Below are 288,358 nucleotides of genomic sequence, written 5' to 3' on the forward strand. Positions count from 1 at the left end.
CAAGATCCCTTCCTGTTCCTGACATAGACTTCCTGTGTCCCCTTGGGCAAGTCACCTAACTACCCTGTTCCTCAGTTTCCTCATCTGTAAAACAAGGATATTTGTCTACCTCCTTGGGTGTAGAGAGAGAAATTACATATCAGGCCATTTAATCTCTACTCAAATCAATCCCTGCAGGACCCCTTAATATTTCAGCTGCTCTTCAGATTTCTCATGTTTGTCACATTTTTCTTGTACTGAGGGCCCAGAACTTGACACAATACTCCACAAGTCTCAGCAGAACTGTGTAGGAATTAATACTTCCCTGCTCCATGACTCGGACACCTATGCAGCATATAGCTGCATGAGCCTCATCTGCTGCAGTACTATGTTGGAAACTCATCTACTTTACTACTCACTATTACCCACAGGTATTTCAGTACTATTGTTTTTCAGGTTTCTATTGTTTCAGATTCTTTGCCCCCTACCTCTCCTCATATTATTCAACTTGAATCTTTGTTCTTTTCCATCAATATTTTTTATTCTCTAGTAATTATTTGACTTGGCTGGTGTTCAAAATGCCTCCCAATTTATGAGACAAGGTGGGTGAGGTAATACATTTTATTGGACCAACTTCTGTTGGCATAGGCATCAACTCTGTGGGTGCTCCAGGGCTTGAGTACTCACTGACAGCCAGCTCCCCTTGCTACCCCCAGCGCTTCCTGCCTGCAGGTGGCCATGCTGATCAACTCCTCCCTCTCCCTCCCAGCGCTTCCCAGCTGTCGCGATCAGCTGTTCTGCAGCATGCAGGAGGTGCTGGGGTGAGTGGGAGAAATGCAGAGGGGCGCACTCAGCAGAGGGTAATGGAACTGGGCAGGAAGAGGCAGGGCAGGGTGGAGCAGGGATGGGAAAAGGCAGGGTGGGGTGGGAAGGGATGGAGTGGGGCGGAGCCTGGGGCTGAGCGGAGGTTGAGCACCCCCAGGGTAAGGAAGCCGATGCCTCTCTGTTGGTGAGAAAAACAAGCTTTTGAGCCACACAGAGCTCTTCTTCAGGTTTAGCCATCCCACTTTAGTAGCATTTTAAGTGCTGCTTGCTCCCTCAGCTAAATGGATAATACCGGACCCAACAACATCTTCATGCCCCAAAATTTTATATTGTGCTGTTTACAGACTTCAGTCCATGAAAACACTTCTAGCCAAGCCAATTCAAGATACAGTACCTATAAAATTCAGAGAAAAGTGACAATGTTCCCACCCCCATCACACATACCAGTAATACATGTGGCCAGACGTGCAGTGATCTAAAATAAGCAAGGAAGGGATAGCGCAAAAGGCATGTGATTTAGAAAATTTCTGTTCAAGTTACAGATGCTAGAACCCAGATCCTTTATCCTCCTTAACTGTAGGTAGAGATCTCCATTATCAGGTAATATTAAGTACCATAACCTCTGTGTGGGAGTCACTAGAAGATATCATTGCAGGTGCACACACGCGCGCACACACAATACAGAATCCCTTCCTGACTAGCACAATCAGGCAGATAGAACTTGGGGTAGAGGAAGAGCCATATCTTTCTACAACTTTAAAAAAAAATTATCTTGACTCCTGGAAACTAATCTTGTTGTTGCCTGGTAACCCTTAATATCAGCAAGAGAGAGGAAGTAATTGTGTTGACTGTGGTGGTGAAGTCTGTGCCATCCTCTGTGTTGGGGCTGGAGGAGCCTCTTGGAAGCTTCTAGGAACTTCCTGTGAGAATTTCACATAAGTAGTTTCCTTACCCCAGATGGAGAGTCACCCCCTCTCTGTGTACTGCTAAACCTCCCATTAAAGATTATGTTTATAAGTATGATTCAGAAGAACCTTTTGTTGGCCATGGAATGGACCAAATTGCATTAAAAGCAGATATTTCTCTGAGGAAGATACCCCCAAACCACTCAACAGGATTTTCACACCTCTTCCCTCTTCAAATGATATGTTTAATTATCCGTATCTTCAGTTACCAAAGTCCTCAGCGTAGTTCTCAAGAACAAAATATAAATGCTTACAGCAAGAGGTATTAATAGAATTGTTTACCAAGTGATGTTACCTCCTACTTTGGTTATAAAAAGGAGATTTGTTTAAACAGAAAGAGATTCCCCAGTTCCTTATCTCTTCAAGCCATAGGAACCCTAGCTACATAAGCTTTAACAGAAGCTGAGAGGAGGTGGGGGATGTTTTCTTATCCAAGTCCCATATTAAAACATTGGTGGCACATGCCTGGTCACTCTCCATGACTTATCCTGTTGAGATTTTACAAAAAGAATAAGAGAAACGGCAAACCAGCAGGAAACATAATAGGTACTTACAATGAGTAGAGAAAAAGGAGAAAGGTGCAGCCTGTAACAGTCAAATATAAATTGTGCATTTTAGAGCTAGAGCTGCAGATTTAAAAGGCCAGCTGTCAAAGGAGGGAAGAACTCCTATGAAAGGGTGAAGATGCAGGTCTGTGGTAATCAGGGAAAAGAGTTGTAATTTATTCCTGAAAAAAAAAAAAAAAAAAAAAAAAAAAGAGTAGGAATACTTTTACTACTGGTTGATTCATAACCCAACCATTTAAAATACATTTACTCAATATACAACAGCCATAAATAGAACCAAGGCGAAGTAACATCAACAGGGCCTAGTCTCCCACTCCTACCCCTGCTTGAACCACCAAGATTTCAGAATACCTCTTGCATGTATATCTGCAGTTATTTTATTATAACAAAGTACGTATAACAAGTTTAATCATCCATAGATCCATTATTTTTATGAACAGCCAAATTCAGCAAAGGTGCAACAGGATGAAGGAAGCTGCATCTACATACACTAGTGCTAAATTTGGCTCTTGCACATTCAGAGGCAGCAGTCTCCTCAGACCAACATATTATTATTGGAACACTAACGTTCTCTTATCTATTAGTGCAAGAAAAGTCAATGGCCAACCAATTATTTAATTTTAATTTTATATTGATGGAAGTCATGTAATACAGCAGTGGCATTCTAAAGTTCAAAACTGCTCATGAATCTTCTACTGTGACCAACCCCACTATTTGGGGACATAACCAAATAGTGGACACAGATGTCTGTTCTTTTAAAAGTGTTTATTTTTAACTGGATGGTCATGTGTTCTTGTGACCAACACTTAATTAACTATGACAAAGAATAAAATGCTTTTTTCACCCACATGAAAAGATTTAACATGTGCTAATGAACAGCAGTTGTTCTGGTATTGCTACTAGCATGGCAGAGAGTAGTATAACTAATAATAGAGGACACCTAGTGGTGTTTGGTTGTAAATATATATGTTTACATAGAAAGTAAGCCAAATTCACCATTTAATGTGTCTCCACAGACTTCAATGAAGTTACAACAAGTATTAATTTGGCTCATTGTGTTACTCTACAAACTTTCTTCCTAAGTGACTTCCAAAGGATTACTGGATGGTCTGTAGTTATGATCCATACTAATAAAAGTAAAAATTGTTGAAAAAATGAAGTTTGATTTCTACCCCCACCAAGACACATGTTAAGTCCTGTATAGTAGGGATATTTTGATTGCATTGCAGTTACTGGGCCAAATTCACTGCTGACATCAACCATTGCAGTTCCATTGACGTCAATGGAATGTTTCTATCTGTTTAGGAAGCCAATAGTAAAGTTAATTATTATAAGCTTATGTAGCGAAAAGGCGTGGCCACCCTTGGAGATTGTCAGTGATGGGTGGCCAGCTGCTCCCTGGTGGGCAGAACCAGGAAGGCCACACTCTCCACACTGGAAGCAGAGGGGAGGGACAGGAACAGGAAGTATACAAGGTGAGCCCTGTAGCCTAGTTGGGAGCTAGCTGCCAAAGGAGATGGATGTATCCACCCCACTGCGGATGCAGAAGCCCGCAGAAGTCTTCTGCTGTCCTGAGGAGGGTCCTGAGCTACCAGTACGGCCCAACCCGCCAGATGCTGAGAAGTTATTGGGACTTCCGCTCGCAGTGTACTTGAGGGGGAGTATAGGAAGTAGCCTAGAGAGGAACCAGACTACCGTCTGGCTGCAGTGCTACTGGAGATACGATCAGCGTGTTACGGGTGGATTCCCCACTGACCTGGTAGGAGACCGCTCTGCTGCTGTTAGGGCCCTGGGCTGGGACACAGTGGAGTGGCAGTCCTCCCCCCTCCTTTGCTGGGGCCCCCTACACTGTGTTGGGTGCTCCCCCTTTGTTGGAGCCCCCTACACTGTGTTTGGTGTCCCACCCTATCCCAGGGTCTGGGCCCCTGAACTGTTCACTGTTCTACCCTGCCTGAGGGTTTGAGCCCCTAGAGACAGCTAATTTTCCCCTGTACAGACTGCTATTCTAGGTGTGTGACAGTGAAGAGGCATGACCACCTTCACACATTGACAGTGAGGGGTGTCTATGCAAGCCTACACCTTATAAACATGATTAGTATAGGAAACTCATAAAATAAAGGTAAAGGTGGTGGTTGACCAGTTTAGATTACTCAAACCCCTTCAAAGCAAGCTTGTAGCTATGAAACAAACTACTGACTGAGGATTATTATGCTATTATATAGTATTTAAATATAAGTAAATAAATGTCATTTATAAATGAGCAATTTTACACTCAAACATATTTGTACTGATTTTGCACAAACTGTAGTTAAAAGATGTGCCAATTACATTAAAGATTGTTTAGCATGGTGCCAAAAGTCAGACCTAGAATGAATTAAAGAGAGAGACTGGCAATGGAGAGAGAAAATACATAACCTAAACTTGCCTGAGAAATTTTTTTTCCAGGGAGGTGGGAGCTATTCAAGCAGTTATTTGAAGTACATATATTTAGTTCCCAGTGGCACAATTGAAAAATTCAGCAGTATCTAGGCTGATTTTTATTCCATGTGGCAGGGCTTGACATACTGTAATCAGGGCCGGCTCCAGGGTTTTGGCCGCCCCAAGCAGCCAAAACAAAACAAAACAAAAAAACAAAAACAAAAAAGCCGCGATCGCAATCTGCGGCGGCAATTCGGCGGGAGGTCCTTCGCTCCCAGGCGGAGTGAGGGACCGTCCGCCGAATTGCCGCCGAATACCTGGACATGCCGCGCCTCTCCGGAGCGGCCGCCCCAAGCACCTGCTTGAGAAGCTGGTACCTGGAGCCGGCCCTGGCTGTAGTAGATATTTAGAATCCATTTGATTGAAAAGAAAAATAAAATTTTCTGAATAATTTTTATAAAAGATTATGCAATCAAAAAACAAACATACCCTGTATCTGTCTCTAAACTTGCTGTTAACACAGGGAATCGGGCATAGTCAGGCTTCAGGTACAAACAGACTTTCAAAGCAAGTGCTTTTGGGCAATTGCACAATTTCTTAGCTCATAATAGAGCAGTCAGCAAAGCAAAAAGTGACCAAGTGAGACTTAAACTAGGCAGGCTTGAGGCTGCAAAGTGCAGTTGATCTTCACAGAAAGAAGGAGATAGTCAGCTTTAGATTCAAACGCTGAATAATTCTGCACCCACATCAACACATGAGACATCGTCACTTACAAAATTAAGCATGCCATTAGAAACATGAAAGTCACTACCAGGTGCAAGACCGACTTCTCACACTGAAATCAGCAATGCATATGATCCCATCATGGAAACAGAATTCTACGCCACAGTAGTGAGACAGCTGAAGACTCACCCATCAAGTTACGTGAACTTCTCCAACCCATTTAGGAGCCTTACATAAATCCCCAGCATATTGGTTTATGCATCTGGGAAGGAAAGGGGGGCAGCACTTTCTCATCCACTATCAGCCTCTGACATTGCCTCACTTCCACAGCCAAACAAATCACCACAACTGGTGCTTTTGAATCACACTCTCTTTCTGTTTAATAGAATATAATAGTTTATTTCAAAGCACGAAACAGTGTCCAAATCATAGGAACAACCAGGGGTACCAGGATGGTTCCCCAATAGGCCAACCTCTTTGTGGGCTCCCTTGAGGAATAATTTCTGGAAAAATGCACCATAAAACCAATGATATACCTGATATACATCAAAGGTATTTTCATCCTCTGGACTGATGACCTGAACTCACTCTCAGATTTCCACCACAACTTCAACAACCATCACCCATCCATCAAAGTCTGTCTAGAACACTCCCACACCTTTATCAACTGTATCAACTTCCTGGACACCACAGTCCACTTCAACAATGGAACCTCACTGACAACTATATACAAGAAACTCATGGATCACCACACTTATCTCTATAGATCCAGTAACCACTCCAGATACACCAAGAAATTCTCAGCCAGGCACTCAGATACCACAGAATATGCTCTGAGGAGAGAGTCTGGGATACACATCTTACCACAATTAAAACCGCCTTCACCAAAGGACACTCCATCAGAAAACTAGATTGCATCAAAGAACAAGCTACCCAAAGAGAACCTACTTCAACACAGAAAAAGATCCCCACTGAGAAAATCCCTAGTTGTCACCTACCATTCCACTGGAATCCACATGGAGGATCATCAAACAATTACAACCAATACTTGATAGGAACCCCGTCCTGAAAGAAATATTTCCGGAATCCTCTCTTCTGACCTTCAAACAACCCCCCAGTCTCACCAAGCTCATCATCAGAAGCAAACTACCCACAGTCCACGCCACACCAGCTCAAAGCAGCACCCGACCTGGCCAGAACAACAAATGCAAAATCTAGACATATTTCCATTGCTACTATGATGAACAAACACCCCCCACAACATGCCTTTCAAGATCCATGGGTCCTACACATGCCTATCACAACCTGTGGTGTATCTCATCCAGTGAATCAAATACCCCAACAAGAACTATGTGGGTGAAACTAGACAATCACTGTGTTCTTGAATAAACTCTCACAGAAAAATGATAAAAGACAAAAAATACCCTATCACCCATGGACAAACACTTCACCTATCAGTTCTTATCCTCAAAGGAAACCTGCACAATACCTTCAAAAAATGAGATTGGGATCTTAAATTCATAACTCTATTAGACACCAAAAATCAACAGAGACAGTGGTTTTATGGCTCATTACAACAATGTATAACTTACTAACCCTCCTTTGTGCTATGACAGCAGAGGTGTTAATAGCCTACTTCACTTTATGTAGTCTCTTGCAAAATGTGTTAACCCCTTATGCTTAACAATCCATTCCACCTTGTATTTAGCTATGACACTATGGGGTTACTTTTCCCAGACCTGAAATAGAGCTCTGTGAGACTCAAAGGCTTGTCTCTTCCAACAACAGAATAAAAGACATTACCAATAAAATATATTATGTCACACACCTTATCTATTTCAAAGCTAGAAATTCTGTTCTTCTACAGGATCACCAATTCACTGCACCCTCATTATCTCAGCAGTCCCATGACACCCCTTCTTAAGAGTTTTGTTTATGTCGCTCGCTTCAGGTAACTCCAGCCAGGCCTTCTCCCTGGCTGGTAAGGAAAGCACTTCTCCAGTCCTTCCTAACCTGAGGTTGACTCTGGATCCCCTTCAGGGCCCCCCTGAGTATCATAGTTATACCAACACAAGTTTGTAGTGTAGATCAGGGCTCTGGGCCTCTCATGAAATCCCTTGCCTGGTCTTTCCTTCATCTATTTTGGAACAGTTTATTTTGCTTTTGCTTTTCTGCAGCTTGACAACTGAAACAAGCTGTTTGTTTGAAAGAAACAACTGATCTGGAACTTTATGTTCATGGTGTGTTTTGTTCTGCTAAAGTTGCTAAACAAACTAGTATTCCAGGAAGTGGGAGACTTTGTTCTCAACCACAAACAAATGTAAAGGAAAAAAGCAGCGTATGGTTAAAGGGTCTTTTATTGTCAAGCCGTCATCACATTAAATCATGTTCCAATTAAATACTTTCTTTCCTCCTTTGTACTTTAAATTTTCCTTCAAATAATCTTAACTTGAGCCTTCTCCACCTACACATTTTTGGTCATATTTTAATATCATAATCCACTGAGAGCAGTTAGGCTTTTCTTTGTGTGTGAGTTTCCATGCAGTTCTAAAGGGAAAGGTGGAGAAACAGGGTCCAGAAGAAACACTAACCCTGATCAATCAAATGTCATCTTCACCCCAACCCTGTATCAGGGAATGAAGGAACTAAAAATGTAAACACCTTCCTCTCCATCTCATTACCTCATGTGCAGGGCCCTACCAAATTCATGGTCCATTTTGGTCAATTTCACGGTCATAGGAGTTTTAAAATCATAAATTTCATGATTTCATCTAATAAAATCTGAAATTGCATAGTGTTGTAATTGTAGGAGTCCTGACCAAAAAAGGAGTTGTGGGGGTGGGGTTGCAAGGTTACTGTAGGGGGTGTTGTGATACTGCTGCCTTTACAACTGTGCTGTTGCTGGCGGCGGTGCTACCTGGAGAGCTGGGCAGCTGGAGAGTGGCAGCTGCTGACTGGGAGTCCAGCTCGGAAGACAGAGCTGCTGCCAGCAGCAGCGCAGAAGGATGGCATGGTATAGTATTGCGACCCTTACTTCTGCACTGCTGTCTGCAGAGCTGGGCCCTCAGTCAGCAGCTGCCACTCTTCAGCTGCCCAGCTCTGAAGGCAACAGCGCAGAAGTAAAGGTGGCATGGTATGGCATTGCCACCATTACATATGGCAGGGGTTCTCAAACTGGGGGTCAGGACCCCTCAGGGGGTTGTGAGGTCATTACATGGGGGGTGGTGAGCTGTCAATCTCCACCCCAAGCCCCGCTTGCCTCCAGCATTTATAATGGTGTTAAATATATTCAAAAGTGTGTTTAATTTATTAGGGGGGTTGCACTCAGAGGCTTGCGATGTGAAAGGGGTCACCAGTAAAAAAGTTTGAGACCCACTGATTTATGGGCTGCTGCCTGCAGAGCTGGGTGCCCGTCCAACAGATGCCACTTTCCAGCTGCCCAGCTCTTAAGTCAGCACAGAAGGATTGCAATACTGCAACCCGCCCTAAAATAACCTTGTGACCCCCTGCAACTTCCTTTTGGATCAGGACCCCCAGTTTGAGAAATGTCTCCCCCATGAAATCTGGATAGTATAGGGTAAAAGCACACAAAAGACCAGATTTCACGGAGGAAGACCAGATTTCACAGTCCGTGACTCGTTTTTCATGGCCGTGAATTTGTTAAGACCTTACTCATGTGTTTTAGGACCTGATTCTGCTCTGTAATTAATGGCACATCTCTCACTACCTTAAATGGAAGCAGGATTAAAACTCATTGGTTATAAATTCAAGCAGCGGTTATTTTTATTTATGTCATGTACAGCACTGAGTACATTGTGATTGCTTAACAAATAATAATTATGAATAATACATGGGAAATTTTTAGTGAGTAAAAAGATTAGGTCCACAGGGCTTGATTCACAGCCCATTAAATAAATGGAAAGACTTTAATAGGCATTGGATCAGGCTGTTAGTTGATATGGTCTGTATGGATAGAGTTTCACATGAAATGTTGGCTAAATAATCACATAGCATTTTGTACATCTAATATTGCAGATTAATGTAATTGCATAGGCCCTGACTTCACTGTGTATATCAGAAACTTATTTACTGCAATAAAGTATAAAGGCCTTGATCCTGCCAATACTTATGCATATGTTAACCTTTTAAACATGCAAATAGTCCCTTTGAAACCAATGAGACTTAATCTCTTTTCCAGTTAAGTATATGGAAATATTTGCAAGATGAGGCTTCTGTGATCAGATGTCATATGTCATAGTTTTCTCAAAATTCCTGATTACAACATGTAAAGGGAATATTCTGATAGACAGAAAAGAGCAAATTAAAAGTTAAAAAGTCAGAAATGGGAAAGCATAAAATTGACAAAAAACAAATTAGGTCCCAATCCTGCAAGCACTTAAGCATGTGCTTAATTTTACACATGGGAATAGTTGTATTGAATTCAAATTGGTGTTTGCAGGATCAGGGCCTTAATAATTAAAACTAAGAAAGGTTCAATAAAAGATTACATCAACTAAGAAAGTGTGTGACGGCCCGGCCCGGCACTGCTGGCCCCCGTCTCTGCACCGCTGGCCCCCGGCCGAGTACCGCCTGGCCCCGGCTCTGCACCCCTGGTCCCCGGCCGAGCACCACCCGGTCCGGCACCGCTGGCCCCGGGCTCCGCACCGCCAGCCCCCGGCCGAACACTGCCGGCCCCGCACCGCCGGCTCCAGCCCCCGGCCGAGCACCGCCTGGCCCCGGCTCCGCACCGCCGGCCCCGGCCGAGCACCCCCCGGCCCCGCATCGCCGGACCCCGGCGCACCGCCGGCCCCGGCCCAGCACTGCCGGCCCTGAACCGCCGGCCCCGGCCGAGCACCGCCCGGCACGTCCGGCCCCGGGCCCCGCACCGCCGGCCCTGGCCCCCAGGCCGAGTACCGCCGCCCCCGGCCGAGCACCACTGGCCCCGGCCCCCGGCTCCGCACCGCCGGCCCCAGCGGCTCCAGCCTCCGGCCGAGCACCGCCGGTCCCTCCCTCCCTATTTTCCTGGACATGTCCAGCTTTTGGGGATTTCCCACTGGACGGGGATTTGAGGCCCAAAAAGCCGGACATGTCCGGGAAAATCTGGACGTATGGTGACCCTAAGGAACACTGGGTGGGGGCTTACAGGGACCGGGATACTGGGTGTGGCGGGGTCGGGGGTGGGGAGTGTAGGGACTGTGAGTGGGGACTTGTCGGGCACAGGGCCCCTCGGTTGGGGAGAGCAGAGCAGGGACATTGGGGTTATGGGGTGAAGGGAAAAAGGCACCACAGCGGTCCAAGCACCAGCGGCTCCTGCGACCCAGGCCGTCGCTGGGGGCGCTGTGGACCTGGCTGGCCTCCCCGAGCGGCGCCGGCCTCTCTAGCTGCTTTGCGCCGTCGTCTCCTGTCAGCCGCTGTCGGCTGGGCCGGGGCCGCGCCGCACTCCGCCCGGCAGCCCCCGCATGCAGCGCGCAGGCGCCAGTTGCTGCCGGGCCCCGCGCTCATGGCGCTGCCGGCGCTGCCCGGCTCGGGGGTGCAGTTCCGGAGGATCCTGGCTCACTTCCCTCAGGAGCTCAGCCTGGCCTTCGCCTATGGGTCCGGGGTCTTCCGACAGGCGGGGGCCGCCCCCAGCCAGAGCGTGGTAAGCGGGAATGTGCAGCCGGGGGCCGGACAGGGCATTGCCCTGGCTACGGGTTTTCACCCCACCCCCCAGTGCACCGTCGGGGGGGGGGGGGGGAAAGCATTGCCCGGCTACGGGTTATCACACCCACAGTGCACCGGGGAGTAGAGGGGGGCATTGCCTGGCGATGGGTTATTACCTCCAGAGTGCACCGGGGCGCGGGGGGGGGGGGGGGGGGGGGTATTGCCTGGCTGTGGGTTGTTAATCCCCCCCCCCGTGCACACCTGGGGGCCAGGCAGGTGCGTTGCCCTTAACAGATTTGTATCCCCTGGAATGCACCCAGAGAGGTAGTTCCCTCAGTCGTCTCTTTTTCTGAGCTGAAAAGTGTGGAAAAAGTGAATTGAGAAGTGTTATTTCCCTACAATACAAAAATCATGGGTCACACAAATTAATAGGCAGCAGGTTTAATACAAACAAAAGGAAGCACTTTTTTTACACAGTGAACAACTAACTTGTGGAACTCATTGCCATGGGGATGTTGTGATGGCCAAAAGTAAAACTGTGTTTAAAAAAACTGGATAAATTCATAGAGGTTAGGCCCTTCAGTGGGTTAGCAAACGTCGTCAGGGACACAGTCTCATGCTTGGGGCGACCTTAAATATCTGACTGCCAGAAGCTTTTATTTTCTTTTAAATTGGCGAAACTGCATGATTTCATGCATGGGCATAGCTTGCCTTTTCACTGTGTTTTATTTTTCAAGCAAACTAGATCAATCCAAATGTCTCCCTCTTCTTGTTCCTCACCACAAGATGCAAAGAAAGAAAAATAAGAATTTTACATTTTTAAGATTGTTCTCCACAAACATGAGGAAGGGAGAATAACTTGGAAGATTTAACAACAGTCTGTTCAACTCTGTACCAACTCTGTTCAGTCACTGATAAGCTGAGCACCTCAGACCAGTCCAGAAATGGCAAGGCATGCAGAGAGTCATTCCTCAAGAACTTTCAGCATGTCTCAAAATGTTACATATAATAACTAGTTATATAATAACTAAAACTGTTCTGAACTAGCTAGTCTATGTTGTGTTTAGATAACAAGTCTCTTAGGTTTGGAGTTCAGTTCAAACTGTTATTTCATCACAAATCTTTTGTTGTCAGAAACAACTGATTACAGGTAAAGTTTGAATTTCTCACTATATCAGGTCTTTTTAAAAAAAAAAAAAAAAAAAAGTCTACTGAGAGTTGGGGTTTGTGTGTAATTTTCCAAGCATTGAGAACTCCAAATGAAAAAATTATATTAGATTCTCAGGCAAAGATGTGTCTTATATAGAAATGTTTGGACATGAATTAATTTGCTTTTTAAAAAAAATCAGTTATGGGTTGGTTATGTCCTGGCTGTGTGTTGATGTCTCCTATTATCATCGCTGGGCATTATGTGAAGATCAGTAGAATCTTATAGAGTGAATATTGCTTGTTTCCTAAACTATATGTAACAGTGTCTTTTTTTCTGTTTACCTTGTAGCACAATATGCTGGACTTCGTGTTTGCTGTAGATGATTCTGTGACTTGGCATATGATGAACCTGTTAAAGAATAGGAGTCATTATTCCTTCCTAAAACTTTTTGGGCCAAAGCAAATCAGTAATATACAGAGCTGTGGAGCAGGGATTTACTACAATACTTTAGTGCAATGTAATGGTAGGGTAAGTACAATAGGTTGTGACTAATTTGTATAGATCAAATGTTTACATCTAGAATATTGGAATTAGTCTAGGGTAGAATCTGTTCAGGAGATACAAATTGCAGTTTGCATTTATGTTACAGTACTACTATGATAGTAGCTGATCCTTGACTGATACTTTAGAACTGAAGCTTTTATTTAATTGCTTCATAGCATCTTTAATATTCAGTGTCTCAAGCTGTTTTACAAAGTAATGTGTTAAACCCTAGAAAGCAATACAGGAGACGACATTGTGCTCAATAAAAGCAACAATTACACTCAGCAGTTAAAGTAAAGCACTTTCCCAATAATAGCTGAACTTGTATTCTTTTTCTCAGCAATAATTCTAAACACATTACAGCCTTCAATGTGGGAAGGAGGCAAGTATTGTCACCATTTTACAAATGGGAAAACTGAGATCTAGATTCAGAGATTGGCCAGTTCACAGAGCAGAGTGGATTGTTTGTATTTTGATGTCCATTCAAATATGGGACATGACGTAATTGACATCTGTCTTATTTAACCTCTGATTCCCTCTCATATTAAAACTGGGTGTAATTAATAAATCATGTGCCGGTAGTGTAGTATTTATTCTGCCTAGTCATACTCCAACATCTGTGTCTAAACAGGCAGTGTTGATGTGTGTGTGTTTGTGCCTTTCCACCTCCTCAGTGCTGTTTCAAGTTGTTCTCAGCTTGTGGTAATGACAAGAAAATCACATTCCATCTCTTCACCAAAAGCAGGAAATGAAATGAAGAACACAGGAAAAACTACCTTGCTAAGGAATTTCAGGCTTGGGGTACCAGGGTGAGCATGGTATAAGTGACTAGTCATTCACCAAAAAACCCACCTCACTGATTTGGAGGTGGAAAGAGAGGCCCTCTTTAATGTATTTCATGTGTGTAAGTCACTTGGAGGTATGAATTATGGGCCCGATCTTGGTCCTCTTGAAGTAAAGTTTTTTTTAACTTGACTTTGAGGGGAGCAGGAGCAGCATCTTTGCTATAAAGACTTCTGTTATGACTTCTACCCATCACTCTTGCTTTTCCCTTCAATTTGTGGGATGACAGCTTTTGGACGGTCTCCATTCCGTTCATGCATGGTCTGTTAAGAATGGTTCTGGAGTTAACCCTGTTAGTAATCATTGGAATCCTGGGATGTACAGAAATCTGCTGTCTGTTAGATTATTTAGGCAGCTTTACTTTAACTTATGATTGACAGGAAACAAACTCCTCAGAGTGAATCCTTCTAACTATTGAAATTGACCCCCCAACTCTTATAGGATTATATATTGAGTACCCCAAATAGCAAAAATTGGTGGGGAGTATTCTGCACATAACTTGGTCCAAAAATTATCGTTATTGTTCTGTTTTAAGCCTCCCAAAGTTGCAGAACATAGTTCCTGTTCTGCTGTGACATTCTGCCATGCACTCTGATCTATCTCAAATATCATGCCATCCAGTGTGTGCACTAGTCAAGTTTTTTCAAAACTTATGGCACTTAGTAGAAAATAATAACCATTCTATAAAATCCTTATACAAATCTATCATGCAGAGGTAGGGATCCCATCACAATTTCCTGTTAAAGTTTAGGTTTTTGGTGTAGTTTCTTTGGAACCCTATGGAATTCACCGTTTCTCTATTAACCTCTTTAGAGCTTTTCCATTAAATAATGTCATATAATTAAAAAAAGACACTGACCAAAATGTGAGCTTCATTCTTCATCGTGGTTTTCTAGGCTTAATGGGGTAATGGAGGAGAATTGTAAAATTACTCTGTTCTGTATTGAGTTAGCTCTTTAAAACATACATGCAGGATACCCTTACATAAAACACAGTCAGATCATGTATAGCTGAATTAAAATATTCAAGCGATAATTGAATTTGAAAAAACTGTTATGAGAAGCAGCTGGAATTGCCTTCTCTGGTAGATTAGGATTGCATGAACTCAATTCATGCAGAATTGGGCGGTAGAGTTTTTAATGAAATACTTTAAATCTTGGTGTATAATTTACTGTGAAGGCTTCATTTTGTGATGTTACTTCATGCTAAGTAGGCATTGATTAATACTGACTACTATGAAATTCTTTAATACTATGAAATTCCATTGGAACTGTCCATTACATTTACATGAGTACTGAAAGAGTTCATCATCATTAATGTCACTGTCGAATACCAAGAGGTTTTCATACTGCTTTGCCACTTTGTACAAAATGTTGCCAATTAAGTGTATAACTCTTCTAATCACTTAGTACTAAGATCAGTACAGTAACTCCTCTCTTAACGTTGTAGTTATGTTCCTGAAAAATGCAACTTTAAGTGAAATAATGTTAAACAAATCCAATTTTCCCATAAGATTTAATGTAAATGCGGGGGGTTAGGTTCCAAAGAAATTTTTGGGGGCAGACAAAAGGCATTATATACTGTACTGTACTGTGGTAGGGAGGTCCCCCTGGCTTACCCTGGGGCTCAGGGCTGGGGGTACAGGGTCTGGAAGGGAGTTAGGGTGTGGGAGGGCACTCAGGGTGGGGGTGCGGGAGGAGGCTCAGGGCTGGGGCAGGCAGGAGGTGCAGAGCACTTACCTGGAGCACTCCTGTTTGGTGCAGGTGGCTCTGCGCAGCGCGACACTGCCCCCATGGCCGCAATTCTGGGAGCCGCGATTCTTGGAGCTGTGTCGTCCCTCCCCCTCCGGCAGGCAGGGCCATCCAGAATGCAGGGGTTTTAGGGGCCCCGGCTTGCATCTCTAAAGCCCCTTTAGAGCATGGGCCAGAGGACTCAGGAGGAGCAGGGACAGCCATGCAGCCAGCGGCCGGAGAGAAGCGGCACATTCCCCTTCAAAGCGCCACTTCTCTCTGGCCCGCTTTGAAGGGGAAAGGGCCGCTTGTCTCCGGCCGCTGGCTGCGCGGCTGCCCCTGCTCCTCCTGAGTCCTCTGGCCCGTGCTCGCAGAGGTGGATTCTGAAAGGGGCTTTAGAGCTGCAGGCCTTGCCCCGGGGCCCCCTTAGCCCAGGGCCCTGCTGCCCCTAAAGCCCCTGTGTTCCGGGTGGCCCTGCCGGGCGGGGGGGGGCAGCTTCCCCGCTCGCTCCCTCCCTCCCTCTCTCCCGCCCAGAAAGTCCTGAGCACTGCCAAACAGCTCTTTGGCGGTGGGGGAAGCACTGGGAGGGGGAGGAGGCGGAGAAGAGGAACTTGTGCAATGCTCCCTTGTAAAGTCAGCCAAACAATGTTATAAAGGAGCATTGCACAACTTTAAACGAGTATTTTCCCTAATGGAGCAGCGATGTAACTTCGAAACAATGTTAAGAGGGAGGACGTTAAGTGAGGAGTTGCTGTACTGTTCTATCTGTTGATAGAACTTTTATGAATATGCTTTTGAACTGAGAGTACATTGACATTTGAAACTGTTCTAGTTACTTAAAAAACTTGAAAACATATTGGGATCAGAATATTGCCATGTCACAAGAATATAGCCGTCCTCAACAAAACAATATAGCTACAAGAGAATTAAGTATTGACAATTGTTTTGCAGCAATTTGAGTCACCATTTTATTGGCACTAATTTTTGTAATTTACTATTCTGTAATTTATCACTCAGTTTTCTTAAGGGTCAAGTGTATCTGGGCTAGGTTTATTTTGAATATATAATATATAATTTAGTTTTGCTTCAGTGTTATTGATCATAGAGTTAATTTGTTTTAATTTTGATTCTAGAAAGGACATGTTAACAGCATATTGTCTATCTTCTCAGTCCACTTGGTCTAGAAATGATTGGTGATTTTTGAAGAAAAGGCCTTCAGCCAATTTCTGTTTGCTTTTAGAGTTCTAATGGATTTTCCCATTCTAGGTAATGCTGCTACCAGTAGGTTCCGTGGGGAGAGTGTGATCTGAGAAGTTTGAATATAAAGCTTCTCTGGTAGACAGTCCAGTCCTGTCATAACTTATTTTATCTAACGTTCTTGCTTGCTTCCACTGCTCGCCCAACCTATAAGAGATAGTAACCTTCAGTAAGATACTTATTCTGGTACCTCAGTTTCCTTATCTGTAAAATGGGGACAGTCACAAGGATGTTGTGCAAATTAATTGGTTAATGTTTGACAGTGCTTTGAAAAAGTAAGGGGCTCCATATTATCTCTTCTGTCTTCCTATATATTGCTCACTCTCTCTGCTATCTGCTAGTGTTTTCTTTTTCAGTGGGGTTGTCTGCTCTCATTAAGGTGCCTTCCGCTCCCTCCCTTCCCGGTGTATATGTCATCGCCAATTTGCTGAAGAGGTTTAATGTTGATGGATGATGGTAGAAATCAAACTGCACCCCATGAGTTCTGGGATGTTTAGCCTAAGCCTTCTTTTGGCATTATTGTACCAGCCTCAGCGTTCAGAGCCCAACTTAATAAAAATTGAGTAGTGATATGTTGCTTATTTTTATCCATTTCCCTTCCCCTGAACTTCTGTATCTGGTACCTTGGAATGATGGTAAATTCCTGTGAGGCTTGGAATCCACTTCTTGCACTTTCAGAATTAATGAGTTCAACAGAGGCCCTTCCCTAGCTCATTCTAGAAAAGCCAGTCTACTGCCTGCATTAGCAAGATTCTAGGAAGTCTTATAGTACCTTGTTGTATAGGAAGTGAAGAATAAGAATGATAGCAACTTTTGGATGTGTAGTAGTCGGTTATGCTAGATAGGCATCATCTAGCTTCTGTGTGAAAACATGCGAAGCACTGAGAAATAAAATAGATTAAAACCTTTTGAAAACTTGAACAAAGTAATTCAGCATATTAGAAGATGGCAACCTTTACATCCTGTTCTTTTATTCCAACATTATTTATATTACGATGGGAGAAGGAGCTTTAACTGAAAAGTTGGCATAAACCTCTGAAGCCCCCAAAGTCTCACTATGAGACATCCATCAGAGCAATCGAACTGGGGTTAGCACTGATGGGAATCTTCATAAAATGTGTTGGGGGTAAACAAGATTATAAAGACAGAAGGGGCCACTGTCATAATCTTGTCTGACCTCCTGTATAACGCAGGCCACAGGACTTTCCTGAATTAATTCCTGTTTGTGTTAGAGCATGTCTTTTAGAAAAATGTGCATTATTGATTCAGAAATTGCCAGTGATGGAGAATCCACCACAACCCTTGGTAAATTGTTCCAATGGTCAATTACCCTCATTGTTAAAAATTTACACTTTGTTTCCAGTCTAAATTTTATGTCTGTGTGAGGGGGTTGCTTTTTATTGACTATTTGTAATTAAGAACATTGGTTTGCTGCCAGCTAGAAATACCCCTATGAATTTAAGCAGCAGAGGCCTGTAGTCTTCAGCTGAAGAACCAGCATATCCAGTCTTGGTTCTGCCGGTTTGTGCTGTGTTAAGATAGCATCAAATCCCAATAGAAGTCTCATTTTGATTTCCTCTTTTAACTGTGAAAAAGGATAAATCACCAGGCTTTCACAGTTCTAGGTGTCCTTGCAACTGAAATGTTTACTGAAAACTTTGTTTAAAATGAGTAAGGGCCTTTAGAGATCATTATCAAAATTAGTTCTTGTCACATGTTTGCAGGTGTTTGATCTTTCTTTGAGTCCTTTTATCGGCTGGTAAAATCACATCTTCAGTGTTGTGGCAAGGAAGCAGGTTTTCCTCCCTGCATTATACCTCCCATCCAGCAGGCTTAGCATGAATAGTGCAGCTTGCATCATCCCCCTGGGCTTGGTGTATCACCATCCTTCCAGGTGCTCCTTGTGGGGTAGTGGAACTCTGTCCCTAGTTATGCCATTGCCTTGGTCATAATAAAGCTTACAGTGCCTATATATCACATTTATTTCCTTGCTTGGGTTGTATAAATGTGGCAGGTATTGAAATGTCAGTGTGGTCACTTGGCAATCTTAATGATTGTTTTTTTAATGAAGTGTTTGTTTCTGGAATATGCAAATGTCTGTATTTATATGTAACAGCCTCACTTAATATTTGGTAGATTTGAGAGAGTGCCAGTTTCAGCTGGGTTACCCATTTTAACAATAGGAAATACCTTGCATTTGGTAGAATCCTTCAAAACGAAATAAATCACAGGACCAGTGTATGGGAACCCTAAATTGCAGATGCATACAGCAATAAATGGAACTTGATTGGTTTAATTTCTTGTTGCTAATACTTGAATAGCAGCTTCCATTGAAGAATCTCAGAGTTCTTTAAAAACACTAGTAAATTATGAGTCCTCCTCTGAAGTGAACATCATTCTCGTATTACAAAGGTGGGCGCGGAGCTCACGTTTCCTGACTCCCAGTCTTATATTGTAACCACATGGCTGTCTTTCCTTCCCTAAGTACTGTCCTAAGGAAAAAGCAGTTGGGTAAAAATGAAAGCATAAATGCAAGACTTAAAATAAATCAGCTGGATTGAATTCTTATTAGAGGATTTTGATTCTTATCAGAGGAATTGCTGCTGAAATAAAAGGCACTTTTGTAATAATCCATTTATTTGCATTGCAGTAGCAACTAGACATCTCCTTCAGGGATTAGGGTCTTGTTGTGCTAGGTACTGTACATAAATGTAATGAAAGAGTCAAATGAGTTATTTGCAGAATCACAGAATAAATAGCATGTTTAAGTATGACTGAGCAATGTATCTCAACCATGATTTGAAGAGACCATCTGAGTGAGAGAAAGTAGTGTGATGTCCATGCCCATTCAGTGCATTGTCTGGAGTGTCAGTAAAGAGTCTTTTTGTGTTGTTGTTAGGATCCACTGGAAAGAAAACTTCATACATTTTAGATGCCTTGGAAGGTAGAGTTCTACAAAGGTTGCCAACTCTGGTTGAATGTGTTCCTGAAGGTTTCATCACATGACAATCATTAATTAAAGATTAATCTTTAATTCCTGGAAACTCCAGGACAGTCCTGTAGGGTTGGCAATTGTTAGTGTGATATTTTCGTTTAGTTCTCTAACCAGTAAACCGTTAATATTTGTGTTTACATTTTTCTTAAGAGATTTACATTTCTATGACTAAGACTTTTTTTTACCAGACATTTTTACCTAATGCAGCCAGTGTGTAACAAATAATTGTGTGAGACCCTATGTTTTGTTTTTTCAGATGATAAAATATGGCATAATTGGCACCGATGCCCTGATTGAAGACCTGTTTCACTGGAAAACTCTCTATGTTGCCGGACGTCTGCAAAAGCCGGTAAGTATCTTATTCTGTTCAGGTGGCTTGTGTCTTTGAAACACAGGAAACTACAGAGATGGAAGATGGTCAAATGAGGCAGAAAGTAGATGATTTCAGTTGGTCAGGCTCTTTGAGCCACTACTGAGCAAATGTTCCTGCAAGGAACCAGTTCCACTAGAAGTCCAGTCTTTTGATAGGGAGTAAAAGAGAGTATTCAGTGTCCCATATCATTTAATCTAAAACTAGGGATATTAACCCGAGTCTCTTGAGCACATTACATTTTGAGTAACTGAATTCTGTTTATATAGATACGGTATTCCTAATCTGAACTGTTATGTAGGATTGTGTACTGTTAAAAAGCTGCCACGTTTCTACCCAGGGACTGATCCATTTCAGGAGTAGCTGAAATTATTAGTTTAGTTTAAAAAACGTTAAGCACTTTGATATCTTTCAGGATGAAAGCTGCTTTGTTGTACAGGTGTTATCTAGTTCATTGTCTTATAATACCTTCGTTCAGTGATACAAACTGATGCATCAGAGATGCTTGGATAGTCTGTCTTCAGGTCCGTGTCATGAAAAGTTTGATACACACTTTTAAATGAGGAGTCCTTGTGGCACCTTAGAGACTAACTAATTTATTTGGGCATAAGCTTTCGTGGGCCCACGAAAGCTTATGCCCAAATAAATTGGTTTGTCTCTAAGGTGCCACAAGGACTCCTCGTTGTTTTTGCTGATACAGACTAACATGGCTACCACTCTGAAACTTTTAAATGACTGTATGCTTCAAATGTTCTTTCAGACCTCTAGATGGCAGCAGATATAAGTTAAATGGGAGAAAACTTCTAATATAGGGAGCTGATTATAATATTAATACAAAAAATCAGTTTTAAGGTAGCAATTAAAAGGGGAATATTTCAGCTCAGTTGCTGAATTCCTCCTCTCCTTTTTGCTTAAATTACTGAGTGAAGTAAGGAGTCTTCCATGTAATATGCTGGAATATATACTTAAGCATAGTCTGAATCTCCAGACAGGTAGTACATTGAAAAAAACATCTGAAAGGAGAACTCTCAATTTCCAAATGACTTCAAGCATCAAAAAAAAAAAAAAGTTTTTTCATTTTGATTTATTTTTGCTACGGCTTTTGAGATATGCTGCCTTTCTATCATGTGCAAGCCTCACTTTCTGCATCCCCTCTTGACTTCAGTGGAAGTTGTACACTCATAATGGAAGGCGCAGTTGTATTAATTTAGATGGAATGTAGATACCGAAGAGTCAAAGGTGTTAGCATGACCCTGTCACTGTCCAACATTAAGCAGTTTAAAAGAAGGTTCGGGGTTTGGTATACAGTCACCTCAGCCTGCTTAGTACCATGGCAAACACAACATTAAATTTCCTTTTACATTTTTTTATTGAAGATAAAGAAAGAAAAACTGTTCAAATATTTGAAATATAAAATATTAAGTAAGCCTTTCATTTTAACAACCTCTCTTGTTCCCTTTTCCTTTAGCAGAAGAGAGTTTTTGGAAAGAAACCCCCGTTTTTTGACAGTCTTTTAGGTAATATTAAAAATAGTATTAACTGTTATTTTGGGGGAAAAGAGAAGAACGTAGTTGAGATGGGCTAGAGCTGATGTTGCTGCTGCCATTATAGTATTTTCTGGAAGGCAAAAGACATGCACACGAGGGGGGAGAAAAGAACAGCAAATATTAAAAATGCAGCCTCTGTCTCTGGTGTTGACTCTCATTTGCGGCATCACTGCTGGAAAAACACTGGCACAGTACATGGTCTTATCAGCCACTCTGTGACCTGGCAAACTTGCACCAGCATTGTGCTGTTTAGGGCATTGCTTTTAGCTGCCTCTTTTTTGTCACAGGTGTACAGCAAAATATACAGTCTTGACTGGCTTAGCCAGACTCTTATTAAACAGAAGGCAGAAGAGAGAAATAAGGAAAAAGAGAAAATTAAAGTGGGGAAGGAAAAAACATTTGTGGTGTAGGGATTGTGACAGCCTCACATCCTGGGTGGTGGTTGGGATTTAGATGGAGCCAGTAGATCTGGTCAACTGGGTCCTCTCTTGGCCTGGTCTGCTCAGGACATGTCTTAGGATCAGGATGACGAAGGCACAATATTGTCACACTGGATCCTAGGGTCCTAGGAGATGGTGGGGGTGGCAGTCGTGATAATGAAGGTCATTCCTTCCCCTTCTTTCAGTCAGCCATCACTGTGGTAGCCAGCTTTCCCCCCTCTCCCCCGTCTCTCTTTGAGGACCCCAAATGGGAGTGATGGGTGGAATAGGCCATCCCCTCATTATTTTATACACCAATTAGGCCTAATTTCTGACACATTAATTTTGATTCACTGATTTCCAGTCTCTCACTTCTCTTGTTTACCAGGCATGATGTTAACACCTTGAGTTATATCAGTAGGCCTTTTTGAACTAATTCAGTCTTTTTGTCTCCCTTTCGTACCTTCTCCCATCACCATTTGTTGTGTATAGGCTATTGTGACATTTTGGAACTTTCACTTTTTTACAGCTGAACTTGCAATTAGGATAAATTTGTACCTCCCCCACCAATCATCACAATGGTGTTAGACACTTGATGTTTAGGCCCTTCCATGAGAAATAGCCTTTCAAGCATATGTACTTGATAGGTGGAAGAAATTATTGGTGTGAGTCCTTCCCATTAAGCTATTGGAAGTTCTGGCTGAGTAAGGACTGCAGGATTTGCTCTTTTGCTCAAGTTTGAGCTATACTCATTGAAGCCTCAAACCATCTTTGCTTTTCATACCCGTCTAGGTCCAGAACTAAAATCTGCAAGGTTATATGCTACTTAATAGGAACGAGGAATTTTTATGCAATGTTACTTAGAGAAGTTCCAAGCAAAAACCTTTGTTCAGACTCTTTGTAGGCTTCACATTTTAGGTTGTTCTTATTGGTCACAGTTTCACTTCTGCTGTTGATCTTTTGATACAAACTTTTAAAAACAACTGTAGGGAAATTTTGTTTTATCTGTAAACCTGTATAATAAGGATGCTCTTTTGACTTCTAAATTTGGTGATACAGTAACCTGGAGTGTTTACATTACAAGATCAGCATTGGATGCAAAGTAGCATGTCAAAAGCAAGTTCTCTGGACACATGGCTTGTGGCATATTAATCTTGACTTAAACTATTTTTATGGAATTCCCCATCCCCTCTCTCGTAGATGGGAGAAATTTTACAAAAGAATAACATGTTTCTAGTGTTGTGCTGTAAGGATGTTGCCTGTACTGATTCAGAGCTACCCAACCTTTTCATATCTGTGTTCAGAAGCATTTGCTGTGGCTTGAATCTTTTTTGGCTTGACTCTTGCTACAAGTATTTTTTCTTACAAATAAGAAGTTGCCTCAACTGAATGTTCTTACTGTAGTGTTAATGATATCCATTAAGTTCAAATAAGGACATCTCCAATAAGGTACAAATGGCTATTTAGAAATGCTGACTCTCTTTCCCAGGCCTCTTTGGCTGTAGCTCAAGACTTTATTGGCTTTTCACTCTGAACACAACATATAGTGTTGTTTAGCCAAGTTCCCATTTAGCCGTATGTTGAAGAAACAGATAAACACAATACTAGCTTCTTCATAACTGGCTTGTTTTCTTTAAGTAATTATACTAGATTTTTTTAAAAAAATTTCCAGTACTACCTAACTAGATAACGTTACTTAGAACAAGTGGCATTTCAGTGAATTTTCTGAGAGATGGATGGGGAGAAAAAAGCTTCATTAAGTATCATTCTGACATTGGGCATTTTCATGTTACGTGTGTATATATATTGCAATGTCATTGTGTGTGTATATATAGAGAAAACCTACAGTAACAAGCAAACACAACTCATAGATTTAACAAGCAAAGCAGCATGCATTTCTACAGAAACAGTTGATCTATCTAATATTAGCTTCATGTTCATAATGGTGTTTATCATGCCTTTTCTGTTTGAAGCTGTTTTTTTTTCCTTTTTGCTTATTTCCTTATTAGTCTTTCCTTGCATTAGGTCTTGAACAGCTTGCAAAAGTAACTTAGAGGCATGTGATATTAGGCTGATAATTCTGTATTCTTTACAATCCTCAGCATTGTTCTTTTTGAGGATTAGGCTACACAGTGAGGTTGTAAAGTCTTCTGGCAATTCACTTGTCTCAAACATATAGTCTTCATTAACTCTGACAGGGTTTTCAAGCCTTCATCCTCTATGCTTTTTAACAATTCAGCTGCTATTCCATTACAACCTTGTCCTTTTCTATATGGAAGGCTCTTTATTGCTGCCATGACTTCTTCATCCATTATTAGCAGGTTTACTTGATTAATCTGTGGTTGAGGATCTTTATTAGATCTCAAAAGAGGAATGAGACAAGATTGTGTAATGTTACCAGCTTTATTCAACATTTATACTGAGTGTTCAATTAATTGAAGAAACAAAGGAAGGTATTAAGGTGTATGGAAAGTTAGTGAATAACATTCACTATTCAGATGAGACAGTGCTGTTGGCTGATTCTGAAGAAGGTCTGACAAGGCAAAGAATATGCTGTAGAGTTAAATGTGGACAAGACAAAAGCTGTGGTAATGTGCAACGATCCTGGGAAAATGTAAGATTCCAGTGAACGGTGCACAACCGTACAGCAGGTGAGAAATTATTGCTGCTTAGGCCGCATCGTTACAGAAGATGGAAGTTCAGATACCGAAGTCAGCACCAGAATAGCAAGAGCAAAAGGAACATAAATCTGAAGACTAAATTCTGATCCTAAAAAACTTATATTTGGTGTATGGTAAATCACGACTGTGAAACACAGACACTGAAACAGTAGATAATACAGGAACTACAATTCTTCAAATTATGGTGGTGTGGAAGAGTTCTAAAAATATTATGGATAGACTGAAAAAAACGAAAAAGCATTGGGATGACTGGAACTCAACAAACACTGGATCTTATCAAAAAAATATAATTTGTAGGGCACATTTTAAGGAGTTTAGTGGGCGATATATGTCTACAGGCACTGGAAAGGCAGGTTGATGGCAGAACCCGAGGCAGAAAAAGACCTTGGATGGACAATGTGATATCCTGGGTGGTATGTATCAAAAGGACTATTCATCCACAGAGATTGGCAGAGGATCATACAGAACGAGCTGCCATGGTTGCACAACTCCAGTGATGGAGACATTACATAAGAAGAATAAATAATGCATAGGGCCATCCACTGAATGAGGAGAAAACAAAACATTGAATAGCTACTTATTAAGTGAGCACTGCCCATTCTGTGCAATGAATGAGGCAGAGGTCTTGTGGAAAAAATAATATGCACATCATGGCATACATGGAAGGGAGCCAAATTTCAGGTGCACACTCAACCTTAATTTTGCATTTTCTCACTTTTGAGCACTTGACTTTGCAACCTTGATGGTTTGTTAACATGGTCTTTTGTGTGTAATAGACCTAATCTTCAGCCCCCTAAGATCCTGGAAGGATAACCTAACATGTATTTGTGTACTGTGGAACCTAGGAGCCCTAGACCAGTGGTGGGCAACCTGCGGCCTGTGCCACTTCCCGCAGCTCCCATTGGCTGGGAACTGCGGCCACGCCTGTGGATGGTCAATGTAAACAAACTGTCTCGCTGCCTGCCAGCGGATTACCCTGAATTAATCTCTCAGTGTATCTGCTTTTCTTCACATGAAATATTCAGACTAGGTCACCTGAAATTCTTTAACTTTGTCTTGAAACTTATATATGAGATGCTCCTGTGAATCAATCTCATTTTCTGCCCATTACTTAAGAAAGTTTTGTGTGTGTGTGTGTGTGTGTGTGTGTGTGTGTGTGTGTGTGTGTGAGAGAGAGAGAGAGAGAGAAGTCTCTGCACAGCCCAGGCCAATATTCCAATTCATTTTTAAAGATTTTGAAGTTTCATGTGTTGATGAGCAAAGTATACATTTCTGAGTTGGTAAGTATGAGTTTTCATAGTGCTTGATCAAAATTGATAACAGGGCATTGCCAGTAAGTTAATTTATCACCTTGACTAGCCCATGTTGTTGTTTGGTGGATCACATTTGAATAAGTTTGCAGGTGATCAGAAAATTTCTTCTGTGGTTTTAAATGTTTTCAGCTTCATTTTAGGCTCACCAGCAACTCTTCCATTGTAGTCTAACACTTCATCATTGTCTTTTCAGGTCAATTTTAATGCTAGGAAAAAATACAGTAGTTTGTGGGAGAGGAAGAATCCCCTAAAATACTTGCTTGTAAAGCCAATATCTCTAAAGTATTAAGCATGGTAAATAAAAAACATTTGTCTTAAACTTCTGTGAACCAGTTTACCCTCAAAACAATTGTTTACATTTTTCTTCACACTTCAAATGCAGAGGAAAATAAGAAAATCATATGCTGTCACATTTGCCATAGTATATCGGGACTTTGTTCTGATTTCAGCTCTGTTTTAAGGTGAAGTTTCAGCCATAGTAATCTGTTTGTCAGGCCTTTCTTTGTCCACGTCCTAACTACATAAGGCATTAAATATTGTAACTGGACAATTCCTTTCTTAGTTTCATTTACAGAATCTGATTTTGGCTGGTCTTTTTCATTCTTACTTTTTCACTCTTAAATCATATGGAAGTTCCATTAGAAACAGGTGATTAAGGTGGAGGAGGCCTTGGATTTCTTTGTACCACATTTGGGGCAAGATGTTCCAAGGATAGCATAATGCCTGTGTTTTCAAAAATGCACAGTGCGCCAATCGCACCTACTAACTCCACTTTTCTTTAAACAAACCAGAGTTATGGCAAATAAACACATAGATGCTTAGCTGCTAAATTGTACACTCCAATGACAAGCTTTTGTGGACACAAGGTGGAATTTTCAAAAGCACCTAAGTAACTTGAGCATTCAGTCCCATTAACTTCAGTGGGACTTGTAGCCATAGTCACCCATTGCAAATATGCATGTAACTTTGCAGGAACACCCACATTTGTTAGAAAATCTGTTTCTTATAAGCAAAGCAATTCAGCGTTCCCTAACAGAAACAACAGGAGTGTTTACAAAGGACGAGAACCCACAGTAAGAAAGTATTCTTTAGGGAATAATCTTCTGAAGGAGCAGTTTATTCTCCGGCAGCCCAAAGTAGCTTTGTTGACATAAGGTTCTGTATTAAGATCTGTTTTGTCTTGCTAACAACCAGCCTCCTATGTCCCAATACATGCATTTTCTGTTCAGGGGGTTAGGGTCTATAGTTAAGTCAAATCAACTGAAAGACCGCTGCTTTGCTTTGGAAGAGCAAACTTCTCTCAGAGGTGTATAGATGTACTCGACTTCCGAGTTCCACACTGCTTGAATGTGTGACTCTCCCATTAATCTCTATCTGATGATCACTCCATCTAATGAAGATCCACTAAATCGATGGCAGAGCTCTCTCTGGTCGACCCTGGTACTCCAGCTCTCCAAGAAGACTAAGGGAAATTGACTGGAGAGTGTCTCCTGTCGTTGTTCACATAGCTGGAGTAGCGTAACTTAGGTCGACTTACCCCAGTAGTGAAGACAAGCCCTAAGAGGAAACTAATTTGTGTAAAGTTCTACTTCATGGATTTCCTAGCCCATCATTTGGTAGATGACCAAAGAAACTGCAAGGGTGCCTGTTAAGGATTAAGGGAGAATGAGTTTCCCGGTTACCAGGGAGAGAGCCCCACTTTTATCATGTCATTCACTCCTTCCTTTTCTCTCACGTTAGTCTAGTGGGTGTTCTGTCACTTCTTGTTTCCTCATCAGATGTGTCTTTTTAACACTCACTCAGAATTGCTATTTTGATTAACCCCAGGATTTGTTTCTAAAAGGGGAAGGCAAAGAGCTCTGTAGAAGCAAGAGGAGAGCTAATAGCTTTCACTCATTACTGTCTTGTAACTATAGGCTATTAATACTGAAAAGGGAATATCTACATAGAAAATGAACACTCTCTAGGCTTAATTAATTACATCATAATGATGTGAATGATTTTAAATAAATGTAGTTTATTTTTACACACTGCATTGAGTAATAATTCTTGATCTTTCTTCAGTGGTATTTTCCTGATGAAATCTTGCTCCCAAATACTTTGATTTTTTTCAGGTGAAAATACTGACACAGAATGAAAATGGCAAGCTGCAGGCTGCCCTACTTAGCAATCTGAAGAGTGCAGTCACAGCAGCCTTTCTCATGTTGCCAGAAAGTTTCTCTGAAGAAGACCTCTATATGCAGATTGCAGGACTCTCCTACTGTGGTTAGTATATGTATTTAAAGCTTCTCTTGAGAGAAAAAAGTCTTTGATGGGACTTCATACTTTATAGTTTGAGAAATAATAATAATAATACCACAAATAATAGGAAGTCTAATATATGGTAAACTCCAGAATAGAAGTGACTCAGTGAGGCTGTGACTAATCATACATTTGTTGAGCTAAAGAAGGCTGTGTAAGGTCTGATCCTGCATTTGAATGCAGTGTGAGTTTTGCTATCAATTTCAACTGGAACAAGGTTCCACCATACTGCATTGTGCCTACAATATTTCATGCTCCAGTAACTTCATGAGCGTTTAGTTTCAAAGGAGATATTGGGATGCCCTTTAGGTAAGGCTGAGTGATAGTTGCTGTGTTTCAGGAGACCTAGAAAACACACTTGAGAATTTAGTTTGTGCCTGTAGATAACACTGGTCTACAATTTTTGAGAAGTCATCTTCTTCAGAGATAAAATGTGCTATTTATTATGTATTTTGATGTGCTGAATTCAAATATGACAATTAAAACAACTGATTGGCTACTGTTTCAAAGATATTTAAGTTTTTACATTTTATGTCTATGTATATTGTGTAGATAGAGTTTTAATCATAAATTGTAAACCTAGGTCTTTTCATGTGTTTATGGTTGCTTTACATGATAATATTTCACCTGTCCTGTTTATGTAACACTTTAAAAATCAGCAAAAGGGTTATATCAATAAAATTTATTATGAAACAAAAGGCAAAAAACTATTATGTACATAGTTTAGTCCTATTCAGTGTCTACTCGGCGCTTCTTGGCTTGTCTCTTGTATTCATTAAATGGAGCATCTCTTGTCACTGTCCAGCAATAGTCTGCAGGCATTGATGAGCTCCATTTGCCCTGATAGCGTTTCTCCATCGTTGCAATGTCCTGGTGAAATCGCTCGCCGTGCTCGTCGCTCACTGCTCCGCAGTTCGGTGGAAAAAAATCTAGATGAGAGTGCAAAAAATGTATCTTTAGTGACATCTTGCAACCAAGGCTTTTGTATTCCTTGAGGAGCTTTTCCACCAACAACCTGTAGTTGTCTGTCTTGTTGTTTCAGAGAAAATTTATTGCCACTAACTGGAAGGCTTTCCATGCCGTCTTTTCCTTGCCTCGCAGTGCATGGTCAAATGCATCATCTCAAAGAAGTTCACGAATCTGAGGACCAACAAAGACACCTTCCTTTATCTTAGCTTCACTTAACCTTGGAAATTTTCCACGGAGGTACTTGAAAGCTGCTTGTGTTTTGTCAATGGCCTTGACAAAGTTCTTCATCAGACCCAGCTTGATGTGTAAGGGTGGTAACAAAATCTTCCTTGATTCAACAAGTGGTGGATGCTGAACACTTTTCCTCTCAGGCTCCAATGACTGTCGGAGTGGCCAATCTTTCTTGATGTAGTGGGAATCTCTTGCACGACTATCCCATTCGCAGAGAAAACAGCAGTACTTTGTGTATCCAGTCTGCAGACCCAGCAAAAGAGCAACAACCTTCAAATCGCCACAAAGCTGCCACTGATGTTGGTCAGAGTTTATGCACCTCAAAAGTTGTTTCATGTTGTCATAGGTTTCCTTCATATGGACTGCATGACCAACTGGAATTGATGGCAAAACATTGCCATTATGCAGTAAAACTGCTTTAAGACTCGTCTTCGATGAATCAATGAACAGTCTCCACTCATCTGGATCGTGAACGATGTTGAGGGCTGCCATCACACCATCAATGTTGTTGCAGGCTACAAGATCACCTTCCATGAAGAAGAATGGGACAAGATCCTTTTGACGGTCACGGAACATGGAAACCCTAACATCACCTGCCAGGAGATTCCACTGCTGTAGTCTGGAGCCCAACAGCTCTGCCTTACTCTTGGGTAGTTCCAAATCCCTGACAAGGTCATTCAGTTGACCTTGTGTTATGAGATGTGGTTCAGAGGAGGAGGATGGGAGCAAATGTGGGTCCTGTGACATTGATGGTTCAGGACCAGAAGTTTCATCCTCTTCCTCGTCTGACTCAAGTGAGAATGATTCTGGTGCATCAGGAACTGGCAGTTCTTCTCCGTGGGAAACTGGGCATATAGCTGATGGCATGTTTGGATAATGCACAGTCCACTTTTTCTTCTTTGACACACCTTTCCCAACTGGAGGCACCATGAAGAAGTAACAATTGCTGGTATGATCTGTTGGCTCTCTCCAAATCATTGGCACTGCAAAAGGCATAGATTTCCTTTTCCTGTTCAACCACTGGCGAAGATTTGTTGCACAAGTGTTGCAGCATATGTGTGGGGCCCACTTCTTGTCCTGATCTCCAATTTTGCAGCCAAAATAAAAGTGATAGGCTTTCTTAATCAGAGTGGTTATACTGCGCTTTTGTGATGCAAAAGTCACTTCACCACAAACATAGCAGAAGTTATCTGCACTGTTCACACAAGTACGAGGCATCTGGCTAAACAGAAATGTGTCCCTTTGCAAAATCAAACACTGACAAATAAGAGAGCATGACACTGTATGATTTCTAGAGCTGATATAGGGCAATTTGTTCAGCAGAGTGATGTAAGCTTCGTTATGATTGCATCATCCATGACTTCTAGGAATAACATGATGCAATTCATATCATGTATGATGCAATACCAGCTTCAGATTGCATCATTCATTGTTTTGCCTAAAAAGCAAGTACTGTCCAAACCCAGTCATAGATTTATTCCTAGATCCAGTCAAAGATGTATTTTAGTCATTTCTGGTTTAAATTGAGATCCCTTCCCTTTATAACTCACTTATCCTCCGCCATTCCCAAGTCAAGGGTCGTATATACTGACCCAATAGCATATCTTGAAAACTAGAGCCAATCAACAATTTTAAGCATCATTTTCGTTCTCAGTGACCCAGAATTAGTAAAGTTTGATTACATTTATTTCAGAAGCATTTTGGCTGTAGAGCAGTGTAATAAGGGCACGAGCTTGTTCTTATGTTACTGTGGGCTATCTCAACGTACTTTTGTTCTTAATATTTCAAAGACCTGGAAATACACTTGGTGCTCTTCTCCACTGTGTAAGGTCTATCTAGTCAGTATTCTGACAGATGCTAAAGAGATTTATTGTTCATCGAATATTATGTTTTGTGATCAAATTCTTCTGCAACTTATTTTTTATCAAAAGCTTTTTCTAAAAATGTAGTTGCCATTTTAATTATGGAAATCCTGTTCAAGTTCTCAGTTATCAGTTTTTAAAACAATCCATCCTCATGTAATTTCATATTCCCTCTTGCAATCTTCTAATATTTTGGAAGAATGGAATAGAGAAGAGTTTATTCATAACAGAAGTTTTAATTTAAAAGACTTCAAAGCACTCCACAAGTTATATATGAATCACTTCACTCACGACTGAAATGCAGCGCCCTCTGGGGTGAAAAGTGTTATGCATTGAACCATCACAAAGTAAAAAAAAAAAAGGATACCGTATCTAAGTGAAATGGTAAAGGGTGTTTTAGCTAGGCACACTTATTGGTGGGTTACATAATCACCCCAGTTGGCATCTGACCGAGTCTCCTCTGAAAAGTGCTGTGGATTTGCAGATTTGCACTGACCATAAGTGGTCAGGATAATTCTTGTCTATCGTAAGTAACGACACAGTTAATACAAATGTGGGAGATCAGTTATTTGATTAAAAAAATTTGGAACTGGCTTTACTGCCTGAATAAAATTTGAAGTGGTAACATTCCAATTTTGGGATGTTTGAGAAAATAGGTGAGTGTTGATGAGGTGTTTATGGACAGCATTTGCTTTGTTGTTATTTTACTCAAACTTGACTGTTTTCACAATCCCAGTAGATCAAACTAGTTTTATATATCGTCTGCTCAATCCCTTTGAGACAACCAGTATCTTACATGGTATATTTGACACTGATGTTTTGTATTTCTTTACCTAATAAAGTTGTTTATGAGCTTTATGGAGTTACTTTTTAAACCCCTGAAACACACTGCATCTTGGGCAGACAGTGATTGTAAGTTCTGCTGTGCTTGGCATGACAGGGCTTTGTTTTGCTCTCAGCTAGAGCCGTTTACTTGGACTATTTCTTTGGAGGCTGTGGGCGAACAGGCTAAGGAGAGCACAGTATCCATTAAACTAAATAATAAAACTAAATTGCTGCCTTGCAGTATTCAGCTCTTAAGTGTTGGGAAACAAAAATTGATTCAAGATTTTGTTGCTGTTCACATAATACTATTAGCTGTGCCTTAATTCAAATCAGAGTGAGTTCTGTCTCCTGGATGGTTGTTTTGGAGACTGAGTGCAGTATGATGAGGCTATTCCTGTTTGGACCCTTTAGGCCAGAGGTTCTTAACCAGGGTACGTGTACCCCTGAGGGTACACAGAGGTCTTCCACGGGGTACATGAACTCATTTAGATATCTACCTAGTTTTACAACAAGCTACATAAAAAACACTAGTGAAATCAGTACAAACTAAAATTTCATACAGACAATGACTTGTTTATACTGCTCAATATCCTATACACTCGAAATTTAAGTATAATATTTATATTCCGGTTTATGTATTTTATAATTGTATAGTAAAAATAGAAAGTAAGCAATTTTTCAGTAAGTGTGCTGTATTTTTATGTCTGATTTTGTAAGCAAGTAGTTTTTACGTTAGGCGAAACTTGGAGGTGTACAAGGCAAATTCCTGAAAGGGGTATAGTAGTCTGGAAAGGTTGAGAGCCACTGCTCTAGGCACTTCCAGATTACAAGTAATGTCAGTCTTGCAGTAGAAAGAACTAAGAAATGATGTGTAGTGCTTAACAGAAGAGTCTTACCTGTGAAAAAGAGCAGTGGGACTAGGGGGCAGGGCAAATATTTGATCAGAGCGGGTGAGCATATATATATTAGTGGTTATGATCACAAAGGCATGAAATGATGCAACAGGTAGAAAAATTACCATGTCTATGATATACTTACTAGTGTCTTCATTTCTGAGAGGAGGATAGAAGAGAAAAATGGTAGCTGAAAGATGAATCAGTGTGCAGGGCTGGGGGTGGGGTGTGAGGGTCAGAGGGCACGCATGGCCAGCGGGCATGTGGAGCAGCAGGGCCTGCTAAGAAAGAAGCCCAGAACTTTGCACCTCATGGATGTAGCAGGAGAAAATTTTATCCTGCTGTAAATGGAGGAGGGAGAGGACAAGTGACAGGAAGGATGTGATGATTAGAAGCAGCAGGCAGAGGGGGGGGAAGGAGCTGCAGAGCTGGCCAAGTGGGTCTGCTATGCATTGAAACCCATTCATTGGATTAGGAACTACATGGTTTGACTATCCAGTATGTATTGAAAAAGGAAATTGGGGGGTGATGGAAATGAGTAAAAGTGTAAATTACAGATACTAAAATACAGATATTCAGTCCTGTGTTGTGTTAAAGTACGTTACAAAGCATTTCATTCCTAGAGAAATGTGACACTAGTCATGTGATGCTGACTATGGTCTAAATTCAGCCCTCAGATACATGCATGCACTTGCCATTGACTTCTGTGCAAACCATTTGCTCTCTTCCTCTGGTATTTTTAAAGTGCTTATCTCAGGATCTAAAGCACCAGCACTACTCAGTATAACTTTACGCTTGGCTGTCTGTTAAGATTGTCATGTGAGAGCTAAGAACTTCATTTGTTAAGGATTTGGGCTTTTCAACCATCTTAGAGAGATGGGATTGACTTAGTGGTGTGGTGTTTTTTTTTAATTAAGTAAAAATGTCAGCACAGTGGGCTAGTGGAAGCACAGTATGGTGTGAACCAGATGCCATCTCTAGGCTATTCTCCTTGAGCTGGCAGGTGTCTGGAAAATACTTCATTATTAGAAGACAATCCTCATTGAGGCGTGCATGTGGCTTTGGAATAATCAGAGCATAAACAGCTTCAGATGATTGGTATCTAATTCTATGCCATGTTAATCCCCTGTGGGTTCCATGGCTTTGTGTTCTCTGTTTCTGATTTTTGTCAGTTAACTATTTTTCTTTCTTTGGTTTAGGTGATTTCAGAATGATAATTGGAGAAGACAGGTCAAAGGTGCTAAACATAGTGAAACCGAATGTGCCCCATTTTCAGAAGCTCTACAGTAACATATTACAGGAGTGCCCTCAAGTGGTGTATAAGCACCAGCTGGGCAGGCTAGAGGTAAATGGTTTACATTGTACGTTTTAAACCCACAAGTGGAATTGCTTTATTACTTAAACAGAGAACAGGAATTGCACAATGTGCCAGTGTGAATTTCTCTGTTTTTTCTCGTTTACATTTATTATATTTCTGTTACTCAACTACTTCCAGCAATTAGCAGACTTGGCACAAATACCAGTCTATAAGAACAAGGTTTAGCTCTCATGCACAGTAAGCTGCCGTTCAACCTCTCATTGGGTATTGCTGCTGAATGAGGGAGTCTTGGCAAGGGGGAGGAGGCCGGTTTAAAACAAGTGGCTTAATGACTGCCATTCAGAAGCAGCAGATTATGGAGTGTGATGGCCAAAAACAGGTGGTTTGCAACAAAGAATTGGACAATAAATAACTTATAGGTATTACTGTCTGCAACCAAATTAGCCTAGGTTTCAGTGAATCCAGAGAAGTTTGAGTTCTAGCCACACAGTTCAGTGAACCAAACCCAAACTGAGTCCTGGCATCATCCCATACTCCAGATGTCCATCCCCGGAATTCAGGTAGCCTGAGAAGGTCCTGGAGGAAGTGGATGACCAAGAATAACACTTTGGCTTGAAAGTGTATCATCAGAGCAGAAAGTACCAGATGAAAATGCTGGCCCTTTTGAATTACCCCTCATCCCATGTTGCAGGCAATTGTGGACTTGCATAACAACACTAGGGTGTGTGTTCCTGTCCAATCTGTTCACTCAGCCCTAGTGTGCACGTTCTTGTGTACATTCTAAAGATTGTTGAAATATAGCAATCAAAACCATACGTTGCAGACCAGTAACGGTTACCTCCTCTCAGTTCAGTGCATGGAGGAACTTTGCAATGGAATAAGTATGTTAAGTTAACTGTTGCTTTGAAGAATGGAATCTCTTATTTGGGATGAGAGGTGTTTTTTTTTTTAAATTACTAGTAAGTTCAGAAATTAAAAAACTGAAAAATGTTGAGCAAAGGGTGTTTACCAAAACATTTCCTTCAAGTTACATAAGCCAGACATGATGCAAAGTTTAATGCAGATGAGAGAGAGAGATTTTTCAAACAGTTTTAATGAAAACTAATTGTAAAATAGTGAGAATTCCTATATATGACATTAATAATTTTGCTCAGTGCTTGAACATATTCAGCACATGGAATATTCAGCACAGTTCCATGGTCTTTGAGACTATATTTGTTTTCTGCATTTATTTTATTTAAGAGTAATTTGAGTAAATTAAGAATACATATATGCAATTGTGTTAACTTGCTTGCACTATCAGCAAGATAGCATGTGCAAATTGGATGGCTACCTAAAAATTAAAAATTGACTCTTGCGCTTAGGTTGTCTTTCAAGGTAATGGTTGAGATTATGCTCTGGAAAAGCAGTGGGAGCTCTCACTTCTGTTGCCCATGACTCCGTATGTGCATTATCTTTCTGCATATATATGAAAATGTGTAGCTTTATGATCAACAAAGCGTTAGCAGGGACCAAAGATAGCCAAAACCATCGGTGCTCACTTTGGAAACGTGTGGATTTTGTGTTAACCATCTTTATTACATGTGACTGAGTTCACAATTTTCCTTGTTTTTTGTGTTTGTAATGTTCAGATCGATAAAAGTCCAGAAGGTCAATTCATGCAGCTAATGGCTTTGCCGAGGACTCTTCAACAAAAGATAACTTCTTTTGTGGACCCTCCTGGGAAGAACAGAGATGTGGAAGAGGTTTTACTGAAAGTGGCCCATGACCCTGACTGTGGATTAGTGGTACATCAGGGTAGGTCTGTGGATGCATGAGAGGCAGTCTCTGATTGGAAGTGATATATTTAAGAATTAGTTTTATTATACTACATGGAAACAGCTTAAGAGAATCCAGCCCATCAATTTAGAGTGTAGAGGCAGAAGAGAGAAATTACAATTCGGAGATGTTACATTGTACCCAAATGCTTAATTTTAGGATACAGTAGATGCAAACACGTTCTCAAAAATCTTCAAGTTTGTATATCAACTTCCACTTGTCCAAATTAACATGGAAAAATGTAAACTTCCCATTTCAAATCCTAAAAGAAATCATTTTAAACAGAAACTTGGTTGAATTAGAACATTTAATTTTCTGGTTGCCTGAGAGGACTATCTTCCCTGTGAGAACAAATGCATAGTTTCAATCAAATATTGAGCTTCGGTGGTATGCAGATGTGTATTGTGTTACTCAGTTCATTTGAATTTGGAAGAATAACTCCAACAAACTGCAAAATCCTCACATTATAATTAGCACATATGTGGGATGTCTTTTTTTTTTTTTTTTTTTTACAGTGGTGTCTAAGGACTAACCAAGAATGAAGATCCATTGTGCTTGGCACTATGTCAACAGAGAGGAGTAGACAGGCCTTTCCCCAAAGAGTTTATAATCTAAATAGATAAGACTGACACAGGACAGGAGAAAAGGGTGTAAAACAGAATGTGAAAACACAATTTCATATTGAAATAGTTTGTTCAATTCTTTAACAAGCCCAGGCAGTGAAATATGAAATGACACAGCCCTGCTGAAACTGTGCATGCTGAGGAAACATGATTGATTGAACCACCCATGACTGGGCAACTGGGTACAGAAATATAATGGGGAAGATTGAATTAATGGAATCAAACTCTATTAATTACTACCAAGTCTTCAATATTGTTTTTCCATATAAACAATGTTATGTTGTATAAAAAAATTTAAGAGCATTTGGAACAAATTCTCGAATGAGCATGACAAAGCAAAATAGAAAGTTTTTGTTAAGATAATTGTAAGTTTTACTTCCAGGATGCTTTATTATATAACTGGAAAATAGTTAAATTGTGATTTTTTTTTTTAACTTTGTTTTTAAGACTAAGATGGATAACATCTGTGTGTTTATATCCTTTCTCTATACACAGGCATTTCAGGAATTGTGAGATCTTCCAGTCTAATACAGAGTTCTAAAACCATACTAACAGCTGGTAAGGACATCTGCCATTATATACAAATGGGTCTTTTGGTTTCAGAACATACAAATTTTAAGACCTCAAGCTCTCTGTTACAGAAGTTAAAATTATAGACTTTTTGGTCTTGGGAAACAGAGAGATGCCACCGGAAACTTTCACTAGTAATCGCCTCTCTATTTTCTATGATTATTGGGAAATCATAAAAAGACAAAGGGAATCTGAAATGGGGTGTGGTGGAGATGTGATATTAAAAAATATATTACTTTAGAGTTCTGCTCTGTAGGGCACTTGGCTAATTTGTACCGATACTCTGCTCTTCTTGTGAACTCCCATAAGGAGTAAAATTCCTTTAGAATTCCCTCAGGATTTCTACACGTGCGGGGAGAGCAGAATGAGTGTAGAGATTCGCAGTGTAGACCAGAGACTAGAATTTTTGCCCTAAAAATGATACTAAGCTAAGCATTTACTGACAGAAGTTTCAGACTACATGTAAAATAAATATTTTGCCATATCACGTTTCTGACCAATCCCTCTGACAGAAACAAGCATTAGATCCACCCAGTAGTCAAAACTGCTCTATAGCTGGTGAGCCTCAGTTAAGAGACCAATACTTTCATGTTCTTAAAGGAAAAAAAAAAAAAAGTGAACTGTCTTAGAAAAAGAGTTCACAGATAAAAGCCACATGAGAAAAGGCTTAACTCTGTTTAATATTAAAATTAAAAAGATATACATTGAGCTGGGAAAGGCCAGCTGATTGAGGGAAAATAATTGATTGGCTGTGGGGGAACACATGAAGATCGGGTGACTTTTTCTCCTTCATCAAAAAAAACCCCATCACGTTCTCGATAGTTGGATACCCCATCCTGATGTGCTACCTGTTTGCCTCCTACAGGGGATCTAATATGAAGATGTTCTGAGTCTTCCAGTTTAAAAAACTATTTATCTCACAGCTAATTTAGAGTGAAATATATTAGAGCCTAAGCTGTTACTGAGTAGACAGTAGTAGGGTGAGTTGGGCCCTCATTAAGCCAGGATCACTGGTCAGCACATTAGAGCTTTCTCTAAGTTTCGCTTCAAGAAAAATCCTTACATTGTGCAAAACGGTGACTAGATGCAGGTTGTAGCTCATGTACATGTCCCCTACCTTCCAAATGTAGATCATATAAAAATTATGGTGTTTATGGTTTAAGAAGTTATTCTCCATACCACACACTAAAGGATTGACTTTCCAGAGCTGTTATCCATCTTGACTCAGGGGTGCTGGAACAGGGGGAGCCAGGAGATCATAGCTCAATCACTTTTTACCAGTCGTAAAAGGGGAAGAGGTGGAGTGGGACCTCAGGGAGAAGGGATGGGGTGGGGGCATGGTTTGGGCAACGGTGGCCCCCCACTTTTAGGGAGCGTCAATCTTTTGGCTATTCCAAATGTTATGCCTGTTGCCTATCTAAAAGCAATGTGCTTTGCAGTGTTCAGGACCATTACTATCTTATTTTGGCTAAAATAATTCTATAATAGGGATGATTGTACTTTGTAGGTTGATGTGTTTTGTTTTTTTTAAATCATGATGTTTGAGTCCAGTTATACAATAACTCCTCACTTAACGTCGTACCAGTTAAGGTTGTTTCGTTATGTTGCTGATCAATCGTTATGTTGCTCGTTTAAAGTTGCGCAATGCTCCCTTATAATGTTGTTTGGCAGCTGCCTTCTTTGTCCACTGCCTGCAGAAAGAGCAGCCTGTTGGAGCTAGCTGAAGGGGGCTTGGAAGCAGGGTGGACCGGCAGCCCCCCTATCAGTTCCCATAAGCTCCCTCTGTGGCAGCGGCCCAGCAGGCTATCAATTGCCAGGCAGTTCAGCTGTTCCTCCTCCCACTGCTGTGTGCTGCTCCTGTCCTCTGCCTTGGAGCTGCTCCTGGGAGCCTCTTGCTTGCTGGGGGGGAGGTGCTAATGTCAGGGTGTCCCCCTTCTCCCGCTCTGGTACCCCATCTCCACGGGGGGCGGTGGGGACACGGCAGGGCTCAGGACAGAGGGAGCTGCTGGCAGCAGCTGCTGTCTCAAGTTGCTGATCTACTTTAAAAGGCAGTGTGCTTAGAGTTGGGTCAGCGTACTTAAAGGGGCAATGCGCATCTCTCTCTCTCTCTCACATGTGCACAGGGTGTGTGTCTCATTCTTTCACACACGCACACACTACTGATTAATACAGTAGTATCTTTAGATGTACAGAACTGGCTTGTGAAGTTCAAATATGTCAAAAGAAGGAAATGCATCTGAAGCTGAGGAAAGATGGGCTTGATGTTGAAGCGCAGGAATAGGAGTTGAAAGATCTGAAGTTTAATTCCTGCCTCTGATATAGGCTTCTGTTGTGATTTTAGAGCAAGTCACCTAACACTTCTGTGCTTCAATTTGCCTTTCTGTAAAAGTAAGGATAACATTTAGCTACTTCATGTAGCATTTGATCCATTCATCTTCATAAAGTACATTGAGATCCGCAGATAGCAGGTGCTATAGAAGTGCAAAATATTGGTTAAAACAAAATATTGTTTTTTAAACCTTCAAAAATGTCTCTGAGTTCAGTGCTTGTGAAAGTTAGGTGACTGCCTGGGAGAATGAGACTGTTCGTAAACAAACTGCTACAGTATGAGTCATGGACGGCAGTGCAGGCTTCCCCACATTGCACTGCCTGAGTATCTAAACCAGGGGCAGCAAACCTGGGCCTGAGAAGGAGCCAGAATTTACCAATGTATATTGCCAAGGAGCCACAGTAATACGTCAGCAGCTCCCCATGAGGTCCGCCCCCCCCCCAGCACCTCCCGCCCACCGGCAGCCCCGCTGATCAACGCCTCCCCCTCTCTCCCTGCACCTCCGGATCAGCTGTTTCGTGGCATGCAGGAGGCTGGGGTGGGGGGGGGCGGGAGGAGCGAGGGCACAGCAGGCTCAGGGGAGGGCGCGGGAAGTGATGGAGTGGGGGCAGGGCCTGTGGCATAGCCAGGGGTTGAGTAGTGAGCATTCCCTGGCACACTGGAAAGTTGGTGCCTGTAGCTCCAGCCCTGGTGTCGGTGCCTATACAAGGAGCTACATATTAACTTCTGAAGATCCGCATGTGGCTCCGGAGCCACAGGTTGGCCACCCCTGATCTAAACTCTCACCTGGAAGGACCCACTTCGGACAGTCCATTGGTGGTTCCTTCTCCATGCCTATTCAGCAGGCTACTTATAGGGATTTCTGTGATGTAGCTACCTGTGTTTTGGGACCCTAAAAAACACATTATGAAGACTTGTTAGCTCTATAATGTTTTCTGCTTTGTGAGTCTGAATATGTTTTATCGATAGCTCGCAGACTTACAGCCATCAGGAGCCATCTTGAGATCTGTTTTCTCACCTTCTTCTCTAATGTTGGTTTTGTGCCTAGATACACAGTATCATTAACTTCGTACCTTACCATAAACAACATTTTTGCCTTTTAACTAGCCAGTCATGTGGGATTACATTTATCCCTGAAAAAGTTGGTAACCCTCTCCACATTTCCATGTTACTTTTGGAAACGAAGGGTTGGATGTGCTGGTTCAGGCCAAATAAAAATGGGCACGAAACTTTGCCTCAAACTTGAACCAAACCCAAACCCCAGTGAGTCTTGAAAGGTTTGCTTCTCTTTTCTTTCCTCCCTCCCCTTTTTCAGACACCTCTTACCTAGTTCTTGCCAAAAGCAGAAGCACCAAAATAGACAGGATTGATCTATTAGGATTACTGGCCTGCCTTAAAGTGTGCAGAGATGAGCCCTCCAGACCTAGGGAAGTTTGGATAAAGATCTGAACTTCTGGATGCCTACCAAAACCGTACCTCTTGAGGTGTGGTCATTGCTAATTTTAACATCGGAGTGAATAGAACAATTTGAGGTCTCAAACCTGCCCTTCTATAAAAAGCATGTATCAGAAAAAGTGCCGTATCTCTGCAAAGTCTGCTTCTGAGCAGCTTTTCTAAACCATGTTGCAATATGGAAGAAGCGCAGAATCCTTTTCTTCTTGTAGGCAGAGCTGGAAAAACTACCTGTATAGCTACTGTTGTGTGACACTTCCCAATGGAAGACCCTGTTTTCACTGGCTTATGACTGCCAAAGTTTAAGTGTTGGGGCTGAAATCTACCAGGCTGGGTGTCTGTCTCTGGTGACAGTATTGGAAAGGTTTCAGCTTCAGTGGTTCAGCCATTTCTGAGGAAAAATTGGTTGTTTTTGACCCTTTAACAAAAATTCTTTCAACCACTGAGTTGCGGGGCTCTAGCGCTGTCATGCATTGATCCAGAGACTTGAAATTTATCAGAGGGGGTTGCAATGGGGTCAGGGATTTGCCTTTTGCCCTTCCCAGGAAGATTCTACCAAATTTGCCAAGCTATGAACCTCTGTAAAATGTCCATTTGCACATGCTTAGTGGAGACTTCTAAATGCTTGGAAGATTGTCTGCACTGAGCCTGCTCTATCTTGGGGCTGCAGAGGCTGAGTAGGGAGACTCTCTTGTGCTTTCAGAACTCCTCCTACCTTTGCCCAGGCAGTGAGAAAGCTACTTGATTTAAATGCAGGGGGGTGCTGGAGCCAGAGGTTGGGAGGTAGCAGAGAGGGAGAAGAGTGGACAAGTATATAGAAGCAGGGAGGGAGGGAGGCAGGAGCCTGGGGTGTGTGAAGGAGGTAGGGTTGGATAGAAGCACTGGGGGAGGAGGGCAGAAGCTGAGGGACATAGGGGCAAAAGGATAAGTGACCATTACAGCTACTCCCTTCCAGAACCTGAAAATAAACCCAGGAATCATGAGTCTCTGCATGCCTCTCCTGTCTGCAAATAGTTGTCAAACCCACTGGCAAGGTGTCTCATCCCCTTCTAGAGATGGTCAACGTAGCAGAAGTAGGCTGTTATCCTCTCAGTTACTCCATGAGCTCAAGTGGTATGGATGCAAAGGTCTGAACCCTGCTGCTGACCCAAGTTGGGTTTTTGTTTGTTTATTAAAGGCATTTAGGAAATTAAATTAAAAAAAAAGTTAAAAGAATGCTAAGGTTGCAAAGATAAGCATCAAAAGTCAGGAAATTCCAATTAAGGTTGCTGCTGGTTCCCCCCCCCTTCCCCCCCACAAGACCCCTGCATCATTTAATAAGTGCGTAGTTACTCAGTTTTTCTTTGTATCTTCATGCAATGTATAGTTCCAGGCCAAAACCTGTACTGCATACAAAATTATTAATTTCTCCTGGGCGTTTGTTTCTCCCTCCCTCTCTGCTTCTATATACTTGTCCACCCTTCTCCCTCTCTGCTACCTCCCAACCTCTGGCTCCAGCACCCCCCTGCATTCTGCTTCACAATTACTTTATCTTTATAACATCCCTTGGAGATGAGGTCATGGTATTCCCCTTTTACAGCTTCAGAATGGAGGCAGGAAGAGAGGAAGGCCAAAACTGATAGGTGTTTCCTAATTTTGGGTGCCCAACTCAAGAGCCTGAATTTCCAGAATACTTAGCATCTTTATAGCACTTTATATGTTTGAGCAAAGCTTCAGTCAACTTCAGTTGCAGTTGTGAGCGCTAAGCACTTCTGCAAATCTGACACCAGGTGTCTCACATTGTGTTCCTCCTCACTGTCTGGAATGTCCAATTCGAGGCCACTTACAAAAATTTTGGGTTAAGTGCCATCACACAGGAACTCTGTGGCAGTGCAGAAGTAGAATTCAATTCTCCAGGGTGGTATTCAACTGCCTAAACCTTGAGACTCCTGTATCTTCCGGCAATACTCTATCTAACTCATTGCACCCCTTCCAAATTCTGCAGCAAAGGGCAGGGGTCCTACCGACAAGAGTTTCTTTCACTACACAGCCCGGATTCATCCCCAGACAACCATCCATCTTGTGCACTGAACTGAGGCAGGGGTTCTGTAGGAGAAAAAGTCATACATGAGTGTGGAATTAAAGCTTTACAAAGGGACCAGATTAAGGTTGCCACTGGATATTTCAGAACTTCAGAGTGCTTGACTTCGCAACCTTAACTTTCTTTTAACGTAAGTTTGTAGGTGTAATAAATATTTAGTTTACATTTGTATCATGCTAGATTTCTCCTGGAGTTCAGGAAAGAATGTTTTTTCATTTGCTTAGAAATTAAATATTAATAGAATTATTTTGCTTATTACTACCGCTTTATATTTTCCTCCAAGTGTGAGGCTCATGAAATCTTTGATTGTTCCATCAATCTGAAGCAGTATGTTCTAAAGGAGATCTTGAATCAATTTCGGTTGAAGTTTCATAAATACTTTAGATATTTGCTGCTAGAGGACTGTCACTAACACATGCACTTCAAATGTCTAATCTGTACTGCTTAATATTTAAAGAGTAGTGACTTCTCTTTTTTTAGCTCTGACCAGTTTTTTCTTATTTATTGAGGTACAGTACACAAATTTGTGGCCAATCCATAGCGCTGCAGGTGTTTTAATAGTACAATACAACAGATCTGTTCTAGGGACAGGCCTTAGAGAGTTGAGTTAATTTTAATTCCGTTACACCTAAAGATACTGATTTTGTTACTCTTTTCCTTACCAAAGGTATCTCTCTTTTAACTCTAATTCTCCTAAGAAGACATTGAACTAGTACAGACGTGAAAAAGTGTTATGGATCTTCACTTATATATCCAACTGTCCCTTACACCCTTCTTTCTCACACAGTGCTGTTAAAGTGATACTGGGAAGCATATAGATGAGTGGCAATGCCAGCCATTGAATCAATGGTTTGAAGCTCTTCATTCATTTTCCTTCTGTTCCTGGCAACCATGTTGGCAAGGCCTGATGTCTGGAATCTCATCCCTAGTACATTTGTGTAACGTTGATGTTAATTTTTCCTACCATCATGCTAGCTGAAAGTCAGTGATTGGTAGTTCAGACTTTAGAAAAGGAGATAATGTATCAATACTCCAGAAGCTCCCAGGTAATCACTAAATGTTTAATTAGTAGAATTAGTAAAGGATATTTGTTGCTTTTTGTAATAGTCTTGCTGCTTTCAAAAAGAAACTGTGGATCCTAAAACATCTACAATCCAGCCTTTAACAAGCTAATCTATACCATACTGTTAAAGTGAGAGTAATTTATATCCAGGGTGGTGGTCATTACTTAACTGGCACACTGTTTGTTTGCTAACATTATTTGGCAGAGTACACAGTCATAACAAAGAATTTCAACCCACCTAACAGGACTGTCCTTCATCTTTCTCGGCCAGTGTGGTTTTCAAATTGAGCTTGAGCTCTGTATTTTTGTTTGTTGTTAAATGCCCTATTTAGCTTTTGAAAATGTGCCTATATAATTTCTGAAGTCTGTGGGGAGATTTCTGGTCTGCTTTCTATTAGAGATGGCACCATCATTTGATTTATTTTTCCTCCTAGCTGGAGTCTGTATAGTCTTGTGGAACTAAAAACTTTGAAAGTTTTATGTTTAGTTGCTCTTAAGGAGCAATTGTATGTTGATATTTTTGAGTTTGGAAACGTCATCTGAAATAAAATCACACTTTATTATATTGATCGCAATGAATCATTGAGAGAGAGGTTTCTGTGAGACAAACATACATTCTATTGAATGTTGACACATACATGTCAGTTAGATGTACCAAGGGACTTTTCTGCTTCTACTCTTCATTTTATTTCACTCTAAGGGACTGGGTGAGGGTTAATAGGTAAAATATTTCAAACTAAATAATCTTTGTTGCTGAAGTTCCACATGCTTGAGTGTTGTCCTAAATAAGAGATGCTTTCTGAGAATTGGAAACTAAATTTGCCTCATGTTTTTGGAGGCTTTGCTGTAATTACGTGCAAGCAGCCTTTATATGTTGAAATCCATTGTTTGGTGCAGTGGCTGTTAACCAGACAACAGCAAATATTAACCACTGCTCCACTTCACTGTAAATGCAGCTGTTTAATAGTGCCGTGGTTCTCAACCAGGGGTATGTGTACCCCTGGGGGTACACACAAGTCTACCGGGGGTACATCAACTCATCTAGATATTTGCCTAGTTTTACAACAGGCCACATAAAAAGCACTAGCAAAGCCAGTACAAACTAAAATTTCATACAGACAATGACTTGCTTATACTGCTCTATGCACTATACACTGAAATGTAAGTACAATATTCCAATTGATTTATTTTATAATTATATAGTAAAAATAGAAAGTAAGCATTTTTTGAGTAATAGTGTGCTGTTACACTTTTTTGTACTTGTATGTCTGATTTTGTAAGCAAGTAGTTTTTAAGTGAGATGAAACTTGGGCATATGCAAGACAAATCAGACTCCTGCAAGGGGTACAGTAGTCCGGAAAGGTTGAGAGCCGCTGTGATAGTGCATACGTTAATCCTGAACATGAGTACATGACAGGAAGTGAAGAATACCCCCTCTACTGTAGCTACAGGGGAAGTTTGGGAAAGTGGCTTAATTTCAGCATTCCAGGATATTTGGGCTAACCCCTTACTCTTACAAAAAAATTGATATGGGATCCTCTTACAACCTCTTATGGCTCAATCCCCAAAAACGTTTGCAGTTGTGTATGTCCATGTGCATTATTTTAAGTCTTTGTTCTGCATCGTCTGATGGAAAAATTTAAGGGGGAAGAAGGGAGACCTACGCACCAAGTAATCCTGGATTCATAGTAAAAGCTGAAAGACGCTTGTTGTCCAAGTGCTCACGAGTATGTCTTCAAACAGATTCTGAAACGGGGGGTAGAATTGTGACCATTAACTTTTACTACAGATGTGACTCATCACCCAGAGGGCTGTTATAAGAAGTTGGCTATATGCAAGAACGTGCATTTTGTTTGTAACATGATGGGTTGGGATAGGAATATATAAAGCATCTTATTACATAAGATTCCAGTCTCAAGGCTCAAGTGGGTGGGGTTCAGTAGAGTGCTCACTGGAGGGAGGATATTAAGAAAATATCTTAATGTTCAACAGCTGCAAGAGGCTGTACTTGTTGGCAAGCAGATAGACCCGGCTGGCTTTTCCGACTGCAGTGCCAATACAGCAAAGGAGCCCTGCAGGGATATAACTGCTTTTCTGCTGATACTCCACCTGCCATACTGTTGTTATAGTGAGCGTACATTGATTTCATTGGAATGGCAGAACATAATTTTTACATACAGTAACTTCAGTATTAGAGGTTTGTGTTTTCTTGGTGTATGGTACACTAGTAGCTTGGGCAGTAGTCAACAGGGTCATATTTTTTTAGGCAATTTTAATATTATTTGGGACGGGAACTACCTTTTTTTCCTGTTTTACTGTGCCTAGCGCAATGGGGTCCTAATCCATCACCAAAGCTCCTAGATGGTACCATAATGCAAATAACAGATTATTTTTCATTTATTTTTCTTGACTGCAGTACGCTAGAGTCCATATGCATGCAACTATGTACATTTTAATTTGAAAAGTATTGTGTATGGTACGTATGATACATATTCCAAACAAAGTTCTCTGTTAATGTTTGGGTTGAACAGTTAGGTACTCAAGTAAATAAATACAAAAATTAAGATTGCATGCACATCCTTAACTCAGCCTTTTCCTGCATGTCCATTATTATAGTTTTTAATGACATAATTCCATTATTTCTGCAATTTATCATACTTTTTCTACAGTGTTCAGTACTCAAGTAATATCTTGTAACTATTTGTATCTACACTTGCACTTCTTTCATTATATTAATTGTCCAGTATTTCTTTGACTTAAAATATTATTTAAAATACTTTTATATGAAATTGATTACTGCTTAAAATATATTTTAATAATTGAGTGAGATGTACAACATCTTCTTTTCACCTTTCCAAAGATGCTATTCAGTGGATGATACACTTAACTCTGAATCTAAGTTGCCTATCTGTGTCAGCAAGCTGTCACGCTTCTGTTATACTGAAGTATGTTTAGCAAATATGGTTAAATGACTTTAATGTACTTTGTTAGTTGTGCATACAGGGTAGTGCACAGTTCTGCATGATATCCATACATAAGTTTGTAGAAAAGGTAATATGTAGTTTAGAGTACATTTTGATGCATACGTACAAGGGAGCAGAACTATAGTTGTGCAGCCTTAAAATCTTGATTTTCAGACTTCTGAGTGCTTAACCCTGTAACTTTACTTCACTGATCATAATGTAGGGAATTTATAGTATTTTTTTAAATAAAAAAAACTGGGGGAAGGAGGTCAGACAAACATAAAAAAGTCACTCTCCAGGACCTCAAAGCTTTGCTGGCTTGCCAAAAATGAGCAATACTTTGTTTTAAATTTCATAATTTGGTACAGTATGGTTAAACACAGCAGAACATCATGTCCCTTTCACATTAGGCCCACAAGAGAGGACTCCTCTTCTGCAAACTTTAGGAACTGAGCAACTAAATGTGCATCTTGCAAAGTTCACAGAAATAGCCCCTCAGCCCTTCACACCTAGAATGTGCACAAGTACTGAGGAAATGGCTACTTTAGATCTCTGGCTCAGCCCTTGCACACCTTCATGAAAACTAGCCATGTGTGCAGGTGCAATGTCCTTCCTTACACACTTAATGAAGAAATGATATGCAGCATTCTACTCCAAAAAGCTCAAATCAGAACAAATTTTCACTGCGGTACTCAGAGGCACTTTTTCTCAGAGAGCTATTACCTTGCCAAATTTCATCTTTCAGTTCATGGCTCTTTCAATTGCAGGACTGTTTTAAGAGAAAAGTTCAAGGTGTTTTTTTTTTTTTTATAATGGGAGAAGCGTAATTTTTTATTTCAGGTCCTAATCATCTTCTCGACCTCTGCCCCAATAGCTGATAGTCCTTGCTGGTTGGACTCAGGATCCCCTCTCAGATGTCATCTAGTGATGGCCCTGGCCCCTCGGCTCCCTGCTCTGACTTCCCCAGACAGTCCTTCTAGTGTTCGGCTCTGCCTTTGCTGGGCCAGCATGTTCTGCTGCATTACTCATGGTCTCCATCAACTTTTTTGCGGATGTCTCCATGTCGTCATGCTCTCCCAATCAGCAGAACACATGCAGTGGGTGACAGAGAAGGGAGACCGCAATGCTTGACAAGCTGTTCAGCAGGAATATGCAATGCAAAAGCCTCCTGAGTTATCACTGCAGGTGTCTTCAGAAGTGTTAGGAGTAACAGGCTGCAACTTGGTCCCCTGGCCTAATCAGATATGTTTGCATATATATATATATATATATATATACTATTATAACTTCAGTCCTTTATTCATTTTGATTCTTATTGTCATCAGAAGCACTTCCGGGTGAACAGTGCCTACCTTGCTTTGAAACATGCATTATCATTCTTAGCTGTTGCTATCCATGGAATTTGTCAATTTTGTCTGTCTCACATACCATCAGCCTCTATTAGCTACTATATCATGAATCTGTCAAGAAAAGGAAAAGTTAGGTATCTGTTGTTGCAATACAAATAGCCTTTGGTCACCTTTCCAGGGAAGTACTTTATTTGGAGATTTGCTTAAGGCTTTCTCAAGAACTAAATAGTTGTTTCTCTTCCTAAGTTCTACCTGTCTTGTTTTTTTCCTTAGGGTTCAAGAAATCAGTGACTTACAGTATGAAGAAAATGTATAAAATGACAAAAGGATGGCTAAGGAAGACTTCCTGATGTCCAAGTTGTGTACATACTATGTATAGGTAAATAAACAGACCTCTTTTTCTCTGCAAATATTGTGCAGTTGGTACCTGTTGCTTTACCTACCTATGTAAACTGTGGATAGGTAGCAATAATTATACTATGTATACACAAATACTTTCTCACATGGGGTGCGGACCTCATTGGGTGCAAATAATTTGCTAAAGGCTGAGGGAATTCATTTGCAAGTATACTTAAGGTTTTCCTGTGTGTATTAGAGATTTGACTCTGAAATACATTTGCCAGAAATGCTTGTTTGCACATCTGAAAGCAAACAAATAAAACTCCTGTATGTTTGATAGAATCTGGACAATTTTGGAAAAGAAAACTTTCTTCTCAAGCTTTGTCTTGTTCTCTTCTCCAGTCTCTTCTGAGGAGTTTATAGAATTGTGGGGTCCAGTTGAATTTTAACTAGATATTAAAACTTTCCCCATACAATGCTTTCTTTTTTACATTAAGTCCATTTGAGCACACATGTATTTTAAGAGTGCAGTATTTACTCTATAACCCTTCTGCAGAGTGGGATCCATCAAGAATACATTTTTCTCTCTCACAACCCAGAAAATACTTAATGAGAGAGAGGCATTTTGGAGGATATATTTCACTGTGTGTGCCATGTCTGGGAGCGTAGGTAACTGAAGAGTTACGAGCCGGTAAGGTATCTTAAAGGTCAGCCATTCTTGGCAATCCTTTTAGTTGACAGCAACATAACTCACAATCAAGTAGTGGCTGGGAGGTTATATTTCAAAACAAGGTCAATTTTCATTAAGCTTCTGGGTCCAGTAATGTGTAAGTTACACAATATATTTTAAGTGTTCTGCACTACCAACTCACAAAGTACTTTAAAATCAGTCTGGTTAAAATCATGGAAATTGTTGTTAGTTACAGTATAAACTACCTGATTAATGTAAATTGTAAAATGTGTGTGAAAATATTGACCATAAGGATAGAACCTATTTTCCTCCAATTAATCAGATCAGCTTTACAAAAGAGATTCAACTACCATATTCCTATTACTTGTCAATAAGTTATTAAAGATGCGGTCAGTGGAGGCATTGACCTTTTAATGTAAAGAGAATCTTTGATATGGTGTTCTAGATGTATCTGCTGTAGATAATGGGAATGTTTGAGAATTCATTTTTCTCTTTGGATCAAGTGGCTTTACTTACTTGCTTATCCAAAAATGACTTTTCTTAACAGGTGTTCTCCATATGAAGGGTCTTGACAGGGGCATCCTTTTTCTCACTATTTGATCTGGTTTTAAAGCCAGTGGCAGTTGCAATAAGGGAAAAACATTAATATAAAGAGGTTAGGAATTTAAAAGTAACTTTCCCACAGACTATATCTTTTGTTGCATAACCTTAATTTCTGAAATCTATCATTTGATTTCATTTAATTAGAAGTTTTAGGAAAATCTTAAATTACAAAAGGAATTTAGGGTGTAAAACCAGCTGTTACCTATTTCCAAGGAGTAATTTAAGCGTATCATGCAGCTTGGCAATTTGAGTGGGAAGCTGAGGAAATAACATACTGTAAGATCAACAAGGAGTCTGGTGGCACCTTAAAGACTAACAGATTTATTTGGGCATAAGCTTTCGTGGGTAAAAACCTATACATCTGAAGAAGTGAGGTTTTTACCCACGAAAGCTTATGCCCAAATAATCTGTTAGTCTTTAAGGTGCCACCAGATTCCTTGTTGTTTTTGTAGATACAGACTAACACAGCTACCCCCCGATACTTGATACTGTAAGATGGCTCATTAATTCAATTCTGCTTTCATCACCATTGAACAGATGTTACAATCTATGATTTTAAAATCCTGAAGAGCTTAAAGTGGTTAAATTTTAAATCTAGAGTCAGTAAATAAAAATAGATTGTTCCATTGAAAGCTTTATTGGAATAAGACTGGTAATACAGAACAATGAATATCCTCCCAAAGCCATTGTTCCTATTAACTCCCTTTCCTATATGTATATTCCTAGCATTTAGTCACCCATCAGTAGTTGGTTACAAATCTTGGAATAGGGGCAAGGAAACCGGATGAACATTTCTGTAGTGTGTATACTTTTTGATAGTGGTAGGCTTTAGGTTTCCAAACTTCCAGGAATACATGTTAGGCTAAAATTTCCATATTGATTGTTTCGAGGAGGGGAAAGTAGAGACCGCAAGGAGAATGGCTGAAAACCCATTCCTTCCATGAGTTGCCAATATTATAATAGTAAGTCTCTGCTTCATACTATTAGGTATGTTAGAAAGGCTCAGAAAGTTGGTTTGCAGCTGCATCTGTACCCTGTGGAGAGAGACTATGAATCAGTAAGCCTAGACTATTCAGAAATGCAAGAGAAAGTGAAACTGGGAAAACAGGTTAGTCTCCAAGCACAAAGAAAAAGAATATCATCCCCACATAATAGGTGAAAGGTAGTGTCATCCTTGCATCACCTTTAAATAGAAAATAAGTGGCACTGCTTTTAACTGTGGCATATTCTGCAACAAAAATTATTCAGATTAGGAAACAGTTGTATATCTAGCTCTAGCATTGTGCTTTAGGAGTAGTAAGAGGACAAAGTGTGAACTCTTCAGAGAGGGGAATCTAACTAAGTGGCATACACAAGGAGGATGGGGTTGAGATGTAACAAAAGACAGACCAATGGAGCTGGGGCACATAACTAGTTAGTTCCTCAGGTTTTTGTTGGATTTTTTTTTTGGGGGGTGGGGGGAGTGTTTAAAAATAAAGGTTCTGCTCGATAACTTGCTAGTCTTGTGTACAAAATACCACTTATCTTAACCAAAAATAGATATGGAACAAATACTTGAATAATCCCACAAATTATGTATTTTGGAGTAAAATGAGTACAAATTTTCTGAAATCAATTCCTGATTTAAGAATGAGGCTTATTCAGCAGCAAATTCTTTTAAGAATGTTGGACACCATTCAGAATGGCAAAGGTAGGAATAGGAGATAATGGCAAGACAAATGCAAGCCTATTTCCTATGCTGTTCAAATATCTCGAAGTATGATGTTGGAGGGCTAGATGAGTGTAATCACCCCACTGGAAAGTTAAGTCCCAATTTGACAGTGTGCTGATGAGCCATCCTGCATTCCATTAAAGTGGAGGAAGTGCGCCAGGCTGCAGGATTTAGTCCATGATAAAAATCATTAAAAGGAATGTATTTCTCTGTAGAATTGTATTTTTCTGTGTATGTGTATTCTGTTTTTGTAATCAAACTTTGAAAAAATAAAAATATTTTATATCAGGAAAATATCCACAGTGGTTTTGTGTGGAAAAAATAATTTAGGTTCATAAGGTGTCTTTCACTGAACATGGGAGTGAAGATTGAAAGAATCTCAGTAACAAGAATCTACAAACCGAGTGTATATTACCAGATAATTCAAGTAGAGAACTAAAAAATTGCTCCAACAAATTAACCTATTTGTTGTATCCTCTTCATATTTCACATAGGATGTACCAGTTCTTCTTACCTGAGGGTGGTTATAATTCTATTACACCTAGAGGCTTCAACAAAGATCAGGGTTCCACTGTGCTAGGCATTGTACAAACACACAGTAGTTTTACAAATGTGAAGAGCGTACATTCTAAACAAGCAAAACAAAGGGTGGGCAAAAGGAATATCAGTATCCCCTAATTCACAGTGAGGTGAAGAAGGATTAAATGACATGTCCACGGTAAAAAAAAAAAAAAAAAAAATCTGTTGAAGAGCTGAGAACTGAACCCAGATCCCCAGTCCAGTGTCTTGTCAACGATATCAGATTTTGATCTGTAAAGTCGTAAATGCTTTGTCTCCCATTGCTTCGGTGGCTGTCTCAGAGATTTCCTATCTGCTGCTGAGCCTGTTAAAATATTATGAGACGCCTGAGCTAATATCTGGCTAAGAGCACTATTAGCAAATCTCTTAAGCACATGCTTAACTCAATCCTTATTCACGTTAGGGCTTTATGTTTCAATATGACTGGACCTCAAAGATTTGATTCTAACTACATTTCCATCCTTCGGTTACTTTCAGTTGTTTCTTTGTTTTTATTTTTTTAAATAAGGCAAATAGGGAAGTATGAATAGACCCTTCACTAAAAAATCCCATTAGGATGTTTTATATTGTAACATACTCATATTTCACTCTTTTCATCAGAGTCCTCATTGACACAAGATCTTGGGATAAGCAATTGGTTATGTTTAAAGTGAGTGAGGAAATGCATTAAAGGTGAGTTTGAGCTGTGGAGGAGGGGGTGAGAGTTTCTAAACAAACCAGAAATCTAATAATGTTTTAATGTGGGATTGCTGTTTTGAGAGGTGCCCACCCATGAAAAATGGATCAAAACTTTAGAAATAACTTGATCTGATCTGTGAGAGTGAAGTTTGACCCCAGTTTCTGCTATAGAGCAGAGTTGTCTTCATTGTGAGCCTACTTAGCTGAGCAAGGGCATATGTTTAATAAGTAATGTTCTCTGGGGTGGGGGGATGTATTGCTCTCTGCTCAACAGCTAAGTAAACATTTTTATGTGCAACAGATGTTTTGTATTGAGCCAAACCCTCCAAAGCTTTAAAATGCATGCCCCTGCCAGTGGCTCAATCTCTTTCACATTACAGGTGTTACTTTATTGTAAAGATTGCCTGTAACTTGAGTTGGTTTTATTTGTCTTAAATAACTGAAGTATGCAGTACATATCTTTGCTTGGCTTTGTGGTGAACTTTCTTTGTTCATAACAACAGAATGGGCCATTTCTTATCCTCCAAGGAGAGGATTAAAAATCCCAGTTTGAGCATGCCTAGTTTACTCCATCTGTTGATACGTTACAAATATTCCAGTCTGTGTAGTAAATCTTGTAAGAGAGACTTGAAAAACTTCTCTTTTGGTTGGTGTAGGCAGAAAGCTTTTCTTTCAATGGGTTCTGCTCTGTAAATCATTTATCTTTGTGCTTTTAAAAGTGTCCTACCTTTCCCCTTGAGGCCATTGGTCTTGCATGTATTTAGCTTTTTGGCAGAAAGCCATGAATGAATCATAGGCAAGTGCAGCACACATTCTGAGCTCCTCTCTTTTGTACAGTTAATGTTTTACATTTAATTTTTCTTACATTTTTCTATGTGTTTCAGATATTTTTGTTGCTTTTGAAGTTCCCAGCAATGGTTAGAAATGACACCTTGCAGTTTACAGCTGTAATTCACTAAAATAACTAGCAATCATGGCGTGAAAAGCTAGTTTTAGGAGCACATGTACTGGTAACTGTCTTCAGTGTGATAAGGTGTATTTGCCCTTCTACAATGTTAGTGTCTTCGTCTACTTCAAATTTTCATTTCATCTTTAACTTTGTTTTATTGCTCTCTCTCCTGCCTAAACCGTGCCATCCTCCCATTCTCCTGCACGTTTCCCTGCCGCTTGGTTGCATCTCACCTGGATTTAATTTCCAGCTATTTCATTCTCTTCTCCGCAAAACATTCATTTCCCTGGTCTCTGGCAGCTCCAGAACTTGTTTCCCCCACCTCATCATCCTGTATGAGCAGTGTGCCTAGTAGAGGCAGTTAGGTGGGTAGCTCCTTATTTCCAGGTGCTTTAACAGGCATCCAAGCTTTCTTCTCAGTGAAAGACACTGGTAGATGCTACTAGACACTACCATAGGTGAATGCTAATGGGAAGGGGGTAGGTTTAGCAGATAAAATAAAAAAAGAACAAGTTAAAAATCACTTAGAAAAGTTAGATGCCTGCAAGTCACCAGGGCCTGATGAAATGCATCCTAGGATACTCAAGGAGCTAATAGAGGAGGTATCTGAGCCTCTAGCTATTATCTTTGGAAAATCATGGGAAACAGGAGAGATTCCAGAAAACTGGAAAAGGGCAAATATAGTGCCCATCTATAAAAAGGGAACTAAAAACAACTCGGGAAACTACAGACCAGTTAGTTTAACTTCTGTGCCAGGGAAGATAATGGAGCAAGTAATTAAGGAAATTGTCTGCAAACACTTGGAAGGTGGTAAGGTGATAGGGAACAGCCAGCATGGATTTGTAAAGAACAAATCATGTCAAACCAATCTGATAGCTTTCTTCGATAGGATAATGAGTCTTGTGGATAAAGGAGAAGCTGTGGATGTGGTATATCTAGACTTTAGTAAGGCATTTGATACGGTCTCGCATGATATTCTTATCGATAAACTAGGCAAGTACAATTTAGATGGGGCTACTATAAGGTGGGTGCATAACTGGCTGGATAACCGTACTCAGAGAGTTATTAATGGTTCCCAATCCTGCTGGAAAGGCATAATGAGTGGGGTTCTGCAGGGGTCTGTTTTAGGACCGGTTCTTCTCAATATCTTCATTAACGACTTACATATTGGCATAGAAAGTACGCTTATTAAGTTTGCGGATGATACCAAACTGGGAGGGATTGCAACTGCTTTGGAGGACAGAGTCATAATTCAAAATGATCTGGACAAATTGGAGAAATGGTTTGAGTTAAACAGGATGAAGTTTAACAAAGACAAATGCAAACTGCTCCACTTAAGAAGAAAAAATCAGTTTCACACATACAGAATGGGAAGAGACTGTGTAGGAAGGAGTACGGCAGAAAGGGATCTAGGGGTTATAGTGGACCACAAACTAAATATGAGTCAACAGTGTGATGCTGTTGCAAAAAAAGCTAACATGATTCTGGGATGTATTAACAGGTGTGTTGTGAGCAAGACACGAGAAGTCATTCTTCCGCTCTACTCTGCTCTGGTTAGGCCTCAGCTGGAGTATTGTGTCCAGTTCTGGGCGCCGCATTTCAAGAAAGATGTGGAGAAATTGGAGAGGGTCCAGAGAAGAGCAACAAGAATGATTAAAGGTCTTGAGAACATGACCTATGAAGGAAGGCTGAAAGAATTGGGTTTGTTTAGTTTGGAAAAGAGAAGACTGAGAGGGGACATGATAGCAGTTTTCAGGTATCTAAAAGGGTGTCATAAGGAGGAGGGAGAAAACTTGTTCACCTTAGCCTCTAAGGATAGAACAAGAAGCAATGGGCTTAAACTGCAGCAAGGGAGGTCTAAGTTGGACATTAGGAAAAAGTTCCTAACTGTCATGGTGGTTAAACACTGGAATAAATTGCCTAGGGAGGTTGTGAAATCTCCATCTCTGGAGATATTTAAGAGTAGGTTAGATAAATGTCTATCAGGGATGGTCTAGACAGTATTTGGTCCTGCCATGCGGGCAGGGGACTGGACTCGATGATCTCTCGAGGTCCCTTCCAGTCCTAGAATCTATGAATCAGCACAATGGGACCAGCTAGCTCTCCTCACACCAGGCAAGAGCTCTGCAGACCACAATTTGAGAAACACTATAGTAAACTCTATTCTATCTGGACAGATAAAGGGTACTTCAAATCAAGATTTCTCAGACCAGAACTGGCAAAGTAGCAAAGATAGGTTGAGTGGAAAAGTCCCTGTCCAGATGCAGCGCCTATGGCTAGGTCTACACTACGGGGTGGGGGTCGACCTAAAATACGCAACTTCAGCTATGCTATTTGCGTAGCTGAAGTTGCGTATTTTAGGTCGACTTACCTGGCTGTGAGGACAGCGGCGAGTCAATCGCTGCCGCTCCCCCGTCGACTCCGCTTCCGCCTCTCGCTGCGGTGGAGTTCCGGAGTCAACGACAGAGCAATTGGGGATCAATTTTATCGTGTCTACACTAGACGCGATAAATCGATCCCCAATAGATCGATCGCTACCCGCCGATCCGACGGGTAGTGAAGACATGCCCTGTGTCTGTTAGAGCCTCACTTCTCTCTGCACCCACCCATCTCAGAAATGTCAACAAAAATTTGGTCTCATGAATAACCACCTAAACAATACTTCTGTACCCTGATCCTAGCTGTGCAGTTACACCCATACTACAGAGGTTACATTTTATGTAATATAGCATATTATGTATGAAATTGGGCAGCTGCTCCGGAGAGGATGCTCACTTCAAGTAATATGTCCAGTCCATCAAAGATGGGTAGTTCTCCCCCTGCTTAAGGCCTCTTTTTGTTGCAATAAGTAGGACATAATTAAGATTTGCCAGTTCTTCCAGGTGTTTAGCCATATGAAGCTTCAATGATCTAATGCCATATTTAGAGTATCTGAAGTTGAAATTAAAAAGAGTCTGCACTTCAATGTCCTCACCTATGCCTGGGGAGTTCTCTCCTTATGCAAGAATCAACAGGTAAAGTATGCCAGTCAATGCATTTGACTGACAGACTGAGTAAGGTATCAGGGGGTAGCCATGTTAGTCTGTATCCACAAAAACAACAGAGTCCAGTGGAACCTTAAAGACTACTGAGTAATGTAGCTGCAGGATTAGTTAAAAAGCAGATAGACTGTATAGTTCTTAGGTGACTAACTTTCCATGGCCCCTCCATAATATCCTGTAGTTTCGGCATGTGCATTGATGCTTTGAGCAAATAGCCTTGTTAAAGAAAATCATAGAGGATCTATCTTGGTACTTTTACATAGTTTCAATAGAAAATGAATCTTTCCATTACTTGCAACTTGAGTAGAGGGTGAATAAATCAGAATATCCCTTTCCCTCTTCTCCCCCCCCCCCCCCTAACTAGAGGCACCAAAGAATAGGACTACTCCTCTCTGTAGGATGCCTTTTCCTATTAGATATTTTTAAATTTGCAAACATGCTCTGGTGATCAATGTGGGGTTAATGTTTGTAAAGTTATGAGATCTATTGTAAGATGTTCAAAAAGTGCAAAGCATTATTACCTTTCCTTTTAAGGCAATGTGAATCACCTTTTAGTTGGACCTATTTTCTGCAAGTGTGGAAAGGTTTATTCTTTTGTATATGTTATCTTGCTGGAAGAAATAAAGTATGGCTTGGTTTGTATAGCTAATGACACAAAACTTCTGCCACACTCACTATTTCAACTGTGCCACAAAGATTTGCAGTTGATAAAATTTCATTTTACCATATTTTGAAATTATAAATCTGCCGTAACAAAAACTTTAACTAGACATGATTACTGGTAACAGGAGAAACAAGAGCAAGATGCTTACAGCCTATGTTTTTGTGGATTTTTACTCAGGTGCGTTATGTTGAGTAAATTTAAGAATAGATTAAGCTGTAATAAATAAAAACAAAGTTTGAAATCAGATATAAGTGTAGTCACAGAAAAAGAACATTGCAGGTAACCCTTGAAACCTAGTCCAGAATCTTATGTCTCAGTAGTGTCTTCAGAATCCAGTCATCTGATCAAATCTTTGTCTGTAAATAATCAGACTTTTACAACATTTTCTAGCACTTAAAAAAAAAAAAAAAAGTAGTAAATGCAGTGGCAAATCCTGATATACGAAGGGCTAAAGTCTGACCTGATATTTACTCCCCATGCATCCCTGTTGACTTTAGAGGACTCCCATAAGTTTTAAGTCAGGGTAGGAATTGGCTCCTAGAGGGGGTCTTCCTTTCAATAGCAGTTGTAGGCAATAACATCATCAGTTCTGTTCATTTTGCTTCACTTGCTTTTCCATTATGCCATAGGACTCTTTAAAATCCTGGATCTGCTACTGAATGCATGGACATCCTGCTTTATGATACAAAGAAAGAAGAGCTAATGAACCAGCTATATGTCTCACCCCTTGCCTTACAGAACCCTTCCTATATGTCTTCAGTCCTACACTATATGGACAGTCTGTTTTTTGGGATATTTGGTAAAGTCCGATGTTTGGAACCTCAAACATATTTTTATTTATTTATTTATTTATTTTTGCTGAAATCTTGCTAGTCTCTTGCTGTCCCCTGCCTCAGCGCTCTGGAGCTTAGGTATGTGTTCTGGCCACTGTGATATCACACAATCTATCATTTATTCCTAACAGCCCTTATTTTAGTTTTCTTATGCTTAGCTTTTTGTTACCTTTAAATGTATACAGAATAGTCACTTCCTTTTTTCTGCTTTATTTGTAACTTCATTGGGAATGCCTCTTCAAGTAAAAAGGAGTCCTTTTTTTTTTTTTTTTTTTTTAAATCCTGCTTCATATTTTACCTGTATTGGACCATTTGGAAAAGTGGAAACTTCCATCTAGTACTATAACATAGCTCTTACATCCACTTACAAAATGTGCTGGCTTTAGCAATTGGGGGAAAGGAGGAAGAAGGGGACACAGGTGACAGATGCAAGTCATGTCACTTATAGCACTTCTGGAAGACACTGATAATATGGTGATGAGGGCAGTATGAGAACTTGAATAGATTAGAGTACCCCCTTGTTTTGATTGGATAAAATGCCTGAGCTTAGCAGTGCTCCAGACCAGCAGCAGCTGTACTGATTTAGTATGGGACCAATGCTTGAAAGTGGTTGGGACATGCCCTTTCTCACCCCATTACTCCTGGCTCTGTGGCCTATGGAACTTTGAGCAAGTGCAAAAACCTTGGAGGGGGCCCCTAATTGGCACTTCTGTCTTCATGTACAATAAGACCTTCTCTGAATTGATAGTTGTCCATAAAGGTGGCGAGGTTCAAAAGAGCGTCAAGGAATTAGGTGCCCAACTCCTGTTGAAGATGAATGATACTTGGATGCTTAGCTCCATTTGTTGTCTTTGAAAATCCCGCCTGTATTTGTTGAACACTTGCTCAGTGGTTTACAGGCATTGTAGTTCAAAATTTTTAAAGTAAATTTTATGAGCAAGTATAGCTTTTTGGTGGTACAGAATAGTCATCACATCCTGCAATGAGGCAACCTATACATCCTTAACTTTATAATATTGCTACAGTAATTTTGTATCTGGCCAGAAAAGGCAACCTGTTCAGATTTGCTTGATCCTGGATCTTAATGAACTATGACTGTACAATGGCTTGTCTTTTCTCCTGTATGAACATTAAAGTAAAAACAATGAACTCATTGCATTTGTAGTTTGAGCTTAATTTTTGTTATGAAAGCTGTGCATTGCATAATGGAAATAGAAAAGGGATGGAGCTTGAAGAAATTTTCACAACTGTTTGTTGGTAAGTGCATGTTAAATATGACTCTTTTAATCCAAAGACTGACTGTCCTGAACATTTAACTACATCAAAGGCTAATTTTTCTAAAGGGCTTTTGTTTTAAAATTACGTCTGTATATCGTTTATAACCTATCATTATACTGTCCTGTCTTTTACACTGAAGTCTCTATTTGAAGAATAGCTTCTAAAATAACAAAGTGGTCACTGTTAATTCTAATAAACATATTTTAAATAAATCTTTACAAATAAACAAAGTTTTAACTCCAGAAAATGTTTTCAGTTTAATATTACAATGCCAAACAATGTTACAGTACTTCAACCAAAAGGGAAAACCAGTGAGTGTCTTGTATTTCAACAGCCTTGGATACCCATAGTACTTAGGACTGGACTTGCCTCTAATCTAGAACAAAACAAGTAAGTCAATTGTGGTCCAACATTCTGATGCAGCAAAACTAGAGTCATTCCTGTTTCTATTGGACTCTGAAGTTACTTGGTAGTTCTCTTGAACATAGTGCTGCTATTTTGTTCCTGCTCCAATTGAAAATACACTGTCTCTTTTAATCTTCCTTAAGGGGATGGAGAAGACCAGTGGGTCTCAGACTTTTGTATTGGTGACCCCTTTCACACAGCAAGCCTATGAGTAAAACCCCCGCATAATTTAAATTTCCCAGTGAATTCTTCTAGGTATGGAGGATGAATTTTCATACCTGGTCCAAACTTTACACAGTGTTTCAGCTGCCCCCATCTCTTCAGCCCAGAGAGAACAACAGAGACACAAAGGTAAAGCAAGCCTTTCCATTGGCTCTTTTGGTCAGGTGCCCACTCCCTTTTCTTTACCGAGGGACTTTTTAACCCTTTACAGGTAAAGCAAGCAGCTACCAAGAGGGTCTTTATAGCTAACTGGCTGGCTGGGTGTCCATAAAAGGGAGCCCATTCCCCCCCACACACACCTTCATTTATCACAATAACAATTTACAGTTTGATCAACTTGTCTGTGTGGAATTACTACAATTTGACACATCATGAAACAACAAAAATACCAATATTTTAAAATTTTGGAAATGTTTTCTTAAATCTTCCCATATATGCTACAGTGGCATGAGTTTAGGCACGCTTTTGATATAGCATAGCAATGCGAATGGATCTAGATTTCAAAATGAGAACTTTAGATGTAAAGCTTAGTGACACTAAAGTACACCTCTACCCTGATATAACGCGACCCGATATAACATGAATTCAAATATAACGCGGTAAAGCAGTGCTCCGGGAGGGTGGGGCTGTGCATTCCGGCGGATCAAAGCAAGTTTGATATAACGCAGTTTCACCTATAACGCGGTAAGATTTTTGGGCTCCCGAGGACAGCGTTATATCGAAGTAGAGGTGTATCTTTTAAAAAAATTATTTGCATATGGAGCTATGTGATTTGGGTTAGATAAGAAATTTCTTGAAGTAAATTTTACATAGCTGGTGTCAATTGTAAACTCTGACCCATGATGATATTAAGGCAAGATGTAGATAGAGCCAGCTCCAGAGTATAAACTATACTGACAAATTAAATGTTCCAATGTAATAGTAAACCTTATTAACGCTGACAATATTTTGTGATAGCTTTGAAAAGGGCTTGCTTACAGTGGCAAAAACTAATCATCTTTGTGTTGTGCCTGATTGTGCCGAATTTCAAGTAGTAAATTAGGAACTTCTGTTCAGAGAGAGCTGATTTCACAAGCTCCAGTCTGTTGCCAAGGAAAAGGCCTGTAATGTCATTATTAACAAAACTGTAAAATCACAATAAGAGGAGAAGCTGAAACTCACTGAACTCTGCTAAATTTCTCTTGTAAGGGCTATGAATGCCAGCTGGCAACTTACCTCCCACATGAACACTTAAGAAAAAATTTAGCTCTTTGTTGTTGTGCACAAGTATATCTGACTGAAAAGGCTTATAACAGCGTTGTGCCCCAGACCTGCCAGCTGCACAACCATATGAACTGAAATCAATTTTTAAAACAAATTTCTTTAACAAAGCCTGGCTTGTAGCGTAGCCCGTGCCAAAGTATTCCACTGCTGCAGGGAGTGTGTGTATTAGCATAACGCCTCCGGAGTAGTAAAATGTGGTATTGCTTGTGTCTGTGTATGAGGAGAGGTTAGCTTAGGGCATTCTTTATTCAAATGTGATGGGGGGGGAGGGATATTTAATTTCCTTATATGGCCATGGAGCAGGTGTCAGGCTTGATCCCATAACCCTATTGAAATTAGTGGGAGCTTTCCCACAATAGGCACTACAGAATTGGGCCCTCAGCTCTACCTGTAGCCTGTGACAACACTGCAGATAAAAAACATGTTTCACACTGGGGTTTAATAATAAATAGTGGTAGCTGGTCAAACCAATCCCCTATATTTCACCTAGAACTCCATTGGAAGCAAGTGCAGATCCTGGAACACAAGTGTAACTTGTCCATTGTATGAAACGGTAGTTATGAAGTGGGCCACAGTTTTCTGCATATTGTAGAAATCCCTGTATCATGATGCAAATGGAGGAAGAACTGTGGCAAGTTCCATAGCTGAGGAAAAAAAGGTTACAGGTTACAATCATTTTGCCAAGATCAGATGGTAAATGCTTTTGAAATTGCTATTAAATATCCCACAATAGCTGTGGATCCAACAAGCACCTGATGTTTCAAGCCCTATACTTAACCTAATCTAAGGATTAATCACAACACCCCAACCTAAGACAAAAGGAGTTTGAACTGAATGGCTGGAGATTGCTACAATTTGTGAGTAATCATTAGCGATTTTAGTTTAGGGAACGTAATGAAAGTGTTTGAGAGGGGAAAAAAATTAGACATGTAAATACTTCCTGGAAGGGATGGCGTATTAAGGGGTGGAGGAGTGGGGGGAATGGTAGAAGGATTTGGGGCTGCAGCAAGAGGTAGGAAGTTATGGGAAGGTGGATAAATGGGACAGGTGGTAGGGAAGGGAGGGACCCTGGGGGTTCAGTGAGGGACGCCTGGTATCTCTAGCTATGCCTGTGCACCCCAACTCTTGCATGCCAGCCACCCTGCACTCGACAGGTCTGTCAGTGCACCCCAAACTCCTGCACCTCAAGTCTCTGCCAATGCACCCCATAGCTCTGCCAGTGCAAGCCAACCCAGCCCTCCCCCCCACCCCATACTCCTAAAATCTTTGGGCATGGGATTATTTAGACATGTCAATGCTTCCTGGGAGAGGAGGGGTGGGTTTAGAGAGGGAGCAGGTTTTGGAGCTGCAGTGAGGGGAGGGGGATACATGGGGATGGGTGGTAGGGGGAAAAGGCTGGGGGCTAAGTAAAGGGAGGTTGGGGCAAGGAGGAGTGTAATTTGGGGGTGAGTAGAAGGGACACTGGAGAACCGGGGCAGTGGCACCTATCAGTGCCACATTTGTATTCTCTCCTCCTTTTAGCCCTTTAATAGTATTAGATAGAATCCTATGGCTGAGAGTGAATGGGTTGTAAAAGGAGGTGAAGAGCTTGTACATGTTAGCAACTGTGGAGTAGGCAGCGTAAAAGTGTGTGTGTGTTAACAGAGAGTATTAGGGCATTGCTGAGAGGGCAGAGTTAAGAGTTGCATAGCCTTAACTCTGCATCTCCTGGTTTCCAAAAGTGAGTTTTGCTCAATTCAACATTCTGCGAGGGATGGCATACTACCAAGCAACCTTAACTTTGCAATAATGTAAGTTTTTTTTTTTCCAGTGAAGAATATAGTTGTTGTTTGTGTATTTTTAGCTTTTCTATCTGCTTGGATAATGAATAGGCCAGTTTGACTTCAGCCCTTTTAACGTTGCAACATTTGGGTTTAAAACTATTATGTCTTTTTTATGTATATAAATTCTACTGGCATTCATTTTTACAGAAGCTTGGTTTTACTACATTTAAAGGGTCTTAATTTTCTTCTTTTAGAAAACTTCCTGTTTATATATTTTAGTGTGTGCATTCAGTTGGTGCTATCAACAGTAGTTGGAATGAAGGTATGTTGCTTTTAATCAATAGGGAATCTCTGCTCTAACTGTTTTTTCTCTGGTTGATCATTTGCTAGATGAAAAATATATTTCTAATGTTTGTCATAAAGTACAAGACAATGAAATCTCAGCTTTCTTTCCTAGTGCATAGGATCTGTTGCCTAACAAAAGGGCAGATGAAAATACATTCTCTGAGCATAGGTTTCAGAGAAGTGGGCTGTAGTCCACGAAAGCTTATGCTCTAATAAATTTGTTAGTCTCTAAGGTGCCACAAGTACTCCTGTTTTCTCTGAGCATAAGCTTTCGTGGGTAAAAAACCCACTTCTTCAGATGCATGGAGTGAAAATTACAGAATATATGTATTTATTTATTATGTACAAATTACAGGCTCTGTAATTTTCAATCCATGGATCTGAAGAAGTGGGGTTTTTAACCAAGAAAGCTTATGCTCAAAGAAATCTGTTAGTCTTTAAGGTGCCACCGGACTCTTTGTTGTGTTTGTGGATACAGACTAACAGGGCTACCCCTCAGATACTTAATACAGTCTTTAACATCCTTTGTAAAATTCCTCCTTCCTTCTGCCTGTTAAACACCCGAGTACAAGCTTAATTTAAAGAGCAGAGATTTCCTCCCCCCCAGGAATCCTAGATTTCATTCCAGCAGTGGCACCACTCAAAGCCTGCTCCAACCCCTCCCACAACAGCACGTTGAATTGAAAACAGTGCTGTGAATGGTTGGAGCTCGCCAAACATAGCAAGGCTGCTTTTGTGTGTAAAGCAGCAGCCCAGGGCTCCTCCCACCTTCAGCCCTGCTTGGATTTCCCTGCCTGTCTCCTCCCTCGAGGAGGGGGGATTTCCGTGGGGGGTTTTCCCTTCCCTTTCCTCTTTCTCTCTCTCTGTGTTTTCTCTACCTGCTGAGGATGTGATGTCAGGGTCTCATTATCCTAATCTATGCTGATCTCATGGGCTGGCCCAGCCAATGGGGCTGTCTGGCTCTCCCCACCTGCTAGGAAGAGAATTCCGCCGTTCCTGGGATTCTTCCCTTGGCTACTCAGTGCAGCCAGTGTCGTTGGGGGAGGCTGGGCCGTGCTCCCTTGCCGGACTCGCCTTGTTTGGGTCTCGGCGCTGGAGTAAACAACCCCCCCCCCCTTTGCTCCTCCTGCAGCCGGAGCCCTGCTGCGCGCGGAGCCTGGCACTTGTTGGAGCCCCGGCCACCCTGCGTGTCCCGCCGCGGCGCTGTGGGGGGGAGCAGCCGCCCGCCCAGCCGCGTGGGGTGCGCACTGCACACTGGTGAGTGAGCCGCTTGGCCAGGCGGAGAGAGGGAGGCTGCAGCAGCAGCAGCGGCGGCGGGCGGTGCGCCCTGGTCCCGGGAGCAGGTTGGCCAGGGCCCGTGGCCCCAGGTCCGTCGTCGCAGGGTTAGAGCCCGGCTGCGTCCCGGGGCGAGTGGGGCAAGTGTGGAGGGTGCAGGTGTCCGAAGAGGCCGGTTCAGCTGGTGCCCTGGTTACTCCCTGGCTGCACTAGAGCAGCCGTGGGCCCTCGGACCTGGAGTGGGGGTGCTCGGGGCTGGCTTAGGCTGTGCCCCCGGTTGTCCTTCCTGCCGCCCTTTGTTTCAGGCCCCCCAACTCCTGACTTCTGCCCGCTCGGGCTGTGCCTGCCCTGAGACCCCCATGGCTCCCCGCACCCCGGGCTACACCTGCCCTGCGTCTCTGGCTCCCCACGCCAGACTCTGCCACGTGCCCCCTTTTGTCCTGGGCCTTTAGTTGCCTTTTGTGACCTCTTCCCTGGCCCCCGTCCCACGAGCCCTCAGCTACTCCAGCCATGAGTGTAGTGCAAATGTTTGGGTAGTGCCCATGTCTTTGCCTTGCCATGGGGGCCAAGGGAGCATCTCCTGGCTTGGCTGTATTACTGTGGGCACTGACTGCAGCCACCTCTCTTCTGCATCCCACAGACTCCTCCTCTGTGTAGTCCTGAGGAAATGTGAGCTGGGGAAGCTTTCAGCTTCCTACATGTGCTGTGGTGTGGTGGATTTCCCAGCACAGAATATCTCCTGGGCTCGCTGGCAGTCATGCTTTGTACTGTACTTTGTACTGAGAAGCTTGGCCACGTCTCTCCTCCCTTGGTACCAAGGACCTAACTTGAGGATTGTAGCATGGCAAGCTCCATGTAGCGTGTGTGGAAGGGAATGCTTGTCCTTTCTCTGTTCTTGTGTTGGCGTTCTTGTGCTACTGTGTAATGCTTGTGGTGTAATGGGAAGAGAATGCATTGATTCCATCTGGCATTGAAAACCTAAGTTTAGTTTCTCACACAAAGTGATTTCAGATGATTCCATCATCAGGGAAATTGGCAGTGTGGTGGAATGCTGGATTCTAAGGGGGGAATGCCAAGAAAACCTGCCTTGCTTCTAAGCAGATCATTTTGCAGATTTTATTAGGACCAGTCATGCTATTAGTAATCCTAGTTACTAAATCCTAGTGAGGGTGGGAAGGAAAACTCCCCACCCTGTTTCAGAAGGTGGATTTTCTCTGATTCCCTCAGCTTTCCTCTGATGTCCCTTATCCTCTCAGGGCTTGTCTACACTGGCACTTTACAGCACTGCAACTTTTTCGCTCAGGGGTGTGAAAAAACACCCCCCTGAGCACAGCAAATTTCAGTGCTGGGAGCTGTGCCCTCATGGAAGTGGGTTTTTTTTTTAGAGCGCTGGGAGACCTTTCTCCCAGTGCTCTGCTGTGACTACACAAGAACGTTGCCAGTGTAGACTAGCCCTCAGTTCCACATAGGACTGACACCTTGCAGAAGAGGGGATGGATGGAACTTCCTCTGCAGGCCATGAGTGCCACCCCTGAGTCAGTCAGGAGTGTTACTCAAGGGATGCAAAGTGATTTTTTTTTCCATATCCCTTCCAACATCCATCTCTTGGAATGATTGTACTATTTCTACAATGCTCTCATACTCTGCCAGTCTATGTAGAGGTGGTTGGAGATCCAAATTCTGACTTGCAAAACTGTTGGGCCCCATCATTTAAAATTAATATTTGAGTTGACACAGGCTGAAGGCTCATATACATGCAAAAGTTTCACTAGTTATACTGATATAATTATACCAATATACCTTTACCTGTCTAACTATCATTTTCAATGCTTTTATTCTGGAATAAGAGTGTTCACATGGGAGTTGCATTGATATAGCTATATTTGGTCAGCTTAATTCACACCTTGACTTAAACTTTGCTATGAAACTTAGAGGTATAACTTTCTCTTGCAGACAAGCCCTGAAATTTCTTCAGCAAAATGTGGTTCTATATTGAAAAGTAAGTCTGTCAGACTGCTTTTTAGATTAATTGTTTAAATCTAAGTGACTCCATATAAAATATATTCCATTTAAAGAGATTTTTCTCTATCTCCCAGTTGTGTGAACTCACCCTGCGATTGGTGTCATACTGAATTTGTTCTCCTCAAGCATAATTGGAAGTAATAAGGTTCTGCTGGCCAAACTATGATTTCAGTGATACCTGGGCAACCCTGTTGCCTTAAGTGAGCTTTCACATGTATAACTGATTGGAATTTAGTAACTTTTTTCTATTGATACAGAATCCAGCTTACTTTAGCGGTGTTGGCTTTGGAAAGTGGACAGGAGTAAGAAGCAGTGAAAAAGTGATATAATTTTTAATCCTACTAAAGTAAACAGGTATCACTGAGTAAGAAGGAGCTTGTTTTGTTTGGTTTTATCAAGTAACTTTTCTGAGTTCACCCACACTTTAACTGTCTGCCTCTATCTTTAAAGTGAGACACAGTGTGAGATTAAAGAGCCACACTCACAGTAGAGCAAACTGCAGACATGGGAAACTCTGGATGAAATTCTATGGCCTGCCTTTATTATGCAGGAGGTTAGATTAGTGGCTTCTTTGGCCCTAGAATCTATAAAATCTGGCCATAATGGTCCTCCTACTCTTAAAATCTATAACAGTTGATGAGAACATTTCTCTACAGATTTTCTTGGCCTATATTTTCCTATTTGCCTGCTATTGAGGAAATTTGTTGATAATAAGTTTTTTTATCCTAGCTTCTCTTTTTGATCAATCCATTAATGAAATCCCAAACCTGCATTTGGGATCAGTCTGTTGACATGGAAAATGTTGGAGGTCATAAATGCAGCCTTCTGGATCTGATTCTATTAGGCACTCAGTAGACTATACATCCATCTACCTAAGGAAATTGACCAGATGATGTCAGTGGTTCTCAGCACTGAGCCCTGATCTATACTTAAAATGTAGATCAGTCTAGCTACATCAATCAGAGGGTGTGAAAAATTCACACCCCGGGGGCACAGATTAAGCCAACCTAACCCCCAGTGTAGATATGGCTAGGTCAGGGCTTGGAGCAGTGGATTACTTACGTCAGTGGAAAAATCCCTTCAGTCAATGGTGGAAACACCTACACTATGGCACTAAACTAAAAACAAGTGTACTAGGCATGCCTACACTATGGGCACTGAGTCCCCCTGAAGTGGTCCTGAAAGCAGTTTAACTAGTAGTGTAGATGGGCCCAAATAGTTTCAAGCATGGCTAATAGAGAGCTGGTAGAGCTTGGTGAATTTCTTAGTGTAATCAAACCTTTCAGACTGTGTTGTAGGATCAAATAAGAAAAGCAGGGCCCTGAGGTGGGAGGATGTTCTTCTTTAAACATGCATACCTTTGATAAATAGCAAATAAAATACATTTGGAAAAAATGGGAAGGCTAAGTAGATTGCTTTCTGATAAAGTTGAAAGTTCCCTACTAAGAAAGGGTTTTTAAATTCACCTTATTGTCACTATATATTGCAAGGTTCAGATCAGTGCATTATGTTACAGAAAGTGAGCTGCAATATCTTGCAAAAATAGCTCACTATAAGAATTCAGCTTTACTTTGAATTACATTGTTTTTCTTGGCTTATACTTCAAACATAGTTCTTAATAGTTTCCTTTTAAAAAGGTTACCTTATTAAAGGGGAATATGCACATCAGAAGAAGAAAATGATGCAAGACAAATTGAGAAGCTTAAAGACAAGGGATTGTGTAACTGATGAATTGCACCATTAGGGCATTTCTAGTCTAACACAAGCATTACAAATGTTAGTTATTAAAATTTACATGTCTCATCTTCTGATTTTATATTATTTAACTTGCAAAGAACCAAGAGGGTCTTGGGTATCTATCCAGTGACCACATGAATACCAGGTTAGAAGGTCTAGTCTGTAATCTGGAACACCCCTTGTCAAAATGTTATCTGCATATTTATTTTGTTCAAACACCAGAAATGGTAATGTACATTGTAAAAAAAACCATACTTGATCCTAATATTTTACATGATATTTACCCACCAAGATGACTTACAAGGAGCCACTGTTTACTCCCAGAAATTGATCTCTCTGGTGGATTCATTAGATTGATCAAAGTATCAACAATTCTGTCTTGTTTAACTTTGTCTTTTAATTGTTTATGTGCTGTAGTAATCGTTTAATCTATCATGGCATTGATTAGTGTTGGAAGAGGGTGAGAGACGATAAATGTTGTAGTGGAAAAAAACAATGCAAGGAAAATGGGAAATTATTGGCCTAAAATCAGCCATTCAGTTTTATTAAATATTTAAATTGAGAGTGATTTGCTACGGAATCCGAAGCATTCATGTATGATTCACGTGGATGCCTAATTTATTGCTGAACATTTCTAAAACCAAATTTACTGCCTTTATGAAAAAAATCATAGGAAAAGCATACTTAGTTGTATCTTCCACTTCCAGAAAAGTGTGATTGAGTGCTGAAAATGGATTGATCCAGCTGACATTGAGAGAAAACAACATTTAAAAAAATGTTTCCCACTGAATGTAGGAAGGTGGCAACGTGTCTCAAACCTTGACTTGAGGGGACCAGCTCTGGGAGGAAAGAGGGTAGTATTCACATTTCCATGCCCATTTGCTCTTTGGTTTCTCAGAACAAACTCTCAGTAAAAGTGACATCTCATTGTCATCCACTACATTAGGCTCTGGAGAGATCACCAGTTCATTTCACATAGGCTACTAAAAAATTTTTAAGCATGCATTCATCCAAAAAGATGGTAGTAATTCAGGTTACGGTGGGAACTGAATGAGAACCAGGCCCTAACTGATGATATGTAGCCTTGAAAAAGTCTCAGAATCTGTCTACTGAATTCCACAGCTCCTTCATTATGAAGAATTTGGAATCCTGTGACACCTCAGACACTTTATCTTTTACATTTAACAGCCATGGTAGTTTAGTCATCAGATTATTTACCAGTGAGTGCCATACGGATGAGTACAAATTATAAATCTGAGGAATGTGAAGTTTAAACTGCGAGGTTTAATTGTGATGTGTCTGTGGGTCATCGTCATGAAGTCTAGCTGATTTATATAAAAAAATTGAAAATAGCTTTACATATGGTCCTTAGTTGCCCTGCTAATTTTTATAGTTTTACAATCACACTTTTTTTAATCTATCAAAGATTTTTTTCCCCTTTTGTTGTGTGATTGAGAGAGACAGACTGACAGAGGAGAAAGAGAGAAATTAACTATGTACAAAGCACTGCCAAAATGTAATGAGTAAACTAGTTGAGGGTTGGGTGGGGGGGTAAAATATCTATTTATGTTCTAATCTATTTGTTACAATAATCTTAGGTGTTACTTAGAACAGTAGTAGACACAAAGGATAAAATTCAGACAGAAATGTTATTATCAGGGTGATTGTGTCCCTTTAAACCTTACTGCGTTTTGGATCTTTCACCAAAACTGCAAAAATAGTAAGAACATTTTAGCTGTAAATTTCATAATAAGGCAGTGGTGCTGGAACAGTTTTTATAGTGGGGGTGCTGAGAGCTATAGAACCAAACATTATATATGAAGGAAACCACTTCAAGCCAGCGGGTGCTGCTGCACCCTAGCTTTCAAACTTCTAATCTTTGACTACATGTGGAATGAAAGGTACTAGTTGGAAGGATTCCTTTCAATACCTTCCTTGTTCTTATCAGTAATCTCTACTGTTTTCCTTCCCTGAACAATTGGACCATGTCTTCTTGTCTTGTCTGTCTTTAGACCGTGAGCTGTTTGGGACAAGAAGCATGGCTTGCTCTTTTTATAAAATACTCTGTAAATGTATGGCTTTACATAGGTAATTTTCAATTAAGTTTCTAAAATTTATGTGGACAATCCAGACACATTTAACCACTATAATGTTGAAAGTCTGCAGATCTCAATACTAACAGTATCCCATTAAAGAAATTCTCCTTTTCTAGTGGACATAACATTCTGCATAGTATAATATTAACTTTTGCAAAATGCATCTCTGGTTTTATTTATTTTTATCACTTCTGTAGGTCTCACATATGAAATAAACTTTGAGAGATATGCAAGATAGTAACGGACTAAACGTTGTGGCTAGCCCAGTTTTGCTGATAGCTGTATGTTTTTAAAATATCTAATATTCTGAACAGAATCAATACCAGGTTTCTGTTACCTTCCCTCAATTTGGACTTGTTTCTCCAGTTAATAACCTTACTAAAAGTGTGTTCCAGAAAGAGGATGAGCATCTGCAATGCCAATGTCTTGAAAGTTACTGAAAAATTAAAAGCAAACTGTACTTTCAATATCAAATTATTCATAATATCCCCTGCACTATCAAAACGAGAGAGAAAAATGAACACTTTTTTTTGCTAAAGGCTTAATAGAGGATTCAGGTTTTTTTTCCTTCAAATTTAGCACAAAGATTTGTATTTAGAGGCTTTTAACCATCACTTTTATACAGCCACATAGTATATTCATTGGCAATTATAATTCTATAATTTTGTCAATATGATTTTTGACTGTGTTGCGGGGGGAGGGGGGAGATGAGGGCGGTATTGGGTGCTCAGGCCCATAAACAACATGCCAGGAGGCAGATGAAGTGGCACTTTTAGTAATCTAATGAGAATAAAGAGTAAGAAAAAGATGGGCCCCATGGAGTCATATGGATAGAGAGGAGAGATGAAAGTTGTGACACTAGAGAAGTGTGGTGGAGGTGGGAAGGTCTATGCTATGATACAGGGAAAGTTCTACTGAAGATTAATTTTCCAGAACTAAAAATTGATAAGTAATTGTTCCCTGCTAGGTTTTCTTATTCAAATTTAAGAAGTCAGCTGTTTTTTTTTTTTTTTTTTAATGGACTTAGGCAAAATTTTATTCTTTTCATGTTTTGTTTGCACATGATTCTAGACTGCAGTGGTTCTCAAACTTTTTTTTCATGGACCACTTGAAAATTGCTGAGGGTCTTGGCGGACCACTTAATGATCTTTCCAAATGTTGTTTGTACCATTAGCTAACTATTGTAATGTGCTTTGGATAAAAGTCTATATAAAAAAAAACCCTAATTATAATTAACCTTCTTTTGTTCTACAAATAAAAGCACACAACTCATATTTTAATACCAGTAGTCTTGCCTTTCTAATGCGATGGATGTGCCCTCTATCCCCTGCCATGGCAGCCCCCATGCTGGGGCTGGGAAGGAGCAAGGTCTCTCCCTCTCTCCTTGACTGCAGCAGCCCCGGAGCTGGGGCTGGGAAGGAGGGCCGCCTCTCCCTGGCAGCCACAGCTCTGGAGCTGGAGAAAGTCGCCTTATTCTCTGGCTGCTGCAGTCCTGCACGTCCCAAATTCCCCCCACCCTCTCTTCTCACCCCGCTGCCCCTTCCCATCTATCTCTTCTTTCCCCCAAGGCCACCACCTCACCTTATATGTGTGTCTTCTTCAGGATCCAGGCACCTAATTAGTGGAGCCACGCCTGTGCGACTCCACTAATTAGGTGGCGCTTCATTCTCTCGTGTGCGGCCACCCAGGCGTGCACCTTGGAGGGAATTATCCGTGGACCACCTGAATGGAACTCATGGACCACTGGTGGTCCACAGATCACAGTTTGAGAACCTCTGTTCTAGAGGATGAGAATCCGTTTCTTCATTTTAAACCAGTGTACTTAGTTGTTTTCAGATATTTTCCTTCTTCCTGTGAAATCAACGGGGGCAGGACTGGACTCTGACTCTTTCATTGAAAATACATACTAGAGGCTTTAAAAAGTAAATATTTACAACAGAAAGCGTTTTCCTTCCCACTCCTTCCCTTAATGGTTTAAAAACTTTAGGTTAGTTTTTATAGTCTTTGACATTATTTAGGCAGGGAGTGGGAGAGCAGAGAGATTTATTAGTGAAGTCAGGGAAAACTACTCCCCAAACATATGTTTGTTGTTAAGCCTGTATACATGTGTCTGAGATTTCGCTTGCTGCCACCACCCTGCTTTGATCAGGATTGTAAATGATATTTTAAAATAAAAGGATTCTTGTAATGGGATCACATTCTGCTTTCTGAAAAATCAATAGGAATTGTTAACAGCCTGGACTTTTTACTCTCCTTTTGTTTACTTAGCACTGCTGCCTGCCCTCTTATTAAAAACGGAGCTGTTATCTACAGCTGGCTTGTAAATGAACTCTTCTAATTGATAACCGTCTTAATCATGTTAGTCTTCTCTTTCATACCTCTGTGTTTTATTTATATGTTTTTTAGTTTTGAAGACATTTCTAATATTGAGTTAAAAGTGAAATGTTAACCGTTTTTTTTCATAGTAGTTCTGTTGGATGGACTGTATTAATTTGTGTGTATCTAGAAATATTATTTTACAGTGCTCACAGTTGTGCTAGGCAGGTACATCACAGTACCTATAAAGTACACAGGTCCCTTCCACAAGGAATTTGCAGATAAAATCTGGGAATTTTCAATCTTACCTTTTAAAGGAATATAAGAATTGCCATACCGGGTCAGACCAGAGGGCCATCTATCCAGGTGCAAGAAACTCTGCCGAAGGCAGTTAAGGAAAGTTTCTTTCCTAATCCCCATACACTAAATGTTGGCTTGTGCTCTGAAGATTTATATCAGTGTATATTTATGAAAGTAACCGCCAAAGAGGGAAATACAAAAATTCAGATCTGATTATACAACTGTGCATATTCTCAGTATTAATTGGTAGATGACATTTTTAAAAAATATATCTTTGATAGAATAAAAATGTCTTGGTGGCTTCCCATCTTTGGATGTGTTCCTCTTTCACTTGAACAAGTGTGAATTAGGGGTCTAATTCTGTTGATGTCAATGGAGTTACACTGATGTGAAACTTCTGTAAATGATTGGACCTATTACCTTTTTCCCCCTCTTCAAACAAATTGCATCTTTTAATGTTTTTATGTTGTGGTTGACTGGGATGGGAGGAAGTAAAATCACAAGGGCCACAAAAAGCAATCCAGTGTGAACTTAATTTTGAAGTGTTCAGAGGGCAGCAAACATTTGACTTCCTTGGTTCTGTTCTCCAGTTCCTTTTTGATTTTTTTTTTCAGTCATAAAGTATTTCGCTCTTCTGCAGAACCTGACACTTGCATAAATGTCCAACTGGCAAGATGACGGACTGTTTAGATACTAGGTTGCTTGTTTGGTTGTATGACTTTTAAAAGATCACAGGAAAAAGGATAAAAGAAGAGAGGGTTTGGGAAAGAGTGGTGAGAGAAAGGGGGAGGGAGAGACAGACAGGATCATTGTCAAGTTTCACCCAAAGCATAGATGTGCATATCACTTCCCCTAGTACTGAAATGCAGTCACATCTGGACTTGATGCGTGGAAGGATGATCTTGTGGGTAAAGTACAGGAATGGGATTCAGGAGACCTTGGGTCTATTTCAGTTCTGCCACAGACTTGGTTTGCTATTGGGCAAGTAAGTCACTTAACTTTTCTGTACCTCAAATTCTCCATCTGTAAAATGAAGATAATTATAGTTGCCTACCTCACAGGGATGGAACTAAGATTCCCTGAGCAGAGGCATCTTGAAGTAAAAGGCATGTGTCCTCATGATTGTGTTCAGCTTAATAAAATGGTAGCTGTTCCCTGTTGTTAATATATAATTGAAGCCAGCCTTATTTATTCTATATGTGATGCTATAATGTTTCTGAAAGCGATGTTTCCTTTTCCCTGTCTTACAGTAGTTTATATGGTGGTGTTTGTTGTTTATATGATAGGGAGTTACAGATTTGTTATCTAATGACAAAGCAACTTCTCACCTTTTATAAACATAATTTTATGAAACTGTTAGAAAACCTAGCTCTTTTATATTACAGGATCCTGCCAGGAATGGAGACTCCATTGGATGTTTTGTCAAGAGCAGCATCTCTAGTACATGCTGATGATGAGAAACGTAAGTCTAAAATTTAATTCTGTGCTTCATCTCTGCCATTATTTTGGTGCAGTCAATTTACTTTTACATACTGGATCTCAGTTTAGGTGTTGGATTAATTAGTCTTTCTTAGTTTGCTGTATCTAAGGTTTATAGAGGGAAAATTTCAAACGTGCCACTGGAATTTAAGTGTACAAATGGGACTTGTGCTCCGAAATCCCTTAGGCACTCTTCATGAGCGCCTTCATAGTATCCTACAAGGAAAAACCGAACAATGCATTTTTAACATCTGGTGTCCAAGAAACCAAACATTCCTGATTTTTGGTATGTGCTCCAGGATTCAGAGGAGCATGTACCTCTTTCTGCTCTTGGGTAGGAAATTGACATGGAGTCCTTGACAAACTAAGGACTCTTTTATCTCTGATGTATATTAGGTCCATCCCCTAAGAAGCGCACAGGTACTCAGCCAATGAAGATGGGCCACAAAACTTCCTTTTCAGTGTTTAAAAACCACTTATCACTATTATACTTGATATCTGCCAATATTCACTGCTTACTGCTTTAAGATAAAAGTCAAAAGCCTTTTTTGTAATGTAGTGAAATAACATGTTTTATCCCCTCTGCAATTTACCTTTTATATCTAATTGACTCTTCTTAAAAGCACTTCAAAATTCAAGCAAACGATAGTGGTTGACAAAAAGCAGAGAGATTATCTCTGTTAAGCTTGGGAGAGCTATAAAAAGTGTACAGTGACCTATTCCACAAAACATTGATTTGACTGCATTTAATTTGGAATTTTGTGTTGTAGGTTAAGTATAAATAAGTGGTTTCTTCTCTGAAGATCATGCTACCTGAAGTAGGGACCCATTATCAATTGGATGCTTGACATAGGGGTGCATTTGAGATTCTGCTAGGTACATATGGGTTTTTCGTAAAACTTGTTTGTTAGAAAAGATGACAGCACAACTGACATTGTTTAGTGTGATTGATCATTTGTCAAGGTCAGTGCTTTGCATCTTTTCCATATCATCATCCTGTGTTACAACTGGGGGGGGAAAAAAATTCAGTACACCCTACCATAGAAAGGGATGGTGTACCTGACCCTCAGGTTAAGAACTCGTGGTCTAGAAAACTTCATACTTACTGTTTGTAAAATAAATGTAAAAAAATCTTTTGCCTAGCAATGAAAACAGAAAAGTAGACAAAGAACGCAAAGGAGGTGCAGTATGTGTATTTAGACTTAGGGAACCATTAAATGATGATTTTTGTGTTTTTTTTTTTTTTTTTTTTTTTTTTTTTTTAAATATGCTTCCAGAAAGTATTCCACTTTCAAGCAAAGTGAGCTTGATATAACTATTAAAAAGGTATGTGTTAATATGCGTTAGGATGCAAGTAAACAAAAGCAAAATAATTAACAGTCTAAAGCAATTTTTCATATGTGTGAAGAACACAAAACTGGCAACTTGCATCAAAAATGATTTGGCTCCCAAATGAGGGGATGAGAGGAAGATGGAAATACATGAAAGAAGAAATAGCACATAAATGTCTCCCCTAACTTTCAGAGTAACAGCTGTGTTAGTCTGTATCCACAAAAAGAAGAACAGGAGTACTTGTGGCACCTTAGAGACTAACAAATTTATTAGAGCATAAGCTTTCGTGGACTACAGCCCACTGTAGTCCACGAAAGCTTATGCTCTAATAAATTTGTTAGTCTCTAAGGTGCCACAAGTACTCCTGTTCTTCTTTCCCCTAACTTTCTCGTTTGTTTTCATAGAATATAACATGTTTTAAAATATACACATGTAAATTGTGCCTCACTAATATTTCGTAGCCTTCATCTTGTCCCTTGACAGTCATATTTTGACATTCCATAAATTCAGCCGTGTTTCTACAGAAATGGACTTCAATGTTCTATAGAGGAATATTTAACCCTATTCTGTACACATTGGACAATACCTTCAGCTGTCTTAAATTAGCAGTGTAACTCCCTTGAAGATAAGGATCTGGTCCAGAAACTTAGTTTGGACGTATGAAACCTCTTCTTAGCAGTATAGGTGTTTTTATAATCCTGACCTCATCCTCAATTAATTATATTATTTATGAAATAAGCAATGGAACACATGTACAGAAATAGCTAATTCAAAGACTCTCAAATTTGAAATATGGATTTTTACTATAAAAGCTACGTTGTTACTGAAGCAATGTACTTTTTGTGTCTGTTAATGATAAATTCTGATCATGGCTCCTGAAACTCTGCAATCCTTTAAAGCTAGTTTCTTCACAAAAGGTAAAATAATTTTCAGTGAACTCTGCTTTGCTGATAACATGTTAACTCTCATAATTCTGTGTCTTCAAAATGTGAAGTCAGTTGCAGAATTCCAAGAGAACCTAATTTTGACCTTTGTGCCTATGTATCTAATGTCGAAGGATCATACTGTGACCCATTAGAATGTTTCCAGAAATGAAGAATCCACACACATGAGCCTCTGTAGTTGATGACTTGGGTTTGTTTTGTGATGTGGATTCACTAAAGGGGTTGTCATAAAGTATATTGACATCACACACACAAATATAGGCTGCATTATTTAGCCATAAGCACTTGATTTTCTTTTGACGGCTTCTTTAACATGGGTACCTGATGTTAACACCATAAAGGATGTCAGTTGCTAATCGTAGGTGGCTGTGTTGCCATTCACACAGGGAAGATTAAAAATAGAATCATAAAGGGTAGCATGACTGGGTTTAGAAGGGAATGTTGAATATGCCAAGTAGTAGCCGCACTGTGTAGAACAGATTGTTCTCCCCACTGGTTTAGTAACTTTGTTTTTAGTAGAGCATGTGGTGGTATTACAGTAGAACCTCAGAGTTACAAACACTAAGGGTACATCTACACTACAGCGGGGAGTCGATTTAAGATACGCAAATTCAGCTACGTGAATAGCGTAGCTGAATTCGACGTATTGCAGCCGACTTACCCCGTTGTGAGGACGGCGGCAAAATCGACTTCTGCCGCTTTTTGTCGGCGGCGCTTACTACCACCTCCGCTGGTGGAGTTAGAGCGCCGATTTGGGGATCGATTGTCGCGTCCCAACGGGACGCGATAAATCGATCCCTGAGAGGTCAATTTCTACCCGCCGATTCAGGCGGGTAGTATAGACCAGACCTAAGGGAATGGAGGTTGTTCGTAATTCTGAAATGTTCATGAGTCTGAACAAATCATTATGGTGGTTCTTTCAAGAATTTACAACTGAACATTGACTTAATACAGCTTTGAAATTTTACTAGGCAGAAGAAAAATGCTGCTTTCCCTTTATTTATTTTTTTAGTAGTTTGTTTAACAATACTGTACTGAATTTGCTTTTTTTTTTTTTTTCCTTCTGTCTCTGCTGCTGCCTGATTGCATACTTCCAGTTTAAAATGAGGTGTGTGGTCAATTCGTAACTCTGGTGTTCGTAACTCTGAGGTTTTACTGTACAATGTGAGACTGGTCAGCATCTGACCATTGCTCCTAATGCTGACCACAGACACCAGCCTAAGCAGATGCTGACAAGAGAATCTGATGTTCTAGATTTTAAATTGCTTTTGTGTGTAGCTGGCGGTCTATAACAAGTCCTGCTGCCAAATCACAGAATGCTCAGAGCCCTCATTATAACATCAAGTTGTGAGATGAATAAAACTTTTCTTTTTCTGTCTTTTAATTGTATTTTTATTGCATTAATCCGCATATTTTTCTTTTGAAAAGTGAAGGCTGGTTGTCTCTGTTAACTGAAACAAAGCTTTACCAATTCTATTCAGGTCATTAAAATAATTACAATTGAAAATAAAATCACTGCCAATATGCAGCTCAGAAGGCTTGGGGATTTGGGGTGTTCACAAATGGTCAAGATCACGCAAACTCAGTATCACAGAAGTTTGGTCTAATGTCTTTGTCTTAGGATGTGAAACTATATAGTTTAACAAATTGTTGGGTCTTAGTATATAATATTAATTTATCTTGATTCTTCATTTCCTTACATTACAAAGATAAAACTTTTTTTAATCTACCCCATCTTATTGGGATGCCTTCTTGGGCCAATACCATTTGTCCTTGCCAAAAAATACTTAAACAGTGTAACTTTCAAAAACATCAGGTACATCAAAGAAATTAGGCAGTAGTTCTTGCCTACTAGTGGAGTATTAAACAGGAGCAAGAGTCTTGAGAAAATTATCTCAACAATGTTTTTGAGTTAGTTGGCTGATCTTCTGAAGTAACTTGCACACTTGTAGAAAGTGCAGAAGCTTTAACGCAGTTTTCATTGGATGCTGTTGTATGAACTCTTTTAATAATGTGAATTCCTTGATGTTTTAGTTATATCTATGTTGGTTCAACACCTACTTAAGCAGATGCTGTGGTTTGGATTTTAAACTCTGTGGGGCCGGAATCTTGGGCTGGATTTAGGTAAGAAGTCTAAAGTGACGTTACTTACACTTTGGCTTCTTCAGTGTTCCTTGCACTAATTTACGTTCTCTTAGGGTATCAATTAGAAGTATTGAGTTTTACACCCCTTTTACAACATATCATTTGCATCACCTCTGAATTTGACCCACTGTGTGAAAGGAAGTCTTAGTGGGTGTAACTTGCATGTCAAGGGACCAAAGGAGGAGAGTGTACCAAGAAAAAACTTTTAGTAGGATGGCGTAAGTAGTTCTAACGATCCACTTTAACTTACGTGTTCACCTCGTTTTTCTGTCCGTAATTTACTCAGACTTCCTTAAATATTGCTAAAAGGGTGGTGTTAGGTCTAAGTTAATCTGAGTGTGAGGAATTACACCACTGAACATACTCTGAATTTGGCCCCTTATCTTCATGCTTGTCAGTAAAGTGCCTAACTTATTCCTGGTGCTCCACAAAAAATAAACGATATTGCGGTTGGTTAACACATGTACACTGCACCAGTGCTCTGTAGTGAATATTTATACATAATGAAAAATCTGTAGTGTGTTTGTTACAGTGAAGATTGGCTCTGAATGGAATCTTTTTATTTTGTCTTTGTCGTAACTATAAAGGGAAGGGTGTAACAGTCCTCCTGTGTACAGTACTATAAAATCCCTCCTGGCCAGAGACTCCAAAATCCTTTTCCCTGTAAAGGGTTAAGAAGCTCAGGTAACCTGGCTGGCATCTGACCCAAAGGACCAATAAGGGGGCAAGATACTTTCAAATCTTGGGGGGCGGCTTTTGTTTGTGCTCTTTGTTTGGGAGTTCGTTCGCTCTTGGGACTGAGAGGGACCAGACATCAATCCAGGTTCTCCCGATGTTTCTAAACAAGTCTCTCATATTTCAAACTTCTAAGTAAAAAGCCAGGCAAGGCATCTTAGTTTTACTTTGTTTTCTCAACTTGTAAATGTACCTTTTACTAGAGTGTTTATCTCTGTTTGCTGTACTTTGAACCTGAGACTAGAGGGGGGTCCTCTGAGCGCTTTAAGTTTGATTACCTTGTAAAGTTATTTTCCATACTGATTTTACAGAGATGATTTTTACCTTTTTTCTTTAATTAAAAGCCTTCTTTTTAAGAACCTGATTGATTTTTCCTTATTTTTAGATCCAAGGGGGTTGGATCTGTATTCACCAGGAGTTGGTGGGAGAAAGAAGGGGGGATGGTTAATTTCTCCTTGTTTTAAGATCCAAGGGAGTTGGATCTGTATTCACCAGAGAATTGGTGAAAGGTTTCTCAAGGCTTCCCAGGGAAGGGAATTAGCTTTGGGAATGGTGGCAGCGGACCAGATCTAAGCTGGTAGTTAAGCTTAGAAGTCTTCATGCAGGCCCCCACATTTGTACCCTAAAGTTCAAAGTGGGGAAGCAGCCTTGACAGTCTTAAATCAAGGTTTCTAGTTATTCATAGGCTGACTAAATCACTGCATTTTTGTTTGTTAAAATTATTTTTTACAATGTATCTACTAGCTCACGGCTACTTTACTGCTGGTTCATTGGTGTAGAGTCTAATAGGTTCCTTTTTTCATTTTTGTTTTGTGTCGTTGACAAATGAACTACATCACATTTAGTTTCCCATTTCCCAATTTTGAACAGGGATTCCAAATGTGTTATCTCTCCTGAAACATATTCTTGCCAGAAATTGATTCTTTAATTTTGCTTTAGTGCTGGAATAGAATTGTGTGTAACTGACAAATACTGGCTTTTATCCTCAAGATTTAATTTTGCTTACAAATGGAGAATAAATGAAATATAGCCCTATAATACTATATAGAAGTGGCAATAACAATTATCAAATAGCTGTTCATTACATGCCAGTGAAGAAATAAACCTGTTCATAAAAGTAATTTTACTGCATATCAATCAGGTACTCTTATCTAATCAGTTTGTTGTATAATCCTGGAAAACAGCTGACTGACCACACACCTGGTATGCCAAATGGGGCAAATAAAATTGTCTGAGGAATTAAAGACACTATTCCTCTTAACTAGACTCATGCAAAATTGCTTGCCTTCAGAGCAGTTTTCCACTATAGGCAATTAAAATTCCTCTGACCTTTTTCTTACTTTCTCCTCTAACTATTTGTTTTTGCAGAGAGAAATATATACATGCATGTATGTAATGCATAGTAATTTTTTTTAAAGCAAAAATATCTTTGACTTTTTATGCCTCTACTTCAGGCATAATCAAGGTCAAATTATTGGAGCTTTCCCATCCCATCTATATCTGTCTATCATCATTTTTATTTCTTTTTCATTTAAGAACCATATACAGGTTCTGAGGCCTCTGGCACATTTAAAATTACAAATCAACATTTCAACTAGCTTGATGCTTTTATCAAGCAGAAATAGATCTTCATACAGCTTCCCACAGCTCTCCTTAATGGCCAGATGAAACAAATATTAAAATACTGTTTTTCCAGATGTGTGCAACTCACTTTACTTGTTTGCTGTAGTGGAAAAATACTTTACAAGAAATGAGTTTTGTGAGGATACTGATCTTCATATCTGCAAGGGAAAGCAATTGCTACAGCTGTTCAATTCTTTTTGGAGACCTGGTGTAGTAGAGTGTGTCAGTTCTGGTGTCAGTACAAAATGAGCTCTGTTTGGCTCTGACTGCTGTGTAATAACCATTCTGCAGGAAGGTTCATGCATTAAAGTCTCCCCCCCCCCCCCCCCCCCCGCCACAGGGAAAAGATTTTATTTAATGACATTTTGGGTGATTTACAATAAACCAAGAACATGTTTTTGCTTAGTACGGAAATTCAGCTCCATGGGAAGTTTAACCATGTTAAAAATGGTTTTTATTTCCTAACCTTTCGTTAGCATTTGGTCCATCAGTTACAATCTAAGATGCAACACAAGGAAGGATGAGCAGGAAAGTTATCAGTGCACTATAGACCTGATCCTTATTTATAGTGAGGCCCTTTAATACCACTGTACACCCACTTTAAAACCTCTTTAGACCGCTAGAGTGATGTAAAGGGGATTTAGTGTAATGAGAATTGGGGCCTATATTGAACTAGTAAAATAGTTTAAAAGAACTATTGCATGTAGTTGTTTAGATTTCCCAGGATTGTTGTTAGTGTCCTTAAACAAATCTGACTGACTCTTTTGCAGTTGCACCTATGTCAATAAAGTTGAACTTTATAGTGATGTGTTTGCACTGTACTTTGTTTGCAGTACTTTTAAGTGTCAACCCTTTTTGACATCATATGGTGCCAGTTACTTTAACAGCTACTAGTTTAAATCATTCTGACATGCAAAATGCTTCTTGCTATCAAAGCATATTTATTAAACAAATATACCTGAGTCATGAAAATGATGAATTGTGGAGGGATAAATGACCACAGTAATTGTATTTGCAAATATTACAACTGTGACGTAAGCACAGTGGTATATAGACCTCTTTTACAGTGGATTGGGGGAGAGGGATGACAGTAGCTAAATAAAATAGGCGTTTATACTATAAACAGAAATTCTCTTCTAGAAGCCATAATAATTAAGGCAGAGGGCACAGAGATGTATCTCCTACTGAATTCATCGTTGACTTATCTGTACTCCAAGTCCTTTATTCCACTTGAAAGAAAACAATAAGATGATGTCATTACCAACCAATCACCTTGCAGTCTTGTCGCTAATCACTGTGGTTGCCAAAGGCGAGGGAAAAAGGACGCTGAAAGTCGGTGTTGCTTTTGAGCAGCTGTTCAGTGCTGGAAGTAGGCTGTGTAAGAATTTCAACAATAATTGCAACAGAGTGAGCTTTTCTATTTTTGAGTGTTTCAGAGATGAGGCTTATTGAAATAGCTGTGTATGCATGTTCGCTTGCAATCTTTTTGTCGTTATTGTAGTAGAAACATTATCAAATATAATTGTGTTTTATTACTATGTTGTAACTGATTTTTCAAATTAGGTTCCGTGCAATAAAATGACTCAGTAGTACTGGTTATGCAAATGAACCTGTTTTTTAAAAAAAAAAAAAAAAAAAAAAAAAAACTAACCAAACAAACAAAAAAAACCTTGAACCTGGTAGTTATTGCTCCTTTGCTAACTTTTCATTTTGAAGTGTAATGTTTATGGAATTATCGGTGTGAAATTGCTGTAGTTTATAATAAGGAAGAACTTGCAGGCAGGCAGCTTCACAAAACGATTTCACTAGCTGGATATTCCAAGTCACCTGTTTGATTTTCAGTATAACAATGAAACATTTAGACAGCATCCTGTACTTTTTCCATCACATTTTTTTTTCTCAGATCACTTCTTTTTAGTGGTAGAACCACACATTAACGTGACTAAATTGTGTTGGAAAGCAATTATCTTTTAATTATTCATAGAAAATTTTTAGTCATTTGCTTTTTTCATTTTATCTATTTTGCTAAAACTGAAATATTAGTGAGTCTAAGAGCTGGTCCATGTACAGTGCTGGACTGATTTAAATAAAATGGCTTGGAAAACACTTTAGTTAAATTGGTGCAATGCCATAGTGTGGACACACTCTTAAATTGGTTTAAGAGTGTTTTAAATATGCTCAGTGTTTTGGGGCTTGTCTATACAGCATGGAAAAGCACTCCAGAGAGGTGTGCACTAATGTGCTGAGCAGATGCTCCCTAAAAGGTACCTAATTCGCATTAACGTAATTGTATGTGAACTGTGTTGGGTACTTTTTTGGAATGTACCCATTGCAGTTATAGCGCAACATGTTAGAATACTTTAAAAAACACGCCCCTCTAGAGCTCTTTACCAGTGCCGTGTGGGCAAGCTCTTGGTTTGCAAGTGACTTGAGTGAAGCTGATTTTAAAAGTGTCCACAATAGGGGTTAGATTTAACTAAATAAGTTAAACTAGTTCAAAAAAGATCCCTCAAGGTTACTTTTAAGATGATCTTTTCCTTTATATAAAAAAAAAAAAAAAAAAATTAAAAAAAGCACACATATGTTTAAGGAAAATGAGTAGTACAATATTACAGTGAAGGAATAAAATAGAATTTTGTTACAGAGTTTGTGTTTATTCTCTCCTTGACACGCTTACGCAACTCCCAGTAGAATCAGTGGGAGTTATACATGTGTGAATTAAGGAGGACAAGTGCTCCACCTCACTGTATTATTTGATATGGGATTAGTAAAATTTCCCACAGAATAAGAATTTGTAACTTGCTATCTGTAATTTTTATTTTGCAAATACATGAACAAAGTAGCAAAACTTGCAATAAGGAAATAAATGGAAAGAATTGCAGACATACTTTATAGCTGAAAAAGGTTACTTCAGTTTTCTGTCTCATAAAATGTGCTTATCTGGTTTTATTGTTCTATATAGTTCTTCAATTAAAGAGAAAACTTGGAGTTGTTTATGCAAATAGGTGCTCTAGTATACGTTTCTTTATTAAATGTGCAGGGTTTTTTCTTGTTGATAGCATTTACACTTGAATATTTGCCTCATGCTAAATTCCTCATCTCCTGCAGCTAATAATGCTCTTTTAAAAAGCAGTAACTTTCAACGCACCACAGTCTTTGTGCATTTTGTTTGGGCATTGTCCCTCCAGTATGAATATGATTAAGATTTATTTGAGGCTAGAGGCCTCAGCTGATATCAGGACCCATTGTGTTTAGTGCTGTACAGCAAGGAGAGAGAGTCCCTGCTCGAAAGAGATTGCAGTCTAAATAGACAAGATGGAGATAGAATAGGAGGGGAGGTGAAGTGACTTGGCCAATGTCACGCAGCAAGTTAGTGGCAGAGCTGGAAGTAGTACCTACAGTCTTCTACCTCCCAGTCCAGGGCCCTATCCAATAGATCACTCTACTTCACAAAGTGGTAATATCATGTGAGCAGTCTACTTCCACAGCCAGTTTTAAACCTCTGACTTATGTCTGTTTTCAGGGCAGCCTGCGGTGCTGGGATGCCACAGCCATGGTGATTGTGAGGGATAAAGTTGGATTTGTTGGAAGGACAGTGTTCACCTCTGTCATGGTGGTAGGGTAGCCCCAGTTCCTTTAGGACATTCAAAACTAGAGATTCTGCCTTTTCTTTGGGCCTCTGTGAGCTGAGTCAAGTAGTAAACATCATTAGGATGTAAACATCATTAGCAGATGGTCATCATTAGGATGTTCCTCCTGAGCCTGTGAGAGAACCATCCAAGAAATGCCTTACTTAAAACTATATTGTTTAGTTGCCATCTTTTCATCCAGAGAGCTACAAGCTCAGTCACGCAGGGGACCTTCACATTCCATCATTATAAGGTGCTGATTAAACCAGAGTCACATTTTCTTCCAGTCTTTATGAACCAAGTAGTCTCTCTCTTTCCATTTTGCTTTCTTGAAAGAATGAGAAGGATAAACTTGTACACACTCCTGCCTGTGAAACAACCAGGGTGGATTTGATATGGGGTTAGTGATTTAAATAATTAAATCACTAGTCAGGAAGACTAGAATTAATCATGGATTTCTACATAAAAGTGAAAAGAACAGGAGTACTTGTGGCACCTTAGAGACTAACAAATTTATTAGAGCATAAGCTTTCGTGGACTACAGCCCACTTCTTCGGATGCATCATATAAAAGTGTATTCTTGTTGGTTAGTAGAATCTTAATACATATTTTTCACAATTCAGAGATGTAGGTTTCATTTTTAGAAGGTACACGCTATACATTTTTAAGAGATTTATTTTGAAAACTTTTCAGATGAGTTTTACAGCTATATCAGAAAATGAATGATTGTTTGGTTATTTCATTTACCAAAGGTAATTGAAGCAGATATTTATGAAATCATTGGGAGGTGAACTTTTCTCCAATTCAACAGGTTAATCATTAATATTTGGAGGATTTTCTTGCCATGCTGTTTTAGGAGGAGAACATCACTAGACAGATATTTAAATTGTTTTATTTAACTAAAACAACAACGTTATGTATTCTGGATTTTTTTCTTCAACGGCAAACATATAATATTTTAACAAAACAAGCATATGAATTTTTGAATTTACTTAAGCATTCAAGTTTTTTAAAATCAGGTTTGTTTTTGTTAAAATTGTTTTTAACTAAAATAGTTAAAAGAAATATTAAAAAAAAAAAAAAATCAACTGTGTCAGCTAGGTCAACATGAGAAACTTAAAATATTGGTTTCTGCAGCTAACTCAGTTGTCTTCACCTTCATTTTCCTGTTTGTTCATAATCTGGAAAAGAAAAACAAGCTCCCTGCTTTTTCAGGTCCCAAACGATTTCTCAATTTGGAATGAATTAGTCCAAAGGAAGAAAATATTCTTTTTACACCAGCAGAAGAAGCTACTGCTGTTAAAAATGAGAGTATCACTTCAACAGCCTCTGAATCCAAGAGTTTAAGTGACTTCCACCGGTGTGACTTTCTTTAAAACATCATCAGCAAACATATGTTTCTTGAGTGGTTCTTATTCCCAAACTGGGTCTCTTTTACGGCCTGCTGCCATTATAGGTTTTCCCTTCTAGTGAGAGAATGGTATGGTAGATCTGAAATCAATGAAGGCTACACTCAGAAAGACCTCAAGACATCTGGAATATGCCGCTCAAACAGTTTCACTTTTGTTTCTACTGCCTGTCCCTTCCTTCTCTCACTTATCTCCAGACTTCTTCTCCTTGTCCAGATCTATTCCGCCTCCAACAAACTTCTGTTCATTGAACTTTTTGAAACTTTGCATTTTTAAAGAGAGGGAAGGGATTGACTCTGTACACAAATTTGCAGAGGGACAACAGGATTGAGGTCTGTTATTTCTCACCTCTATATATTATTTATTTGTTTATTTTAAAACATTTTTGCTGTTAACAAGCATGTTCTCTCTGGAGAGACAGATCCACAGTTTGAGAACTGCAAAACTAAGCGTCTCTGATGGTATATTCCAGACCGGGGTCTCAAACACGTGACCCGTGTAGTTGTTTCCTGCGGTTGCCAAGCTCCCCTCACCTGCCGCCCCCCATCCCTCCCCCGCAGCGCGCCGCATCCCTGCTTCTCTGCCTACCTCTAGGTGCTTCCCACCACCAAACAGCTGTTTGGTGGAGCTTAGCGCTTTCCAGGAGGGAGGTGGGAGGAGCAGGGAGCCACGTGCTCAGGAAAGGAGGTGGAGAAGTCGTGGGGCAGGGGCGGGGATTTGGGAAAGGGGTTGGAGTAGGGGCAGGGAGGGGGCGGAGTTGGGGTGGGGACTTTGGGGAAGGGGTTGGAATGGGGGCTGGGAAGAGGCGGGGTAGGGGCAGGGCCTCGTGGAAGGGGTGGAGTGGGGCCAGGACCAGGGGCATTCGGGTGTGGTCAGTGATGCGTCCCTCGGGCCAATGTATTAGTTCTCATGTGGCCCTCGTGGTCATTTGAGTTTGAGATCCCTGTTCTAGACTGAGCATTGAGTCCTATTGGGTAGATAGAAAGATTTCTCTAAATAATCTATAGAGAAGCTCCTGGAACCCCATAAGGATTGGGTCCCTAATCCATGGACTATTGGAACTCATTTATACAACTTTTCTTAAACATTACATGAATATCTTGTCTCATACTATAGAATTAGAATTTATAATTCCTATTCCATGATGAGAGATCTTTGAGCTATAATGTATCTTTTAAAACTATCTGGAGAGGTTTTTTCCCTCAAAAAGCATTGTATCAAAAAAATCCGATTTTTATTTTTTTTAAAAATTATTGATTTTTATCCACCCTAGAAACAACTGCTAAAAAAAAATTACCTTTGACCCCAAAGAATAAGAAGTCTGACAATCTGTTTGTCTTGTTTGCTGGTGCTAAAAAGATTTTATCATCTCTCAGGGGTCTGTGTCCCATTTGGTATGACAATTTCACATTCCTGTCTCCATGAGAGCCCATTCTACTGAAGCAGTCTGCATCATGAACAGTGGATGCACTCAGCAGTCACCCAGGCTTCATTACCTACTTTCACTTACCACTGTACAGTTTGTGTGGCAGCTTCTGCAAATATTGCTGTTGAAAGCCTGGTCCTATTGGCCTGTGGTTCTGTAGCAGTATCTCAGTCTGTATTTGTTTTGTGGAATACTGCTGATGAACTCCTGCCTAGGTTGATAGAAGTGGATAGAGAAATCAGATTAACAAAGAAATTCACCCTGCATTCTATAAATGTTTTCACTATGATTCCCATTTCCAGGGTCCTTCAGCAGATTAACTAAGGATTTTTTTTGTTACCAGAACCATAATAATATAGATGATGCATAGATAGGCTGTATGTGTTCTAAATCTTGGTGCCTGTTAGACAGTTCAGTATAATCTAGAGTTTTGAATTCATTTTAGAAGGTTGTCACTTATCTAGACAAAAAATGTGCAGTGTTGGAGATCATTCCATCTCCTGAAAAGTAGTAGACTCGCCGTGTGGCATGATATATATTTTTCATAAGAAAAACCAGAACATACGACTGGCCATAGTGGGTCAGACCAAAGGTCCATCTAGCCCAGTATCCTGTCTTCCGACAGTGGCCAATGCCACGTGCCCCAGAGGGAATGAACAGAACAGGTTATCATCAAGTGATCCATCCCCTGTCGCCCATTCCCAGCTTCTGGCAAACAGATGGTAGGGACGCCATCCCTGCCCATCCTGACTAATAGCCATTGATGGACCTATGCTCCATGAATTTATCTAGTTCTTTTTTTAACACTGTTATAGTCTCGGCCTTCACAACATTCTCTGGCAAGGAGTTCCACAGGTTGACTGTGTGTTGTGTGAAAAATACTTCCTTTTTGTTTGTTTTAAACCTGCTGCCTATTAATTTCATTTGGTGACCTCTAGTTCTTGTGTTATGAGAAGGAGTAAATTACACTTCCTTATCTACTTTCTCTACACTAGTCATGATTTTGTAGAACTGTAGCAAATCCCCGTGTAGTTGTCTCTTTTCCAAGCTGAAAAGTCCCAGTTTTATTAATCTCTCCTAATATGGAAGCTGTTCCATACCCCTAATAATTTTTGTTGCCCTTTTCTGAATCTTTTCCAATTCCAATATCTCTTTTGAGATGAGGCGACCACATCTGCACACACTATTCAAGACGTAGGCGTACCATGGATTTATATAGAGGCAATATGATATTTTCTGTCTTATTATCTATCCCTTTCTTAATTATTCACAATATTCTGTTCATTTTTTTTGACTGCCGCTGCACATTGAGTGGATGTTTTCAGAGAACTATCCACAATGACTCCAAGAGCTCTTGCTTGAGTGATAACAGCTATTTTAGACCCCATCATTTTATATGAATAGTTGGGATTGTGTTTTCCAATGTGTACTTTGCATTTATCAACATTGAATTTCATTTGCCATTTTGTTGCCCAGTCACCCAGTTTTGAGAGCTCCTTTTGTAGCTCTTCTCAGTCTGCTTGGGACTTTACTGTCTTGAGTACTTTTGTATCATCTGCAAATTTTGTCACCTCACTGTTTACCCCTTTTCCCAGATCATTTATGAATATGTTAAATAGGACTGGTCCTAGTACAGACCCTGGGGGACATCTCTATTTACCTCTCTCCATTCTGAAAACTGACCATTTATTCCTACCCTTTGTTTCCTATCTTTTAACCAGTTACCAATCCATGAGAGGACCTTCCGTTTTATCCCATGATAGCTTGCTTAGCTTAAGAGCCTTTAGTGAGGGAACTTGTCAAAGGCTTTCTGAAAATCTAAGTACACTATATTCACATGCTTGTTGACCCCCTCAAAGAATTCTAGTAGATTGGTGGTGCATGATTTCCCTTTACAAAAAACATGTTGATTTTTCCCCAACAAATTATGTTCATCTACGTGTCTGACAATTTTGTTCTTTCAAGTTGGTGAATTAATGTGTTAGCAGGAAAGTCTTTCTACTTTCTTCCTATCAGGTTGGTGATTTGTAGAACAAATCTAGGGATTCAGGGAGAGTCAAGTAACTGGCAGAGGCACAGAGAACCGAGAAATTGGGACTTATGGTATAGGTGAGATATATGCTGGAAAAATAGATGTGTAGGACTGGGATTTGATAATTTGTTTTGTTATTTATTGAAAACAAATCTGTCCTGTGTTCCTTTTGGAACATCTGCTTCCCTTATACTATTTTATTGACCAGTGACAAACTGTGGTAGAGCTTGTTCTAGTCTAGAAAGTTAAGACCAGTATACATGGGTCTTCAGTTTTCTAAATACTTTTTATGCCCGTTAGGCACATTTCCAAAGCATGATTCTGTCTGTCCATATTGATCATCCAAACTCTGTTAGAATCTGGTGCAGGTGGAACCATATTTAAATACGATTTCCAGACTAATTTCTCAATCCACTGTAAACTGGTTTTAAACTTTCCGTAACCTTGGCGGCCTCATTTCTATCTTGTGTAGTTCAAAGCAATGCCAACTCTATGCAAGGCGATCATGTGTATACAATATAGGGTCTGGCAAATACTGCAAAAAATGTCAGTATATAGTCTGACACACAATATTCTTTTTCCTAAAGCTATGCTTACGCTCCTTTTGAGTTTCTTTTCTGTGAATGTGTGTGATTGAATTTGTGGGAAATTAATTTGAAAGTCATGTGTGATAGTAATTCTGGAAACAAAATTTTAGATTTACACATACAAATGTTTGCAGTTAAAGTATTTGCAGGATGCCTTAGGGAGCAGAAACAATATTATGTGATTAATCTCAACAGTAACAACTAACCACCAAAGCCCAAATAGCAAATAATATTCATAGAGCTCTGTTTTATGGTCAGTCCACAGAATTAAAAAAAAGTTGCAAAACATTAAACGTAATTTCAGATACTAAATAACTCACTCTTTTTGCAGAAATTCATGAGCAGAAAAAATAGTCAGGTCATTGAATAAATGAACTGTTGTCAGTTATGCACTGATCTCAGCAAGTAATCTGTATACTGATCTGTGCAAGGCAAAATAAAAACGAAGATATTTTCTGAAGTACTAATTTGGCAAAGGCTAATTGATGAATGGCATTGGCAAGGATTTGCATTTGTAAAACAGCCACAGAAGATGTAATGGGAGCTGGTGAGAGGAAGTTTTACACCGTTCATTATATGACAGTATTAGCCAAAAGTTCCAGCACATAAGGGTTTCCCACAAGTTTTGGGTGAGAGTGGGTAGCAATCCATAACTGGTCTGTGTTTGCCATGGGAGTGGGAGAAGCTGAAAAGAAAGCCCAGTTTAGCTTGTGATATTTTGGGAAAAGACCATAAATAACACCCCATTTCTTGTTCAGAAAATGGATTTGTGTTTTGTGAGTCATCAGTAGTGGTGGTGACCATACTACTTATTTGCAGGGTAGCTTGCACAAAATGGAGAGGCTTTCCTGGAAAGCAAATTCTAAGGGTAGAAAATGAAAATGTGGTACGCTTTCACAATTTTGTTGGGAAACCCTGTAAGAGGAGTGTTAATACCATGGTATACTTTGATTGATTGATTTTGGCCTGAAAACCTTCACCTTGGTAAAGCCCCCAGAAATTAAGAAGCTTAAACATTTTTCAACTTAATTTTGAACCTCTTTTGAACACTTTTTCAATTGTCTAAAGTCTGTGAACATTCGCATCTTTCAAGATAGCAGATATTTCTACCCAAGCTGTGCCAGCTCTGCAGTCAGGCTATTTAAAGTTGCTGTAATTCACAAAGAAGAATGCCTGCCTTGCAACTTTATTTTATCTTTCCAAATTAGTTTTTCTCCTGATTGATGCTAAAATTTTGTTCGTATTAGGGGGGGGGAAATTTCAATATTGAAATACTCTCTCTTAAATGCCATCTAAATCCACATCACTTAGCGGGGGGGAGCATTGCTGCTTGCTGGAATTTGTTGTCCGATACCAGTCATAGCTGTGAAAGGTGCAGCTGACTGAATACTGTGTTAGTAAACAGATTCACATATGAACAATTGCTTGGAAATTGCAAATGCACAGTTCTCTTAAATTGGTGTATTTCTGGAAGTGCTTTAAATTTTTGCATCAGTGTAGTTTGTTTCATAGGAATACACCTCATGTACATTACAGTATTAAACAAGTATACAGAAGTTATAAGGTATTTAAATTTAATCGGACTCCTACTTTTTAGTGAAATGGGCCAAGTAGTAACTTTGCTTACCCAACTGAGAATACTTTAAGCTTACACCGTGCTTGTGAAATGCAGTGAGCTTTCCAGAACTGTGTTCTTTCCACAGCTTTAGGAACATAGATATTTAGGACAAATTTGGAAGCCTTTTTTTGCATACATGAAAAGTTATTCTGCCTTATTTTGGGGGTGGGGGGAGCAATGGGAGGTGAAAATATTTTAAACATCTATAATACCTCAGGTTTTGGGGTATTTTCAGTTTTCTACTGTACCTTTTTTCTTATTTTATTGTTTTTAGTTACTATTTGCAACATTTTTATTAGTGTGTCTGTGGAAAAAATCTTACTATTGCAGAAGGGTGCTGTACAACCTCCCTGTTGATTCCTCTTGAAAGGCTGCTGTTGTATTTACTCAGATTATATCGCCCATATGCCACAGATTCTGAGGTGTCTCTCTGATTCATTTCCCAGATGGTTTTCTACATGATCTGTGACTTGGCATGTCTTTGGTGTAATATGACTGGATGTTTTGTTTTGTTCAGAAAGGCAAATCTGGATATACCGTTTTCCACAGACAAACTAAGAGACAAACAAGTTAAATCTTACATTTTCTCTCTTTAGGTTGGGGCCCTTAAACTGTTAGATAATTTTTAAAACTTTCATCAGGGGTGTGTGTGTGTATATATATATAAAATGTACACATTAGGCTTGTGGTGAAGGGGGTTGTTGTCTCTAGGACCCCTATTTCATTTGTTGCAGAAGTTGGAAGCGAGTGAGTTCGGGGACTTCAGGAAGAGAAAAGATGGTCTTATGGTTAAGGAGTTGAATGCTGCTCTAGAGAATTGGGATCTATCCTTGTCTGTGGCAGAATTCCTGTGTGAAGTTAGTCAAGTCACTTAGACCACACTTTTCACGGGGTGGCTACTCTGTTTCTGGGTAACCAGTATGAGAACGTGGGGTCAGATTTTCAGAAGTACTGAGCGCTCACAGCTTTACCTGAAGTCAATGGGAGCTGTGTTTTGAACATATAAAGTGCTGTATAATTCTAAGTACTCTCAAAAGTCAGGTACTGTACTTGGCATCTCAATTGGGGCAACTGAAATTAGTGGATGCTTCTGACCTTAATTTCTGTTCATCAGTTCCCAATCTGTAAAATGTGTAATGCCCACTCATCTCGCATGGGTGTTGCGAACATCAATTAATTATTTGTGAAGCACTCAGATACTATAATGATGAGCACTATAGAAAAGACTATGAGGAAACTAATAATTCTGTCTTCCGAGTAAAGGCTGAATCTTGTGCAGTAAATAAGCTTGGGGCCACACACTGAATAACACAGAGACAATAAAATAATAAATACCTTCTCCTTAATTGAACACTGTCCAGGCTTTGCAATATATGAGGCAAACGTCCCATGAAAATAATCTGACTTGCTAATTTTAGAGTGCTTGAATGTGAAACCTTAATACCGTTCTCTAAACATAGTTTTGTGTGCGTGATTTCCTAGTTTTTTTAAAAAAAGCAAACTGAAAAAACAAACAAAAAATCATCATACATGAGTAGGGCTGGAATCTTTAGCTCCACTACATAGATCTCTGTTACTTGAGCTAAAGGAGTAACTGATATCAATAGTTGGTTTTCATCCTCTGTTTGGACCAGCACTAGAGGGGGGATGGGACACTTTGCTAATGGGTTTCATGGATGTTTGCTGACAGAAGAGGGGTGCTGACACTCACGGATCTTGGGTTCTATTCCAGGCTCAAGAGGGGAGTGTACTTTAATGAGATCAGACTCTTCTGCCCAGTCATCCCAACCTGTCCTTATCCAACCTCTCTCATGCCCACTACTGGTTCCGTGTTCCAGTCCCACTCTCCTCAGACTTCTTATCATTGTCGTCTTGTCCAACAAGTTCTCTAATCCTTCCTCCCTCCCCCCTACAGTTACTCATCTGATCTGTCTCTCCCCCCTCTCCTGGTCTCCATTGTCCGTGTTCCCCATCCCCACTGAGTCCCAGTCCACCTCAGTGTAAAGGTAAGAGTTTGCTTTCTGTTAGGGGACCTTGCCCTTTGAGGTTGTAGCCTATAATCTGGATTTTATCATTTTTATTTCTGGCTACATAATAGTTTTGGCCTAGATGTAGCTGTATTATAGATGCTCTGCTGTTCCTCATATTTATTTCTTGCATTTTTATTTTATTAAACTGTAGTATTTGGTATGTGTTTTTCCCCTCTGTTCAATTGTCCTAGGATTTCCTTTTCCAGATATTTTTCAATAAGGCATTGTTAAATTTAAGATGCAGTTCAGCTTTATTTTGTTTTCACTTTGTCCCTGAATCTAGTTAATGAAAAGTCAACAAGTAGTAAAAATCAGATGACACATAGCCTTTATTTTTACTAAGATCACTGTGGGTACTTTAATTCTCCCAGCTGCTATCCTTTTTCTCTCCCCTCTTTTCTCCCCCCCCCCCCTCCATTTTAAACATTAGTGATGGGTTCTGTTTTAAACTTCCTCCTGCATTTTGTGAATCTTACTCACCATTACATGTTTAGTTCTGGTAATTCTGTTTGAGCTTGTTCAGTACTTCATTAAGTGGCAAGTTCATACTCAGCCTCCCTGCTCCCCATGCATATTTGAGTTAAAACTTGTTAATTACTGGCACAGAAGCTTTTACTACTGCTATAAAGAACCTGTGCAGTGAGCATAATTAAAATAAGGCATTTACCACAATAGGCTGTTTACTGTTACTGCAGTAGTTCCTATGTTTAGAAATGGGAAATACTGCTGTAAATTCCCTTGATGCAGGTGGCCAATGGATGTTTTTTTAGTGGCACTCACTTTATGGACATGAGCTATATTCTCTTCTCACTTATTGATAGATGTGTTCTAGATTTTTATATTGCTCCTTTCACCAGGATACTAAAGCACTGCACAGTTAAGGAGCCCAAAAAACAAACAATTTTTTCCCTTCTGAATTTCTTGAGGCTAAGGAGCAGAATATTGCAAGTGTATGATTTATTTTAAAGAGCATTGATCCTTGAGAGGCCCTTTATCAAAAAGGTGTGTGTTGGAGCATGGGCCTAGCTAGATCCATTTCTGGCAACGAGTTCAGTAGCTACAGTACCACTACCAAGAGTGGAGAACATACACAGTTATGGTGGCTTAACTAAAGGGGTGATCTTCTACTGATTTAGTTAAATTGGTGTGGACTTTTATAAACCAGGTTTAAACCTTGAAAAAGCCCGAGAGAGAGAGAACATAATTAGAATGGTCAGATTCCAGGTTAGGTTTTCAGGGCTGGTAGCTAAAGGGAAAAAAATCAGGGATGAATAGGGGCCATTATTTCTTCTGTGTGCTTCCCTCCCACATTCAATCCTGATCCAACTCTTCCAAGTAGGACTATGAATTTCCACTACAGAGGGTAACCTGAGCTTGATTATATTTGATATTCTGAAGACACAAAGGACTTTTACTTCTGGGTCAGTAAATCATTACAATTGCATGTCTATATTTTTCACCCTTATTTTTACTTTTTTAAAAAAGCTTTTTGAATATCACGTGTGAGTTGGTCTCTAAGAACTGTACTATATTAAAAGGGAAAGGTGATTTTTCTATTTCCTGATCTGGTTTATGTTTTTTTGCTGAGAGCTTGAAACTACTATATATCCAGTAAAAGTTGATTTAAAATTTCATCTGCTACAAAGATGGAGCTGTTTTAGCAAATCATACTGGAATCAATTCTGTTTTGGACACCTATGTTCTTTTGCTGTAATAGAAATTGTGAATGCTAGTCAGTCAGGAATAGTTTTAGGGTTTTGTCTTTTATTTATATTTAACCAGATTATTTTATTTTATATAAACTTGTTCTAGATGTCCTGAAACTGTGAGGCAGTAATAGTAACTGGCTTTCATTTTCTAGGTTACGTCCATAATATCTTCGCCTGAGAACAGCTGTGCGCCACAATAGTAACTGTGCCACTATTAATCTTGATCCTTTATTTGCTTTCTTTAGAGCCCAGATTTAGGTGTTTGACAATGGCCAAAGGGCTACAGTTCAGCTGTGGCTCTGTCTCTTCTGTTCTAGTATTTATACACTAAAATGCAGGAATCCCGTACAAGTTGAAATGGATTGCACTTTTACCCGAGTCATTCTCTGTGTTCAGTTTTAAAACAATATATATTTTAATCTGCACTGTAAACTAACACCCCAGTTTATAAATTATGGAGGAACTGTTCCATTAAATAGTTTTTTTTAACTCTCAAGCTAACAAAGTTCTCTTTTCAGTAGACAACTTAAATCTAGTTTTGGATTTCAAACATGCCAAAATCCAGGCATGTTTGGTTCTGGGGTTTTAATTCAGGACTATAAGCTTAACACAATTGTACCCTGATTTTTATTGGGACTTTAAAATATGATGATTATTCAGAATGTAAGCATTGTCATAATAAATAACATTGTTTTCAGTTTTGTCATACCTAAGCAAATTATATTTTTCTAAATGATAAATATCACATAAAAGTATTACAGCTGAATAATTCATTTGTTGTAAAACAGATTTATTTACTTTTAAAATATTATCTAAATGTCAGTTTGTATGATATTTTGTTGGAAACTTGTGATTTCAATTCTCTTGATTAAATTAAGAAAGAAACTTGGATTTAATGTTCACTTCCCAGGTGGAATGTCACTTCCAAAGCTCTAATATGGGGGGGGGGAGGGGGAAGTATTTTAGTCTGTGCGTTACTGCCTCTTTTTAGATGTGTGAAAGGGGAAGGAAATTTTCGAACAATCCTTTTATGGAAATCAAGAGTATTTTTCCTATAGGGAAATAATTTGAAGAGAAACCTTAGGGTTCTGTGTTTCATTTACTCCCCACTCTCCCCCCCCCCCCCACACTTTTCTTGACTGAAATACTAGATACGTTTTGTCTGAGCTAGTAATAATCACTGGCGACATCAATATCTTTTGGTGCCAAAAGAGAGTTGGTCAGCTGCCTTAATCCATTCCACTGAACTTCTCATGACTTTCAACAGATGTTTTGCCTTTAAAGGTCAATTAAACTGAACTGACTTGCTCCTTGCTTCCCAAAGCATGCCAGCATAGTTCAGAACTGGAATGTGCTTGTTTGACACAAGGAAATGTCTTTTCCCATTATTATTTTATTTATATTATTTTTATTTTTAAGAAATTCTCTAGGTACCCATATTAATAATATAATAAATGGCATTAAGATGTTTTAAAAATGATAAAAGGAAAAGATAATGGGGAAAATAAAACTAGTCAAAATATGAATACATTTAAAGACAGGGTGAGTAAGAGGCTCTTACACTTCTATACTTACAATTAATATTTATTTGTATTACAGCTGCACTTAAAAGCCCCAAATAAGACTTTGTCCCCATGGTGTAGGCACTGTACTAACCCACAGTACGGGACAACCTGCTTCAAAAAGTTTAAAGTCTACACAGACGACTTTGATACAAGGAGGAGGAGGTGGGCACAGCAGATTGATTAGTTAGTGGGATCTAGGTTACCCATCTTGAAAGTGGAGGTAGTAAGGCAAATCTGCCTCTTAGGAGGACAGCATCAAAAATGTGTGTTTCAAGAGGGCATACACAAGGGAATGAATATGAAGCACATTTCAGAGATAAACTCTTGGTAGGGAGTCTTCAATTTCTAAAATGTGATTACTGTTCAGAACATCTATGTAATGGTGTATTTCAGGGGTACTTTATAAATGTACCGACCCCCAGTTTGAGAACCCCTGCTCAACATGGAGTGACAGTCAGTCATTCCGGTGTGTCTTGCCATCCAGGTGATTGTATCTCTGTGACTGATCCCAAAGGACCAATCACTTAATCCAGGTTAATTGTGCTTTAGGTCTCACACCAAAGACCATGCTTGTAGCCAATTCTATAGTAAACTGTATGAAGATTTATTAAATAGGAAAAGGAAACTAGAGAGTTATTCACAGGGTTAAAGCAAGCAAATGTAGATACATGAATAAGTTAGTCTTTAGGTTTCAAAAAGTAATAGAGGCTTCGACAATCAGCAAGCTGTATTTGTCCTTTATTTTGCTTATTCCTAGGAACATTTTCTCTTCCTCCTCCCCTCCCCAAGTCCAAGCAGCATAGAGATGTTTAGTTCCTTTGGTTTGGTCTGCAAACTCAGCTGATGGAAGGAGTCCACTTGTATAATTCTTCTTCATGGGAAAGACAGCAGAACAATACGAATCTTTAGTCCTTTTGTTGACTGTTTCTTAATCCAGATGTAGGGAGTTTCCTGTTGTAAGATCCAAGAGCCTCTAGTATTGATGTATCTCCTCTTTCGGGAGGGGCATAACAATTTCTGTAGAAGAGCAGCTCTTCACCCTAATTAATGTCCCTCTCCTGTATGGCGATTCATACAATCATGGAGGATCAGAATACAACCTGTCAAATATTACATTACAATATGGAACACAGATATTACAAGTAAGATTTAATTTACATTTTTTTTTAAATCTGATTTTAATTTAAAAAATTGATTTTTAATTTTTTTCATCAGTTGTTTTTTAACCATTCTGAATAGTGACCACAATATAATTCAGTTTAACATCTTCTGGAAAGGAATCATTTCACAAATTGGAACTGAGACACTGGACTTCAGAATGGGGAGGTTATAAACAAAACAAAGCATGGAAGCAAGACAACGGCCCTCAAGTAAAAAGTGAAAAATTTAAAATCTGTAGTCAGTCTGGGGATTATTTAAGCATCTTCACAACAAAGCAAAAAAAAGTGAACAAGCAAGAAAAAAGTCAGAATGGTGAAATGGCATCTTTCAGAAAATAGTAACCTGGCTGAAGTGAAGCCAATGGAAAGGAGCACAGGTGGATGAGCACAGGAAGCGTGACGCCATCAGGGGCTCGTTCACCTGCACATCTACCAAAGTGATATATGCCATCATGTGCCAGCAATGCCCCTCTGCCATATATGTTGGCCAAACCAGACAGTCTACGCAAAAGAATAAATGGACACAAATCTGACATCAGACATCATTACATTCAAAAACCAGTGGGAGAAAACTTCAACTTCTCAAACCACTCAGTGACAGACTTGAAGGTGGCAATTTTGCAACAAAAAAACTTCAAAAACAGACTCCAAAGAGAGACTGCAAACTTGAATTAATATGCAAATTAGATACAGTTAACTTAGGTTTGAACAGAGACTGGGAATGGTTGGATCATTACACTAATTGAATCTATTTCCTCATGTTAAAATATCCTCACACCTTCTATGGGTCATCTCGATTATCACTTCAAAGGTTTTTTTCTCTTTCCTGCTGATGATAGCACATCTCAATTGATTGGCCTCTTACAGTTGGTAGGGCTACTCCCACCTTTTCATGTTCTCTGTATGTATAAATATCTTCTTTCTGTGTGTTCCATTCTATGCATCCGATGAAGTGGGTTTTAGCCCACGAAAGGTTATGCTCAAATAAATTTGTTACTCTCTAAGGTGCCACAAGTATTCTTATCTCATTTTTATTATTGTTTGTGTGCCATTCATTGTATGTCACTCTCAAATTACAATTCCTTGACTGTTCAGTGTCTCATGATGATTGGTCCAAATGTGGAATGTAACTGTCATGGTTCGGGGCAGCTACACCTGTATGGCCCCTCCGTGATCCCTTGAGGGCACCCACTGTAGGCTCCCGGCTCCTTAGCCGTCAACTCTCTTCGGCAAAGACCCATGTCTCTCTCTTTCCTGATTTGGGGTTATTCTAAGCTGCATGGTTCCCTCCCTACATTGTGATATTCCCAGCAAGCCAGATTGTCTAAACAGGCCAGCATCTGCTCTTTGTGTTCACTACAGAGACTATGAACAGTTGTAACTGACAGGACTCACCGGTTACCACACAGCTCTTTATAAGCAAGCACATTTATTCTTAAAGTGAAAGTGTTACAGAAAAAAAATTAAAAACAATAAAAGAACGAACACTCATGATAAAAAGCTTGAGTTCTCTCCAACCTCAACCTCAAGCTCTGGTAGGTGTCAGTCAAGTTCATAACTGTCTCTCAGATTTGTAACCAGAACCATGCATAGTTCAGTCTTGCCTTTATACAGCTTGCACCTTTGATCTTGGCCTTGTGTAACAGGCGATCAGCAGACAAAGGGTGTAGCTTCAAAAGGTTGGGTTTTTACATAACCAGAGGTGGGGGGGGTTTGCATTGACCTCCTCCCTCGATATTCCCCAGGAAAACCATTTCACACTGTTTGTTCCAAAAGTCCAGTCTTGGCTGTCACATTGTTCTGTATAGTCCTTTGAAACCCCAGGTCTCATGCTTGTCACATCTGCCCCTTCAAGAGGTTATGTATAATCTCAGCCCACAATAATACGGAAAGCTTTCATTTAATGCAATGGTCCCCATTGATAATTAAAGTTACTTTAATAAGGTCTCTTAAGGATACTGCAGGAAATTGCCACATCTGTCACAGTACATGAAGGACATACAATACACCTCTACCCCGATATAACGCTGTCCTCGGGAGCCAAAAAATCTTACTGCGTTATAGGTGAAACCGCAGTATATTGAACTTGCTTTGATCCACTGGAGTCCACAGCCCTGCAGCCCCGCCTCCTCCCCCCCTCCCCGGAGCACTGCTTTACCGTATTATATTTGAATTTGTGTTATATCAGGTCACGGTATATCAAGGTAGAGGTGTAGTTGTTTTTGCTGGAAACTTAAAATGCCGTGGGGTTAATTGCTTTGGTGCAAATCACTTTCTATAACCTCAGTTTCATTTTTTTTTTTTTATTTCTGATGCTAATTTTCAACAGTAAAAATGAGGGGACTCGTAGTTTATTTGAAACTTACAATTTTGGAACTAATGAGTGAGTCACTTGAAATGAGCAAAAAGAACAGGAGTACTTGTGGCACCTTAGAGACTAACAAATTTATTTGAGCATAAGCTCAATGAAATGAGGTATGCTTGAGCGATATGACTAGATCTATGATTTAAATCTTTATTTTTTGTGAATTTGCTGGGCTGCCACCTTCAGCAAAATAAACACTGGTGAAATGTCAGTTATAGATTCATAGAATTTAAGACCAGAAGGTAGCATTAGATCTAGTCTGGCCCCCTGTAGAGCACAGGACATTACATTTCACCCAGTTACTCTTGTATTGAGTCCAATAACTTATTTTTGGCTAAAGCATATCTTCCAGCAAGGTTTTCAGAATGGATTTTGAAGATATCAAGAGATTGAGAATCCACCGCTTCCCTTGGTAGTTTGTTCCAATGGTTAATCTCACACTCACTTTTTTTTTTTTTTAAATAATTCTTATTCCCAATTTGAATTTTTCTGGCTTCAGCTTTCGGTCATGGGTTCTTGTTTTTATGCCTTTCTCCACAAGACTAAAGAAATCTTTAGTACTCAGTTATGTAGGGTAATGAAGATTAGTTCATATTTGTATGCATATGTCTGTTTAATCTTTTTGCTAATCTGGCTGGATACATCTAAAATGGATTTTCTTTTTACTCCTCAGCAATATGACATGGTATTATTATGAGCTGTTCTGCTGACCTAAATGCAAACAGATTGTGTTTGGTGTCTTTCTGAATTCAATCATATACCAAATGTTAAGAGGGAAGATTGTGAGGATAGAAAAATGTAGGTCCTTTTAATCACCTGTGGCCATTAAAGTAGGGGTATATTCCCCCTCTCCTTCCTGTATTATTCTGGTCAGTTCCAAATTGAGCAGTTACCTTTTACTTACCTAAATTCCTCCTGAAGTTTCAATTGAAACATGCTTCCTTTTGTTCCTGAACAGCTGTGTGATGTTGCTGTGCACTGTTAAACAGCTACTGTGTTCTATCCAGAGGAATCTGTATTTCAGTTATGGATAGTGTATGGTTAATGTTGTTGTTAGTATATTTGTATTAGTAGTAGTAATATGGTGGTGGTGGTTGTGGGTGCGTGGGTGTGTTTCTGGTAGTGCCCAATATGTTTCAGGCATTTTTCAAATATAAATAAGACATAATCCCTGCCCTGAGGTGTTACCTTCTGTCTAACTTTAGAAAGTAAAGGGCAAAAGAGTACATCATATAAAAGTAGTCAAAGGGGGTGGCTGGGCATTGGGAATCTAGCTAGATAGAACCTCTTAGGCAGCTTGGCAGAAGTGGGTCTTCAAGAAGGAGGGAATAGGGGCCTTGTGGATGAGCACAGGAAGGGTGATGCATGCATTGGGGCTGCACAGAGATGATTATGTGAAACCTAACTAAAAGGAAGACAAGGCTGGAATCATTTGTCAGAGCAGAGGTGTTGAAGGGCAATGTGAAACAAGGCAGAGATAGATGTGTAGGAGGGGCAGGAATATGCAAGACTTTGAGGTGATGATGAAAAACTTGTAGTTGGTGCAATAGCAAAATGGGAGCTAGTGTATGGATTCAGAGAGAGGTGTGACAACTTTAAGTCACAAGAAAAAACTGCCAAGAAGAGTGAGCTTCTATTCTGTATAGTCAAATGAGTGAACTTGTTCTGTTTTTGTATTGTCAGGGAGTTTCAGGAGAATATTTACGTATTCTTGGATTTCCAAAAATGTAGGTGTATGTTATGTAGTAACTCCTCACTTAAAGTTATCCCGGTTAACTTTGTTTCGTTGTTAAGTTGCTGATCTATTAGGGAACATGCTTGTTTAAAGTTGTGCAATTCTCCCTTATAACGGCATTTGGCAGCCGCCTGCTTTATCCACTGTTTGCAGGAAGAGCAGCCCGTGGCAGCTAACTGGTGGGGGCTTGGAACCAGGGTGGATGGGCAGCCCTCCTATCAGCTTCCCATTCCCCTAAGTTCCCTGTGCGGCAGCGACCCGCAGGCTATCAATTGCCGGGCAGTTCAGCAGTCCCTCCCCCTACTGCCATGTGCTGTTCCTGCCCTCTGCCTTGGAGCTGCTCCCGGGAGCCTCCTGCTTGCTGTGCGGGGGAACGGGGGAAGGGAGGGGCTAATGTCAGGGTGTCCCCCTCCCCCTGCACCCCGTTTACCCCATCTTCCATAGAGTGGGGGGGAAACAGGACAGGGCTCAGGACCGAGGGAACTTCCTGGCAGCAGCTGCTATCTTAAGTTGATCTACTTAAAAAGGCAGTGTACTTGGAGTGGTGTCAGCATACTTAAAGGAGCAATGCGCATCTCTCTCTCTCACACACACACACACACACACACACACACACACACACACACAGGGTGTGTGTCTCTGTCTCCCATGCTGTCTCCCCTCCATCCATTCGTGCTGCCTTGTAGAGTGTGAGGCTACATTAACAACAATGAATTAACCCTTGAGGGCTAGTTCATCATTTAGCAGTAAGGCAAATATCCCACCCTCTGACTTCACCACCTCAACCAAGCTCCAAAATCGCCATCACTGTGTACCAGTATTAAGTTGTTTGTTTAAAACTTATACTGTGTGTGTGTGTGTGTGTGTGTGTGTGTGTATTTTGTCTGGTGAAAAAAATTTCCCTGGAACCTAACCCCCCACCCTCCCCAATTTACATTAATTCTTATGGGGAAATTGGATTTGCTTAACATCGTTTTGCTTAAAGTCGCATTTTTCAGGAACGTAACTACAACGTTAAGTGAGGAGTTACTGTATTCTTCTCCAATTGGCTTTCATTGTGTGCTATTTCTAGAAATACCTTTGTGGTTTTTTTCTTTGACAACAGCTATTACTCATTATACCTGAGCCTATGTTTAAACACAGATGCTTCAAAAATATATCTGCAGATTTGGTGAATAAATCTTTTATATTGTTGTTTTCCAAGTAACAAAGGACAATCACTGAATGTGAAATCAAACATAATATAAAATGAAAAATGTGCATTACTATTGTTGCCTCCAGGATTATTGTGTCAAATTAGTATTGTTCTTATTGAAGTCAGCCAGAAATTTGTTGTAAATTAATTTTGAATAGGTTTTGGTCTGATATCTCAGATTCAATGCTCACTGACGTCCAATGGACTACCATTTACTTCAGTGGCGCTGGTTTATGAACTATATGCAAAAATTAACAGAAGGATACACAGTTAAACTTGTATTAGAAAGAAAAATAGTCATCTTTTCTCTAGCTGGGCTTATGCTACTCCGTGTAATTTTCACCATAATTCTGTGACTTGTTTCAGTAAAGAATGGAAAGATCATATAATGAATGTTTACATATTAGAATAAAAAATATTGTGGGAAACAATTCAAAGAAGAATTTGAAGAGTCCTAAAGAGAAAAATCTTCCAGAAACTGACAATAGTTTGTGACAATAGTTTGTGACTTTCTTCCCCTCACATCCTCTTAATTTCTCCAAATTTACCACAATACCCATTATCCCCTGTCTAAAAGCTTTCTAATGGGATGTCCAGCATAAGAAATAGATTCTGTAATATAAGTGGAACCCCCCCTCCCCCCCAAAAAATGCTGTGCCTTTTTATAGTGTAAACCTAATATTGCTATTAGTGTTAATGCTCCTTATAGTGCTAAACATGATGATTTCACTGTTACATTGCCCTCCCTGTTTGCTTGTGTCCACATGTTCCTTGTCAAATGTTAAGATTATAAATTTTGGGGGCAGGGATTATGTTTTTAATTACATGCGTGTATAGTTCTTAGCATGATGCTGTGATCCTGGAGTGGGGTCTCTAAATGCTGCTACTGTACAAATGGCAATACTTGCCTTACTACCTTTCCACACCAATGAGTAAATCCCTCACCCCTTACCTAAACATACATACATAATTTTACTTGTATTATCAACTGCTGCTCATTTGGCTGTTCATTCTTGAATGTCCTGAGAGATGGCCAAATTTGTGGCAATAGGGGTCAGTGTCCTTTCTTGGTACTTTTTGTTGCCACAATTATTTCATGTTTCTTCCCGAATTCCAGTAGAGCAGTGATTATTATTATTATTTTTAAAATAACAATAACTTTGGATCACCCCAGTCTCTCCCTGTCAGAAACAAAATCTTTGGCATGCTGGCTTCTTTATGTTGTACCTCTGTTTAACACAGCCTCTCTGTATTGAAGAGAAACAATTTTACTTCAATCTTTTTTAAAACAAACTCATTTTATTTGGTTTTGGAGTGCAGTTGTGGGAGAGACATTTCTCTCCTTCATACTCTCCTCTCCCCCACCCAAGCATGCACTCCCCATGTACCCCGCCTTTCCTGAATGTCGCTGTTGGAAGACAAGTTTGGTATTTGCATGATAGTCACAGTGGGTAATCCTGCCCAAATGCACTGTTTTGTTGGCGTGGCCCATCCCGTAAAAACGAATGAATCTGCATTGTAGTGTTTTGTTTCAAAGCTGGTGAATATTAAACAGTGAAATTTAGCAGCTGTGTTATGAAGGATGGGGAGAATGGTTTTGAATCCATTTTAAGGGAGGTTGTACAAAATGATGTTAGATGACTTAAGAGTGTAGTCAAAGATTTTTTTTTTTTTTTTTTTTAATCTTGAGTCTTAAGTCAATGCTGTGATTTTTGGGTGCCTGACTTCTGATTTTTCAACATTTTGGCTTGGCAATATTGATATGTAGATATTTTGGTTTAATGTGCATGAGCTTACTTTTGATACTGTTTTGCCAATCCTTTGTTGTGCCTTGGATAAGATAGCAGCAAGTTTTATTATGATTATCTAAATACATGCTGTGTTATGGCAATGATAACATTTTGTATTAACCTGCAATAAATTGAATGGTGTCCATCAAATGGAATTTTGATTTGCAATGTTGCTTTGTCGAGTAGAAAATGGACATTGTGCTAAGTTGTTTGAAGTATAATCCATGTTCATACTTGATTTTGATTTAAATCTGTGCATGTTTTCCCAGCTCCAACCTAAAATTAACTGATTATTTTCCATTGCACATGCAGACGACCGAATAGCCAGATAGCTAATCGCACAATCATAGCAACAGCATGCATGCATATACACACACTATTATGAGAATTTGGGCCCAGCAGTGATTGTCTCCATTGCTCATTTCTCAGCTACTTGTTGCTGGCTGTCGTTTTGTTTTAAACCTCCATCACTTTTAATACCCTCAAACCCTTTTAGTGCTCTCTACTGTAATGAGATCTCCCTCCGTGGGGGGAACCCAAAGTTGTAATTGGTGACAGTTGTGACAGACCCAGACCAGTGGGGTACAGGAGTCTGGTAGAGGGCAAATATACTGGTCACTGGATGAGTAGTTTTCTGTTCCCTGAGTGACCAGAGCAGGGGCTGCACTAGAGTAATCAGGAACCTGCTAGAACCAGTTAAGGCAGGCAGGCTAATTAGGATACCTGGAGCCAATTAAGAAGAAGCTTCTAAATCAATTAAGGCAGGCTAATCAGGGCACCTGGGTTTTAAAAAGGAGCTCACTTCAGTTTGTGGTGGGAGTGTGAGGAGCTGGGAGCAAGAGGTGCAAGGAGCTGAGAGTGAGAGTGTGTGCTGCTGGAGGACTGAGGAGCACAAGCGTTATCAGACACCAGGAGGAAGGTCCTGTGGTGAGAATAAGGAAGGTGTTTGGAGGAGGCCATGGGGAAGTAGCCCAGGGAGTTGCAGTTGTCATGCAGCTTTTACAGGAGGCACTATAGACAGCCCTGGGCTGGAACCCGGAGTAGAGGGCGGGCCTGGGTTTCCCCCAAACCTCCCAATTGACCTGGACTGTGGGTTCTTCCAGAGGGGAAAGTCTCTGGGCTGTTCCCCAACCCACATGGTGAATCTCTGAGGCAAGAAAATCCGCCAATAAGCGCAGGACCCACCAAGATAGAGGAGGAACTTTGTCACACAGTGTTCTGTGTGCCCCACTGACAGAACTGTGCTCTGTGATTCATGTACTGTCCTGTGTGTCCTCCTAATGTAGTCAGAATAGCTTAATCTGTAATAGACTAGTTCTCTTGGGTAAAGTGAGGCAGATGCTCTAGTAAGAAAAACCCTTAAATATTATTCCATCAGAGTTTATATTTAAACTTAATTTAACACAGTTTATAAAATTAAAAATAATATAGCACTTGGAATGTACATGAACTGACACTTTTTTTGGAGCAGAAATTGTGTAGGCATGGACACAGTCCCTGGCGTCTGTTAAATCTGTACCTTAGTAAATTGCTACCTGCAATATCAGTACCTTTTGCTTTGGTAGAGCTAGTGCAGTCTCCATTAATATGAGGTGATATGCTTTTCAAAGGTCTTATGTTGCTCTTGTTTAGATACAAAAATGTTGACTACTGGTTTGCATGTTTCTTCTTAGACTGCTTTCTTGTAATCATCCCAACCATTGTTTTATGGTGATCATATATGATCGCTGAAGTTAAAGGCTGCTGGAAGATTCATGATCTTATGGAAGTTTCAGAGTACACCTCTACCCTGATATAACGCGATCCAATATAACACGAATTCGGCTATAACGTGGTAAAGCAGAGCTCCCGGGGGTGGTGGTGGGGGGACTCCGGCAGATCAAAGCAAGTTCGATATAACAGTTTCACTTATAACACAGTAAGATTTTTTGGCTCCCGAGGACGGCTTTATATTGGGGTAGAGGTGTATGTGATTAATCTTAGTTTTTTCATTGTTTCCTTCAGTTCTTTGTAGACCACAGTTATGGATAAATTCTGTTCTCACTAGTGTCAATTCAGAATTTCCTTGATACATCTAGAGCAACTCTGAATTTATGCTAGTGTAATTGAGAGCAGAATTTTGGGCCTGGGTGTTTCCATTCTCAATGAGTCAGTGTTTGAAATCAGCAAATTGAAAGGAAAATAGTTACATACTTGTGTTTATTTTAAAAAATGTCAATACAGGACAAAATGATTTATTATTTATAATGACCTAATGACAGTCTTTAGATACTTCAACAATAGACAAATTGAACTATGTTCGGTCAAATATGTTCACACATCAAGACTTTGTCAGTTGTAAAGACAAGAATTGCTGTATATCTGTTTCTTTTGTTTACAGGTCATTGGTGCCTGTTTACAAAAGATAGAGTTGGTGTAATTAGAGAAAAATGCAATAGCAATCATTGAAGAGTGAAAAGTGGACGCATTTGTAGTATTATCTCAAATTTGGCTCCAGAAAGAAAAATTAGGAAAATATGAGTGTCCATACTGGATGTGAGCTAAATCACTGACTTCTCAATCCGAAATCCTGGCAGCTGCAGAAAAAGGCACAGACATGAAACAAAACCATAATGTTTGATCACATGTGTAATTTTGCACATAAGGTGTATATGGAGGTAGTGTAGAGTGGGGGAAGAATTAATTCCTAGTTCTTGTGGCAATTATGTTATAATAGAATCATAGAAATGTAGGGCTGGAAGGGACGTCGAGAGATCTAGTCTATCCCCCGAGATGAGGCAGAACCAAGTAAACCTAGACCGTACCTGACGGGTATTTGTCCAACTTGTTCTTAAAAGCCTCCAGTGATGGGGTTTCCACGGCCTACCTTGGTAACCTACTTCAGTGCTTAACTACCCTTCGAGTTAGAAAGATGTTCTTAACATCTAACCTAAATCCCCCTTGCTACAGATTAAACAGGTTACTTTTTGTTCTACCTTCAGTGGACATGGAGAAGAGTTGATCCCCGTCCTCTTTATAACAGCTCTTAACATATTTGAAGACTTTTATTGGGCCCCTCTTCAGTCTTTTTTTCTCAAGACCAAACACGCCCAGTTTTTTTAACATTTCCTGAGGGCTCAGGTTTTCTAAACCTTTTATCATTTTTCTTGCTCTCCTTCTGGACTCTCCATTTAGTCCACATCTTTTTTAAAGTGTGGAGCCCAAAACTGGACACAGTACTCCAGCTGGAGCCTCACCATCACACAGTAAAGTGGACTAATTGCCTTCTGTGTCTTACATATTTGTTAATTCACCCCTGAATATTAGCCTTTTTTGCAAGTGCATCACATTGTTGACTCATACTCAGTTTGTGATCCACTATAACACTCAGATCCTTTTCAGCAGTACTATCCCCTAGTCAGATATTCCCCATTTTGTAGTTGTGCATTTGATTTTTTTTCTTTGTAAGCATAGTTCTTTGCACTTATCTTTATTGAATTTCATCTTGTTGATTTCAGACCAATTCTCCAATTTGTCAAGGTCCTTTTGAATTCTAATCCTGTCCTCCAAAGTGCTTGCAAGCCCTCACAGCTTGGTGTCATCTGCACATTTTATAAGCATACTCTCCACTCCACTATCCAACTCACTAATGAAAATATTAAATAATATCAGACTCAGGACAGACTCCTGCAGGACCCCCCTGGACATGTCCTAACAAGTTGGCTACTAAGTACTTCTGCACAAAGGCTATGAACCTTGTACAATGTATATAGTATATATTGGCTTTAGGGTAAGCTGCGATGATTACCTACATTCCACTGAGTCATCTACTCATAAATCAAACCTATTTGGCAAAATCTCTCAGCCAGAGAACAAACATTCATGTATATTACAAATCCAGAGGAGACATGAGGATTTTGTACAACTATTATTGTTTTTGATGCTATAGAAAAATGAAGTGCTTTACAAATACTAATAGTTCAGACCCTGCAATATCTGAGGCTATGTCTTCACTGCAGAATTAACTCATGTTATCTACATTTAGGTTAACTCCTCTCAAGTTATTATTAATTATTTCTGTCACCATAGTGCCTAGGAGCCCTGGTCAAGGACCAGGACCCAATTGTGCACAAACAGAGCAAAAAAACAGGCCACACCCCACAATCTTACAATTGAAGTATAAGACATGAGACAATAGACGGATACAGACAGATACAGGGAAGTGCAAGGAAACAGTGAGACATTATTGGTTAGCTTGGTAGACAGTAGTCTCAGCACTCCATTACCAAATAGTTGTCAATTTTTTTTGTAGGCATTATTACAAAAGAGTTTTTAGGGGGGGATTGAAGAGGATAATGAGAGAGCTTTGTGAACGTTTACGGAGAGTGCCTCACAGGCATGAGGGGCAGCATTAAAAGATAATTCAGCAGCCTTTGCTAAGGAGATTATGGAATTAAAGCAGATAGATAATCTTCAACTGATGATGATGAACAATCACTCCATTAACTGAGCTGGTTCTACTCCTGATTCAGGCAATGTTGAATGAGTGAATCATGCAGAATTTCTTAGCAGAATTAAGGCAAAATGCACCATCCTTCAAAAAAACCTGCCTGAAATTTGTTGCTATGATGGGTGGATGTTTGCATCTCTAATATTCAAATATTTAGTGATGCCAAAATAAGGTGTTTCTTTCATTTTGCGTAAACTCTGGCTGACCTGACTTTAACCAGGAGTGAAACATTTGTTGCCATCAAACCAATGATGAATTATCTGCATACAGATTGTCCTTAAGAGTATTAAAGTTGAGATTTAAATTAGTAAAATGATAGAAGTTATAGTTAAGTATCAGTCTGAAGACACAAGTAGAATATTGTGCTTTGTTGTGTCTCACTTTCATAGGCTTATTTATTTTGAACATGTATGCCTCTAAACTCGGAACGTCGTACAATAAAATAAGTAACCTTTGACTTTCAATTGTGAACTCCTCGTGTTTTATTAGTTTATCAGATTTAGGCTACATGTCAAAGTTGCACCAGCATAACTATAAAACCTGTTTAAAAATCAGTGCAAACCTCTTGGTGGACAGGCCTAAACCAATATGGGCTCAATATACATTGGTTTGTCCACACAGGGATTTTACCAGTTTAACTACATCAGTCACTTTTAATTAAATTTGTGTGTGTGGATAGAGAAGAATTTGAGCTACCTTATACCTTTTGTTGGAGTCGATATATGTGAGTATTTTAATGAGGAAACCTCATTTTTCTATAGCTGTCGCTCTGAAAATGTAGTTCGTTCTTTTGGAGGAACTGTCGTGCCAGGTTTATGGTAAGCCACATAATGCAAGTTCCTGCACTGAGATCCAGTGATATTAGAACCTATTTTGATAGGTATTATACAATGTGCTTCATTCTACTGTGCTTGCTTCTGATTTTTATCTAAAGCCTTTTTTAAAAACCTCATAAATCAATGCTTGACAAATTGATCTTTTAAAAATCTTTATTTTTGCCAAAAAGGGAACAAATTTGCATCTGAAAGCATCAAAATATTTTTATCTTTTTCAAATAAAAATGGCAGAGTTGGTTTTTACTAAAAATGCTTGCTGACCTCTCACCTATCCTATACTTAGTGTGCCCAGAAGCTATCTAGGCAGCATCCTTTGCTATTAAAGTAGTGTCTTCTTTTAATCTGGATGTAACTGCTGTGCTGGCTAATGGGCAGAATTGGTTTCTCAGGGCTTGTCTTCACTGCAGAGTTAATTTGATGGCGACCCTTGAGTGTTGAGGTACTTTTAACTCTAATTCGCTGGCCCGTCAGGGGTACAAGCTACAGCAGGGGTCGGCAACCTTTCAGAAGTGGTGTGCCGAGTATTCATTTATTCACTCTAATTTAAGGTTTTGCGTGCCTATAATGCATTTTAACGTTTTTATAAGGTCTCTTTCCATAAGTCTATGATATATAACTACACTATTGTTGTATGTAAAGTAAGTAAGGTTTTTAAAATGTTTAAGCAGCTTCATTTAAAATTTAATTAAAATGCAGAGCCCCCCGGACCGGTGGCCAGGGCCCAAGCAGTGGGAGTGCCACTGAAAATCAGCTCGCGTGCCTCGTTTGGCATGTGTGCCATAGGTTGCCTACCCCTAAGCTACAGCATGAGTTACCACAATTAATCAGCTGCAAACATGATGGCTCTGTGTAGCTTGAGTGTTTTGCGGTGTGACTGCTCTCACTTAGTGTTTGCTGCCATCCCGTTGTTCTCTGTGTGTGGTTTTTTTTTTTTACCCCTTCCCAGCCTTGTGTTTGTCTTGTCTATGTAGATAATATTCTCTTTGTTTTCTTGTACTCCCGGTCTGCCTGTATTTATTGCCTCTTGTCTTTTACGGAGCTTGAAAGCTCTTTGGAGTCGGACCATCTTTTTGTTCTGTGTTTGTATAAGGCACAGCACAATGGGGTTCTGGTCCTTGACAAGGACACTTAGGCACTATGGTAATACAAATAAGTAACGATAACTTGAGAGTTGTTAACTGAAATTTCGATAACCTGAATTAACTCGACAGTGAAGACATGCTCTCAAATATTACAAGATCTGAATTATTATTTGTAAAGCACTTTATTTTCTAAAGCACCTTCCACTTGTAGATCTCAAATACGCTACATATTCTATACTCATCACAGTTTGGGAGTGATGGAACTGCTCATAGTGCACGTAGAGAGTAATTATTATGTAAAAGCTGTGCTGAAACTCACCCGAGGTGTTTGGACATGCTGTGACTTGGCCGAGAAGCGTGCCTTCATGGTAAAGGAAAAACCGGGAGTTGTAAAGAATGTAGTCTGATATTACTAGTATGGAGTTACATGAGGCAGTTGTTCTTGGTCTCTTAAAGTCTGAGTGAGATTTTTACTATAGCTTTAATGGAAGGAAAAAATTGGGAAAGATGTTTTTGTATATTTTATACAGTGTTGTTAATGACATGTAAATATTTACTATTGTACACAAGATATGTTTGCTGAAGAGTGGAAAATGTAAAGTGCTTTAGTCTTGTGATTTTAGTTCTTGTCTATAGGGGAAAATTTTACTGGCATAGTTATACACCTCTACCCTGATATAATGCTGTCCTCGGGAGCCAAAAAATCTTACCACGTTGTATCCAACTTGCTTTGATCTGCCGGCGCGCACAGCCCCGCCCCCCTAGAGCGGTGCTTTACCGCGTTATATCCGAATTCATGTTATATGAGGGTAGAGGTGTACCAGTGTCCAGGTATACTGCTGTAAATTCCCATGTGGACACTTGTATTCTGGAGTAAGAGTGTCTACATGAGGAGTTATAGCAGTATAACTGTTCTGGTAAATTTTTCCACTGTTGATAAGCCAGATTATTTCAAGACTCTGCTGTGAGCTCTGATTTTAGGAATCCACTGCCCTCCAGATTCTTACCAAGGGCTTAATCCTGCCAAGTGTTTGCTCTCACGAATGGTCACGTTGAAGTAAGTAGGATCACTCGTATGAATATGGAGTTCTCACATGGATACGGTTGTTCAAGATTCGTGTCCAGTTTTGTAACATGGCTGTCTCCATACATACAGCTCATATCCACACGCAGCATGGCCCAACACATGGTTTGTTAGCAGAGCTATAGCAGGACAGTCAGGCTGAAACCAGGTTATAAAGTGGTGGTTCAGCTGCGAAGAAAGCACCAACTAACTGTATCCTTTATCAATACAGTTGGGAATGAATATATATTAGTCCTCAAAGGGCCTGTAAATTCCTCTTGAGAGAATGTGCGGTGAACTCCATTCAGTTCACCCCTTATGCCTGCCCCATGCTCCAACACCTAGTGAGCTTTTTGGAGAGAATTTTTAGGCTCATATCGTATTTAACTAAACTATTGCTATTTCATTAACCCCAACAAGCTAATGCTTTTGCTAAAATAGTGGATGAATTTCAGAAACCTTTACAAATGCAAGCAGTTGGGGAAACGCTTATGGACCAAAATTCAAATCCATTCCAATTAGGAGACATCGTAAATGTGGGAGCCGGGCATATCCCACTTTTAATTCACACAATATGAAGGAAGTTTCTCTCAGCCTAAATTCAGTCTGTGACCATTCTAGGCAAAGTTAAGGGCCAGGTTGTGTCCCCAGACCTGCACAGGTTCACAAGATGGAGGGGGAAAGACCACAAGGCTCTTGCCTCCAACTAGGTTTACCAACCGTCCAGGATTGCCCTTGAGTCTCTAAGAATAAATCTGCGGGAGACTGCTGAGAGCAACTGAGGAGATAAATCATAGGGCATTCTGAAAATGAATATTGAATGTTGAATCCAATTTATGCAGTAGTCCAGCCAGTGTTTTAAAATACCATGGTAATGTGCATATGTCTGCCCAACGGTTGCACTGTGCAGGCATTTCTTTACCTTGTGCAGCTGTGACTTAGTTATGACGTAAAGTCTGTGCACCATAACTGATATAAGCACGCGAGCATGTTTGCATTGTCTCTTTAGTCTACACTACACTGCAAATGCCTTGAACTTAAAAAAAAACCCAACAGAAATGGACGACGATGAGGGCTCTTCAAAACATAGCAGCTCCAAAGATACCGTAAAAAATAAAAAGTACTATTGTTGTTACAGTGACAACTGATGTAAAGACACGGACTATAAAACCTGGCTTTGCAAAGTTGATGAATTTACAGCAGAAAGCATTTTGTGTTGTCATTAATTTTAGTTAAATATGAAGGGAGATGAGCTGTTAATATCCATGTGGAATATTCAAAACACAAGGAATCGGTGAAAAATCAGAAACGAACACCTCAGGTTACAGCCTTTCTTAGGGGGCACACCTCAAGAAAATCTAGTGACGGCAGCAGAAATTTATTAAGTCTTATCAATGAGCTTTTGCTGTATCTGTCATTTTCTAAGGGTATTTTTATTTTATGTATTTTTAAATAATGGAATTAACTAATGCACACATGCATGCATATACACAAACATTTAAACATACATTATCAAGCAAAGTAACCTAAACCTGATCTCACTATTTAAAAATATGATTCACATTACAACTGGAGATTTTGCAAGACTGTTTATTTCTGCAATATGCTGAAAATGTGAAATTATGATTCATATGACGCTCCTGATTTCCACCAAAGGCAAAATGATGGTTCCATACTAAATGAGTATTGGAGTACAATAGGCCAGTCATTAAATGCCATTACGTCATGTGGTGAAACCTCCCAGAATATATTTAAACAGAGTTGACGACCCTACCTCCAAACCAACTTCACAGGGGCTGTGCAAAAATCCCATTGAGAAGCATAGGCACTGTCTGCACTCATTGGAGCTTGACCCACAAAATTGGTGCGTGGGAGATGTGTGTCTTTCCACACTAGCTAGTGGAGCTTGTTGGTTGCAAAGGGAGTAAATGCATACTGTTCTCATTTCAAGCAAGTCAGATCTGTCTATGCCGTGCTAGGGCTTGTCTACACTATGCAGCTTTTAGCGACAAGGCTGTGTCGACACGGGCTTGTCTACACTATGCAGCTTTTAGCGACAAGGCTGTGTCGACACAGCCTTGTCGCTGAAAGTCAGCGTGTGTAACTTCTATCAGTATTTTGTCGGCACTTTTGCTGACAAAATACTTCCAGCCCTGTGAGCGGCATAAGCTTTGTCGCAGCAGAGCGCTCCTGCTGACAAAGTCATGTTCACACTGCCGCTTGTGTCAGCAAAACTTTTATCTTTCACGGTGGACAGGGAGGGGGAGAGGAGTTAAGTACCTGCGAAAGACAAAAGTTTTGGTGACAGTGTTGCAGTGTAGACAAGCCCCTAGCCACAAGAGGAATTTTAACTCAGCCAGGTGAGGACTCCTGCTGCAGTACAGCCTCTCCCTAACCCCCGCCAGCCTGCCTCTGTCTGTTAAAAGAGGAAGCCAGCCCAAAGTCTTTATGGCTGCATTTGATGGCATTAGTTTGTGTCTCACTTCCTGTAAGCCACGTTTTATAAAAGGCATACTCCATCCACTACACCATGCGTCCTATGTCTTCCAGATCTGAACTTTTATAGAGGTCAGTGCTCAGAATGAGCACAATGATAAACAGCAAGGGAGTTTGGATACTGCAAGAGATACATTGTGCTGGCACTCTTGTAAAGAGGTGCTTTGTTGGCTGTCTTGTGGCTTTTAAATACAGTCAGTAAATTAGCAGGCCAGACAGGTTCTGTCTGAAAAGGATACATGGACCAAGATTCTTTTATTTTTAATTACTAAAGTGGATGAAAGAGGTGAGGGCAGTGTGGTCTTGGGCACAAATCATAGAGTCAGGAACTGACTCTCTTCTGTGGCTGTAGGCAAGTCTCATAATCTCGCTGCCTTAATTTTACCCTCTGTGTAATGGGTCTGATACTTGCTTCGCCACGAAGTTGATGACAATTAATATATGTAAAACTCTGTGGAAATTAAAATTGCTGTGTGCATGAAAGTATTGTGCATTTTCCAGTATTGACAGCAAATAAGAAATGACAACATATTTTTTTAGTAGAGAGCCATCTAACTTGCAAAAATGTGGATCACATGGCCCCAGTTTAGGTTGGTTTAGTCTCATGCCATCTTCCCACTGCTACTGTAGATTCTCCGTTTGGGACACCTGTGAGATAAATGTTTCCACACAATGATTTTGTTTTGTCATCTAAGGTGCCTGTCTGATTATTTGGCTTCAGAGCTAACTCTGGACAGTAAATCTGCACTGGAAGAGAGAATTTTGTCATGGCATAGTATCTTGAATGTACACTGAGTGTAACTGACAGAGTCAACACACTAAGAAATCCTAAAATTTAAGGGATAGTGTCACTATATAGTATTCTGAGAGTCCAGTACTGCTAACCCCAAGCGATTCCAAAAAATCATGAGATGAAAAAGGTAATTTGAGGTTCTTTATATTTGCCTTCTGGGTTTTGAGTGTTTAGAAGACATGGGTCACATATTTTAGGCTTTACTCTTCAATCCTGAGGATTAAAAACTTTTTTTTTAATGAAAGTGTGAGATTTTCTCTATTTTACATGCCATCAGGAGATGGAGCTTTAAGAAAAACACCAGTATCATGAGAGTTGACTACACATACATGATTGCAACATAATGGACAATGTCGCTACTAGGTTCTAGTTCAGGGGTCAGCAACCTTTCAGAAGCGGTGTGCCGAGTCTTCATTTATTCACTCTAATTTAAGGTTTTGCGTGCCGGTAATACATTTTAATGTTTTTTAGAAAGTCTCTCTCTAAGTCTATATATTATATAACTAAACTAGTGTTGTATTGTAAACTAAATAAGGTTTTCAAAATGTTTAAGAAGCTTCATTTAAAATTAAATTAAAATGTTGATCTTACGCCACCGGCCCGCTCAGCCCGCTGCTGGTCTGGGGTTCTGTTCACCTAGGCCGGCAGCGGGCTGAGCGAGGCCTGAGGCCAGGACCCCAGCTGGCAAGGCTCCGGCAGCCAGAACCCCAGACCAGCAGTGGGCTGTGTGGGGCCGGCAGCCAGGACTGAGTGGCTCAGCTCACTGCCGCTCAGGGGTTCCATCAGCCGGCCCCTGCCAGCCAGGATCCTGGCTGCCGGATCCACTCAGCCCACTGCTAGTCTGGGGTCCTGACCCTCCCCACATACAGTGGGTACCTACCTTCTCCCTGGTTCTGGCCATTCTCTTCCTCTCTCTGCACTGAGCTGAGGGTGGCAGTGCACTGAGCACAGGGCTGGGGGTGAAGGGTCAGGCCAGGAGCTAAAATGAGGGAAGGGGCTCAGGGTTGGGGCAGGAGGTTCGGGTGTGGGGCACTTACCTGGGCAGTTCCCATTTGATGCAAGGGGTGCAGATGGAAATGTGGGGGGGGGGTGCAGGAGCACCCCTTTGGTGCTCTGGGGGGGTGGGGGGGGCTGGGGATGTGTGGGGGTGCCAGAGTCAGGGCTAGGGTTGTGGGGGTGGGATGAAGGAGTCAAGTAGAGGGCTGGGTGTATATGAGGGAGGTACAGGGCTCAGGGCAGAGGTGTGTGTGGCCCTCAGGGTAGAGGGCAGGGTGTGTGTGTGTGGGGGGTCAGGGCTCAGGGGAGAGGGCTGGGTGACTGCCCCCCTAAGAACTCCCAACCGCCCAGCTCCTTGTCCCCTGACCACCCCCTCCAGAGACCCCCACCCTAACTGCTTCCCCCCCCCCCCAGGAGCCTCCTTGCTCCTTGTCCCCTGACTGTCCTGACCCCTATCCACCCCCCGCCCCCGACAAACCCCGGGACTCCCATGCCCCATCCAACCCCCCCTGCTCCCTGACTGCCCCCACGCCTACCCCTTATCTAAACCCCCTCCCCCCCCCGGACCCGGACCCCTTACCATGAGGCTCCACGCAGAGCCTGATAAGCTGCCCCACGGGAGCGCACAGCGTGGGCCCCCAGAGCTCTGCGCGCACAGCGGCAGGGCTCCGGGTGAGCGGGGAACGTCTTTCCCTCCCCACGGAACCAAACACTGCCCCGCGGGAGCACGCAGCCCCAACCCCCAGAGTGCTGCGCGTGCTGCGGCAGAGCTCCAGGGGAGGGGAGAAGGCGCGGGAGGGGCCGGTAGCTTGCTGCGCTCCGGCTAGGAGTGCGGACCCCGCGGCTTGCCGTGCCGGGAGAGTGGGGGCATTTGCCCACACCTATGCTTCTGCTCCCTGCCCCCGCAGGGGAAGCGGAGGGCAGAGGAGAGCGGGCCGGGCTGGGCAGGATTTTTAATGGAACGCTGGAGTCCCGGCAGGCTCCAGCGTGCCATTAAAAATCGGCTCGAGTACTGTAGATACAATCAGTAATTGTCACTGGAGAGACAAGGTTTGAGTATTACTCTGGGTACATCAGAAGTTTGCTTTCTGGGCTCCAACAGAATTCCACCTCCACTTTGCTTTGTTTCCTAAGGAAACTTGTACATAATACTTGAAAATCCCATTAAAACATTTCTGGTTTTGGCTTTTTTAGTGAATTCAATAGTCATGGCATTAAATTGTTAATGATCCACTAACGTATTTTGTGACTTGCATTTTGTGTGACTGCAAGTGCAGACAGGAGTGTGTGTGATATCATTGTGAAGGCGGGTGGTTTTTTCCTCCTTTTCTTCAGCTGTAGAAGATCTCTCCCACCTTGCCCTACAGGTTATTTGCTAATTGCATGCTGTCAATTGGTTTTGGCACAACAACATACAAGCCAATAAAAACATGTTAGGAATTGAAATTGGTGCTGGTTGTGCAGTTTAGCAGAGCAATGCACAGACAGAGTTTGTCTTTGCATAGAGATATCTCTTCTACTGCATTGCCCTTCTTCTGTAGGTTTGTTTTCAGGATTTACATTTTTGTAATCCACGTGCAAAATTAAGAGAGGAAGGAGGCAGATAACATTTGGAAGGAGAAAGCGTTTGCCTTTTGTTGCAGTTATGTTTTAACTTGAAAAAGCTGACAATGAGCTTTGTTCTTTGATATGACACATTTACTATGACTTCCAGGAAATACAGTGAATTATTTAGTTAATCTTTCTCCATTACTGCTGGTTGGTGGCAAAACTTGCATTGACTTCTATGAAGCACAATCCTAAAGCTGCCTGTGGGAGGGATTTATTTATAGAAGTTTAGATCAAGTCGATGGAAAAAGAGCAAGAATTTTTAACACCATTCTCCATTTTTGCACTACTGCAATGTAAAGTGTATAATTAGTTTAGGCCCAAAATAGTTTGTGTGAAAATTATTCTATTGAAATGAATAGAAGTGTTTGCAGTTCACACAATTACTTCATTGTGATAATTTAGCTAATGCAAGAAAAGCAGAAACTGAAGTAGACTATAAACACAAATGAAAATGGCTAGTTGATTTTCATAGGCTCAGTTGTGTATGTTCTTTTAAAAAGGTAAGTGAATAGCTGAATGGTGAAATGTATATTAGGTTTTTACTTTAATTCAGTTTTAATAACCTGTGGTCTTGGTAATATAATGAAAAAGAAAATTTTGAAATGTATATTAAAGTTGCTAGATATTTCCCATGATAAGATCTGTCTTTCTGTTCCTTCTAACTTTGCCAAATTGTAAGTGTTTTGGCAGAGATTTTCCATGTGAAATGTCTGCCACAGGCTGAATTGTTTTGGTAAGTTTTCAGCCAAATCAAATCAGTAGCGTCTGAGAATGAGACTAGGGAAAAATACATTATTATGCCCATGTTTAAAAAGTTCTGACAAACCCTTATTTGATAAACTCTAGCAGCCCCATTTTTGGAGCAGGGACTTGAAATTTTGCCAAGGGGCGGTATTTGTGTCAGGAATGTGTCTTTGCTGACCCCTTGAAAATCCACTGTCATCTGGCCAAGTTATGTCCACACATTCTCAGTAGAGACTTTTTAGCAGCTATATTCCCAAAAACTCTGTCTGCACTGAGTATACTCCAGCCTGGAGCTCAGTTAGACTTTCCCTGCAATTCCAAGTTTTGGCCTGGCCCCAGCCTGCCTGTCTCTCCTGTGCTCTGTGACCTCCCTGCCGCCACTTCACTGGTCCTAGACAACATGGAGGAGGAAGCTGCCCAATTTGAATGGAGATGGGAAAACAGCCAGACCTGCATGGGGGAGTAAATTGGGATAAGGAGCTGGGGAGGTAGGGACTGGGAGTTGCAAGAAGAACTGGGACTGGCTGGGCAAGGAGACTGGAACAGAGAACCAATGGGGAAGAAAGTGATGATGGAGTGTAGAAAGATTTGATGAGGAGCCAGGATGCCATAGAAGAACTGGGACTGGCTAGGCAGGGATGACCTGTGTCTGCCGATAGTTGGGAGGGGGGGAGGCAAAAGAGGGCAGCCGGTACAAGCCAAGCAGCAAATCTTGCGGGTGGGGGGGTGGGGGGGACACATGACCCGGCATGCCCCTATTCACCTGTCACCTCTAATGCTAGGCAAAGAGACCAGTACAAGGAGCTGATGTTGAGGGGTGGAACGGGACACTGAGATGGTACAAGGAGTCGGGGAGCTAGGCTGGAACTGGAGCTAGTGAGGATGGAAGTGTGATTCGGGGGAGGGAGGTGACTGGTGCCAGGGTTAGGGGGTGAGAAGATGAGGAGATGGGAGGGGAGATGTGGGACTGGTTGCACCAGGAGACCATGGACAAGGAGCTAGGGGATGGAGATGGGAACTGGTAATGATTGGGCAAAGAGACAGGAATGGGATGAGAAGGCTGAAAAGTGGAAACTTGGGCTTGCTAAATGGGGAGAAAGGGCACTGGGATGAGGAACCAGAGGTGGGGAAGAGACATGAGTGGGCCAGGAACAAATTGGAGGGGATGGCACAGAAGGGGTCAAGCTTGGGAGGAATGGGCAGAAGCGCACGTTCCCCTCTAGAGCCTGGAACAGAACCCTCAATTTCTGAGTCTCTATTCCTGTGCTGTCAGCAAATATCCATGAAACCCACTGGCAAGGGTGCATCTCAACCTCCTCTAGTGCTTGTCCAATAGTGGATGACAACCTGCTACTGCTGTCAGTTACTCTATTAGCTGAAGTGGCAGTGGTCTGTGCGGTGCATCTAAAGGCTCCAACCCTGCTGATGAACCATGAGGGTGTCAATATGATGGCACAGGAAGGAATTTGTTTTGTCAGTTCGCATTTTTTAAAACTTAAGAAATTACACACCTACAAATCACATGAAAATAATAATGGTGTAAGTGGAAACATCAAGCCCTCAAAAGTTTGGAAATGCCAGAATTAAGGTTGCTGATGAAGCTGCCTGGTCCATATGCCTTACAATACAGACATCAATTACATTATGATTATGCTATTTTTTCCCCAGGACTCCTGCCTCATTCAGTGCGTGGGATGGACGGTATTGTGGGAATGAATCATGGTTGTGTAGCAGAGAGGCTGTTGTCTGTAGGACATTTTGTGGTAGAAGTTGGAAGGTGTGTGGTGAATGTGGCAGGAGACTGCAGGAAGAGAAAGAATGGTCTCATGGTTAAGGCAGTTGAATGCTGCCCTGGAGAATTACATTCTGTCCCTGCCTGTGTAATATGAGTCAAGTCACTTAGACCAGACTTTTCACAGGTGTGTTCCTAGCCAATCCCAGTTTTTTTGGGTGTCTGGCTTGCAGAAGTCCTCAGTGCTCACAGCTGCACATGAAGTCAATGGGAGCTGTGCTCTGAACATATAAAGTACTATATAGTGCTAAGAACTTGGAAAAATCAGGTCCTAGGTATCTGAAATGGGGTATCCAAAATTAGTGGATACTTTTGATCTTAATTTCTCTGTGCATCAATTCCCCATCTGTAAAATTGGGACACTAATGACCACCTATCTTACAGGGATGTTGTGAAGATAAATTCATAAATGTTTGTGAAGCACTCAGATACTACAGGGATGAGCACTATAGAAAAAACTGTGAGGAAATTAAAGATTTGAAAAGTGTTCAGAAATTAAGGCATGGGGCCACACATTGAACAGTGGGGAGAAAAAATATTGAAAAGCTGCATGTTAACTGAGCATTGTCCTTTCTGTGCACTGAATGAGGCAGGGGTCCTGTGGGGTGGGGGAAGGGGGAGAAAAAAAAACGGTATGTGATCATGTAACTAAAGACCATATTATAATGAGTGTGCACAAGGGGACTGAATTTTGGTTGCTCGGAAAACCTTAATTCTGGCACTTCCTAACTTTTAAGGTACAAAGTCAGGCCCTCAACAATGTTAGTTTTGTGTGTGTGTGTGTGTGTGTGTGTGTGTGTGTGTGTGTGTGTGTGTGTGAGAGAGAGAGAGAGGTTTAGCCTATCAGTGTCCCTTCAAGAAAATGGGATGTAAGCCATAAAACGTCTGCAACTGAGGACTGCTTAGCTTCTAGATCTGCCTAGATTTTTGATCTTGCAGTGGCTTCCTCCTAACAAAAAAATCAGCATTGCCAGAAATGCTAGCAAGAACATGTTCTGTTCCAGGGTACGTGCATTTTGTTCTAGTGCCATCGGCTTGGCAGAGTGTCAGAGCTGCTTATGAATTCGTGAGACTTGCATCTCGGTTGGCTTACTAAGAGGACATAAACAGTTTTACTACTGACAATTAATGGATTTCCCCTTTAGATCCTACATTTAGAGCCTTTGATTTAGGGGTAGAAGATTACGAATTGTATTTCCTTTCATATGTGATATAAAGTACGATTGTGATGTCTATATGTGCATAGCCATGGGCCATCATTTTATCCAATCAATAGCTATGACCAATGAGTTATGTCCAGAGCTTTCAGTTCACCCCTTGGCTGCCACAATTGTCATTTTAACCAAACCCAAATAATGATGATTTAACTGTTCGTTTAATAAATGATTACTTCTGGAAGCAGCAGGCCCAGATGACTTAAGTAACAATGCTGCTTATGTAGTAGCCACTGTTTGCTCCACCTTTCCCATCAAAGAAAACAAAAGTCTTTGCAACCATATGAGAATGATAAACTGCCAACCTGGCTATGATGATTCAGGATTAGTCTCTTCTAATTGGATTCACTGTCCCATTTCTCAAAAAAGTAAAGTGGTCCAGTTTTACTCATAGTTGAGTGTTTGTTAGTGAATGAGCAAATTTTTTACTTTTTAGTTTATGCAAGGTAATGGATAAGGTAAACACTTTGGTAATATTAATAGACCAGTACACTGCTGGGCAATCTGCAAACATGTCTGGTTTTGATAAGAACTGAAATAGCTTAGCTTTAGCTCTGCTAGAAGCTGTACTTGGCTGATATCTATAATAAATACATTTTGTATTACCTTTGATTAACTTGTACACAATATTTTCATGTGTATATAATATGTGTTTGCTCTATTTGAATATGTCCCATCAGCAGGGCATTTTTTCAGAGAGATTAGTTTTGAGCTTAATGTAACATTTAGTGTTGCTTTAATGCCTTATTTGACGATGGAATCTGATTGTTTTTATCACTACCCATGTCCCCAAATGGAATTTCTCTCAGTAAGTGAGAGCCATATTTTTGGAGACAGGTGCTAGGCTGTAAAATTCACCGTAGTAGATTCTGCCTATTACTGGGTTGCCAACTTTCGAATGGCACAAAACTGAACACCCACTGCCCCCACCTTCCCTAGTGGCCCTGCCCCTGCCATACCTCTTCTCTGAGGCCCCACCCCTCTCTCACTCCATTTCCTCCTCCCTCCATTGCTTGCTTGTTCTCCCCCCACCATCACTAACTTTCACCGGGCTGAGGCAGGGAGTTAGTGTGTGAGAGGAGGGTGAGGGCTCTGGCTGGGGGTGCGGACTCTGGGGTGGGGCTGGGGATGAGGGGTTTGAGGTGCAGGAGAGGGCTTCAGGTTGGGGGTGCGTGCACTGGATGGGGCCAGAAATGAGGGGTTCAGGGTGCAGGAGAGGGCTCCGGGCTAGGGTAAGGGGTTGAGGGGCGGGGAGGGGTGAGGGCTCCGGCTGGGGATGCAGGCTCTGTGGTGGGTTTGGGGTGCAGGAGGGGGCTCTGGGCTGGGCCCGAGGGGCTCGGAGTGTGGGAGGGGGTGCGGGCTCTGGGTGGGGATGTGGGCTCTGGGGAGGGGCCAGGGATGAGGGATTCAGGAGGAGGCTCCAGGCTGGGGAAGGGGGTTGGAGTGCAATAGGAGGTGTGGGGTCCTGGTAGCGATTACTGTGGCTCCCATGAAGTGGCCGCCAGGTCCCTGCGGGCCCTTAGGCACATGGGCAGCCAGGAAGCTCCTCACGCCCGCAGGCACTGCCCCCACGGCTCCCGTTGGCCGCAGTTCCTGGCAAACGGGAACTGCAGAGCCGGCACTCGGGCAGAGGCAGCGCATGGAGCCTCCCTGGCTGCCCATGTGCCTAAGGACCTCAAGGACTTGGTGGCCGCTTCTGGGAACTGTGCAGAACCAGGCAGGTAGGAAGCCTGCCGTTGCACCTGGGCTCCTGCTGCGCCGCTGACCAGACTTTTAATGAAAACCGGATGCCTGGCAACCCTAGTTCACACCCATACAAACAATAAGCAACTAAACAAAATGGCAGAGCTATGGTTGACTAGGCAGAAGAAATTGGTTGGGGTGCGCTATTACATGGCAGAAGGAGATTAGTCAAACAATTCTTTTTAACATGGTTATTACAGGAAGTCTTTCAAATATTTGGTTGGCTATTTGAAGCAAATGTTAACACTTTCAGTTGTAATTGTTTTTTAACTGTATGTGCGTATGCATGCTAGACTACACAGGCGTGTTAAATAAATTTGATTGCATCATCTGCCCACAAATCCATCTACTATGAGATTTATCCTAACACTCCAATCTCCCTGTGCAGCTTCAAAAAATTAAATTAAATTTAAATTAAAAAAATAAAAAAATAACATTCAATCTGCCAGGTAAATACTTTCTTCATTCCCCAAATGTGGAATTTCAGTCCCATATTATTCCAGCGTTAGGCTCAGAATTCTGTTAGAACTGGTTAAAAAATTGTTTTTGTGTTTTCTCCATGGAAACTTTTTGGTAGGTAATCAAAAATGAAAATATTTCAATTTAGAAATGATGCCAGTGTGCCTCATGAGTTGTATTTCAGGTGCCTCGTGCCCCTATTCTCCACTGTAGGCCAGCCTATCTGGTTGGTATGCATTTCCCATGATGTCCCATAGGCCCACCTCTTGGTGGTGGGAGGTGATGCACCATGAGTAGGGCCCTACCAAATTCATGGCCATGAAAAACACATTGCGGACCACGAAATCAGGGGGTTAGAGTATTGCCACCCTTCTGCGCTGCCTTCAGAACTGAGCAGCTGGAGAGCAGCGGCTGTTGGCTAGGCGCCCAGCTCTGAAGGCAGTGCCCTGCCAGCAGCAGCACAGAAGTAAGGGTGGCAATATCATATCATGCCACCCTTACTTCTGCACTGCTGCCTTCGGAGCTGGGTGGCCGAAGAGTGGCGCTGCTGACTGAGGGCCAAGCTCTGCAGGCAGCAGCACAGAAGTATGGGTAGCAGTACTGCAACCCCCCCCCCACACACACACACAATGACCTTGCGACCCTCCAGCCCAATTCCTTTTTGATAAGGACCCCTACAATTACAATACTGTGAAACTTCAGATTTAAATAGCTGAAATCGTGACATTTATGATTTTTAAAATCCTATGACGGTGAAATTGACCAAAATGGACTGCGAATTTGGTAGGGCCCTAGCCATGAGAGATGAAGTCTGGGGCCCAATGCATACAGGAGAATAAGGATGTTGAGGAGCCAAACTACATCTCCAACGAGGCACTGCAGTGGAATATCCAAATTGAAATATTTTGGTTTTTGACTGAAAACAAAAAATTTTAATTTTTTGTGATGTTTGGTTTTTTTCAACAAAAAATTTTCCATGAAAAGCCCATTTTTTTGAAAGGGAAACAAAAACCCTCAGTTTAGACTAAAGCCCAATTTCCCATAGAAAAATAGTTTCAATGCAAAATTTTCAGTTAGCCCTAGATTCAGTTCTACATTGGTAATAGCTTTTTTAAATATGAAAAAGTCTCATCTTGTGTTCATGCAGGACTAGGAATGGGGACTTTATCTCATTAGAAAATAAAAGTTCCTAGCTTCCCGGTGAGACCACATGCTTCATCTCTAGTCTTAGAAGGGCTTGAGATAATGAACTCTGAATTTTGTGATATTTCTGTGGTTAGACCAGTTGGTTTTGAGTCATTTTTGGAGGATTTCACACTTTTTAGTTTAGTTTTCTCTCCCTCTGAGCCCTGGACAGTTTTACTCCTGAGTAGCCAATGCGCCCTCCAAACTAATATCAATAAAAGCTTTCTTCCATCCACACCATAGTGTATTTCATGTACATACACATAGTAAAATCAGATTAACTCTAACTCTGCCCAGTGCAACACTGATACTACTACTTTCATAATAGTGTAAGTGCTACACATGGACAGAGGAGTATTTAAGTGCATTCATTGGCTCTGCCTGCCTGCTTTCTTCTGCCTGGTATAGAGGAGAATAGATTCACCAGTGCATTGAAAGGAGAGTACTGTTCCCTCTTGGATTGAGGGTTTTTCAGACTGAGAGAAATTTGGGACTAGGTTTCCTTAAATTGGCAAAACATTTTTTTTTTCTTTTTTTTTAAACTTGGAAGAAAACTGAGAACTAGGCCCTCAGTTGGAATAGGCCACTATAAATCTATTTAGAAAAAAGTACAGCATAATTTATTTATTTTAATGTGGAGTAAGGTCAATTGAAAGTTATAGAATTAGGCTTTTCAATATGTGGTACATAACATTTTGTCTGCAAGGTAAGTGCTAGTTCTTCAGTACAATGCATTCATAGTCTTCCACATTTTAAAAATAAAGTTATAATTTTTGTTACAAAACAATAATAACTGTGTGGTTATTGAAATTACGGCTATGAAATTTAGATGCTTTAACTCCTTATGAGGTTGGTTTTCTTTAGATGCATGGGTCTTTCTCTCTGAAGGGCACATCTGTGATTCCATATCTGCTGTATTGAAGATTAAGAACCAACTGTTTTGTCCTTTATTGCTAGTTCTAAATGGAGATGAAGCTAAACATAGATCTGAACCAAACCTAGATCCACATCTCTCTCAAAGTTTGGGTGGCTTGAAAACCTGGATTTGAATTTTGTGGTTTGGGTTTGTATCAAGTTACTGTGGATAACCCATTCTGTATTTCAGCAGTGAATATCTGCCATTTAAAAACACACTTCTTAAGTTTTAAAAAGCCTGTGCAGTTGGAGTGCCACTCATTCAACTATATAGTGGAAAGGAAAGAGAAAATTGATTAAAGGGACACCATCTTAAAAATCACATTACTGCCTGAAAATAATCTAGGAACTAGATGGCCCCCCTTGGAATCAGGCTTCTTTGTGTTGGGCACTAGACTACCATATACAAAGACATGGTCCTTGCCTGGAGGCTCATATCCTTACAAGATCCAATTTTTGTTTTTTAAAGAATCAGTTTCTCTGTGCGCTTGACAGGTCGGTTGTGCAATAGCCCGTTTCAGGGTTCTGTTGGTGGCTGATTGCACTCCATGTCTCATGCACCAGCATGACAAGTTCACTCTCTCTGCTACTCTGGGGGAAGCTCATGTGGAAATTCTGCTGAAAGCCATGTAACAGGTTGTTGCCATGCTTGCTTGTTGTAATACAAAAGCAGAATTGCTGCTGTTCAACATTTGTACCCAGGAGGGTGTACCCTCCTTCCTTGCACCCTACATGGGGCTGAGGAGCACTAGGAACGGGGGAGGGAGGAGCTGGCTGGGGGAACCATGTCTTCACTTCCCAAACTGCATGGGGTCAGAAAGCATGGGGAGCCACGTATGGTGCCCCTTCAGTCTCTGAACTTGATACATTTGGGAGAGGGAGGAGAGGAGTCCAGGGATTCTCCTACACTTTATAGGCCCCTGCGTGGTGCCAGAGAGCATCAGGAGGGAGAGATTTGCTTGTCTTCCTGAACCTCATGCAGGGCTGAAAGATTTTTATTAGCAGTGCGGGCAGCACTGAGCTCTGTTTCCCAGTAGAGCATGGGGATGGTATAGGAGAAGAAGTGTTCTGAAATGACCAGAGAGCTAGGTTCACACTACTTGTCTCTCAGTACGTTTTATTTTAACTTGGGGAGAATCAGAATTCAGCTGAAAATCCTACTTGACCAAGTTGAAGCGGCTGTGAAAGACTTTGACGAATATATTCAATTACAATTGGATTCAAGCACAGAAATGTTTTGCATTGATAATTGTCATTTGTGTATGTTTTATTTTAACTGATGAACTCTTTCAGATTTATTTTGATGTTTTGGTTTCTTATTTTTATTATAAATATCTTGCTATCAAGGTCAAGAATTCGTATAGCAAATGTTCTTCAGCTTGGAGGTTGATCTAGTGAATTCTTATAGATTTTTCTGAATTTGGGCAAATGACTTTTCTTTTACCATATCAGTACTTCAACAAGTACCCATTTATTAGTATTCTGTAACAGAACAATACAAAAATCTTCATGTTAATCACATCAAATGCAGCTGTTCTTCACTAATTTAACTGGAAAAAATGCCATCTTCAAGACGGAGACAATATCTGTTTCAAGCAAGTGGAGTACTCCATCCATAATACAGAGAGCCTTTGTTAGGCATAGTGGAAATGGGAAGGGATCCAAAGCTTCTGGAGGGAAGAGTCTGCTAGTGACCACCATGCCTCCCTATTTTTCCCAAGGTCCATGCTACTGAAGGATTGGAAGTGTTGCCAACTCCTAAAGGCCCTGCCTTTGCAGAATGCAGGCACACATTGCCCCCTCATGTAATTTGTTTGTGATGGTATTGCATTTCAAGAGAGGGAACAGTGGTGGAATCTGCTCAGCCTCTTAGATGTTTATACACAAAAGCAAGGGGAATAAACAGGAAGAACTGGAAGTATTCATCAACAAGATTAAAAGAAGGGCAGGTGGACCAAACTTTAGAGGGGCTGTGACCCTGCACATCTGGTTGCAACACCCAGAAAGAGAAGCCAGCCCATCCTCACAGGACAGGAACTGCCACTGCAGGTGAGTCCTGGGGACACACCAAAAATTCACAGAGAAACTAGGTAATCATGCTATCCTGTCATGACAAACCTACTGCAGTAATGATGAGTTAGGCTTATTATTATCCTTTATTTATAAGGCCCTACCAAATTTACAGTCCATTTTGGTCAATTTCATGCCCATGGGATTTTAAAATTCCTATATTTCATGATTTCAGCTATTTAAATCAGAAATTTCACGGTGTTGTAATTGTAGCCGTCCTGATTTGAAAAGGAGTTGTGGGGGGGTCACAAAGTTATTTTGTGGTTGTGGGGGGGGGGAGAACTGCGGCACTGCCACCCTTAAATCTGTGCTGCTGCTGGCGGCGGCTCTGCCTTCAAAGCTGGGCAGCTGGAGAGCACTCTCTGACTGCCTAGCTTTGAAGGCAGCAGCGCAGAAATAAGTGGCATGGTATGATATTGCCACTGTTACTTCTGCACTGCTACTAGTGGGGTGCTGCCTTCAGAGATGGGCGCCCGGCCAACAGCCACCGGTGTCTGGCCACCCAGTTCTGAAAGCAGCACAGAAGTAAGGTGGCAAAGCCTCAACACCCCTGCAACTCCCTTTTGGATAAGGACCCCCAATTTGAGAAACTCTGCTCTCCCCTGTGAAATCTGCATAGTATAGCGTACAAGCACACACAAAACCAGATTTCACGGGGGAGACCAGATTTCATGGTTAGTGAAGTGTTTTTCATGGCCATGAATTTGGTAGGGCCCTACCTACACCTCTACCCTGATATAACGCTGTCCTCGGGAGCCAAAAAATCTTACCGCGTTATAGGTGAAACCGCGTTACATCGAACTTGCTTTAATCTGCTGGAGTGCGCAGCCCTGCCCCCCTGGAGCACTGCTTTACCGCGTTATATCCAAATTCGTGTTTATATCAGGTCACATTATATCGGGGTAGAGGTGTATTTAGGAGTTTAAAGATGCATCCGAAGAAGTGGGCTGTAGCCCACAAAAGCTTATGCTCAAATAAATTTGTTAGTCTCTAAGGTGCCACAAGTACTCCTGTTCTTTTTGCGGATACAGACTAACATGGCTGCTACTCTGAAACCTGTCATTTAGGAGTTTAATGCATCTTTTAAAGTATCAGGGATGATTGTGCAGAATCTTAGCTAGAAAATTATTTTTTTTACATTCCCCCACCTCCAAAAATTAGCTTTTATCTATTTGCCTATCTTGCTATTCCTGGCCGTCATTCTTCTACTTTGCATATGTGTATGTAAGTATGTGTATGATGAAGGCAGAATAAATCTGGTAGTGTCAGACATTTTTAAAGTGTGTTTAATTTCTAAAGCTTTAAATGGGTGTTTCATATCTACTAGTTAAAAGTTCAGGCTGTAAATCTTCTTTGAGTTTATTTGATATGAATTGATTTATTATAAACTAATAATAATTAGAAAGAAGCCTAGTGATCTGAAACCTTTTTATTTAGTTTTCAATGACCCACTTATACGTGTACATGAGTGTGTCTTGTCAAAAATCAGAGGCTATCCCTTAGTGAAGTATCTTTATATATCTGTTGTGTGCTGTGCAATGAAATAAAAAAGAAAAAAGGAAAATATGCATATTAAACAAATGCATAAAGAGGGAAGATGATTTTTTTTGGCCAAGGATCTGGACTGGGCCCCAGGGTATTTGTGTTCAGTTCTCAACTCAGTCACAGACTATGTGATCTTGAGCAAATCACTTAATCTTTCTGGGGGAAATTTTCAGATGCACAAATGGCAGTTAGGTATTTAGGCATTTAACTGCTGTTGAAAGTCAATCTCCGATCTGTACCTTTGAACATCTCCTCCTCTCTACTTCAGTTTCCCACCTTTTGGGAATAATACTTTATTTTCCTCACCTTTTGTCTTCCCCCACCCCCTCTTTAGAGTATAAGCTTTTCAGAGGGTGGACTGTAACTGTGTGTTTGTGAAACACCGCCTAGCTTAGAGAGGCCCCAATCTAGATACTACCATAATACTATGGATAATAATTTGCTCTAACTTTACTGCTACATTAGCAGAAAATCTTCATCTGCTGCTTAAGTTATGGGTTTATTGGAATTTTTGAAAGCATTTATTAGGGTTTACTTAAATGCACATAATGTCAAAGTTATTACTATACTTTCTTTCCTCAGCATGCGTGCATGTGTACACTTTTTTGCCACATCTCACTGATATGTGGTTTAAAAAGTCATGGATTGCAATAGACTTTAAAACCCAGCTGCTAGGCTGAACAATCCATTAACCATAATTCCTGAGCACTAGATTTTTTTTTGCAGCTTTAAATATGCATAGACATGTAACCCTGTCCCCTCAGTCTCTCTGGGCTGGCTCAATTCTTGTAGGCCAGCAGGGGATCGAAACTGACAAGCTTCCTGCTGGTCTGGAGCATCAGAGAATAGGAAACCTGTTAACTTCAATTCCCAGCTAACAAGAATGAAGTTAGTGTGCCAGGCTGAAAGACTGCGTAGTACAGACATCCAGATCTGCAAACACAACAGGTTACCCAGCATTAATGTTGATATTAACATTGGGACAAGCCATGATTTGCACCAATGATGGAAGAAGGGGGAAAAAAGTATTTATTATGTTGAGAGTTATCACATTCAGGACTTGTCAGCCTTGACCTTATATTCCAAAGGATCTCTTGTGTTAAAACATCATGATTGCTTAGGTGAGCAGAGACACAATATTGTGATTTTACAGCTGTGGGTAATTCTGTACTGTGACAAAATTCCTCCTCTATCTTGGTGGGTCCTGCGCTTATTGGCGGATTTTCTTGCCTCAGAGATTCACCATGTGGGTTGGGGAATAGCCCAGAGACCTTCCCCTCTGAAAGAACCCAGAATCCAGGTCAATTGGGAGGTTTGGGGGGAAACCCGGGCCCGCCCTCTACTCCAGGTTCCAGCCCAGCCCTGTGGATTGCAGCTGTCTATAGTGTCTCCTGTAACAGCTGCATGACAGCTACAACTCCCTGGGCTACTTCCCCATGGCCTCCTCCAAACACCTTCCTTATTCTCACCACAGAACCTTCCTCCTGGTGTGCTCCTCAGGCCTCCAGCAGTGCACACTCTCAGCTCCTTATGCTTCTTGCTCCCAGCTCCTCACACTTGCATCACAAACTGAAGTGAGCTCCTTTTTAAAACCCAGGTGCCCTGATTATCCTGCCTTAATTGATTCTAGCAGCTTCTTCTTAATTGGCTCCAGGTGTCCTAATTAGCCTGCCTGCCTTAACTGGTTCTAGCAGGTTCCTGATTACTCTAGTGCAGCCCCTGCTCTGGTCACTCAGGGAACAGAAAACTACTCATCCAGTGACCAGTATGTTTGCCCTCTACCATATTCCTGTACCCCACTGGTCTGGGTCTGTCACAGTACATAACTCAAGTGAATGAAATATTTAATAACAAATCAAGTCATACTAATCAAATGTCATTTTTCCCATATGATGTAATATTGGCCAATGTTGAATCCTTTTAGGTTTAAAGGACAGATAAATTAGATATGCTGCACTGTTCGTTCCCCTGCTGGGTTTGTCCGACCTTTTTAGATGTTATGTCAATATGATTTTTGTATTTAATCTAGATTTTATGAAAGTCAGAAATAAGAGTTTGTTTTCAGAAAATGCATTTTCTGCATATATCAGCAAGTTAATTAAATGAGTTCGGTGAATGGGTGTATTGAAGTCTCAGATCCGTTGCTGCAGTAAACTTTTCTTTGTGCCCTACTTCATGCAAAATATATTAAGTCGGTAGACATTGTGGTGTCCTGCTCCCATAGTAATAATTCAGTTACAGTCATATTTTATTTATGCAAGTTTCAGAGGCATGGCTGTTGAAACAGCTATGAGCAAGGAACTTGTGTAGTCTCATGGGAATGGAACCTGATGAGTCATGTCTTATGTCTTCATTTTGCATATTCACTCTGAAACTATGGTGTGTGTGTGTGTGTATGTGTGTGTGTGTGTATATATATATATATATATATATATATATATATATATATATATATGCTCTCCTTTTTGATAAAATCTAAGTGTGAGTCAAAAGCAAGTTAATTTTAGCTGTAAAACAAAGTATGTCTAATACTCTGACTACAAACAGAAGTAGCTGTTAATGTTTGTTTTTCCTGCATCATCTTTTATTCTAAATATCAGTGCAGTATTCTCCTCTGTGTATAGTATGAAGAAAGGTGGTAAAATTATAAGTGATTCTTGACAGCGAGGATTTCTTATCTAGTTACCTTTAATTTCCTATGATCAAAAAATAAAGAGTTGCAAACAAGTCAGTTTGACTCCCTGAGATTTGTAATGGGTTGCTTCTCGTTTTCTTTAAAGTCCTGGTGGTTGAAAGTTGCACTATCTAACATACCTCCCAAAGAATCTGTGCATAGTGTGCCACTCCCAGCTGTGATCACGTCCTGTTTCACAAACTAAACAGACCAAGAAAATACTTGAATGAGCAATATCCAAGGAAAAGTTAGGGTTTTGCAGGAAGTGGTGTTGATGATGATAATTGTTGCTACTCCTTCTGAATTAGTATGGTACCAATGCCTTGGCCCGGTGCAAGTTGCGAGAAGCGGGTCATCTTTAGGTTAAAATAAAATAACCTCCCATCCCCTCACTGTCCTGATCACTTGTAGTCATTCAAGTTCCCAAAGTGCTTTTCATAAGCATAAGTACTGATCTCTTGGCCAAATTCCAACTTGGATAATTACTTCACTAACTGACTGAAGTTGATATCAGTTTTACATACAATCACTTCTGTCATGCAGCCGTCTCTAGGGTGGAATGCAGCAGGTGATAAACAGCACACAGGAACACTATACAGCATTTTAGGACAGGAAGTGAAGAACACTGTCCTATCCAATAGTAATTAGACAGAATATAATTATCCACATTAGAATTTATATGAGCTGTAAGGGTTATGCCACCCTGAGTTAGTATCTTTTTCTTTATGATGATGGTGAGAGCAATTGGATAGTAGCACATTCTGCTAAGAGGCACAAGAGGAATGCTCAAAAGGAAGTCAGATGCCACACAATAGAAAAATATACACCATTTGTCTGAGGCCCCTTCCAGTTCCTATGTAAATTTAAAAGGTAGTGTCTTCATTATTTTAACTTTTTCTTTCCCTTTCTGTTTTTTTTCCTGCTTACATATACCCTCATTATTACTATAACACTACCAATAATGTTCGTATCAGACCTTAAAACCGCTCGAGCTGAGCCTGGGTTCACCATGCAATAATTATAGGTTTATAACAGGGATAGACAATTATTTTTTGTCTCAGTCCAAATTTCTTGGTCAAAGTATAATCAAGGATAGACTCCAGAGAACATAATAACAAAACAACAATAATGATGATCAGATTTTTGGGTCCGTTCAAAAGTGTCTGGCGGTCCAGATTTGGCCCACGGTCCGCCTATTGACTACCTCTGGTTTATGAGAAAGCATTTTAGTGTGTGTGATCCTACTTTAGATGGAACTGATGTTTAAAAACACTAATTTATTTTTCTTCTCATTATGTCACTATCTAATTGTACAGTTCCATAACTTAGCATGTTTTGATTTTTTTAAAGTTTAACCTTAACCTCTGAATTTCCTGGATTTGTAATGCTTGTTGTTGGAATAATTACATCCTTCCATATAATTAGATTTTGTTCCATTTTTTTTAAATACTTAAATGAGAATTCCTGTCTGCTTTTTGCCTTGAAGTATATATTTTTATTTTAATTGGGTTATGTTTTAGTTTAGATTGTTTAATACAGTCAGGGATGCGGAGAAGGAAACGAAGTCTATTAGTTTCAGGTACATTATCACCTAGCAGCTACCAACGAGTATTTATTCAGTTATTAATTTTAATTGCATGAGGAGAAAACAGTGAAATCTGTTCCTGAGCAGTAGTCATGCTTTGTGTCCTCCCATCTCACCTTGAGAGTGAACAAGGTACTTGGGGAATTCTGTGCCACTGCGTGTGTGCATATATTGTGTGCCGCGCAGATATATGTGTGTGTGTGTGTGTGTGTGTGTGTGTGTGTATATAGCAACAGAGGGTCCTGTGACACCTTTAAGACTAACAGAAGTATTTGAGCATAAGCTTTCGTGGATGAATGCCCACTTCATCAGACGCAAGATAGATAGATATAACTTTTGTTGAAAAGTTGCTGCAGTTCCACCTTGTGCCCACCAGAGGGCGCTGTGGTGCTAGACCACAGTAGCCACTCCTGGCCAGTGCAGGTACAATAGGGAAGAGAAAGAGCCTGCCTTCTTTACAGTGCCTGTTGGTCCAGGTCAGGAGACAGACAGTGTGGGGCTGCTGGGGGGTCAGATGGGCTCATAAGGGTTAATGGGGGAGGACAGACTGGGGCAGGGGCTGAATGGGAATGGAAGTGCAGGACCACATACTTTTCCCACCCATACCCAGCAACCCTTCAAATTCATACCCAGGCTCCTTCCCAGCAATTACTTCCCTCTTCCTCAGTTCCTCTGTTACCCCTGACCTCCCCAAGCATTTGCACTGCTTCTGAGGGGTGTGGGAAATACAGTTCTGTATTGTAATTTAAATGATTTATTACTCGAGTTCTGTATTAAAATGCCTAGTAAGGGGGGGAGGGATAGCTCAGTGGTTTGAGAATTGGCCTGCTAAACCCAGGGTTGTGAGTTCAATCCTTGAGGGGGCCACTTGGGGATCTGGGGCAAAATCAGTACTTGGTTCTGCTAGTGAAGGCAGGGGGCTGGACTTGATGGTCCCTTCCAGTTCTAGGAGATGGGATATCTCCATTAATTATATTATTATTATTATATTATAATCTATTTGTCAAAAAACATTGCCTGAATCTTTTTTGTTGTCAGATATACTTGCTGACAGGTATTTTGGAATAAATTACCAAAGTAATTGAAAATGGTGTGATTATATTGTGTTATTTTGACAAATATGCAGAATTTTACAGAATTTTAAAATATTGAGTGCAGAATTTTTAATTTTTTGACATAGATTTCCCCCAGGAGTAGAACAAGGACAAGGTCATCAGCTGATATGAATATACATTCCAAGTGGCATAATAACCTGTCTGATATTAGAAATGGTAATGAGTGAATATGAAATATATAAAAATGGGAATCCATTAGGGACTACCTTACACAGGTTTTGTACAAGAACATACCTCAGGAATAAGGACCTCAAATACCATTTTCCAAATCACCTGAGTAGGTGCTTTAATACTACTGAAAATTTCACACTAAATCCTTAATATCAGTAGATGGCAAGCTGGACTCAGTACATCTGCATATGATTAGCAGGAGTCTAATATTTTCAGCTATATGTAAGCATGAAAAAAATAGCAAATGGATGGAAAGTTTCTGGTATCTGATTTCTGAGAGTATACAGCTTGTTTTTTCTCTACACATCTTAGAAAGACAATGAAACCAAAATATGTTTCAGCTGATAATCTTTCATGAGCACATTTAAATATTTTTTCCAGTAGAAACAAATATTGGTGATGGGTGAGAACAGAAAGCAGCTATATTTAACTATTAGTCATATTGGAGCTGCTTTTTAGAAAAAGGTGAATGTAGCTGATCTTACAATTGTGCAGCTAATTTGTGTGTGTAATTACCGCCTATAAATGGCCATTTAGAGGAATAACTAACTGGCCATTTTGTTGCTTGCAATCAGGGTAACTGTGCAAATTAGATACAGATTTGCATGTGGCCATTTGATAAAATTGGGCACTAATATTGATCTAGACTTATTTTTGCCAGAGCAGGGTATTTTTATAACTTTCTTTGACATATAAAAATCTCAAATGGTGGAAAAATTCCATAGATATTTAGAACCATTAAGTGATTGAGATCATTTTGACTTTTACAACATAGCCTTCAACACTTACGGTAACTCTTTAAACTGCTAAATTAGATAAACTCTTTGAATACAAAAAGTGATTTGTTCTTCATGTTGGCTGTTTGACACACAACGTGCTTTAAAGAAGACCTGCAGTAAAACAGTTTCTGATGCGTTGTGTTCGCTTGTTAAAAGTTGCTAGAAGAGTGAGTCCTAGAGATCTTGCAGTGATTAAATTCATAATTCCCTAATTCTGCGTAATTCTGCCTCTAGGGCAAGTCAAAACTATTCCTGAGGCATTACCTTGTCCAAACGTTGTAATCAGCATTTTCTCGTTTTGGCAATTTTGATTTAACCATTAATTAAAGCCACCATTTGATTGTTCTTTGACTTCTTCATCCAAAAATACAAGCTTATAGTGTGAGGTGACCCTTTGCTATTGGATTTGCAGGAGCATATCCCTGATAAACTGATTAATTGAGTACTGCAAGGAAGCTGAACTAGAATGTCTACTAAGGGATTAGCCAGATTCAAAGTCCATGCACTTTGTTGCAGAGTTATGGCATTACTGGTGAAAATGTGTGTGCAGTTTTTCACTGTTACCTCCAGGGGTTGCTGCTGTACTAAAAGTTTGAGTGTATGGAAAATAAATATATAATGGCCTGTTTTACAAAAGAAAAGTATTTGTGGTGTCATAGTAAGAAGTATAGCTCGCATGTAATGCAGGAAGTATAGTACTTAGTGGTACTTGCAAGTGTTATAACTTTTAAGCAGTAATATTAATCCATAAATAACAAAACTCATGGAATATGCTATTTATGTTTGCTTTTCCATATAGTTGGTATATAACCTGGTGACATACGTTTGCCATTGATTACATTTCAACCTGAGTTATTCCAAACTGGTGACATGCTCAGTGAATCATTTATAAGACTGTTGGGAATTCTTTCCTCGAAAGAGTGCATTGAGTACATCACAGAGAAGTAAAGTCTAGGAATGCTTACTATTAGTACCCACAATGCCTGAGCATGTAGGGATTTTAGGGATGATGTACGGAATGATTCATTATCTCATATTTGCATCAAGATTTTTTTTCTTCCTATCCCTTCACTAGGAATTAATTTCTTTTTATAATATATGTTTTAATTAATTTGGAAATTCAGAGTTCAGAACTTTTGGTACCAAGTTATTATTTAACTGGAAGCATGTGACAGATGTTAGTCACTTTGCTTAATGTAGTACTAGAAGGTGCTCAGGTACTTCAGTGATGAGTGCAGTATGAGAACCTTTATAGAATAAAATAGAACACTAGCTTCCCCCACTCCGAACACTCCAAACAGCAATTCAAATATTATAAGTTGGAATATGCCAATACTTATCTTTTCTCCCATAGAACTAGCTTGTAGTAATGGAAATTCAGGAATGCTTTAGCTACTATAGTTGCACATAGTGTAAATACTTTCCTTAATTCTCAAAGTGGTGGTGTATCTGCTCTATGGAATTTACACTTCAGACTGGAGGTACTTGCCTCTCCTTTGTCAGTGTTGTAACTTTGAACTCTTTACCTGCACATTTACATATGTAAGGACTAGCCTTTTTTTCTTGTTATCCTATTCTTGCAATATTTATTAAAACACTGTTTTGCTTTTAGTAAATGAACATGCTCTGAAAGACAGTAACGCAGCAGTGTAGCACCTAATTGTAGTGGGACTCAAGGTTTACTTTAGAGTTCTGGGTTCTGCATCAGAGAGAGTAGCCCCTGTAGTGCTTGAGGAATGATTCCAGCCTATTCCCCTTTAAACTTAAAAATGTCATTTTCTTCATTTAAAAAATTCCCTTTTTTAGAAAGTACCTTATACTATTTTTAGCCTATAGGTAGGTGGGTGCAGCTTTATCTGTCTCAAATTCGTGGAGCCAAAAAACATCATGGTAAATTTTAATTAGAAAATTATTTTGTTTATTATACAAGAAAGTGGTTACTCGAACATTAAGTATATGTGTATGTTTTTGTGCCGTGCTCATCACCATGGTCTCTGAGATCATAATTCTTTTAATATAGAGAGTCCATCTGTTTTCCTTAATAGTGATCCAAATAAAATGAAGAGCTTTTACATTTCATCTACCCAATGAAACAAGATTTGTTTTCTGTTGCATTGTTCTTAGGATCACTCTAATGGTGTGCCCCTTCAGTTGAGATGGCATACAAGCAGGTATTTACAGCACTGCTTTTCCTATTCCAAGTAAAGTAATTTTTGGAAGGTAAATTGAGTTCACTTGTATGGAAACAGTATCCTAAATTAAATTGTTTAACCTCAGTGGAACAATAATACCTTGGCATTTATATTGCACTCTCTTCCAAGTGCTTTGGCAGAATGTCACTCCATAGAACACTCCTTTAAGACAAGTGTCTGCCCTAGAGTTGCCACCTTTTTGACTGGACTTTCCCGTTTAAAACCGGACACCTGGCAACCCTCAATGGCACCCGGACACAGAAGCCAAAAACTGGACTGTCCAGTTAAAACTCAGTTGGGTGGCAACCCTAGTCTGCCCCTTTGACACAAGGGGGAAGATTTTCTAAGGCACCAACTGAAGTTTTGCACCTGACTTGTTTTGAAAGGCAGTGAGAGTTGGGCTCCCTCCAGGGAAGCTAAGGCAGAGAAGTGAAGTGAAATTGCCCAAGACCCTATCTGTGGCCCCACAAAGTCACGGGACCTCCTGGTCAACCTCCTTCTAGCCTTGGCTAAAATGACCATCTATAAAACCAGGGAGAGGAGGCTGGCCGATGGGGTCTCCTGTGACAGTGGGGCCTATTTCCGATCCTCCGTCTGCTCACGCATCCGGGCAGAGTTCCTCTGGGCAGCATCCGCTGGCTCCCTTGATGCCTTCGAGGAGCAGTGGGCACTGTCCGAGGTTCTCTGCTCGGTTTTCCCGTCAGGTTCCCTTTGTTTGACCCTTTGATCTCACTCCTGTCCCTGTTATCTCATTAGTTGTCCACCAGAATCATTTGGCTTCCAGGTCCTGTGGATTCTCCCCTTAGGCTGGGGGGAGGTCCTTTAATAGTGGGCGTCCGCCCACTTCCTGGATTTCAATAGGACCACAGAGGGAATGTGTACCAGAGGTAGGATTAGAACTCCATTAGTTATGTGTTTACTTTAGACCATGCTTCTGTAGTGGCGTTGCTTTGTCATTCAAATCAGATTTCAGGTGTTGATCTACTTTAGGGGACACCAATTGATGCCCATTAGGTTGACATACCATAGCAGCACTAGAGGGTCCTGTGGCAACTTTAAGACTAACAGAAGTATTGGGAGCATAAGCTTTCGTGGGTAAGAACCTCACTTCTTCAGATGCAAGCACTGCATCAGATGCTTCTTCATAGCAGCACTGATGCACATGGTCTGCCTCTTGTGGTGATATACATACATCGGTATAAATTAGAAATTTTTAAGATCAAGGTTCAAACTGCAGCAAAACAAGCCACATCCTGAGATGAGAACAACTGTTGTAAAAATCCCCTTAATTTCTGTCATTTATACCAGAGCTTAAACAATGAATTCTTCAGGCACTAAAAAGCCATAACGTGAAATGTTTAACTACTGACATCCCTTAGGGATTTAAAATGTAGCAGTAGACTGATTAGACTGTAGTATAAAGCTGTGTGTGCATATCCACTACCATTATTCAAAGAATTGATATGGTGGTTTAGTTGTAATTCTCATTCTTCCATCCTGAAGCCATTAAAACTCCATTTTGTTGTTATTTTTCAGTGAATTAACAACACCTATTACAATATATTGAAACCAGGTCAAATAGGAATTGCAAACATTTTTATAATCAAGTAAAAATAAGTGTCAGCTTTGTAATTTGAATTAAAGTTGGGGGAAGGGAGGGAATAATTTAAAATAAAAGTTTAACCTAAGTTCTGTCACTTGGAAATCCTCTCTCAGAAAGTGAAGCCTGCCTGCAGGCTTAGCTTGGTCGACTTCTTCCCAGTACTTGAAAAGAGACCTCTCTCTCTCTCCCTCTCTCTCTGTTTCTGTGATATCCCTCTCCTCCCCCCCCCCCTTTCAGTTTTGCAGTGGTAACACTGCTTCCTGTCAAGAGCAACTCTGACATGGCCCTTCTGTAAAGACTCTCCTCCTCCCCCTTTCTTTCAAACACTCAATACATTTAGAGACTGATCTTGTGCAGAAAATATCCCTGACATTTGAAGAGCTCCAGGGATTCAGTGAGCATGCTCAGTGCTCTCTGCCTGATAGAAAGAGGAAGCTAGTTTACATACGACTCATACCAAGCATAGCCTGCATGTCAGTGCAGTTAACTTGCAGCGGGCTGTGAGGAGAACTAGCTTGTCTTTGTTCTAGGACATTTCCCTATTTTTTTCCCCTCTTAAATTCCCAAAAAGATTTGCAAAGTTTTTTTTTGTTTTGTTTTTGTTTTTTTTTAAACCGTTTTCTTTGTAGCTGGGGGACGCAACACACTCTAAACTCAGTCTCCAAAATCCTGGAAAGGTTCCTCCCTCCCTATCCAACTTTCCCTAATATACTTTATTTTGATTAGTTAAAGGCTGGGCCTTGAGCTTGTGAAGTTTAGAAAGAGCCAGGAGCTAATCGGGCAGCGTTTGTCCCGCGTCTTTCTCCCTGTTCTGGGCAAAAGCAAACAAGCTGGTCTTTTTTGTTAGCCCGATAAATGCTATTTATGAAGATGGACCTGTTGAACTACCAATACTTGGACAAAATGAACAACAATATTGGCATGCTGTGCTATGAAGGTAATTGTTTTATTTTGCAATTTGCTTTTTATGCGGTGTGGGGTGTTTTTGTTGTTTTAAGTATGAATTCTCTCTCCCTTCTATTTATAGTTGTTACAAGGTACAGTGCGTTTTGTACTGTCTACAGGTTTAATGGGATTTGTGAAATGGAAGTTGAATTATTCTTTTTAAAGGAAATTTTACTGTTCAATATTAATATGAAGTGTTGGTTGTCTCCTCCTCCTCATCTTCCCCTCCTCCCCCGGCCCCTAGCAAAGATGGTACTGGTTGAAGTACTTTAAAGCAGCAATACCCAGATAACTTTTTGCAAGTGTTAATGTAGTTGTAAAGGAAACATTTTAAAGTCACTTTACAATATGGTGTATGTATTAATTTGTAATGTACATTGTGTATGTGTAATCTACACCATTAAATGTAAATAGATGTATACACTTAAACATATAGTGTAGATGTTGTAAGTCTCATTGTACAAATACAAGTTTTTGGTTTTAGTTCAATGCTTACATCCTGAACAATAACGAATTTTACTATTCAGCTTTTGCAATTGAAGGGAACCCATATTACAGAGCACAGAGTGGCTCTTTGTTTGACTTCTCATTTCCTGCACAGCTCTGAGAAAGCCCTGACAGTGAAGGATATCTCCCCCCTCACCCACACACAAACATACCTCCTCCCCAAAGAGCCCTTCACATAGTCCCTGTGGAAAGAATTACACAACACCCTGGAAAACTTAAACTTTTTGTCTTCACTGTGCTCTCAGTTTTCTTATTTATGTCCAGCTGACATAGGTCGGCAACTACTTCTGATAGTGTAGGTAATAGTAGCCCTGTTTTGAAGGTGCCTTAGGTAAGGTGTGGGGGATGGGTTGGTCGGAAATCAGCTTCATCATCTAGTTGAGCTTTTTATCTACGTGCAGTTTGAAGAAGTGGCTATGGCCTGGCTTTGAGTGGAAAGAAAGGCACCACTGAGCTAATTCAGCTTGGCAGAAGGGCAGGTTTTCCTGTAGCCACATACAAACATTGCAGAAGTCTCTCTTCTAATTCAGCAGGAACATTTTCCACGTTCATTTGGAAAGTAAACTTGCTATAGTTGTCAGGGAAGAAGCAGTAAAGAATGTATAGATTTGATTAAGAGGGAACCACTCACATGCTTTAATAAGAGGCTAACCCAAAAATCAGGATGCTCACTCTAGAAATAGATCTTCCCCCTTCCCCCCTCTGTTTTAAGTCAGAAAGACCACATTTCAAAGTGCCAGGGGGAGCAGAGAGGTTGCATGTAGAACTATTAATGCTTCGGGGGAGGAGGGGTTCCATTCGAACAGAGTCAAAGATCTTATGTAGAAATTTACTTAGTTATTTGCACAGCAGATTTATCAGGCTTGCTAGTCAATATTGAACAATATGGTGTAGATTGTGCATGGCCAATCAGACTTTCATGCTCTTCCCTGTGCTGCTGTTTCTTTTTTGAAACTTTGTGGATGCAAGAGTGATTGGATAAAGGAATGTTGCAGGGTTTTTGTTAATCTCATCATTGTCCTGCATTAACAATCAAGTGCTTTATTATGATGTGACTGTTGGCTCCTGATGAAAAATGGCAAACATTATAAATAGAATTTCTGCTTACTTGATGGATTTTTCTGAGGGTTTTGCTGACTAGAGGGAAAAAGTTTTGTTGCTTTGGGTCTTACTAGTTTCAGTCAATTGTATTTGTTACCTAATATTTATAAAAGTTGCTTACCAGATGTTTTCTCACCTTCCTTTGGACAGATCATACTGTTAATAGTTTGAAAGCAAATGCTCAGCTCACACTAATATAATATAGCAGCTTTTGTTTAGTTTAAACATCTGTTGCAATTTTCCTTATTATGGAAGTTAACATTATTTTTAACACTAAAATAAACATGTAAGAAATTTAAAAAAGCAAAACCTGAGCAGTGTTTATAGTGAGGTGTTTATATCCCAATGGTTTAAAAAGTATAAACACTGACCACATCTGCACTGAGCTCTGAAGGTTGTTTTTAGAGATGCTTGCAGATCTGCCATGCCAATGCCAAAGTATTTATTTTACAGGGGAGTTGTGTCAGCAATGATGGATCTTGTCTTTTTAAAAATCAACGCTGCAGTAATATGTATACTTGAGAACAAAGTGTTTTTTAGATTCAATTAATTAGTCTTTATTTAGGATGTAATACTAATAATAGTATTATTATTAGGATTTAATAAGTACTTGAACTACTTACACGTACGCAGTCTCCTGAAAAGTACTTTTGCAGATGTAAGATAAGATACAAATGAACTATGTAATGATTAGATCTATATAATAGGTTGGGATTTTCAAAAGGGCTGGAGAAAATTAGGTGCCTACATCCTACTAGAATTCAATGGGAAGTGGGTGCCTTTACTCCCTGAAGCTCTTTTGAAAATAGCAAGCATGTTGCTGCTTTTCCTGAATAGCTGCCTCAACTGCCTCTTTCAGATAAAGTGGTATAATGCTGACTTTATCCATTTTATTTTCTATCTCAGTCATTATTAAAAGAACAATGTTGTTTGACCTCACTTATTGAGGCAATTCATGTACTGGTGAAATATGGGCACCATTATCATTGGAGAGGATTTGCTCATTTTCCTCTTAGTTGGTAATGTCGCCTCTAGCATAAACAAGCCAATACAATGTAGTGACTGGCCATGGATCTGCAGGCGCAGCACCCCGGACTTTAGTGGGTGTTCCATGGATGTATTGGTGATCGGATCAGGCCCTTCAGAAGGAAAAGCAGCTTCTTTCCCCAACAAGGATGTCTTACCAGCCCTCTGGTCCATCACAGTGTATTGTGCTGATGTAGAGTGCTATAATTTGGACCCCAAGTTTAGTCTCTGTTTTCCTTGCCCAGAAAATTGGCACCCATAACTTTCAGATGGCTAAGTGGTGCTTAATGACTAGTGGATGAGAGCAGTCCTTCGGAGTGGGTCTAAATTTGGTCCTTACCTAGCACTCTGTCATTCTTTTTTCTTTCTTCTTTGGCTATCCCTCAATGTGTGAATGATGTCTGCCAAGGGGGTTCATTGTTGGGTTTTTAAGTGGCTGAGGAGCCCAATTTGTGCCCTGCAGATTTTCCCACAGAAGTGACAGGTGTAATCTTGGAGGAGACATAGTTGTTGGCTGGACTGTTGTGCCCTTTCTTTCCTCCTTTGTTACTTCTCTGTCCTCCTCAAAGTGAGCTGTGTCTTGGTGTATGGCGTGGCGCCATACGGTTCTGTTCTGCGCTGAGTCCTCCCAGTTTGCTGGGTTGATGCCTTTCTTTTTAAGGTGTACTTTCGGTATGTCTTTGAAGCGCTTCCGTTGCCCTCCACGGCATTGTCATGATACAGCCATGATTAGGGGAATATTTTGGCTGGCAGTGTGTTCTAGCTAATCTATTGGTTAGGGAGACCTCAGAGAGAAGTTGGGTTGCCTGCCATAAACCAAAGCAAAATAGGTAAATCTTTGGTCTCTGAGTTGCTTATGTCACAGATGCTATTCCTAACTGTGAGCCAGTCTGCTATGTGAGGGAGGCGAGAATGATGAAAGCCAAAGAAGGAAGCTAAGGCCCTGTCTACGCTGGCATAGTAAAGCAGCTTTCTGCGCTGTAATTCCCGAGGTGTACACACTACCAAGCCACTTAGTGCATAGCAACTATGCAGTTGTAGCGCTTTAAAAAAACTACCCCGACGAGAGGCATACAGCTTTCTGCGCCAGGGCTGCGGTGCCAGTGTAGACATGCTGGTCAATTACAGAGCTGCAATTGGCCTCCAGGAGGTGTCCCACAATGCTTGTTCTTACCTCTCTGGTCATTGGTTTGAACTCTACTGCCCTGCCCTCAGGTGACCAACCGTTAGCCCCACCCCGTAAATTCCTTTGGAAATTTGAAAGTCCCCTTCCTGTTTGCTCGGTGATGGAGTGCAGTGGTTTCCGCGCATCTTTCCAGGTGGCCATGCCTGCTCCACACACCAGGTGATCCCCCGCTTGGAACAATGCTGAGCTGCTGGACCTCATCAGCATTTAGAGAGAGGAGGCTATCCAGTCCCAGCTGTGCTCCAGCCGTAGGAATTGTGATACCTATGGACAGATTTCACAATGCATGATAGAAAGGGACCATGACCGGGACACACTGCAATGTAGGATAAAAGTGAAGGTGCTGCGGAACACCTATCACAAGGCGTGGGAGGCAAACCACTGCTCCGGTGCAGCGCCCACGAGCTGCCGGTTCTACAGAGAGCTGGATGCGATACTCGGCAGCGACCCCACCTCCACTGTGAAGGCCCCTGTAGATACTTAGTTGGCTCGCATGTCAGTCGAGAGTGGACCGAGCCAGGAGGAGGAAATCTTGGACGAGGATGGGGAGGGGGACCCAGAGGTAGAGGATGACTTGGAGGCCAGAGATGCATGCAGCCAGGAGCTCTTTTCTACCCCAGAGGAGCCTAGCCAGCCACAGCAGTGAGATCTTGGCGAAGCACAAACAGGAGAGGCGGCCCCTGGTAAGTGCATCTGATTTTTGGGAATTGCTAAAGCGAGTTGTTGGGGGCAGGAGGGTTGAAGAAAGCAGGCTTGTCTCCCACCATATGCCTAGTCTGAACGGTGGAACAGGCTGTTGATTGACTCCCTCACTTCACGGGAATCTCCCTCAGAGATCTCCAGGAAACTCTCCTGGAGATACTGGGCAATCTGCTGCTGCAGGTTCTTCAGCAGAGCTGCTTTGTTTCTTGCTCCATTAACGGTAACTTTCCCGTGCCACTGTGCTGTCATGGGAGCGGGGACCATTGCTGCACACAGGTGAGCCGCATAGGGGCCAGGGCGGAAGCTGCAGCCTTGGAGGAGACCCTCCCTTGATATCCTGATCACCCTCAGCAGCAAGGTATCTTCCATAATGATCACCTCCTGTGGAAAGTATGCAAGCAGGAATGATTATCAGGCCCCCCCTACAGTGCTGGCTCTCCCCAAGAGCCATGTGCCTCGTGTACAGCAGGGTCTGGGAAGAGTGATTTACCCTGCCCCTGTGGCTACTCACCATTTTGAGGGTCTTATGGCTCATGTGTGCTTGCCTGGGGTCAGCCGGTTAGTGACAGGTGTATGAGTACTGACTGTGTTTTAAAGCACTAAATTACTGATTCTGGAAAGTGTTGCATTTAAACTTCACAGAGATAACCATGGGAGCCCAGCCTCCCTCTTTGTTATCGGCAGCAGAGCGGCTGCGCAGAATTAGGAAGCGGCCAAGAAGAACTAAGGAAGACTTTCTGCATGAGGTTATGATGCACTCCGCCGCCGAGAAACAGGAATTGAAGGAGTGGCGGGACAGCGAGAAGAGGGACCGAAAGGAAAACGTGGCATGCCAGAAAGAAGCCACGGAGCGGCTCTTAAATATAGAGCACCAAACAGACACGCTCCAGGCAATACTAGCTCTTCAAACTGAGCAGCTTGGCGCCCGTCCTCCCTTGAAGCCGTTGTAGCAAAACTTTCTCATGCTCCCCCCAGACATCGCCAACACATTGTTATCAACCTCCTGGCTCCAGTCTATATCCGCAGCATTCCACTCCTCCCATCTCACAGTCCAGCAGTGTGGACTCCCACTACACACTGCACTCAACACCCATCCCTCTGCAGTTTGGTCCTGCTGAAGTACAGTAACCTCTGCATTGTACTCAAAGGAGAAGGTTGGATATGATCCCTGGACATACACAAATCTTTAGCTGTCTCGGGATCCCTCCTTCTCCTGGGACCTTCCCTTCCTCCATCCCCCTTCCTGCTGATGTATTTTTTTCATTTGACTCTCTCCTCTGGTGGTTGTCTTTTAATAAAAGAATTGTGTTGGTTTGAAAGCAGTCTTTGTTCTATTAGTTTAAAGCAAAAAGAGCACTGCAAAGCAGCATACAATTATGTTAAACCCTCTTGTATCGTGTGTAACAATCACCTCCTAGCATTACAAGCACTGCAATCCCGAGCATAGCTAAAAATATTAGTGGCTTTCAGCTTCAAATTGTTGCCTCAAGGCATCCCTGATCCTTATGGCCCGGCGCTGTGCCCCTCCAATAGCCCTGATCTCTGGCTGTTCAAACTCAGCCTCCAGGCACTGAGCATCTGCCGTCCAGCCCTGAGTGAAGCTTTCACCCTTCCCTTCACAAATATTATGGAGCGTACAGCACATGGCTATAAGCATAGGAACATTGTAATCAGCCAGGTTCTGCCTCCCATACAGGCATTGCCCGCAGGCTTTTAAAGGGCCAAAAGCACACTCCATAGTCATTCTGCACTTGCTCAGCCTGTTGTTGAACCACTCCTTGCTGCTGTCAAGGTGCCCCGTGTATGGCTACATAAGCCATGGCATTAAGGAGTAGGCGGGGTCTCCCAGGATCACAATGGGCATTTTGACTTCCCCTACAGTGATCTTCTGGTCTGGGAAGAAAGTCCCTGCTTGCAGCTTCTTGAACAGGCCAGTGTTCCGAAAGATGCGTGCGTCTTGCACCTTTCCGGACCAGCCTGCGTTAATGTCCATGAAACGCCCATGGTGATCCACAAGCGCCTGGAGAACCATTGAAAAATACCTCTTGCGATTAATGTACTCGGTGGCTAGGTGGTTTGGTGCCAGAATTGGAATGTGCGTGCCATCTATCACCTCTCAACAGTTAGGGAAGCCCATTTGTGCAAAGCCATCCACAATGTCACGTACATTACCCAGAGTCAGAGTTTTTTGGAGCAGGATGTGATTAATGGCCCTGCACACTTCCATCAATACGAGTCCAACGGTCGACTTTCCCACTCCAAACTGGTTAGCGACGGATTGGAGGCAGTTTGGAGTAGCCAGCTTCCACAGTGCAATCGCCACGTGCTTCTCCAACAACAGGGCAGCTCTCATTCTCGTGTTCTTGCACCGCAGGGCTGGGGCGAGTTCATCACACAGTCCCATGAATGTGGCTTTCCTCATCTGAAAATTCTGCAGCCAGTGCTTGTCGTCCCACAGGTGCATGACGATGTGTTCCCACCACTCAATGCTTGTTTCCCGAGCCCAAAAGTGGCGTTCCACTGTGGTCAGCACCTCCGTGAATGCCACAAGCAATCTCGTGTCATAGCTACTACGCATGGCGAGATCAATATCACACTCCTCTTGCCTTTGTAGTTTAAGGAATAACTCCACTACCTCTCGGGATGTGTTGGTCAGAGTGAGCAGCATACTGCTCAGCAGTTCGGGATCTATTCCTGCAGCCCCAAAAGGCAGGGCACGCAGTACACAAACTGTTGAAAGATGGTGCCAAATGCAGATGGAAGCACAGGGATTTCTGGGATGTGAAGCAATGCATCACGGGTCATTGGGACAGGACCCAGGATGTCGCGTGACCTCCTCCGCCTTCTCACAAGTCTTAGAGGCAGAAGAGAAAGAGGTGCTCTGTGGTATAACTGCCCAGAGTGCACCGCTCCGAATACCGCCGCAAGTGTGAATATGCTTTTGCGCAGGCAGCTGACAGTGTGAACACACAACACTGGTTTCCCTTCAGCACTCTCTGAGCGGCGCTGTAACTTTGCCAGTGTAAACGTGCCCTAAATGAAAGTTTGCTGAGCTCTTCCAGCATAAAGTGGCCCTCCTCTTCTGGGGTAGGTGGGTGCATTACAGGGTTAGCCAAATGGATGGCACAACTGAGAATTATTATTATTACTATTGTTATTAATTTGTATTGTAGTAAGGCTTAGAAACCTGAATTGAGATTGGTACATTACTGTTAGACGCTTTACAAAATATGGTAAAAGACAATCCCTGCCCCAGAGAGCTTTATAACCAACGACAAAGTGGGAGAGGAAACAGTTGTATGGGGGATGTGAAGTGACTTTGTCCAAGGTCATGCAGCATATCAGTGGCAGAAGCAGGAATAGATACCAGGTGAATCATCATGCTTCAAGTATGAGGGCTTCTAGATATTTTAAGATGATGGCATCTATCACAGGTGGCAACTTTGTCCTTTCTCGGGGGAGCGCTCGACCCCCCCACTCTGCCCCAGGCCACTCCACTCCACCACTTCCCCAAACCCCCATTCCCACCCCATCTCACCTCTTCCGACCCCTTTCCGCCCCCTTCCCTGAGCATGCCATGTCCTTGCTCCTCTCCTTCCCCTCCCCCCCAGCGCCTCCTGTTTGCTGCTAAACAGCTGATCTGTGGTGGGCAGGAGGTGCTGGGAGGGAGGGGAAGTGCTGATTGGAGGGGCTACTGGCAGGCAGGAGGCACAGGAGGCAGGGGGAGGCGCTGATTGGGGCGGGCTGCCGGTGGGTGCTGAGCACCCACCATTTTTTTTTCCTGGGGTGCTCCAGCCCTGGAGCACTCATGGAGTTGGCACCTATGGTATACACAGAAATGAATTTACCCTTGGATGGGCCATTCACTTCCTGCAAGATGGCTGAAATGTCTGTCGGGGTAACTATTTTGTGTGGTGTCAAGTATCAGAGGGGTAGCCGTGTTAGTCTGAATCAGTAAAAAGCAACAGAGGGTCTTGTGGCACCTTTAAGACTAACAGAAGTATTGGGAGCATAAGCTTTCGTGGGTAAGAGCCTCACTTCTTCAGATGCAAGACTTCAGATGCAAGAAGTGAGGTTCTTACCCACGAAAGCTTATGCTCCCAATACTTCTGTTAGTCTTAAAGGTGCCACAAGACCCTCTGTTATTTTGTGTGGGTAACCTTCATCCTTTTGAATGTTCTCATTAGTCTCTCTTGGCTTTAAATGGTTAGTGATGCCTCAATCAACATATAGCTTGGCAGCAAAATTATTTTAATTTTACAACATGATTGATAATTATGTAGTTTTTCTCATTAGATGGAGAGACAAATGCCTCAACTTCTTCAATCTAGAGCTATTCATACTTCTATCAGGAGAATGATGGCGGACATGTTGATGATCAGCTGTTTCAAGCAGGTTATTTTTCAGTCAGGTTGGAGATTTTAAAAAAATGGAGGCTTCTAGATTCAAGCGCTTGATATTGATGCTTAAACTGAATCACATATATTTATCTTCCTTATGACATTTATCAACAACTGCCAGTTTAATAGAGTAGTCCTTTAGTTTCATTGTTCTCTCTCTAATGAGCTTAGAGACATCAGGAAACTCATGGGAGATGGTGTCCTCACTGGGGTGAAAAGGCCATAAAGCAGACCCATTCTGTACCAGTCTCAAGTTCCTAGTGCTGCATATCAAATGACAAACACTTAATCTGGGGATGTACTCTGAGGTATAACATCTGCATCTTGTTTTGCTGTGGAAACTCAATTTACTTTAGTTTCATGTTCTTTCTCTGGGTGTCTTGTGTGAGGTAATGGAGGCAGAGCTTTGAGTTAACAAAACAAATCACAGGTGAGCCTGTCCTTTGGTACGCCAGCAGTGGATTGGTAAACTTTGGCTCCTGATAATTGCAACTTAAATATTTATGAGAAGGTGCAGTCCTCCAGTGGAAGATTGTTTCACTTTGTTGTTTATCTCAGGGAGTGCACAGATGGCTCTGTGTTGGAAGGCAGATTTCTGTCTTCCTTCCTCCCTCTTCCATTGTCTAATGCTTTGCATTATTACTGTGTTCCCGGGGCTTGGACTGTTGCACTGGGAAAGGTATAAAAAATGCAATAAGATGTAGAGAAATCCCTCCAGGCATGTTGTGAGACTCAGAGCACTCAAAATAGTTTTTGTTCTGCAATGTCTTATGGACAGTCAAGAAAACTGGATTTTGTTATCAAGAAAATTGGATCCAGATTTACAGAAAAATACCACTTTTTGTTTTGTTTCCTAGCTTAATGTAGACAGCTTATACTAGTTAGTTGCATATTACATAATTACTTCACTGACTTCCTGTAATTACTTGGCTACAATTTCCAAATAGTAAAGATGTGTAGTGTTTTAGTGCGAAGCAAGCTATTATTAAATGTGTATGTTTTCCAAAAAGCCCAGTATAGATATATGATATCAGACACAGAGCCTGAAAGTAATTCTTCTAACTTCATTTGTTCACTTTTTTTTTTTTTTAATGAAATATCACATGTTCTTTCAAGTTCTAAATAATAGTTTCCACCAGGGTTTTTTTTGCTGATCTTGCTTTTCACTCTGGATTTGTATAATCAGCTTCTCCTATTAACTCCAAAGCCTGTTTCAGTTTCTAAATATATAAAAATAGCTTTATAACACTGTCCTTCAAATAAGAGTGAGTGGAAATGTTGAACCCTATGAAAACCCCTTACATAGTGAACTGAAATATCTTACTTAATTTCCCTTTTATTTACACTGTACTGGATTGCTTCCCTCTGGATTAACTTCATTATTTTAATCAAAGTACGGTAATACACTGGGACAAACCTAGAGAGTCCCCTACATTTATACTCAGTAAGTTTTTTATTTTTAAATACCTTTTTTCATAATCCGAAAACAAAGAATTATAGACTTTTTTTCAGTGTTTGTTTCACTATCTCCTGTCACTGACGGGGAGTGTCCTCTTCAGTGTGAACTTTAAGATTCTTTTCCTTGTTGGTCCTGCAAAATAGGAGCAGTTTGGGTTTGAACAGTATTTCCCTGGACTTTTGATGTTCCTCTAAGGCCCTCTAACATTTATTGAAGGACCTTAAATCAAGAATGAACAAACAAATATGGTACTGGGGGTGTTCTATAACTTTCAAGGGGTTAAGATAAGCAGCCCATTTCCAGAGATAAAGTTTGGTAAGGTCTATAGAAGCAAATGTTCCACTGCATTGCATTAATGAGGAATTTGTTTAAAGGCTGTGACTTGTTACTCACAAGTGAAATTTGTTTCAGTGCCAGGTTTCTTTGGATGTAAATCCAGGGACTTTAGAATACACTGAAAAAGCTTAAATTGCTCCGAAGTTCAAACAATGCACTGTATTGTACAGAGGGCTGTTAGAGAGCAACTAGAAGCTTAAACAACAGTCGTCATTGTGTGGCATCTAAAATTATGAATGGAAAAAGTTCATCCATATGTATTGGTCTTGCTTTTTTTTAAACATCTAATTTGCATGAAAATAGTTGCCTCTTAATTCCTTTTTGAGGATTAATACAGATAGACCTTTATGTTTTGGTTCTGGCTGAGTAGACTCTAGAGTTTAACATGCTGCAGGCAGATAGTGTGCCAAGCAATTTAGCAGAGTTGTTTACAGTAACAATAATCCAGCAGGACAGAGGCCATAATTCTTCACTGATAATAGCACGAGGTAGTGATGAATACAAATTTCTGGAGGAGTGTTTACAAAAATTGTATTGTGCTTTCTCAGTTTTGTTTTTAATTTTATTTTAATGCCAGCCAACTTTTTCTTTTACACACAGTCTGTATCATCTCCCTCAAATATTGCTTTACAAATCAGCATGGAATTGTTGCTTGATGCACAGAGAGCCATTGTTTCCTTTCCCTTTCAATAAAAGCCATATGCTTTGGAAGGTAATTGACTGCATGATATGGCACTGCTGGCTGTTGTATTGGCACGCTAGGACCATCCATGGGTGCAGTCACGTATATGCCATGTGTTTCCACAGTGCAGTTTTAATTTCTATGGGGCAGCTTTCTTGCTGGTGCTTCATCAGATATTTTTAGGGCATTGCTAATGCTCCTTCTGACTGCCCTGGTTGTATAAGTGACCATTGTGATGCATAGGGGCTTGTGTCTGCACCACTTCTGAATTTTGGATGATTTCATGAAATTGTGTCATGAAATTAACTGTGTCTTGGAAAGCCTATATGTAGGTGGATCCCCTGTGAGTTTGCAGGCCTGTCATGTCTCTGACAGGCCAGAAACAATGGTGAATGATCAGCGCTCAACTGTCAATTCAAAGTAAAACACCTTGGGACAATAGGTTTGCTCTCATGGGAGAAGAGCTTTCTCCTCATGTCTGAAAGGGAGGGGGGAATTTGGAGTAATGGAAAATTACCAAAAAGGCAGAACAAAAGGAACAGGTGACCTTCCAGCAGAAGTCTGTAAAGGGGCTGGGGGGGCGGGGGTAGAGAGGAAATTTGGGTGAGGGGGCTGACAGGGGGAGCCATTTTGCACAAGATTAAGATGAGAGAGGCTTCTGCAGGAGCAGAATAAGGCTAGGGGGTGGAGAACCTTGCAAGCTGGAACACAGATGGTCTGCCAAGGGAAGAGAGAGCTAGCGAGGAGGGACACTGTGTTTAGTATGTTTTATTGTTTTGGGCGATCTGTACTTTCCATGATTAAGTAGGAAGAGCATAAAGCTGAGAGACTGAACAAAGTATGTGTGCCTGTTGACTTAAACACAACTGCTGCATGCACCTGAGAGAGTTAAATGGTAAACTAGAAGATTCATACCTCTTTGGTGGGAGTTTTGGGATGGGGGTGTTTAAGTGCTGGGGAGTTGGAAGGGTCAGTGCGTAGCTGGAGAGCATGTCCCAACACTTGGAGGTGGGTATCAGATAGAAGATCTGTGCCCTGAGCATGTGCTCACGGATCCCGAGTTTGGGGCAATGGCTGGACTCCATTCAGGCGCCAGGAGCTTGAAATACCCCCCGGGACTCCAGAGCACAGAGGGTTTGATTTCCCCATACAGCAATCCTAGTGGGTGGGTGGCCAGGAAGGGCTGCATCTGTGACAACCATCATAATGGCACCTAGGTGTGCTCTGCACTCTCTATTAGGAGTGTACTGTTTGGAGGAGGTGGTGTGGGGAGGGAAGGGTGGCAGTGGACCATCTAGCATAGATAGAAATTTCAAATAGATGGCTGAACTCTTAATTAAGGTTATCAATGTCGGCTTGTCAGCCTCATGTAGATGGGTGAGGTTGTGAGAGGTTATAATCCTAATGTTAGTAATAGTTTGGGTCACCAGTATCTTTTTTTCAAATTTGTCCCAAAATAAGATAGTCTTGTAGCATTTTATTAGGGAAAGTCTGAATAAAGATTTTCTTGTGTAATTTTGGCGAGGGGAAAATAAGTGATGCTTCTATAGTCCCCAAAAGGATCACTCTAGCCAGTCGTCTAGGCCAGCAGGAACCACACTGAGGCTGAGATTTTCAAAGCCATCAAAGAGATATGGATGCATAATCTTAATGGAAATTGGGTGCCTAAATCCCTTAGAGCTGAGATATTCCAAAGCTACTTAGCAGCCATGTTGAAATAAGGAATGTTTGTGAAAAATACAGAAGAAAATTGTGTAGTAGAATTTGGTTTAGAAGATTTGTTCATCCTAAGTTTTGTCACTATTTGGTTTGAGTTTTGAAATTAGATCATTGTTTTTCCTGGCCACTGATTTAACTAAATGTCCATATCCCACAGGACAGGAACCTGTTGTACAAGGAAGTACAGGGCTATTGTGCACCCCTCTAACCTTTCCCTACACAAATTTTGCATATTGCTGTTTTGTGTGTCTTCCTTGCTGCATCAGTGGGAGGAAAAATAACATACACAGGGTAATACTTCCTACTAGATGATTTATGTGGCCAGTAGTAGTAATGTTTATGAATAACGCTGAGAGTCTATAGTTCTTGTATCATAGCAGGAAAAGAGAAGGAAGCTGTACATTGCATAGCAAATCCGCTGTTGCAGCAGATAATTACCAGTCCAGTTACTTCATCACCGTTCTGCCTCCTTTCTTTCTGCAGCACAGGTGTTTGCAAGAACCCTACCTTTGGTGTGTTTTTTTTTAGTGCTTCATCATCCCTTTACTTTTCATTGCTCATCTTTCCTGAGGGATCTTTGCTCGATGGCTCACTTAGCACCTAGCAGTGTAATTTTCCCCTCACCCTTCCAAACTTTGTTAGCAGGCTCCAAGAAATATCTTGTTCTCCCAGGAAAAGGTTTGGAGCTGACTGTGTTTGAAAAGCAGTAGTTGTTCCTGGATACAGGATTGGCAGGGCAGCCATGCAGCCTGCTCTTCATGATGCCTTCCCAGTCTGTAGGGCTTAACATCAACACAGAAAAATAGAACTTTTCCCTTGTGTGTTAACACCAGGCTCTTCAATGTAGGTAGTAGTTAGATGCGGAAGAGACGTAAGAGACAAGGAGAAATATCCAGTATTCAAATGATTATTGTACTTTCTCAGCCAAAAAACGTAGAAGGGCTGATTGGACATGAACCATCCCTTGTTAACAAGGGTGGGAATATGGCCCAGCAATACTTCATATAGGAACAAACAAAACCAAAGCTCATAGTGAAAATCTGTTAAGTGAAGGTGGGGTGAAGAATGTGTTTTTTCACTGGCAGAAATGTCTATTGTTTTTTTTTTTTTTTTTGAGAGTGGCACCTGGATACTATGGTGATGGGAAATGGCTAGACAGACACTGTTCCCGTGGCACATTGAAAAGCAACTTTGCTAATCCACCACTATGTTTTCCCCATTCTCCTACTTGTAAAACAAGCAGATTGGGGAATTTCTAAACTCTGCAGCTCTGAGGGTTTCAAAATCAGACAATCTATCTTCTGGGATTGATTTATCACGTCTTGTCTAGACACGATAAATCGATCCCGGAAGTGCTCGCCGTCGACGCCGGTAATCCTGCTATGCGAGAGGAGTAGGCGGAGTCGACGGGAGAGCCTGCCTGCCGCGTGTGGACCCGCGGTAAGTACCTTTAAGTTCAAACTAAGATACTTTGACTTCAGCTACGTTATTCACGTAGCTGAAGTTGCGTATCTTAGTTCGAACTGGGGGCTTAGTGTGGACCAGCCCTAAGATATGTCACCTTGTTGATCTGTGTTGCTGTCTTAAGATAGTCCCCAGACTTGTTCCACACCTCATGATCAATGTTTTATATTCCTAATTTTAATTCAGCAGGTCATAAGAAAAAGCAAAAATATCTTGTTTCTGTGACCCTAAAATAACCTAGAAAGAAGAGTAAATACCATACAACAGTTAGCCAACTAAAACAGGAATATCCAATTGTGCTGAACATTTATTGTTTGGAAAGTATTCTGATAAAAAGCGGAAGCTTTAGAAAAACATATTCCTAGCATTAAAAAGTAATAGACATGAGAGTACAGCACCTCCTTTGTGGTGGTTTTATATGCATTTTAAATGGGGAGAGGGAAGGGGAAGTGCCACATGATTCATACCAAACTAGTTAAATCCCAGCCAGTTTCTTGGATTTGGTATAAATATTTATAGCGTGGAAGGGGATTTTTTTTTTAATATGGTGGTTCTTGCTAAAGACCTTTAGATGTCCTCTTCTGACATCTGGTGCGCATTGCTGCTGTTTCACCCCCACCCTTCAGCTTTCATGCTGTGGCATCTTGGGAAAGCTATCACAGTCACTCTGTGGTCAGTTTAAATTAAATCACATGGAGCCATCTGAGAGAATGCTGACATGCACAGTTTTCCTGCTGAACACTCTGAAACCAGTGGCTACAGTTAAGAGGTGAACTTTTCACTGCTGCCCTATTCTAGACAACAGACTACATAATTCACCAAAGAACTCCAAAGCTGGAGCTATGAAGATGTCCAGCACTAGCACTGACCCTTATAGCAGCATGACTGGTTCTTTCTCTCCAGTGTCCCCCTTCCTTCCCGAATTTCTGTAACACAGCTTAGTTTATTGGCCAACAATCAGAAATCCTCTTCTTGGAGAATCTTGAAAGTCCTACTTCCTAGCAGTGTAGGTAACTGCCTGGCAGTACTACAGCACTTGCCTTAGGACGTGCAGAATTTATATTTGCAGTGGATTAAATTCACCACCACCCTAATAGATTACAAGTGGCTCTCACTGAGTCCATATAGAAATGAATGTGATAAGTGAAACAAATGTTTGAATATGCTTTGTAATGTATTTTGCACTTCCAGTACCTTTAATCTAAAGGATCTTAGTTTGGGGGGGGGAGGGTTAGCTCAGCTCAGCTCAGTGGTTTGAGCATTGGCCTGCTAAACCCAGGGTTGTGAGTTCAGTCCTTGAGAGGGCAATTTGTGGATTTAGTTGGGGATTGGTCCTGCTTTGAGCAGAGGGTTGGACTAGATGACCTCCTGAGGTACCTTCCAGCCCTGATATTCTGTGATTCTATGATGGGCTCTAATTCAGCCTTCCGACACACCTGTGAAATTGGCAAATATTATCCTTAGTTACAGATGGGGAGACTGAAGCAAAGAGAGGTTAAGTGACTTAGTCAAGTTCACACTGTGAATCAGTGGCAAAGCTGGGAATGGGACTCACAACTCCTGACTTTACAGTCCTTTGTCTCAACCAGTAAACCATGTCATGATCTCAATCTGTTAGTGACCTAGATAGGCTTTCAACTAACTGCTTTTGAGATATGCAAATAAAAATTCCAGTGAGTCACCTATGTCAGGAAAATTTAGCATGTGTTTTAAAGCTCAGTGTCTGAACTAAATCCTTTCTTCCTTGTTAGCATGGGATGGGACGAACTGAGCCTTTAGTGCCCCCCAAAGGGGCCCTGCCTCCCAGCTATAATGAACCCTGGTGTCTCCCTGAATTGAACATAACTGAGGAAAGTGTTAGGATTCCTACTTGCACCTGGGGTTACTGGGAGCTAGTGTCCTAAAAAGGGATTATTCCGAGTGGCCTTGAAAGGAGCCAGAATTCCATCCCTCTTCCCAACAATATGAACCAGGACAGGTGCTCTGCAGACATCAGCTGGTTTGTTTAGACTTTTGTGTTCCATGTTCTAGAGACTTGTGAGATTCACGAAAAAAATCTGGCCGGACACCCTGCTAGTTTGTTTTATGTTTGCTTCCAAAAATCTGTCAGTACATCTGAAATACTGGAGCTGGTGTGGGGTGGGGAGACGCCAGCTAAGTTGCTATCTAGCTGTGGGACCCTGGGCCTGTTGCAACAAGGCAGAGTTCCACAAAAGCCAGGGTAAGATCACGTTTACCTCTGTGGCCAATGGCACCTGTCTGCCAGCTGAAGACATCACCCATGCTGTCCATGACCACGGCTTTCCCTTTCACTAATGCGTAACTGGAGTTTGGAGCAGCACAAGCTCTATTGTAGATTGGAGCATATGCCATATTTAACAGCTGGTGGACAGTGGAGGTACACCAAAGTTTTTAAATATGCACCTTTAAGGTAATGCAGGGAAGTGTTACCCAAAGTGAGTTGGAACTGGTACACTTTCTAGTAGTCCAGAACTATTGAAGCAGGTAATTAGCTGGAGTGTGATATGATAGTTGGAGATTTGATTGCTAGAGTTCTTGGATCAGTTGCTGTCATCACTTGAGTGATGGGCAGAAACATCAATGAAATATGGATCTTGTTTCTAGTAGTCTGTCCAGAGATCCCACTGTTTGCTGTGCTGAATGTAGGAGTGATTGATGGAGGCATGTTTCTGTTGGAAGAAATAGGGAAAGGTTGAATTTGTGAGCCTGAGGGCAGATGAGCCAAGAAAAGAGTGGACCAGCAAAGGACTAATAAGAATTAGGGGTTGGGTGAGAGAGCAAGACAATGGTGTCCTGGCTGAAGTCCTTTGAGATATAGAATGTGCCCTCACTGATCTCAAGACCATCCACCCAGAGTGCCTCAGAGGCTCTGATTTATGCTCATTCCCTCAGTTTCCAGGAGCTCTGACAAACTTATCCTGGCTGACCAGAAATCTATGGTCGGTGGTAGGAAATCCTGTCCAGTCAGCGTGTAATTTCTCAGTAGTAGACACAACCCTTCCTCCATCTTTCCTGTCTGACTTTGCTTCCTCTTTCTGAAAGGTTTATTGGAAGTGAGCTTGTAACATGGGCCCTCAAACCACCATCCTCTACTTAAAATAAATTGGCCAGCTCTTGCTCTGAAGTAGGGTCCTATCAATCCTTTAATACCCAAGGACAGACTGCTTCCTGCAGCTCACTTAGTCTCTGATAACATCTATTGCAGTCATTATGAAGAGGTGCATTTGAATGAGAGGGAATAGCCAGCTTCTTTTTCTTCATACCTTCTAAGGAGGTGCAATAATAATCTCCTCTGATCCCCCAATAGGGGCATAGTGGGTTTTCTGAGACTGAGGAATGACTTCTGCTAGAGCAGTGGTTTTCAATCCCATGGTCTGCATGTCCCTGGGGATTTGCAAAGAGGTCTGCACCACCATTCAGAATCTTTTAGGGGTCCACAAATGAAAAAAGGTTGAAAACCACTATGTTAGAGGAACCAAATTACTTATATGTTGGCCATTTTCTTTACTGTTGAAGAAGAAAAGTCCAATATTACAGTTCCCCTTTATCTGCTAGCGTAGGTTGACATTAATAACGCCTGAACTGCTCCTGATATTGTTAGTCCTTCCCTCTTATAGTGCTGCTGCAACCATATAAAGTTTAGCTAAGTTGAAACTGTGAATCCCAGCTCCTCGGCCTCTGAAGTAAACTCTATGCCGATCTGTTCTTCAAACAAATCCTTCCCTGAGCTCTGATGGGGAACAGCGTGCCCCAAGGTTCCCTGGAAAGGAACGATTTTACAAGTTCTTGGTCACCAGAATTTCTCTCTTCATTCCCTTTATGCAGCTCAATCCACAGTGAAATGGCTGGGAGAACTTCTGATACTTCCAAGAAAGCCACATCTCAATATACCCACAGGGTGTCATTCTTTTCTTATTAAATCTTCCATTGTCTCCATGAGAGCATCTTTGCATCTCAGTCCTGTATTTGTATCCTTACCATTCCCTTTGCTATGTTCTTGATTTATATGGTAGGAGAAGACGCTGCTAAACTCAAGTATCAGGGGGTAGCCGTGTTAGTCTGTATCTACAAAAACAACAAGGAGTCTGGTGGCACCTTAAAGACTAACACATTTATTTGGGCATAAGCTTTCGTGGGTAAAAACCTCACTTCTTGCATCTGAAGAAGTGAGGTTTTTACCCACGAAAGCTTATGCCCAAATAAATGTGTTAGTCTTTAAGGTGCCACCAGACTCCTTGTTGTTTTTGCTAAACTCAAGCTCGTTCTTTTGTAATTTGAGGGAACTGCATGGGCAACCTTTATGTCAAACCCTTGCTCGAAAAGAAGGGCATATTGCCTGCTGGGTCAAAATAGTCATCTTCCTTCTAATACAGAATTCTGTCTGTATTCCTTTTGTTGCAGTCCGGGTAGGTATCATTGTTATAAAGCTAGCTGTTCTATCTCAGTTTCCCAGAGGAATTGTGGTGCTACCCAGGCTGCCCTTCATCAAGGCTGTTTGAATTTTGAAGATAGCGTAGAAACTTGTTGCATTTCCTCATCGGTAGAGACCCATCAGCATCATCCACTAGTCCCCCTTTTCGTGTTACCTACGACTATTTCATAGTTTCTGTGTCCACATTTTCTATCCCCAAAGGTGCAGACGCATCTCAGACACCTCTCCAGGAAATAAAGCCATAGCTGTGAGGCAAGACTTCCAGGCATTTGTTCCCTATCTCTTAGCAAATAAAATCCATGTCATTTTGCTTCAGTAAGGGAAAGAGCTTGCAAGCTTCACAAAATGGTCCTCAAGCTGAATGGGGACACAACCAACACTATAGCGATTATGCAGACCAGCCTGGATCAACTATCTGTAGATAGGCATTATCTTCTGCCTCCTTTACCCCTTCTCCTCTCCCATGATGCTACACCCTGATCTGAAGACACCGTTGTCCGTGGGCTGATGTATTAGAAATTAGCTCTCCAGCATAGCAGGTCTGTACTTCTTGAGTAGCTGACTCTTTCCTCGGCTCCACAATATCTGTTGCCTGTGGCAGAAGTTACAAGTGTTTTTGTTTGTTCTTTTAGTGTTTGGACAAAGCCACTAAGGTCTGTTTCTTTAGTCTTGGACTGTACAGTATTTCTGTCAAGAGGACCATGATAAAAGCCTTGTTGCAGTCCAAACTCTGCACGTTAGCAGCATCTAGGGAAGAATACTGGCTCACATCTCCTAGTAAAGAACACTACAGAATCAACACGCTGAAGGGATCCACTATCAGTCAGGCATGTATTCCTTGCATGGAGTCTGAGGGTATGTCTATGCTGCAGTTATACACCTGTGGCTGTCCTGTTTCTACTGACTCAGGGCTGTTTAATTGCAGTTTAGCTGTTCCGGCTCAGGCTAGACCAAAAAGTTTGCATTTAGAAGATACTGACCATGCCATATCTGGGAAGGAGATGGAGTATCCAAGAGCTACCAGATGCAATAGCCAAGAGCTACAGTTATGTTACAGTACTTAATCTTACATGGAACTAACCAGTTTAAAATACCCCAGGCATGTTCTATTACAGAACCCCATCTCATCCCAGTATTGTCCTCCTGTAAGATTTGACCAGTGTGGAATTTTGAAATTGGGGGATTTCATATGTATTGCACACCAGGGAAATCGAACAACTAGGTAGAGCTTATACAAATACATTGATCTAAAAATATTATAAATCCCAGAAAATGCATGAGCTAGCAGAGCAAATAAGAGTTAAGAGCACCACATGGTGCTAAGGTTTAAAGAAAAGAAAATTAAACCAGCAACCAAACAGCAAGCTCTTATTTCTAAGAGGACAGAATGCCAACCATATTAGCTGACATGCATTCAGATTTGAACAGTCCATTGTTAAAATGTTGGTCAGTTTTGCAAATATTTAACTATATGTTCTTCAGAAGGAGTTATTCAGTTTTGGACTTTCACAAATTGAATCTCCTATTTGCCTCTTTTTCTCATTACATTTAATTTAACTTTTTACGATGTCTCTCGATACCACTCAGCCCATTAAAATACTGCTTAAGCACCTGATCTTACAAATCTTTCCTATTGTAACCTTACTCTCACTCAGATTTACTTTTGAAGTGGATGGCAAGTCTTTAAGCTTTGATCATTTTCACCTAATGACAGACTGGCCTTTGATCAGCTCTGCTTTCCTGTCTCTTATGTTTCACAATAAGTCACTTACCTTGGTGACAGAGAAAAGAAGAGAGAGACCCAGAAACTACCACAACTTTGAAAAGGAGTGGTAATTTGAACTCCAGAACTGAGATACTGGTGAGCCATTCATGTCTTTTCATAGATAGAATTTTTCACTAGGTATTACATATTTATCTTCCCTTTTTTTTTTAAATGTAGATGTTGAGCTCAGATTTGGGAAACCAGAGGTAGAAACATTTAACCAACGTCAGTCCTGAAGTTTGCCAGTCACAAGTGTAATGGTATTCCATGTAAAGACTCTAAATATTAACAAAATTAAGCTGAATTTAAGGGGATATTTGTTACTCAGGTTTTTCATGACCATGATTTTGAGTAAACCTGTATTCATTTTCTATATTGGAAATGGAAATATACAGCTAATGTGTCACATGAAAACAATTTGGGGCCTGATCAAACCCCCACTTAAGTCAACAGAAGATCTCCCATTGACTTCAGTGAGCTTTTAAGCCAACCCATGGAGATGTGTTTGAGATTTAAAACTTCACAAGGAGGAAAAATCATTGTCTAGATCTGAAATAGGCCTTTTTAAGAGTTCAGTGATTCATCCATGAGCAGTATTACTACACAAAGTGCGGTTAGTGGTAAACAAGCACTTCTAATTACATTTAGAATAAAGGGTATTTTGCCAGTGAGTTAAATGGAACATGCATCTTTCTGTAGTACAGTCAATAGTAATATAGTCTTATTAAGCAAGTACAAGAAAATGGGATTTATTGTTTCTTGGAGCAGGTAAATGCCTTTTTCTTCTCTTTTGGAGGCTATAATTTGTTGTTCTACTTGTGCTGCACCCAATAAAAATAATCTGCAGTCATCAAGGAAATACTGCTGCTAATCAGAGAGTTGGGCAGTTGAACCATCAGCAGCTCATTTTACAATGCCATAGGTTTTGAAGCATACTCAAGATCACATACTTGGAGCTGTTAGACCCTGTGCATCCTGACTATGACTCTGGTACATAGTAATATATTGATCAACATTGCTTTTACTGGAGCAGGAGTGGCTTGTGACTCTACTCATGAGTTTAACTACTATACTTCTGGGAGAAGAATAAAGTGAGAGTATAATTCAGTTAGAGCGCAAGTAAAAATATTTTGCATTCATTTGTGGTCCTTCTCTACCGTTTTAAATGTTTAATGTATGTTTTTGCTAGGAGAGCTGGCTTGTGGGTCAGAAACAGTGTCAGTTAAGAATACCCCTTCTTCCTTCTGTGTTGAGCCAGGTGAAAAAGAAGCATCTCAGTCCATTTACATTACATTAGAAGGAGCCTGCTCTTCATCACAGGAAACAGCATCAGTTGCTTGGGAGATTTTCTGCTTCTTTTGGAACCTGCTTGCCTTCTGCGACTTGGGAAATATATTAATTAGCGTTGGTTGTAATTAGGTCTTGCAGGCAAGCTAATGTGGACACTTGTGTTTAGCTGCAGGCTGTCTGGATTCATGTACTGTAGCTCAGCATCTTGGAAGCAGGAGTTACTAAGTGTGAGAGAATGCAGAAAGGATCCCATTTTAAATGGCTAGCTTTGAATTCACTGGGACTAGTCACATGCTTAAAATTAGACATGCGCTGAAGTGCCTTGCTGAACAAGGGCCCACAACTGCCCTACAGCCAAAACTGCTGAGGTATGAAAAGTGAAATTTGACAGAAATAGGCATCCTTAAAGATTAGCATATGGCGTTTAGGAGCTCCGCGGAGGGGAAGCATGCAGGTCAGCTCCAGACCGCCTGCTCTGTAGCTTCATTTTCCCCCGCCCACCTGCCCCAGCACCACTCTGGCTGATCACCAAAGGTACACAGGATGGAGTCCTGCTCCTGCACACCGTAGGAGTGCCACAACACAGGAACGTGCCTGGCCTGCAGAATTCCTCTCTCTCTCTTAACAGTTGAAAGCTTGTCTCTCTCACCAACGGAAGTTGGCCCAATACAAGATATTACCTCACCTACCATGTCTCTCTAATAAGTTCTTAACTGGAGTTTAAGTGCTCAGCTAACCATGTATCTTTCCCTGCTCCTGCATATTACAGAGTAGTTCAGACTACTAAAATTACTACATACCTGTTTCTATAGTAGTGTAATATATAGAGAAATAGTAGGAGATCACGTATTCACTTCAAAGTAATGCATATGCCCAGGGTGCATGTACAAGCTTGGCTTATGCCGGCAACCTTAACGTTAACATTTCCTGGCCTTTGAGCGCTTAACCATGCACCCTTTAAGCCAGTGGTCCCCAACCTTTTTCGTCTGGCAGGCGCCAGACGACAAGCCATGGAGGATCATGGCGGCGGACGAGCATCCACCAAAATGCCGCCGACAAGCAGGGTCATCCAGAGGTGTCGCCGCCGAAATGCCGCCATAAGTTCTCAGGGATAGTTTGGATGTCGGCAAATGTTTCCCAGCAATATTTTTCTGCTGTAATTTATATGTTGAAGCTTGGGTTCTTGCTAGACTGGTGTCATCTTGTGAGGACGATGATCGGGTCCAATGCCAAAAAAGTGAATGATTTATGGACTATAAAGCCAGAAGGGACCACTGTGATCGGGCTAGTTAATCAATCAACCTACTGTATAATACAGGTGATAGAACTTCCCTGAATTGATTCCTGTTTGAGGAGAGTGCACTATTACAAGAGAGGAGGCGAAGGCACTCTCAACTATACAATAAAATAATTTAAACCATTTCCAGGTTAGAATTAGACTTTATCTATTCACTGGTATTTTTTTTTTCTCGCGGTTTCATTAGGAATGTACTTGTATTCAAATTGTCTTAAAAAAAAGTATTCTCCAGTCCATCAACTTCTTTTCAATCCGTACATTTTTGTTAATAGTATACAGCGCTTGTATAAATAACATGACATCTGATAGCTTGAATATTTATTTATAGACTTTTTATCATTAAATCAAGATTTACCATTGAACAATCTAAATGGATGCATGTGCTCCCTTTGGTCAAATAATTGTTAAAGTAGAACTGTGCTAAACTGTGTATCTTAGAAATCTCACACAAAATCTCAGATCTTAGTGAAGATTTAATATCTGCTAGATTTCATATTACTAAGATTTAACTTTTTTACAATATTTAGCATGTTATGAAATATTTTTAATTATCTATAATCAGTTGACAAGATTGATGAACAAGGTACATTTTGTGATTCAATATCCTTGTTTGGCATTGTTTGTTCACTTAGTTGTAACTTTTAAATTTCAGCACCTTGATATAGGTCCCTACTCCATACTGAGTAGTTATGAATGACCCAGTTCTTCTTCTATAAACTCATGGATTGTAATTTTATTCCCATTTATGATCATCCTCCCTGCACTTTATTTCTCCCTATGTTGGAGAATGGAGTAGAGAACACAGAAAGTGGTGGTTAAATTTCACTGCTCTCTCATCTGCATGTTCCTCAGCTTCACAATTTTATTTTAGTCTGTTTTGTGTCGAGAAGTGTATCTTGTAAATCTTTGGTTGGAAAGATGAAGACTTTCATTTCTGGAGTGTAATTAATGCTCAGATTTTATGGACTTAATAGCAGCCAGCTGGAAGGAGGAAATTGGGAGGGGGAATAGGATATGGTAGCCATGTTTGAATAGGCATGCTGCAGCCCACACTGAGATGCTGGGGTGGGGAGGAAGGAAGCAGGCTGACAAATGTGTGTGTATTAATTTTTTTTATTTCTAGTCTTGGTGAGTCATGGACTTCTCAGAAGATTTTATCTGATGCATTTTGGGATTTCTCTGGTATCTTGCTGTCAAATCAGCATTTGTAAAAACATGATTTATGCCTTTATGAAGCTTGTATTGTATGTAACATTTCAGCAGGGAGACACAGTGCTGACTGAACTCGAGAAAACACAAATACTATAAATGATCCAGAACTTACGGGACAGTAGCAAGGTATTTTAGGGCTGACCAGCGGGACTGGATCTGGAATGCTGCTTTTCTAAACATATAGCTTAGGTTAGGTCCATTATACTAAAGAAACCTCAGATTTAAACTTGTAAGTTGCTAAAGGAGGGAGCATTCTTGCTGAGTGCATGGAGTCTTGTTAACGGAGCTGTATGTTACTGCAATACTTGTATTACAAGCGGATGGTACGTCACGTCATTATCTCTGTTTAGCTTGTCTGTACTCTATCATGTTGCCTAACAGTTCTAATTAAAAAGAAAAGAAAACAAAAAAAGTTGACTGGGATGAATAGTCATAAGCAGAACTATTTGAAAGAGGCAGATATGCAGTGCCTTACCCAGCTGCTGGTTGAAACAAAGAGAAGTATTATGAGAAGCATAATGAACATGCGTTGGCTATCGGTGCTTCAGTTGCAGCCCAGACGCAGGCCTGTGCAGTAATGGATTTTGAAGAGTGGGTATAGGCTTGTGGAATTTTATGGAATACAGTTTTATCAGACTGTTGTCTTGCCAGTAGGATGATGTCAGTCTGGTTACCATAGAGTGTGGTCAGACAGAGACAGACAAATCCAGTCAGTAAAACAGCATTTTGTTTGGTAGACTGAGTTGTGGTTTCTCTCTCCCTGATTTAAATTAAAGTGCTGTAAAGAGGAAAAAGTTGAAAACAAATCTTTTTTTATTTCAATTTTTTTAATATAAACCAGTTATAGGCCTAATCAGTCTTGAAGGCCACATGAGAGGCTGAGTTTGCAGTGTGGGATAAATACAGCATAATGCATGCAGCAGGGGGTTATGTTTATAAAACAGTTTATCCCTGCAATTGATGGTGAGGCCATTAGTGTTCATCATGGATCTCACCCCTCTTCCCCCATCCCTCCCCCACACACACTGCCTTTTCTTTTGGGTTCTTTCTGCCAGCCCTATCTCCCTATAGGGTTTCAGTCCGGTGAAGTACTGAGCACCTCCAGCAAGATGCTGATGGCCATCCAATTCAGTAAGAAAGTCCTCAGCACCTTTCTGATACCCAGGGCCTCAGTAACAGTGTTTTCATAAAGTTGTAGTGGTCATGACATTCATCTGATTTAGTTTTGCTAAGTGGCATTGCCATGCCATGGATGAAATCACTAGAACACTCAGAACTAGCTGTGACTTTAGTTGCTCTTAGAATAATGATCCCAATATTTTTTGCTAAGTACATCTAAAAGGCTGAGAGAAATTGATCACTGGAATCTTTGTAGAGCTTGATGGGTTTTATTAAGAGCTAGTGAAGACCCTTTACGCTTTACTGAGTTCCTTTAAAAAGGCTTTTATTACACCAAGTGCAGAAGATAACATTTCGCGATTATGAACTTTCTAACTGAATGTGTTTTATTAATTGAGTTAGTAATTCAAACAAGTGCTGTTGCCACTACAGACACTATTTTGGCGGGGGCGGAGGGGAGAGGAATCCTGATATTTGGCAAAATAACAAAAGATACAGCCAATTTAGGAAATGTTACTTTGTGTCTCTTTGATGTGATAAGAAGAACAGGAGTACTTGTGGCACCTTAGAGACTAACAAATTTATTAGAGCATAAGCTTTCGTGGACTACAGCCCACTTCTTCGGATGTTTGATGTGATACTGTGTCAAACTCCCTGAAAACCAAAACAGTTTCTAGTTTGGCGAATGGACCGTACTGGTAGATTTTTGCCTTTCACATCCACTCTGAGACTTCAAAAGTGGCCTTGGACATGGTGGAGGGAGGAAGGATTGGGGGGAAGGGAAGTATCAGACTCTTCAGAATATCAAGATTTCATCTTTTGAAGTGGGTGTCAACTTACACTTCAAAGATAGAAATGAGGGAGATAAGCTAGGTAGGGAGTAGCTGATTATGATATGATTTAGTGCTGTTGATATAGCCACAGGCTTGTGTCAGAATGTGACCATGATATATGTGGAGCTCCTTACTGGTAACGTTAAAGGTTGAAAAATGTAGTATAGAATTTATTGATCAGAAGATTAAGTTCTTAATGGCAAAACCTCCTTTTTGTAAAGGCTTTTTCTGCTGGGGTAGGGGATTTGCAGCTAACAATTGGCTGTTTTAATACAGCACATGGTCTGCATGTCCAGTTTCAGAATGTCTGCTGTAGAACATACTTTCTACTATTTAGTTTCAAGATGGAAAATTCCCATCTAGCTTTAATGCCAGGGTCTTTAATAGAAATCATGACTTGTGGTGTAATATAGGTCACAGTATATTTGCTAGTTTATATCTTACTGACTCAATTGGCAAAATGTTTATTTTTATTGGTAAACTTTCAGGAGATTTTCTTCTCACTCGTTCTTTTTCCAACAAAATAGTACTTGTCACCCGTGTGAATTAGGGCTACTTTCTATAAATCATCTGTTCAATAGTGGTGATATCAAAATGTGTAGTGGCAGACAAAGATATCTTTCTTAGGTACCGCATTGCTATAGATGGATTTGAGTTTATCCTAATTTTATTTCCCAAAATTGTGACCATGTGGAAACTAAAATGCATCAGACACTGAAGGAAAAACACCAATTTTAAACTTTAACAAAAGTGTTTGTTTCAGAAGCATTACCAGGGAAGGTAAAGTTGATAGTCCAGATTACCTTCAGATTCCCCTGAAAGCCCCCAAAAGTGATTTTCTTAATCTAAAAGTCCATATGAGGTTTAGATCTGACCTATTGCAGTAGAGATGGATGTATCAATGGAGGCTGTAAACATTGGTGAACACTGGTATTTAATTGTAAAGGGAAGAAGTTTGCAGCCCAATTTGTAAGGCATGCTTTATTACAGCAAATGGATATGCTATATAAATGTATCATTTCTTGAATTTGTATATACAACTCCTGTATACTGCAAATGAGATTTCCTGCTAAATCTCAGATGCTGTGATGAGGTGTATCCCCTGGGTTTACTGCTAGCTTATCTAGTTGAAAATTAACTTGTTTAGGATTGAAGTGTTATGATCCATGTGCCATGCAGGCATGCTCTTTTGTTAATTGCACCAAAATGACTTTAAAGGGCCAAATTTACACCAGTGTCAGCAAGAGCAGAATTTTTCTCTTAATGTTCACCAAGAGTAATTAGATTAATATATTTGACAGGCTTGATTCAGGCAACATTTTATATAATATAAATTTTGAAGTGTATTCAATAAATAATTTATATCATGAGTATTTGGCAAAAATATGAATTGTAGTCCCAGAATTTAAAGACGCTGGCATAGGGAAGGAACAAAGCCTACATAGCACACACACAAAAAGTCAGTCATGCTTTGCATTGTAAGGTAATGTAAGTTCAGTGTTGAGTTGGCCTATCCTATTAAAAGAAATGCTTCTGAATAAAAGTTCTTTTTAAGACTGAAGTGGCTCAGCCTTTAGGCTTACCCAAGGTAAGTAAATTATCCTTTCTGTAGTGCATTTTTTCAACTGTTACTTTATTCCAGCATTTTTATTTTTAAACTGGATCCTAAACAGTTTCTTGGTTGAAAGACATGTCTTCTGAGTGATACTTGGCTTCTAACCACTCTTTCAGTTTGTCCTGAACATGCTGTGTGGCATGTGCCCCATTACTGAGTTAAAAACTTACCCTTAAGAGTTGTTTTAAAAGGGGATGCTTTTTTCCCTGTGTTCATTTTGCCTTTTGTTCTTCCTGTAGGTGAAGCAGCTCTAAGAGGTGAGCCCAGAATGCAGTCTCTTCCAGTATCCTCTGCTCTAACCAACCATCGAACAGGCCCTCCTCCCATCAGCCCCAACAAGAGAAAGTTCAGCATGGACCAAGGGGATGATGAGCTAGACTGTGAAAATGAACATGTCTCTAAAATGAGTCGAATGTTCAACCCGCACCTGTAAGTTTTTCTCTTTCAGCCTTTATTTCCTAGCCAAATAGAATCTAATACCACTGCTGTTCCTTTAATTACGTTTGTTTTTTTAAAAAAATTTGCATGTTGAAAATTATAGTATACCTTGAATTTAGGGCCAAACTCTTTCTTTGTTCTTTACATTAAGGGAAGAAGGTCTGTATGACAATCAAGAGGATTATGTGGCACTTTTAAAAACTGTTTTTATAGCCTCAGGTAGTAGGAATTATGTTGACTGTGTACATCATAATATTTATATCAAGGTATAGCTTTTTTAAAATAATACCCTGTTCTTTTTAACCTGTTCCCTTCACATCCCATACCCTTAAGCTTTCTATCCTGGGGAGAAAAAAAGGTAAAAGTGTTTCACATTTTTCTAAGGCCAGGAGACTCTGAGCCCAGCTGCTCAGTAGATTCCACCGTGACAACTGGACAGGCTGCAGTTGTTGTTAGAAGTTATTTATATGATCATATTCAGACCCTGAGAGTGCATTTCATTAGGAGGTGAAACTTTCCATACAGGTAGTATATGGAGAAGGTGTGTGTGTGTGAGAGAGAGAGAGAGAGAGAGAGGGAATCATCCAGGTGCCATTCATGCTGTGTTCTTGTTGTTGTTGGGAACGATGTTCTGGTTGGCATGAGAATTCCTTTCATTCTTGACTGGAGGAAGTGATCAGAGTACTTCAACAGTCAGAGGTAGCTTGATAACTGCATACTGTTCCCTGCTGCCTCAGCTGAAATGGCTCTCTGCATTCCTCACATTCCACTCGGCTTTGGACTGTTGTGTTCAGTCACAAGACCGGGACAGAGGTATTTATCCTCAAATAAATCACCATAGTGTTAGTCAGAGGCTGGGCCTGCAGTCTGCAGTCTTGGAATTTGTTACAAATCAGGAATCCAGCACCGAAGTAATGCAAAACAGTGAATGCACACAAGCTGAGAAAGACTTCTCATTTGTAGCATGGCTTTTTTTCTCCCCCTTTTTTTTTTTTTTTTTAAACTTAACTATTTACAGCCCTTCCTTACAAATGAGAATGCTAGCCTTGGAAAAAAACATGTACTTTGTTTCTGTGGCAATACAAAACATATATGGAGAATGTTTGACATTTTTGAATTATGATAAAAGAACAAGGAGTACTTGTGGCACCTTAGAGACAAACAAATTTATTTGAGCATAAGCTTTTGTGGGCTAAAACCCACTTATGCTCAAATTCGTTAGTCTCTAAGGTGCCACAAGTACTCGTTCTTTTTGCTGATACAGACTAACACGGCTACCACTCTGAAACCTGAATTATGATGTTATTTAGTGGAAAATTTTCAAACTGACATGGTGGAAATATAATAAAAAACTAGCAGTTATGTATATTGTGCCACTTTATACAGTGCAGGCCATAAAAAAGGTGGAGTTTGAACTGACACATTCACGTGCAGCCTAAATTGGCTTCAAAGCTAAAGCTCTGGAAACCAGAATGTAAAGTTAGTTCCTTCATGCAGTCCCATGGTTTAGATGGATCGTAAAGGCGACTGTACTTAGTCTTATTTTTCTGCATAGCACTTTTGTCCAGCAGCCTGATTCTTTCAGTGGCTTAGTGTAGGAAAGATGTCTCACCCTACAATAATAAGGTATTATAATAATAAGGTCTGCCCTGTAGTCCCATGGCTTGAATCAAATAATATATTTTAACAAGATCCTCTAGTTCAGAGAGGAAAAAAATCCATCACCGCAAACACCGTACCCTCTTTCAATCTAAAATATTTCTAGCAGATAATATTTAATTCTTTGAACCAAATGTCACAAAACTTAGACATTTCAGATGTCTGTAATAAAAAAAAAATTAACAAACACTCCCTGAATTTTGCACTATAAACAAAAAAGTTACATTTCTCTAATGATTTCCAGATTTCCACTCTTTCTTTGTCTCTGGTTATGTTTGATCTTGAGTTAGCAATATAAATGCATTATATAATACTTTGTAAAAGGCTTAGACAAAGTTTTGACTTTAAAAAAATTAAGCATCTGCAGTAAAAGCTTGTTTTTGTTACTTTATCACTAAAGACATCATAGTATATTAGGGGAAAGAAGTGTTGTACTGAGCATTATTGGCAGTAACAGTTTACTGGCTTGGAGGGTCTGGAAAAGATAATTTGGCAGCATTTCATTTAGAAAAACAAATAATTCATGTTTAGCTGCTGTTGCTGCCAATATCATGTTATATGGAAACTCTGTCCTTTTGAAGACTAGATGGCAAGATTAATTGTCTTAAACATAGACAAGAAGATAGAGAAGAGGATTATAAAATTTCAGTTTTGCTCAGGCCTATTGGAACTAATCTAAAAGAAAAAGATGTAGGTTTTGGAATTAGGGAAAGTGATATATATTTTCTGTGCCACAAAATAGAAGACTGTTCCACTGCACCTAGTTGGTGTCAAACCCATATTTAAACCACAGACAATTGGTCTGATGTACTCCCAGGCTTCTGCCAGTGGAACCTGGGCTGCAGGTTCCTTGAAATGGCTAGTCTAAGTGTGTGCAGCTCTGTCCTGGGAGAAGGCCTGGCTAGGGCACCTGATGCATTAATTCAGCACATCCCCAAGGTATCCTGTGTGTAGAGCCCATGCTGTAAATATAAAGCTACCCTCCTATGGCAGAACCCCATGAGGATGGCTGATACACACACTGCCACCCACCACAAGGAAGACTCCCATTGGGCACAGCTGCCAGAGATGGTTCAAGGGGGGGTGCAGATTACACTCCCCTGCATCAACTGCAGACATTTCAACCACAGTGTATTTCTAAAGTACTTTAGATGGGCAGTCCGTTTTTGTAACCCTCGTCCAATCTTGTGTGTGTGTCTGTGTCGTTTGCTTGCTGAAATCATGAAGTAGGCATATATTCATCCTTGCCATGGGAGCATACCGTGGCAGTGAATGTGACTGAACCAGATTAGACCTGCAGCAGTACCATATATGTTATGAAGGGTAGAACTTTTGTTAGTAATTTGACTTTAGCCCTAAGTAGGAGTGCTGGTGCATCCCCCATCACTCGACATCAGATGGAACGTATCCATCTGAACACTTGGGCACTGTAGAAGTAGTTTGACAGAAACTCGAGGATGGCAGCAATTTGTTTTGGAATGGATCTGGACTCTGGAGATATGTTCTCCCTACTCACGTGTAACTCCCCATTTGCACTAAATAATACCCGTTGGTAGGTTTTTGATTATTGAATGGTATGTACAGGTATATTTATTTCAACATCTGGGATAGAGGGAATGAGTCAAAACGGCCTGGCAACTCTACTGTGTTCTATAAAATTTGTAATGGAATCCCTTTCCCCCAACAAAGATTTAATTTAACAAAGGTTGTAGTTTTCAGAGGAACTGATTTTCTGCTGCATGGGAAGTGAAACACGGCTGGGACCTTATAGATTCATAGATTCTAGGACTGGAAGGGATCTCGAGAGGTCATCGAGTCCAGTCCCCTGCCCGCATGGCAGGACCAAATACTGTCTAGACCATCCCTGATAGACATTTATCTAACCTACTCTTAAATATCGCCAGAGATGGAGATTCCACAACCTCCCTAGGCAATTTATTCCAGTGTTTAACCACCCTGACAGTTAGGAACTTTTTCCTAATGTCCAACCTAGTCCTCCCTTGCTACAGTTTAAGCCCGTTGCTTCTTGCTCTATCCTTAGAGGCTAAGGTGAACAAGTTTTCTCCCTCCTCCATATGACACCCTTTTAGATACCTGAAAACTGCTATCATGTCCCCTCTGTCGTCTCTTTTCCAAACTAAACAAACCCAATTCTTTCAGCCTTCCTTCATAGGTCATGTTCTCAAGACCTTTAATCATTCTTGTTGCTCTTCTCTGGACCCTCTCCAATTTCTCCACATCTTTCTTGAAATGCGGTGCCCAGAACTGGACACAATACTCCAGCTGAGGCCTAACCAGAGCAGAGTAGAGCGGAAGAATGACTTCTCGTGTCTTGCTCACAACACACCGGTTAATACATCCCAGAATCATGTTTGCTTTTTTTGCAATAGCATCACAACCTTCCAGTTGAGTATTTAAAATTCAGTACGTGATATTCCAGAATGAAATGTCTGTCCTTCTTTTCAGCTTTGCAATGTATTGGATGTATTAGGACCATTATCTGCCACTTGCTTTATGATCTGGAATAAATCATACCTATTAACTTCTCCATATGCGACAGCTCCAAACTTTTTGTTATGCTTGTTTGGCTAAAATTAACTAGTAGGGGTGAAAGGGAAAAAAAGATTCCCTTCCACCAGTATCTTGCACCTTTTTCTATGAAATATGACAAGCTTGGAATCTTTTTTGTTTATTTTTCACACTTTCTACTCTTTAAATCTCTCTCTATCATGTTACTCCTAAAAGCATTTTCTAACATATTATGGGTATTAAAATCTTTGCTGGATTGAAAGGTGCTTCGTTTTCTAATAAAATTTAAAGAGCCACATCATTTTAAACCTAAAAGTGGAAAGTGCCACTGTTTTCTTATACTAAATCCCTGTGATTTGATAGAGAGTAATTAGGAAATTGATTTATGTACCTTACCATGGAGTGGCAGGGGAAGTATAACCTTCTTTATATTAGATTTTAAGGGAAAATTGGTTTATTGTTATTATTCCTTTTGCTTAATTTTAAATGTATCTGGCTGTTGTGATGCAAGTATAACACTAATGAGGTGTTGTACCTTTAAGTAAAGGTCTCAGGCCTGACCTGTGTTGTGTGGATTTCTTGTTTGTCAGGCTGGAGGCATTTTCTCATTTTCACAGTTCAGCTGAAAACAAAGGCCTCCTTATCCTTGCAGGGAGCTCTTAAGAGCTGACATCAGCCTTTTCCCAGCAGGCATCATTTCTGCCTTAAGAGTCCTTGCAGAGAGCTGGGAAGTCTGATAGCAATTTCTTTTCATGGCAATTTTTTTTTTTTTTTGCCAGCTAACAAATCAAATGAGCAAATGCCCAGGGCACCAAGAGCCAAAGAGGTTGAAAAAAGTGACACTGGTCAGTTTTTTACTTCTCTGCCTTTTACTAGAAACTCTCATGTGCATAGTTCTTTGTATTTGCAGCATGAGGATGGTTGTGGCTGGCGTACAGTGGGTAAAATCATTGCAGTGTAGTGACTGTAAAAGTGTTTTCCATCTTAGCAAACAGTAGGGGCAAATCAGGATATTTTGTTGTAAAATGAAGGTGTTAATTGATGATATTGGTTTCTTTGGAAGGGTCATCTAGATTTCATTTTACTGGTAAAGTTGTACATGAGTCTTACCATCTTAAAATATATTGGAGAGACGAGACTGTTATTTTCTCTTTGCCTGTAGATTACTCCAGTTTAAAATTTAATATTTTTATTTTGGGACTTGACCATGATAAATACGTATAAGAATTAAACAGTTTCCCCCTCTTAGTCACAATTCATTCAGATGTGCAGCATTAGGATTGTTGTGAAAATGAACTTGCATATGAAAATGTCATAGTTCTATTGCAGCTGTTCAGCACAATTTTGAAGATTAATCTCTTACATAAGAATTGGCTTATTATCATAATAAGACCAAGCTCAGGTCTTCACACTTATATTCTGCATATAAAAATACCTTCTAAAATGTTAAGTTTGAAATCAAAGCAAGAAACTTCAGAGTGCAGGAGAAGAATTGAAGAATTGTCATACATGGTTCATACAGCTATCTTGGATTCCTGCACTGCAGTTTGCAAGATCCCATTGGTAATCCTGTGCATTTTCTCTTCTTTGTAGAGCCCTCAGTGGGAAATTACAGTGGTTTGCATATTTGCTTCCCTTTTCAACTGTTCTCAAAGCAAACTAGATTGAAGATGTCCTGATTTGCCCAGTCAGGTTACCTGGCAGTAGCTCAAAGCACGGAATTCAAGTGAGATTCTGAATTTTACAGGGCAGGGCAGTGCTGGATCACCTGAAAGAAGGAAGTACCTCATGTTGCTCTCTAGCTATTCCTATTCCCTGCAGAAGAGAAGCATTGAGGGGATCCACAGAGAATCATGTCCATTGTCTGTTTGATGCAGATGGCATTGTAGCTCCAAGGGGCCGTTGGGAAAGAGTTAAAAAGCATTAAAATGGGATGAGGGAGGCATGGGGAGCCCTAACTTTGAACTCTGGGGTTTTGTTTGGTGTTTAAAAATATTTTTAGATTGTTATTTTAGGGTGATTAACCAGAATGTAAAAAAGCAATCCAGCGTCACCAGAATTTCCTTCCTAGTGTGGGGCTGCTTTTTGAAGTGTCTTAGAACCCAACGCAGCATTTTCAAAGGGATCCTCTTAGATATAAAATTCTCCAGGCTCTCAATGGAACTGTTACAGCATAGGTCTTATTGATTAGAAATGGTTCAACCTTTTAAAGAGGCACCAATTTGTTCAAAAGACTACATGGGAGGAACAGGGCAATTTGAAACCTAACATGCTTCCTCTCACCTCACTTCTGCTGAATGCATGGAAAACCCATTAACCAGCTTTATTTTTCATGACTGCTAATGGCCTTTCAATCTCTCCCCAAAACTCTTCATCCCAAACTGCTGCCAAGAAATGCAGATTAACATTTAATGAATAAATAACAAGTCCACCTTAACTGTGGTATTGTGACTCTTAATAGCAAAAGGCCCAGCATGTGGTCTAACGTGTTTGATCAGTAATCACATCACTACTGGAACCTCAAAGAAGCCCAGGAAAGCATTTAAGAACATGCTTAAGTCCACCTGTATTTAGGAAATCAGTCAAGCATAGGCTTAAGTGCTTCCTGAGCAGGATGCTTTCCTAAATCGGGACCAGAATTTGGTCCACCTTCTGTCATGATTCAAAATCCTGATTGAGCCAGAGACTTGATCCTTTCAAACCTTGTCTGTGTACCACAAATCTTTACTCCCTGATACTATAGGCAATGATTAGTCAGTTTGAGTCTGTTCACTTATAAACAGAATGGGTTTGTTATCCAACTCCATAGGTTGCTTTTTATTTGGTGGTACTTTCCACCCCTGGAGTGCCTCCTGTGGGAAGAGCACAAAACATTGTCCAGACATTAGTGCTTTGTCCCACAACCGCCTGGTGAAGTAGGGAAGTAGTATTCCCATGGTACAGATGAGCAAACACAAATACAAAAAATAATTGACTTGCTTATGGTCACAGGGAAGTTTGTGGTAAGGTTGGGAATAGAACTCAGGGTCTTTTGGCTTCTAGCATTGGAGAAGTTATCCCATATCTACATTGTGGTGAATTTTAGAGCCACCCATATACCAGAGCCTGATAGCTAACCAAGAGGCAAGGAAAGAACCAGTACACATTCAAAAACATACTCTAGATGTATATTATAAGCATATGAAAACACAAAGGTTTGCGTATTTGTTTCTCTTATTTTCATTTAACCATTTTCCCAGATGTTTCCTGCTGTTTGACAGATGTACCATTTACTAGAAGGTTGCACTCTTGAGAATTAGAATGTTATGGACACGGTTGCTATAGACAATGACTCTTTAAGGGCAAGATTTGGAATAAAAACTTACATTAACTTCTGGTTGAATAAGTAAATTTTTCTCCCCAGACTAAAAATGCTAGACTGGACAATCTCCTTTCATTTTCCTCTCATATTGTAATCTGCTACAAAAACATGCTAACTGGCTTTAACTCATTCCTTCCAAATTACTAAGTGCTGACTTCCAACAAATGGTACTATTTCTTAGTGCTGAAAGGTGAAAGAAAAGTGTTGCTTTGGCTGTTTCTAAGAGTCTATGATCCATCTTTACAATTCCGATAACCACTTTCAAGCGTTTCCAGCAATGAATGTCCCCCCGCCCCCTTTAGTACCTAATCTGAAACTGGATACTCAGAAATTAAGAGAGAAAATCAACATACACAGAGGGCAATTCAATCTATTACTTCTAGCACCACTAGTCTTATTTTTTGACGTTTCCAAAGAACATTAACTTTGGGAGGAAAGCTGAGATTTTTTTACATGTCTTATCTGGCCACCCTTTAGAAACCCGAGAGTCAGCTTCCTGAATAATAATGCCTTGAAGTCTGCTGTTTTGTTTCTTCAGAAGCCAGGAGGGTTCCTGCAGTGAACTTCACTAACGAACTTCCTATCCTTTGTATTCCTTTTAAAAAAAAAATGTAGAAACAAGTTTAAACAAACCTAATGCCTCGTAATAACAAAAACATGTGTGTCTTTTGTCTATGAAGCACATTTGTGTTGATGCATTTAATAATTATGCAAGAACTTAATTGTAAATAAATCCTCCAGTAATGTGTTAAACTTTCCCAAGAACTGTGTAGGGAATGTTTTATTTTCAACATGTGGGCAGATCTATGTACCTTGCACCACAGCTTTCCTGGGAGGACTCTTATTCTGACAAGGCTTCTGCCTGCCCAGCTTTTTTGTGCAGGAGACTGCTGCCAAGTTTGTGAGGCCCAAGGCTTTCTTGTGGGAGGACGCTGGGCTGTCTTCATGCTCTTTGGCAATGATTAAAGTGAGGTTAGTACCAAAAAACCCTTTCATTTTATTCCCTGATCCTTGCTTTTTCAAACCAGATGGCAACCCCATATTTTCAGCTGTACTTAATTTAAGCCGTGAGGCAGCAAGTGCTCTGCAGAGGTAGAGAGTCAATTAGTTGCTCAGGAGGGCCAGAAGTGACTTCCTTCCCAACTGCACATCAGACCCATATTGCTAACACCGTAGTTTGCTTTACAGAGAGGCCAGGGCAGTAATTGCAGCGTTCAGTTGTTGATAACCAGTCCAGCTGGTGTTATAAGGGTTAATGTATACAGAGACCATTGTTTCGTTAATTAATTGGAAGTAACAGTTTCAGGTTAAGCCTGACATGTTAGTGCTATTCACAATTATCATGTGACAGTCTACAGACTGTAATCTTAAAGAGGTTGCTGATTTAGTAGTACACTGTGCTTTTCTTTTGAGCCATTAGTTTGCCAACATTTCCTCCAAAGGGTGTGGGTATGTTTTCAGTTTTTATCCTTAAAGAAAATTACAAGGGAAATAAAAGGACTTTGCAACAATTGAAGTCTAAAGGGTCTGACCTCAATTATTTGATCACTTTTCTCAGTGGAAATTTTGCTTGAATTCTGTTCTTTGTAGTTGCCTCAGTGCATAATAGTTTAGAGAGATACCAGCTCCCATACTACTTGATCGAAATTGAACCGTACTTTATATTTCCTACTGTGCTGTAAGTGAATTCTGCAATTTAGGGTCCTCTCATTCCCTCATGTAAATTATACTTTCTAAAATGCAGTAGACATTATTATATGCATAGGAAACTTGCATTCCTGCATACCAAATTTGCTTATTATTCAGGAATAATGTTCAGGAATTGGATTACACTTGCCCGTTTCAACAGCTATTGAGTAGCTGTGTTTGCTTGCATTGGTTTGGGAGTTGAGTACAGAATACCTGTGATAAATAATGGGATATGTGTGATTAACTCTGTGTACCTTGATAAAAACTTTTCCTAAACTGTCTGGGGACAGTCTCAGAATGAGAAAACAGAGCACACATTAATGATTGCTTCAGGTATTCTTTAATGTGGCACAGATGTATGGTTACTGTAGTAATGGAGGAATCAAATATTAAAGTGAAGTTAAAGTTAATTCATGTGTTCCTGCCACAATCCTGCCCTTGGAGTCATTGTCTATGAAACTGTGTCCATAGCCTGAATGTGTAAGCTGTATGTGCACAACTTATTACTTGTTTGTTTTACTATTAGTAGTGATAAGGCATGACATTTCCTGAATCATATTGTCACAGGCTGCCAGTCAAAAACATTTTCAGCATTCATATGGATTATCATATTTTACTCAAAACTAAAATCCAAGCAATGAAAAGAAATTGATCACTTAATAAACACTTTTTGTTTTTGCTGGAGTTCTGCTATTCTGACCAAGAAGCTTATGAAACTCAGAGGTTTCTCTATTAAGACATTTGTTGTAGGGTTGAGACATCTTTTGCTACTATGCCATGTGAGCACTAAACACAGAATACTCTGCTAGTGTGGCTACTGCAGGTATGAGTATGGTGACCAATTTGCTTTTTCTTTTTTAATATTTACTTACATCGTTGCTGTGGAGAGTCTTACAAAATCCAGACAAAGCCTTTTTGTGTTACTGAATGTTTCCATAGCCCTTCAGTAATTCAGTTTTCACTTGCAGTCACATTTAACAATTAGCCTAGTATATGAGGTAAAGAAGAACCTTTTACTCTCATGTTTGGTTCTGTATCAGTGTGATCCATATAGTCTTTCAGTTTCTAGTTTTGGAATAAATGTGTGGTCTTAATATTGAACAGATTTTATCACATTTTAGGAAAAGCTTATTCTTTATTTTATGAGATGGCCAGAGAGAGCTCATAGGCTACAGAAACAGTTGCTTTTAAAAATACATTTTAGTATATAGCTTGTTCTTTTAGGACTATCTTTTAAATCTCTGTCCATAAGGCATGCATACTTTCTGAGCTATCTCTTGTTCACACCAACTACTGCTACTCGCACATCTGGTGAATAGAGATTGTACCTGCTAAGAAGTGGATAGTTCAGAGCTATTTTTCTGTGTTGTAAGAACTGTCAGTTTTAGGTGGAGATAAGAATCGCTATAATCTACCGCCAATAAATTGTGCACAGTTTTACCAGATTTAGTACTTCAAAGGCAGTTAGTGGCCATGGTTTTCCTACACCTGCTTTTCTATTCATGATCAAGTTCTTGTTTAATAAATTTGCCAAATCCTGTTTGTTGTTACCTTTTGACCTTCCATAATATATGTTTCCACAAAGATTGGGACAAAAAAGGGCTTAGTCCCGCAGTGTTTTACCTGCTTAACGACTGAATAAACTCCCATAGACTTTAAAAGGCATTCTGTCAGCTAAGGCTGTGGGCCCATAAACTGATTAGAGCAAGCTCACTATCTCCGTGCATTACATTTTTATAAGTGGTTGTGTAAGGGTTAACAATGGATGTATTAGAGAAATTTTAGATCAAACTAGTGTAACTAAGGCTATGTCTACACTAGCGAGCTTACAGCGGCGCAGCTGTACCAATGCAAGATTGCTTATGTAGCTGCTCTATGCTGATGGGAGAGAGCTCTCCCATAAATATAATTAAACGTCCTCCAATGAGCGGAGGTAGCTATGTCAGCGGGAGAGTGTCTCCCACCGAAATAGCGCTGTCCACACCGGCGCTTCTGTCAGTGTAACTTTTATATTGGTATGGGCTGATTTTTTTTCACACTCCTGAGTGACATAAATTATACTGACAAAAGTGCTACTGTAGACATAGCCTAAGAAAATATTAATGAGAGAAATAATCAGTTTTTGGTGTCCATTAACAGCATTGTACAGAATTCCACTCTCCAGCTTCATCAATAGCAGCTTACCACACCAGGGTTCCCAGCACCTCTAGAACGGATTAACATACCTCCTGTCTTGGCAATGTGGAGCTCAAACTCATGCAGCTAATTTTACTGCAGTCAGATACAGCACTGCTGTGTGTATTTTATATGTAAACTTGCTTCCTTGGATTGGCCAACAGTTTTCTCTGTGTGATCATAAGGTGTTTTACAGTAATTTCCAGTGACTCAGGGTAAAATATTTGTTGCATGAGCCAAGAGTAAGACTTCAAAAGGATTTTAACATGGCTGAATTATGAAAGACTGCCCATAGTCCAGTTCATGACTGGTAGCATGCAAGAGAAAATACCTGCTCAAGGTATTTGTGAAGCATTGCATTTGTGTACAGATGAATCATTTTACAGCTGTTACTGAGGAACAATCCAGTACCCCTCAGAGCTTCTAACTGCTGTTCTGCCTCTCGTTACTCTTCCTGCGTGCCACTTGCACATTCAGATTTTCTTCCCTTGTAGAGTTAGACAAACACCTGTCAGGGATGGTCTAGATAATACTTAGTCCTGCCATGAGTGGAGGGGACTGGAGTAGATGAACTCTCGAGGTCCCTTCCAGCCCTACAATTCATGTGATAACTAGAAATTTCAGGCAAAACTTCATCCCCATCCTTCTTTATAATACTTTGCCCTTCTTTGGTCATTCTTGCCAAGCCATCCAGAGCACTTTATAGATATTAATGAATTAAACCTCACTACATACCTAAGAGGCTGGTATAATTTTATATATGAAGAAACTGAGGCACAGAGCGAGTAAGTGACTTGCCCATTGGGAGGACATTCTGTTGAGCACCTTCATACATGCACTAGTCTGGCATGGGCTCAGGAAGCCATCACTTGAGCACAACCATCCTGGCAGCTGGTGCCCTGCCTCTAAACTTGTGTTGTCTCAGGCAGGGCACTAATTGTTGAGTGCCTCCAACAGCATCTGTTCAGAAGTCTATGGCAACTGGATATTAATGGTGATTGTTGTATCGTTTGTCTCTGAGCTCAAAATGGAACCATGTTCTCTTGGCTCTCGGTCCGCTCGGTCTGCTCCAGTAACTTCATGTCTATGCTACTGCCTCCAGTACTTACATTGATTTCGACCAGAAGAATTCTGTTTCAATATATGTAATATTAACTACCTTTTAAAAATAGCGCTTCTGTAGTATTCAAACATGAATGCAGCTGATGTGTCTTTTGTAAAGACAGAGTATTTAGCTTCCTTTCTCTTCAGATGTTTGTTTTATTTACCTCTGATGCTTTTGAAATGTTCAGCCCTTCTGCCCTCTGTTTTTTGGACTTTCCACACTGCAGAAAATCTTGCTTTGTACATTTTTCTAGTTTACTGCACACACTCGGGGCAAACTGCAGGTGCTGCCATCCTTCGAACAATAGTTTAAAGCAGTGGAGAGGACGCAGAACCAGACCAAATTTTAGCTTTTTTCCAGAAATGGGCCCTCAATTACAGACCATTTCACAGCAAATTAGGATAAGGAAACTACTTGTGTAATGTCTCAGGATAAATGACCAGGAAGTGTTTCTCTTCATTGTGGTTGGCCAGAAATTAGCAGAAGATTCTTCAAGGCTTAAGATTAATTCTCCTGGCTCAGAGAGATGAAAGTCATGGCCAACTGTTGACTTCCATCTGGATGCAGTCTAAGTAACAGGTTTATGGGTATGGGTACTCTACTGGAGAGGTGCTACATTTCAGGAAGCCATCTGCAACTGTCACAATGACCTATTCTATTCAGACACTTTTCCTCATTGATGTGATGATACTGAAATGCCATGCGATGGTACCATTCATGGTTAAGGAAGTGATCAAGATTCAAACCATAGCTGCTTTTTGGTCCCCTTAATTGGTGGAAAGAGGGCAGGACACCCCTACAACATCAAATTCTATCCAAGGCCTAAAACTAAATCCTCTTGCAAACTTTTCTGTTACCTTTTGAATGAGTAGACTGGGAGCTTCCTTTCAAGATAGACTCTCTGTCAAGATAGACTTTTTAATTGCAGTTACTTCAGCAAACCTGGTAGCGCTCATCATTTCTGAAGCTCTTTCCAAATTAATTTTGGCGTAATACTGTAATGTTATGGTGTGTGGATATGTGTATGTCCTAGAGAATCTCTAGCCACGCTCTACAAGAATCAACAGAAAGCAAAATAATGTAATCAACTAGTGAGACATAGTGCTTTACTTACTGTATATGGGAATGTTAGTACATGTAGCAAAGCATCCATTTAAAACCTTTGTCAATCTATCAGCATTTACTGAAGGGGATCAGGCCCAAAAGAAACAATATTTCTTGTTTGGAGTTGGGATCCAGGATTGTCTCTCTTGATTTATTGTACCTTAGATTTGTATTTCAGCTTCTGTGCATTCTGCATTTCTTACATACTTTCTTTATTAATAGTAACTCATCACAAATAGGTAGCTCCTCATTCCTCCTGAAAGTGTTTTCTTATGGCACAGATTGCCATCATTTGAAAATCTCTCTACTGTTTTTTTACAACTCATGGTAATCTCTCCTGTTTTTCCTGTGAAATTATTCCCAAAGGAGATTAGGTTTGCATCTAAGTATCCAATCGGACATCATAATTTCAAACAGCTAATGAGCTGTTTGTTTCAATGAATAGATAAGAATAACCTGAAATAGCCACTGCATTACAGGATGTCTAAGTAATATGAAAATGCATGACAGAAAACACATTCACGTCTCAGTATTTTCACACTCCATATTTACATAGAGATGCACTGTTCACTAAAATGACATCCAATGGCAACAACACAGGAAAAAGTGTTAAGTACAAGTAATAGAGGGTAGAAACCATAAAATTCTGATACAGTAAAAAGGACACATCCATCTTCAACAAACTTTCATTAATCCTTACCTCATCTTTTTTGTATTCCATATTTTGTTTTTGGCTCAGTTCACTAATGTAATGGTCAAATCTCCAAAGTGAATTTGAGATTCAAGATAGGAAAAATCTGATTGGCAGTCTAAGATAATCAAAGTTCTAGTCTGGAAAAGTAACATTTAATTATTGACTGCTGGACAAACTTCTAGCCAGCCCCTAAAAATCCTAGGTGCCTTTTATTGAGTGGTGTTTCCAGCTACAAATGAAAATGAGCCACCTGTCTCTTTCCTTATAAACGGTTTTGAATTGGAGAAGAAATGGAAAATTTGCTGGCTACAGTTAAAGTCCATCTTAGTATCCATTTGAGCCACAAACTGCACTTCTGGAAGAGTACACCAGCATAAACTCACTCTCCGAAAATGTGGCAAGAGGCACAACTGCCACAGTGGTGCTACAAGAAAATGGTTGTGGAAGATCAGTAGTTAGTTTCGGGTTGGCTGCGTTGGGCAGTATAGAACAGGATTTGCAGATTTTCCCCAAGGGAAGAATGTACAAAAATTACATGGTTCGCTAACAAAATAAAATGAGACAATCTATACCCTTCTCCAAAAACCAATCTGATGTTCAGATTCTGTGGGGTAGTGATCCTTTCAAAAAAACCACAAATTCGTAGACTGCTGTAAATTGCCTGCATTTTAGGGTTGACTACTAAGCTGTGAAATGAAATAACAGGGAAGAATAAAGATATTTAGAATTAAGGGGAAAAAAATCTTTGCAGCATGATAGGGAAAACAGGAATGTGTATGGGCACCAGCCATTCAAAGTAGACCTGGCTGTATTTTTATATTCAGGCACAAAGAATGTTTGTTTGTTTATATTAGCTGATTGTAGTGGTATTTCTGATAATTAAGTTGCACTTTAAATGCCAACCTATCTCATTTTTCTTTTAATTAAAGGCTCTTAATTAGCGAGGAGCTATGTTACACTTCCCCCCGTCCCCTAGTTTTATTCATTAGTGAAATGGCATTGAGGTGCTCCTTTCCTCACCTGCTATGTTTTAGGTGAAGTATGTAAATAGGTATATTTTGCAGAGGGTGGGGGGAATACAAGCTGTATTAATAATACTGTGGAAAGATATTTTCTACCAGTTGCTCAGAATTCCTTAAATAATGTTTAACAAAAGCAATTGGGTTCTTTCAACCCTCAAAAGATTTTGTGTGCAGCAGTAACCATTGAAATGTTAACATTTGTGCAGCATTACTACAGAGTTACAATAGTTTCTCTTTTCTAACAGTGGTAATGTCATGTGACTGTTGTAATTGGTAGTAAATACTGACTCTTTAATGGCAATCCCTGTATGTTAGCAATTTGACTATCAAAGAAAGATGTTGAAACTTCCTGTCAAAACATTAATATAATGTTTGAGTCTTGTGTCAAGGTATAGACATTGGCTTACTTTTAGCCATAGAATGCATAGTGCGTGTAAATGGAAAAACATCTTGGAAAGTAAATTAAAAAGCTGTGTGTAAGTGGAAACTTGTTCTTTCTACATGTGCCATATACTTTTATAGTACAACCATTTCAAGTAAAAACGTTTTCTGCCAAAGGGATTCTGGGACATTTGTGATTTCTCCAGTTGGAGATACAGTAACATTTTGGCATCCATTCCTTAAGAAACTGCATGCTGGAAGTCAGTGTAAGCAAAGCTGTCCCCTTCACTGGGCCTCTCTTTTCCCTTTTCCTTAAACAGTTGGCAGAGTTAGTCTTTTCCTCTAGGATGGGTGTGAATTACCACAGTTCTGTGCCAGTACACATAGCAGCAGCGTTTAAAGGTTATACAACTCAAAAATCGTTGAGAACAATGTGGGGTAACTACCTTTGAACTGCTTAACGCACAGGACTGAAACATTGCTTTCAATTAGCAAACATTATTTAGAACCAAATTGAAGCAGACTTTCATCTAACAGTCAGGATGTGTGTGGTTTTGGTATGACATCCATCTAAGCACATGATGCTTGGTAAGCACTGGAGCCTTGGTTATGATTCACTGGGGAGAAACATGGAAAACAATGTCTGTTTTTAAGCACTGGGAAAAAGGACTGAAGATTTGAGCAATGTATAATTTTAGTAAAATTATACCGCAAAGCAGATAGGTTTCAGGGTGAGGGTGCTCTCTCTTAATGATGTAACAACCCATTCTGTCACTGAAATTTACACATAGCAGGACAAGATCCTCAGCTTGGGTAAATCAGAGTTGCTCCATTGTAGTCAGTGATGGCTACACTGATACAAGCTGAGGATTTGGCCCATAATGATTTTGGAAGGGGTGGAGAGGCTTGGAGAAAATGAGGGATTCTGTGGTTGGTCAATTAAATAGTGTCATTCATAGAGACTCTGTATTACAAATCTTTAGCTTTCAAAGGTAGCCAGCAATTACCTCTAATATTTTTCTGGCTTAATGTTTGACCTCTGAAGATGCATCTCCTTACTAGTTTAAGAAGCTTGCATATACAGAACTACTTCATTTTGGTGAAATACAATTATCTTCAGATATGGAAGCAATTCTGATGGCTCCTTTGGCCAGAGCATAAAATATCTAAACAAGAATAGAGCAGTTTTCCAAAACATAATTTAAATGGGAGTAAAAAAAATAAAAGAAATAAATACAATATTCATTGAATACTGTTTTCATGCAAGTTACTAGAATAATTTTCATACTATGCATGTAAACATTGCTTGTAAGCAACAACAAAAAAGCTATTTCCTGTATAAGATGCTTCTGCCTGTACTACTAAACTTTACAAATAAAGTGAAATTTAAGTTTCCAAATTTTGAAACAACTTGGAGTTACCAGTAATGAGACTATCAAGCCCGTTTTCTTTCTAGTCTCATAACTGGAAGTGTTTTAAGTTGCACAAATATATTGTCAATGCAATTTTTTCAAAATATGTATATTTAAAATTAGATAATAGTAATGTGAAGGAGTTTGATGCATTCCCTGTACTAAAGCTAATCTTGTATTCAGATCAAGTATATGAACAGTCATCATACCAGTGGAATCTAGGAGATCTATATGGTTGGTTAGTTTTTTTTTTTTTTTTTGGCCATAGGTTTAATTTAAAGTTGCTAAAACTTAGTGTTAATCAAGATCTGAAGAAATCTTTGTATGAAGAATGGGAATTGTGTAGTGACTAAACCTAAAAAGAAAAAAATATTTCCAAAGACTGTTAAACAAGAGAGTTGTGAGTGCAAGCACTAGTGATAATTTTGAGGGTATTGATCTCTGTAGAGGAGATAGGAGCACTGAATAAGATGAAGAATGGTAAGGCAGCTGCCAAAGACAAGATAACTGTTAATAAGATCAAGCAGTTGGAGATATTGAAATAAAGCAGTTTCACAGATTACTGTGTGTTTGCTGGGATCAAGCTAGGATACCAGTTGACTGGAGAATGGGATTGATTGTGCTTCTTTAGAAGGGAAAGGGTGGTGCAAATGATTCAAACGCCTATCGGGGCATCACCTTGATAAGTCGGCCTTCAAAACCCTCTCAAGGATTTTCAGAGGCTAAGGTTGAGGTTCAAGGAGGAGGAGAATATAGGAGAGGAACAACATGGCTTTAGGAAGTGAAGGAGTACTAATATTTGCCATGAGACATACGTTTGATAGAATGATAAATGGAGGGCATAACTGCTATGTAACATTAATTGATCTTGCAAAAGCATTTGACTTGGTTCCATGGGAGCTGGTGTTTAGAGTATTGAGATGGATGGGAGGGGACTACAAGTAGAGATGACTGAGGAACTATATCAAGGTTCGAGAGCTACGGGAGTAGGTACCAATACATGGAATTTCCGAGGGTTTTGAGGTACAGCGGCATTGTGACAAGGCAGTGTGCTCAGTCAGCTTCTCTTCATTTTAGTTATGGCGTTAATTTGTAGGAAAACTGAGCCTGTGGAGATGCAAAGAAAACAAATGTATGCTGACAATCTGGCCTTGATGGCTGAAAAGAGGAATTGCTAAATATGATATCAAAATGAGCATCTGTGTTTTTAAAGATCATGGTTTAAAGGCAGACATACACAAAAACTGAAGTTATGCAAGTAGGGAAGGTGGTAGAAGACCTGTTGATTGAAGTTTCAGGAAAGAAGCTGAATCAGAAGAATGAATTTGTTCGCTTGGGAAGTATTCTTAGTGCCATTGTAGAGCGATCTGGAGAACTGAAATTGAGCATGGGTGGCAATGAAAAAGGTGGCAAAAGTACTGTTGGACTGGCAATTAAGTAACAAACTGAAAAGAAAAGTGTATGCTGTGTGTGTTTGCACCTGCTTACTCTATGGTTTGGAAACAGTTGGTCTTAAGGAGATGGAAGAAAAGAAGATTCAGGTAGTAGAAAATAACATATCAAGGAGAATAGCAGACAAGCAGAGAGTAAATAGTGCACATAAAAGAAATTGGGCGGTGGGAGAGATGAAATTGGGACTCAGTGATAGGCTGGTGAGCACACGTTTGAGGTGAGCTGGACGTGCGATAAGGATAGGAGAAGAGTGACCAACAAAGCGGGCGGAAGAAGACAGCAAGAATGGACATGAAGGACCAAGGATATGATGGAAAGACTTTATCAAGAGAAGTCTGAGGAGAATAGACTGGAACTCCAAGAACTATGAACACATACCATGGACTAGAAGGAGCAGCAAAGAATCATGGTCACCTCTGAACCCGTGGGAAAAGGAGTTGAGAAGAGAAGTGAAGTGAAGAATTTAGTATTAATTTTAATCCTGGGAGTACTGAAATGGAAGTATACCCTAGCCTCTTGTGTTACTAGTCTGGGTGGTACTGTAAAGATCTGTGCTCGGCTCGAACAAAAATGGTGAATTTCCTCTGTAAAACTAGAAGTATCAAACATTTCTCATTGTTGTCAGTGCTGGATAGATTTTCATGTGAATTACTTAAGAACAGGATTTTTAAATACAATGGGCCAAAACATCCCCTGCCCAGATGGGATCATCCTCACAGTGTGAGAAGGGGTTGTGGGTACACAGAGGGGCATGAGGCATGGCTTTCCTCTCTGTCTGGATAGCCCAATATTTTCAGGCCCAGTCTCTGTGCTGCTGTTTCTTGCTCCTCGTAGTTCCCCATCCCCCATAAATCCTGCTTGACAGCAAGGCTCATTCTGGAGCCATGCTATCTACCAATTTCTCACCATTTATGGCTGTGCATTACCTCTCTGCCCAAGAGGGGTAGAAGGAGTGGAGCAGGTTCAGACGCTTAAAGGAGCAGAATTTAACTCCCACAGGAATTTCCTATGGAAATTGTGTAGGGATGTTATCCACATATAATGGATGCTCCCAATTCCATCCCCACCTTTCCTATTTCTCCCCCAAGCCTCATCATAGGGAGGGATAATGCCACCTTGGTTTTGCTACCTTTCCTCACTTGGAGTGGTATTTTCCACTACATACTTACCCTCCAAGTCTGCAGCCTATGGCCCACCACCTCTTGCTCAGTTTTTCTGTTGGAATCCTATATAAACGGATATAAAGTTCTATAGAAACATACAGACAGGAAATTATATATGTTACATGTGTTTGTTTGCATTTAAGCTTTATATAAAATGAATAGAAATATGTATGGTATTTGAGTCACATGTAAATGTATGGAAAAACCTGACATTTTTGAGTTTCCTATAACTGGTCAAGCTTTGCCATTTTGATCAGCAAATGCAATATTCTGGCATCAAAATCCCAAACATTGGGCAAAATTGTGAACCTACAGTTCCATTTTCACAGCAGAAACAGCTCTTTGTGGTGAAGAGACTTTTGCCTTTGAGAATTGATGTGTCTTCATTACACAGACCAATAAAATCTGAGGGATATAATATTGTATTCTCTTCAGCCATTGAAAATCTGAATTTATCAGCAGGAAGAATTTGGTTTTGTACCAAGCAATGCTAATACTTTAAACTGTACTAAACCATATAGGCTTTAGTTGTGACCCGCCAACTCCTTTAGCACCCTCGGATGCAGCGCATCCGGCCCCATGGACTTGTGCACGTCCAGTTTTTCTAAATAGTCCCGAACCACTTCTTTCTCCACAGAGGGCTGGTCACCTTCTCCCCATGCTGTACTGCCCAGTGCAGCAATCTGGGAGCTGACCTTGTGCGTGAAGACAGAGGCAAAAAAATCATTGAGTACATTAGCTTTTTCCACATCGTTGGTCACTAGGTTGCCTCCCTCGTTCAGTAAGGGGCCCACACTTTCCTTGATTTTCTTCTTGTTGCTAACATACCTGAAGAAACCTTTCTTGTTACTCTTAACATCTCTTGCTAACTGCAACTCCAAGTGTGATTTGGCCTTCCTGATTTCACTCCTGCACGCCTGAGCAATATTTTTATACTCCTCCCTGGTCATTTGTCCAATCTTCCACTTCTTATAAGCCTCTTTTTTGCATTTAAGATCAGCAAGGATTTCACTGTTTAGCCAAGCTGGTCGCCTGCCATATTTACTATTCTTTCTACACATCGGGATGGTTTGTTCCTGCAACCTCAATAAGGATTCTTTAAAATACAGCCAGCTCTCCTGGACCCCTTTGCCCTTCATGTTATTCTCCCAGGGGATCCTGCCCATCTGTTCCCTGAGGGAGTCAAAGTCTGCTTTTCTGAAGTCCAGGGTCCATATTCTGCTGCTCTCCTTTCTTCCTTGTGTCAGGATCCTGAACTCGACCATCTCATGGTCACTGCCTCCCAGGTTCCCATCCACTTTTGCTTCCCCTACTAGTTCTTCCCTGTTTGTGAGCAGCAGGTCAAGAAAAGCTTTGCCCCTAGTTGGTTCCTCCAGCACTTGCACCAGGAAATTGTCCCCTACGCTTTCCAAAAATTTCCTGGATTGCCTGTGCACCGCTGTATTGCTCTCCCAGCAGATATCAGGGTGATTAAAGTCTCCCATGAGAACCAGGGCCTGTGATCTAGCAACTTCTGCTAGTTGCCAGAAGAAAGCCTCGTCCACCTCATCCCCCTGGTCTGGTGGTCTATAGCAGACTCCAACCACGACATCACCCTTGTTGCTCACACTTCTCAACTTTATCCAGAGACTCTCAGGTTTTTCTGCAGTATCATACCGGAGCTCTGAGCAGTCATACTCCTCTCTTACATACAACGCAACTCCCCCACCTTTTCTGCCCTGCCTGTCCTTCCTGAACAGTTTATATCCATCCATGACAGTACTCCAGTCATGTGAGTTATCCCACCAAGTTTCTGTTATTCCAATCACATCATAGTTCCCTGACTGTGCCAGGACTTCCAGTTCTCCCTGCTTGTTTCCCAGGCTTCTTGCATTTGTGTATAGGCACTTAAGATAACTCAATGATCGTCCCTCTTTCTCAGCATGAGACAGGAGTCCTCCCTTCTTGCGCTCTCCTGCTTGTGCTTCCTCCCAGGATCCCATTTCCCCACTTACCTCAGGGCTTTGGTCTCCTTCCCCCGGTGAACCTAGTTTAAAGCCCTCCTCACTAGGTTAGCCAGCCTGCTGGCGAAGATGCTCTTCCCTCTCTTCGTTAGGTGGAGCCCGTCTCTGCCTAGCACTCCTTCTTCTTGGAACACCATCCCATGGTCGAAGAATCCAAAGCCTTCTCTCCGACACCACCTGCGTAGCCATTCGTTGACTTCCACGATTCGACGGTCTCTACCCCGGCCTTTTCCTTGCACAGGGAGGATGGACGAGAACACCACTTGCGCCTCAAACTCCTTTATCCTTCTTCCCAGAGCCACGTAGTCTGCAGTGATCCGCTCAAGGTCATTCTTGGCAGTATCATTGGTGCCCACGTGGAGAAGCAGGAAGGGGTAGCGATCCGAGGGCTTGATGAGTCTCGGCAGTCTCTCCGTCACATCGTGTATCCTAGCTCCTGGCAAGCAGCAGACCTCTCGGTTTTCCCGGTCAGGGCGGCAGATAGATGACTCAGTCCCCCTGAGGAGGGAGTCCCCGACCACCACCACCCTCCTCCTCCTCTTGGGAGTCGTGGTCGTGGAACCCCCATCCCTAGGACAGTGCATCTTTTGCCTTCCAATCGGTGGAGTCTCCTTCTGCTCCCTTCCCTCAGATGGGCCATCTAGTCCACTCTCCGCATTAGCACCTGTAGAGAGAACATGGAAACGATTCCTCACCTGTATCTCCATTGCTGGTGCATGGACGCTCCTCTTTCTCCTTCTGGAGGTCACATGCTGCCAAACCTCCTCACAATCCTTCTGTCCCTGCTGCGCCTGCTCTGAATCTTCAGAACATTGTGGCCGTAGAACCATCTCCTGACGTCTGTCCAGGAAATCTTCATTTTCCCTTATGCAACGCAGAGTCGATACTTGTTTCTCCAGCCCTCGAACCTTCTCCTCCAGTATGGAGACCAGCTTGCACTTTGTACAGACAAAGTCGCTTCTGTCCTGCGGAAGAAAGACAAACATGGCACAACCTGTGCAGGTTACAACAGCTGATCGCTCACCTTCCATATCACCGTCCTCTTAGGAGCTTCCTCAACTGTTGCAGGAACTACTCGGAGAAACCTGCAGATGAAAGCCTCAGTGCGCTCTCCCTAGGCGAACTCCCGCTGTTAGCCTCTGCTGTTCGCCGCTCAGCTGGTTCGCTGCTGACTGCCCTTATATACCAGTCAGGCCCACTCAAGGCCCAGCTGGAACAAAGCACTCCCAATTCACACTTTTCAAACAAAAGACATTATTGTTCTAAACCATGGCTACCTTTTGTTCACATGTGTGCCAGTAAAAGATGGCTGATTACTCCACTGGATGAATATTTAACATATAACATTTAAAATATAGGAGGGACCAGGAGGTGGGGAAGAGAGTGAGAAGAGTAATCAGCCACCTCTTAATGGACTGTAGCATCCGTTCTGTGTTAAGAGATGAAAGATTTTTTTTTTCCTTCTAAACTTTCTATATTTATACGACCTAGGGTGACCAGATGTCCCATTTTTATAGGGATAGTCCTGTTTATTGGGACTTTTCTTATATAGGCGCCTATTACCCCTCCTCCACCCCATCCTGTTTTTTACAGTTGCTATCTGGTCACCCTAATACTGACTTAACTGTGATTGATGATGACGCTAGATATTGGCTCTAGGGCCTAGTTTTGTTGAAAAAGGCTGTTGTACTTTTTCCATGAAAGAATGGGATTCCTGGTGAGAATATGATTAGCGACTTCACCACCAATTCTCTTCATTGCATTCAGACACAGTGGAAAGGAGCAACCGGTTATTGCTGCCCTTATAACCAAACGTTTAAGAGATCTCACTATAGAAAGCAGTACACAACACACTGGGAAATGTATTCTTACAGGTTTGTGCTTGCGTGCTTTGCTCTATGGCTTTGCCAGCCTAGTAACATTTCAGTACACAAGACACAGTCTGCAATATCAGCATTCTAAAGAAAGAAGTTTCGGATTGCATTATACTGAGCTAATGACTGGTGTGAGTAAAGACTGGATGGGAAGCACAATAGTTTCTATATTTAAAGTACAGTAAACTGCTCTTAAAATACAGCACTGAAAATGACCACTGAGTGCACAACACGAACAAGCTACAATCTTTCCTTCCATCTGAAAAGTGTAAACACTGAACCTTATAGAAAGTCTCCATTTTGTGAGGGTTTTTGTTTAAAAAAAAAAAAAAATCAGCATAATGAATTAAACCTGGACAACAGCAATGAAACGGCCTGGTCAATAAATCATTAAATTAAATGACATTACATTCTTAAGAACAAATTAAGTCTATATACAAATTATTAACTAAACTCTAATTGCCTTGCTCACATAAAATAGTCCCTTTGAACCAGTGAAATTAAGCCAGTGGAATAACTTATGTGATCAATGTAAATAGAATTTGGCCCTACATTATTTTCAAATTTAAGGACAATAGCTAGTGATAGATGCCAACAGAGAGGGATAATTTTTCCTGCTGCAGCATAATACCATCCACAGCTGCAAACCAGAAAGGCTACACTTGGGTGCCTTCTATGATGAGATAACTGGCTCTGTGGATGAGGGGAAAGCAGTGGATGTGTTATTTCTTGACTTTAGCAAAGCTTTTGATACGGTCTCCCACAGTATTCTTGCCACCAAGTTAAAGAAGTATGGGCTGGATGAATGGACTGTAAGGTGGATAGAAAGCTGGCTAGATCGTCGGGCTCAACGGGTAGTGATCAATGGCTCCATGTCTAGTTGGCAGCCGGTTTCAAGTGGAGTGCCCCAAGGGTCGGTCCTGGGGCCGGTTTTGTTTAATATCTTTATTAATGATCTGGAGGATGGTGTGGACTGCACTCTCAGCAAGTTTGCAGATGACACTAAACTAGGAGGCGTGGTAGATACACTAGAGGGTAGGGATCGGATACAGAGGGACCTAGACAAATTAGAGGATTGGGCAGAAAAAAACCTGATGAGGTTCAACAAGGACAAGTGCAGAGTCCTGCACTTAGGACGGAAGAATCCCATGCACTGCTACAGACTAGGGACCGAATGGCTAGGTAGCAGTTCTGCTGAAAAGGACCTAGGGGTCACAGTGGACGAGAAGCTGGATATGAGTCAACAGTGTGCTCTTGTTGCCAAGAAGGCTAACGGCATTTTAGGCTGTATAAGTAGGGGCATTGCCAGCAGATCGAGGAACGTGATCGTTCCCCTTTATTCGACATTGGTGAGGCCTCATCTGGAATACTGTGTCCAGTTTTGGGCCCCACACTACAAGAAGGATGTGGAAAAATTGGAAAGAGTCCAGCGGAGGGCAACAAAAATGATTAGGGGTCTGGAGCACATGACTTATGAGGAGAGGCTGAGAGAACTGGGATTGTTTAGTCTCCAGAAGAGAAGAATGAGGGGGGATTTGATAGCAGCCTTCAACTACCTGAAGGGGGGTTCCAAAGAGGATGGAGCTCGGCTGTTCTCAGTGGTGGCAGATGACAGAACAAGGAGCAATGGTCTCAAGTTGCAGTGGGGGAGGTCCAGGTTGGATATCAGGAAAAACTATTTCACTAGGAGGGTGGTGAAACACTGGAATGCGTTACCTAGGGAGGTGGTGGAGTCTCCTTCCTTGGAGGTTTTTAAGGCCCGGCTTGACAAAGCCCTGGCTGGGATGATTTAGCTGGGAATTGGTTCTGCTTTGAGCAGGGGGTTGGACTAGATGACCTCTTGAGGTCCCTTCCAACTCTGATATTCTATGATTCTATGATTCTATGATTCTAAATCTAAGTGTAGTTTTGATTCTGAATGATATGGAGAAGTAGGCATCAAAGCAGAGTTATTAAATACCGCTATACAAACTAAAATATAAAAAACCTATATAAAACAGGTAGAGGAGGGGTAAATTAAGTAAAGATAACTAAATTATGTTACACTCACATAAACTTTGCATTTTTATTTCTATTAGATTTTATGTAAGAAGGATGGCTAAATTGCTGTTAGCGGGTCTCAGTATTCCTTATTTGCATCTGTTTACAGTTATGTGGGATTTTAACTTTCAATTTCTCAGTTGTTAGCTTCCCTTTTCCTGCTAGCTCTAACAGTACCAGACCTCTAGAAGGTGAAGTAGCTTCTTGTACTGGTCAGTTGTTTCAGTATTGAATAGTATTGCTGACATCTTGATTTTGGCATAATCTCACCATTATGGAAAAAGCTGTTTTCTCTCCTTCCCCACCCCTCGCAGCCCCAACCCTCCAGTCATACCAGCATTTCTGCAAAGTCTCTCTTGTGTATTATTTTGTTATGATGGGGTAAGACAAAGCTTTTAAATGGATTTATTTAATAAGTATCCATGTTGAAAATTTGGCAGCCTTGTTCCATAAAGTCTGCTCTTGCTCTAAGTTTTTCTCCTGCCTTTTCATAAAGCCACTTTTCTCTTCTAACTCTGTCTTTCATCCCTGGTATGAACTTGATGTGCCAGAACCAAAGTATGGGGCTTTTGATAAAGTTTTTAACCTTTAAAATACTGATTTTTCCAGAATGCCAATCAAACAAATGCTTATGTGGATGTGTGATTATGTCCTAATGCATGTCGTAATTCATCAAGTTGAAAGCGCAATTCTCTCTCTCATATTAGTTTCTTTTTGAATGGTTTGTCTGTTTAGCAACTTCCCCCGATGAATAGCAAATATACATCTATTAAGCAAAAGAATATACAAAATAATTTATTTTTAAAGTGCAGTAAATGTTGAAGTCTTAATTTATGTGAGTGAATCTGAGGAGACGATTCACCAGTTGGTTGTAATTAATCTTCTATGGGAATTGCTCTTGCTAATTAAAGAAACCTGGTGAAAGAAAATACAACCATTTGAGACAGAAGTAAACAATGGATTCTGCTCTTTAAATGTTCCATGTTTCAACAATCCCACTGCCTTCAGTGGAGTTACTTCTGATGTTCATTAGGTCGCCCTAATGGCAGCATGTAGAGTACTGACACTGCATACCCCAGCTAGCACAGGTACAGATTGCAGTGTGGATGGTGAGGCACTGCTTAGGCGAGTAAAGTGCCCTACATGCCTGAATCCCCAGGATATATATAGCGTACATGGCTCTCTACACACTCAACCAGTGTCTGCTATTGTTTTTAGCAGGATAGTGTCCCACTGCAGGAGCATTTCCCCACTGCAGAGAAAGGCAGAGGGGAAAGGCTCCGGCAGTTCCATCCTGCCAGAGCCTTTCCTTGCTGCAGAGGAGGAGTTGCTGGAGCCTTTCACTGCTGCATGTAGCTACAAACATAATGCTTGTGCTCTACACACCACCATAAATGTAGACATAACCTTAGATCAGTGGTTTCCAAACTTGTACCGCGGCTTGTGCAGGGAAAGCCCCTGGCGGGCCGGGCTGGGCCGGTTTGTGTACCTGCCGCGGCGGTTTGCTGCTCCAGGCCAATGGGAGCTGCTGGAAGTGGCGCGGGCCGAGGGACGTACTGGCCACCACTTCCAGCAGCTCTCATTGGCCTGGAACAGCGAACACAAACCAGCCCGGTCCGCCAGGGGCTTTCCCTGCACAAGCGGCGGAACAAGTTTGGGAACCACTGTCTTAGATTAATACATATACTTCCTATACACTTCAGCATTGCTTAAGGAAAGCTATTGCTATGGGGGGGAGGAAGGGGAGAGGAATATAGAGTAGACTTTATAGGATTCTAAATTGGGAGGTTTCTGGCCTTAAAGTATGATCTGTAGCCAGAATATGGCTCAATTCTTAAAGCATTAAATAAGTATCAGGAAATCTAGGGGAAAATGCGACACTATCTCCTGACAGAGCTTGAAAACATAAATCACTCTTTAATAAAAGTGTGTGTTTTACAGGAGATGGAGGGATGGACAGGGGATGGGTTGATCTATTTTATACCTTATCGCGAAGAACTGAGCAGCACACGTCTCTGCGTGTTTTTGAAAAGGCCTCTGTCTTGCAAATGTCATTTTAGCTGCATAGGAGTGCAGGGCACTTCCCCAGAGTTATGTGTTGTGGTTTTATGAAATGGTGGTAACAAAATAATTGACTGCCGTTTCCTTTTTAAACTGCTAGAAACAAGACTGCCAATGGGGATTATCGAAAGGAGCACAGAGACAGGAGTCGCAGTCCAATAGAACGGGCTGCTGCCCCAACAATGAGCCTTCATGCCAATCACATGTATGCCTCAATCCCAAGCTTGACCATGGATCAACCTCTAGCACTGACCAAAACCAGCATGGATGCAACGCGAACAGTCAGCATCACGCCTGCGCTGACGTCTGTGGAACGGCAGCAGGTACTTGTCTTCTAGATTGATAAGATCTCTGGGTTGTTGTAGGAAACCTTGCTGTACACACATTGATGACTTCCCAGACATTAGCAGAGTATGTTATGAATTAGGCGATAATACTGTTCAGGCAAAACATGGCTGGTTGTGTGGGTTTTTTGGGTTTGTTTTTTTTTTGTTTTTTTGTTTTTTTTTAAGTTTCACAGTTTAATTTTATTAAGATTCAATGTGTTTCATGACAGAAATGGCTGGCTGTTTGAATGCAAATAGCTTTCCTAAACTCTCTTCCACTCACCCACATATTTTATGTTTTGATAAGCTTGTAAGTGCATGTGTTTGAATTAGAGATGCAAACTTATTGTGAGATCTGATTCACTCTGTTCAAATAATAGTTTGGGGGGCTCCTAATAGCCTCAGATAAAACTGATCAACTCAAAAGCACTAAGAGCACTCAGCTCTCTTTGAGGATGCCTATGTGCCTTTGAAAATCTCTCTCTGCTGTGACTATATTGAAGAGGGGAAGGAAAGGAAAGAAACATGAGAAGAAGAGGAAGAGGCTGTAATAACCTACAACTCTGTAACCCAATGAGATACAGATCGCTGAAAGGCTCTTCTCATCACTGAATTAAAGTCCTACCCTAAATGCAGAAAGTCATTGAACAAATTTAGTCAGTGTGAAAAGGTTTGTGTGTGGAACTAATGACGCCATCTTCTCTGTACGTAGTATGTTGTGCCACTATCTGTTAGTGTTTCTTAACTGTATTGAAGATGTCTCTTTCTTCTCCATAATGGCTTCACTTTTCAACCCACGGCACATAAAGGAGAAGGCATGAAGCAGGTAGGTCATGCAGTGGCACACACTCGTACAGGCATGCCATCTTAGGAGCAACATCTTCTTTTAAAGAATCTCTGCATTGTGAAGAGAGGTGGTTTTTCATGCATGCTACATAATAATCCCTCTTTTATGTGTCAAAGCCACTTTCACCCCAACACCATAGTCCTTCTCACATGTGGGAATCAACAGCCTCTGTCTTGTTCAGCCAATGACTTATTAAAAGTTGTACCTTAGTGAGTTGTGGCTAGCTGCAGCATGGGAACATAAGCTGGCACATGTATCCAGCCATTCCTTGCTCCCCTATCATGATTTATTGCAAAGAGTAAATCCATATATGTGGATGAATCTTTCAGTGGGGAAAATTTCCACTACAACTTGCAAATAATCTTTTGGCTAGATGACCAGCTCATATTTTATGGTCGGTGCAGTGGTTTTTCCCCACCAGTTCATTTTCCCTTCTCCCTTTTGTAGACCGAGCACTACAGTTCTTTCTCTACAGCTCTTGTGCATGCATCCAGCCTTTTAAAGTCTTGCTGTGTGGAAATGGCCTGACTGGCCCTAGGATTGCTGCTATCTTGCGTAACTCAATGTGCAGATTCTACAGCTATTGTTCTATGTACAACAGTTCTTCTCTGCCTCTTAACAGTTTGTTCAGTGATGACAGAGAAGGAAGGGACAGGCTTCCATTGACGACACTGGTGCTCTTTGATAATATCACTCTTGGTTTCTCAACCTGGCAGCCAGCACTGACCTACTCTGCTGTTTCTTAGGAGGTGTTTGTACTGGACTATACCCTAACACCTTGGCCAGATTTTTGTTTTGTTTTGTTATCTTTGACATTTTGAGCTTAGTTGCAATCTAGTGTCTTGGGGAAATGGGATGGTGAGGCGAGTCCTTGCTAAGATTATAGTGTAGAAATTGTGCAGGAAAGAAAATGTGTATGGAAAATAGCAATAGGAGGCTGTGGCTTGATTATGCCTTAACTGAGTTCATACAACAGTAATACATGCTCACGTTTCTGTATCTGCTTCTGGGTCTAATGTGGCTATAGAAAAACTGGTTTTGGTCAGTGTAGTTCAGCAATTGTAGTCACTATGTTACTAATTCCTCTGTACCTCTCATTTTAATATATTCACAGTGGTAATAGGCCGTGCTAGTACAGGCATTCTTGTGAAGTCTGGAGAAAGATGCAGAAAGAAAACTCATTCACCCATAAATTCATTCATAAACTCAAGTAGCCCTATACAGATTTGTGTGCATATGTATAAAATAGGGTTTTTTTGGAGAAATATCATCTTAGGCAAGGTGAAGAAACACAGTACTGCCAACTATGCAGCATGTAAAATGAAATCTGTGTCCACTGTGCCTTGCGTACAAAGGAATCAAGTAATTGAAGCATTTTCCCCCTTTGCTTACTTTAAGTATATTTGACTTTGCTATCAATGCAGTAGGATGTGAATGGACATTTTAGCTCATTATGTCTGGAAAAATAGTGAAAAAAATCATATTACTTTGCTTTATGTAGCTGGCATTTGACTCAGAGAAACTTACTTTGATCTTGCAGTGAAATGAAATCTCTGTTCAATGTGCCTAAGCTGAACATATGTTAAACAATGAAAGCCATTCCTTCCCCTGGTATTTCTCTTCTCCACTGACTTTGTGTTGAGGATAGGTTTAGTACATTTTGCAGATTGACTGCAGTGAATTGAGAGTGAGGCATAAAATTAAAATTATTTGCCAACTGCGCTGATTCAGGCAAGCCAGGTCATGTGCTACAGAGATGCAAAATGAACTCACATAATAAAATATACCAAACCTTTTAAGCAAAAATATTTTAGCGTGTGTGTTTTCCATCACTCCTCTCTTCAGGCAGCCACCTAGAGAAACCAGAACGATTCCTTTGCATAAGTTCCCCTCCTCCCCCCCACCTGAATGTTAAACTGAAATGACTCAGTATCTCAGAAATATACCAGTTTCAAGTTTTTAATAATAGTGTTACTAGGGTTGCCAAGTGACTGAACAGTTTTGGGAAGTGGAAAAAGGGTGTTGCTTATGAGGCAGTGCTGGAAAGCCACGGCAGCAGAAGAGGTATAGCTTCTTGAGCCAGAGTAAATTTTCTGAGCCATTTTGATCTATTTTTGTTCCACTGTTTTCAGGACTCCAATATTGCTTGGTGTTTTTTTCCTACTCTTCATGCTTTACATCAATATGGGGAGTAAAGCACAGGATTGAGAATTCATGACTCTGGGCGAGTAATTTAGCTGCTCTTATTGCCTCAGTTTCTTCCACTATAAAAGTTAGGTTACCTAACTAATAGGGTTAACCTATTAATAATGTTTGCAAAGTACTTCAAGTTCTTTAGAAGGAAGATACTGTGGAAGCTTTAGGGCAGCTAATAAAATTCTCTTTAGTGTGGTGTTGACATTCAGTTCTGCACTGTCACACCAAAGTGAGATCAAGAATTTGTGTTTTGATTACTTTTAAGTGTTGACATGCAGTCCTGAAAGAGGAGAGCTTGACTCTTTTAAAATGAGAGATCATAGAATATCAGGGTTGGAAGGGACTTCAGGAGGTCATCTAGTCCAACCCCCTGCTCAAAGCAGGACAAATCCCCAGACAGATTTTTGCCCCGATCCCTAAATCGCCCCCTCAAGAATTGAACTCATAACCCTGGGTTTAGCAGGCCAGTGTTTAAACCACTGAGCTATCTCGCCCCTCTGATATGAGCAGCCTTTGTATTTTACTTAATGAGATAGTTAAAATTAGTACATCTGCTGTGAAGGGAGGTAGGTCAAATTCTACTGCATGCACTTTTATGAAGTAATTTTATTGTTTATTGGGATGTTTAGACCTTGACTTTACAAATGTTTTCTTTTGGAAAACATTTCAGGTTTTTTTCTAATATTGCAGTATCATGTACAGAATGGGATTTGGTGTGTGGCCTATTATTTTGGTTTTAGTTTACTATATTGAATTAGATATTTTAGGGATTACTTGTAGCCAGATAACACTCTCCTCTTCTCTTATATAATAAAATGTATTTGCTCACAGCTGACGGATCCCCCCTAAGATTATTTCTCTCAAAAGTAATGCTTTGAGAGAACATTGTTTGTTCCTGTGACCTTGTTGAATAACAATTCTGTTCTTTTTCCTCTCAGAACCGTCCATCTGTAATCACATGTGCCTCTGCAAACACCCGTAACTGTAACCTCTCCCATTGCCCCATCGCCCACAGTAGCTGTGGTTCAGCCATGCAAGCCAGTTACAGAAGACCATCTAGCAGTAAGTTATGCTTCACCTTTTCTCTCCTCTCTTGGGGCTTTGAGCTTCAGCATTCCTAGATGGCCAAATTATCCAACCCTGTTTTAAAACTTCACCATTTGTACTGAATAAAAGTCAGGGTTTGGGAGCTATGGCTTATTGTATCTTGCTAGTGACTCAATAGTTATGAATGAGGTGGCCCTTCTGCTACAGTCAACTATTTGGAAGGGCTTTTTATTGTGATCGCTTTCCATCCTTCTAATATAGAATTATGGGGTTCTGTGTTTATCGCTAATTTCTGTATCAAAATGAAAACAATTTTTTCTATTGTCTCTACAAACTCTGCCTGGGCTCAGATAGCCACGCTGATTTCTCGCCATTCCACAGTGGTGTTGCAGAAATGTAACTGACTGGAAATTGGTAGACAGTTCCGTTGATGTGCAAGATGGAACAAAATCCAGCTCGCTCCCTCTTAGTTGTGTTGGAGCTGCAGAGCTAGCAGGAATAAAAAGCAGTAAAAATATGGGGTCTTGTGTTGCAATCAGATTTGTACGGGCAGTCCCTTGTGCAAGTGTAGAACACCATTAAAGGAGTTATTTTGTGCCTGAAGTCAGTGCTTGAGTAAGAAGGTGCCATTTCTAAATAGTTATTTATCAAATAGTGGCAACGGAGCAGGGGCACTCTTTGGCAAAGGTTTTAAAAACAAGAATAATCAATAACAAGCAGCAAATGGAGGTGGGCATTAAATCCTAAATCTCCTTCTAACCCTTCTTTTCATGCCCTGTAAGCTGTCTAGGGCAGTGATATGTTTGTAAAGCAGCATGCATGCTTAGGGAGCCTTCCTTGCCCTCCACTCACTTCGCGCAGTACAGGCTTCCCAAGCCCTCCCCTTACTGCACCGTGGAATGGTTATGTTTCTGCTGTGGTCACAGGCCTTTGCAACTACAGAAGGCAGGTTTCACTCTGCATTGATGATGCTGGATGTACTCTCAAGCTTCATCTTTGTGTATAAATGCAGAAAGGAAGCTACATTCTTTACTTGGCACTCTAAACATTCCCCCAGCATAGGTTTCTACTTTCAGTTCAATTAGAACAGGGACGGGCAAACTACGGCCTGCCAGCCAATTTAATCCGGCCCTCGAGCTCCCGCTGGGGAGTGGGGCTTGCCGCGCTCCAGCTGGGAATTTGGGTCAGCGGCTACGCTGTGTGCACCTGCCATGGCTCCAGGAAGCGGCGGCATGTCCCTTCTCCGGCTCTTATGTTTGGGGGCAGCCAGGGGCCTCTGTGTGCTGCTCCTGCCCCAAGTGCCTCCGCCCAGCTCCCATTGGTCGGGAACTGTGGCCAATGGGAGCTACAGGGGCAGTGCCTGCGGATGGGGCAGCGTGCCGAGCTGCCAGGCCGCTCCGCCGCGTAAGACCCAGAGGGGGGATATGCCGCTGCTTCCGGGAGCTGCTTGAGGTAAGCGCAGCCCAGAGCCTGCACTCCTGAGGCTCCCGCCCTCTGAACCCCTCGGTCCCAGCCTGGAGCACCATCCTATACCCCAAAGACCTCATCTCGAGGTCCACACCTCCAGCCAGAGCCCTCCCCTCCTCCCCCCACAACTGAATGCTGTGAACTCCTCATTTCTGGCCCTAACCCCAGCCAGAGCCCTCATTCCCTCTTGTATCCCAACCCCAATTTCATTGAGCATTCATGGCCCACCATACAATTTCCATACCCAGAAGTGGCCCTCGGGCAAAAAGTTTCCTCACCCCGAATTAAAACTTTTGTTTAAATCCTTCAAATGTTCTGTTAGCGGTGTGAGCTTGCTCCACTTCACCCATCCTCCTTTGAGGTTAAAAAGGAAATATAAATTCCGTGCTCTCTAGATGGCTCTCTTTATCCCCCTGTTCTCATCTTTAACAGTGTGTTTATTAAACATAATAGGTAATATTTTTAAAAGCAGCCAAGTTCCAATTTCAAAAGTGATTTCTTAGGTATAGTTAAAGTGGTACAACTGTGAATGCAGTTATACCAGCATGAAAGTACATCTACCTATATAGATATTCCCAGATAAGCATTGGAATAACTATACCAGTAGAAGCACCTTTATAGGGGCATGGGGTCTTAATTGAAATAGTTATAGTGGTACAAAATGTACGGATGTAGACCAGGCCTCAATTACTGTTGAAAACAGGACTCAGAAGAGCCTAAGTTACTGAAGGGCTTTTGAAAATTTTACCCAATATAAATACTGTAAATATCAAACAGCTGAATATGCATGGCCCTCTGAAATATTAGTTTCATTTCAGGACAGGTTTAAGAAGAAAGATAAGAAATAATTAGGGCTGTCAATTAATCACAGTTAACTGCACTTATAACAATAGAATACCCATTGAAATTTATTAAATATTTTTGGATGTTTTTCTACATTTTCAATATTGATTTCAATTACAACACAGAATACAAAGTGCACAGTGCCCATTTTTATTACAAATATGTACTGTAAAAATTATAAACAAAAGATAGTATTTTTCAATTCACCTCATACAAGTACTGTAGTGCAATCTCTTTATCGTGAAAGTGTAACTTACAAATGCAGATTATTTATTTATTTATTTTTGGTTACATAACTGCACTCAAAAACAAAACAGTGTAAAACTTTAGAGGCTACAGTCCACTCAGTCCTACTTCTTATTCTGCCAATTGCTAAGACAAACAAGTTTGTTTACATTGATGGGAGATACTGCTGCCTGCTTATTTACAATATCACCTGAAAGTGAGAACAGGCATTCGCATAGCACTTTTGTAGTGGGGTTGCAAAGTATTTACATGCCAGATTTGCTAAACATTTGTATGCCCCTTCATGATTTGGCCACCATTCCAGAGGACATGCTTCCATGCTGATGACCCTCATTTAAAAAAAAAAAAAAAGTGTTAATTAAATTTGTGACTGTATTCCTTGGGGGGAGAATTGTATGTCTCCTGCTCTGTTTTAACCGCATTCTGCAAATATTTCATGTTATAGCAGTCTCAGATGATGACCCAGCACATGTTTGTTTTAAGAACACTTTCACAGCAGATTTGACAAAATGCAAAGAAGGTACCGATGTGAGATTTCTAAAAATAGCTACAGCACTCAACCCAAGATTTAAGAATCTGAAGTGCCTTCCAAAATCTGAGAGGGTTGAGTTGTGGAGCATGCTTTCAGATGTCTTAAAAGAGCAACACTGATGTGGAAACTACAGTAACCAAACCACCAAAAAAGAAAATCAACCTTCTGTTGGTGGCATCTGACTCAGATGAATATGCGTCAGTCTGCACTGCTCTGGATCGTTACCAAGCAGAACCCATCATCAGCATGGAAGCATGTCCTCTGGAATGGTGATTGAAGCATGAAGGGACATCTGAATCTTTAGCGCATCTGGCACACAAATATCTTGCAACGCCAGCTACAACAGTGCCATGTGAACGCCTGTTCTCACTTTCAGGTGACATTGTAAACAAGAAGCAGGCAGTATTATCTTCTGCAAATTGTAACCAACCTTGTTTGTCGGAGTGATTGGCTGACCAAGAAGTAGGACTGAGTGGACTTGTAGGCTCTAAAGTTTTACATTGTTTTATTTTTGACTGCATTTTTTTAACATAATTCTACATTTGTAAGTTCAACTTTCATGATAAAAAGATTGCATTACAGTACTTTGAGGTGAATTGAACATTTTTTTTACATTGCAAATATTTGTAATTGAAAATAAATTGAGCACTGTACACTTTGTATTCCGTGTTGTAATTTAAATTAATATATTTTAAAATGTAGTAAACATCCAAAAATAATTAAAATAAATAGTATTCTATTGTTTAACAGCGCAATTAATCATGATTAATTTTTTTAATCGCTTTACAGCCCTAGAAATAATACTGATTTCCTCCTCCCTGCTGGTCCACACTTTCTAGACAGATTTGCAGTATGCTCCCCATTCTGAGTCCCAACAACATATAGGATCAGCTGAGAAATTCTTTTGCAAATGTTGCAGCTGTTCCAATCTGAAAAGGTTTGGAATGATTCTAATCATTTTCAGAATGTTTTCCTCATTTAAATGCTTATTATTTATGCTTGATACCCCATTGTTTTGAAAGGAATTGGGCAGGCTAAGACAACACAGAGTGAGATTTTTAACCTATTTTTAAAAGCTTATTACCAGGCTTTGTGCATAAACTTTAAAACTATGTATTTCTTAACACAAGAGAGTTTAAAATGATTTCTCCTTTATTTACCTCCAAAGATCTGTGCTCAGATTCTTGTTTTCTCCTACAGTGGTTTTTGATCTTAGTGATGCCTAATGCAATGCAGAGAGTGCCTGCAGTTCATTGACTTACTTGAAAAGTGGAACTTTGAACCCAGCTCTTGGCAACTACTGTAGAAAGCATTACAGCTCATCTATAAGTAATTTAGGGATTGAGCCAAAGTATATTGACTTCAACTGACTGTGCACCAAGTCCTTAAAGGATGGGCTCAAGTGGATTAATCCCATAGAAAATGTGTTCATTTTCCATTGATTTTTTTTTCTATAAAATTGGACATTTAACTATTCAAAATTTATATTACCAGCCTAAGGGATGCTATCAGAAAGCTAGGGGCCTCTGTATAAAAAGTGCAAGGCCAAATTTTGGCCAGTGCAGGTAATGAGAAAAACATTCTCTAGTTTAACTTGATCTGCTTCTGCATTTTTAAGTCTTCCTCCAATAAAATGATGCAAAAAGACCAGCTGGTACCAAAATGGGAGGAAGGAAGAATCTGGAAGTAGCATCTGGTAGCTAGAGTCTATATTCAAATATTGGTTTTGTCTTGCCTGTTTCTCCCATCTAGCTACCACTGCCTGTGATCCAGTGGTGGAAGAGCACTTCCGCAGAAGCCTTGGCAAGAATTACAAGGAGCCTGAGCCAGTGGCAAACTCTGTGTCCATCACAGGATCAGTTGATGACCACTTTGCCAAAGCACTTGGAGATACGTGGCTTCAAATTAAAGCTGCAAAGGATGGAGTGTCCAGCAGTCCTGAGTCTGCCTCAAGGCGGGGCCAATCTTCCCCTTCTTCCCACATGGTCAATCATAATCATTCGCCCTCTGTAGTCTCATGAAGAGAGCGGATCATCACACTTCCGAATTTGCATGGTTTGACTGAGCTTTGAATAGTGTTGGGGTGAGGAGAGATTAGTTTTCAACACATTTTTGTGTATTGTTTGGTATTTGTACAAGGGTGCCCTTATGATAGCAGGAACTATTTGATAAAGATCTATATGATGTAGCATCCTTTTTTTCCTGCCTCAGTTACCAAAGAAACCTCTGATGCAAGCATCTGCTACCCCTTTAAAAAAAATGCATGCTAATCCACAAAAAAGCCATTACACACACAGTTGGTTGACCCAAATGCTTTTTGCTTCTATTAGCTTCTTGACACTACGATTTGCCTGGTTTGCTCCCCCCTCCCACCTACCCCCCGCCCCACTCTGTGAAGTAATTTTGTATGTATATACTTGAAAAGAACTGTCATGTATGATTTGCACTATTGGAGGAGGACTAAAGTTGCATGGCAACTTTATGCATGATGCTAATATCCTGAAGGCAAACTGCTGAAAAAAAGGGTTTAAGTGACATTTCTATCTGTTTTTTTTTTTTTTAAACTGCTTTGGAAGGGGAAGTCTCATACAGGTGATAGGTCTTTCTTTAGATTTCAGGTGCTTAGTGCTTGTAACTGGACTGCATAACTTACAGACCACACGGGCATTTAATTTTTTCTAAACACTGCAGTTTGTTAGAATAGAGCTGAGGATGGAGAGTTCAATAGTGCTTAAAGATGCATGTTATGAAAAATAGCTGGTATCTATTAATGTATAGACTGTAATACTTATTAGCTTTTCTTCAGAATTAGTTTATTTTTGTCAGTAACAGTCCTAGATATACTTACTGCTGGTACAGTTGTACTCTGATTCACTTTATTAGCAGCCAGCCAGAGAGGACAGCCTCAGGACAGGCCTCATAAATGAAGCAGTTTAGAAATATATGATGCGTGGTACAGGATGCTATAGCTTTGTGCATGAGTGAATAACCATTTATGTTTGCATTACTGTCTGCTTAACATGAATTTGCTTCCTAAAACTAGAAGTCTGTGTAATCCAACTTTAACTAGCTACAGAAACTGCTACCTTTAAATATCTTGGACAACAGATTGTTACAGTTTGTGAAATATGAGCTTTAATTTTTAAGCTTACACATAAACCTAGGCCAAGGCAGCATACATTCCTCCAGTAGAAAACTTTATACAGGTATTACTGCATTTATTATAATTTGCTATATTAATAGCTACTAACTAGACATTAGGTAATAGAGGCAGGCATAAAAACACAGCTGTGTTAGTAATAAAGTGCTTCTCATCTTTTTGTTAAATGTAACTATTCTCCCCCCCAATACATTCCAGCATCCCAGTACAGTTACAAGTAGGGCTTTTTTTTGTTTGTTTAAAATACTGGGTTACCTGAAGAGACTGGTTCTATATAGAAAGTTATGATTAGTTGGAAGATGAACTACATGTGATGTATTATGGACTGTTACAGTATTGGGTCCATTGTGGCTTTTATTTTAATTTGTTTTTATGTTAAGCTGTTTTAATTTGAGAAAATATCAGAAGATTGGCTCTTACTCATGTTGAGAGGGTGGCTGCTCAATTTTTTTAAAAACAAAAACCACAAAAACAAGCCCCCAGTTTCACACATTTCATTACCATCTTACTGGGTAGTCAACGCTTACCTGCTTTGGCATTCAGTACCCTACTCTCTGTAGGAAAATTGTTAAAAGAACACTTTTTTATATAGGTAACTTTAAGACCATCGTTACGCTGTGCGTAAAGAATGTACAGAGAAATTTGTAGGTATTTTTTTGAGGAACAATTAATTTGTTAATGATATGTAGCTATTTAATTTTTCCCTTTCCTTTATTGTAATCATTCATTTTTTTGTTTGGAGAAAAAAGTTGATCTTTTTTTGTTGTAGATTTGTCTGTAATACATTAAAAAAGTGCAGGAACACAGTTATTCTATGAGAACACTGCATTAGCATTAATAGCCACTAGTTTGTTATTGCTACAGGCTACTGAGCATTATAACAGTAAAATACTAATACTGTAGATGGACTCTGTGGAAAATGTGACTCCTTCTACATTTCTTTGTAAACACAAATGTTTTTAAAGCTAATATTTTCAGTAATAGCTGTTTTACAAGGTCACATTTACTTATCTGAGATAGGTAAATGGATGTGGGGCAATAAAGATTTAATGTGATATGTCCAGTAAAAACAAATATATTCAACACAATTATGTCATGAAAGCCAAAGGGTTGGGGGGAAAGTAAACTCACCATAATAACGCATAGTGAAGTTTCTTCACAGAGCCATGTTATCTGCTACAGTTCAGTCTGAAAGATTCTCTCCGTGTTTGTAAATCTGTAATATACCATTCTTTTGTGGCCTTGTTTCACCTGGGGAAAAGAAAAAAAAGGTTTGGCAGGCCATCTTTTTTTTTTTTTGTACTTAAAAAGTAGCCTTAAAGAACAATAAAGTGCTCTTAAATCACAGGTGTGTGCATACTCTTCTTTGTAATTTGGTTAAAAAGGAAGTATTGAAAATGACCATCTTACCTTTGCTAGGGTTGGAGTAAGGGAACAATGCATCAAACTGGGATCTTTCCTTGCTAGATGGAGAGAGGCCTAGACCACTGTCCTTGCACCCCATTTCTCCATGCAGCATATATATCCTGCTGAGAATATAGCCAGTGATGAATAGCAGATAGGGACACGTATGTGGGATGATATAGATCATACAAAAGCTGCCATGGCTCTGACCAGCACCAAAAAGGCTTGTTCCTTACAGCAGTATTTAAGAATGCCAACAATTTTGTGAGCATATCACTAGGGACATGTGTGCATTAGAGGTCAGAAGCGCAGCTCTGCCACTATAACCCATAGACACATCCTACAGCAATGAAAGGGGTTTCTCTGTCGCTGTAGGAACTCTGCCTCCCTGAAAGGTGGTGGTAGTTAGGTCAACAGAAGCATTCTTCCGTCTGTCTACACCAGATGGTAGGTCACCATAGCTACAGTGCTCAGGAGATGTGAATTTTTCACAGCCCTGAACAAGATAGCTAAATTCTGAATGTAGGCTAGGCCTGCAGTACAACCAGGGAAGCTATTGAAATATTTTTGGCACAATTCCCATTGATCAAGTCACAGAGATCTCAGCGTATCATTTCCATAGAGGACCAGAAGGCAGCCGTTCATATTTAATGCAGCTTAACAAGTAGCAGCCACTAAACAGTTACTGTTTTAGCAAGAGAGAATGGTCTATTCACAAATCTCTCCTATATAGGCAGTGAAGAGAAACTCATTTCTTCTTTTTCCACTTTGTCCCGTCCCTCACATTCTTGGAGCTTATCTACACTGTAAAACTCACCCTCTGCGGACCAGAAGTATAGAGAGAAGGATACTTGTGTTCAGTACAGTTTTAAAAAATGTGGTTAAAATCTGCTCTGATCTAAGGAGGGGATTTTAGTGGAAAATAATTTGACTGGAAGCTGATGTCCCTAAAAATAAATGTGCTGGTACCTGATGTTCAGGAATATTCGATAACGTTCTTCAGAGAATGAGACAAATTTCAGCTCAGTCTGTAGTGGAGGTGTGTTTACAAAAAATACTGCCCTGGAAGAACAAAATAGTAGTTATTTCACTGAGAACTTGTTGCCATAGATGTTCAATAGGAATGATGTTATAGAGTGTTGTAAATTGTGTTCAAAGCATCTACACTTCTGAAAAAATATGCCAGGAATTAAGTGTGCATACATTGGTGTTAAATATTTCTTGGTGTGGGAGACTGAGAACACACCAAAATGAATTAGCTTTAACATATTTGAAAAACATGCCCTGTCTGTAACTACCCATAGAAGCCTAAATACACAAAGTAAGTGGCCTTTGGAAGGGGAGTTAGCTACAATGGTCTGTTGTCTGAACAGTGCTTTAGATACCACCAAAGGGGTGTAAAAATTCCAGTGCCCACTAGTATGATGTGCACTAAGTGGTCCATATGGACCTTGTTAGTGCACACATGTTCTCTAGTGTGTGTTAGTGTAGTACTGTATCATACAGGATTATATTAATGTACATCAGGGAACCACGGCAGCAGTCAACAAAGGATGTGTCTAGACTTCAATCACAGGGTGTGATTGCAGAACTAGCTTTAAGTAGTGCATGCTTCTGACCAGGCCACCTGACTACCTTCCTGAGATTTTGGGGGGGGGGGTAGGGGGGGCTCCTACAGCTTCACTGCTCCAGGACCCAAGATAACTAGGTTAAAGCTAGCTTGGATATGTCTACTTGAGCTTCAGTCACAGCCTATGATTTCAATATAGACATACCTAAAGTCATATTATTTGATGGGGTGGTCATTGCCTATTCAAGAATGAACAAACTGACCCTGTACGCAACAATATATCTAGTAACTGTATGTTACTAAAACAACAACAAAAACTAATGAAACCATGACATGCCTTCTTGTCTATTGCTTGTATCTCCTTTTAGTGACGACAGCATGGTTCTGAAGAGCATTTTTCTCCTGCTTTTTTTTAATTGCATCTTCAAGTTGTTATTCTGTAGACACAAAGGAAACCCAATATGAATCTGCATCTCCTTGTGCTAAATTAGTTTCATACCAGAATTTTAGTTTAAAAAAAAAAAACATCACAGATGATAAACATACAGGCTACCCATCAAATTCAGGTCATTCTGAATGTTTCACTGGAATCTAAGCTTTAAATATTTCTACCTCTTCAGGCTGCAAAAGCAACCTTTAAAAAGCTGACAACAGGATAGCAACAGATTGAAACAATAGCACCAGGACAGGTGTGAACTTCCCCCATCTTGTTGGATGAAACTTTTAAGCTTACTTACACCTCCTTAGTTGCCAAACTTGTTAATAGTATCCCTGCTGAATAGTTATCAGACCTATCCATCAAATTATGCTTATCCAGTGGGGCAGCATATATTTGGCCAGTCTCAATGTTCCATATAAAGCTGTAGCCAAATACATGCAACAGCAGCAGCAATGGTAACTGAAGTAAAAACCCAGTGCTTGTCGATACTGCCCCGCAGTTTGGACTATGGAGGTGTGAATAGCAGCGTAATTCGAAGTGGTGTGCTGTGACACCCTGCTGCAGATACTGCGAGCACAAACAAAAAGGTTCCTAGTTCACGTCACTTTAATCCTCTTCAAACAAGACTACATAAACGGGAACTAGGATCCTTTTAGTTTGCACCTGTAGCATCAACATGGCAGAGTTATAGCATAACACTTTGGTGTGCCTTGCTATTCACACCCTGTAGTCTGAACAGTGGGGGAATTTAGACACAGACCAAGTTCTGTTCTAGTTTGGATGCCAGCAACTTTTCCATTAGCAACTGTTTATGTTCTTAGATGAGGGGATCAGATTTCATTAGAATTCCCTGTAGATTTCTTTTAACCCTGAGCCTGAGTCATCCCTGTGATAGCAGAGTAATAACTCTCATTTATAGATGATAAAAAGGTAACCACATTTTGAATTAAAATCCACAATGGCTGTGTGAATGGTGACTTCCCGCAATATCCAAATACCACGCCAATGCAGAAAGCTGCCTGTCTAGCACTTTCATGACAAGACATGTAAAAGGGACTTTAAATGGGTCTGTGTAAGAGTTCTACTTACCAGGGCTGGCCCAGTCATTCTCAGCCGAGACAAATCTGCTTTTTGTCATTATTTTTGGTTTCAAATCTCACCATTCCTCAACAAGGATCTAATCTGCATCTTCCAGCACTACAGGAAACTCTCATTCTAAAACTGAGGCCCCTGGTTTCAGCTAGGCCATCTCTGTAAAGAGGGAGAGAGAAAACTGACTGTCCACAGATCAAGATTTATATTTAACTAACAGCATGTCATATGTACTTAAGGGGTTTTCTAAAGTAATCACTTAAGCAAGGCCTCCCCAGAGGACAAAGCCATGCTAGATATAACTAGTCATCTATACTGTTCATGCACACTCCACACTACAAGTCCCACATCAGAGAATGCACGTACAGTAACTTCTCACTTAATTAATGTTGTCCTGGTTAATGTTGTTTTGTTATGTCGCTGATCTATTAGCGAACATGCTCGTTTAAAGTTGTGCAATGCTCCCGTATAATGTTGTTTGGCAGCCACCTGTTCTGTTCACTGCTTGCAGGAAGAGCAGCCCCTTGGAGCTAGCTGGTGGGGGTTTAGAACCAGGGTGGGCAGGCAGCCCCACATCAGCTCTCCTAAGTTCGCTGTGCGGCAGCCACCCAGCAGGCTATCAGTTGTCGGGCCGTTCAGCTGTCCCTCCCCGCACTGCAATGTGCTGCTCCTGGGTGCCTCCTTGCTGTGCAGAGGATGGGGGGGAAGAGGGATGCTGATGTCAGGGTGTCCCCCTCTCCCAGCTCCTTTATCCCATTTCCACAGAGCGGCAGCGGGGGGGAGAAACACGAGACAGGGCTCAGGATATAGGGAGCTTGCTGGCAGCAGCTGCTGTCTCAACTTGATGATCTACTTAAATAGGCAGTGTAGTTAGAGTGGAGTCAGCGTACTTAAAGGGGCAATCTGTGTGTGTCTCTCTCTCTCACACACACATCCACAAGGTCAAAGTAATAGGAGTTTTAACTATCCCTTACTGGAAGTTCAAATGGGTTCTCTCCTCTTAAATGTGTTTTCCTGCATCTAAAAGGAGCAACGGTCTTTGGTTGTGGATTTGGTTTATTTGTCATTTATGGATCGCTAAATAATAGCTCTCTTGTCCTTCAGTCCTAGAACGCTCCCTTCTGGTTCCATTGGGCTCTTTCCCATGACATGCACAAGGAGGCCCGTGTGTCCAGGGGGAGGAGAGCGAGTACTAGTCACCATGTTTCAGGGATATGTATTCTCTTTGTGCGGGAAGGGGGGAGATGCTTATAGCCATGTGCGGGGCATAGCAAGTGCTGCCTGTGACGTTGTGCAGTCTATATGGTTTTATAAAAACATAAGAAGTGAATATAATGTAACTGGAATAGTTTTATAAAAATATGATAAGTAACTGGAATATGCTTCATGCGAAAGGTCTCTTGTAAGGTACCATTACAAAGCTTATAATCTACTGAGTGTGATCATCCCATTTGTATAAATGTACGACTCTTGTATCTAAAACTAGAAATATAAAACATAACTCTGAGGGCCTATTGTAATTATGTAAAGTGTGGGCCATTAATCATGGTTTGGAATCTTGATGACTCCCATTAACAAGGACCATTGTCTGCAGATGGCTGTGTTTACCTGTTAGTCTTCCTGTATGTGTGTGTGCTGGCAAGTGGGCAATGAAGTCTTGCAGTGACATGTGATCATGTCACCTGAACTGGAATCCATCTTTAACCTGGTGCTTTTCCAGTGGGGGGTAGGGGGGAGGGTGGAAACCCAGAGGGACAAAGGGTTCCCGCCTTATGCAAAAGACATATAAAGGGGTGGAAGAGAACAGAGAGGGGAGAGGAGCCATCATGAAGAATCCCCTAGCTATCACCTGAGCTGGAACAAGAGCTGTATCAGGGAAAAGAATTGTGCCCAGGCCTGGAAGGTGTCCAGTCTGAGAAAAATTTACTGAAGCATCTCTGAGGGTGAGATTATCTGTATTTAGCTTGATCAGACCTAGATTTGCGCATTTTATTTTATTTTGCTTGGTGACTTACTTTGTTCTGTCTGTTACTACTTGGAACCACTTAAATCCTATTTTCTGTATTTAATAAAATCACTTTTTATTTAGTAATTTACTCAGAGTATGTATTAATACCTGGGGGAGCAAACAACTGTGCATATCTCTCTATCAGTGTTATAGAGGGTGAACAATTTATGAGTTTACTCTGCATAAGCTTTATGCAGGGTAAAATGGATTTATTTGGGTTTAGACCCCATTGGGAGTTGGGTATCTGAGTGCTAAAGACAAGCACACTTCTGTGAGTTGTTTTCAGGTAAACTTGCAGCTTTGAGGCAAGTTATTTCAGACCCTGGGTCTGTGTTGGAGCAGATGGGAGTGTCTGGCTCAGCAAGACAAGGTGCTGGAGTCCTGAACTGGCAGGGAAAACAGAAGCAGGGGTAGTCTTTGCACATTGAGTGGCAGCTTCCAAGGGGGTTTCTGTGATCCAACCCATCACACTGCCTTCAGGCCTCAAAGAGTCAATGGAATCCATGGGTACGTATGGAACCACTGTTCCAAATCTCAGGGCTATTTGGTGCACACACAACTACTCTGTGAACCTCTTTTGCTACCAGCACAATTCAGGTATTACACTGCCATTAACATCCAAGGCTGCAATGTAGATGTACCCTAGGCCTCTTCCTTTCCTTGTTATTAACCCATTTAGTATACACCATTGAATGTCATCTTTGTTTTTGAGTCAATGCCCATTTTTTCCTGTTTCAGGACAGGTTAAATGACTTTAACAGAGGTGTTCTCAGTGTCTTTTCCTAGATTAGGTTTGATTTTTCTGGTTACAAGTTTTACAAGTATATTGATTTGCATTTAATAAGTTTTCTTGCCCCATTCCACTGACTACATTTGACCATTACATGTTTGCAAAATTAATATACTTTGAGTCCAGTGCTTATTAACACAAAGGCCTCTTTACACTGCCCTGCCAGAGAAAAGGGATCTAGATATGGTTGCAAGTCACACTGTCTACGTGTTGTAAAGGGACCTTAGTGTAAATGAAAAGCAGGGTTCCCTCTCTTCCCAGTTGCGTGAAAGAAGCTCTCCTGTTACCATGTGCATGGCAATGGCCCCCTTTCCTAGTCCTGCTCACTAGTTACCATGTGCATGGCAATGGCCCCCTTTCCCAGACCTGCTCACTATTACTTAGTTTTACCTACAGACTCGCAGCATAACTTCCAGAATACTAAATATTCATGTAACCCTTTTTTTCAAAAAAGCAAACATGGTTCTTACTGGGCAGGCACAGAAATGTAGGGCTGGGAGGGACTTCAAGAGGTCATCTAGTCCATCCTTCACAATAAGGCAGGATTAAGTAAACCTAGACATCTCTGACAGGTATCTGTCTAACTTGATGGGGATTCCACAACCTCTCTAGGTAACCTATTCCAGTGCCTAACTATCCTTACAGTTAAAATGTTTTTTCTAATATCCAACCTAAATCTCCCTTCCTGCAAACTAAGCTGATTACTTCTTTTCCTACCCTGGGTGGACATGGAAAACAGTTGATCATCTTCCTCTTTACAACAGCCTTTCACATATTTGAAGGCTGTTATGTCTTCCCTCAGCCTTCTCTTCTCTAGACTAAATATGATCAATTCTTTCAACCTTTCCTCACAGGTCAGGTTTTCTAAACCTTTTTTCATTTTTGTTGCTCTCCTCTGGATCCAACTTATCCATATCTTTCTTGAGGTGTGGTGCTCAGATTTGGACACAGTGCTTCCTTCAACTGACATCTCACCAGCATCAAGCAGCGCCGGACAATTACATATGACACTTCGGTTAATACATCCCAGAATGACACTTGTTTTTTCCTCAACAGCACCAAACTATTGACCCCTATTCAATTTGTAATGCACTATAACCACTAGATCCTTTTCTATAGTGCTGCTGCCTCGCAAATTCTTCCCTATGGCTCCATCCATGAAGGGGAATGAATGCTGCAGTCAGACTACCATTAACAGGCTTTTATAGATTTCACCCTTAAAATGGGCCGGGCTTGGAGGGAAGCATGCCCTATGAACAGAGTATAGGGATTGTTGCATTTGGTTTTAAGCTTATTCCCCATATGTCCCACTCCCAGTTTTTCACTCAGAGTGAAAAACATTATATTGAAGATAGCCAACAGAAGTATCCCCAAGAGTCATTAAATATGAAATTCTCACATTCCTCTTTGTGGTAGAATTAGAAGACCAATTTATCATACAACATTACTTTAATGTATGGTCTTTCATAGTTTGCTACTTACTGTATCACTTCAGAGGAGTATTTATATCCAACTAACAAGTGTCTCTGTTAGCCACAGCTGGCGTGGGATTAATCATAAATGAACATGCTGATTTTCATGAATTTATAGCTCAACAGAGGTGGAGAAACAAAAGTAGTCTATTGAAAGAGAAATTCTAAGTTATGACAAAGCAGTTACTCAGTTCCAATAAGAACACACTTCATAAGATTGACATAAAACCATTTCAGCCTTTCTTGCTTATAGGATGACTAGTTAGGCTGTTCACTGTTGGATTATTCACTCTGGTTTTACATTTTATTTTGTTATGAAGCAGCTTTCATAAATGCCAAGCAGGACATCTGTCTTCTCTCTAACACAAAGACAGATACAAAGGCATCTGTCAACATAAAGTGGAGTAAGCCACACATCTGCTGTATTCAGTAGTTGAAAATCTGCTTATCTTGAAAACTGTTACTCACTTTTTGCAAATATGATGCAAGCAGCATACTTCTGATTGTGTGTGTTGCAACTCACGATAGAGCCAACACTGCCTTTTCATGTTCAACAATGAGGGGTCAAACCTGCAACATCTTGAACTACTGAAGTAATTTATTTGTTATCCATATGTATAGCTATGACGTTTAATCTAAATTGTATAAACAATATACAATTCAACTGCCCTGAATCCAGTTTCTTGGAAACTAAGTGGTGCAATTGCAGTTTCTTGAGAACTAAATGTTACAGTTAATAAGAAAATTTTCCATAGCTGGAAAAAAAAAAAAATCTGTTCTGTGCTGAACCAGTATACGCTCCTATATGCTTGTCTATAATTTAATTAATCAAGTACATCCTTGAAATTAGACTCATAGACTTTAAGGCCAGAAGGGACCATTGTGATCATCTAGTCTGATGTCCTGCACAATGCAGGCCACAGAACCTCATCCACCAACTCCTGTAACAGATCCCTCACCTCTAGCTGAGTTACTGAAGTCCTCAAATAATGGTTTAAAGACTTCTGGTTACAGAGAATCCACCATTTACACTAGTTTAAATCAGCAAATGACCCATGCCCCATGCTGCAAAGGAAGGAGAAAAACTCCCAGGGTCTCTGTCAATCTGACCCAGGGGAAAATTTCTTCCTGACCCCAAATATGGCAATCAGTTAGACCCTGAGCATGTGGGCAAGACCCACCAGCCAGACACCTGGGAAAGAATTTGCTGCAGTAACTTAGAGACCCCCCCACCCCCCCAATCTGGTGTCCCATCACCAGCCATTTGAGATATTTGCCACTAGCAAATGTAGATCGGCTACATGCCACTTTAGGCAGTCTCATCGTACCACCTCCTCCATAAAATGTATCAGGCTCAGTGTTGAAACAAGTTAGGTTTTTTGCCCTCACTGCTCCCCTTGGTTACCACTAGAACTGGCCAAATCCAACTACCTTCAAAGGACCAGGCAAGACCCACCTGTTCTCACAGGACTTGTGACCATCTCAGTTCATTGCCAGGGAGCGTAGAATGCCAGTGGGTCAGCACCTTGTGTGACCCAGGGCTGCTCAGTGCCGAGGGTCCAGCACCTCTAGTCAAATCTCAGTCTGTGGGAGGGCTGGTGGGGAGTGGGGACAGGAGGGGTGTTCAGGTGGGGCAAGGGGCTAATGAACAAGCCCCTTCCATCTAAAGATCTGGGCTCTAGTGGCTTTAGTCACAAGGGAAAAGGAATAATTTAGTGGCCTCTCATCCTGGCCTCTAGGAAAGCACCACATGTTTTCCACCATCTCAGGAGAGGCCCAAGGCTGAGGTTAGCAGGGAGGGCTGCGAAGGCCAGGGTTGGGATGCAGCAGCAAAGCTGGATGAGGGCGGGTCAGGACTCTCAGAACATTGGAAAACCCCAAACTAGAACAGCAAGGGACAGAGTGATGGCAGCTGCCCCTGCATACAGATGCTGGAGGCTTCACCTCTGCAGATCTGGAGGGAGTTCAATACTTCTGAACTGGTGTGACAATAAAGGCAGTAGCCCCAGCTGTCCTCTGCCCCAGGACCCTAAGCCTGGCTCTGCTCCAAGGGTCACTGCGTGGGCTGTTTGCTACAAGGTCGGCTGGCCAATATCAGCCACTACATCCACGGCCTCAATTCCCAGCTCCCAGATCATAATGATCAAAATTTACCTTCCAGGTGACATTTCCCTCAGGGCTCTGATTGAGATTGGACGGCTGGAAGTTCCAGATCATTCATTTCTTCAGAAATACTGCATTCATTAACCTATGGCACCAAATGGAAGGGAACACTGTTACAGATGTGACACTATTGCAAAAAATTTGTTTTATTTATAAGAGCCCCTTGGAATCTGAACTCCATTAATTTAGCCTGACAGTTTTATGCATCATGCATATTCACAGGTGTGTTACTGTAGGATTGCTTATGGATACTGCCATGTATTTCATTTTATTTTTTTAAATACAGATACGAGTATTGAAGCATTTGTTTTGAAAATAAAACACACAAAAAGAATTAAAAAAGAGATCTAAGAAAAGCTTAAATTTGAGGCCTTCTCACCTCAGCTGTGCCCACTAACTTGAAAGATGTCAGAATGACAGCCAGTCATCTTCCCTCAACAGAACAATTCCCTGATCTGCCAACTTGCCCTAAACCCTCTCATGGAGGGATCCCACCTAGGAGTAAAAGGTTAGTTTTGTTTCCATGCCCACTTAATTCTTTCCCGCTCCGCTGAGATGCCCAGAAGATGCCAACTAGATTCAATTGTGATGATTTTATGATTTGGACTGAGAAATGGGCCAGCTAGCCACTTAAGTTATGTCTGCAGCTGTAAGTACACAGAATCGGGGAGGTGTAATTTCCAACTCGGTAGATGTACACACACTAGTTCTGCTTGAGCTAGCACACTAAAAATAGCAGTGTGGCTTTAGAAGCCTGGGTGGTGACTTGGGTTAGCCACCCAAGTTCGTAACTAGGATCTCAGACAGGATTGTACTTGGGTGGCTAGCTCAACACAACCACACAGCCATTTTTAGCACACTGGCTCAAGTAGCATCTACCTGAGTGGGAATCACATCTTCCAGCTACCGGGTAGACATACCTTACATTGCAATCAGGAGGTATGATTAGAACACATGCAGACATACCCAAGCTAGCTTGAATCTAGATAGCCCTGCCCGCCCAGGACCCTGGGTACATACTTGAGCAGCTGCCATCCATGCTGACGTGGCTACACTGCTATTGTTACTCAGGCTAACTAGATCAAAGCTAGCGTGGGTATGTCTACATGTGCTGTAATCACATCTCCTGATTGCTGCAGGGTAAACATACTCTAACTAAAAACTTTCAATCTCTGCTGATCCAGGGCCTCATTCAAATTCGCCACCCAGAGGTGAAAAATCTCCATTTTTTCCATCATTGATTACCTGAGCGACCCATTCTCGTCTAAGTTATTGCAATTTTGCTATTTTTCTTTTCTTTGCATCGTTTACATTTGAAAATGAGCTTCATTAAAATGATAAATTTGATTGAGGAATTTACAATCTTAGTCAGTTGGCAGGGGCCACTATCACCAATTATACAGGGACATGCAAAGAATGTCAAAGCCAAGTCACTCCCCTGTGCTGTGAATGCCTTTGCTTGTTGCTTCCTCTAACAACTGCTAACTTTTCATCAAGTATTTGCAAAAGTCTCAGCTCCCCAGCAGCTTCCATATCTCCCTTAGGAATTTGAAAAGTAAGATAAGGGAAGCCACTTCTTAACCACTGGGACTGTTTTAGCAAATGGGTAACTGAAACCAGTAATCCTATTTATTTTAAAGCAAAACAATGATGTCTTCAGGTGAACTTGAACAAAGTAGTTGTTCTGTAGCGTATGCACCTTTGACTCTGGAGAAAGAATGGATTGGATCTTGTGAAAGTATAAAGAAATAGCTAGTCTAACCAGAGCATTGGTTAACAGGAAGAGCACAATGCTTTCCTAAAAATGATAAAGATGTGGCTTTTGGACCATATGTTAAAAGAGATGTCCTGAATGAGAAGTGACCTGAGCAAACGTGAAATCATTTTAGTTCTTTGAGTGACTGCTCATATCGATTCCAATTAGGTGTGTGTGCATCATGTGCACAGTCGTCAGAAAATTTTTCCCCTGGCAGCACCCGTTGGGTTGGCTGTGGAACCCCCTAGAGTAGTGCCTTCATGGCACTCAATATATGACCCTGCCGACCCGGCACCTCCTCAGTTCCTTCTTACCACCAGTGATGGTCATTGGAACTGTGGTGTCTTGCTCAGCAAGATTTATCACATTTCCCTAGCCTAGTTGTTCTTTGTTCGTTATACGTTAGTTTAATTTTTAGTTAGTGTTGTATTTAGCAGTTGGGCTAGGGGGTTTACCCTCCGTCCCAACAGCTTTTTCTTGGGAGGGCTTTCAGGCCTGAGTCCCACAGGTTCAAACCCTGCAAGTCTTGCTCCAAGCCCATGCCAATGGGTGACCCCCACAACACTTGTCTGAGGTGTCTGGGGGAGGCTCACCTAGCTGATCGGTGCAAGATTTGTAAAAGGTTTCGCCCCAGAACCAAAATAGAGCAAGACTTTTGCCTCAAGCAGCTCCTTATGGAGGCAGCACATAGACCCCAGCATCCACTGGCGTGGCAGGACCCGGCGCCGAGTTCTTCGGTGCATAGCGCCCTGGCGACGGTCTCTGGCAGAGACCTGAGGCACTGCTGCTCCCCAGCGCTGAAACTGGCGGGATCGACCTGGCACCACTCCCACTCCCTAGTGCAGAAGCAGCACCGGAAACAAGGGAGAAGCAGCTCTCCCTCCCAGACACCCACCCTTCTGGAACCAGCCGCCATCCACCCCGGACACCTTTGCGGCTGCAAGGAACCTCATTGCCATGACAGTGCCGAGGTCACCCATGATTCACGCCAAGCCTCCGGTACCACATCCAATGGCACTGTCTTGAGGCAAACCAGTGATGCTCCGGCCCTCAGCACCGCTGATAGAATCGTGGCACTGCTCAGAGTCCCAGCACTGCTTGCAATTGTGGCACCAGTCGGACTCGTGGCACTGCTCCAGGTCGCGCCACCGCTCCTGATTGTGACCTCGATCCACACGTCAGTCCCCATCATGCAACAGGTCCCGGACCCGGCACTGACGCCGCTTAGCGACCCCGCGCAGCTCCAGATCGCAGCACTGCTCCCCAGCCTTGCAGCACCGCTTGCCGGATCAGCTCCGCTTGGCACCGCTCTGGCCCTTGCAGTCCCAATCCCGGTCTTCGGACTCAGAGGCGGGATCTAGGTACTCAGAGCGGGGCCGATACCGGTCAGACCGTGGATGTTCTGAAGTGGGGGCAGGGCTGTGGCCTGCGCAGTGGCCGGGACCAGCGCAGTGGCCATTCTGGACCCCGGGGGTGTACCACCACGCCCAGAGCACCCAGTCTAAAGGCTCCTGATTGGCATCTCTGAACCGAGAGTGCCGGAGGCCTCTGCCAGTCGCCCCAACCCTAGAGGTGCTGAGGAGGCGTCGTGCCCCCATCCACCCTCGGAACCAATTCCAACTCTGGTTCCTGAGCCGGGTCCAGCCAGCAAGACAGATCACGAGGTTCCCGATGAGCAGGAGGGACAGGAGGACCCTGTTCCCCCATTAGCCAACTTGTCCTCCTCCCCAGATGAGGCCATTGCAGGCATTTCCGTCTCCGGACTGCCTCCCATAGACAGCCACGCCCACCAGGACCTCCTTCGCAGGGAGGCACGCAACATGGGTCGGCAGACCGAGGAGGTGGTGGAATCAGAGGACCCGGTGTTCGACATTTTGGCCCCAAAGGTCCTTCGAGGGTGGCTCTGCCCCTCATCAAAACTATACAGGCTGATGCCAAGACCATCTGGCAGACCTCAGCCTCCATCCCTCCCACTGCCAAGGGCGTTGAGAGGAAGTACTTCGTACCCTCAAAGGGGTATGAATACCTCTTTATGCACCCGCAGCCTTGTTCATTGGTGGTTGTGGCAGTAAATGAAAAGGAGAGGCCGGGGCAACAAGCCCTGGTGCCTAAGTCAAAGGAGGCCAAACGCCTGGACTTGTTTGGATGTAAGGTGTACTCCACGGGGGGCTCCAGCTCAGGATTGCCAAGCAGCAGGCAATTCTGAGCCGGTATAACTTCAACTCCTGGAACTAGAGGCTCAAGTCAAGGAGTTGTGCCAACTGAGTCCAGGGAGGAGTTTTGAGTTATAGTGGAGGAGGGCAAGGTTGTGGCACGGACCTCTTTATAGGCCTCACTGGACGCTGTGGACTCAGGGGCGGGCACCTTGTCCCCTGGTATCGCCATGAGGCACACCTCATGGTTGCAAGCCTCCTACGCTTCATCGTCAACCACAAGCATTACCACTTCACTGTCCTACCATTCGGCCTCTCAACAGCCCCCCGAGTGTTCACCAAGTACATGTTGGTCGTGGCTGCTTTCCTCCATCGTCAGCAGGGGCAAGTATACCCCACCTCGACGACTGGTTGCTCAGGGCCCGCACCAGGACACGGGTGCAGTCCTAAATCTGTTTGGTCAGGTGCACCTTTGAGCAACTGGGTCTCCTCCTCAATTTGAGGAAGTCAACCTTGAAACCGACCCAAAGAACAGAATTAATTGGGGCAGTGTTAGATTTGGTTCAGGCGTGAGCCCTTCTGCCGAAGTCCCGATTCCGAGCCATCATGGACATAATTCAAAGCCTCCAGCAATTCCCAACCATGACCGGAAGGGGGTGCCTGAGTCTCCTCGGCCACATGACTGCTTGGACTTATGTGACCCGGCATGCCAGGCTGCAGCTCAGACCGTTGCAGACAGGGCTCACCTTGGCCTACTGCCCATGGCGCAACAGCTTGAACTCAATGGTCACGGTGCCAGGGCAGGTCCTCACGTCCCTCCACTGGTGGCTCAACCCCCAAGTGGTGTGCGAAGGAGTCCCCTTTCACAAGCCTCAACCTTCCTTGTCTCTGGTTACGGACGTGTCGGCTCTGGAATGGGGTGCGCATCTTGGGGACCTCCAGACACAGTGCCTGTGGTCACAGGACGAGCTCTCCCTACATATCAACATCAAGGAGCTGAAACAATAAGGCTTGGTGGCGTCCTCCATAAGGGTACTCCTAGCTGCTATCTTGGCCTTCCACCCAGGAGTGTCTGGTCAATCCGTCTTTGCCAACCCAAAGGTTTGGACCACCTACATTCCCAGATCCGGCAGCCTGTTCCTGCGTGGGATCTTAACCTGGTCCTCTCCAAGCTCATGGAGTCCCCTTAGAACCACTGGCAACTTGCTCTCTCCTGTATCTATCTTGAAAGGTAGCTTTCCTGGTCATTATTCCGTCTGCGAGGAGGGTGTCAGAGCTAAAGGCCCTCACCTCTGACCCACCTTACATGGTTTTCCATAGGGAGAAGGTGCAATTCAGGCAGCACCCAGCCTTTCTCCCCAAGGTGGGGTCACACTTCCACACCAGTCAGGACATTTTCCTGCCCGTCTTTTACCCTAAGCCTCATGCCAGTAGCCGTGAGCAGAGGCTGCACTTCCTTGATGTTCGACGAGCAATAGCGTTCTACATCGAGCGCACTTAGCCGTTCAGAAAGTCGAACCAGTTGTTCATAGTGGTGGCAGACCGGATGAAAGGGCTCCTGGTCTCATCTCAAAGAATATCCTCCAGGATCATGTCACGCATCCGCACATGCTATGAGCTGGCCAAAGTACCGACCCCAGCTCTTATGGCACACTCCACGAAGGCCCAGGTCCCGATCCAAGAAATCTGCAGGGCAGCAACTTGGTCCGCGGTGCATACCTTCACATCTCACTATGCCATTGTCTGGCATGCCAGAGACGATGCGGCTTTTGGCAGAGCAGTGCTGCAATCAGTGTTTTCTGACTCTGACCCCACCACCTAGGTAAGGCTTGGGAGTCACCTAATTGGAATCAATCTGAGCAATCACTCAAAGAAGAAAAAATGGTTACTCACCTCTCGTAACTGTTGTTCTTCGAGATGTGTTGCTCATATCCATTTCAAACCCGCCCGCTTTCCCTTCTGTTGGAGTAGCTGGCAAGAAGGAACTGAGGAGGCGCCAGGTTGGCAGGGTCAGATATTGAGCGCCACGAAGGCGCCACTCCAGGGGACTCCACGGCTGACCCAACGGGGGCTACTAGGGGAAAAACTTTCCAATGACTGAGCACGCGGTGCGAGCCCACCTAATTGGAATGGATATGAGCAACACATCTCGAAGAACAACAGTTACAAGAGGTGAGTAACCATTTTTTTTTTTTTTAAAGGTTCAAGATTGAGAACTCTAAAAGTCAAAGTCCTCAAGTTACAGACTAAGTGTACTAATGTGTGTCTGTAGTGGTCCCTCAGACTCGGGTGTGGAGGGAGGCCACTCTGTGCTGCTGCGTCTGGCAAACAAGCAGTTTATGGCTCTGGCCCTTAGGTAGGACAGAACACCCAACAGTCCAAAGGCTCAGGCCCTCAGGTAGGGTGGAGCACCAAATAGACTCTCGCCTGTTGTCCTAGATCAGGCAGACAAATACAGACCTCCTGGCCTGAGGTGGGGAGGCTGGCACCCCAGGGGAAGTTGACAGCAGGGAGTAGGGGAAATGGCCCACCCTACTCCACTGGGTCCCAGTCTGGTTACTGCGGGCAGGGAAGACGCCAAGTCATCACCCACGCAGCCCCTTCTCAGCCAGGGCCACCTCCTACCTTCACTGGGGGGGCTGCAGCTCCCAGCCCTGGCTCTGCAGGCAAGTCCCTCCTGACTCATGCAGGGAGGGGGCAGAGGGGAAAAACAGTGTACGATAGAGGGAGAGGGCAAGAAGAGCGAATGGGGGGTGGGGCATCAGGGGAAAGGGATAGGGCAGAAGCAAGGCCTCAGGGGAAGGGGCGGGGCAGGGATGAGTTCTGGGGGGGAGGGGAGAGGCGGGACAGGTCCTCAGGGGAAAGGGGAGGTTCTGGCACTCCTGCTGGAGTGTCTGGTTTTTAAATATTACAAAGTTGCCAACACTACCTCCATCTCCTCGGGGTATTCGGCAAGTGGCAGTCCAGGAAGCTCCTTGGGGTGCCTATCGGTAGACAGTTTTAGCAGTTCCTCCAGCTCCTCAGCAGTGCAGGGATCCTCTTCAGGTTCCTGCTCAAACAGCGGCTGGGAGACATCTGCCTCCTTCGGCAGCTCCAGCCCAACTGACCTGCAGAGCCTGCCTTTTAAATTTTCAGTCATGCCCCTCTGCTTCTGGCAGGAGGGCGGGGCTGGGATGGCTCCGCCCACCAGGGGGAGTGTAGTGGTCCCTCATGCTCTGGTTCAGAGGGAGGCCACTCTGCCTCATTATAGTCTCCAAAGTACTGTTAGTCCACCCTCAGAGGAGTGTTCTATGCCAGTTCTCTCCATAACTTCCTTTCTGGTCACAAGGTGGTTAGTCAGAAATATGGTTTAAAATTACATGCAAAAATGACACATTGAACGCAGCATTAAGGTTTTGAGGTCAAGTGCTCAGGTGTCAAGAAATTCTGAAGTTCTTTGAAAAACATGAGGTTATTGCATCTGAGAGACTTCCATGGCAAAACTGGTGGAGTTTATAATTAAAAAAAAAATCATGCTTTTGTTCCTGCCAGGCGTCCTGCCAGCTTATAAATTCATCTGGAACTTGAGAGTCAAACTGTGTCCTTTCAGGATGATGCAAAATCTCCTGTAGTAAAAAGATTTCCTTGGTCAAATAGTGCCTTCATTTACTCTTGTGCAACCATATTGTTTAATCCAACACACATAAGCGGCGAGTTATATTCCCACGTGGTGCCTGGACACCAGCAATATTCAGAGCCCAGGAGCCCAGCTCCATCAACCTTTGGGGCCGGTGTCCCCCCCTCGCACCTTCCCTGAGTGTCCTCCAGCCCCCTGTTGCTGCCCCCCGCTTGCCGGGGCCCCAGAGCAGAGAGTCACTGTCTCTTCCCTACAGCTCCATGCTGCCTCTCTGCAGCAACTGCTGCCGCAGGTCCTAGTGTCCCCCCATCTCAACTGCCAGGGCAGACTGACTGAGCCTGCCCTTCCACCTCGGACCCTTCCCTTTTCTGGTGGGACCCTCCAGCAGCACAGCCCCCGCTCTTCAGTCACCGCTCCTGCTCCATGCTGGGCAAGGAGGCAGCCCCATCCCTCACCCGCAGTGAGGCAACAGTCAGGGGCAACAGCAGGGGAGGAGGCGCACAGGGGAGGCAAGGGAGAATCCTGGACCTGAGAGGGGCCCTAGGAGCACATGCTTGCTGCTGCCGGCCGGAGAAGGGCTGGGGGGAGTCGTTCTCTCTGACCCCTGTCCCGGAGCAGCCTGCCTGCACCCTAAATTCATCCCCAGCCCAGCCCTGCCCCACCCCAGAGCCCACACCCCCAGTCAGAGCTTTCACCCCATTACCGCACCCTCTGCCCTGAGCCCCTCCAACCCCCCAAACACCTTATCTCCAGTCCCAGCCAGAGCCCTCATCCCCCTGCATCCAACCCTCTGCCCCAGCTTTGAGCCTAACACCCCAAACCCCCCACCGCCAGACAGAGCCCTCACCTCCCACACTCCTACTCTCGCCCTGATCCCCTCCCACACCCAAACCCCTCATTCCCACCCCCAGACAGAGCCCTCACTTCCCACACTCCTACTCTTGCCCTGATCCCCTCCCACACCCCAAACCACTCATCTGCTGCCACACACCACAGCCCTCACCCCTGCACCTCCCCATCCCCAAACTCCCTCCCAGAACCTGCACCCCCTCCCATCCCCAAACTCCCTCCCAGAGCCTGTACCCTGCACCCCAATCCCCTGCCCCAGCCTAGGGCCTGCACCCCAGACCTCCTCCTCCACCCAAACTACCTCCCAGAGCCTTGGGCAGGTGGGAGGCGGAGTTTGGGCAGGTTCTGGGCACCACCAAAATTTCTACAAACCTGCCACCCCTGCCAACACACAAACACTTTCCCCTGGGAAATACAGGGAAGTATAAGAGGGTGGTAAAATTCTTCTATAGCCCTACCCTGTTAGCTGATGTCTGAACTCTACCAATTTTCAGAGGAAGCATGAGAAATGCCTGAGGGAATGCTTAAGGTCTGACCCAATAATGGGCCCTCCCACAGCCACTAAACACATCATTAAGGAAAGAGAAGTCAATTAAGGCAGGAGGGATATTCACACACTTATTTACATTTGGAAAAGCTTCTCCTTCCTGCAGTTAACTCCCATCCTCTCATTAAAATACCCCCCACCTTCCAAGCAAATCAAATCAGTCAGCTCTTCCCTCATCAGAAAAATCAGTTTCATCCCCATATCATCAATACAATTGAACCTGCCTCACACCAAATCAATTCAACCCTCTTTCACACTCTGTATCCCCTTAGCAGACAGAGGAGCAGTCAAAAGGAATCTGCAACAGAGCTTTCCTCCTCTTCATCCCCTACAGACTTGGTGGTGGGCTAGCCATGGAGATGGGAGAGCATCCTCACACAGCCCTCAACAGTAGTAGACAGCACTGGCAGGATCTTCATCTTGCAATGCAAATACAACAGTCCCTTTATCCCCCTCAGGTCTAGTACATGTGGTTATTGCCCTGGCCAATGATAACGAGAGCAGAATCTGACCCATCATTAATAAGTAGCTTATAAAGAGCTGTACTAACCACTACAATGATCATTAACCAACACCAATTCAGGAGTTCTTATATTACAAACTACGTCCAAAAAATACAACTTTAAAAGATTTTCCTGACCTACTTTACAAACAAACTGCCTTTAAACCAGTTCCTATAAAAACTCGCCATAGTTTTCATGTACAGTATTTTACTAGTTCTTTGAACTGAATTTTTGAATAATAAAATAAGTTTCACCTTTGAACTATTAATAGCTCAGCAGTCTATAGTCAGAATGCCAATTTCCAGAGCTCAACAGAAATAAAATGATCAACTAATCCAATATGATTAGCTGTCTGGTATAGAAAGGAAATAATGCATAATTTCTGCTAAATATGTGATCCTGCTACTAGAAAATCCCACCACATTAGCCCTGCTTCAGCACTTCTTTGCACTGTTACACCGCCGCTCACAAACTGATTTCCTGTCTTTATATTATTTAGGAAAAAGCAATAGCACTGTTTCTGTATTACTTGCACTCCCCTTAGTCTATTCTTTTTTTTCGCATAGTAGGAAGGGGTGGAAAATGGATCAATATCCAGGCAAAACATTCAAACAGCTGAGCAGTCTAACCTCCTACCTATATATCTTGGTGACAAATTTTTTGCATAAATGCCAGAAGGTAATGTAGTAGTTTCTGTGAATATTAACAAATATTATCGTCTACATAAACGTACTGTCTCATCGTGACTATATAATTAACCGGTGCCATCATTGTACTTGTAATTTGTGGTATGTCAATGATCAGTTTGCAAATGCATTTGCATACATTTGGAAGTATATCTTACAGTACTGTCAACCCAGAACATTCTAAAGTCATGTCCCAAAAATCATGAGACCAGCTTTAAAATTCTGAGATTTAAAAAAAAAAAAATTAAATCTAAGGTTGTTTTTGTTTTGACTTCAGGTTTTTGAGCTATTAGGGTTCATGTTTTCAAACTTTTCTCCACAACCACAGGGCCAAATATGTACTTTTTAAAAGACAAAAGCTGAGATTCTCACATAACAACATGACTCCAGGAGCTGGGGCTTTTAGAACAAGACCAAATAGCACAAGATTGATGGTAAAACTGTGAAAGTTGGCAAAACTGTGATCTATCCTACTAGTCAAGCACACAGAATGATTAATGGGTAGCAGTACAGTCCTGGGAAAACCAATAAGCTGCCTTTGCATTCTGGGATTTGAAAATGTAAATATGGAATTTGATTAAGATACAAGTGAAATCTAAAACAATTCAGGGACATCAAAAACACTCAGCTACAGGGAGGAGGTTGGGTCAGGAATTCAAAGTAGGGGGACAAGGTAATTTTAGATAAGGCTAAAGGGGTTCACAACGGTATTTCATCTGTCTTAATCTCCTCGGCTTCCGAGGAAAATATAGCATGTATCAAATAATAGTTTATGCATCAATTAGGAGGAAAAACATAACAGTATTTGAACAACAGCTGAAAATTAAGTCAGAGGTCTATCACCTACTTCATATACATTGAGATCTTCTTCCAGGTTGTGAATTACTAAAGATATATGGCCAGAGTGGGAATTAAATGCTGGTCCATCAGGTCCCACACCGAAGTTAGGAAATGCACAATGCAAGACAAAGCGGCCTGGCCTTTGAATTGAGGAGGTGCCTGCTTTAAAATCTTCTCACTAGGCTGCAATCTCACAACCTCAAGCTCCAAGGCAACCAGGTCCTGGGAATAAGGGGTTCTGGTACTGCAGGAATATCCTCTGTGTGAGGATCCATCAGGACCCAGGTGCAGAAGGTCTAATTCCTCTCTAAATACAAATAATCAGTGTTTCCCTCCTGGTCTAAAGTGTTTGATGTGAGGGGTGGGCAGTGTGCAGTGATGCTCTGCTGCTGCAAGGGAGGGGCAGAAAGCAGAGAGCTGGCTGACCTGGGAGATTCAGGACTGGTTGGCTGGGCAGAGCACAGAGACTGCTTCAGCTGGGCCTCAGCCCCAGGGCTTGAGCAACTTGCAGGGGGAACTCCGATGAGGAAGTCAGGACTTGGCCCCAGAATAGCTTGGCATAGCGAGGGTGTGAATGTGCTGAGAACTGCCAGCAACCATGCAGGGGTATGGGGGGCGGGGGGGTGGAATCATGTCAGTGGAAAAAGGCTCTAGAGCAAAAGTATGAGAAGAAAATAAATAGGTCCCAAACTGCCCAAAACCTCTGGTAACACATTTGGTGGGGAATCCCCCAAATTGGGGCTTACCTGGTCCACTGTCCCTGGTGTCTGGGGCAAAGACTGAAGATAATGATTCTCATGACTGATGTCCTTCTTGACCTCTCCAAATGTTCTTTCTCCTGGCTCTTTCTTCTCTGTGTCATGTTTTTTTCTTTTTCTTTTCCACTCTGCCTCTTCGATATAGCTCCTGTCTTCCTGCTAGAAGAGGGAAGAAAGAGGAAGGATTAGCGGGGATCCAATTTTGGTGGAGGCTGTGAGACAGATTATACTGTTGGCCAGGAAGGCTTTATTAGGAGTTTTGTCTTTTAGGGTGTATAACTCTGGGAAAGAAGTAGCTAATTAGGTTAAATCATATACACTGAACCCAAGGCAATATTTAACATCTAAGTAAAAACGGCCTTATTTCCAGAAGTGCTTGGCACTTTGGTGATATGCCTCTTCCACCAATGAAATAATCTCAGTGAGTACACTGAAGACCCAAGCCTCCTGCTGAAGGAGTGAAGGATTTCAATCTGGATAGCTCTTGTGCGCACATTGAGAGAGGAGGAGGTTACTTGCCTGTAACTGGAAGTTCTTCAAGATGTGTAGTCCCTATCTGTATTCCACTGACGGTTATGCACATGGCACATGCAGATAACCCTCAGTGGAATACAACAGGGACCATCACTCGAAGAAGTTGTTCCCTTGTTGCTTTGGCAAATAAGTGGCCATTTTGTTTTCAGCCATATTTTTATGAAGATCAATTTCTTCCATACCTCTTTTTTTCCACACAAGGTTAACTGGGGGACATTTAGCCATCAGCTATGCTATAAAATGCTGATAAAATCTGAAGAATTTCAACATATTACAACTGATCACACCTTATTTACATCTCTGTAGTTAATTATCTAGCAATCATTCAACATATCATTACTCAAGGACTATTATTCTCTCTCTCTCATATAGAATGATGTATTTATATAAAAAAAACTCCGACTGACTGAGAAAAGGTTGTTAAGTGAGAATGATGAATGTGAATTGCTGAATGTAAGCACTAGATTCTTGTATGCTGTGTTAGGTGATAGACTGTTTATAGTTACCACAAGCCAAATGTATCTTTCAGGAATTTATGAAGTTGCTCATTTAGATTTTAAGTATATAAAAATAATTGATGTTTTGACTTGCAGCAGAGGAGAGACATATTTGATGCAGGTGTTTTGGAAGCATGTTTATGTTTGGTGAGAGGAAGTACTGGCCTCTGAATCAACCACAAGGAAGGGAACACCGAAATATATTGAAAACACCAGCCTAGCCCTCCCCGCCCCCCATCTTCAGGATCTGTTCTTACTACTTATTCCTTCTGCTTTGTCACTGTCAAAGTCAACATGCCGTCTTTCTCCTGCTGAGGGATCCAGTTCTTCCACCTGAAGGGACGAGAACCCCAAAGAGAAGCTCCATGCCAAGATTTTCTCCAAGTCCGTTTTGAATTACTTGCTGGTGAAAATTCATAGCATGGTTATAGATACAGAAGTTGAAACCCTGGCTAATGGGGCCAGGATTTCACCCTGAGAATCAAACCTTTGACTTGGGTTCAGTTTTCTTCTCTGTCAGATTTACAGTGAGACCAGATAATCTCTGAGAGCAGACAACATCTAACTATGTTTGTGCAAACTGTACTAACAGCAGTCAGGCTCACAAGGTTGCTGCTTCAAAGATTCTAACACTTTCCCTGATCTATGTAGACAGGGTTTCTTGGCTGTTCATTTTTCCTGGGCATAGTGTTTCAAAACTCGAACACAGACCAAAATAGCTAGAAAGGGCATTTCTTTGCTTTGAAACGCACAGTTTTCCAGGAAACCTCCTGACATCCCGCCCCACCATGTTCAAACAACATAGGCCAAATTCATCCTTGGCTTAAGTCCACTGAAGTCAGTGGAGATGGATCGATCTGGCCAGTGGTCCAAATTCATTGGTGACTTTAAATTCAGAGCAAGTTACATATGAGATATCAGTGGGTCAAAAATATATACAAGTGTTGAAGTGGTGTAACTTGCACCAATTTGGCATTCACTGGCTATGGAAAATGAGTGTAAGGTGTATGCAGAGGTGGCAAAAGGAACAGAAGTCAGAGTAGGAATAACGTGTGGTGTGGGAATGGAAGTTTGATTTTATAAGTTCCTGTTAGTTATCTTTCCCGCTGCACCCTTTCTGCCCCCTTGCCATGGAAAATACATTATTTCTTCACATGAATGTCAAATTGGAGCAAGTTACATTCACATTTACACCCTCAATTAATTTATCCCAAAGACTTTAATGGGAGTTGAAGCAACTTACCCTAAAGATGAGTTTGGCCCAATCATTTAAGAGATTCAACTCACTCAATGATTTTAAAGATGACGATGGTAGGAAATATAACCTGGATGAACAACATGACAGTCTAGCACTTTTACACACTCAGGGCTAGCAAAAATTCTATTGCAGCTCCTCAGTTTTTCATTTGAATAATTACTGGTAGCTCCCTGACCACTCCAGAAAGAGCATCATCCAGAGAATAGAACACCTTAAACAATAGAAACGGCAATACAAACCAGGAATCAATATTAAAAGTTAACAGTAGGTTCATTTATTCAATCTTTTAAACATAGACTGCAATTTTTAAAATACATGCTAAATGGTAAGATTGTCTTCAAATCTGCGATCATGCTCCTCCTTGAGCCATAAAATAGAAGGCCAAGGATTTTCAAAAGTGGCTAGTGATTTTGGGTGCCCAACTTGAGACCCCTTTTAAGAAGGCTGGTTTTCAATAGATGAGTGCTCAGTAGCACTTTCTGAATGTCAAGACCCTGTAAGGTGTCTCAAGTTGGGCATTCACAAATTGAGGCAGCTAATATCATTAGTCACTTTGGAAAATCTTGGCCAAAATGAGTTAATTAAAAGGCATTAATAGACTTGTGTTAGAGATGAGAGATATTTATACTATTATTATTTATAATACAGTAATGTCTAGATGTTCCAACCAAGATTAGGGCCCCATTGTGCTAGGCACTCTATAAAAAATCACAGTGAGAGACAGTATCTGCCCCAAAGAACTTACAGGTTAAAAATCCAAGACAGACAAAGAGTGGGTGGGGAAACAGTGATGTGAAGATGGGTAGACTTGCCCTGCAGGAACAGGAGGCAGAGTCTCTTACTCACAGTCCACTGTCTTAACCACTGGGCCATGCTGGCTCCCCAGCTCTGTAATTGCTTTTGGAGAGGATAATGTTTTCTTGAATACAAATATATCTTTAGTTGTCACAGAAGTGAACAATTCATATTATCTCAAAACTGTTAGTACCAGTGTACAATAGCTTGATTGAGAAATTTTCTGACGTCATAATCACTCGGGAGTTCAAAAACACTGAAGAACAATATAATGACTAAATCTTAGTAGGTCATGCTTAAAAACAATGCACAACACTGTTTGTCATAGTGGGCAGACAGATTGCCTCCTACATGCAAGATACAGATGACATTTACATCATATTCATTTTCAACATCCCAAGTTAATATATATTTCCGTCTCCATTTCCAATTCATTTTTAGGCATCAAGGTGCTTGACACTAGTCCCCCTCAGATTCTATGCATGATCCCCAGCTGCTACCATTCTATGAGGCAGCTAAGTAAAGTAACAGATACTATCGCTTGTTGGTAACAGTGCTAGAACATCAACAGCAACATAGGCAAACTCTATTTGTACCCAACATAATTTTATCACATGTGCATAATTTGACTTGTTCCCCTTCTCACCCCTACATACATGAACAAGCAATTTCCAAGAAGCCTATTTGAAGTCTGTCAAGCTGGATCTGAGCTGGTTGATGCAATTGCATTCCCACTTAGTGGACTACAGTCCCTAAGAAACTAGAGTACTTTACTGCTAGGATTTGTGAAAGCACAAGTTATGCATGGTGTACATCACGGTGTCAGCAATAATATTTTGACTGGATTCCATATACTGGTTGTTGCCCGACAGATTTAATACTGCAAAATTGACATCGTTCATTCATTCCACAAGCTGACATGCTACTGTACATAAAACCACAAATGCCGATGAGGCATTTGTCAAGGCACATCTTCCTTCCCAGTGAACTTTCTAGGTGCTTATCCAAGGGTGGAATTAGAAGATATTTGCAGTGAACACTGCCCTGCAATAAATGCCTGGGAAGAGGATAGGTGTGGATTTAAGGAAATGTATGATTACACTTTAACCTGGCTGTATGGTAGCCACCTCAACTACCAAACTCTTATTTAGAATAGAAAATATTTAGTACTGTTTCATATCTGTGTGACCAAACTATAATCAGATTATTACATTTATCTAGCACCTATCATCTCAAAGGATACTAAAGTACAGTACAAATGACAATATGCAACTATTGCTTCAGCAATCACTGAAAAACAGTCACCTTTGGAGTGGAATGCAGCAGTTTGAATTTGCTTGTTAAGATTTTTTTCTGTTAACAACAACACAGCAACCCTACATGATAGTCTGACAGACAGCAAAGAACAGAAGAGAAACTGCAGCAGCAATTTGGGAAGACAAAATGAAATTGCCCCAAATGAACTTGGCTAGGACACCAGGGTTGAGGAATCCCCCTTCCATTACAGAAGGTGTTAGGGGATCTTTTTAGGTCCTAGGCTTTGTTTCTCATCTGAAAGATAACTGCTGTGACAGCACAGTTCTTCCTAACACTGTGCCAGGGTTTGGTAAAGTACTGATTCACTCAGAAGAAAGACCACCACCTAGGAGCACCTGGGCTTTCTTTAGAGGTCACCTATTAAGCTCTAACCAGGCTAGCCCTTCCTAGTTGGTGAGAACTGACATAATCAAAGGACAGTCAGAGAATATAGCTATAGACTCTGTCTTACTAAAGTCTATCTATTCCTGGAATTACATTTTTTGCTGCTGTTTAAACAAAGAAACACTGCTTCATTACTCTACAACAAAAATCAGGGCATGTTACTCCAGTGCAACATGCTCTTTCCTAAAACCAGTGAATAAAATGACCTGGACAAGCAATCTAACTCTTCACAATGAGCAAATTGCCTTTGATAATCCGTTGGCCACATTTTGCAGTGGTGTCACAGGGCATTTTGGCTAAGAAGTGCAGATTTGGCCTTGAGCTCAGAAGAATGCAGCAGACAGGAACCCCATGGGAGAACAGCTCATTTCCTGCGTGCACCTGTGACTCCCAGCAAAGAAGTAGGATGTGTTTTGGGTCTATCTATTTTGATGGTGTATTAAAAGGCAGTTCTAACTGAAAAGTGTTGCTTTCAGGAAAAATACAATTGGGATCTAACTTTTACCCTTCAGTGATTTGAGGCTGCATGCTTATTGGGAGCAGGGGGATTGGAAATATTTACAAATATTTGAGTGGGAAGCTAAAGCATGGGACATAAAAAGTGAAGCCTCTACCTACTGGATGACACTTATCCACAGAGACAGCTATTGCCTGTTTTCCATGGTAAAAATAAGTTGTTTCAGAAGAAACAATTGTTTTTCTTTTCATTGTTTGTTAAAATAATAATGGAAAAAAATTATGCTCTCACACTCAGCTGTTTCCCCCGTTGCACATTGGCAGTATATTAGGAATACTGTGTAACAACAATAACTTGTACATTACAATTATTTTAGTCATGAATAATATCTTGAATTAACATATGGTGTCTACTGCTTTAAATGAACTTCAAAATAGGTGATTTAAAGGATTCAAAAAGATAATTGCACTGAACATGTATTAGTCAGTGTTGGCAAGGATGCTTTTACTATTTAAAAAACCAACAACAACTGATGCAAGCATTAAAGTTAGAACAACAGAGTCTCCATTTAGGAAATGGGCAATCCAAACAAAGCTTGGCAGTGATGTCATTTTATTTATACACTCTCTGAGTCATAGATTCCTGAGGAAGTGGCAACTCCTACAGAACTACTGTATAAGAGGGAGACTTCAGAGAGTTAAAAATATGTAAAAAAAAATGTTTTTAAAGCCATGCAAACCAAACAAAATTATTTAAGAGAATCCCTTTACTCTTTATTTGCACTAATTTGGGAGGGGGTCATGGCTAAAATATAAATGTAGGTTATTAATAATTCCCCCCCTCACCCCGTGTTCATTCATATTTTACCCCCCAATGAATGGACAGTGCTTCAACCCAGTAAACACTGAGGAAAAAAGTGAAGTTGTAACTGGGCATCAGTGTGCAAGCTGTCAAAACACAATCCGAAGGTTAATTTCCACCAAGGTTGAACTGGTTTTGGAACCACTCAGTTCTTAAGTTAGGCACGTTTCCATTAGCTGGGAGCAGTTCCTGATGTACTCCTCCACACCCACATCCAGCCCATACTGGTTTGATTTGGAAACTAGAGCAATGAGATGCCATCCTGCACCCTCAGGAGCACCAATTAGCTTCCTGCAGCACTGTCTACTCTTGGCAGGGATGCATGAATCAAAGTTAAGTAAGACAGTTCACACAGTACTAAGTGCAAGAGAAGGGAGTGTGGAAGAGGGGGAAGGAAACATTACTGACCTGGTCCGTGAGAACGAGATTGGATTTCACTCTTCCTATTATTCTTTATGTAGAGCCTAAAAGCGGGCAAGGTGATTCACAAACAAATCAAAAGACATGGATCCCCCTTCCCAGAGAGCTCATAATTTAAATCCCTGATCCTGCAAAGGTAAGTTAATCACTTGCTTAAGTTTTTGCAAGATAAGAGACTAAACAGAGACATGGCACAACTAAAGAAGAGGAAAAAGGGAAGGTAGAGTAAGGGAGTGTGACAGAAAGAGAAAGGATACAAATCAAGATCATACATTTGCTTAGCAATACAGCATTATGCATGTGTTATTGGCATTTCTGTTAGATTACTCAAAATATTTTAGTTAGAGATCTTTATTTTTAATATTTTATTTAAAATAAATTAAAATGCCTATCTTAGTCAAGCAGTTAGTGTTACCACAAAGTAGAGAGCTCCACAAGAGCTATATGGGCCAATGTCTTAGTGACTCAATGCTTAAAACGAGTCCAAAAAGATTTGGAAAATTAGCCATTGTCCATAGCAAGGGGCCACAGGTTGGCAATACTAAGGATATTGGATGAAGATGCGTTCTCCATGGAATTTGATATTTTTCATTTCAATAGTTGAATATGCTGCACAAATGAGAAAATAAACACACACTTCTTTTTAATGATCATGCTGAATTCCTGAAGTAATGCAGAGAAACCCTGCACTGATTTGGAAAGATGCATCACACATGCATGTAGAACCATGGTATTTTTAAACCCTGCAAGGCCTCCATAGAGATTCTGGTCAGCTGCAGAAAAAAATATAGAGACATAGTATCAGAATGGGACACCTAGATTTGGTCTCCATTGATCAGGAAGATAGGAATTGCCAGACTGGATCAAACCAAAGGTCTATCCATGCAAATCCTGTTTCCAACAATGGCCAGCACCAGATGCTTCAGAAGAAGGTGCAAGAAGTCTCCTACATAGGAAATTTCATTATCATTTGGCAGGATTTCCCCCAAGGACAATAACATCTGCAATGAAGTTGGAAAATGTTGAAAAAGAAAATAGCTGAGGATCCCATCCATGTCAAAAGATTTGGACAGAAATGATAATGTACTAGGGAAGTCTTGCAGACTGTGTTTCTTAGCAAACCTGCTAATGTTTATCATCCTTCACATGTTTCTTTAATTGTTTTCTTTGGACTACGGCTCCTTATTTGTCTCTAAGCAAACTATTGAATTACCATTTTTAAAAAATGTTAGGTTTTAAAACATAGATAATTCATCAAGAAAAATACACATCACACTGTTTATTCCTTCTTTACCTTCTGATGTGTCCTAACACATGAAGATATAGTGAAGCATATAAGAGAATGGCTACTTGCACCCATGATAGAGAAATGTGTTTCTTTTTCTATATATAGAATAGAAGCATCTCTTTTATATTGGCAGAATGAGAAGAAAGGTCAATTGTATATTTATTTTTGAAAGAATGTGACCTATCCCTTCTGTTCCCCTAATAACTGAGAGGAGACTACATTAGGTTTGAACACTTAAAACGTGGCTATACTCTGAAAAATGACTGTAAAAAGGGCTCCGTTGGACCATTGGTCAATCTTTATGGATCTCAGTAACTCCATTGCAAATGTGGTCAGGTTTTTTCCGAGCTCACCAACTCTGGAATTGTCTCCTGGGATCTCACAGATCTTTTCACATATTATTGCCATTAATAGAGTTCTATAACCAAATTCTGAACTCAGTTACAACTGAGCAACCCTATCATTTCAAAATCTGCCTTTGGTCATATCTGAGCAATTCTATTGTATACAAATTCTGCTCTCAGTGACACCTGTGCACCTCGATGGACTTCAAAAGAGTTGCACAGGTGTCCTTATGGGAAGGATCTGCCTCTGAAATTGGAACTTGGTTAACAACTGAATTCAATTCATATTTTTGAAGTGGTGTTGGAGCTGCAGCGTTAGCCAGAGTAAAAATTCATCTGTCACTAGTGCTGACATAATGCTATAGACACAGAAAGAGCAGATCAGTTGAAGAAGGTGCCACTTTTACAGTCTCTTTTCAGAGCAGAATCATAATTGAAGATCTTTTTCTGCCTTGGGAAATTAAAGCTAATTGTACATTCTATGGATTTGATTCCTTAGCACTCTCACATGTTTTGATTTGTGGTGGATGGAGCAGGAGGAAGTGCAATGGAGCTCACAGGGAAGTTGGAAATAGGGAAACTCTTCAATGTAAAGTAGCCCTATGAGCCACTGTTTCAATGTATTGCAATGTGCAAATTGGAATTCTAGCTAAACCTACAGTGAAGTTATTCTGGGAGGGAAAAAAATGTCACTACAAGAGGATTCTACTATGTATGTTAAATTTTCGTTATGTCCAACCCCCTCCACACCAATAATAGTTATTTAAAAGTTAACAGGCAGGTAGGATGGATAGGGCAGAAATATATAACATATTGCTCTATTCTATTAATGGTACTGTGACGTTGTGCAGTCTATATGGTTTTATAAAAACATGATAATAAATGAATATAATGTAACTGGGATAGTTTTATAAAGATTTGATGATAAGTGAATATAATGCAACTGGGATATGGTTCGTGCAAAAGGTCTCTTGTAAGGTATCATTACAAAGCTCATAATCTACTGAGTATGATCATCCTATTTGTAGAAATGTACCACTCTTGTATCTAAAACTAGAAATATAAAACATAACTCTGAGGGCCTATTGTAATTATGTAAAGTGTGGGCCATTAATGATGGTTTGGAATCTTGATGACTCCCATTAACAAGGACCATTGTCTGCAGATGGCTGTATTTACCTGTTAGTCTTCCTGTATATGTGTGTGCTGGCAAGTGGACAATGAAGTCTTGTAGTGACATGTGATCATGTCACCTGAACTGGAATCCATCTTTAACCTGGTGCTTTTCCAGTGGGGGGCGGGGGGGGGGAGGGTGGAAACCCAGAGGGACAAAGGGTTCCCACCTTATGCAAAAGACATATAAAGGGGTGGAAGAGAACTGAGAGGGGAGAGGAGCCATCATGAAGAATCCCCTAGCTATCACCTGAGCTGGAACAAGAGTTGTACCAGGGGAAAGAATTGTGCCCAGGCCTGGAAGGTGTCCAGTCTGAGAAAAAACTTACTGAAGCATCTCTGAGGGTGAGATTATCTGCATTCAGTTTGATTAGGCATAGATTTGCTCATTTTATTTTATTTTGCTTGGTGACTTACTTTGTTCTGTCTGTTACTACTTGGAACCACTTAAATCCTATTCTCTGCATTTTATAAAATCACTTTTTTCTTATTAATTAACTCAGAGTATGTGTTAATACCTGGGGGAGTAAACAACTGTGCATATCTCTCTATTAGTGTTATAGAGGGCGAACAATTTATGAGTTTGCCCTGCATAAGCTTTATGCAGGGTAAAATGGATTTATGTGTGTTTAGACCCCATTGGGAGTTGGGCACCTGAGAGCTAAAGACAAGCACACTTCTGTGAGCTGTTTTCAGGTAAACTTGCAGCTTTGGGGCAAGTTATTCAGACTCTGGGTCTATGTTGGAGCAGACGGGAGTGTCTGGCTCAGCAAGACAAGGTGCTGGAGTCCTGAGCTGGCAGGGAAAACAGAAGCAGGGGTAGTCTTGGTACATCAGGTGGCAGCTCCCAAAGGGGTTTCTGTGATCCAACCCGTCACAGGTACTTGCATCACACATGAAAGGTGAATATAGTCAATCTTTACATGCAGAAGATTTATTCAGAAAGTGCAGAGTGAAAGAGGAGGAACAAGAGTTCATAACCAGCAAAAAGGATATGTCAGTTTATAGGACTGGAGTTCACTCAGGGTCAAATCCCTCCCTCTTGCATAGAGCTATGGGTAACCAGGCTCTATGCAGGCAGGATGCAGAGGGCATTGAAACCTACCTTCCTAAGCTCACTTAAGCCCATGGGGTAGCAGTCCAGAGCCCCTCTGCACCAGATGCACTGGGCGTGAAAATTCTGTTAATGAGAGTTTTGTCATTGATTTCAGCCAGGATTTCACCCTAGATCTTGGGGCCACTGGATTTGTGTGAACATAGACCCCATGGGCCCATCCGATTGTGTTTTTTCAGGCCAGCCTATGGGAAGTTGGCATGGAGAGTCTTTCCACTGTGCAAAGAGGTTCTTTTATTTGTCCCCACATTGTATCTGTGTCCTTGTTTGTTATGGCCATGTTGCCATGTGAGGGGCCCTGAGCTAGCCTCATGCAGCAGATTCTCAGCTGGTGCAAGTGGTCACATCTCCACTAACTTCATTGGAGCTATGACAGTTTATACCTGCTGAAGATCTGCCCCAGTGGGTAAATGTCCCTCCTAAAACAAGATTACAAACACATATGGCAATGCATGAACAGCAGCAAACCATGAAATTGGGATTACAGCACTCAGAATTAACCTGATGGGTGTAGGTTTAGCCATAACCTAAAATAGGTTGTGTCCAAAATGTACTCTGAAACAGAAAATATCAGGTTTCTCCTTTTCATGAATGTATTATTAAGACAGGATAGCATTCCGACTGTACCCAGCAAATACATCATTGACAGAGTGGTACTAACAAAAAATTATCTTTAGTTGAAGATATTTGAAAGTGAGATCTAGGCTACAATTTTCAGAGATGTTAATTCTCTGAGGGCCAAATTCATACCTGATGAATCTCTACGGAAGTCAGTGGAGTTACAGCAGAATTAAATTTGGCCTCAGATGTGTTGTGCAGATGGCACAGTTGCTCTCTAGGGTGCCGCCTGCACTGCCTTATGATCTCACTATATTTACATTAGATGTTTTGTGAAGAGGTAATAACAGCAACCTCAGAGGAAGCTACACATTCTACCACCCCAGCCAGATTGGGTAAATGTCCTAAGGGTAGTGGCAGCTGTTGGCCTGTAGAACGAAGGGATGAGTTTTGCCCTTTCATTGCCTATGAGCTCATTCCAGCAAAAATAAAATTAACTCCCCCACTCCCTGCATGAAGTTCAAATTTCAACTTCCTCCATTTAGCAGCAATAACAGCAGATGGGAGAGCTATGCCAAAACCGTGCTGCTAGTGTGTACAAGTCAGTAAATAACAGTACTTAGCGGCTTATACTATTTTAATATATGTTTTCATTCATGTGAATATATGTTTTCACTATTTCCCTCCTCAGTAAATGCTTAAAACATTTTAGAGGCAAAATAAGAACAATTTTGGTTTTCAGGGAGAAAGAAAACAGTAAAGTTAGACAACGGAAGTTTTTCCAAGTCAAACTGGAGTGTTTTGGAACATCAAGCACATCTGGGAAGCGTATGTACGGGAATAAGCACAGTCTGACACAGTTGTATGTTACTGAAATTACAGAGGTAAGGAAACGTCATATTAACCCTGAGTTTTAGATCTTAGATACTTCAATAGTTAAAGGGATATGTGTTACTTAAAAATACAGTGCAACTTTATTTTGACAATCATAGTTTCAGATAATTGAGGGAATTTTCAATTTTATTAATAAAACCTGGGGGGACATGACCCTTTGTGGAGTTTCAGATAATCAAGTCTGCTCAATTTCAAATTAGATTTTTCCTTTTCACAATCTCTGTAACTATGAGTGATATAGATGCTGGTCTCTCTCTGCAAGCTGCCATCATACTGATACTTCCTAGCCCGAACTGCAGTCTGATGACAACTGGACTACAAAAATTACAGCTCCTTTGAATGCATGAGAATCAGGGACTTATAAATAACCTTAGAATATATGTTTTGTTAGTTCACGTTCATCAAAAAAACAGTTTCCCATGCATACAAATGGGAATTTCCCAGTGTTCATTATCAAACAGTCAAGATATCAGGAGTGTGTGTGTGTGTGTGTGTGTGTATGACTCAATAACTTATTTTATAGCTAGATTAGTAGAATATATTTTATATTACAGTGGCATTCCTTAGCTGAGACATTCATTTATGGTTTTTGAAAAAAAAATGTAAGTTTGCATAAGGAGAGATAACATTTTAGACATCCCATGAAGAGGGCGCTGTGTTTCATTAAAATGTCACGTAAGTTCATAATTTAGGAGCTGTGTGCACCCTCTGCTCTGGGTGAACTGACCCTTATAGAACTTCCCCCCAAATGGTATGTCAGCTTAGCAGGCAAATGAACAAGTTGATCTGACTTCTACATTCAGGGTCTTGGAACTTAATTAAAGGTAAGGAAGAACACAAGAGAATTTGACTGATTGACTAATTGGATGGATTGCTGTACCTTTTCTTAAGGCTAAGGACAGAATGGTTTTATATGCAAAGGAAAGAATGGTTGGAAGACAACAAACAATAATGCAGTTTCCATTTTTCCTCATGAATGAAGAAATGCAAATAACGAGATTTAAGCTGTAAAGAGGCTTAAAACTTTTTTGTTTTTAGCTATTTCAAGATGCAAAACGATAGATATATTTCTCTTTACATTTAAGGTGGTAATACACTTGATATTTTAAAATTTTGAGTTTCATAAATTATCCTTTTTCTCTGTGGTTCTCAAACTATCGTTTTGTGCACCAGCAAGAAACATTTCAAATGCCTCCAATGGGAGATGAGGGTTAGGACTGTTTTGATGTCCATGAACATGCTAGGTGGTTTGATTTAAGAATGACAAAGCTGGAGAACCACTGCCTTATATATATATATATATATATATATATCAATTACACTATACACTTTTATCTAGCTAAGGATCTACCTTCAAAGCAATTTTTACTGTGTAATGGATCTTGCTATAAGCATCATAGCCCTCAATCAGGATATAAACACAGTTTGGTCTTCACTAGGTAGGCAATGTCAAATGATGCTTTATCCACAGTGTGGAATCATGCTACAGCTCAAGCCTTTTACAGGACTCTAATAAGATTCTGAAGCTTTGTCTGTTCCCATCTGCACAGGCAAGACCAACTGCATTATAATAAGGAGGGGGGCTAGGATGTTACAACATGATCTAACACAGTAAAAATGTGTAGGTGGATGTTTAGTTACCTTTTTCCCACTCCCTTAAATAACAATGTGATTTAATTTCCATCTATAGGGGAATTTTCTTATAGCCTGAATATTAAATAGTTATAAAATGCGACAAATCATTGAAACATGAAAAATACAATGATATTTAGGCATATCTATTGACAAGTAAAATGAAAACTGGGACAAATGAAAACACCAAAGGCTATTTAAAGTGGCATATTTTATATGTAAGCTATGTTTAGAAATAGAAAAAAAAAATAGAAAGTGGATTTAAACAAACACATTGCTCTAGCAGGGAGAATTACATCCACAGTAGAACTATTATTTTAGTTCAAGATAATGTCCCATTCATAGCACAGATGTAGATTATATTTGTTTATATTTGTAAGTCAAAATGTGTAAGCAATCATTAACTTGTCAAATGACGGATAAAAGACATCACTGAAGCCTAAAGCTGGTCATCTTCCACTTCATTCATTTGGCTTTCAGACCGTTTCATCATCACTCATGTCCCAAATCTGTAATGAGAAAACAAGCGACATTTCACTCAGTATCTCAAATATGCTTTCAAAATACCTTATAAAACCCCTAATCCAATTTAAGAGGAAGAATACATTTCATTTATGGACCATCCACTCTAGAGGTGGTTGAATAGTATTAATGAAACTAACAGCTCAGTGGAGTCAAGGTTGTTTGGATCAGTAATCATTTGCAAACCAATCTCTTTAGTTGCACACACATTTTGGCACTTGTACTTATTCCTATAATAGTCTGAATGAATAATTTTCATTGGTTGTTTCTGAGCTATTCCTTTGGCTGTTTGCTATTCATTATGTGTGGCTGGTAACTTGGTATTGGTTCTGCTTGCTGATTGCTTGACAAATTGTTACCAGGAAAATAACAAATGATGCATAATAAATAATACATATTTAATATAAAACTTTAGGAATTTGTGATCATCATCCGGAAGAATCAGTGGCCACTCAAATATTTGAGAATAATCAATAGTATGACCCACAAAGAGCAGTAAATTTAATTCAAACTGAATATATATGTGTGAATTTGTTTTTTACCCTCATTTTTAAAAAAGTTCTATTAACCATTCAATAATTTACTGAAAAACATATTTTATGCAGCATGATGTAATTGTATATTTACTTTGGTTTTGGGTTATGACCAAGACATATCCTGGAAACCCAACCTGGAAAACAAGGTTAACGTATTCACAGAATCCCCATGGAACCTGGAGTCCTAGAGGCCATACAAATTGAAGGTAAGTTCTGTATTTTCAATCAGTTGTCAGGAAATAGAGTGACAGATTTAAAAAAATGAAAAAATTTGCAATCGCGCCTGTGTACATACAGTAAGTGCACACTAGAGACATGTCTGTTCTTTCATGGAAATGCAGGTGCATTTAGCAGGTTTTATTACCATTTATTCTGGAGGTTCAGTGCGTAGTTGCCCCAGACTTTATACCCATAAGTTCAAAATCTTTGCATTCCTTCTGAAACATTCACAGAGTTCCAAATAACAAAATGGAATAATCAAAAGGGAAACCCCACAACAGAGTATGCAGTAATAGTGGAAGGTACCATAGGTCTGGGCTAAGGTTTACTGTAAAGGCCACTAACTTATGTTTGAATTTTTGCAGTTGTAAAATAAGTCTGCAATACTAAATAACCATTCTCCTTCCCCTTCCCCCCCAAAAAGTTGCAATTAGAGATGTGAACACATAAAGAGCTAAGGCAGGGGTTCTCAAACTGGGGGTTGGGACCCCTCAGAGGGGTCACGAGGTTATTATATGTGGGGTCATGAGCTATCAGCTTCCACCCTAAACCCTGCTTTACCTCCAGCATTTATAATGCTGTTAAATATATAAAAAAGTGTTTTTAATTTATAAGGGGGGGGGTCACACTTAGAGGCTTGCTATGTGAAAGGGGTCACCAGGACAAAAGTTTGAGAACCCTGAGCTAAGAAGGAAGGTCCTCTCATGGATCAGTAACTGGTGAAAAGACAGAAAACACACAGAAGGAATAAATGATTAGGTTTCAGAATGGAGAGAGGTAAATAGTAGTGTCCCCCAGGATCTTTACTGTCACCAGTGCTGCTGAACATATTCATAAATGATCTGGAAAACGGGGTAAACAGTGAGGTGGTAAAATTTGCAGACAATACAAAATCACTCAAGATAGTTAAGTCCAAAGGCAGACTGCGAAGAGTTACAAAGGAATCTCACAAAACTGAGTGACTGGACAACAAAACAGCAGATGAAATTCAATGTTGATAAATGCAAAGTAGTGCACATTGGAAAACATAATCCCAACTAAATTAGCTGTTACCACTCAACAAAGAGATCTTGGAGTCATTGTGGATAGTTCTCTGAAAACATCCACTCAATGTGCAGTGGCAGTCAAAAAACTAACTGAATGTTAGGAACCATTAAGGAAAAGGAGAGATAATAAAACAGACAATATCATAATGCCACTATATAAATCCTTGATATGCCCTCACCTTGAATACTGCATGCAGTTCTGATCAACCCATCTCAAAAAAGATATATTAGAATTTGAAAAGATATAGAGAAGGGCAGCAAAGATTATTAGGGGTATGGAACAGCTTCTGTATGAGGAGATATTAAAAACACTGAGTTTTCAGCTTGGAAAAGACACGATTAAGAGGGGATATGATAGAGGTCCATAAAATCGTGACTGGTGTGGAGGATGGGAATAAAGAAGTGTTATTTACTCCTTCACATAACACAAGAACCAGCAGTCACCCAATAAAATTAATAGGCAGCGGGTTTAAAGCAAACAAAAGGAAGTACTACTTCATACAAAGCACAGTCACCCTGTGGAATTTGTTGCCAAGGGATATTGTGAAGGCCAAAACTATAATGGGGTTCAAAAAAGAACTAGATTAGTTCATGAAGGACAGGTCCATCAACGGCTACCCCATGCTCTGGGTGTCCCCAGCCTCTGACTGCCAGAAGCTGGGAGTAGACAACAGGGGATGGGATCTCGATGATTGGCTCTTCTGTTCATTTCCTCTGACTCACCTGGCATTGACTACTGTCAGAAAACAAGATACTGGGCTGAATGTACCATTTGTCTGACCCAGTATGGCCGTATTTATGAAAAGTAAATTAGTTTGCAATGGAGTAAGAATAATTTATACTCCAAAAAAAAAAAAAATTTCCTCCCCAAATCCTTACTCTTTGAATGTAAACCGTAGATTTTATATATTTCTCCCTGTCTGATTACCACTTACAGTGACTGAGTCAAATTAATTCCATTTAATTTAAAAGAGTTATATCAGAGAATGAATTTGGTCCTTTAGGAATCATACCTTAAAGCGGGACTTTAAGGAACGTAGCAAGACTACCTAGCAGGTGGTCTTTGGCTTTACTGACAGGCTGTCATAATATTAATTTTACCCTTAAGTGTGCTAGAAATTAGTCTGAAACTTAGACCATTCTATGCATGTCCCGGCTAAATGCCATGGACTGACTAACATGTCAGGTTCTTCTGACTACAAGAATAAGATTGGCATTTCCAAGGCATAGGCCTTGGACCTCAAAAGGTTAGCCCACCATAATAAGTGAATCTAGGAACTATGAGCATCACCGTAGTGATCTTCTCTTTCTTAGCTGTCTCTATCGAGTATCAGGCCCAGGTTATCTGCATGGAAATGCTGTGTGTTGACATTAGGCTGGCCACGAGATTATTCTTTTCTTTTACATCCTGACTGATGGAAAAACATATGCCAACAGAAGCGCAAGATGCCAACATTTATTTAGACTGTAAACCCTTCAGGGCACAGACTATCAGTATATTTTTACAGTGCCTAGCACAACAGGGTCCTGTTCTTGGTTGGCCCTGAAGCACTACTGCAATACAAATAATAAATAAAAACAACTACATTTTCAGACAGACTGTAATTGATATTTACATATAATTTCCATAAAACCTATCCCTGCAAAATATGATTTTTCTAGAATTTGGGTATTTACTGACAAAGCCACACCAAAATCTGGACCAAGGAATGTCTACACACAGCTCTCTGTAAAACACATACTTTAAATGGTAAGATTTTCTCAATTCCTAAAAGTGGTTGCAAAATGGTGGTATAAAAATCCTTCTGGAAAATGCTGAAAGAACAGTATGTTTACAAAAGGAAAAAAGAGTTGATGAGCGACTTAGAGTTTGCCAATGAAAATACAAATGTCCAGCTCACCATTCAGGGTCAAGGATGTGGAAAATAAATATGAAAGAATTATCTTTAAATAGAATTTATGGTATGAATCAAGCTGACAAAAGGCAAGAAATTCAAAGTTCAGGCTGATATTCCATCCTCAACTAACCCCATTTTGAGTTTTTCAAACTTTGTAATAGCAACAAGGACAGATTTTAACCCTCACTCTTCTGTGTGTTAAAGAAAGATACTAAACACATTTATAGATTGCACCAGTGGGATGAGTTGAGGACAGGGTGTCCACAATTTTCTTTTAAACAAACATAGTGAAGGAAGCCAGACAGAATGCTGCAAAAGTTTTCTTTATTCACAAAACAAATATATCATGGTCCTATCCAGCTTCCCCTCACTGTGCTAGCTGTGTATCTCATTTCTGTTCTGAACAGTGCAGGTGAGAACTTAAGAATGGCCACATTGGGTCAGACCAATGGTCCATTTAGCCCAGTATCCTGTCTGCCAACAGTGGCCAATGCCAGGTGCCTCAGAGGGAGTGAACCTAACAGGTAATGATCAAGTGATCTCATTACACAAACTAAGAATTATTTCCCCATGCTAATTTCCCCCCTTACTGTTACTCACACCTTCTTGTCAACTGCTTGAAATGGGCCACCCTGATTACAACTACAAAAGTGATTTTTCCTCCTGCTGATGATAGTCCACTTTAATTGAATTGTCTCATTAGAATTGGTAAGGCAACCCCCATCTTTTCATGTACTCTGTATATATATCTTCCTACTGTATTTTCACTCCATGCATCTGCTGAAATGGGTTTTAGCCCATGAAAGCTTATGCCCAAATAAATTTGTTAGTCTCTAAGATGATACAAGTACTCCTCATTGTTTTGCTGATACAGACTAACATGGCTACCACTCTGAAACATCCTTATTCACTGTCTCCAAGTAAGTTTGCCCTATATGCTTTCTTGACCTCTTTACTGAGAGTGGATGGCAAGGGTGCCAGTTGTACTGGAGATTTTTATGATCTGGACATATCTCCTTTAGGAAATCGACTGAAACGCCTGACTCATTTCAGACAGGCCTCTGGATAGCTGTTAGGTGGCAATCTTTATTAATCGCTCCTGACCTAGGGTGGATTTTAACTGGTACTTTAGAGGTGAAAGCCTCCCTATCCCATTACCTTTCCGGTCACCTTGCTCAGCCTTAATTTTTTATTTCCTAGTTCCTTTCAGGTAAAGCTAGATACTGAATTTTCTAAACTATACTTTATTTTATCTTAAATCTTCTATACAAGGTTCTAAAATGTACATTTTAAAAGAACCTTAAGTTGTATTCTATGCTACAAACTATTTGCTCAGTTAACACCACCTGCCCCCAAGTTGTGTTTTAAGAGCAGCAGAAGCTATTTCTTTTGGAAACTGGTAAAAATAAAAAATAACTCAGGATCTAAGACCTGACATCCTACCACTGATTTTAAAGAATACAGCGACATTTACAACTTTCCTAGGGGTGAGGATTTTGAATTTCTTATCTCATCCTGGTAAGCTGAAATACCAACTGATATTCTGTTAGGACCATAAGCTCTATGGGGCAGGGACTTTTAGTTGTATATTTATAGAGTGCCTAGTACATGGGGCCTCTAAGCTCTACCACAATACAAATAAAAATAATCACAACTACATTTCAGTTTATTTTTTCTGCCGTTGTGGGGGAGGACACTGTCTTCCACATGTTGTTGGCAAACAGATGCTTCAATGGAAAGCTAGAAAGTATAAAATCTTATGACGTAGTAATAGGAAGGACATTGGATGGTATTATCTGGACATGTGCCCAACTTTACATATCTACAATGCTTTAATGCAGAGTACCATAGTAACATTTCTTATTTGTAGAATGCATCCAACTACACTCAATTAGAGAGGGTAATATTTCCTAATTGTAATCTCTCCACAAACCATGCTCTTAGAAACCAGTGAGATGAAAGGATGGAGAATATGAAAGAATTACATTTAAATAGATGATTACATATCTTCCTACCTAAATAAGATTCTTTCTAGAAGTTTTGGAAATGTTTGCAAAAGACACGAATTGAGTTTTACAGATATTAAACCATTATGCAAACATCCTGGATTGAGACATAATATTTGTGAGAAGGATGGTAATATCTTACTCCCAAAAGAATAGGCTTTCTATACAGCAGGGACAGATCAGTTAGTCCTAGGGTTACCATATTTAAAAAATAAAAAAAGAGGACAGTCCATGAGCCCTAGCCCCGCCCCTTTCCCACCCCGGCCCCGCCCCTTCCCCAACCCGACTCCGCCCCTTCCCCAAAGTCCCCGCCCTAACTCCCCCTCCTCCCTCCCAGCCACGCGAAAAGGGTTGCCCAAGCGCTACCGGCTTTATGGTTTGCCGGGCAGCCTCCAGACCCTGCGCCCCCGGCTGGCACTTCCCCAGCGCAGCTGGAGCCCGGGAGGGGAAGCGCCCAGCCAGGGGCGCAGAGTCCGGAGGCTGCCCAGCAAACCGTGAAGCCGGTAGCGCTCGGTCTTTGGGCAGCCCCTATGCCTCCGGACCCTGCGCCCCCGGCCGGGCAATTCTCCTCCCCGGCTCCAGCTGCTCTGCTCCTCCCCGGACTCAGACTTCGACTCTGTTTAAGAGCCAAGCTGCCCGAGCCAGTGCTACCGGCTTCGGGCAGCCCCCGTGCCTCCGGACCCCAGCCGCCGGCCGGGCACTTCTCCTCCCCGGCTCCAGCTGCTCTGCTCCGGCAGCGCAGGGTCCAGAGGCACGGAGGCTGCCTGAAGCTGGTAGCGCTGGCTCGGGCAGCTTGGCTCTTAAAAAGAGCCGAAGTCTGAGTCCGGAGAGGAGCAGAGCAGCCGCGGGAGAGGAAGTGCCCGGCCGGTATTTTTCCTGGACATGTTTGGCTTTTTGGCAATTCCCTCCGGACGGGGGGTTGATTGCCGAAAAGCCGGACATGTCCGGGAAAAACCAGACGTATGGTAACCCTACTTAGTCCAGAAGAATACCCTCTGTCTGGATCATGGCATTACAAAATTCTGGCCAGCCCCTGAGCAGACTGTGGGAGGAGCTCTTTGTGCAGGAACCAGTCAGAATTTTGTCCTATACTAAGATGCTCTGCTGCTATGACTAGTCTCCTGCTTGCTGCCAGATATTGCCCCACTATGATTCACTAGAGTATGTTTCACAGCTAGGTTTTTTAAAAGAATAAACACACCAACAAAAAAATTTGGTGGGGATTTGGTGTGCGGGGGGAAACAATTAAAAGCAAACTTCAAGGCAGCTCATAATTCAAAGTTGGAGCAAGCTCGTCAGGCCCAGATTAGCCCCAATATGTTGGGCCAGACAATTATACAGCTTCATCTTTGTAAGGAATCTGGGGAAATGAGTGGAAAGGAAGATGATGTGCACAACAGGAGGAATGATGAGGCAATAATAAAGTAGCTCAACACTAAGTTAAAGCTTGCAGAGAGAAAGCACAAAAAACAAAAGAATAGTGCAAGAATCATTCAGCATAATATGGATCATGATCTGCATGTCGACACTTAGGCTGGTGTATATATTCTCAGTGAAAAGCTTCTACGATGGTCACAGCCTGATTTTTGAGGGTTACAGAAGAATGGAGTGGCCTGCTTGGGTCAAAGTTATCTCTAATGAAATTGTACATGTAGGGGCAAGTGGTGAACTAGAAGAGAAGAAGGGTAATTTTATACAAAAATGAATAGCAACATTTCAAAAATCAACTAAATGACGGCAAGCTGGAAAATGCACATTAGCTGGGCATGTCAAGCTGTAATGGCAAAATAGCCCTCTAGAGGGAAAGCAGTATTATATTTAGACCTGAATTACATAAACATCAATCCTGACAGCAAAGTTATAAATGTCATATGCTCTTAGTTAATAGCAACAGATCTTCCCATGAAAATGTGCTTTAACTAGATGGAAATCCAAATATTGTGAAAAAAGCAAATGAATTATTACTAGCCTTTTAAAAATTCAAATTCAATGTATTTTTTTTAAATGTTAAAAGCAAACAGCTACATTCCCTTCATTGATGGGCAAGAAGAAAGGAGCTAGTTTATTGTGACTTTTTTAAGAGCAGCATTTTAGAAAGAGAAAGGATGTAAAAGAGGAGTGTCTAAATGACTGTTTGTTATGCCTTGCACCTTATGTCCAATAAAAGCTGTGAATTTGGGTTTTGTTTTGAGCTCCCTTTCTCCTACCGCACACCTGGGCGAATCAATCTAAGTGAAGCTATAGGTAATGACAGGGGAGGTAATAAAATAGGCAAATAATGAACCAGCTGTCAAACTTACCCAGTATGTACAGATCTGAAGAGATTATCTGAATGCACCTGTTATGTTCAAGTACCTACTTTATGTTTAAACTTCACTTTAGGGGTTCTTAAGTTTCAGATGCAAATTAAGTCTATTCAAGATTAGAGAAGCATTTCCACACTTGTTTTCTTGAAATGACAAGTATTATTTTCCTGCATAACAGGAAGGGGGGAAACCCCCAATGTATCAGGTTAACTGTTCATTCATTTCTCAGCCACTGATTCAAAACAATTTCAAAACATTAAAGGGACAATAAGTACTTTTCATTTCCTTCTCTTAACAAAGGTACCTGTAACTTCATTTCTGTGAGAACAGATACAAAAGTATTAGTTGGGTTTTTTGTATGTGTACATGGGTGGAAATATGTAGTGACTTTTATCTGATGTGATTAAAATATATAGTGCAAATATATATAGCTAGTTATGGCCTTACAGGCAGAGTTGGAAGAACACAAGCCTGTCCGTACAGATTTTGTGTGTGCGCGCATCTATTACTGTGACTGCTCATGAAAATGATCATCTGAATGTCAAAGTAGCTATTTCAATGCATATAATGCACTCACGGTTTAGGAAAATGTAATATAAACACATACACAAATATATATCTATAAATACAAATGTTAAAGGTATAATATGTATAGTATTATACGTATATGTGCACGTTACAAACAAGTTAAAGAATTAAAAAAAACCCATTGAACTGAACGTTAAGGCTGAAATTCAGCCTAGTATTAAATGTAATGCTTGAGTATCACATAAGAGCACTCATCTTTACTCAAACTTCAGATACGACAAACTATAGGCCCTGATTCAGGAAACCACCCTCACTCAATTATTATTATTATTATTAATCATGTTTATTATGGTAGTGCCTAAGGGGTGACCAAGAGTTGGGCTCCACTGTGTTAGGCACTGTATAAACACAGAGCAATAGACAGTCCCTGCCTTGAAGAGCTTACAATCTGAACAGACAAGACAGACACAGGGTAGGAAAGGGATAGAATACACAAGCAGCGTGAACAATGTGATGGAGGCAAAGATCCTATCAGTTCCATGATTTTTTTTCAGGGTCGGGGAGGAAGGGTGTTAGTGGGTGGGTTTATGGAAAATAGATCCTGTCAAACTAACTTGATTTTTTTGGATGAGATTATAAATTTGGTAAATAAAGGTTACAGTGTTGATGTAATATACTTCAACTTTTGTAAGATATTTGACTTGGTACCACAGAACATTTTCATTGAAAAACTAAAATATAATAAAATTAACATGGGACTCATTAAATGGATTAAAAACTGTCTGCCTGCTAGGTCTCAAAGTGCAACTGTAAACAGGGAATTATCATCAAGCGGGTATATTTCTAGTGCGGTCCCATATGGATCAGTTCTTGGCCCGATGCTATTTAACGATTTTATCAATGATCAGGAAAAAACATAAAACTGATAAAGCTTGCTGATAACACAAAAATTGAGGGAGTGGTAAATAACAAAAAGGACAGGTTACTTGTACAGAGCAATTGGGATTGCTTGGTTAGCTGGATGCAAGCAAACAATATGGCTAAATATAAATGTATACATTATAGAATAAAAAATGTAGACTATATTTACAGGATGGGGGGACTCTATTCTCAGAAACAGTAACTCTGAAAAAGATTAAGAGGTTGTGGTGGATAATCAGCTGAACATGAGCTCCCACTGCAATGCTGTAGCCAAAAGGACTAATGTGATCCTGGGATGAATAAAGAGGGGAATCTTGAGGAGTACAGATAGAAGTGGGAGACTGTCCTGTTGAAAGTCTCTGGATAAGGATAAAAGGGGTAAAAAACAAGGGTGATGTCATAGTATGGCCACCTAATCAAGAAGAACAGATTGATGAGGCTTTTTTTAAGTAACTAATAAAATCATCCAAACCACAGGACTTGGTGGAGATGGGGAACTTAAATTACCAGACATCTGTTGGGAAAATTATACAGTAGGGCACAGATTATCCAGCAAGTTCTTGGAATGCATTGGAGACAACTTTTTATTACAGAAGATGGAGAAAGTGACTAGTGGAGAGGCTGTTCTAGATTTGATTCTGATAAATAAGGAGGAACTGGCTGAGAATTTGAAGGTGAAAGGCAGCCTGGTTGAAAGAGATCCAGAAATGACAGAGTTCATGCTTCTAAGGAATGGTAGGAGGGAAAGCAGCAGAATAAAGACAATGGACTTCAAGATGGCAGACTTTAGCGCAAACAGATAATTAGTAGCTAAGATCCCGTGGGAAGCAAGTCTAAGAGGGAAAAAATGGTTCAGGACAGTTGGCAGTTTTTTAAAAGAGCTATTATTAAGGGCACGAGAAAACTACCCCAATGCGTAGGAAAGATAGGAAGTATGGTAAGAGACTCCCTGACTTAACCAGGAGATCTTCAACAACCTGACATTTAAAAAAGAGTCATAGACAAAGTGGAAAATAGGTCAAATTACAAAGGATGAATATAAAAAAACCAACACAAGCATGTAGTGACAAAATTAGAAAGGCCAAGGCACAAAAAAGATTAAACTACCTAGGGCCATAAAGGGTAACAAGAAAACATTTTACAAATCCATTAGAAGTAAGGTTTCAGAGTGGTAGCCGTGTTAGTCTGTATCAGCAAAAACAACGAGGAGTCCTTGTGGCACCTTAGAGACTAACCAATTTATTTGGGCATAAGCTTTCGTGGGCTAGGACCCACGAAACATCTGATGAAGTGGGTTCTAGCCCATGAAAGCTTATGCCCAAATAAATTTGTTAGTCTCTAGGATGCCATTAGAAGTAAGAGAAAGATCAAGGACATAGTAGGTTCGTTACTCAATGAGGAAGGAAAGACAACAACAGAAAATGCAGCAATGTCAGAAGTGCTAAATACCTTTCTTGTTTCCGTTTTCACCAATAAGGTTAGCAGTGATCAGATGACAGGCTGTCTACACTACATACGCAAAAGACCCCCACACACCCCCGAGCGACATAAGATATACCGACATAAGCGCTCGTGTGCACAGCACGATGTTGGCGGAAGAGCTTCTCCCACCAACATAGCTTTTGCTGCTCTTGGAGGTGATTTTATTATGCTAACAGGAGAGCTCTCTCCTGTCAGCACAGAGCCTTCACCAGACACACTGCAGTGGTGCAGCTGTATTAGTACAGCTGCGTCGCTGCAGCACTGTACATATAGACATGGCTTATTATAGAGAACATCAGTGTAAATGGGGTAGGATCTGAGATTAAAATAGGGAAAGAACAAGTTAAGAATCTCTAAGGACTTGTCTATACTTAGAACGCTGCAGCTGCTGCACTGCTGTAGCACTTCAGTGAAGATCAAAGCAACAGAGGGTCCTGTGGCACCTTTAAGACTAACAGAAGTATTGGGAGCATAAGCTTTCGTGGGTAAGAACCTCACTTCTTCAGATGCAAGTCTTGCATCTGAAGAAGTGAGGTTCTTACCCACGAAAGCTTATGCTCCCAATACTTCTGTTAGTCTTAAAGGTGCCACAGGACCCTCTGTTGTTTTTTACAGATTCAGACTAACACGGCTACCCCTCTGATACTTCAGTGAAGATGGTAGCTACACTGATTGCGTCTCCCATTGGCATAGATACTCCAGCTCCCAAGAGGCAGTAGCTAGGTTGACACTGACCTAGTGCTGTCTCCACTGGGGGTTAGGTTGGTTTAACTGCATTGCTCAGAGATATTTCACATCCCTGAGTAACATAATTATACTGACCTAATTTCCTAGTGTAGACCAGGCCTCGACAAGTTAGATGTCTTCAAGTTGGCAGGGCCTGATTAAATGCATCCTAGAATATTTAAGGAACTGACTGAAGAGATCTCTTTAGCCATTAGCAATTATCTTTGAGAACTCGTGGAGGACAAGAGAGATCCCAGAGGACTGGAAAAGAGCAAATATAGTACCTAACTATAAAAAGGGGAATAAGGACAACCCAGGCAATTATAAACCAGTTAACTTTGGTACCCAGAAAGATAATGGAACAAATAATCAAACAATCAATTTGTAAGCACTTGGAAGATAATAAGGTGATAAGTAACAGTCAGCATGGATTTGTGAAGAAGAAATCATATCAAACCAACCTAATATCTTCCTTTGACAGTGTAGAAAGATTATCCTTGTCTATGGGTTGGGGTGGGAGGGAAGCAGTAGATGTGATATATCTCAACTTCAGGAAGACTTTTGATACTGTCTCACATGACCTTCTCATACACAAACTAGGAAAACATAACCTAAATGAACCTACTATAAGGTGGGTCTGCAACTGGTTGGAAAATTATACTCAGAGAGTAATTATCAATGGTTCACAACCTGGAAGGGCATATCAAATGGGGGTCCTGCAGGGATCGGTCCTAGGTCAAGTTAAACAGAATATCTTCATAAATTATTTGGATAATGGCATAGTAAAAGTTTGCAGATGATACCAAGCTGGGAGGAGTTGCAAGCACTTTGGAGGACAGGATTTGAATTCAAAATGATCTTGATAAACTCAAGAAATGGGGTTTGAAATAAATAGGATGAAATTCAACAAGGACAAATGCAAAGTACTACACATAGGAAGGAATAATCAACTGCACAAATACAAAATGAGAAATGACTGCCTAGGAAGGAGTACTGTAGAAAAAGATCTGGGGGTATAGTGGTCACAAGCTAAATAAGAGTCAATAATGTAATACTGTTGCAAAAAACATGAACGACATTCTGGGAAGTATTAGCATAAAGGTTATAAGCAAGACTTAAAAAAAATTGGGGTTGTTTAGTCTGGAGAAGAGAAGACTAAGGGGGGGGACATAAATCTTCAATTATGTAAAAGGTGTTATGAAGAGGGAGGGTGATAAATTGTTCTCCTTATCCACTGATGAAAGGACAAAAAGCAATGGGCTTAAATTGTGGCAAGGGAGATTTAGGTTAGACATTAGGAAAAACTTCCTATCTCTAAGGGTTGTCAAGCAAATTACCTAGGAAGGTTGTGGAATCTCCATCACTGGAGGTTTTTAAGAACAGGTTAGACAAATCCATGTCAGGGATAGTCTAGATAGTACTTAATCCTGCCTCAGTGCAGGGAACTGGACTAGATGACCTATTGAGGTCCCTTCCAGTCCTATATTTCTCTGAGTCTATGATTTTATCTCTGTATTTGACAGCGGTGCAACTGCCATTGGAAAATTGTGTCCAGTTCTGGTGCTCACAATTCAGTACAGATGTTGATCAATTGGAGAGGGTCAGAGAAGAATCCAAAGAATGATTAAAGGATTGGAAAACATGCTTTACAGTGACAGACTCAAGGGTTTCAATTTATTTAGCTTAACGAAGAGAAGGTTATGGTATTACTTGATTACAGTCTAGAAGTACCTACATGGGGAACAAATTTAATAATGGGCTCCTCAATCTAGCAGAGAAAGGTGTAAAACGATCCAATAGCTGGAAGTAGAAGCTATACAAATTCAGATTGGAAATAAGGCATACATTTTAAACAGTGAAGAGGGTAAGAGGTATAGGTGTTGAGTAAATCTGAGATGAAGGGGTAAGAAGTGGGGGGGAGGGGCGGAGGAGGAGGTTGGAGCATACAGTCAATCAGCAAAGGGCAAAGAAAGTTCAGTAGAACTGTAGAAAGTTCTCAGAATGTCCAAAGGTCCCTGCTTTGGCTGCTCTGTCCCTACCCACTAGAGCAGGAGTTCTAAAACTGGTGGTCGTGTCCCCTCAGTGGGTCGGGAGGTTATTACGTGGGGGGTCATGAGCTGTCAGCCTCCACACCAAACCCCGCTTCACCTCCAGCATTTATAATAGTGTTAAATATAAAAAAAGTATTTTTAATTTATAAGGGGGGGTCACACTCAGAGTCTTGTTGTGTGAAAGGGGTCACCAGTACAAAACTTTGAGAACCACTGTGCTAGAGTTTCTGGTTGGGTCCTCTCTGCAGTTTCCTTCCAAGTCCAGATGGTGAGATGGGAATAGGGAGCACACCAGCTGGGACCTAATGCCCCTATAGAGTATGTGTGGCAGCCTCTCTTGCACAGTTTGGGTCTAACGGGGTGCTGGGGGAGGGGTGTCCCTTGACTATTTCTGCACCTATTGGCTGCAGTCTCTGATAAAACATCTCAGGAAAGTACTTAAAAACATGCTTAACTTTAAAGAAACAAAAAAGTCCTTTACAGGTATAGATCATGAGCTTTTGATACATGATATGCTCAGTAGGCAAAAAATTCAATGGGCTATCAGGCAAATGATAATGTTACAAGAATCATGTTATTGTTCTTTTGACAGGCTGTTAAATTGTCATATAAATATTTAAGAGGGGTAGCCGGGTTAGTCTGTATCAGCAAAAACAACGAGGAGTCCTTGTGGCACCTTAGAGACTAACAAATGTATTTGGGCATAAGCTTTCATGGGCTATAACCCACTTGTGTAGTTGCTGGTGAGTATTTGCTTCAGGTTGGGGGGCTGTCTGTAAGCAAGGACGGGCCTGTCTCCCAAGGTCTGTGAGAGTAAAGGATTGTCCCCAAGGATAGGTTGTAGATCCTTGATGATGCGCTGGCTGAACCTCTCCAGCGCATCACCAAGGATCTACAACCTATCCTGGAGGACGATCCTGCAACTCACCAGCAACTACATACCACACAACAGAAACACTAACCCAGGAACCAATCCCTGCAACAAACCCTGTTGCCAACTCTGTCCACATATCTATTCAAGGGACACCATCATAGAACCTAACCACATCAGCCACACCATCAGACATCAAGAATTATAACATTCAAAAACCAGTAGGAGAGCACTTCAATCTCCCCGGACACTCAATAACAGACTTAAAAGTGGCCATTCTTCAACAAAAATCTTCAAAAACAGACTTCAACGAGAAACTGCAAAACTGTAATTAATTTGCAAACTTGACACCATCAAATTAGGCTCGAATAAAGACTAGGAATGGATGGGTTACTACAAAAAGTAATTTTCCCTCTACTAATTTTCCCTCTGTTGATATTCACACCTTCTTGTCAACTGTTGCGAATGGGCCACATCCACTCTGATTGAATTGGCCTCGTTAGCACTGACCCCCACACTTGGTAAGGCAACTCCCAGCTTTTCATGTGTTGTATATTTATACCTGCCTACTGTATTTTTCATTCCAATCATCTGATGAAGTGGGTTATAGCCCACAAAAGCTTATGCCCAAATCAATTTGTTAGTCTCTAAGGTGCCACAAGGACGCCATATAAATATTATAAATCTGTTATGTATTCTTTATTAAGGCCCTACCAAATTCACGGCCATGAAAAATGCGTCACGGACAGTTAAATCTGGTCACCCCCAAGAAATCTATTATTTTGTATGCTTTTACCCTATACTATATAGATTTCATGGGGGAGACCAGCATTTCTCAAATTGGGGGTCCTGCCCAAAAGGGAGTTTCAAGGCGTCACCAGGTTATTTTAGGGGGGTTGCAGTATTGCCACTATTACTTCTGCGCTGCCTTCAAATCTCGGTGGCCGGAAAGTAGCGACTGTTGGTCGGGTGCCCAGCTCTGAAGGCAGCGCCCTGCCAGCAGCAGCACAGAATTAAGGGCGGCAATACCATGCCATGCCACCCTTACTTCTGCACTCCTGTCTTCATAGCTGGGCAGCTGGAGAGTGGCGGTTGCTGACTGAGGGCCCAGCTCTGTAGGCAGCAGTGCAGAAGTAAGGTTGGCAATACCATACCATGGGTCCATAGTAGCAGCCAGCCAGCAACTCAATTAGTTGCTTGGACAACTTCCTCTGCCCCCCTCTGGCTTCAGTAGTGCATCCCAGCCAGTCGGTGGGTCTGGATGTCTCCCCCCATCAGAAACTTCATGGGCATGGCTCTTTGTGAGCTAGAGCTTTGCTAGCTCCCTTGTCCACTGATTTGGGTGAGCTGCTGCGTGGCAGCCACAGTCTAAGCACTGCCTGGGGACCTGGAGGACTGTGGTCGAGGCCTGTGATCTCTCAGAGTATGCTATACACATTGGGCTATGCTAACAATCCTGGTGTGATGCTCACAATATGTTTTTTCAGTTAATTGCCAATATCACCTTTCAGAAACAGCAGCACAAATGAGATTGTAACTTAAAATTAATTAAATGCATACGAGTTACAACATCAAATCTCTTCAGAACTTCATATTATGGACTAAGGGAAAATAATTATTAAGTTCAGCACCCTGCTTTCATCTGTCATGGATATTTACCACATGAAGAAGCATGACACTTAATCTTATTAGCATTGAAAATGTGTCCTGAGCATATTAAATATTTTGCAATTTCCCCATCCCCTTTTTGCCCCCAGGAACAAAAGTAAATGAGCAGCAAGAAGGCAGCTGTAAAAGGAGTACTAATGACATAAATATAAAGTGCTTAGCTTTGTTCTGGGTTCATACCCTGATGCATGATAGAGTCTGTGACATGACTTGTCAGCCGTGATGGGCATTTCTGCTGTACCTACCGGTAAGTGGCATTAGTTCATCCCTCTGAGAATGGGCTATAACAATTTGGATGTAAGCACCACATTAGAAGCTCTCAGAGAGGCTAGGAATAGGAGAGAAATCTAAATGGCTAACTACAGGATATGGTATTAAGCACTTCTGATTCTTCAGTTAAAGGGCATGCAATCACTTCTATACAAAATACAGAAAAGCCTGGGCTTCACGGTGTCACAATACCAAGTATACATTTACAAAAAAGCATGTTATTTACTTCAAAACCACCATTAAAAAACCTCAATAGACAAAGAGGTGAAAAATATATCTACTATTTTTTTTAAACGTTTCTGCCCTAACATCTTATGACAACAGGAAAAGCAAAGCAAACAAAGAAACCAAAAAAACCAAAATGAAAACAACCCTTCCCCCCCCCCCCCAAAAAAAATCCTAAAACCACAGAAACAAAAACAAAACACCCAGAAAACAGAGCGGACTTATTCTCCAGGGGTGCTTTAGTACTGAAAATGCTATTTTCCAGGCCACCGTGTTTATTTTGTTGGAGTGATGTTTTCTTAATAGGAACTTATCTAGTACAGAGTCTATCATGCTGGCTCTCAAAACCTGGAGTCAAACAGAACTCAGAACTCAAGTAGATTTGATGATCTGGTGATGTCCTAATTGTGCTTTGTGGAGAATTTTAAACATAGTTATGATATTGCCAAAGAAGTCAACTAGCCAATCAGAACATTTCTTTGAACAATATTCAAAGTCAGATTGAAATGAAAAGAATTTTACTATTACACTTAGTCCTTATACAGACCCTCTGAACACAAACTCTGACTCATTTAAACAAAAAGAAAAAGATAATGCAAGGGCTATACATTTCTACCACAGATACTTTACACTGGAGATGTGCTATGCCGGTTTGAAAAAGAAAAACTAAAACCTACATATAACACATCACATGTAATACCACAAAGGTGAACTATTGACTCTACTTAAGTCAATGAGTGTTTTGATCCCATGGTGTCCAAGTACAAGCCTCTTGGCATCTGAACATTAAAATCAAATGAGAACTAGAAAAAAAACAAGACAGATAAATAGACAGATCTTATAAGTAGTAGCTGGAGTTTTCCTTATTTAATAACATTGCCATATATAACAGTACTGTAGTGTGAACTTTCCACATATTCAAATTTTCACTTCAATCCTTGTCTAATGGGTGCCCACTTCATATATCAAAATAAATAATAATAGTATTCTGAATTTACTGAACTGTTTTTACTACACACATAAAGCCTGAAAGAAAAAAAGATGAATAATGTAGGTGTGAATACCAACTTATCTTTGATGGTCCATGATCTCTTATAACATATTTTGAAGGTAAATTAATACATCAATGTAACTATTACTACTTCTACAGAGGAAACAGATCTTTTTTTCCCCATTATAACACACTTCATTTGTTTCTGGCATAAATCAAGTGCTTGTCCTCTTTCACTACATCTTTGAAACTCACTTTATGACACACACCTTTCATCTGAGACCTGCAAACTATTTTTCAGAGCACAGAATCCTTGGCAATGAAAAGACTGTTCTCAGTTGGGTTTCCAGAATAAATTATTCACATTTAATCAATGAAGGTGACTCACTGATTATGAAAACATGAGTGCTTACTATTCCAATATGGGATCTGTCCATCCTCCTATTACCTAAATGGTTCACAACCCTTGTATATAGTTTTTTTGAAACTATCAATGTTATATACTGGAATATGAACTAATATATTTCATATATAAGGGGTATTTTGAAATTTCATATCCATCTAGGACAACTTCTCATTTGAAATTCTCCTTAAAACTCTAATGAGAATCTGAATCTCAAATTAAGAAAAAATAGGATGTCTAGATCATATGAAAAAAATACTTAGAGCCAAATTCTGACCTGATTTGCAGTGTGCAATCCCATCAATTTCAATGAGATTGTGTGTGTGTGTGGGTGGGGGGGCATCAGCCAGCACAGACTTTGGTCCTTAGGATAAATCAGAATTTTGGCTTATTCCAGAGAAAAATTAGGGGGGAAACAACTAAGGGGAAAAAAAGAAATATATACATAGAAAGGAGAGGTTACCTTGTACAGTTACTGGAGTTCTTCGAGATGTGTGTCCCCAGTGGGAGCTCCATGTCAGGATGTGTGCACATGCATGCACTTTTGATTGGAAATTTTTGTCAGCTGTGTCTGCAGGTCCGTACCTGCAGCCTGGATACTCATGTGTTCCATCACAAGAGTATATTGGAGGAGTGGACCTGCCACCACTTCAGTTTCTTCTCAATGAAGTCCAACAAGAGACTTTGAGGCTGAGGGTGGGTAGTGGAGCCCCCACAGGTCCACACATTTTGAAGAACTCCAGAAACTGCATGAGGCAAGTAACTACTCTTCCTCCTTTGTGCAGTGTCCCTTTGGGTGCTCAGGAGTCTCCCAACCAGTATCTCCATCATGGAGGAGGGGGCTGAGGAAGTGGATTCAATACAGATCATGGAACAGCATCATTGAAAGCATTAGCTCTGGAAGCAGGCATAAGAGAGTAGCGATGAGAAAATGTGTGTGATGAAGAGCAGGTGGCTGCTTTATAGATGTCTGAGATAGGTATATTTTTCAGGAGAGTCACAGATATAGATCAAGATCTAACGGAGTGACCAATTACCCTTGGATAAAGCCCAGTTTCATAGAAGGATAGGATGCACCCGGTAACCCATACAGACAGCCGTTGTGTGGATACTGTATGTCCTTTAATTCTTTGTGCAATTGAGATGACGAGTTGAGGAGAAGCCCCAAAGGGTCTAAACCTGCTTAGGTAAAAAGTGAGACTCTTTTTATGTGCATTGTATGGAGGCTTGGGGTGAAGCACCAGTAAGTGAATCTCCCAATTAATGTGGAATTCTGAAAAAACTTTAGGCAGGAAGTGAGGATGTGGTGTCATCTTATCTTAATAGGACACCGTGTATGGTGGATCAGCCATCCAAGCTCCCCAACTCTCCTGGCCAAGGTGATGGCTACGAGGAATGAAATAGCCAGGAAGGGAATGAAAACCCTTGATAGCTCATGTAACTGTCAATCATCATTGCCAATGGTTTGCTGTGAAATCAGGAGAGGATATCTAGTGGGATCCCACAGGGGTCAGACTAGGATCTAGTACTATTAAACATTTTTATTAATGACTAAGATAACACAGTGGAGAGTATGTTTACAAAATTTGCTGGATGACCCCAAGCTGGGAGTGGTTGCAAGCACTTTGGAGGCCAGAATTAAAATTCAAAAAGACCTTGACAAATTAGAGAATTGGTCTGAATTCAACAAGATGAAATTCAATAAAGACAAGAAAGTACTTTACTTAGGAAGGAAAAATCAAATGCTCAACTACAAAATGGGGAATAACTGACTAGGTGGTAGTCCTGCTGAAACTATCCAAGGACTATAATGGATCACAAATTGAATATGAGTCAACAGTGTGATGCAGTTGCAAAAAAGGCTAATATAATTTTGGTGTGTATTAACAGGAATGCTGTGCATAAGACAGGGGAGGTAATTGTCCTGCTCTCCTCACCCCTGGTGAGGACTCAGATGGATTACTGGGTACAGTTCTGGGTATCAGACTTTAGAAGAGATGTGGAAACATAGGCGAGAGCCCAGAAGAGAGCAACAAAAATAATAAAAGATTTAGAAAACCTGACCTATGAAAAAAAGGGTAATAAAAGAGGGCATGTTTTGTCTTGAAAAGAGAAAACTGAGGAGGGATCTGATAACAGTCTTCAAATATATTAAGGCTGTTATATAGAGGATTGTAAACAATTTTTCTCTTTGTCCACTGAAAGTAGGACAAGAAATAATGGGTTTAAATTTACACCCAGGGAGATTTAGGTTAGATATTAGGAAAAACTTTTAACTACAAGGGTAGTTAAACTCTGTAATAGGCTTCCAAGGGTGGTTGTGGAATCCCCATCATCAAAGGATTTTAAGAACAGGTTGAACAAACACCTATCAGGGATAATCTAGGTTTACTTGGCCCTGCCTCAGCACAGGGAGCTGGACTTGATGACTTCCCAAGTCGCTTCCAGACGTACGGTTCTATTATTATATCATGAAGGGACAAGCAGGATGTGGCAGGCTGGGGGGTAGAGATTGATACTGTCAACCCATGTGGTCAGCCCCTGTGATGAAGGTGTGGTGAAGGGAGAGTGCCAGGTATTACACTGTAAAGACCCCTCTGAATGAGAGGATGGGAAGCTTCTCTCCTCTGCCCTCCCCATCAATAATAAATCCCCACCTAAAAACCAAAAACGCACAGGCTCCACAGGAAGTGGTGATGATCGAGTAGGGAGCACAGGGCCATTTTCAGATAAAAAACAAAACCAAGGTAATGATGGAAGGAACTAAAAAAGATCATATGTCATTTCCCCCAAGAACAAGGATGTCAACCCTGTGCTATGGCTGACTTCTGATTTGGACAATTACATTCTATGTGCCATAAAATGGAGATGTAGAAACAAATGCATTTTTTTTTAAAGTTTTTTTAAATCATTCAATCATAAATAAATAATATGGACCCTTCTCATCTCCTACCCCCAATTAGGACATTGCTCACAATTCAAATAGCTGTAATATCTAATGGAATTGATTGATACAAACATCCCATGATATTGTTTTGTATTGAATTGTTAGGTCATCTTGCATAGGGACATTTTGTGTGCTATTTTAATATAAACATGTTTTCTCTTGTTAAATTCATGTGATGTCTTTGACAGGTATATATAAAACAGCCCAGAAAACCTGAAAAACAATATCCAAATATCTTAAGAGTTTGGATAATGTCACAAGGCAAGCATCGCTTTTGTAGCTTCCAGTGGTCCCATCAATATCTCCTGATATTTATATAGCACACTGCTCTCAATGCTGTTTATATCATGCTGTTCAAGTAGCTACAAAGTAAGATGGTTTCTGATTATATCAGTGGAAAATAAGAGAGTGAATTCAGGTAGCTTGGGATCTTACAAAATCTAAATAAAGGTGCAGGTAGGACTTTATTCAGAGTATTCCTGTGTTTCATTTAACACATTTGACGATACTTGCAGACCTTAGAAAAGAAAATGTGTGTTTTTATTAAAATCATATATAAAAATGTCTATTCCCCCTTTGCTCATTTTTATTCCTTGGAAAACTGTGTTTGTAAAACAGAATAAAATTCTTTACCTATTGGTAGGGAGATGATGACATCCGAGATAGCTCAGCTAATAAGCGTTTAGATACTATGATGATGGGCATCCTAGAAATACCATAGACCGAGAGTTACATTGGACTTAGTTCTACTGCATCTCTATTCCTTTAAATAGAACATTATCATGAAAAAACATACTGTGCACTAGTCTAATATAACCATCTGTGGACATTAGGTCCAGTATCTGGAATATTTGTTATGAACATGTATTAGAGACAAACTATTTACTAGCATTCTCTACAGATTATAATCAACCTCAAGTTTACTTAAAAATGTTGCTATCGCCTCAGGACACAAGCCCACCATAGAATCAATTACAAGGTTCCACAATTCACAGACCTGCTTTTATACCAATCATTTCCATTAATAGGGAAACTACTAAACAAACATGGCCATTGAAAATTATTAGTAAGACACTTATCTCCACACCAGTATTGAACGGAGGAGAGTCTGACGTGACTCTGTAGCCTCTTTAAAATTGCTTCAGATTTTCTGATCTGTTAAGTTCAACATCTGTAGGGTTAACAGGTCTTTTGCAAATACTTTATATGACCTAGCTAACAAAGCTTCTTATTTAATCTTCCCTTTTTCCCTTTCCTTTCTTTATCTGTCCCCCTAAAGCTGTTTTAACAAAGTGGAAACCCACTTGTTCTCCTGTTGGTCTTATTTTCATTTAAAGAGTGCACTAGCAAAGCTACTCTTTAACCAAAAAAAGAACAGGAGTACTTGTGGCACCTTAGAGACTAACAAATCTAAGGTGCCACAAGTACTCCTGTTCTTCTTTTTGCGGATACAGACTAACACGGCTGCTACTCTGAAACCACTCTTTAACCAGTTGCTGGTTTTATAGATGAACTCTATTTCAAACTGTCAGTATTTTTTCTTCTAATGCATTTAGATATGGCCTTTCTGAACACCCCACGAAAGCTTATGCTCTAATAAATTTGTTAGTCTCTAAGGTGCCACAAGTACTCCTATTCTTCTTTTTGCGGATACAGACTAACACGGCTGTCACTCTGAAACCTAAATTATTTGTTTCTTTAACTGTAGTGACTAACTTACCAATTAAAAATAAACAGGTACCTACATGTTTTGTTGTACTACATTATTTGGAGTACATTGGAAACTGATTTTGCAAGAGGAGAAATGAAATAGACCCAATCCATTAATAACAACTGTCTTGCTGAAGAATTTTCTTTTATTAAAACTGAATCTATTCAGTTCACACAAGCCTACTGAAGTGCTGTACCACATGTACTATTTCTACACTATCATAGTTACATGCATTGAGTAACAAACCACGCTCCATAGCGCTGTATTGCAGAGTACGTTGCAGATGTTCTTCAGCACCTTAAAGGCTTCCAATTGCTTACAAGCCAAACAGCTTGTTTTGGCTCAGAGTCCTCCCTCCCCCACATGGGACTACTTTGATCCTTTTGACGGTTATATGAATGCAATTATATTCATTTTATTGGATCAACAGGGAATGTAGAAAGAACACATTAATCCCACTGTGAATGATGGTGTGAGAAGCTACTTTTAATAGTTTGATCTTAGGGCTCCAAATGTATTTAGTGTGTGCTTGAAATGGAAATATTCACGACGGCTGCAACATGAATTTTCTATAAAATACATCATAATATTGCCAGCAGATATCCTGCACTATTAAGACTGTTATTCCTTTTTTGCAGCCCTAATTCCATGTTATCTTCAATCTCACATTTTGTTCACAAACCGCTCCCACTCCCCAAGTAATTCAAAAGAATGGAAATATATTTGCAAAATGATGCTCCCCCATTTCCCACAAAACAGTATTATAATTTAAACATGATATCTGTTTTACCAAACATCTTTTTATAAGAATGCATTATACAAAATATAGCAGAGCTTGCAGTTACACCATCATGGGTTGTGATCTTGTCAGATCACTCACCTGATGGCGTATCAGGCCAAGCCAGTATTTGATTGGGAGAGCTCCAGAGAACACTCTATTGTTCCAAAAAGCATTGTTGTAGATTCACTAGATAGCACTTTTCCTTCTGATTTAGTGTCCACACCACCATGCTCAGGAATTGCATGGGATACTGGCTTTCAGATGATATTCAAAAAGAAGGCAGTAGTCCAGGGATGCCAAACATTTGGCCAAAGGGACAGTTCTGGCCTGTAGAACAGTTTCATCTGGCCTGTTGACTTGCCATGAATTGCCTACACAACCCTGAAGCCTGCACTACAAGAGGTTACGGGGTGTGATTTGTAAAGCGCATCAGTGTGTCGGGCTCTTAACTCCCCCACATGTAGACCCTGGTAGTGTGCATTGATATTGTCCTGGTTTCAAACAGGATTACATCAATGCATACTACAGAATATTTAGTGTGTGCCAGGAGGGTCCATACAGGGGAGTTAGAGAACAACATACCAGTGCACTCTACAAATCATACACCTGTAGTCCAGACAAGACATACATTCTTTTTTTAAGATGACTGTGGTTGACCCGTAGCAGTCTCCTCCTCATGTATACATGAGGTTGGGTCTGAATCTCAGCAAGTAACATTAGTTTGTTCTGAATGACCAACCAGCAATGCTGCTCAGCGATCTAGCAAAATTAGCCCACATCAAGTGGCAGGGTATCAGATCAGGTCCTCTCTATGAAATGAGTTTGACACCTCTATCCTAATCATTTGCAGTCATTTAAGATTCCATTGCACTTTTTGCTAGACTGGGCTGCTTTTTAGTAGTAAATAAAGTGATACTTGTTTGTTTATCAGTTTGTAAAGCACTTTGGGGTCTTTAAAATATTAATATTATTGTAGATGGAAATAAAAAAAATTCTGAATTGTTTTTTGTTCAGAACAAAATCTGAAGAATCGGTGCAATCTAAACCATAGAAGAACCTTTATATGTACTAAGAAGAGAAGCAGAAGACTATCATTTATGACTTCTCTGTTGAAAATGACAAACTTTCTAATAAGCATTTTCAGAAAGTTAATTTGAATATGTGGGATTCAGGGAAGCAGAAGATGGTACTGTATAGCTGCAATGTGAGGACTTAGACTGGCAAATGATTCTATCCAAAATAAACAGCTTACAAGAACTACTCTGATCATCCATCTCTTTACTTTGGCAACATACAACCCAGTTCCCTAAATATAGATCTTGTTTTGTGTACATTTGTGTACTCTTGCTACAATGTATCCATTAAAACGCTGTATTCTGGTTTGCAATTCCATATATGGCTATTTGATTCTTGACCCCTTTCAGTTTCACAAACTTCTTCCAACCCTACAAATCCTTTGGCTTCAGGGACTACCCTTACAGAAAGGCATTCAGCATTAAGTTTTTATTCACCAATTGTGTGAAGGAAAAGGTTTAAAAACACTAGAGCATTGTAAGTTTTTTCCTCCCAGGTCAGTACTTTTCAAAAACATAATCACTGGCAGATCAGAGGAGTTGTACTTCTTTCATTTCTCTGAAAAACAGAACACACCTTCTATGGGTTAAATGTTCTGGTTTCCAGAACCTGGTTACAAAAATTGTAAAAAAAAATAAAAAATGTTTTAAATCTATCTAACATATTATAATTAAGAAACTCCATTCTGATGCCTCACTTAGGGTATGTTAAATAAACTACAATTCTATATAACCTTTAAAAAAGTGTTATAAAAAGTTCAACGAGGCCAAAACCGAGCTAGTGATCTTCTCAACTCCCAAGACTTCTCCCTCTCCATTTTTCTGTGGGTGGATAACAAGGAAAGATTTTCCATGGATAATGAAGGAGATTTTCAAAAGGTATAAATGCAGGCGAGAAAGTGGAATCAAGAGGATGCCCAGATTGTGGGCCTGTGTTACTGGGAAAATTGTGATGTTGGAGAAGATTTGTGCCTTAGAAAATCTCCATCAACATCACCATCTTTCCAGTCACTGAAGTCCATAATCAGGACATCACCTTTGACTTCGCTCTTGTTTGGAGCCACACATCCAGGAAATGTTCAAGTCATGCTGCTTCTATCTACACAAACATTTCCAGGACTGACTTTCTGACTGTCAAGACTGTTAACATGTTTGTAAAGGCCAACATTATCTTGTGCCTAGATTACAGACATCTCCCCCTCAAATCTATTCAAAATGTTTCAGCTAGAATCATCTTTTTGGGCTCTGCATTCTAACCATATCATCCCTCTCTTCTGAGTCCGCCTTTTACACCATATCAAACACAAGTTTCCTGTATTTGACTTCAGTCCCTTCGTAGAGTTGCCAACTTTCTAATCACAGAAAAACGAACACCCCTGCCCCTTCTATAGGCCACGCCCATGCCCTGCCCTTTCTTCGAGGCCCCGCCCCCTCTATCCCCCTTCCCTCCATTGCTTGCTTTTCTCCACCCTTACTCACTTTCACCAGGCTGGGTCAGGGTGTTGAGGTGTGGGGGGATGTGGGCTCCGGCTGGGGGTGGGGCCTCGGATGAGGGGTTTGAGGTGCAGGAGGGGACTCCGGGCTGGGGCAGGAGATTGGGGTGCAGGATCCTGATGGCGCTTACTGTGGCTCCGAGGAAGCGACCGCCAGGTCCCTGCGGCCTCTAGGAGACTGGGCGGCCAGGCAGCTCTGTGTGGTGTGTGCTGCCTTCATGTCTGCAGGCGCCACCCTCCGTGGACACGGTTCCTGGCCAATGGGAGCTGCAGAGCCGGTACTGGGGTGGGGACAGTGCGCGGAGCCTTCCTGGTCACCCCAGCACCTAGGGGCCACAGGGACCTGGTGTCCACTTCCGGGAGCAGCACAGGGCAAGGGCAGGGCAGGAGCTTGCCTTCGCCCCGGGCCCCCACTGCACCGCCAATCGGACTTGTACGAGCCTGGACCAGAGTGGACAGGGTCCCTTTTCAATTAGGTGTTCCGGACGAAAACTGGACACCTGGCAACCCTATCTCTTCGCCATTTAGCCCCAAATACCTATCTGATTTGCTAGATTTTTGAGCTATTGACCCCCACGTTTACCTGCCATTAATGAGACTCTCAATTGCCTACTTCTCCTTCAGTCACCTCTGCACTTTCCTTGTGCTGCCCCACTTGCATAGGAACAGCTCTCTACCAAAATTCATATATCTTGTGCTCTTAAATCCCTCTTTAAATCTTAACTCTGCTGATGTGATGCCTACAAATCATTTCCATCTGGAACTGGTTAGACAAGTGGCAGGCCAAGATTTACATATCCTTCCACTCATCCCACAAACTATTTGTCTGTTCAGACTACAAGTTGCATCCCCTCTGGCACCTAAGCTAGGGGGGAGGGAGGGGAGAGCTGTTTTCTTTGTTACATGTCTGTAGATCATCCAGCAAAAGAATTTTTCTTTAAGTCAAGAGCAGTTTCTTCCTCTTTCAAAAAATACCCATAGCCACTAAAACTTGGCTTTGGAAATACAACCTGAGCCTGGTCTTACACTATGACTTTAATTTGGATTTAGCAGCGTTAAATCGAATTAACCCTGCACCCGTCCACACAATGAAGCAATTTAATTCGAAATAAAGGGCTCTTTAAATCGATTTCTGTACTCCACCCCGACGAGCGGAGTAGCGCCAAAATCGATTTTATCATTTCGAATTAGGGTTAGTGTGGCTGCAATTCGATGGTATTGGCATCCGGGAGCTATCCCACAGTGCACCATTGTGACCGCTCTGGACAGCAATCTGAACTCGGATGCACTGGCCAGGTAGACAGGAAAAGTCCCGCGAATATTTGAATTTCATTTCCTGTTTGCCCAGCGTGGAGAGCACAGGTGACCACAGATAGCTCATCAGCACAGGTACCATGCAGGCCGATAATCGAAAAAGAGCACCAGCATGGACCGTATGGGAGGTACTGGATCTGATCGCTGTATGGGGAGAGGATTCAGTGCTAGCAGAACTTCGTTCAAAAAGACGAAATGCAAAAACTTTTGAAAAAACCTCCAAGTGCATGATGGAGAGAGGCCACAATAGGGACTCAGATCAGTGCCGCGTGAAAATCAAGGAGCTCAGACAAGCCTATCAAAAAACAGGAGGCAAACGGTCGCGCCGGGTCAGAGCCGTGGACATGCCGCTTCTACGACGAGCTGCATGCAGTTCTGGGGGGGCCGCCACCACTACCCCACCTCTGACCGTGGATTCCGAGGCGGGAATAATCTCATCAGCTACACCTGAGGATTCTGCGGACGGGGAAGAGGAGGAGGAGGAGGACGAGCTTGCAGAGAGCACCCAGCACTCCGTTCTCCCCAACAGCCAGGATCTTTTTCTCAGCCTGACTGAAGTACCCTCCCAACCCAGTATCCAAGACCACGACCCCATGGAAGGGACCTCAGGTGAGTTTACCTTTTAAAATATAAAACTTGTTTTAAAAGCAAGCGTTTTTTAATGATTACTTTGCCCTGAGGACTTGGGATGCATTCGCGGCCAGTACAGCTACTGGAAAAGTCTGTTAACGTGTCTGGGGATGGAGCGGAAATCCTCCAGGGACATCTCCATGAAGCTCTCCTAGAGGTACTCCAAAAGCCTTGCCACAAGGTTTCTGGGCAGTGCAGCCTTATTCCGTCCTCCATGGTAGGACACTTGACCGCGCCATGCTTGCAGCAAGTAAGCTGGTATCATTGAATGACAAAGCCTGGCAGCGTATGGTCCCGGTGTTTGCTGGCATTCAAGCAACATCCGTTCTTTATCTTGCTGTGTAATCCTCAGGAGAGTGATATCGCTCATGGTAACCTGGTTGAAATATGGGAATTTAATTAAGGGGACAGAGGTGGCCGTTCCTACTGGGCTGTTTGCCTGTGGCTGAAAAGAAATCCTTCCCTGCAGTTAGCCAAGCGCAGGGAGGGGGGAATTGGCCCAGAGCTTTTCGCTTTTGGCTAGCAGGGATCTTCCCTGATACCAGCCACGCGGTGGGGGGAGGGATAAAGCGATCATCCAGAGAATTGGATGGGGGGGAGGTGGTTAGTTTGTTTTCTGCTCTGAATGTTAACAGGAAAACCGCAGCACTCAACGGGCTTTGCTTGGTATGTGGGAAAGGAGGGCGGAGAAGCTGAAAGACAATGGCTTACCATGGCTGCATGCAAGCTGAATTCTGTTGCCCGGACCTGCGTCTGTGATCTCTAGCAGCAAAGCCACAGGCGCTCAATATTAAGAGGCAAAATGCGACCTTGCACAGAAATCACATGTGCTATGTAATGTGAATAGTGTTGGTCACTGTGAAAGAGTATAAGCATTGTTCTGCAAAATGTATCTTTTTAAAAAAATTCTCTCCTTTTTTCCCTCCCTCCAGCAGCTGCAAATTCTTCAAGCCTCCCTCCTCCGTCCCGAAGGCTATCACAGATAAGGTGTCGGAAAAAGAAGACGCGAGACGAGATGTTCGCAGAAATCATGGAATCCACCCGCAGTGACAGAGCTCATCTGGATGAGTGGAAGGACACGGTTTCAAAGTATAGGAAAGAAGCCAGTGAACATGAGGACAGGAGGGACCAACGTGAGGACAGGAGGGACCAACGTGAGGACAGGAGAGATGCTCGAGATGAGAGGTGGCGGCAGGAAGATCAGAGGAGGCAGGATGCAACGCTGGGGCTGCTGCGTGAGCAAACAGACATGCTCCGGCGTCTGGTGGAGCTTCAGGAACGGCAGCAGGATAACAGACTGCCGCTACAGCCCCTGTATAACCCCCCTCCCCATGTTCCATAGCCTCCTCACCCAGACGTGTAAGAACGCGGGGGGGGGGGGTGGCTCCGTACACCTTCCCATTCCACCCCAGTGGACAGCCCAAGCAAAAGGCTGTCATTTTTTTAACCTTTTTTTAGTGGCCTTTTCCTTCCCGCCGATCCTCCTCCCAAACCCCATCCGGGTTCCCTCCCTCTTTTTATAATCTATTAATAAAGAATAAATGATTTTTAAATGATAGTGACTTTATTTAGTTTGAAAGCAAGCTGGGGGAAGGGGAAGGGTAGGTTCCTTACAGAGAATGAGTCGATAAAGGGGGCGGGTTTTCATGAAAGAGGAACAAACAGATATTTCACACTGTAGCCTGGCCAGTCATGAAACTGGTTTTCAAAGCTTCTCTGATGCACAGCACTTCCTGGTGTGCTCTTCTAATTGCCCTGGTGTCTGGCTGTGCGTAATCAGCAGCCAGGTGATTTGCCTCAGCCTCCCACCCCGCCATAAAGGTCTCGCCCTTACTTTCACAGAGATTGTGGAGCACACAGCAAGCAGAAATAACAATGGGGAGATTGGTTTGGCTGAGGTCTGAGCGAGTCAGTAACTATCGCCAGCGACCTTTTAAACGGCCAAATGCACATTCTACCACCATTCTGCACTTGCTCAGCCTGTAGTTGAACAGCTCCTGACTCCTGTCCAGGCTGCCTGTGTATGGCTTCATGAGCCATGGCATTAAGGGGTAGGCTGGGTCCCCAAGAATAACTATTGGCATTTCAACATCCCCAACGGTTATTTTCTGGTCCGGAAAGTAAGTCCCTTGCTGCAGCCCTTTAAACAGAGTAGTGTTCCTGAAGACGCGAGCGTCATGAACCCTTCCCGCCCAGCCCGCGTTGATGTTGGTGAAACGTCCCTTGTGATCCCCAAGTGCTTGCAGCACCATTGAAAAGTACCCTTTGCGGTTTATGTATTGGGTACCCTGGTGCTCCGGTGCCAAGATAGGGATATGGGTTCCATCTATTGCCCCACCACAGTTAGGGAATCCCATTGCAGCAAAGCCATCCACTATATCCTGCACATTTCCCAGAGTCACTACCTTTCATAGCAGCACCTGAGTGATTGCTTTGGCTACTTGCATCACAGCAGCCCCCACAGTAGATTTGCCCACTCCAAATTGATTCCCGACTGACCGGTAGCTGTCTGGCGTTGCAAGCTTCCACAGGGCTATCGCCACTCGCTTCTCAACTGTGAGGGCTGCTCTCATCTTGGTATTCTGGTGTTTCAGGGCAGGGGACAGCAAGTCACAAGTTCCATGAAAGTGCCCTTACGCATGCGAAAGTTCCGCAGCCACTGGGAATCATCCCACACCTGCAACACTATGCGGTCCCACCAGTCTGTGCTTGTTTCCCTTGCCCAGAATTGGCGTTCCATGGATAGAACCTGCCGCATTAACAACATGATCTCCAAAGCACCGGGGACCGCGGTTTGACAGAATTCTGTGTCCGTGTCCATGTCCATGTCCTCATCACGCTTGTCACTGCGCTGCCGCCACCGCTGCCTCCTCGCCTCGTTTTTCTGGTCCTGGCTCAGCATAAACTCCACGAGAACGCGCGAGGTGTTTACAATGTTCATGACTGCTGTCTTGAGCTGAGCAGGCTCCATGCTTGCCGTGGTATGGAGTCTGCAGTGTTCACCCAGGAAAAAAGGCGCGAAATGGTTGTCTGACGTCCGTTGCTTTCATGCAGGGAGGGAGGGAGGGGTGAGGCTGTACCCAGAACCACCTGCGACAATGTTTTTTGTCCCATCAGGCACTGGAATCTCAACCCAGAATTCCAATGGGTGGGGGAGACTGCGGGAACAATGAGATAGCTATGGGATAGCTACCCACAGTGCAACGCTCCAGAAATCGACGTTAGCCCCGGAACATGGACGCACACCGCCGAATTAATGTGCTTAGTGTAGCCGCATACATTCGACTTTATACAATCTGTTTCCCAAATTCGAATCATATAAATTTGGATTAATCCCGTAGTGTAGACATACTCCTAGATGGAGCTAGGTGGGTGCATAACTGGTTGGAAAACTGTTGCCAGAGAGTAGTTATCAGTGGTTCACATTCAAGCTAGAAGGGCACATTGAGTGGGGTCCTGCAGGGATCAGTTCTAGGTCCTGTTCAACATTCTCTTCATCTATCATGATAGATAATGGCATAGAGAGTACACTTATAAAGTCTGCTGACAATACCAAGCTGGGAGGGATTGCAAGTGCTTTGGAGGATAGGATTAAAATTCAAAGTTATATGGACAAACTGGAGATATTGTCTGAAGAAAATAAGATGAAATTCAATGAGGACAAATGCAAAGTACTCCGCTTAGGAAGGAACCATTAGTTGCACACATACAAAATGGGAATCCTGCCTAGGAAGGAGTACTGCAGAAAGGGATCTGAGGGTCACTGTGGACCACAAGTTAAATATGAGTCAGTAGTGTAACATTGTTAGGAAAAAATGCAAACATCATTCTGGGATGTATTAGCAAGAGTGCTGTAAGGAAGAGAAGAGAAGTAATTCTTCCACTCTACTCCACGCTGATTAGGCCTCAACTGGAGTATTATGTCCGGTTCTGGGTGCCACATTTCAGGAAAGATATGGACAAATTGGAGAAAGTCCAGAGAAGAGCAACAAAAATGATCAACAGTCTAAAAAACATGAGCTATGAGGGAAAATTAAAAAAAATGGGATTGTTTAGTCTGGAAAAGAGAAGACAGAGGGGACATGATAAGTTTTCAAGTACATAAAAGGCTGTTAAAAGGAGGAGGGAGAAAAATTATTCTGCTTAACCCTTAAGGATAGGACAAGAAGCAATGGGCTTAAACTGCAGCAAGAGCAGTTTAGGTGGAAAGAAGCAGGGAAGAGGAGGGGCAGGGGTCAACCGGGGGTGGGAAGAGGTGGGAGGGGTTGGGGCCTGGTGGGAAGGGGTGCAGTGGGGGCAGGGCCTGGGGCTGAGAGGAGAGTTTGGGGGTCCGCAACAAAATTTTAAATAAAAAAGGGGTCCTTGGCTTACTAAATTTTGAGAACCGTTTAGATTCTAAACGGTAGCAATTCTTCTTTGCCTATGTAAAGTATCAACTACACAGCATTTTTCTAGGGAGACTCAGTGTCATTTTGTCTTCCTTTAAACTGTCATGCTAAATCCTCTTTGATTAGATAGAAGACGTGAACAACACATCTTGAAGAACAACAGTTACGAGAAGTGGAGACCCAGATCTGCTTGCGACCAAAGGCCTTGAATTCTGCGATCTCCCAGATGAGCTCCCCAGCCCAAGTCTGATGCATCCACAGAGATGGCTGTGGGGCAGCAAAGGGAACCCGAGAACATCTCCTGATCATCGATTCCACCACCGGAGGGAGTCGAGAACCAAGCGAGGCAGGGTCATGAGCCTCTCCAAGCTGTCTCAGGCTAGGCGATACACAGATGCAAGCCATGTCTGGAGCGGTCAAAGCCTGAGTCCGGTGTGCTGCACCACGTAGGTACAAGCAGCCATGTGCCTGAGAAGTTTCAGGCAGTTTCTCACTGTAGTGGTGGGTAACTGCATGACACCTCAGATTATGTCACTGAGGGCCTGAAACCTCGCCTGTGGCAGGTATGCCCTCACTTGGGTTGAGTCCAGTACTGAGCCTATGAACTCTATCCTCTGGATGGGAGACAGAGTCAATTTTGCTTTGTTTAGGAGTAGACTCAGGCTGTAAAAGGTGGCTCTCATAAATGTGACCTGAGCTTCCACTTGGGTCCTGGAGCAGTCTTTGATCAGCCAGTCATCGAGGTACAGAAATACCTGTACCTGGTGCCTCCGCAAGAAAACAGAGACGACTGCCATGCACTTAGTGAAGACTTGAGGTGTTGCTGACAAGCCAAACGGGAGTAAATTTGTAGTGGGTACCGTTGACCACAAACCTGAGGAACTTCCTGTGGGGCTGTGATTGAGATGTGAAAATATGCATTCTTCAAGTTGAGGGCGGCATACCAGTCTGCTGGATCTAGTCTGAGGGGATGATGGAGGCCAAGGAGACCATGTAGAATTTGAGTTTCTTTATTAACTTGTTGAGTTTTCACTGGTCCAGGATAGGCCTGAGGCAGCCGTTAGCATTCGGTATTAGGAAATACCAGGAATAGAAGCCCTTGCGCCCCTGTGCTCCTAAGGAACCTCCTCCACTGCCCCTAGCGATAGGAGAAACTGAACCTCCTGGATGAGGAGTTGCTTGTGAGAAGGGTCACTGAAGAGGGACTGGGAAGTGGGGTGGAACGGTGGGAGGGCACAGAATTGGATAGAGTATCCCTTCTCTACTGTGCGGAGCACCCAGCGGTCCGAAGCGATACAGGACCATGCACGGTAGAAAAGGGATAGTCGGGAGGAAAAGGTAAGGCGGGGTAGATCCATTCTCTGATCTGGTGCGCTGTCCCTGACCGCAGCTTCAAAAGATTTAGAGCCAGAGGGCCGCTTGGGTTGGCCAGAGCCCTGGCCTGAGGATGGGTGTTGCCTCTTCCTGCCACTCCTGTTCCTCCTTCAAGAGCCGTACTGTCGGTTCTGCTGATGGAATCTCAGAGGAGGTTGCGGTCAGAAGTGTCTCTGCTGTGTGTCAGGAGTGTGCAGGCCCAACGACTTGAGGGTGACTCATGAGTCTTTCAGACTTTTCAGACTCTTGTAGGTCTTTTCAGAAAAAAAGTCTTGCCCTCAAATGGGAGGTCCTGAATAGTTTGCTGGACCTCGTAAGGGAGCCCCAATACTTGGAGCCAGGAGCCCCTCCTCAGGGCGATCCCAGTCACCATGATTCTAGTGGCGGCATCTGTAGTGTCAAATGCAGCCTGGAGGGAAGCCTGGGAGACTAGCTTCCCCTCTCCACCAAGGACAAGAACTCGGTTCGGAGCTCTGTAAATTTGGCCATCGCCGCACAGGTGTTATATGAGTACCTGCTGACAATGGCCTATTGGTTCGAAATACGGAGTTGCAGACTCCCTGTACAATAGACCTTTCTCCCAAAAAGGTCTAGACTCTTAGCCTGCCTATTTTTTGGGGATGGCCCTTGGAAACCCTGTCTCTCCCGCTGGTTAGCAGCATCCACAACAAGAGAGTCAGGGGGGTGGGTGGGAGTATAAATGTTCGAACCCTCAGGAGGGCACAAAATAATGCCTCTCATTGTGCTTGGCAGTGGGCGGCAAGGAAGCTGGGGTCTGCGACAGGGTCTTGGTCGTGTCCACAATGGTTTTGATGAGTGGAAGGGCAATAAGGGAAGGTCCTGAGGGGGCGAGGATGTCCACAATGGGATCAGCCTCCTCGACTACCTCCTCGGCCTTAATGCCCAGACCCTGAGCAGCCCTGCGCAGTAACTGCTGCACCACTCTGTTGTCCTCGAGTGCTGGGGCTAAGGCTCTTTCCACTAATGCTTCATCAGGTGACGATAAAGAGCAAGCGCTTATAAGTAGCAGATGCTCCCTGCCATCCGCCCCTAGGGGATCCCTTGACTCTCGGGGCAGTGTCGGTGCCAATGGTGCGCTCAACGGTGCCAGGGCTACAGACGCCGAACCAAGTGATGGCGCCGTCATCAGTATGACAGGAGGAACCGTCGATTGAGCAGTGCCAGTCCCCTTGTCTGTGCCGACGAAGACAGAGGGCCCCTTGCCGGCGTTGCCAGGGCCATCGGTGCCTGCGCCATAGTCGATGTCGACAACGGTGCAGGTGTAGAAGTTGGGCGCGTCAGTGGTGCTGAGGATGTTGCCAAGGGCGGTGCCAGGGTTGAATCCAGTGCTGGTGTCAACGACGGTGCCGCTGTCAGAGGCATTGGTGTGTGGGCAGATGCCGAGGGAAGCTGCATAGCCGATGGTGGGATGAAGGTGGCTGAGGCCACAGAAGATGCCATGGAATGGTGACCTTGGATCCCTCCCTGTCCTTGGTGGAAAGCCCGGGGGTCCAAAAGGGCCACTGTGGTGGGTTCTGCCACTGTGGAGGCCACGCCTGGGGCTCCCTCCTGACTCTCCCAGACCTACATCTATGGATCCTACTTCTCCTGGAGCGATAGGAGTCGGACTCTGACTCTGAGGTTTCCGAGATTGAAGACCATGGAGGAGTTGAGCCTCGGTGCCTCGAGTGTTGAGAGCTCGGGGTGCGGATAGGCTCTCTGTCCGAGTGGGCCGGTGCCAAGGGACATGGAGAAGGGGAGTGCCTGGACATCATAGCCAGCTTCCCTCTTGACTGCACTGGGGGGCGGGGTTGGTCCGCCAGCGCTGGAGGTTCTTCCCTCCTCAGGGGCGAGAACAGCACCATAAGGTGCAGGAGGTCCCGAGTGGCTTGGTAAGCCTCCGGCATCAAAGGGAGTTGTAGCTGTTGTGTAGGGGCCGGAGACCATGGGGGACCTGGACTCAACTGCCTGGGCAAGATTTGATGCAGCCCCAGTAGGGGATCTGGAGCTGTGGCCAGCCTAGGGTCTCACTTCTCTGGATTTAGCTGGAGGTGAGTGGGTGTCCGGCTTCTTCTTCTTCTGAGGCACCAGCGAGTGGGATCAGTGCCTGCTCTCAGCTGGGACTCGTGAGGTGCCATGTTGGCGCCGAGCATCCAGGGATGAGTCCTTTTTCGGTGCCGAGCTTGACAATGATGCCGGGGCGCTCCGTGTCGAAGATGACGTGTTAGGAGCTGGGTCCCCTGAGCCTAGGTCAGAGTGGGGGTGTAGGGCTGCCTCCATGAGGATCACCTTAAGCCGCTGTTCCCTTTCTTTAGGGGTTCTAGGGCGGAACTCACGGCAGATCTTACAGCGATCCTTTTGATGGCCCTCCCCTAGACATCGTAAACATGAAGAGCGTGGATTGCTCTTTGGCTTGCGCTTTGTGCAGGCCACACAGTTTTTAAATCCCAGGGACCACGGCATACCACAGCTCCAGGGAGGCGGAATGGCGGGGCGGGGGGAAGAGAGGGAACCCCCAACAACTCTATACTAAGAGCTCTAATACTAATAACGGATACTATATACAGGTACTATAGAGCGCACTTGCTAAGCGAGGGCTAAGGGAAGTTCCAGCCAACTGTCACTGGTGGTAAGAAGGAACTGAAGGGGTGGTGGGTCGGCAGGGCTCTATATTGAGCGCCATGAAAGCATGACTCCAGGGGGCGCCCAGACCGGCCTGACGGATGCTGCTAGGGGAAAAATCTTCCAGTCACCGTGCATGTGCGCGCACACACCTGATTGGAATGGACATGAACAAGCACTCGAACAAGAATAAAATCATCCCCCATGAAAGTTAGAACATAAACCCATCCTTAGGGATCATTTTTCCTAGTTTTGGTTGACTTTGGCTTACGCTAAAACAGAGTGATGATGAAAAGAAGGGGTCAGGCAAAAGCTAGAGAGTAAACAATACAGTAGGTGTATCATATAGACCATTCAGATAACTTTCCAAATAAACATATCCCTTAACTTTTCCAGCAAACTGTCTAGTATGGAAGTAGCTAACATGAAGTTTGGTTTGATCACATTACTCACATGACTGAGTTATAACCATCATGGGAAATCAAAGCCTTACAAGGCTTTGAAAATCTTAACCTAAGTCCATCCTTAAATTGTAGAAATTTCGGGTAAGGAACTGTTTCTCTCCATATGTTATATAACATCTATCAGCATGAAATCCTAATCCTAGTTGGAGCCTTTAAGTGCTACTATAATACAAATAATAAAACATTATATATTTTATAAAAGTATTATACTAATAATTATATACACTATCATATACAAGTTTTAGAACCTGTTAAAGCACCATAGTAAGTGTTGTTACTGTTTAAGTGAATGGTAAATTGAGGAAACATGCACAGTTTTCTCAATACTAGAAGATGAACCGAGACAGAGAGGCTAATTGAGAAATACCTGCCCTGACAGTCCCCACATGAGCTGAGGATGGGCTGAGTCATGCAGCATAACTCGCTCATCTACATGCTTTTAAAAGTGACCATTAACATTCTGGGTCAGGACGGTCTCCTCCATTTACACAAGGTGAACTCTATGTGGGTGTAACTCCATGGCTGCCTAGAAGAGAGATGTCTTGCTATCTAACTCTCCCTCAAAACTCAAATCTGCAGAGAGCCTTCTCTCTCCATGCAGTTTTTGGGAATGGGACCAGTGTTCTTCTGACCAGACCCAGACTTCTCAAAAGATGTAGGTGCCAGAATTAATTCATATTTACAGGGTGGCTGTAGCCTCTGAAGTCTGGTGTGCCTTCCCTGTGGATCCCCTGGATCTGCTGGCTTTTGGCCACTGCCCTATGCTCAGTCCATAGACCCCCTCCAAACCTCTCCCACTACAGTGGGTGGTTTCCTGAAAACTAAGTGAGGTGAGCACTATGTCTGTAGTCACATATGGCTGCCTCCTAGACAATGCGGTTTCTGGTTACTGTTGCTCTTGGGACTCGGGGGATGGCGTTGCTAACTGGGAGACTTTGTGCTCTTATTGGCCTTTCTGGTTCTGTATCCTCACAATGTACATTACAAAGCTACAAATAAAATATCAACAAAATAGAAAGGAATTCTATAGTGTCAACTGCCACTGATGGATTTTTAAAATAGATGAAAACAGTCTTATCTCAGGTTTGATGCTGTATGCTAAATTAACTGAAGTTGCTTCTTTTGAAAGTGCTTGATATTTCAAAATCTCCTACCCAGGGATAAAAGTTTCACATTTTTTTCCTTAGTGCCATGCTCTATCAAAATGTTTCACATGGTGGATAGGTAGCCTGTTTCCAATTCCTAATGGATACATGTCTATATCATCGCTGTCACCACACAACTTCAGTTAGACACCCTTGCCTCAGCAGAATGGTCAAGAGTTGAATGGCTATCAAGACAGAACTATTTTTTCCCCACTAATAAAAGTGATTGCTTTAGATTAGGGTACAAGCACATTGGTGGAACTATATAGGAAAGTTTAAAATGTCACTGCCTGTGCTACACCTCTGCTGAATTAAATTACAAATTACAATCTTTACAGCTGAAATGAATAAGCTGCATTAATTTTTATAGGAAACGTTTAAAAGTTTTTATGTCTACCCAAGCAACAATCCTCACTTCACTTCCTGTATCAGCTTTCAGCAGGGTTCCAAGATTGCAAAACCATACAAAACGGGGTTTAATAATACACAGGGAAGCACTAATTCAATATTATTCTACATCCCATACTCAGTCATTGAAATATTAGGGTAATTCTGCTGCTGTTACTGTAAAGTAAAGGTCCCCTATCATGTAAATGGCAGTGTGTGGGAGCACCTTTGAACCCATGTTTAGCCCCACTGATCACAATGAGGCTCCAGGAAGGCATAATGGTCCAGCCATGCAGATCCAGGATCAGGGCCTCACTGAGTATCATTGAAGGTATTGTTCAGCCTGATAAATTGAATTTTCATTTGTCTCTTAATGCTCTTGAGAACTTCTGCATAATTCATGATTATTCATGCTAAGTGTTTACAAGCACTCTCCTGGTACAGATAATGATCCTTCACCTGCACCCATTTAATTCAATGACAAAACTCCCACTGACGTCAACTGATGTAATATCTGTCCTAAATTCTGTTTATATCATGTGGATTATCATTTTAGATCTCTAAATTTTCTTGCAATGGCCTTTAGGCTAAGCTAGAGTTATGTAGCTCTCTTAGCAGAAGAAGCTGTATTCTGAGTCATGCTAGCAGGAAAACTAGGTGGTCATAAAAACATCTTTGGTTTTTCTTATATTTATTTTCAAGTAAAACAAAGTTTGCTTTGTTGCACAGTGTAAACGTTGCGCTAAGGGAATTGGAATCAACACCGTCCCAGAAGTATTTTATCTTGTGCATGATAGTATAAAAGTAAGAAAGAAGCAGAGAACAGTAACAGGTAATACTTTTACACAGAGTAACATCTCTCCTATCACTCTTGAACATGCTGGAGCTTGCACAGGGCCCTACGCACTCTGAGAACTTGGTTTGACAAACATCTTAATTGTTCAGAACAGACAAAGTGTGTTTAGTCATGTCTGCTAAGGTGGGAAGGATGTTACAACATCTGTGCAGTGTCTTTCCACATAGGTCAGCCAGTTCTCATTGCTGGCTTTTCAGCTCCTTTCCAGACAAAGCACACACACACACACACACACGATCACTGAGACTGTCCTTACACCTGGCTAATATACAAACAATTCTTTAATGGAATCTAACAAATGAGTAATCAGTCTCAGAGCCCTATGAGATACACAGTGCTTGTCATTGTTATGTGGCAAGTGTTTGTTTATAGGGTATCTTTGAGTTAAAAAACTTCAACATGAATAAAGTCAAAACAAGTCTTAATGTCACAGAATATATAACAATTAAATATTTAAAATGCATGATGAGTTGAGAGCCAAGACGGTCCAAGGATCACGGTGATCCCAACAAGAAAAGTGTTTGTATAGAAGGAGCCACAGGGAGCACGTGCTGCCCCCTTCAACCTCATTTTCCAAATGGGGAATCTTCAACCCAATTGTCAGCTGGCAGTTTTTTTTTAATTGCTTGCTGTATGAGCATGTAGTCCCATCAGAACACGGAAATATCCAGGTCCCGTGCCCATGCAGCAGATAAGTTACAATTTGGCTCATCTACCACAAGGTATGAAAAACAAAAATCTGCTTTTTTGAAAGGTGTAACGTATCTTTGTTAGAGTGTCCATTCAATACTCAACTTCAGAAATGGGGCAGTCATAACATTAGTGATATTAGATTATACACAATGGTTGTTTTACACATGGCAGCCAATCAAAAGGAAATTTACCCGTGGACAAAGGCTTTCCCTACAAAAGAAAAATCCATATTCAATCTGTCTGGGAAGTGAAGATTGAGAGGACATACACTATCAGGAGTTGAAAGGAGTTTTATACATGTGTTGTAGTTAACAAAAAGCAAAAACTTAACCATTAAAAAGCCAGGACATTCAGCACTAAGATTAAACTTGCAAGAAAATCAAACATTCTTAAGAATGGAGATACGCAGTTAAGGTTCCTCAGAGTTCACAGAGAGCAGGAGATCTGCTAATGGCAAATGAACAACTTAGAAGAGTGGTGGCAGCACTGTTGATCATACGGATATTTAAATAAGCTCTGGATATTGGTGTTTGTCAAAGAGGTTCCCATTCATTCCTTTCTGATATGATGCTGTTGGGACTTTTTTTAGGCTAGTGACTCACTAGCCAGGAAGTCTGAACATTTTGTTACAGGCCCCAGAAACTTTAGGAATTTATAATACACCTCTACCCCGATATAATACGACCCGATATAACACGAATTCGGATATAACGTGGTAAAGCATTGCTCTGGGGGGCAGGGCTGCGCACTCCGGTGGATCAAAGCAAGTTCGATATAACGCAGTTTCACCTATAACGCGGTAAGATTTTTTGGCTCCCGAGGACAGCGTTATATCGGTGTAGAGGTGTATGCATTTTTGTTGTTTGACACACACATATATATCTTTATTCTAAAGATAAATAGCAAGGCTGGGTATTTTATGGACATAATTTTGCCGCACAGCAAGGGAAATCAGCTTGAATATAAAAAGTCAGAATGCTAATGCCATCCTCTTCTATAATGATATATTGTATCAAATCAAGGTGTGATGAATTATAATCTAAGGTCACCTCAGATGTTTATGAATTTTAACGTAAAGGTATCCTGCAAAGGAAACAAAAATGGGCTTGTACCCTTGTTTTTCCTTTATGAAATACAAAGAGGGCCTGAAAACATTTTATCCAAAAACTGTGTGCAGTTCTGGTCTCCCATGTTTAAAAAGGATGAACTCAAACTGGAACGGGTACAGAGAAGGGCCACTAGGATGATCAGAGGAATGGAAAACCTGTCGTATGAAAGGAGACTCGAGGAGCTCGGTTTGTTTAGCCTAACCAAAAGAAGGCTGAGCGGGGATATGATTGCTCTCTTTAAATATATCAGAGGAGTAAATACCAGGGAGGGAGAGGAATTATTTCAGCTCAGTACTAATGTGGACATGAGAACGAATGGATATAAACTGGTCGCGGGGAAGTCTAGGCTTGAAATTAGACGAAGGTTTCTAACCGTCAGAGGGGTGAAATATTGGAACAGCCTTCCGAGGGAAATGGTGGGGGCGAAGGACCTGTCTGGCTTTAAGATTAAGCTAGATAAGTTTATGGAGGGAATGGTTTAATGGGATAACATGATTTTAGTCAAATAAACAGCGTGCCATCGCTGGTAAATAGTATCAATGGCCAATGAGGGTCTGGCTGGAGAATCTTGCCTACGTGCTCGGGGTTCTACTGATCGCCATATTTGGGGTCGGGAAGGAATTTTCCTCCAGGGTAGATTGGCAGAGACCCTGGAGGTTTTTCGCCTTCCTCCGCAGCATGGGGCAGGGGTCGCTAGCTGGAGGATTCTCTGCTACTTGAAGTCTTTAAACCACAGGATTTGGGGACTTCAACAGCAGAGTCAAGGGAAAGGGGTTGGGACGGCTTTTGTGGCCTGCATCATGCGGGAGGTCAGACTAGATGATCATAATGGTCCCTTCTGACCTTAAAGTCTATGAGTCTATAAGCTGTTCCATACCACTAAGCATTTTTGTTGCCCTTTTCTGTACTTTTTCAACACTAATATATGTGTATTTTTAAATGGGACAACTAGCATGCACGCAGTATTCAAGGTGTAGACATACCATGCATTTATATAGCAGGATATTTTCTGTCATCTTATTTATCCCTACCCTAATGGTTCTTAACTTTCTGTTAGCTTTTTTGACTGCTGCTGCACATTGAGCAGATGTTTTAAGAGAATTTTCCATGACGACTCCAAGATCCCTTTTTTGAGTGTTAGCAGCTAATTTAGATCCCACCATTTCGTATATATCATTGGGATTATGTTTTCCAATGTGTATTACTTCACACT

General features: G+C 41.3%; 3 protein-coding genes across 15 annotated transcripts in view; 2 read left to right on the forward strand and 1 right to left on the reverse strand.

The window, feature by feature from the left end:
• Positions 1 to 10,890: 10,890 nt before the first annotated feature.
• TAMM41 (TAM41 mitochondrial translocator assembly and maintenance homolog) lies at positions 10,891 to 60,098 on the forward strand. 7 transcript variants are annotated; one of them, XM_034775730.1, is made up of 9 exons: positions 10,892 to 11,114; positions 12,615 to 12,794; positions 19,891 to 19,983; positions 28,079 to 28,229; positions 34,245 to 34,390; positions 35,995 to 36,160; positions 37,300 to 37,362; positions 48,884 to 48,989; positions 58,495 to 60,098. In XM_034775730.1, the coding sequence occupies exons 1-8, from the start codon at positions 10,977 to 10,979 to the stop codon at positions 48,958 to 48,960; spliced, it is 1,014 nt and encodes a 337-aa protein (XP_034631621.1). In that variant the 5' UTR covers positions 10,892 to 10,976; the 3' UTR covers positions 48,961 to 48,989; positions 58,495 to 60,098. The 7 variants fall into 7 exon arrangements, with proteins under 7 accessions (XP_034631623.1, XP_034631621.1, XP_034631622.1 ...); XM_034775731.1 differs by lacking the exon at positions 58,495 to 60,098 and adding an exon at positions 53,134 to 53,154; XM_034775729.1 differs by lacking the exon at positions 58,495 to 60,098 and adding an exon at positions 49,506 to 50,577.
• A 4,769-nt stretch (positions 60,099 to 64,867) lies between these two features.
• VGLL4 (vestigial like family member 4) lies at positions 64,868 to 210,664 on the forward strand. Of its 3 annotated transcripts, XM_034775527.1 has the most exons (6): positions 64,868 to 65,231; positions 75,106 to 75,182; positions 170,731 to 170,920; positions 198,754 to 198,976; positions 202,961 to 203,084; positions 207,910 to 210,664. In XM_034775527.1, the coding sequence occupies exons 1-6, from the start codon at positions 64,921 to 64,923 to the stop codon at positions 208,176 to 208,178; spliced, it is 1,194 nt and encodes a 397-aa protein (XP_034631418.1). In that variant the 5' UTR covers positions 64,868 to 64,920; the 3' UTR covers positions 208,179 to 210,664. The 3 variants fall into 3 exon arrangements, with proteins under 3 accessions (XP_034631418.1, XP_034631419.1, XP_034631420.1); XM_034775528.1 differs by lacking the exons at positions 64,868 to 65,231; positions 75,106 to 75,182 and adding an exon at positions 141,754 to 142,317; XM_034775529.1 differs by lacking the exons at positions 64,868 to 65,231; positions 75,106 to 75,182; positions 170,731 to 170,920 and adding an exon at positions 179,364 to 179,450.
• Positions 210,665 to 245,683: 35,019 nt separating this feature from the next.
• ATG7 (autophagy related 7) overlaps positions 245,684 to 288,358 on the reverse strand; it is a 294,585-nt gene continuing 251,910 nt past the window's right edge. For all 5 annotated transcript variants that reach the window (XM_034776085.1, XM_034776084.1, XM_034776088.1 and 2 more), the window contains exon 19: positions 245,684 to 245,998. In XM_034776085.1, the coding sequence (XP_034631976.1) occupies positions 245,966 to 245,998 (33 nt within the window). In that variant the 3' untranslated portion in view covers positions 245,684 to 245,965. The remainder of the gene's footprint in view (positions 245,999 to 288,358) is intronic.

Source organism: Trachemys scripta, chromosome 7 (assembly GCF_013100865.1).
Source record: "Trachemys scripta elegans isolate TJP31775 chromosome 7, CAS_Tse_1.0, whole genome shotgun sequence".
Classification (NCBI taxonomy): Eukaryota; Metazoa; Chordata; order Testudines; family Emydidae; genus Trachemys; species Trachemys scripta.

Coding starts and splice junctions, on each gene's coding strand:
- TAMM41 (XM_034775730.1), top strand. CDS start 10,977: ATGGCGCTGCCGGCGCTGCCCGGCTCGGGGGTGCAGTTCCGGAGGATC. Junction 11,115..12,614: donor CCGCCCCCAGCCAGAGCGTG/GTAAGCGGGAAT, acceptor TTTACCTTGTAG/CACAATATGCTGGACTTCGT. Junction 34,391..35,994: donor ACCAGCTGGGCAGGCTAGAG/GTAAATGGTTTA, acceptor TGTAATGTTCAG/ATCGATAAAAGTCCAGAAGG.
- VGLL4 (XM_034775527.1), top strand. CDS start 64,921: ATGGGGCTGTCTGGCTCTCCCCACCTGCTAGGAAGAGAATTCCGCCGT. Junction 65,232..75,105: donor GGGGTGCGCACTGCACACTG/GTGAGTGAGCCG, acceptor TTTATATTACAG/GATCCTGCCAGGAATGGAGA. Junction 198,977..202,960: donor CGTCTGTGGAACGGCAGCAG/GTACTTGTCTTC, acceptor TTTTCCTCTCAG/AACCGTCCATCTGTAATCAC.